Source organism: Lissotriton vulgaris, chromosome 5, assembly GCF_964263255.1.
Source record: "Lissotriton vulgaris chromosome 5, aLisVul1.2, whole genome shotgun sequence".
NCBI classification, from domain to species: Eukaryota; Metazoa; Chordata; class Amphibia; order Caudata; family Salamandridae; genus Lissotriton; species Lissotriton vulgaris.
In genome coordinates, this window is record NC_141693.1 from 1,863,125,278 (window position 1) to 1,863,413,635 (window position 288,358).

The 288,358-nt window shown below is 46.6% G+C and overlaps 2 protein-coding genes across 2 annotated transcripts; both read left to right on the forward strand.

Annotated features, from left to right (window-relative positions):
* Positions 1 to 2,243: 2,243 nt before the first annotated feature.
* Positions 2,244 to 133,950, forward strand: LOC147717544 (melanoregulin-like). Its single transcript, XM_086924350.1, has 5 exons — positions 2,244 to 2,500; positions 34,783 to 34,942; positions 60,490 to 60,580; positions 128,258 to 128,421; positions 133,327 to 133,950. Exons 1-5 carry the CDS (start codon positions 2,430 to 2,432, stop codon positions 133,543 to 133,545), a joined length of 705 nt encoding a protein of 234 aa, XP_086780476.1. The 5' UTR covers positions 2,244 to 2,429; the 3' UTR covers positions 133,546 to 133,950.
* A 107,056-nt stretch (positions 133,951 to 241,006) lies between these two features.
* On the forward strand, positions 241,007 to 246,916 carry LOC147717545 (telethonin-like). The gene is made up of 2 exons (XM_086924351.1): positions 241,007 to 241,338; positions 245,113 to 246,916. Exons 1-2 carry the CDS (start codon positions 241,190 to 241,192, stop codon positions 245,525 to 245,527), a joined length of 564 nt encoding a protein of 187 aa, XP_086780477.1. The 5' UTR covers positions 241,007 to 241,189; the 3' UTR covers positions 245,528 to 246,916.
* The last annotated feature ends 41,442 nt before the right edge of the window (positions 246,917 to 288,358 follow it).

Genomic DNA, 288,358 nt, shown 5'->3' on the forward strand with positions numbered 1-288,358 from the left:
ATGGTTTCACTAACTCACTTGAGCGCTAGGCACTTTATAAGGGGTGAAGAGTATCTGTTCCCCTCAGGCAGCCTCACCATACCTAGGGATATGGTGAGGAGAGACTTGCTTTGCAGGGGAAGGCCTGGATTGGCCTCGTTCACCTACTGAGGCGGCCTGAGAAGGAACTGAAAGCCAGGTCTTGGGTACTTGCCAGTCTTGTACACCAGGCTGGTCTAGGCTAAGGCTTTTTCCCATTCCCAGGGGAATGCCAACTGTCTCTGTCTTTCAAGGAGCTCTTGTGCAGGCCAGATGGCGGTGTGGCACCACCATCTCAGCCCTTGTTCTGCTGCTTGGAACATTAGTGGGCATTTTTAAGGGCTCACATGCCCACAACGTGTTGCTGTGGAAGACTCTACATCCGTAGACCAATGGGCTGGCCTCGTGTTGTGTGTGTATTTGTTTCCCTTTTTGCTGTTTTGGAGGAGCAGTGGCAGATGTTGCGTTAGAGCTAAGAAGGCCCCCCATACAGGGCTCTTGACAACGCAGCAGTGATGAGCTGGACAAGATTGGCGTTGTCTGTAACAAAATTAACAAGCATTGGCATAGCCAATAGGTCTCGCCTTTGGGACATTATACGTGTTTAGTTAACCAGCACAATATCCTTGGTGTAACAACATCAAGTGTTGCATGGCTAAACACTCATAAGGTCCCAAAGGCGAGACCTATTGGCTATGCCAATGCTTGTTGCAATTGCGACTGCTTGTTTCCTTTCAAGCGCCAGGATACCTGCCAGGTGACAACCGCGCTCTACAAATGTTTTAAATAATAAATAATAACTGTGCCTGTAGTTTCTGCTCTTGCACACCTCCCCGTATCACCATCGTGTTTCTTGGGGCATGTTTTCATGTGTATGACGGTGCAGCAGTGGCCGCCATTGCCTGCACCTTGGGGTTCCTAGAAACCAGACTGGCCTCGCTCCAGAGGCGGCCATCACGCGGGGAGGATTATATTTGGCTCCTGCCGGCGGGGGAGTCACATCTGATCCTTACTGAGGCCCTTCGGGGGCTCCGATATCAATCGCAGCTCGTCTCTATGCCTCTTTGATAAATCCACCCAGCAAGAGGGGCGGGGGTGGGGGCTGCATCCAAGAAACTTGCAAAACATGTGACCCCTCCTCCCCCCAACCCCTTTCCTTAACACTTTAAGAACGTTAAACATTCGGGCAGAATTCGAGGGCCAAGTGGGGCCCATCCTAGGACATTGAGGGAGTCTCAAATACCGCTTCGGTGACTGATAACACGTTGGTAACCTCTGTGTCAACTGATAGCTCTGTCGGGTGTGAGGGTGCACTGCTTTATCTAAAGCCTGGACCCTGGGGAGCCCTGTTAGCACGAGTACACGTCGAGCGCAGGTTATTGGGCATCGGCAGTACTTGTATCTAATCTATAACGCGCCATGAAGAGGTACCGCTGGGCGCTAGCAATGCATGAATAAGATTTATATAAGGCTAACTCAGCCTTAATACAAGGGCATGCTGTAAAAAGCCATAAATAACTTACAGACAACTATTAGCAGCTTAAATATCATATGGCGAGGCAGGAGATCTAAAGAGAATTTCCCTCGAAGGTAGAAAACAGTTATTTTCCAAGTAGGGGTAAGGGCCGCCGATAGCTTTAACTTTTTTGTTCAAAAAGTTTCAGTACTAGGTAATCTGTCGGTGTGCTGGTCTGTAGATAAATCATGTTAAATGCTAACACCAATGTCCCAATGGACTTTAAATGACTTGTGTGGTTATCTGACACCTGAGGAATGGCCTCCCTAAATTCAGAGATTTCTTGACTTCCCAATTGGAGTAGTCTGCAGATGCATTAAGGGATTTCTCCCACACCAGAGGTGAGCTCGACTCATCAGTAGTTGAAGCTCCTGAGACTCCTGTATACGGGCTGGGACAGAGTCAGTCACATGTCCGACTCCAGTGCCACGTGTGACTGACTGCTCCCCAGCCCCCACATCCTTTCTGTGTCTCCGGCATGTTTTATCTCCGAAGTGCCAGGGGGCCCGTTGGTACTCTCACACCCTGCGAAGGAGTCAGCTGAAAGATGAAAGTTTCAGACGAAGACCAGATGCTTGCATCTCTTTTCATCCCCTCTTCATTAGGCTGTGTGGGCCACTGGACGCCTCCCACCCAGCCCCGCCTCTCGAGCTCCCTTTAAGTACTGAAGCTGACAAAAAGTTGCAATCTTCACATGACCGATTCTGGCATTTCTGACCCCAGATTGTTGAAGACACTGAGTGGCGTGCTCCGTTCCGCCTAGGATGCCGGCCCGGCTCCAGCTCTGCTCGCTGAGAGGGCCCCCTTCCCACCGAGAGCTAACCCAATCCTACTGACACCCTTTTCGGTAGCGGCGGCCTCGATTCCTGGGACACCTTTGATCGGTGCAGACACCATGGAGGTCTGGAATCTGTGCTGCTGCTGCTGCCGCCAGGAGGAGGAGCCGGAGAAGAGCCCTCTCATCAGGTAAAGGAATCCAGGTGCAGTGGCTACTGCCTGAGGGATAGCGCTGCTGTCCGAGATCTGCGCACACCAGGGAACAGCACTGCTGTTTGAGATCGGCGCACCTTGAGAGATAGTGCTGCTGTCTGAGATCTGCACAGCCTGAGGGATAGCGCTGCTGTCTGACATCTGTGCACCCTGGTAGATAGCACTGCTGCTGGAGATCTGCACAGCATGAGGGATAGCGCTGCTGTCTCAGATCTGTGCACTCTGGTGGATAGCACTGCTGTTTGATATCTGCACAGCCTGAGGGATAGCACTCATGTTTGTGATCTGCGCACCCTGAGGGATAGCGCTGCTGTCTGACATCTGTGCACCCTGAGAGATAGCGCTGCTGTCTGACATCTGTACACAGTAGGGGATAGTACTTCTGTGAGATTTGTGCAAAAAGAGGGATGGTACTGCTGTCTGAGATTTGCACAACCTGAGGGATAGCCCTGCTCTCTGATAGGTGGGTGAGCCAACACATTAACAGGGAGAGCTGAGCCTGGGGTGTGGCTGATCTCCAAGAGCCGTGGACCAGCCGAGCCCTGACAATATTTGGTAAGTCATGCAGCAAGCATCAGGTGAAAATATGATGAAGCGGCTTCAACATTTTAAAAAGTGTATTCTTTAAATACGCAGATGTGTTTCAGTACTTCAGATTATATAACTGCATTGAGAAGTATGCATTAAATGGGATAGTTTTCAAACAGTAACTTAAAAGCATTACTGGCCCCCGCCCCCCTTTCTGACAATGTCATTAGTGAACTAATGTGGAAAGTTAGCTGTCATGTGTACCATATATGTGTGGTGTAGATATTTATTCCAGACAGAGGTTCGCCCCAGTCTGTTAACAAACAAGAGGTTTGTGTATTGTGCACACCCGGAACGCACATATTTGAAAGTTCTCTCAAATATGATAATGACAAAAAAGAACTCGATGAAATATATTGTGGAGTGGTGTGGCTCACTGGTTAGAGGCGGCAGACCTGTAAACAGAGCGGCAGACCTGTAAGCAGAGAACGGCCTGGGACCAGGGTTCATTCCCGACGCGGCAGGGTCGTGGGTCAGCGGTCAGCTGACTCGATAATTCTCACCTCGGTGCCTACTCTAACCAGGGAACACACTCGGCAATGAGCTTGCCTCATCTCTACAACGGCCCCCCACAGACACTGGGGATGCCTGGTTTCACCCTGGAGATACCCAGTAGGGAGCATCTCACAGGGAAAACCAGGACGGGTTCCCCAGCGGTCTGCAGCGCCAGGGCACTCGGTTAGAGTAACAGTGCGCTTTACAAGAATCCCACATTTACATTTGCCTAGGATCACACAATTTCGTCACACGGGATAGCTGATATTTCTTATTTTACTCTATATATTGAATACATATGTGTACTGTATTTACCTTGATATTTGGTCTAAATGTATTTTGTTGTGGGACAAACAGAAAGGCCCAAAGCATCAAAAAGCTCTAAAGAACTCTAATTAAAGAAATAAGGTTTGACATGATGAAAAAGGTCCACATTTCATTAATTATGAAATAACAGTAATAATTTATGTGAAAAAGGGTACATTTTCTTGAGTTTCTTCATAGAGGACAACACTGCTGTCTGAGCTCAGTGCACCCTGGGTGATAGTGCTGCTGGCAGAGATCTGTGCATCCTGAGAGATAGCACTGCTGTCTAAGATCTGCGCAACCCTAGGGCACTGCTGTTTGCGATCTGCACAGGCAGAGGGGCCGTGCAGCTGTATGAGATATTTGCAACCGGAGGGATAGTGCTGCTGTCTGAAATCTGTGCACCTTGAGGGATAGCACTGCCCTTTGGGAATAGTGCTGCTGCCTGAGACCTGTGTTGCATGTGGGATTGCTATGTTCACTTATCAATCAATCAGTACTTGTTAAGCGCACTAATTACCCTGAGGGTCTTCCAGGCGCTGTGTGAGCTGGAGCTACTCAAACAGCCAGGCCTTAAGTCCATTCCTGAAATCGGTGAGGGAGGTAGAGGTTCGGAGGTGGAAGGGGAGGTCGTTCCAGGCTTCGGCTTTAAGGTGGGAGAAGGAGCATCTTCCGGGTTCGGATACGGTGGATGCGGGGGATGGTGGCCAGGGAGGCAGACCACAGGTGTCTAGTGGGCTGGTGGAAGGTCAGGTGGTTGTTCAGGTATTCTGGTCCCATGTTGTAGAGGGCTTAGTAGGCGTGTGGGAGCAGCTTCAAGTGTCATCTCTACTTGATGGGGAGCCAGGGCAGGCTACGGAGGTGGGGGGTGATGTGGGATCCTCTGGGTAGGTCCAGGATGATTCTTGTTGCTGCGTTCTGGATTGTTTGGAGTCGCCTAAGGAGGATGGTGGTGGTTCCGGTGGGGAGGGCATTCCCGTAGTCAAGTTGACTGGTGATGAGGGTTCGAGTGACGGTTCTTTTGGTGTCAGTTGGGATCCTTCTGAATACTTTACGGAGCATTCTGTGGGTGTTGAAGCAGGTGGAGGCAACCGAGTTGACTTGTCGTCTGATGGAGAGCTCGCTATTGAGGTTGATTTTGAGGTTACAGGCATGGGTGGTCGGTGCTGGTCTGAGGGCGGAGGGCCACCAGGAGTCGTCCCATGGAGAGGGGGGTCTTCCTAAGAGGAGAACTTTGATTTTATCAATGTTGGGTTTGAGGCAGTTGGCTGTCATCCAGCCGGCGACATTCGTCATGGCGTTCTGGAAGTTCGGTTGAGGGGTGTCTTTGTCTTTGGTGAAGGAGAGTATGAGCTGGGTGTCATTGGTGTAGGAGATGATGTTGAGACTGTGGCTGCGAGTGATGGATACCAGTGGAGTCACGTAGACGTTGAACAGTGTGACTCTGAGTGAGGAGCCCTGGGGTACGCCGCAGATGATGCTCTTGGGTTCCGAGGTGTACAGTGGGAGACGGATTCTTTGAGTGCGTTCAGTGAGAAAAGAGGATAGCAGCTTGAGGGGGTTGTCGTGGATGCCGATGTGGCAAAGGCTTTGGATTCAGAGGGGGTGGGAGACTTAGATGTGTGTGGCTTGACAGATAGCAGTAGTTGGTGAGTTCTGTGTAGTGTGAGGAACAGTGCTGCTGTTTGAGATCTCAGTAACTTGAGAGAAGGAACTGCTGTCTAATATATGTGTGGCTCAATGGTTAGAGCGGCAGACCTTGATGCAGAGTGCTGGCCAGGGACCAGGGTTCGATTCCCGCCTCGGCGGGATCGGTCTTAAATTCCTCTGACCGGATATTCTCGCCTCAGTGCCGAATCTAAGCATGGGCCCCACGCTGCAACTCTGGGCAATAGCTTGCTTAGTCTCCACAACGGCCCCCGATACACAAGGGATGCCTGGTTTCACCATGGGATGCCCAGGAGTGGACACCTCACAAGGAAAAGCCAGGAGTGGTTTCCTTGTGGTAGGAGTACAAGCGCCGGGATGCTTACGGACTACTGTTCGCGCTATACAAATACAACACATTTACATTTACATTTACATATGCACAACGTGAGGCATAGTCCTACTAAGATCCTCGTAATCTGAAGTCTGAGAGCTGTACACTTTGTGGGATAGCTCTGCTGTAGCAGTTCTTTGTGCTTTGAGGGACAGCCCTTCTAAGATTTGCACAGCATGAGGCATGGCATTGCTATGTGAGATTTGTGCAGTCTGCAAGATATGAAGTGAAATGAAAGGCATTTGTAAAGCGCATGCCTACGCCATAGAGTGTCCCGGCGCTGTAATGTAAGGTTGCCATATTGAATGGCGCCGATAGTCCTAACGAGCTTTAGTTTTTCCTTGAAGACAGCTCAGAAATGGAATGAAGTTCCAGGGAGAGATCGCTCCAGGCCACTAAGCCAAGGTAAGAGAAGGAGCTGCATCCGGTTCTAGCCCGGCGTATTTTGGGAATTCTGACTATATGGTCGTGAGAAGATCATAAATTCCTGAAAGGGGCATCAGCACGAATCCTCCTCCTCAGGTACACTGCCCCTTTCCATGAAGGGCTTTATGAGTCAGGACCAGTGTCTTAAGTAGAACCCTCTTATCAATGGGGAGCCAGTGGAGGGCTCTCAAATGCGGGGTCATGTGGGTTCTAGGAGCAAGGTTGGGCCGCCCCATTCTGCACCACTTGGATTCTATAAAGGAGATATTGCTGTTTACGACCTGCGCACCCTGAGGGATAGCGCTGGTGTATAGAATTTGTATCATCTGTGGGATAGCCCTGCTGTTCATGACCTGAGCACCTAGAGGGATAGATCTGGTGTATAGAATGTGGGTAATATGCAGGATAGCCCGACCTGTGAACCCTGAGGGATAGCTTTGGTGTATAGAATCTGTGTAATTTGCAGGATAGCCCTGCGCACCCTGAGGGATAGCTTTGGTGTGTAGAATCTGTATAGTTTGCGGGATAGCCCTGCTGCTCGCGAACTGCTCACCCAGAGGGATAGCTCTGGTGTATAGAGTCTGTGTAAAATGCGGAATAGCCCTGATGCTTATGACCTGTGCACACCGAGGGATAGCTCTGGTGTATAGAATCTGTGTAATTTGCGGGATAGCCCTGCTGCTGACGACCTGCGCACCCTGAGGGATAGCTCTGGTGTATAGAATCTGTGTAATCTGCAGGTTAGCCATACTGCGTACGGCCTGCGCACCCTGAGGGATAGCTCGGGTGTATAGAATCTGAGTCATCTGCAGGATAGCCCTGCTGCTTACGACCTGCTCACCTGAGGGATAGCTCTGGTGTATAGAATCAATGTAATCTGCAGGACAGCCTTGCTACTTACGACCTGCGCACCCTGAGGGATAGCTCTGGTGTATAGAATCTGGGTAAAATGCGGAATAGCCCTGCTGCTTATGACCTGTGCACACCGAGGGATAGCTCTGGTGTATATAATCTGTGTAATTTGCGGGATAGCCCTGCTGCTGACGACCTGCGCACCCTGAGGGATAGCTCTGGTGTATATAATTTGTGTAAAATGCGGAATAGCCCTGCTGCTTATGACCTGTGCACACCGAGGGATAGCTCTGGTGTATAGAATCTGTGTAATTTGCGGGATAGCCCTGCTGCTGACGACCTGCGCACCCTGAGGGATAGCTCTGGTGTATATAATTTGTGTAATCTGCAGGTTAGCCCTGCTGCTGACGACCTGCGCACCCTGAGGGATAGCTCTGGTGTATATAATTTGTGTAATCTGCAGGTTAGCCCTGCTGCTGACGATCTGCGCACCCTGAGGGATAGCTCTGGTGTATAGAATCTGTGTAATTTGCGGGATAGCTCTGCTGCTGACGACCTGCGCACCCTGAGGGATAGCTCTGGTGTATATAATTTGTGTAAAATGCGGAATAGCCCTGCTGCTTATGACCTGTGCACACCGAGGGATAGCTCTGGTGTATAGAATCTGTGTAATTTGCGGGATAGCCCCACTGCTTACGACCTGCGCACCCGAGGGATAGCTCTGGTGTATAGAATCTGTGTAATCTGCAGGTTAGCCCCACTGCTTACGACCTGCGCACCCGAGGGATAGCTCTGGTGTATAGAATCTGTGTAATCTGCAGGTTAGCCATACTGCGTACGACCTGCGCACCCTGAGGGATAGCTCTGGTGTATAGAATCTGGGTAATTTGCGGGATAGCCCCACTGCTTACGACCTGCGCACCCGAGGGATAGCTCTGGTGTATGGAATCTGGGTAATTTGCGGGATAGCCCCACTGCTTACGACCTGCGCACCCGAGGGATAGCTCTGGTGTATAGAATCTGGGTAATTTGCGGGATAGCCCCACTGCTTACGACCTGCGCACCCGAGGGATAGCTCTGGTGTATAGAATCTGGGTAATTTGCGGGATAGCCCCACTGCTTACGACCTGCGTCCCCTTAGGGATAGCTCTGGTGTATAGAATCTATGTAATCTGCAGGACAGCCCCGCTGCTGACGACCTGCGCATCCTGAGGGATAGCTCTGGTGTATAGAATCTGTGTAATCTGCAGGTTAGCCATACTGCGTACGGCCTGCGCACCCTGAGGGATAGCTCTGGTGTATATAATTTGTGTAAAATGCGGAATAGCCCTGCTGCTTATGACCTGTGCACACCGAGGGATAGCTCTGGTGTATAGAATCTGTGTAATTTGCGGGATAGCCCTGCTGCTGACGACCTGCGCACCCTGAGGGATAGCTCTGGTGTATATAATTTGTGTAATCTGCAGGTTAGCCCTGCTGCTGACGACCTGCGCACCCTGAGGGATAGCTCTGGTGTATATAATTTGTGTAATCTGCAGGTTAGCCCTGCTGCTGACGATCTGCGCACCCTGAGGGATAGCTCTGGTGTATAGAATCTGTGTAATTTGCGGGATAGCCCTGCTGCTGACGACCTGCGCACCCTGAGGGATAGCTCTGGTGTATATAATTTGTGTAAAATGCGGAATAGCCCTGCTGCTTATGACCTGTGCACACCGAGGGATAGCTCTGGTGTATAGAATCTGTGTAATTTGCGGGATAGCCCCACTGCGTACGACCTGCGCACCCTGAGGGATAGCTCTGGTGTATAGAATCTGGGTAATTTGCGGGATAGCCCCACTGCTTACGACCTGCGCACCCGAGGGATAGCTCTGGTGTATAGAATCTGTGTAATCTGCAGGTTAGCCCCACTGCTTACGACCTGCGCACCCGAGGGATAGCTCTGGTGTATAGAATCTGTGTAATCTGCAGGTTAGCCATACTGCGTACGACCTGCGCACCCTGAGGGATAGCTCTGGTGTATAGAATCTGGGTAATTTGCGGGATAGCCCCACTGCTTACGACCTGCGCACCCGAGGGATAGCTCTGGTGTATGGAATCTGGGTAATTTGCGGGATAGCCCCACTGCTTACGACCTGCGCACCCGAGGGATAGCTCTGGTGTATAGAATCTGGGTAATTTGCGGGATAGCCCCACTGCTTACGACCTGCGCACCCGAGGGATAGCTCTGGTGTATAGAATCTGGGTAATTTGCGGGATAGCCCCACTGCTTACGACCTGCGTCCCCTTAGGGATAGCTCTGGTGTATAGAATCTATGTAATCTGCAGGACAGCCCCGCTGCTGACGACCTGCGCATCCTGAGGGATAGCTCTGGTGTATAGAATCTGTGTAATCTGCAGGTTAGCCATACTGCGTACGGCCTGCGCACCCTGAGGGATAGCTCTGGTGTATGGAATCTGGGTAATTTGCGGGATAGCCCCACTGCTTACGACCTGCGCACCCGAGGGATAGCTCTGGTGTATAGAATCTGGGTAATTTGCGGGATAGCCCCACTGCTTACGACCTGCGTCCCCTTAGGGATAGCTCTGGTGTATAGAATCTATGTAATCTGCAGGACAGCCCCGCTGCTGACGACCTGCGCATCCTGAGGGATAGCTCTGGTGTATAGAATCTGTGTAATCTGCAGGTTAGCCCCACTGCTTACGACCTGCGCACCCGAGGGATAGCTCTGGTGTATAGAATCTGTGTAATCTGCAGGTTAGCCATACTGCGTACGGCCTGCGCACCCTGAGGGATAGCTCTGGTGTATGGAATCTGGGTAATTTGCGGGATAGCCCCACTGCTTACGACCTGCGCACCCGAGGGATAGCTCTGGTGTATAGAATCTGGGTAATTTGCGGGATAGCCCTGCTGCTCACGACCTGCGCACCCCGAGCGATAGCTCTGGTGTATAGAATCTGGGTAATTTGCGGGATAGCCCCACTGCTTACGACCTGCGCACCCGAGGGATAGCTCTGGTGTATAGAATCTGGGTAATTTGCGGGATAGCCCCACTGCTTACGACCTGCGTCCCCTTAGGGATAGCTCTGGTGTATAGAATCTATGTAATCTGCAGGACAGCCCCGCTGCTGACGACCTGCGCATCCTGAGGGATAGCTCTGGTGTATAGAATCTGTGTAATCTGCAGGTTAGCCATACTGCGTACGGCCTGCGCACCCTGAGGGATAGCTCTGGTGTATGGAATCTGGGTAATTTGCGGGATAGCCCCACTGTTTACGACCTGCGCACCCGAGGGATAGCTCTGGTGTATAGAATCTGGGTAATTTGCGGGATAGCCCCACTGCTTACGACCTGCGTCCCCTTAGGGATAGCTCTGGTGTATAGAATCTATGTAATCTGCAGGACAGCCCCGCTGCTGACGACCTGCGCATCCTGAGGGATAGCTCTGGTGTATAGAATCTGTGTAATCTGCAGGTTAGCCCCACTGCTTACGACCTGCGCACCCGAGGGATAGCTCTGGTGTATAGAATCTGTGTAATCTGCAGGTTAGCCATACTGCGTACGGCCTGCGCACCCTGAGGGATAGCTCTGGTGTATGGAATCTGGGTAATTTGCGGGATAGCCCCACTGCTTACGACCTGCGCACCCGAGGGATAGCTCTGGTGTATAGAATCTGGGTAATTTGCGGGATAGCCCTGCTGCTCACGACCTGCGCACCCTGAGCGATAGCTCTGGTGTATAGAATCTGGGTAATTTGCGGGATAGCCCCACTGCTTACGACCTGCGCACCCGAGGGATAGCTCTGGTGTATAGAATCTGGGTAATTTGCGGGATAGCCCCACTGCTTACGACCTGCGCCCCCTTAGGGATAGCTCTGGTGTATAGAATCTATATAATCTGCAGGACAGCCCCGCTGCTGACGACCTGCGCACCCTGAGGGATAGCTCTGGTGTATAGAATCTATGTAATCTGCAGGACAGCCCCGCTGCTGACGACCTGCGCATCCTCAGGGATAGCTCTGGTGTATAGAATCAATGTAATCTGCAGGACAGCCCCGCTGCTGACGATCTTCAAACCTTTCGAGGCATGTAATAATACAGGCACAAAGGGGCTTATTTACAAGCCTCTTGCGCCACTTTTGGGTCATTTTTAAGATGGAAAAAGTGACGTACGGGTGGCGCAAGGGGTCTGTAAATAAGCCCCTAAGTACCTCTAGGGTATGGAGCTCTCCTGCGTTACCCCAGGCAGAGTGGCGTGGGCCCGGCCGGTGCGTGTCCCAGCAGGTCCGAACAAGAGCCATTATAGCCCGTAATCCCAGCAGCTCGCAGCTGTCTCAATCCGCGTGCACAGAAGGAAAAGCGGGCTCAATGCTTCTAGCCGGCATGGTGCCTCTGGACCCCAGGGAAAAATACAAACTGTGGCTGAAAAATCATGTTACCTTTCTGATTTAACTTGTATGTACCCCCGCGCGTTGCACTCTAATGAGAAGAAGTACATTTTGGGAAATTACCAACTGATAAGATTATAAATGAGCTGTAAAAGGGGCACCAGTCAGGACAACTGAGGCCAGGCAGGCCCTGCATACATTCCACACAATCATAGAATGCCTGGCAAACATGACAACAAAACTCAGAGCGTGGCCTGAGACAGGCTTAGGCAGCCTGGCAAACATGACAACAAAACTCAGAGCGTGGCCTGAGACAGGCTTAGGCAGAACTCACATAACTTAAATAAATAATTAATACATAAGAGTAAGCAATTAACATAGATAGATAAATAAAAGAACCACAACTTTTGGGAATATTATTTGCTGATGGAATATTTATATACTTTGGGGAACATGTGAAAAGTCGCCATTTAGCGTTGTCCGTGTGCTTTGCACAGAAGGGACATCTGGAGAACACGACAACAAAAATCCTGGGGCATATTACCTAGCAATAGCGATAATTATCGCTATGCATGGTTAGCGGCTAAAATTATATCGCCGTGCTCCGACTATTTTTATAGCTGAGATACCTTGATATTATCAAGGTTTATCTCAAAAGCGGTAAAAATCCTGCAAAATGCATGAATATCGCTGAAAAATCAGCGATATTCATGCATTATCGTGACAATGCTCTTAGCCATGTTATCCACCTTCCATTGGATAACATGGCTAAGAACTGCTCTGGCCAAGTGTTAACTTTTGGAGATATTCGCGCTTAGCTCAAATATTTTCAAAAGTAAGGCTTTGTTGATAATTGGAGATAGCGATATTAGAGACTGTTTCCAGTCGCTAACATCTTGGCACGCCCACTTTGCATGTCATTAGCGATAAATATCGCTGACATGCAAAGTGGGCCCCAAGATGATCGCTATCGTCTACTAGCTGTCGCTAACTGGTGTTAGCCACAGCTAGGTAATAGGGCGATAAAATTATTGCCGCCTTAGCGGGAAAAAGTCCCGCTAAGGCGGCGATAATGGCCCTTGGTAATATGCTCCCTTATCTTTTGTAACATCATTCTCTGCATTCCCAAAAAGTTCCCAACTTTCTGCAGTGAGTGTGTACGATTGTGGGTTAGTGCAGGATTCTAACTTCCTGCTGAGAGTGGCACAGGAGGAGAAACAATCTGGCCTCAACATTCAGCACAGAAGACGCAGACTGTAATCATCGATTCACCATTAGATTGTATTGTGTTATCTTGGGAAAATCCCTTTAAGCCTGTGCCTATGTTGCCTTATCTGCTAAGGCTGTCATCTTGTCTAAAAGCAGACTGGTTTGCAGCGTGCACGACACACACGGTATTCATTTTCATTCTGCAGCTTCCATGGAGTCTGCAAGTTGCCTCATTCCAAATGTGAGTTCATGCACTCTGTCTTTATATCCTCTGCAGTTGAACCTACAATGAGGCAACTTCAAAACATCTGAGCTTCAAACTCTTCATGACTACAAGATTTCTTTGCAGTGAAAGCAGAACCAGTGCCATGAACAAGTTCTGCACCTTTGATATAGCAAAGAGATCAGTTGACTGTTCTTTTAGGTCGTAGGTCTTTTAGCCCCCACCACCACCCTCCGCGCCTGGACTCCGATCAGCACCGAAGACACCGTCCGCATGATGAACTCCATCCACTCCGGATCTCCAACCGACCCCTGCCCTCACCTCGTCTTCAACAAGGCCGACGCTGTCATCGCACCCCACCTGCGGGACATCATCAACACCTCCTTCGACACCGCCACCTTCCCGGAGAGCTGGAAGCACGCCGAACTCAGCGCCCTACTCAAGAAACCTACAGCGGACCCCACCGAACTCAAGAATTACCGCCCCATCTCGCTCCTCCCGTTTCCAGCCAAAGTCATCGAGAAGTCCGTCAACAAACAGCTGGCCGCCTTCCTCGAGACGAATGGATCCCTCGACCCCTCACAGTCTGGCTTCCGAGCCAACCACAGCACCGAGACCGCCCTCATCGCTGCCACCGATGACATCCGAGCCCTGATGGACAACGGCGAAACAGCGGCCCTCATCCTCCTAGACCTCTCCGCGGCATTCGACACTGTCTGCCACCGCACCCTAGTGCAGCGCCTCAGCAACGTCGGAATCCAGGAGAAGGCACTGGAATGGATCATCTCCTTCCTCGACGGAAGAACACAGAGAGTCCGTCTACCACCGTACAAGTCAGAGGCCACCGAAGTCATCTGTGGCGTCCCTCAAGGATCCTCGCTGAGCCCCACCCTCTTCAACGTCTACATGAGCCCCCTCGCGGCCATCGCACGCCAACACAACCTCAACATCATCTCCTACGCTGACGACACCCAGCTGATTCTCTCCCTCACCAACGACCCCGCCACCGCCAGAGCCAACCTTCACGAAGGGATGAAAGACGTAGCCGAGTGGATGACAACCAGCCGCCTGAAACTGAACTCAGACAAGACGGAAGTCCTCATCCTGGGCTCCTCGCCCTCCGCCTGGGACGACTCCTGGTGGCCCCCCGCCCTGGGCACCACACCCAAACCGACAGACCACGCACGCAACCTGGGCTTCATCCTGGACTCCTCCCTCTCCATGACCAGACAAGTCAACGCCGTCTCCGCGTCCTGCTTTAACATCCTGCGCATGCTACGGAAGATCTTCCGGTGGATCCCCACTGAGACCAGGAAGACGGTCACCCAGGCCCTCGTCACCAGCCGACTGGACTACGGCAACGCCCTCTACGCCGGAACCACCGCCAAGCTCCAGAAGAGACTCCAGCGGATCCAGAACGCCTCAGCCAGACTCATCCTCGACATCCCCCGACGCAGCCACATCTCCGGACATCTAAGAGACCTGCACTGGCTCCCCGTCAACAAGAGAATCACCTTCTGTCTCCTCACCCACGCACACAAAGCACAAAGCCCTACACGACCAAGGCCCGAGCTACCTCAACAACCGCCTCAACTTCTACGCTCCCAAACGCCACCTCCGATCGACCAACCACGCCCTCGCCGCCGTCCCCCGCATCCGAAGAGCGACAACAGGAGGAAGGTCCTTCTCCTACCTGGCCGCCAAGACCTGGAACTCCCTCCCGTCCGACCTGCGCCTGACCCAAGACCACCTCTCCTTCAGGAAGAAGCTCAAGACCTGGCTGTTCGAGCAGTAGCAGCAACCCCCCCCCCCCCCCCAAGCGCCTTGAGACCCTCCGGGTAAGTAGCGCGCTCTATAAATGTCTTTGATTGATTGATTGATTTGCGGACAGACCTCTTGTGGACCCTTTCAACAACTTACAGTGGGTTCCGAGCCAGCCATTTGCTTACACTTCATTGACTTTTCTGACACTCAAATTTGCTTGCTTCTTATTCAATGGTTTGCCTTCTCCTCTTGTGTTTGTCCCCCCCCCCCCCCCCCCCACCCCCGGTGGGAGCATATCTTCTTTACCAGCCTTTTGACTGGACGATTGCCTCTCTTCACTGCTCGCATTCAGGGAGGTACATGTACATCTTTCTTTCTCTTTCAGCACCATGTGTTTTCTTGCTCTCTCCCTCGTGAGCAATTTCTCTCTCAATTCTCCGGGCCCAATTCACAGAACTAATTTAAGACAAAATCCTAAACTTACTACTTTTGGTATTCACAGAAGTTAGGATTTTGTCTTAAGACAGACGTAAGACAGACTTAAGTTAGGATTCTGTCTTAAGTCTGTCTTAAGACAAAATCCTAACTTCTGTGAATACCAAAAGTAGTACATTTAGGATTTTGTCTTAAGTTAGTTCTGTGAATCAGCCCCTCAGTCTCCGCATATGCACTCCATGTTCCTCCCTTTTCCCAACAACTCTAGTTCGTCCATTGCCTCCCTCAGCCCAAATGGGCAGAACGCATTACATTTAGCTGATGCTCCAAAGCACCAGCAAAAAGCATTGGCAAAGCCAACAGATTGGAACAGCGAGACCTATTGCCTTTGCTTGTTAACAATATCCCGCTCTTTACAGCACCTTAACTCAGAACAGTTCTCATAGTTTTAGGATACCAAGCAGTGTCATCTTCATCGAGAAGTATCTTCTCTATGCTACCAGACCCCAGCAACGTCGGCTTCTTCAACTTACATTCAGAAGGTTTAAAGTGGGGGTCATTCCTTTGCTTATCCCTAAAGAAGGGATTTTTTTGTCTATCAGCTTACACAAGATGGAAGACGAACTGAGGGGCATATTTACAAGATAATGACGCAGAGCGGCGCTGCATGCCATCTTGCTGTGCCGATATGTGTCTTTAGGAAAGTGCAGGGATGCATCATATTTAGAGCAATACGACGCAGCCCTGTGCTTTCCTCTGCTCTGGCGCGCAATAGGCTGCCTGGCTCTAACACAGACACCCTTGCAGCATGGAGCACGGGTGCCTGCAATGGCACCACGCATGCCTTTACCATACCATAACATGTGCATTTGTAAAGCCCACGTTCACCAGTAGGTATCTTGCCGCTGAATAACAGATGTTCATTGTTAACCAACTCAATGGTACTCATTTTATCGACCTCAGATGGATGAAAGACTGAGTGGACGGTGGACCCACCGGGATTTGAACCTGTAACTATGAGGTCGAACATAGGCCCCTGCAGTGGACGCATTAGTCCACTGAGCCACCAGACCCGGCCACATGGTGATTACATCACGGGTACCATTACCAAGCGTTACCTTTACCACGCATGATGTTACAAAGATTATTCCTTTACCACGCATGCTGTTACAACAAATTACATTGTAGGCATGTATGGTAAGGGCATATGAGTGGTATAGGTGGTGTTGGCATATGCGTGGTAACTGCTGCGTTGTAAAAAGGTCAGTGCACCTTCCCCCAATGTACAATTAACCCTATCTTTTCCTGTGCTTTCTTTTTTTCTGGAATAGAAAAATAACATGTTACCACATAAGAATGAGGGTATTCAAACCAGTAATTGAAATGGTAATTTATTTCTTACAAAAATCTCACTAAAACAAAGACATGTGGCGTCAACTTACACCCATAATCATACGTTCCACGTCCTCCATAATGAAATATGCTAAGCTCTTATGTGGCATCTAAAGGCTTGGTACAAACCCCCAGTCCTAAAAAGAAAACCTGGCACAAGCTCTGAGCCCTAAAACCGGGCCTTAGCGCCACCCACCCTGGCCCCCAGTCCTGAAAAGAAAACAGCCCTGAGCCCTAAAATAGCCTCTGGCACTACCCCTCCTGGCCCGCAGTCTTAAACAACAATCCCAGCACTGAGCCCTAAAACCTCCTCTGGTGCACTCCCCTACCACCCTGTCCTAAAATAAACCCAACCCCAGCCCTGAAGCCTAAAGCCGAACACACCACTGCACCAGCCCTGAAACCCCCCCTGATACATGCCCTCTTGTGTAATCCCCCTTACCTATGAGGGGACAATGCCATACCAATAAAGGGGTTCATCCGAGCACTCCTGTAGTAATTAAGAAAAACAGTCCGCCAGTCTGAACGCCGAGATTCTTACGGATGAGTCGTGTGATTTGAAGAACACGCACACGTGTTATAACTAAGAGAACGATTTGAGCGGTGACAGGCACGGCGAGATTTGTGAATGTTCAGATTTTGCGACGCCTGATTACAAGATGATGAGATGATACACTCGTACCGTTTTATTTTGATTTGAGGAGACCGAAGGAAATACAAATACCTAATAACATCTCTAATAAAGACTTTAGGAACGGATGAGATTGCCCTGAAGAAGTCTTAAGTCATTGTACTGACGAGACGAAACACGTGTTGGCTGCACTTTGGACATTGAAAAGAATTATGAAGAATATTAAACTTGGATATTACCAGTAGGAATACCACGACTGGAGGGCTGTTTTTCTTAATTACTACAGGAGTGCTCGGATGAACCCCTTTATTGTTATGTTTAAACTACCTCGGGTGGTTTAATAACTGGAGTCGTGGTAACCGCCCCGTTCCCTCCTTGAGTACCACATCTTGATTTGTGCATCGTACTCACCTGAACTTGCTGTGCGCTCCTTCTTAACTGTTACCTTTTTGTGTATGACAATGCCATACCAGTTCCAGTTGATCAATGCACAGGTTTTTTTTTTAAAGCTCAAGCAGACGATCCCTTCGCCGATCTTCCGAGGTAAAGATGCTGACTAGCTGCACCCGCCATTACAACACGGCTGTTACCTCGCATATGCCCTTACCACCTATACCACACATATGCCCTTACCATACATGCCTTTACAACATAATTTGTTGTAAAGGCATGCGTGGGAAAGTCATAATGGTTGTAACTTCATGCGTGGTAAAATGATGTGCGGTAACGGTACCTGTGTTGTAACGACCAAGCGGTAGATGCTATGAAAGGTAACAGCCGCGTTGTAATGGCTGTTTCCCACCTGCATTGCAGGGATGATTGCTTTTGTGTAGGAAGGGACACTTTCCTGCCTAAAAAAAACAATTCACGGCCTTTTCCTCATGCAGCACACATAGAAAGAGGAAAAAGCTAGGAGAAATAAGGGTATTTCTCCTCGTTGCACCACTTTTCCGCCATCCCTTGGGAGTAGTTAGAATCTGATGCATTCCCAGGTTAAAAAACCTAGTAAATCTGGGAATACATCAGAATCCATGCTTGTTGGGTGCGTGTAATGCGTGGAAGGGTGCCATATTTACAAACCCTTGAAAAGCCACGCAGGGTGGCTTTGTGTGGACTTGTAAATATGGCTCCACATTGTGCACCACTGGAGCATCAAAAACATTGACGCCCCGTTGGTGCAACGGGCTTGTAAATGTGCTCCTGAGTTTCAGGAACTGTTGAAAATCTGGCTATTTGTCTGAATTATGCTCATTGTTGGGAGACCCATTTAGGTAGCCGCGTGCTTGATATGTGCCCAGAATAAAATAGATTAATGCATTCTCTGCGCTTTAGGGGCCAGGTCCTACTAACTTCCCCACTAGTACTTTCCAAGTATTGAACCCTGATCAGTGCAAATCCTGGTTGATAAAATGTAAGATTTCCATCAACAATTTAAGTTGGAAAAAGCAGGTGCCTGATGCCTTTGCTACTTGGACGTCGAGAGGTAAGTCCTTGTTGATGTAGACCCCCAGGTTTTTTCCACCTTGGATTAGAGGAGGGCCCAATTACCTGTGGCCAAGAGGACATGAGCCATTTTTCGAGATTATTTCATCCAATGAATAACTATACTTTTAGAGGGTTTTATTTCAAGAGTGAAGTAGCCATTCTTCACAATCAAAGTGTGTTTTTTTTAGGAGAAAATGCTTCTCAGGTAAGGATCAGCACTTTCCCCTTGTAACATGACAACAGACAGAGCGGAAGCATTGCTGCCTAAGCTCTGTGTCAATATTTCCACCTGTAAGATCTGTGTACCCTGAGGGACACCACCAATGTCCAAACCTGCAGTACAAGACCACAGGATCAGTGTGATCTGAGAATACCTCTGCTGCCTGATCAACAAATTCCGAGCTAGAGCTCAGTTCTTCTGTATGAATGAGTGAGATCTGTGAAACCTGAGGGCAGCCCTACTTTCTAAAGCCTCCTCCTGAGACATGTCCGCAAGCCAAAGGAAAACACTGCGGCTGAGCGAGAGCTGTCCTAGGCACCTGAGCCCGAAGGATCTTTATCACCTGAGATGTAATTCTGCTATTTGCACATGGAACACCTGAGTACCTGGATGGATAGTCCTGCTGCCTCAGATGTTGATCTGTTCACCCTGATAGGTAGTTCTGCTGCTTCCGACACTGGTCTATGGCTAGAGGAATCGCTGGGCTGACTCATGATTGGGCTTTGTTATGCCTTATCTCATGGCGGGTGGGCCATTCAATTATTACTGGGCAACAACCACTCTGGGTGATGTCATTAACCACTGTTTCCTAGTACCTAAAATAGTTTTGCACTCCAATTGCACAACGGATTTATATTTAGAACATTCTTTCTTACAAAACTATTTTTTGGGTTTGCGTAATCCTTCCAATCAAATTACATTAATTCCAAAGGTTTGCTATGTCATCTTTTTCACGGATCTGTTGTAGGGGTTGGAGAAGTATGTAGAGTGGGCCAAAGGTGTAGAACTTTTAAAGGGTAATGGGAAAAATACTTTTGGGTTCCCTTGGAAGAGAGGCTTTGCAGATCCTCAGACGATTCAAGGATCTGGGCAATCTGATCAACTGACAACAACAAAACCTTTTCTGCGATGAGGATATCTGTGAGAACATCTAAGGAGGCTTGCTGGTCTTAGCTGCAGTGACTTCTTTGTCTTGTTTTGACATCAGAGTGTAGCTGCCACGCAAACCTTGGAGCGTTTGGTGCTTCTGATTGCTTGCCCCCTGGGGACAGTGGCCAACAGACTCCAGCGCAAAGAGGATTTGTTTACCCAAAAGGCAGGCCCTCTTGACAAGGGAGGAGAGCCTCAACTGTGGGACCTGGTGAGGAGATGGAGCTCATTCAAGCTGAAAGAACGCCCCTGTGTTCCATCAACGCCATACATTCCAAAATGGCGGAGAAGACAGCGAGCAAAGAGAGGGCAGTGTGGTCCACAGAGGATAAAAAGGAGAGATTGGCTAACTGGGTGACACGATTTGGAAAGGAGCAGCCTTCACTGTCAAAGAAGTTGCAAGCTTTGAAGAAGCAGTGCAAGAGCAGAGGATTTTATTTCCAGTTGAAAGATTTTAAATTCAGTGTAATCAAGGGAGTCACACTAGTAGAGACAAAATTCAAGTGTGTTGGCAAATTCTAGAAGGAGTTACGACTCCAGGTGCTAGAAGTCCCCATGCAGATCCTATCTGAGGGCCTAAAGAGGAACCATTCACAGTGCTAGCGAGCTTCTCAATGTAGAGGTGGAAAAGATGTGGTCATCCATGAAAGGTGACCACAGATTGATTCAGAAAGCTTGGAGAAATAATACCGACGGAGGATGGAATTTGTTGATTACAACAGCAGATGTCGAGCTGTGTGACAGAATATTGTGTGCGAAGATTAAAAAAGGCAAGATGATGCTTGTCCAGATAGGCTCCTATTCTTCCTGATCTCAACCTGAAGACGTTGTCCCATAAGAGAGCCCTCCCGGAGGAGGAGAGTGTTTCAGTGCCAGTGGGCGAAGTGGCATCCTTTGGATATCCAGTGCAGCTGAGACTGGATTTTTCAGGGGAGGAAGAAATATTTGTTTCAGCCAGGTAGGCACAGCAAAGGGCTTGCAAATAACTTAGCAACAGATTAAACTGGGTGATGGCGCTATAGTAAGATTTCATAAATGTTGGGGTTGCTGTCTGTGGGTTGGGGATCTGGTTGGAGATCTGGGAACTCTTCCCAAGTAGGGGAAACAGTAGGTTGTTAGTTTCTTTGATGAATAGTCCTGGGCTTCCATTGGCCTACTCTATCCCCTTCCCCTTGACACCTACTTAGACAGAAAGAGTTTACTCTTTCTTTTTGCCTAGGCATTACTTAACTTTTATTACACACAATTGATGGCTATATATGGTGGCGTCTTTGGGGAGTCACTGGGCACTCTATATGTGGTTAGTGTTTATTTATGTGCTCCACTTACACTTAAATAACAGAACATGCACTTACAAAGAAATGACGGTATCCATATTGATTTTATTCCCAATATGTCATCTTTATTTATTTACAAAGTTTTATATAGAGCTAGCTTGACCCGTGGGTATAAGAGCGCTTTACATACACACAGGAGAGAAAAAGAATTGCACTACGTAGTAGGACCTAAGGAAGAAAAAAGACGTAAGTAAAACATAATAATTAGGCAAACCGTGAAGGGGAGGGAGAAAAACACATTCAAGTAACCACCTATCCTTCATGGTCAAGTGAGAGAGGAGTCAGCTAGGATATAGAAGTCTAGGTTAGTTGATGTTGGTAGTTAAGGTATTTGTTGAGGAGATGGAGTTTCAGTTCCTTTTGAAGCAGGAGAAGGAGGGGTTGCATCTGAGGTCTCTAGGGAGTACGTTCCAAATCCTGGGTACATTACCAGAAAAGGATTGGCACTGAGTAGTTTTCCTTTTCAAATTCGGAGGGATGAGAAGGAGTGAGTTGGAGCATCTCAGAGTTCTGGATTTTCCTGCTTTTACCAGTTTGCTGTTTAGGTAGTTGGGGGAAGGTGAGTGAAGGGTTTTGTGTGTGATGCAGGCAAGTCATCTTTAACTCATCACATAATGTGTGACACCATTGGAAGTGCATTTGGTTGGCAAGTTAGGCTTTTTTGATGGAGTGCCAATTTCATGAAGAGGCCCTTTTGGTTTTATTGTATACCTACAACTACACTGTGATTCCGAGGGAAAAAAATACATTGTGTGGCCAAAATGCAAATTATGCAAAACTATCTCTGACATGTTGTTTTTGTCTATTTGAGCCAGAAACAAAATGTGTGGTGAAATATGAAGCTTTTGTTAATTGTGTGGCAAAATACGTGCAAATATGGTGCATCCATGATTATGTGGTAAATGCTGCAGTCACAGAACCCCCAAAAACGAATCTTCTCACCATTGCCCATTGTTTTGTCGTCAGTTTATTCAATTTTGAACTTCTAGCTAATTGCTCAATTTTATCAGATTTTAATTTGTATTTGTTAACTTTAGTTCGAGTTCAATCGCTGTATCTTTAGCAATACAGTTGCATGTCCATGAGAATGTAAAGAAAATCCTCTGGTGTCAAATTAACGTTAACCCATCTTTTTCTGATTAATTTTCCTTCTCTGTTGAGTATTCCAACTATTTTAGATTTTTACAAGTTTGTCAATCTTAAAAATAGTCTTCTTTGGTAACTAGTTACTGATATTTGTGTGAACTCACTTGAACAGCTTTTTTGCTTTTTTGACACACAGTTAAATGAGTCTCACCGATTGCTTAAAAGGAGGTCGTCGGCTAGTGATGTCTCCATAGGTGAAATGGCATTTAGCTCAATCTGGTGAATTTAGGAAACTGTATGCATTGAAAGCTTTGTTTTAAAAAATCTATATATTTATTGAGTTTTTAAATATAAACATAAGCATCAAACACCATTACACGTGCGACTGCAACTGCTCTGCCGGACAATTCAACCATAATTAACCAGTCAGCAGCGGCTCCTCCTTTAAGGGTATAGAGCGTCGCCCCACTGCCGAGAGCCAGCAGATGCAAACATGACAAATAAAATGATAAAGAAACAATTTTATTATCATTTTTATTTTTCATCATTGAGTGGGGGCGGGCCCTCCTGATGACAGCAGCAAGCATTGAGGAGCAGTGGTGGGCACTGCAAGTGCGCATGTGGATTTGGCTGGCTGTCTTAAGACGTTCAAACCGACATACGCACTTAGATTTCTCCAACTCAAGCTGTGTTGTACAGCCGGGTGGAGAACAGCAGGCAGAGGCCCCAGTCCCTGTGGGAGTGCAAAACCAGACAGCTAAGACCAATCCCGGCACTTCTCTCATGCTGGGTAATAGTTTATCAGAATTAGAGCAGCGTGCACTGGCAGCAGAGGAGCATATGAGCACTTAAGCGGCAGGTAAATTAACTTTTTTTAGGTTTCGACCTTGGCGGGGGCACTGCGAAGCAGTGCCCCTCCCAGTCGAAAGCTATTGTTTACTATATGGGGGACTTGAATCCGCCCCTTCTTCCATTGGCTAGCTCCATAAATGGAGGCTAGCCATTGGAAGACATTGGCTGTCAATCATTCTTTCCCCTCGGAACGCGAATCGGGGGCGTTTCCGTGACTTTTTTTAAGTCACGCCCTCTCCTCTTCCCATTGGCTGGAATTTTACCTTCCAGCCAATGGGAAGGGGAGAGCACGCAAACACGCCCCCGAATCGCGAAACGACCTGTTGCTGTTCCAGTCCCGCTCCCCCCCTCCCTCCGCCCGCAGCTCTCCTTAGTCCCGCTCCCCCCCCCTCCCTCCGCAGCTCTCCTTAATTTCGCTCCCCCCCTGCCCGCAGCTCGCCTTAGTCCCGTTCCCCCCCACCCCCCGCCCGCAGCTCTCCTTAGTCCCGCTCCCCCCCTCCCTCCGCCCGCAGCTCTCCGGTAGTCTGCTCTTGCAGGTCCAGAGTTTGGTGAGGAAGGCGGGCACATTGCTGGAATACCCGTCCATCGCCAGGGATCCGGGGGGCTCCTGCATCGTCCTGTCCCGCGGGTCACACTATCTCCATGCCTGTCAAAGTCCCAGCCCGAGTGCGGTAGGTCTATGCGCGCGCGAGAGACAGCAGCCAAGGAGGGTGGGCGAGAGCGGGAAAACCATTGAGGTATCCAGGTCACACTGGCAGCGGCAGCCACCGATTCACCGGAGAGCCCGCTGCTCTCGCTCTTAAAAACTCAGCATAAACGGCGAGCATCATCCCCTGCAGAGAACAATGCACAGAATGGAAGTGCACGGCCGCCTGCCTGACAAAGCTTTGAATAAACATGCAGCGTCATGCAAAGAGAACGTGCTCATGCGAGGACGACGGACAGCGAGGCTCCTTTGGGGCTGCCCCACGACTCGAAGAGGGGGGAGGTCACAAGCAGCGACAGACCGGTGTACAATATAGTTTAACCTCCTGCTTAGATCTAGCCAAGCATCCCAGTGCCGAGAAGCGTGCTCTAGAATACAGAGTGAGGGCAGGCTCTACCTACTCCTGCACATCCACCTCTACTCATTCAAACCGGGCGGGGGATAGGAGAAAACATCAGTCGTCTTATGCTTTTAGCCTGGGGTTCATTAAAGGGGGTCAAATTCAGCTCACCGCGCACGCGCTCCTATACGGACCACGCTGGTAACTGCACCAGCATATTCCTCCGATGTCAATTACTAACCAACATCTTTGCAGAACTTCAATTCCCGGCGGCCGTTGCAGGCGGGGTGGGCAGTGGGCACTTATTCACTAGTTTCTCAACTCCAGCACTACCAGCGGTGCACACGTCTCACTCAGCATGAATGTTACTGCAGCCATGTCAAGTAAGTGGTCTCGGTGAGAGTGCGTGTGTGCAGGTGTATATGTATTGTTAGTCAAAATATTCTTCGGTCCGGCAAAAAAAGGTATTGGCATGTATACACTTCTGAAAAGAACAAGCATTTGCGATGTATTCGATCTCGCATTTGTTAAAGTTAGAGCTATTGGCGTTGTAACTGACAATCTTTTTTTTTTTTTTACTTATTTGTTTTGCTTGCAGTGGAGTGATCATGTAGAAAATGTGCACGCTATACCAAATTATAGTGAGAAAAAAAAACCCGCACAAGCTTCACGAAAAAGTGTCAATAACAAAGGATTTAATTTCCACTATGTATTTCTCCGTTGGGAAATGTAACAAGGGATTGATGAGGTATACAATTGGTACACACTAGGTTATGGCTGTGCTGATGTAGGGCATTATGCAGAGTCCCCCAAATGTGAAGGGTAAGCTTTTAATTTGCTAAGCCATCTTGCTTCTTAACTCGCTGAGCCACCTTGCAGTTTAACTCGCTGTCTGGGCTGCAATTGTTCTCTGATTATGGCAGAAACATTTCAATAGGTCTTACCAGTTTGCTGTTTAGGTAGTTGGGGGAAGGTGAGTGAAGGGTTTTGTGTGTGATGCAGGCAAGTCATCTTTAACTCATCACATAATGTGTGACACCATTGGAAGTGCATTTGGTTGGCAAGTTAGGCTTTTTTGATGGAGTGCCAATTTCATGAAGAGGCCCTTTTGGTTTTATTGTATACCTACAACTACACTGTGATTCCGAGGGAAAAAATACATTGTGTGGCCAAAATGCAAATTATGCAAAACTATCTCTGACATGTTGTTTTTGTCTATTTGAGCCAGAAACAAAATGTGTGGTGAAATATGAAGCTTTTGTTAATTGTGTGGCAAAATACGTGCAAATATGGTGCATCCATGATTATGTGGTAAATGCTGCAGTCACAGAACCCCCAAAAACGAATCTTCTCACCATTGCCCATTGTTTTGTCGTCAGTTTATTCAATTTTGAACTTCTAGCTAATTGCTCAATTTTATCAGATTTTAATTTGTATTTGTTAACTTTAGTTCGAGTTCAATCGCTGTATCTTTAGCAATACAGTTGCATGTCCATGAGAATGTAAAGAAAATCCTCTGGTGTCAAATTAACGTTAACCCATCTTTTTCTGATTAATTTTCCTTCTCTGTTGAGTATTCCAACTATCTCGCATTTGTTAAAGTTAGAGCTATTGGCGTTGTAACTGACAATCTTTTTTTTTTTTTTACTTATTTGTTTTGCTTGCAGTGGAGTGATCATGTAGAAAATGTGCACGCTATACCAAATTATAGTGAGAAAAAAAAACCCGCACAAGCTTCACGAAAAAGTGTCAATAACAAAGGATTTAATTTCCACTATGTATTTCTCCGTTGGGAAATGTAACAAGGGATTGATGAGGTATACAATTGGTACACACTAGGTTATGGCTGTGCTGATGTAGGGCATTATGCAGAGTCCCCCAAATGTGAAGGGTAAGCTTTTAATTTGCTAAGCCATCTTGCTTCTTAACTCGCTGAGCCACCTTGCAGTTTAACTCGCTGTCTGGGCTGCAATTGTTCTCTGATTATGGCAGAAACATTTCAATAGGTCTTAAACATTTGGAAAAAGATTCAGCCAAGGCACAAAGATTTTCAGAGCCAGCAAAATAATATGTGCCACACCTGTGCTTCCTTTCTGCTAATAAAAATACGCTTTCCTATTTTTTAGGTTTCGACCTTGGCGGGGGCACTGCGAAGCAGTGCCCCTCCCAGTCGAAAGCTATTGTTTACTATATGGGGGACTTGAATCCGCCCCTTCTTCCATTGGCTAGCTCCATAAATGGAGGCTAGCCATTGGAAGACATTGGCTGTCAATCATTCTTTCCCCTCGGAACGCGAATCGGGGGCGTTTCCGTGACTTTTTTTAAGTCACGCCCTCTCCTCTTCCCATTGGCTGGAATTTTACCTTCCAGTCAATGGGAAGGGGAGAGCACGCAAACACGCCCCCGAATCGCGAAACGACCTGTTGCTGTTCCAGTCCCGCTCCCCCCCTCCCTCCGCCCTCAGCTCTCCTTAGTCCCGCTCCCCCCCTCCCTCCGCAGCTCTCCTTAGTTTCGCTCCCCCCCCGCCCGCAGCTCTCCTTAGTCCCGTTCCCCCCCTCCCTCCGCCCGCAGCTCTCCTTAGTCCCGCTCCCCCTCCCTCCGCAGCTCTCCGGTAGTCTGCTCTTGCTTTCCTAGTTAAGTTATGTTCTGTTGCTGTATTTTTAACGCGTGAACCGTTCCCCGGGAGTCCTTAAAGTTGAATGCTGATGAACCTCGGATCCCCAACACCTCCACCTGTGACTGGCTACAGGCTCCCTTCGGGCTCCGGAGTATCCCGCCCACTTGTAAAGGACTGATCCAAGTCAAAAGGTAGGTGGGGGAGTCTGTGTTACGTCACCGCGATATTATCTGTTGTTTAAACTTTTGCTTGGGGAGGGGAGGCGGTTCCATTGTGGTGTACAGCTCGTTGTTTATGTTCAATTTTTTAGAGGGAGAAGCCGAGGAGTAAAGCATGAGATTGTATAATGAGGATAGCAGTTCCCTCCCCGCTTGGGTCCTCCATTGTCCTGGGACATAGATTCCTGGCATTCCATCCGGGCTGCGGAGAGACGCACCAAGACCGGAAGTGAAGGGCTCCTTGTGACAGCACTCCCTTTCCTTCTGTTTATTGTGGCGTTGCTGGGCCTGGAGCTTTGAGAGCTGTCCCCCATCCCCTCTGTCCGTCCCTGTGCACGGCCCGGGTGCGCGTCCACGCTGTAGCACCCGAGGTCGCCCCCTCCTTTTCCATACAGATGTCAGCCAGCCGTTAACCCTCTCTCTTCCCTGAACAAACTGGCCTATTATGCCCCTACCTCCCCAAAACACCGCCCACTCCATGTGCACTGCGCCCCATCGTGCGCTCTACACACCACACCCCTCTTCACTCCCTGCGCAGCACAACTCTCACATAGTCACAGCTGCACAATGAGTGGACTCTCCCTTGGCACCCCACCCTGCCCCCTGACCCAGGCGTCTGTTTTCCATACACACTCCACCCACTCTTCCGCTGCACACTGTGTGTGCTCCTTTTACAGTGCTCCACCTCAGTCTTCACACACTGTACACTCTACGTAGCCTTTTAAAATGTTACTCATACGTTTTTCAACAGGCTGCTCCCCAACATTTCCTCGCTCCCTCCCTGCATACCATTACCTACTCTTCCCTCTGCATAATCAATCCATATTTTCTCGTAATCCACACCCGTGACCCGGCTGTTTCTTTTCTTGGTACACTGCTTCCAACTATCTCCCTGTCCCAGACCTTCTCACCCCTTTACACATAGCTGCGCAGTGCTCTTGCCTTGCCCCCTATCTGTGCCACTGCCAGCCCCTTCCTAAGCCCTAATGTGCAAATTTCGCCCAGTCATTTCCTTCACACTGCCTGTTCCTATGCCCCTTAGTTTGCCCATTCCCGCCCCCCCTTCCGCTGTCCGTGTGCCTGTGCTTAATGCTTGTTATTCATGCATTTATTGTGTATTTCACGCAGCGCTGTGCTATTGTGTATGCACTATTGAACTATAAAAGTTGTGCAACTTTTATTGGGTATTTAAACACACAAGGTGCTTCCCAGTGGGTGAGAATGGAGTAACAGAACTTCTCAAGTAGGGAGCAACGTTCACATACGTTACCGCTGCAACTGGTAGTCAGCCAACTGAGCTATCCGACTCCCAATGGACCCATGACGTGCCTTGTGCTCCCTCCCAGACCACAGAGGAGCTGAACACTTTTCTGCCTCCTCGCTGGATCTTGCTCTGGCGCGATGCACGTAGCGCTCACTGCAGGCGCTGAACCCCCGGAGCTATCTCGCGAGGACTGGTGCCGCGGGTGCCAGGGTCTGCATGGAACTGTGCGGCAGGGAGTCCATCGCCGGGCAGCTGGCACACCCCAGTTTCCAGAAGGGTGTGGAAATTGGAGTGGGAAGAATGCGCAAATGCGCCTGGAAGGTGGTTCAGTTAGCTCTATGCGCTATGCAGAAATGAACTCCCAGTAAAGATTATCGTATGCAGATTTTGCCAACAAAAAACTCTAAATGTGCCGCGTGCACAGACAATTGTGTCCATTTTGCAAGCCCAGGTGTCCGATTGTAGAACACGGGGTCCACTTCGGAGGTTACTTCGGGGTCCTGTTCCATATTCATCATCTGGAATAGTGTGTCCAGTGTGTTAAGGTGTGCCTGACTGGGCGCAAGAGCAGATGGGCACATGTGGGGTAATATATGTGGGTACATGTTGGGCTGTTTGTTTACTTGTGTGGGGGGAGGGGTCTGAATTATTGCCACCAGTCTAGAAGGCCTCCTGGTGAGCGCGCCTTCCGGATTACGAGGCAACATATCAAATATGAGAAGAAGTTCATTTTTCCACATCTGGAGAGAACACATGAGGATTGTGTCCAGTTCCAGAGGCCTCAGCTGGACCATTAGATCTGCTCTGCAGGGCACATCTGAACACATCTGGAGTTTGGTGTCACTTGTAGAGGTACCTTCGGGGTGTGTTGTACAGTTGAAGTATTGTGTCCAGTTCTGGAGGCCTGTTCTGGGGCGGTGTGTCCATGCCTTCCCGGCCACACCCTAGAAATTGTGTCCAGTTCTGCTGGCCTCTTCTGGGGCAGTGTATACAATTCTACGTGTCTTGTCTTACGAATTGTGTTCACTTCTGGAGGCGGTAGCTTGAGTAGTGTTTCCAGTTCTGGCGGCCAAATCTAAGTCTTGTGTCCAGTTCTGGGGGCCTCTTACGTACTGTGTTCAGTTCTGTAGGTCTCTCACATATTGTGCCAGTTCTGTGAGCCACATCTTACGTATTATGTCCAGTTCTGGAGGCCAGATCCTGGGTATTGTGTCCAGTTCTTGAGGCCTCTTGCATATTTTGTCCAGTTTTGCAAGGCATATCTTACCTATTGTGTGCAGTTCGTGAGGACTCTTGTGGAGAATCGTACCCAGTTCTGCAGGCCCTGTGTCCAGCTCTGGAGGCCAGATCTTAGGTATTGTATCCAGTTCTGGAGTTCACTTCTTAGTATTGTGTCCAGTTCTGGAGGCCTCCTACATATTCTGTCCAGTTCTTGAGGCCTCTTGTGGAGAATCTTACCCAGTTCTGTAGGCCCTAACTCCATAAAGTATAACCTTATGATGCTCTACTGAGAGACGCTGATGAGGTGTGGGAGCAGCAGCGCCCTAGCGTATGGGTCTATGGAGTATAACCTTATGATGCTCTACTGAGAGACGCTGATGAGGTGCGGGAGCAGCAGCACCCTAGTGTATGGCTATATGTAGTATGCCCTTATGATGCTCTCGCAGCGTGATGCTTATAAAACGGCTTTGGGGTGCTGGGATCTATTTTAGCCAAAGCCTTTGAGGACAAGTGGGACAGCAGCACCAGAGATGCTTATGATACATGTTTGGGGTGTTGGAAGTTAGTTTACCAGGGCCTTTGATAGCAAGTAGAACACCAGAGCCCTAGCTTATCGACCTCTGAAGCATAGCTCTGTGATGCTGTATTGAGAGATTCATCAGGTAACAAGTTTAGGAGGGGCTCCGGAGGGGAGGAGTGCGGGTGTCTAAACGCTGCCATGTGGACTCTCGCCGTTTGCTGTGCGAGGCTCCTGCTGCTCCAGACCACCACCGCCTCCGCAGTCCAGGAGGCCTCGTCTAACATGGAAGTCTGCCTTTCCCCCTCCCCACCTCCCCACTGCTCTCGGTGCACACAGCTCCGTCAATGCACCTCAGCCCTGACCAGTGCTCACCACCCCACCGGATTTATGCATCCTGTTGTATCTCATCCTGCACCCCACACTTTTCTTGCACAGGCAGCGAAATGAAATGCAATAGGTCTCACATTTGCGAGAGATTAAGCTAATGGTAATGTAATTGACAATGGCATTTATTTATCTGTTTTCAAAACCAACACATAAATACACATTTTGTCATTTACAATGCCAATAGCTCAAACTTTTCCAAAGGCGAAACCATTGCATTGTAAATGCTTGTTTTCTTATTGTCACCCACGCTGCCCCACCACTTTTTGCTGACTGCAGCTGCCACTGTAATTAACCACAATAATTATTAGGTGTCAACACTAAATATCAACCCATTGCAGCAGGCCCGCGTATCAGGGCCCTTTCTTTGTACATTCAGGGTGGTCTATTGTTGGGTGGGTTAATGATTCTGGTGACACTTTCCGTCCAGGCTGCTGGATCTCCAGTGACCTTATTGTCTCTACAGGCCAGCTTCATGTTCTATTCAACCACAAGGGCCCAGTCCAATAAATCTTTTTTCTTGGCCGTCATCTCTGGGCCTGGGAGGCTACCCAGTGCATGACAAGCCTGTGCCTTGCCTGTACTGTGCCCGAAGCCATCATTGAGTATACATTTTAAGTTAATTCTGTGGTGGCATTATGCCATGGAGGCACATTTTTATAGACCTTTCCAGTTCCAATCCATGTACAGGAATTGTACCACCTCCCCCCAAAAACTCACAAACTGCGGGCAGGCCAATGTCATTTGTAAACAAGCATTGGCAATACCAATAGGTCTGGCATTAAAGGAACGTTGTATGGTACTGTGAAGAATTACAAGTAAATTGCATGGGAATAGATATGTATTTGTGTTAGTGCAAAGAACTATAGAATGATATTGCTGTAGGTTTCAAAGATCAGGAGGCAGTTGCACTGTCAAGCCAGACCTAAATAATCCATGTAAGTTAATGACTGTCCTCCTGCCATCTATGCTGCTGCCAGAGAAAACAACATACATTATCTAGCAGTACCATATTGTGTGTGTGCCCCTGAAAGTTCTAGATTAAATTAACAAAATGATCATAGCTGCATGGATGTCAAGCACAACCAAAATATGTACTCCTGGCTCCCAACATGTGTGCGAAGCCAAAGCCCTTCTCTAGTGATGTTCACTTAATTGTTTGGAGACAGCTGCGCTTTTAAGCTAGTCCATAAAAAGCATCAGTGGGCTGCCCGCATCTGCCACATGCAGGAGGTCTTGCAGGGTAAATCCGTTGCAGCTTACTCGATGTCAAGATACCTTCTAGTTAGAAAGTAAAGTTGTATCAGCTTAAAATCTTAGGTGCTGCCTGCTTAACGTCTTCACATGCTTCCTTCCAGTTATTCCGAGCAATCTGTGTTCCAGCTGTTTCTAGCCCTGTGTGTCCTACCTCCTTTATCTGCCCCTATGGCTGTCTGTAAATGAGATATTTGATATTTATTGTGTTTGTTACGTGCTCTGTTGCCCCAAGCAGCATCCTGGCATTGCGGAAATAGAGTTCTTCTAATATTTAGAGTGAGATGCATGAAAAGAGGGTCTGACTAACAATCTTGCTGGGAGAAGAGCCAGGTCTTGAGTTGCTTGCGGAATCGGGATTGGTTCCCTTTCCTCCTAATGGAGAGGTGAAGCTGCCTCCATTCCGAGGGGGCTGAGCGAGTGTAGGGGTGGTGGCGGTGCACGCCCACCAACAGTGATTTCTCCCAACTAAGACACCACGTGTTGTCACTGCGTCGCTGCATAATGTAGGAACAGGTCCTGGAGTCCAAGCCCACCCTCCTGCCGCGTGGGACCTTCAGGGTATCCAGTTTTACCCGGCTTCGCTTCCGAGTCCACACTAAGTGAGTTACACGCTTTATGGCCAGTTGGTTTGGAATTGCTTCACTGCACCTGTTGAAATGATTCCTTATTAGAATCCTTAAAGTTAACATGTTGCTAAATCTTCGGTGTGTAGGACTCCTTCTGTGCCTTTGAACTGTAGATCCATCACGAGGATAATACACACAAGCCTGACAAAATACCTCATCTTGAGCAGCAGTATGCTTGCAGTCTTGGGGACAGGGCCGGACTGGCGACCGGGCGTTTTGGCATGCTGCCGAGCCGGGGGCTGATTCCGTTGATGGGTACCTGCGTGTGCTGAACGAAGTCGTTTAGCTTTGCTTATTTCGAAGCACATGCAGGTCTCCATCTTCGAAATTAGCCCCCACCGCAGTGACATCAGCCCCTAGCTCGGCAGCATGCAAAGCGCCCGGTAGCCAGTCTGGCCCTGCTTGGGGACCCTAACCACAGCTGTGCTCTCCCAAAGCATCTCAGTTCTGAGATGCAACATCCATGCTAACCTTGCGTTGAAGGTTCCACAAAGCCCTGCCAATGCACGTCAATTCTGCATTATGGCACCAATAACTGTTGCATCACAGAAACCATGGATGTACAGCTCAGACACTAGATCTGGCTCCTGGTCGCAGTATCATTTCCAGGGCTAGGGGGCACCATTACATTATCTTAGACCAGACAGAGGTGTAATAATACAGACTTACCGCATTATTTCTTTCCTGTATCCAACCGACTCATTTGAATTTGCAGTAACGTTTCCAAATGGTTATGACCGCGTTATTACGGCTGTTTTTCTTTAAAAAGAGTTCTTATTCTTGGGAATATGTAGCCACATTCATAATATGGGCCTGGACTGCACTGAACAGATAGGGCTGCAGTTAAACATAGGCGCTTTGCCTGTATTATTGAGGCCCTTCGTATGCATACGAGTCCATTATTAGGCATATTTGGCGATAAGGTGCATGTGAAACTACGTTGAGCATGTAGAGCACCAGCTACATGATAGTTGTGCCTAACCAAATGATTTCTGTGTCTGGGTATATGAAAGTTACACCTGGGTGCTTGATTCTGTGCCTTGGTGTCTGGGGATGTTCCTATGTATCTGAGATTTTCTTTGACCTTTGAACTTATGCTTGGGCATTGGAGTCTATACATCAGTGTTTGAGGTTATGCCTAAGCTTTTGAAGTTATACCAGGGAATTTGAGGCAATACTAAAGAATGTAACTGTTGTGTTAGGCTTCTGAGTCTGTTGTTGGGCATTCCCAGCAATGCCAGGGCATTTGAGGGTGTTCCTAGGTGTTTGAGGCTGTGTTCCTCAAATGTTGCACAACATAATCTGAGCTTGGTCTTTTGTTGCTGTTTTGGGGCATTAAGGTGTCCATGTGGGCTTATCACGTCTATACTTATGAATGTGATGGTTCCATGCTAATGTCTCTGGCATATCATGGAAGCAGTTTTGTTAAAATATGATTCGTAAATATAACTCCCTTCGCATTAGTATCCTTTTTGTTATTCTGTTAATCTAACATGTATTTGAAGGTTCATCTTCATTTGTGCCACTTCTTGTGATGCCAGCAGGGTCAAAAGACACTAGATGCTTTCACAGAATGTGATGCCAGCAGGGACACCAGTCTTATGATATTGCTGTCTTTGTTTTAGAATAGGAGGTTTTCAATGGCGCAAGAGCCATATTTTATACATTCCTGGTTGGATGTTATTGAACACCAGATTCTTAAAACATGCGTAGCTACCCCCTGAAGGCCTGGTGAATAGGATTTCAATTCTTTACTTCACCGGGAGCCAGTGAAGAGCCCTAAGGCCATGACTGTATGATATTGCTCCTTGAAGTTGAGCCTTGTCCTGGGACGTCTCTTGCCTCCGGCTCTGCTACTGGGGTAGTTTGACACATACCATGGTGCAGTAATGCATAGAAGATAGAATCAAATGGATTACCCAAATGGATCACTGGAAGGACCATTCTGGTGCTGCCAAATGCCAGGGTTTCCAACCACCAAGGCTGCTTGCTCTTGACGCCACATCATTCGTCTTTCTTGCACCACACTACAGTTCCTGTCTCTTAATATTACTCGTGCAGGTTCTCTTTTATCACTGCTTTCTCACTTTGTCACTGTTTTCCTATCTTTCTCTTACTCCTGCCTTCCCAGCTGCTCGTTCTCTCTCTCTTGCTCGAAGTCAAAGTCTGATGATGAAAAAAAATGGCGTTTTCTAAAAATGAGCGCTGGTGCCCATCACCTACAGTCTCCAGCACAACTTATGCACTGGTTGTTTGCAACCCAATAGAAAAGCCCTTAAGTTGTACCATGTAATTTGGTAGCTATCTCTGCTGTCTTCTTCATGTAAGATCTGTGTTACCTGAATGAAAAGTTCTGCTGCCTCAGAACCATGACCTGTGCATCCTGGTAGCTGTGCTTTCAGAATCATGATCCGTCTAACCTGAGGTGTTCTTTTCTGTCCCTTACAGTGAGACTCTGCTGTACTTTGACCGGGAGATGAAGCGGAAGCGAGCAGAGGAGGCAAACCTATGGAACGAGCCCCATGACCCCTCACACACAGAGCGGGACGATGACCGGGAGCTGTACAATCTGCTACACCGAAGGGCTAAGACGCGTCGGGGCTCTGAGGTGAGAGTCACTCACGGGTATAGAGAGTGCCCTGCGGGTATTGCGAACAGCAGGACTAAGAGTAAAGGTCAGTTTTATCAATGCACAGGGTGAACCTCGGAGCCCACGGCCATGCTCACTGGCTAGTGAGTTGAGCCCAGCCAATGGGCACCTGAAAGGACTGTTGGCACTGAAGATTGCAGCTGGGCACCTTCTTTTGATCCCTGCTTCTAAAGTCTCTTTCAACCATTGACTTTGGCTGCCTCTGCATGGTTCTTCAAAGACGGGTCCAACCACGCGTAGAGTCAAAGAAGGAAACATCCCAGTTGTTTAATCTCCAGTAGCTAACTGTAGTAACAAGGTCAGCAGCCAGGATGTAGTTTCAGGTAGATTTATTAAGACCAGTTATATGTAGATAAGTAGAGATACTGCCCCACCAGGAGCAGTCTGCCTGCTGCTCAGCCCAGACTCCAACTGACACACTCAAGCATCCAGGCACCCAAACATTCCATTCAAGACTCTAACACCAACATTCCATGCATCACATTCACACTGGCTGAGCAGCTAAGGAGTTAGTAATCAGATACATACAACACAGGTTACTAAATGCCTTCTTTTCTTCTACAAAACAAACATAGCAACTGCCAAGAAGAGGAAGGTTCAAACAAGGGGAACCACAAGTAATAGAAAATGGAAAAGTAGAGAAAATGCGAGAAGAAAGTGAACCCAAAGCTTGAAAGGATAATAGCAAGAAACCAAAGAAAATCAGGCATGAGAACAGAAGAAAATACAACAGAGGTATGCAAGAGAAAGCAAAAGAGAAAATGAAAGTAAATTGAGAGAAAATATACAAGAGATGCACAATAAGTACATTCCATAAAAATAAACAATGTAGAGGAGATGCATAGACAAATATACATGATATATATCACCCACCCATCATCCTCCAATAATTTTTCAAGAAAACATTAGAAGTGGGTGACGCACACCCGAACTGACTTTCCCGAACATACAGGTGAATAAATGGAACAGGTTAAGGGGAAAGTCAGTTCGGGTGTCCATCGTGCTATGCACACGTGGGTTTGTATCCCACCCTCGTCGCCAAAAATCTGTAGTAACGAGGTCCGCAGCCAGGATGAAGTTTCAGGTAGATTTATTGAGACCAGTTACATGTAGATAAGTAGCAGAGATACAGCCCCACCCGGAGTAGTCTGCCTGCTGCTCAGTCCATACTCCGACTGACACACTCAAGCATCCAGGCACCCAAACATTCCATTCTAGACCATCACATCTACATTCCATGCATCACATTCACACTGGCTGAGCAGCTAAGAAATAAGTAACCAGATACATACAACAAAGGTCACTACATACCTTCCCTTCTTCTACAAAACAAAAATAGCAACCACCAAGAAGAGGAAGGTTCAAACAACGGGAACAACAAGAAATAGAAAATGGAAAAGTAGAGAAAAAGCGAGAAGAAAGAGAACACAAAGCTTGAAAGGATAATAGCAAAGAAACCAAAGAAAATCAGGCATGAGAACAGAAGAAAATACAACAGAGGTATGCAAGAGAAAGTACAAGAGAAAATGAAAGTAAATTGAGAGAAAATATACAAGAAATGCACAATAAGTACACGCCATAAAAAGAAACAATGTAGAGGAGATGCATAGACAAATATACATAATATATATATATATCACCCACCCATCATCCCCCAATAATTTTTAAAGAAAACATTAGAAATGAGTGACGCACACTCGTACTGACTTTCCCCAACATACAGGTGAATAAATGGACCAGGTTAAGGGGAAAGTCAGTTCAGTGTCCATCGTGCTATGCACGCGTGGATTCGTATCCCATCCTCGTCGCCAAAAATCTGTAGTAACGAGGTCCACAGCCAGGATGGAGTTTCAGGTAGATTCATTGAGACCAGTTACATTGTAGATAAGTAGTAGACATACAGCCCCTCCAGGAGCAGTCTGCCTGCTGCTCAGCCCATACTCCAAACGACACACTCAAGCATCCAGGCCCCCAAATATTCCATTCAAGATTCTCACACCAACATTCCATGCATCACATTCACATTGGCTGAGCAGCTAGGGTGTACAACCATATACATACAACACAGGTTACTACACTAACCCGTAATAATAAATAATCTGAACATTCGACTGCCCCCAGGATTCTTCACACAGTCCACAAGAAGAGTACTGTGTTGACTCTCTTACCTTGGAAGCAGTTAAACTGATTTATGGTCCTGGGCTGGGGTGAGTGACAGCCAGGACTGGCTCTTTACCTCTTGACCCCCTGAGCTGCACAGCCCTGTGTTTCTATTGTCAGCCCTCTCAGTTGCGCTCTTTGTGTAACCCCCACCTCTTGCTAGGATCAAAATGGTCACGTTGGATTGTATGGAATATTGAGACACAGTGAGTCAATGCCAGTATTGGCCAGTTGTTTAAAGGGGCCATGCAGTGAATGATGCCACCTGATGTCCCCAAACCCAGGCAGACATAAGCAAACAAAGCAAAATTCTGGAATGGCTGTTGTTGGTGATTTTTAGAGATGCAGGACTTTGCCAAGAAGTACCTTCACACTCAATTAGTTAGAGTCCTTTATTCAACCACCTCCAGCCAGTGCTGTACACGCCTTATCGGTCCAACTCTCGTCCAACGGTCCACCTGAAAATCCTTGGAACACAGAATTCTACTTGATGACAAAATACAGTTAAATAAATAGTAGACTACAGGTTATAACAGACTGGTAAAAAGAACTGTCTTTTTTTCTACACAGGGAGGCCCTTTTAATAGCAATATGAATTTGGGGGAGCAAAAGCCCCGTTTCATCTCAATTAAGCCCTTTCAGCTAAAGTTCTAGATTGCAGTCGTTTGTAGAAAGAATAACTGAACTGCACCATGACATAGAGTCATCTAGTAAGGGTTTCCCTACACATTCAAAGATGCTCAGATGTCCAGTCTCATCAGTATTTTTGAGGCTGGATTCACCACGTGAACCCTTGCGACAAGCTACAAACATAGATACACAGGGAGCAATGGGCCAGCACACGACCATCTCAGGTTTTGTATGTGGAAGTGACATTGCAAAGCCACAAAGTGGATCATTGGGAAAGCTATAATGAAAGTTGTACTGTTGTGGTATGCAGAGGTCTATTGGCTGCTCTTTGCCACTTCCTACCCCTTTCCCAGCAAGCCCTCAGCAGTCACTCACTCAGTAGAAGCAGTACCCCAGAATGAATGGTTATTGAATGGCTTGGGCAGATGACGCACTTCTCATGCTTTGGGGCTTCTATGGATGTATGAAACTATTCACACATTTTGCAAAGAGCCCACTTTGTCGCCCGCGCTTTGACACTGAAAGTTTCCAATGGTACTTGAGACACAGCAATTCAATTTCTTATACTTTGCCTTTTAGTGTTTCACCTTCACAAATCCTTCCATTTTTCACAACACAAGCTTAGGTAGAGGGAAAAAACGGTTATACATCAGGCCCCAAAATTCATATTTGCAATTTTTTAAGGAAACAGTCTCAAGATGTACTTATATGCTTATTTTCCCGAAAGATATTGTGGGAATCCTACCTCTTAGTTTACAGCCCCTAGAAGAAATTGCACCTTCGGCAGAACATATGATGTTACAACGCATACATTTACAATACATGCCTTTACAACACAGTTTTTACATTGCAACATCCTTTACAAAGCATTCTTTTACATCGCATGCCATCTACATCGCATTTTCAGAAACTACCTTTACAACACATTCCATTACATTCCTCATTATACCTTTACAATGCATACAATTACAATGCATACCATTACATTGCATTTAAGGTAAGTGTTGGATAGTATAGAGGTAATAATTACTATTCTAACTCCAGTGAGTGCAACGGTAGGGTAAGAGTTGGATAGTGTAGGGGTAAAAATTACTATTCTAACTCCAGTGAGTACTACAGTAGGGTAACTATTAGATAGTGTAAGTGCACTATGCGTTGTAATGGTATGCATTGTAATGGCTTGCGATGTAATGCCTGAGTTGTAGTGACATGCAATGTAATGCCTGCGTTGTAGTGACATGCAATGTAATGGCTGTGTTGTAATGACATGCGATGTAAAGGATGTTGCGATGTAATGACTGCTATGTAAAGGTGGTGCGATGTAATGACTGCATTGTAAAGGTTGTTTCCCCCTTCATCACAATGATACACCGATTGCAAAGTAAGTGCAGAAATAGATTACAAAACAAAGGAAATATATTTAACATAAGTAAAAGAGTAAAATGAGGGATTTAGCCAGTCCCACCCTCGTCCCCGAGAAGCATGTCTGATGGAAGCATCAACCAACCCCATGGACCCTTCCCATGGCGGGGTCTAATCCAAGAGAACTGAACTGTAATACAATATAAGGAAGGGAAGAAAAGCCGAAGAGAAGGTGAAATGGTAGAAAGGAGAATGGAACAGCATCTTATAAATAAATCCATTTCTGGATCAGGGCCTTAACCAGGGGTAGATTGTCAGGGATACGTTTTCAGGGCCACCACCGTATAGTCTCCTCCCTTCTGTGCCAACGAGATTTGTTTATCTGTAAGGTTAAACACAGTAAACAATGACGTAGTGTTGATTAAACGCCAAGGCACATAGCCAGAACAAAGGTTTTCTAACGTCCAGCTTAATAGCATTATAGAACGTAATTGAGACTGGCCATGTTGTAGCATTAGCAAGTCCTGTTCCATTATGTCTATCGCAGATGATAGAATGCTGTCCAAAGAATATATTCTGGACGACAGAGTTGTTAACCCATTGTCAACTACAGACAGTGATTTCTCTAAATGAATACGATCAATTTCTCGTATTCTTTCAGCTGTTTCCATTTCCGTGACTTTCCAAGCTTCATTGTAAGCAGCGTATATACAGGCGAATATGAAACGTTTATGACGTGGATTACGAGGTCCAAGTAAGAATTCTCGTAAATCAACGCCATCTTTAAGCAAAGATGAGTGTTGTTTTATGTCTGGAAGTGTGGATCTCTGTAGCCACTCAAGGCATAGTTTTCCTACACTATAAGTTGTTATTATCCCTGGATGTTGTCTTTGGATATATCTTGGATCTGGCCGAGTTACTGTGAACCCTTGTGTCTTGTTCAGGAATCCATCTTGACAGTTATTCGTGTCTGTGGGCCAGATTAACCATTTTTTCCATTCAGGATTTATTCTGTTCTGTTGTAAAATATAATTTACATCTACCTCCTTAATTGAAGTAAAATCACTATCAGGTGTGGGTTTAGGTATGGACGGTTTGTTTAAATCTTTTATCTTAGCAATGCCAAGACAAGATGTCTGTTGAACAGTGTCATTTGAAACCATCATTTGTTCTGGGATGATGCAAGCTCTGAACAATGCTTCTAGACCTTATACTTGCCAGTCTTTTGTGCCCCAAACAGTTTTTGTCTCAATGTTGTCTTTCCAAAAGTCAAAGCCTAGGGAGGACAATTGACCATAAAAGGCAGCAGAATAAATTTGTTTAGTATTTGTCCACATACTTTTCATGCCTGTCTTATTCACATTTTTATAGTAAAAACTGTCTGGGTTTGTAACATTAAAACCTGTGAAAGATGGAAATTTTCCAAGAAACATTCTCGAACTACCTTTTGGAGGTGTTGGACAATGTTCCTATTGATTATAAGTGAAAACATTTCTAGGGTTGGCAGATTTATGCAAGTAATGATGGCCAAAATGATTAAAAATACATTTCTTCATTATTTGATGAACATTCTAAGTATACATGTTTTGTAAATTTTGCTGACATTTGTCTGCCATCATGTTATTAACAGTCTCAAAGTCCCAATCATCAGAAAATGTGCTTGGTGAGACAAATCACTCAAGGAAACCTTAAATTGATAAGGAATCTTTAGCAGCTCAACAGGGCCATAAATGTTATAATCAGTTGTATCCCATGCTATTCCACCGGTACACAGACAAAATATCGATTTTTAAATATCGATATACAAAAATATCGAAGTTTAAATATCGATGGGACAAAATATCGAAGGTAAGTAATATCGACAGTCTTAATATCGATATTGGTATGATATCAGTAATATCGAAGTTGTAAATATCGATGTCAATAATATCAAAATTAATAACTTTGATGTTACTAATATCAATTTTTAAATAAATTTAGTGTATATTATATTGTATTTATTATGTTTTATTATTTATTTTTAATGTAATTTAATTAAATATTGTCTTTTACTACTGTAGCGGGTTGTGGGTTTATAGGGGAATAGGGTGGGAAGTAATTTAATTATGTTAAATTAATTATTAATTAGTAGGAATTATTAATTAATTAATTGAGAAATAATTTTTAATTATTTTTAATTAATTGATTAATTGATAAATATGTTCTGTAGCGGGTTATGGGTTTATAGGGGAATAGGGTGGGAAGTAATTTAATAATAATTAATTAATTGATATATGTTTATACATATTTTAATTAATAATTAATTGGTAATTAAATAATATTAATTAATTTTGGGTAAATGAGTATTTTTAGGGTTCAGGGTCAGTTTTCAGTTTTTGGGTAAAGGGGTATTTTTAGGGTTCTGGGTCAGTTTTCAGTTTTTGGGTAAAGGGGTATTTTTAGGGTTCAGGGTCAGTTTTCAGTTCATGGGTAAAGGGGTATTTTTAGGGTTCAGGGTCAGTTTTCAGTTTTTGGGTAAAGGGGTATTTTTAGGGTTCAGGGTCAGTTTTCAGTTTTTGGGTAAAGGGGTATTTTTAGGGTTCTGGGTCAGTTTTCAGTTTTTGGGTAAAGGAGTATTTTTAGGGTTCTGGGTCAGTTTTCAGTTCATGGGTAAAGGGGTATTTTTAGGGTTCAGGGTCAGTTTTCAGTTTTTGGGTAAAGGGGTATTTTTAGGGTTTAGGGTCAGTTTTCAGTTTTTGGGTAAAGGGGTATTTTTAGGGTTCAGGGTCAGTTTTCAGTTTTTGGGTAAAGGGGCATTTTTAGGGATAAGGGTCAGTTTTCAGTTTTTGGGTAAAGGGGTATTTTTAGGTTTCTGGGTCAGTTTTGGGTTTTTGGGGTACAGGGATATTTTTAGGGTTCAGGGTCAGTTTTGGGTTTTTGGGGTACAGGCGTACAGGGTAAAAAAAAAAATATTACATTAAATCAAATTAATTACATGAAAAAAATAAAATTACTTTAAATTATTAAGTGTTTTATTTATTTTAAATGTATATGTATTAGTTTTAATTTTGTTTTAATATTTTTATTTAATAGTTGTAAAATTATATGTATTTTAAAATTATTTTTACATTATTATTAATACATTTAAAAAAACAATATTTTTGATTCCGATATTTTTGTACTACGATATTATTTTTTCGATATTTTTGTACTTATCTTAATGAAGATAGGATTCCGATATTTTTGCTGTCGATATTTTTGCTCCGATATTTTTGCATTTCGATATTCTGTCTGTCGATATTATGTCAGACATTCATTCCACCAGGTAGTGGAACCGCTGTGATGTTCACTGATGACAGGTCTCGTTGTTCACGATGAGATGATTTGTGTGGCTTCAGGAGGCAAGTTGATGTTCTTACTTGCTGTGTCTATTTTAATGTGCTTTCCATCTATCAGCTTTCCCAAACTTAACACGAGAATGAGCTATAAGAGGAGATAAAGTACACCTAACACAATACAAAGTTCAACCCAAGGTGAAACCTGATATGTATTTGTAAGCTCTTGACCAAGTTCCTGTTGGTATTGCATCTGGATTTGTTGAAATCGCTGGAGTTGCTTGTTCCCTTGACATGTTTGTATAGTCAGATGCTACATCATTGTAGACTGGAGTTTATTGACAAACTGTTATTTGGGTTTCAAGAGGCACAAGTTCCATGGCTTTTCTTTTCTCACTGCAGGTTTATCAAAGATGATAAGTCTTTCAGTTTGAACCTCTTGGATAGTAGCAAGATTTGGTTGTCTGCTACATTTTGGGAGTCCACTGGGCCTACTACTTACTATAGGCCACATGGTGTGGTTTTACCAGGTCAATTGACACAGACCGGTTCTCCTTTTTTCCAGCAAGGGGCGGCAGTAGTACTGTTCATGATCCGTGGATTGCTTGTACAGGTACTGGTTTACTGTAAGAAGGCCCAAATTCCTTCTTGTCCGCTATTTTCTCCCTGACCAGATCCCCAATCTTTGGAATCCAGACAAGTCTTGCTGGGACAGGTGGTTTTTCTTCAGTGTTCGTTGGCTTTTCGCTGGTATTGCTTAGACTTCTTCTTAATTCATTTAAGTCCTGTAAAACAGCCAAACGATCTCTGATATCAAAGGGTTTTTGTTCCACCACTGAAGTGTGACGATTGAGGTCTTCAACCAACATTCTAGTACCTAAAAGGATTTATTATGGAGTGATTCCACCCAGAGAATTTCTTGGCAGGTTATTAAGACTACGTAGGACATTTATTAGATGTTTGACCCACTATTCACCGAACCTAATACCCTAGCTGTTATAGATTGCTTTATGTCACGGTTTTTTCTCTCCACAACCGAATTTCCCTCAGGATGGAATGGACTCGAAAATCGCAATGCAATGTCCAAGCTGGCTATGGCCTCCTTGTAAGCCCTAGAGCTAAACGCAGGACCCTGGTCAGAATGTAGCGTGACGATTGCATATGTGACGATAAAGACTTGCAAATCTTTTATAACAGAACGGGCATCAGCTGAGCGCTGAGGCCACATCCAAATGAATCTCAAGCATGAATCCACTGCGACCATGATATATTTATAGTTGCCATCCCTTTGTAAGTGACCACAGTGGTCCAGGTAAACACACGCTAGTGGTTTATCTGAAATCAGAAGGGGCGTCTGCGCCAGGCGTTTTACTGTTGAAACTTTCATTTTCTGGCAGATTTCACATTCCAAAACATAGTTTCTGGTTTGTTTCCTCATGCGTGGCCACCAGTATCGCTGTTTTAATAACGAAACTGTGGCGAAAACACATGCATGTGCAGAGGCCAGCCCTTCATGTGCCGCTAAGATTAGTCCTAACCTGTGTTCCATGTTTGGTATTTCTCTATCCCCCACTCCAGGGATTCGAGCAAAAGGAACATTATTCGCACCAGTTATATATGAGTACTTGAGTGGAAAGCCCATCGGTAATGTTTTACCACTGTTTTTTATTGAAGCAGAGACTGCTTGCATTATTTCGCTGTCTATTTTCGTTTTTGAACGAGTAATTGCAGATATGGAAGCCATTTGCACAGCTGCCTCTGCTGCTTCATCAGCCAATTAATTCCCTTCAACGTGAACGCCATCACGCTGATGACTCAGTTTGTGGATCATGTGAGTCTTTTGTAGTTCCTTCTGCAAAAGAACTACTTGTTCCCAAAGCATTTTATGCTTAATTGTGCTACCTTTTGCGTCTTTAAAACCATTTTTTACCCAGTTCTGCAGATATTCATTGTAAGACTGGACGCAGTAATACAAATCGCACACTATGAGTGTGGGAAATTTGCGATCAGTATTTTCCAGCGCCATCTTGAATGCTTGGAGTTGAGCTCCCTGAGCTGTACAGTCTCCTAGTGACTGAGTTTTTGTTACCATAGGTCTAAATCTACCATCGTGCCAGCGACCTTTAACAATCACTCACGCAGCACTGTAAGCTTGTTTACCCCCATTTGCGGGCTGTGCTGATCCGTCTGTATATATTATACAGGCGTAATGTTCTAGAGGTAAAATTTCAGTAGGCAGAGGACATTCTTGTTCGTATTGGAGAAATTCTTGTGTCTTCAAATAAGGATCAAAAACGTATTCAATGTCTGTTGCAGCAAGAGAATTAACCCATTGTATCCATCTTGGATGTAGAGCTTTTGCATTTGGAATGCTTGCCTTCGTAACTGCCTCTAAGGCAGGTACAGGTGTAACGACTTTAATGCGTTTACCTTGTGCGAGGGCTCTCTCCTTTGCTACAGCAGTCTGAACCGCTGTCAGAATTCTTTCTGTTGAAGTGAATTTCATTTCAGCTTGTGTGTACAAGTGTGATTTGTATGCTATTGGTACCTTTTCACCTTCATTAAAGGTCAGGTATGTGAATCCGTATCTCCCTGGGATGATCCGGATAACAAGGTTTTGTACATTGTCGCGTGTTTGTAAGTGTGTTGTTGCCAACATGTCTGTTTGTACTGAACCCAAAATTTCTGTGTGTTTTTGAGTTCAATTAGTTGGTTTGAAATCAGGTTTGATTAGTTCGTAGAGAGGTTTAACCCTTTCTGCGTAATTCAGAATGTAAGTTCTTCCGAAGTTTAGGAATCCTAGAATTGAATGTAAGTTTTTCAGCGTTTTTGGAGTTTGGAGCAGCGCACATTTTTCTAAAAAGTTTGCTGCCAGGCTTTTGCCTTCACTCGAAAGTTTGTATCCCAAGAATAGGACGTTGAAGTTGGCAATTCTTGAGTTTTTAAAGTTGAATTTATACCCTTCTGAGGCGACACCAAGTATTATGGTGTTCACCCTGTTCAAGTGCCTGTACAAATCATCATCTGTAAGGTAGATGTTATCGACAATGGATAATGCCTCATCATCATACGTTTGTAGTAACTCTGTTACTCTGGCTGAAAATAATCCAGGGCTGTTCTTGAATCCCTGGGGGAGACGACAGAAGTTTTGTTGTGTCGCCATTATTGAGAAAGCGGTCAAGTACCTGCTTTCTGGTGCAATGTTTTGAAAGAAGAAACCGTTTGAAATATCTAAAGTAGTTTTATATTTCTTCCAAACTATATTATTCATCAGTGCTGCACTGTGTGAATTTTGTACTGCAAAAGTTTTGCAACAAGAGTTTAAATGTCTGTAATCCAAAACTAGACAATATGTTTCGTCTGGTTTGGAGACAGGAAACAAAGGATTGTTCATTGACGAGGTGCATGTTTCAATCACTCCTTGGTATTCAAGTTGATCTAAGATCTCCCTGACTTGTTTTTTAGCTTCCTGCTTTACTGGATACTGCCTCTAAGCAGTAGGTTGATTTTTTAACTGTATTTTATGGTGAGATGAATCCTCATCCCATCCCACGTGATTTTTAAATAATGCTGGAGCCTGGGCCACAGCCCATTTTCTGGCATAGGTGTATTTTTTATGACTAGGAATATGATTAGAGAAGGCTGGCATAATGATCTATTCGCCATGTGGGCACTCCCTGGCAAATTCAGGTGGCCAGTCTTTTTCAGCTAGAAGGATGTCAGAACCTTTAGATATTTTTTCCCAAAAGAGTGCTTTTATCTTCCAGTATTCGGAGTGTTACTTCATTTAACTTATGGGGTACACTGACCCTCGTGTCTGCTGTTTCAACATGAATGCATTCATTCAGATCCACTGTCTTCAGATGATCTTTCAGGATCCTGCGAGCTATGGTGACCTCTGCTGCACTGTCCAGCATTGTCTGGGCCCACTGCCAGCTCTTGAGTTGTGTCCGGAGGATCCTCGGCATGTCTGATTTTAATACTTGCTACCTTCTTTTTGGAAAATTGAGTTTTCTTATTTTTTGGATTGTGTTGGTCGTCTTTGGACTTAATGCTTTCTTCTTTTTGTTCTGATCGTCCTCTTCTTTTGGATTTCTGTGAGGAAGTCTGAAAGGTACGAGAGGATTGTGCATCATATCTTGATATCTATCAGGTTTTCTTAAATTATCCCTATTTCTAAGGTTATTTCTCTTTTCAGAGTGCTCCTTTTGAGGGGATCTACCTCTGGATTGATAGCGCTTCTCTTTAGGAAGTGACTGTCTACTATTTTCCTATTTCTTTTTAGGAGTAGTTTTTGATAAAAACTTTTTCAGGATTTTCTGTTAGTTCAGGTTTTACAGGATTCCCTCCCAAACTATCTCTTTCTAGTTCTTCATAGGATTTTTCAATAATTCTGGCAAGTTCATACGGTTGCGCAGTAATATCAAGTTCTTTTAATTTTTGGCGGATTGCCACTGATGCTGCTTCACATTTAATGTTAGCTAATAGGATAGCTTAAACCTGTTTGAAATATTTCAGTAATTTCATGACTAGATTCAAGGCCGGTTCTGGACCGTATTCATTTTGAATCTGTCTCAGAACGTCTGGTACTACCGCCATAGACGTGACACCATGTGTTTTTGTGTAGATTGAAGCAAAGACTGTACCCCAAGTGTCACAGTCCTCTATGTGTGGTGCAATCCCCATTGGTAAACAGATTGTTAGAATCCTGTGTTTCTCATGAGATGTACTATCAGGAAATACTGCCTCTATTTGAGTAGTTTTCTGGGCTAACAAGAATGGAATTTGTTCCCTTTTTGTCAGCAACTTACCGATTACTGACTGTATAGTCTGTGGTGTGATTTTGTTTGTGTTCCCCTGATGAGGGGTGTGCTGTGGAATTCTTATAGCAGGTTGGACAGTTAAAGTCTGCATGACATATTGTACCAATTTTCTATGTCTTTTAATAAATTGTTTTAACTGAGCTAACAATTCTACATCTGACATTCTTTCAATGTTAGGATGTGGTGTATAGCTGGCTAGTACTGGCCATGTAGCTCCTAGTCTACCTAGTGGAACGAGCCTGGTAATGTGATTTTGATGTTGTGGGGCGCCTTTAAACCAGAGCTGATGCTCTTGGTAAGTTAGTGGAATTTCAACTTCCTTGAAAGGAACATATTCCGCTGGATGTTCCTCCATTTTGTAGAAGTGGAACACATGTGTTGTTGGATTTGCCTGTGGAAAGACAATCCATGAATGGAATACCTCTGTCAGCCGATATTCATGTGCCTCTATAACAAATATAACCGTACCACCTCTCAGTGATAGACCATTTTCTATAAGCTTTATAGCTATGGCTTTTCTCACGTTTTCCGGGATGATTATAGCATCCGGGTCATTTTCATTAAACCCTGTGGTGTCTAAACCTGGTTGATGAGTTCCAGATCCACCGGTTTCGGTGTTGTCGTTATTCAACATTGTTTAATGAAAGTTTGCAGAGCAAGTTTTAAGGAAACAAAGATAAGGTGCACAATATTTTGGAACACTGTATCCTTCAACGTTGAACAAAACCAAAAATCTAATACATAGGATTTTTCGTCCTACTCAGTTTATGGTATATATTTTATCCTTTAACCCACTCCAGACGTCTATTGGAGTTTTTACGGAATGAAGGGGTCTCTGTGAAAAGCACAACTGAGTTACTCTAGTATCTAGTGTTAAATTAGTGCCTTACCAAACGTTGGGTGCCATGTAGTGTAGTTCCTATATTCCCAATAGGCTCTTCGCATTGGAATAGTATATCTTATAGATGAGACGTAGGACTGAAGTCGACTAGGTCTCTATCGAATATACTAGACTTAATTGCGTGTGCCAGCTAGCTCAGAGGTCACTAGAAATGTTCTCGAATTCACAAGAAGGGATTAGTCTCTGACAACCGCATAAACATGACAACATTGTTTCCCTAAAATAAAACTGATCTTCAGAGTCATGGAAACATTAGATAGATATTTCACTCAGTCAATCGTGCATGCTTCGTTTCACTAGAGGTGCAGAGAAAGTAGAAAGACGGGGCGTTTTCAATAAATGGATTTATTGAACAGTATTCTTTCTCAAGCATAAGAAATTAACTGCTACAATAGTAAAACTGTTTGTAAAATATAATGCGTACAGTATAAATAGTAGAATAAAATAATACTGTAAGACCATTGTATGGTTCCTAAACCATATATAAATACATACATAAAGAACAAAGGCTAAAAGTACTCAACTGGTGCTTCTAAAATACGCCTACCCCGGTGTACCTAACATAAGCTTAGTACGAGGGAAGAAGTAAGTGAGGTGTAGCATAAAGGTAGTATTCTTTTTGCCAAGAATCTGTTCAAGATTTCTCTACGGGTCTAATCAGCTCCTAACCTTAGTTTAGAAAGGAGAAGTTCGGTCTCGGGACTCGATTTCCCAACAACCCGCAAGGGCAGCTTGGAAAGACTGGAGCTGGATTTCTCGGCAGGAGAAAAGACAGCGTCTCTCTCAGTGCGTCTGCTGGAGGGTCGGCTTCCTTAGGCACTTGCTGTAGCAGGGCACGTCGGGCAAGTAGATAGTCAAACTGCTCCAAACCACTGTGTGTTTGCTTGGGCGAGTGTGGGCATATGTATACCTTGAAGGTGCCGACTTTGACGTACAGTTGGACATAATAACGTCATCAAATAGTCTCAGTTCTTTGAAAACTCCATGAGTTATTGGACATATCAATATTCAAGCAAGGGTCCCCGGCTGCTGAGACTGAGTTTTCCAAGAAATCGTTGTGGATTTTCGGAAATAGTGGAAGTAGCCCTGCTGTATTTGGACTGCATGAGGTATGCCTAAATATGGTTATGATTTGTATGCCTATATAAGGATATGGTGATTTATACTGATATAAGGGCATGAATCAGGAAACTTACAATAGGGTCCTAAAATGATAAATAACAGAAGGAACCAGTGCTGTTTCATTTACAGTTTCCAAGGTCCGAACAGCAGTTTCACTTTCAGTTTCCTGGTATGACAGCTGCGGGGGTGCTTACAAGGGGGTTCAAGACTTCAACCACACAGTATCTTTTCCAAGTCCTCCAATACTGTACACGCACAACTGCTTTTGTACATATGCCCCTTAGTAACTTAATGCCTTGTCATAGTAGAGGGGCAGCGGACTGCACGTCGAAAACTCCCTTTTACCCACTGCTGCTTTGGGTGATGAGGAAACTAAGTCGTGAAAAACACCAATGCCTTTTAAACCGGGAGACTCCTGCTCATGCCTCTAAATGCTGGCAGTCTTACAAGTGCCCAGGGAGATGCAGGAGTAGGGACGGTGGCCTGAAGAGGTGAAAGGTGAGCTACACTTGTTATGAAGCGCTCCTTTCAGCAGACACGGTGGCTAGGGCACTAATTGTGCAGACTTTGGTCACTGCTTGAGGATTTAGAACTGCCCCGTTCCATCATCCCTTTGTGGCAATAGTGAGCAACACGGAGCTGCCACTGCTAAACTGTGTATGGAACTATCACTAGTGAGTGTGGTGAAAAGCTTGCACTATCACTAGGGAGTGTAGTGAAAAGCTTGCACTTGGGGGCCTTATGAGAGCTGTCACTGGTGAGAGTGTTATAAATTGGCATTGGCTGGCACTGTGGAAAGCTAGTAATGTTTGGCAGTGTGAAAGGGTCACATTAATGGACAATGTGATAAACTGGCTCTACAGGCTAGTAGTGCGAGGAGTTGTCACCGGCATTGATCTGATGGCACATCCAAATGTCACTCATATTAATAAAAGAGCTGTCAATGTCGGGCATTAATACTCCCTGGTGATTGCGGGCAGTGAGTGTGATAAAGCACTGATGAGGAGGGTGGGAAGTGTGTATGTGCCTGCAGTGTGTGTCAGGCGCAGGCAGACAAACTGAGAAGCCGGCACTTCTGGCAAGTGTTAGAAGGCAATCGTGTCGGGAAAGCAAAAGCACGACAACGAATGCTTCTTCGCAAGATGGCGTCGAACTGTCCACAGTCCGTACGGACCTGCGCATGCTGTCTGCTATGGAGAAAGGGCAAGAGCATCCATATTTGTCTATGCAGACGCGTGCACGAATGCCCTCGCAGAATCAATTACAAAAGGTACTCACAATAGCTAAAGCAGCGCATGCGCTGCTTTAGCCAGGCGAGACCTAAAAACTGGCACTATCGTGAGATTTTAAAGTACGCAATATATTGTGGTATTTTTATTAAGTGTTAGTATCATTCTACCATTGTAAGTAATTGTGACAATCATACAAAATGATGCCTTTTAATCACAGTGAGCCAGGAACATTGGGAATGTTGCAGGAAATGTGTGTTAAATTGTGCTTTGAAAGCACTTTGGCCAGTAAAATTATTTATGAAAACTGGTCAAAACATATATACAGTTGCACATGGGCCTGCATGTTCTCCCTCTGGAAACCTTTGGGAAATGTGTAGCAAATCCTGCATTGCTAGGCATATGCTGCAGAGAACAATTATAATAATTGAATGAGCATAAAAAGCTGTTCAAAACACATTGGAACACTAGTATGAGTACCCAGATAAAGTGTAAACAAAGATCAAAGACAGTGCCAGTCAGCACTGCACCGACTATACCAGGCTCCCGCAGGAGACACCCAGGCACAGATTTAACACATTTTGAAGCAGACCAATTCAGCAGCAGCTTGCTGCACTTAGGCAAATGGAGAGAGCAAGAATGCGCTATATCTTTTAAGATATGGTGTATTCCTACTCTCTCCTTGCTCTGGCATATTTGTGGCTGCCTAGCGCCAACGCAGGCATCCTTGCCCCATGGTGTAAGGGTGCCTGTGTTGTAGGAAGAATTGGTTTTGTGCAGGGAGGTGTCCAGTCCTGAGAGGCACTTTTTGCATTGCTGCAGAACGCTTCACATGTAGAAAGAGGAAGTAACAAGGAGAAATAAAGATATTTCTCCTCATTACACCTCCCCTGGAAAAGCGTACTATTTTGACGCATTCACAGGTGTACCAATAAAGTGGGTGCGTGGGAACAGTCACGCTCCACCCATGGAAAGCCTTCCCAGGGTAGAGTAACACAAGACAGCGACTTGTGCTGTCTCCTTGTGTTACTCCAGATGTGCTACTCATGGCAGCCTTACGTAGGTTGGTAAATCTGACTTGAGGATTGCATTGCCCCTGCAACACTATGCATGACTCAAGGACAACGCAATCCACTGATAAATCTGTGCCGGCAAGTGCTTAATTTGAGCCGGTGGTTGCTGGTGGGGGCTTACCGGCACTCATTTTTCAGGACGAGCTCTTATTTTTCCTCATTAGATAGTGACCGAGAGCATCAGAGGAAAAACACACAAACGGGAAAGAAAGAGAAATGCGGAAAACCCGTCAGAAAGGGAGAATACAGGGACCAGCAAAAGTGAAATAAAGGAGCAGGGAGTGTCGAGAAGTGGATTAAAGAGGCCTCCGGGATTCATTACTAACAGCCTTCATAGTTGGCCATCTCAGATATAATAGCACTGGCCGCAGCTTCTGAGCAAAGGTTTAGGCACCAGCACTCCTTATTTTACAAATTAAGCACTGGATCTACATGTAGTAGTCAGCAGGACAGACAGTCAATTTAAGTAATGGATTGTTGGAGGAGTATGGGCACAGGTCGGGGAGTGAGCTTGGTGATAGGTTCGCTTCCTCTAGCCAAAGAGGTAAAAAATAGCCAGGCAGCTTCTCAGCCACCATTCCTGGTCCTTGGACCTGGCACTTAATTTGTGCAGGTGCTCGGCACTGTGCCCTCATTGTAGGGGACCTGGGTTTATTTTTCCTCATCAGACTTTGACCCAAACCAATAGAGGAAAAGGCAGAAAAGGGTGAAATTAAGAGGAAGAGAATGATAGGGATATAGTGGCAAAGGAGAAACGCAGGGGAAACAAAATCTGTGCCAGTAAGAAAGAGTCAGGAAGGGAAAGCATGAGGTGGAATCAAAACTAAGCACTTTGTTACTCAGCAGTGCTGTGGCGGGCTTTTAAAAAACACTTTGGCCCCTGCACTTATTTTTTTCCATGTTAAGCGTCGCTGCGACCCTCAAACCACTCACAGTGAAAGTCATCGATACATTGTGGGTTAGGACCCTCACTCTGTAGTGTTGTCTTTCTCTATCCTGCTTCCAAAATGACTGGGCAGGTAGCAGAGATCGCAACTTAAATGACGATGAGGGCTCATCCTGCAAGGAAAGAATCACCCCTCTTTTGCTCTTCCTAGCCTCATTGAAAACTTCCTTTTCTGCACTGCAGCAGGAAGCGGGCAGCCTTCTCCCAGTGCTGGAAACCAAAAAGGTGCATTGTTGGGATTCACATTGGCTGAGGCAGGGTTCTTTGTGGAAGCTGTGTGTGAAAGTTGGAGGCTGCCCAGTAGAAGTATTCCCCCCTTAAACATCTGTGTCATTGTCCCAGTGTCCTCCTCCAGTGTCAGTGCCCCCCATGTTAGTGTTACTGTCCCAGTGTCAGTGTCTCACGGTACCTGTGCCAGTGGCAGCGATGGACCTAGCAACGTCGGTGCTGGTATTCCAGGGTCTATGTATCCACAGCAGTGCTCTTGTGTCAGTGTCCCTGTTTCAGCATCTCTGGTAGTGTTTCCCTTCTGGTACTCCTTTGCTAGTATAGGGCCCAAGTATCTGTGTACCCCAGGCAGTGTTCCTACTCCCAGTGAAGCAGTGCCATCTCCTCCTTGTTTGTGCCATGATCTTGTGTCGCTGCCTAGTGTCTCTATCCATGTAATGTAGCATCCCTGAGTCAGTGCCCCAATTCTGGTATCCTTGTGTCAGTGTCTCACCATTAGTGTATGTGATATTTGTCAGTGTTCCAAGGTCACTGTGCCCATGCCAGTGTTAGTGAACATGCCACTGTTAGTGAACATGCCAGTGTTAGTGAATATGCCAGTGTTAGTGAATATGCATCAGTGTCCCTCTTTGTTTGCCTCTGTCAGTTTTCAAGTCTCAATGTCAATGTCCCTGTTTTCCAGTCTAGCCGTGGTTCAGTGTCACCGTCCCAGTATCAATGTCCCCAGGTAAATTCTTTTTTGTCATTTTCTATGTGCCAATGTCTTCATCCCAATGTCTATTGCCCGTGCAGGTTTCAGTGTCTGTGTGTGCTCAGACAGTGTCACTGTGGCAGTATTGAGGTGCCCTGGGTCCTTGTCAGTGTTCCACTGGCAGTAACCGTGATTGTGGCTCCTTGTGTCAATAGCCTAGTATAAGTGACCCATGTCAGTAACCATAGCTCAGTCCCTCAGTGTTGTGCCCCCCTCAGTCATTGCCCTTGTGTTAGTGTATGTGTGTTGTGTTATTGTCCAGATGTTGTGTCCAAGCCTCAGTATCTTGGTGTTAGTATCCTGGCGCCCCGTGTCAGTGCTCATGCCACTGTCCCAGCATCAGTGTTTGTGCCCGGTGTCAGTGGCCTCAAGTCACTATCCCAATGTCGGCGTTGGTGCTCCTTCGTCGGTGTGCCAGTGTGTGCCTCTGTGGCGGTGCCCAAGTCGCAGAGCCCTTATGTTGGCGTTGCTGGTGCTGTGGATAAGGGCCCTCTTGTCAGAATGGATGTACCTGTGCTAGTGTACTAGTGCTAATGTTGTTTGTGACTCATGTCGATGTTCCAGTGTCACTATCCCCATGTCAATGATAGTGCCCCTGTGCCAGTATACTACAATCCCTGTGTGAGTGGCAGTCTCCCTGTTTCCGTGTCTCCATGTTAGTGTCCTTGTGTCACCATCATCCTGTTACTATCCACATGAGTACACTAGTGTTGTGTTGCCCCGTGCTTATTCGAGTGATGTTGTCCTATGTTGTGTCGCTCTCCTAGTATTATGTCCTATTGCATCTAGCTTGGTGTCAGTATCCTCGTATCCTACCATCCACGTGCCAGTGTCTTAATGAACCGGCCCAGTGCTAGTGTCCCAGTGTTTGTGCCCTGTCAGTGTTCTAGTATCACTAATCCCATGTCAGAATTGATGGTTCTGCCTCATGGGCCCCTACCCCAGTGTCCTAGTGTCAATGTTGATTTAGCCGTGTCCACATCCTTTCCATTTGCCAGTGCCCGTATCCATTTCCAAGTGCTAGTGTGAGCCTCCTTATGTATGTATGTAATGTATGTGGTTTTGTAAAGCGCACTGCTGCCCTGAGGTGTCGTGGCGCTGTAGACCACTGGGGAACCCGTCCTGGCTATCCCTGTGAGATGGTAACTACTGGGTATCTCCAAGGTGAAACCAGGCATCCCCAGCGAATGTGGGGGGCAGTTGTAGAGATGAGGCAAGCTAATGCCCAGAGTTGCCGAGTGTGATCCCTGGTTAGAGTAGGCACCGAGGCGAGAATTATCGAGTCCGCTGACCCTGGTCCACGACCCTGCCGCGTCGGGAATTGACCCCTGGTCCCGGGCTGTTCTCTGCTTCCGGGTCTGCCGCCTCTAACCAGTGAGCCACACCACTCCAACTTATGACATTGTACGCGCCTTAGAGTCTGATGGAGTTGTGTACTTGAAGCCCACTTCAAAGCACTAAGGGGATAGAAGAGTCCTGAGAGCTGAGGGTAAAGCTGGACTAGGGATCTGGTGATCTAAACGGTGGCCATGGGATGATGGGAAGTGTTTTAGGAAGGATAACTTTAAAAAACAAAATAAGAGCTTTTGTCACAGAGAGAGACCCACTTTAAAATGGGGATGATAAGTAAAGCATGCAATGCATGACAGTATCTCAAGCAGCATTATAATAGGAGGTCTAACGACCCCCCACATCACGCATAGTTTTGTTGATGACCACTCGGGAGAAGTTTCATTGATCATTTGTAAATTAAAGAAACAGTTTGAAGCTTGTTTCAGACTGCAGTGCAAGAGTGAGAAATTGGGTTGTTGGTTGAAGGGGGGGGGGGGCCCTGTTCAAGCAACAGCAACAATCCCTTTCAGGATGAACTACAGTCACTAAATTAAACCTGTGCATAGCCCTCTGGTAGTTTGGCACAAAAGCAGTCAGTCTGAATTTAGAGGCAATGTGTACCGTATTTGTGTAGCACACAAACAGTAATAAAGTGAAAACACAACACAAGAAAAATCCCACACTAGTTTAGAAAAATAGAGTACATTTTAATTATTTAACACCAAAATGACAAAAATCCAATCAGTAAAACTGGAGTTATGAATTTTTAAACTTTAAGGAAAAATTCACACCTAAAACATCAAAGCACCAACCGCAAACATCCAGTCGTGCGAGTCCGGGTCAATATAAAAAATGATGGTCTACCATAATGGAGCACGAGTCGAATACAAAAAGTGGATTGGGCCCGGTCGGCCTTTACATTCGGACTTATAAAAAATTTCAGGGAAAAGTACCCTGAGAAGGTGTATTCAGCGGGGCAAGGCTGCAGGCAGTGTCCGAGGAGGAGGCATCGTCCTCGGAGAGGCACTGGAAGAAGTCATGGTGAAGATTTCTTCGTTCAGACTTGGGGCGTGCTTTTCCATATCTTTTCTGGCTCCAGGCTCAATAGGGACAGCGTTGTGATCTTCTGTGCGGCACCAATCACAATGCCAGATGAAGTGCTGACTCACTCTTTCCTTTGCACCTTTTTGAGAACCAATACAGCATACAGATAGTTTGGAACCAAGGATGGCATCAATATTTATTATGTCTCATGATACCTTGATGGCGGTATACAACGTTTACCACGCATTTTTTACCACGCACTACACTTACAACGCAGGCATTACCACACATACCATTACAACGCATTGCGCTGGGGGGCGCTCTAGGATAGGGAATAAGTTTAATTTTATATCCAACACCTTCCCTAGTTTCCACGGGGACTGGAGTTGGAATATAAAATTATACTTACCACTATCCAGCACCTCAAAGCGCTATGCGTTGTAACGGTATGTGTTGTAAATACCGCGTTGTAATGGTATGCGTGGTAATAGTATGCGTGGTAACGTCATACATCCCTTGATGGCACATTCTGAGGACTTTCCATTTTGTAATGACGGTTATACAAGACAGTTCTTTTGCAAAGGATTACAACAAAATATTGACCATGTTAAAGAGATTTTTTCTGCTATCGTGCCCTGAAGCAGTCCATTTGTACATGGACAAAACGTGTTGGCTGGTTTCTTTGCTTACACATATGAAGTAAAAGAAAAGCACTGCAGTCCTTCCTGGTGCAGCAAAGCAGTCTGGTGGAGTACACAGCAGGTCAGAGCAGCAGGAGCCCTCTGGATGTATGTCGTTACTACGCATGCCTTTACCACGCAGGTTTTACAACGCAAGTCGTTACAACGACTTGCGTTGGGGGGCGCTGGATAGTGAATAGTTTAATTTACTATTCCAATTCCAGACCCCGTGGATAGTAGGGAAGGTTTTGGATAGTAAATTAAACTATTCCCTATCCTACAGCGCCCCCCAGCGCAAGTCGTTGTAACGACTTGCTTTGTAAAAGTTGCGTGGTAAAAGTTGCGTTATAAACGCTGTTCCCCGTCCTCTGAGAGTCCTTCCTGAGGTCCAGAAATTGAAAGGCATAGTGGGCCTGAGGGTCCTACTTTGATATCTGTTGGCTTCATTCAAGTAGGGGATGTTTCTAAAGAAATCCCTTTGAAGTGCTTGAAGTTTCCTGCTTCCACTGACGTGGCTCCAAGCTGACTGAATGAAAAATGCAGCCCTTTGATTGAAGGCAATGCACAGCCTATTCAGTTGCAAGTGGGGCAGTACCCAACTCCGCACCTCGCCAAACCTTCCAGTTGATGGCCCATCGAGGCATACCTAATCCTTCTATAATGTGGCTGTCTGGGAGGAATAAACAAAGTGTAACTGTCGACTAAAAACAGTCATGTGATCCAGGAGCACGCTTTAGACACCAAATAGGGCAAAAAATGGCAACTTTCTAAAATTGGCATTTTCAAAATTGTAACTTAAAATCTGACTTTACTATTAAAGAGGATTTTTAATTACAATTTCTCAGACACTAAGAATGAAATGTTTACCTGTTCTCAATCAAAAGTTAGCACTTATTAAATGTAATATGGCCACCCAATGTTATCCTATTGGAGTGGTAGGCCTCACATTAGTGAAAAAAACGAATGTAGGTGTTTATAACCCCCAGGACATTTAAAACTTAAAAGTACATGTCCAACCTTTTAATTATAATGCATACTGCCCTGTGGGCTACTTAAGACCTAGCTTAGGGGTGACTTATATGTGTTAAAAGGGGAGTTTAAGGATTGGCAAGGGTATTATATGGCCAAGTTGACTGGCATTTTAAAACTGCATTCAACTGCAGGACATGTTTTAAGGTGCTACTTAGATCGGTGGAACAATAAGTGCGGCAGGCCCACTAGTAGCATTTAATTTATAGGTCCTGGGATTTTTGGTATACCGCTCTACAAGTGACTTCTAAGTAAATTAAATATGCTAACCACGTTTAAGCCAATTTTACCATGTTTACAGGAGAAAGCACATGCAATTTAGCACTGTTAACACTGGAAAAGTGCACAGAGTACTATGGCCAACAAAAACGAATTCAGCAAAAATCGGGGGGGGGGGGGTGAAGGCAAAAAGTTTGGGGGTGACCCCGCAGCGAGGGCCAAGTCCAATACTGGGTTTTTAATTTTAGCTTGAAAGCAGAAAAGTATGAGAAACATGAGCAAAGTTTTTGCTTTGAGAGGAAACTGTTGACCTGCCAGCCTTGGCTACTGCCAGTTTCCTTTGGGGGTGGGGAGCAATCATTATCATGGCGGTGCCCTTCCAGCAGCTCTCTTCCCCTGCCTGTGGCTGTAGCAACTGCTGTAGCAACTATCTTTCCAGTGCGTCACAAAGACTTAGCACCTGGGGGCATTCATCGTTTCCCGCCAAAATACCAGAGTTCGGAAAACGTGCCTCAGTTCACATATGATGACAGGCACGGAGTTGGGATTAGATTGACGCCTATTATTTTGTTCCAAGTCACAGTATATATATGGAATAGGCTGGGATTAATTTGAGGATTTGGGGAGGTAATAAACTGTGTGTGAAGCTACACAGAGAGTCAGCTGCAGATTCCGATGTTTGGGTGCAGGAGGTGAAAGAACATGTCGAAGACTAATACAATGGTGCAGGGACTTAGCTTTCAATTCAATTCAATTCACTTTATTCGGAAGGTTTTGCATCCATAAAAGTAACATGCAAATCACAATTGACATTTCATTCAGTTTAAAAACACGATTTAGATATTATGAAAAAGTAAAAATTACAGATAGCATCAAGTTATAATAAAGTAAAGTGCTGTGCACCTTCGCAGTATGTCAGGTGAGCCTGCAGGATCGACATGTTTCGTTTTCAAGTTAATTGAGTGCCAAAATATGCATAATTCAACACAATTTATCAAATTAATAAGGTGCTACGTGCCCTAACTGCATGGTTTAAAAATGAACCAGCGTGTAGGCATGTTTCATAGTCAGACAGAAGGATGACACGTGAAAATATAGCTCGACACTGCCTAATGTCACTAGATTTCCTTTAAAAAAACGGGATTAGGAATAACCTTGTATAAAATTCATAAAATTTACAGGACAGTAAGAAATGTATCATAGTTTGACCTGACTTGTTGTCACACAGACAGGGGATAGTGGGAAGGTTTGGTTGATACCCAAGTGGGAAACACAGTAGATATTTAGCGGTGTCAGCACAGAACCTAAATAACAAGGGGGCAGGTTTACAAGCCCCGTACGCCCCTTTTGCGCCGCCGTGCATCACTTCTGTGAGGCAGCGGCGGCGTAAAACCAGCGCCATGCTGCAGGGTATTTACAACGTGAGACATCTAGGGAGATGGGTCACGTTATAAAGCCCTACGCCACATGAAACATATGTCAGGTTTCGTGTAGTGCAGGGTGAGCGTTCGGGCGCAGGAACGCCTCGCAAAAGTGCCTGTGTGAAATCTACAAGATTTCACTGAGTCACTTTTCCGACCCTGCTGCGTGAAAACCTTGCGCCTGCTAGAAGCAGGCGTAAGGCTTGACGCACCATGTTGGACATAGGCAGGGTTGGAACAGTGCTGGTGTTGCGTCGCGCCCGCAATGCAACCCCAGCACTGCACCAACCTTATGCCGGCAGATGCAACACGCATTTGTTTATCCTTGCACCCTGATGCGCCTCATTGCAAATGCAGTGCATCTGTGGTGGCGCACGGGTAAACTTGCGTCATGCATCTTTCCTGGCGCATCCCCGCTAATTTGCTGGGATGCGCCAGGAAACGTAAATCTGCCCCAAGGAGTGCACCCATCTCCCAGAGGGCTGCTCTAGGTAAACAGGAGGTGACGTTGAGGCACACAAGGACAAGTAGGCAGTAATCAATGGTTTCCCTTCCGTGTGTTTGAGGTGATTTTCCTGCGCTAATTCATAAAAGACTGTGGCTACTTCCTATTTATTAACAGTAGGACATAAATCTTTCTCTGTCAAGCCTTCTGCAAACCTATTTCTCCCAATTCCGATTTACTGTATGCCAACCAAGGAATTAGGAGGCCGTTATCACAGGAGAGACAGTCATCTATTGTATCTCTTGTGAGTACTGCCTTCTCGTTAGTCCATATAGATATCCAAAATAGCAGAGGCCTCATTCTAATAAAATCATAGATGTACAAGTTTAGTGATTGTGGCAGATAATATTGGGGGAGGAAATTGGTACTTCGAGGAATCGCCTACATTTTGTATGGTTTCACAATTCGCAGCCATTCAAATTTCAGAACCGTAAGTGGTAATGGGAGCGCATTGGGATTTGTAGATTTGCATAGTAGCTTTCAGTTGCCCCCCACCACGAGGTTGGAGGATTTCGCTTTCCTTAGTGCAACAGGTGCAGTGGCACCGGGCTTTGGGTATATCTAGCCTTCATTACTTAGCAGGGGCAGCTGGTTCTATTATCTTACTTGCATTAGAGCCAATGGCGCCCTTACTAGGTGGCTGCGGTAAAGAGAGTCAGGAAGGTCTCGGGCCCGCTGATACAAAGAGTCCATCACTGAAAGCCCACCTGTGGGTGTCTCTTCTTTCTTCCTTCAGGGCTACCGCAGGCTCAGCTTTGACATCGGAGCACTGAGGCAGGTGCGCAAGGACATGAAGGACCGCTGGCGAATTATCCTGGATAACCTAGGTGAGACAGGGGCTGGAGTCTGAAGAGGGAGGGATCATCCTACGAGTGGGTGAGGAAGCCTGGCTCAGGTGGACAGCCATACTGGATAAACATTTGCTTAAAAAGTGGCAATGCTTGTTCCTGCGCAGTGAAAAGCCCTTTGCAAAGGTTGACTGGTCATCTTTCTGTTGTTTATTGCTGTATTTTGCTCTTAAACTGGTAATAACGAGGCAAAATCTTCGCCCAGGTAGTGTTACAAGTGTAAATTTGCAATGCAATAGGTCTCGCATTAGGAAAGTGTGAGCTATTGGTATTGTAAATGACAATTTTTTTAAATATGTGTTGGCTTTGAAAATATATAAATTAATAGCATTGTTATTCACAAATCCAATAGCTTACACTTTCCTAATGCGAGTTCTATTGGCTATGGCAATGCTTGTTGGTAGCAAGCAAGGACTGGGCTATTGTGGTTGGGTTGAGTTATGTGGTGGTGTATTAGAGTGATGTGGTGGTGTATTAGAGTGATGTGGTGGTGTCCCTGAGTGATGTGGCGGTGTCCCCGAGTGATGTGTTGGTGTCCCCGAGTGATGTGGTGGTGTCCCTGAGTGATGTGGTGGTGTCCCTGAGTGATGATGTGGTACCCCTGAGTGATATGGCGGTGTCCCTGAGTGATGTGGTGGTGTTCCTGAGTGATGTGTTGGTGTCCCTGAGTGATGTGGTGGTGTTCCTGAGTGATGTGGTGGTGTCCCTGAGTGATGTGGTGGTGTCCCTGAGTGATGCAGTGGTGCCCCTGAGTGATGTGGTGGTGTTCCTGAGTGGTGTGGAGGTGTTCCAGATTGATGTGGTGGTGTCCATAGTGATGTGGTGGTGTCCCGGAGTGATGTGGTGGTGCCCCTGAGTGGTGCCCCTGAGTGATGTGGTGGTGTCCCTGAGTGATGTGGTGGTGTTCCTGAGTGATGTGGTGTGTGAGGGTGAGGGTGTGTGGAGGTGTGAGGGGGTGAGGGTGAGTAAGGGTCAGAGGGTTGTGAGGGTGAGGGGTGTGAGGGTGTGAGGTTGTGAGGGTGAGTGCCGGTGTGTGAGGGTGGAAGGGTGAGTGAGGGGGTGCGAGAGTAAGGAGATGTGAGGGTGAGGGTGACGGGGGTGAGGGTGATGGGGGTGAGGGTGTGTGAGGGTGTGTGAGGGTGAGGGGGTGTGAGGGTGAGGAGGTGTGAGTGAGGGTGAGTGAGGGTGGGTGAGGGTGAGTGACGGTGAGTGAGGGTGGGTGAGGGTGTGAGGGTAAGTGAGGGTGCGCTCGGCCTAATGGATGAGAGGGGGGCTTATGGATAGCGGAAAGGTTACTTATTTCAGAAGAGTGAAACAAGGCCATAGTTCCTGTTGGTGTGATGGGCTGATGAAGGAAACAAGTGAATCTTGTGGGGTTTTCCAGTGAAGAGAGGGCACAGGTTGATAAAAAAACAGAAGTTGTCCTCATGGTGTCAAATTAATCTTGTGGTCTTCTCTGCACCTCAGCACCAGCAGCAAGACCACACATTACTCTGTTACCACTGCTGAAAGCACCTTGTCTCTTATCAAGCTGAAGGCTTCGACCTAATGGACAGTGAATGGGGTGCAGAAGGTTAAAAACAAGAGTTTGTCCTGTTGGTGTCAAGGGCACATGCAAGAAACAAGTCAACCTTGTGGGCTTCTCTGCACCAAGTCCACATCTGACTTCATTCTTCTGCAGAAAGTGAAGAACCGGGTTTCTAAACCCAGCGGCGCCAGGGACACGCCCAAAGTCTTCGGATTCCCCTGTCTTGGTATACAGAGACACGGAATACTTCTGGGTGGCGTCAGAGACCAGTTTATTAGCTGCAGCTAGTAACAGTAATCTCAGCAATACAACACGGTGTACAACTCAAGAAACTGTTCAATTTTTGTAAGGCAAGACATCCCATTTTATCCCAAAATTCACAATACGAGTACACACCCATTGCGAAAAATTCTAACCAATAAGGTACATTCTCAAACAAAGTATCACATGGCAAAAACTCTCAGTTTACATCGCCCCAACCCACAAGTTAATTATTAGGAATGTCCCAAATCCAATCTTCACAAGCTGGACAAACCCATAATTGAAAGCACAATGCATGTAATGAAAGAGCATAGGAAAGGAAACAATGACAGATAACGAGCAAGATAAAGCATGTGTAAGGAACCTAAAAGTTAACGATATCCTGAACCTTGGTTCGCAATCTCAGACAACAATCACCCAAGGAAATTAGCTTAGTGAGGTCAGTTTCTGATGGAGGGGTCAGTTTCTTACAATGCACCTTAAAGTCAAGAAAAGTCCTAGTTAATAAGTGTATGAACAGCGAAGCTCATGCAACTTCGTTCGTTCGGTTACCTCCACGGGCCCACGGGCCTACGTGATGGCAACACAAAATGGAGTCACAAACAAAATGGAACCCATGTTCGAAAACGAAGTCTCTGAATACGTAATGAACTCGCTAGTTAACGTGACGAATTCACTCCATATTAGCCGCACTCACTAAATACGGTTCGACATCACCAAAATCGTGACGGACCCATGACCTCACGAGACCAGACAGGATTTCACAGAACCTCAGACCCTCCTTTTGCCATTACGTAGGCAATAACCCAAACTCACGTTAATCTGAATCTAGGTCTATATCAATATTCATCAGATCTTCAAGATGTTGCTGGAGCATTATCCTACTATTCTCTACTTCTCTCGAGACAGGTCTCTGTTATGTTATGTTATGTTAATTTCGATTTATATAGCGCCAAATCACCGACAGGTCTCTTAGCGCTTGCTTTGGGAACCCGTCCTGGCTTTCCCTGCGAGATAACCCCTACTGGGCATCCCCAAGGTGAAGACCAGGCATCCCATCGCGGTAGGGCCGTAGTGGAGATTAAGCTAGCGATTGCCCAGAGTTGCAGAGTGTGAACCCATGATTCGAGTAGGCACCGAGGCGAGAATTATCGAGTCTGTGGACATTTTGAGCTCAAGGCCCTACCGCGTCGGGAATTGAACCCTGGTCCCGGGTCTGATCTCTGCATCAGGGTCTGCCTCCTCTAACCAGTGAGCCACACTTCTCCACGCACAAGATAGCACAAAGACTACAAACGGCGGGAGAACACTGGATGCAAAGACAACAAGAGAAGAGAATAGCTAAAACCATACCAAAGAATATCAGAATCTTCCATCCCCATCTGGACAGTAGTCCCCAAAACCATCCCGTCAATGACCAGTCTCCTTCGTCCACATGAATAGACTCGGAAACCTTATGTAGTCTAGAAATGGCCTGGTATACCGTAGGGGCATTGTCTGGTATGAAAACACAGCAACTAGATTGGATCAATTTACATACCCCTTCTCTATCTGCAAGTATAATGTCTAAAACCATACGGTTTTGTAACGTCATAAGACAATCCGCTTGAAGCTCAGCGGTGACATTACTAAGGGCACCTGCAGTCTCATTGATAGTGGCCTCAACCACTCTCGTAAGGTGTCGTATATTCCTGCTATTGGCCATAGGACCCCAAAACGGTAGGAAACCCTTGAAAAAGTCTCCTACTTCCTGTGCTGCGGTATCTTCCTGATCAAAGACACCTCTACCATATCTTGTCCTATGATAGTCTGGAGTAGCAGTATACGTAGGGGGAAGCAAAAATGCCACATAACAAGTTCCCGAAAAATCAGGTGGCAACCATGTGTAGGCTCTGTCAAGACAAACAAAATACGTGCCTTTAGCTGGCACGAACGGAGAAAAAGTCTGGGATGAATAAACATAGGTGTGAGCACACACAGTCTTACCTAACTGAGCTCTCGGATTTCGACCACTACCTTGCAAACAAAAGTGGCCTCGATGTAGTACAATCCAAATCGGGGGAGACTTTTTTCGCCTCTCCTTCTGTCAGACTAGTACTATACCCAGTCATGTTCCAACCAACGTAAGCCTGCACCTCATCCTTAGGGATAGCATTATATGCATCAATATCTCGGATCATACCTACTATTCCCTTTATCAAGGCACTATTTCTCGGATTGTCTTTCATGGAACGTAAAGGATATACCTCATTCGCATAGATAAACATAGTCTGAAAAGCCCATACAGACCCATTGAAAGAAAAAGGCAAAACCAAATAAGGCATACCTCTATCTGTCGTATGAGGCATAAGACCACAAACCCAGCAATTAGTGGTATTCACTACCAACTGATGCTGATGCAACAGCTGTATAAAAGAATTGTTAACAAATTCTGATCTCCTTTTCTTTTCATGTTCAGGCAACGTGCAAAATTGGTGCGAAGAAACAGTAGAAAAAGAAAGCATAAGTTGGGACGTAGGTGCAGAATTCAGTGGAGTAGCATGAATAATCCAACCCACAAAGGCAAATGTGATACTTAAAAACATAAAAGAACACAATATTATAAAACATTTGGTACGCATCAATGTACATAATCTCATCTTAAAATTCACTTTATCAACAACTCTCTCAGTTACAAAAAACTCCATCCTCTAACCGCGCTGTTCGCGGCAGTTGTTTCTTTTCGCTCAAGTGTGCGTCTGTAAGTCCTGGGAACGCCCTAGAACAAACTAGAACCGCTGACCTTGCGTCCACACGGCTCACAACCTTAAGTCTTTATACCGCGACCCTACAGCTGAGCTCGGATGGTAGCTCAAAAAGAAAAATAGAACAAAAAAGTTTCTTGTCTGAAAGACTATAGTTCCCAAAAACACTTAACTTTATTTGTCCATGTTAGATCTCAGATTGTAGCGCTCTTTACCAGACACCGTCTGATCCTTAAAAAAGCCACTCTGGTTGGGTAGTGTCAAGCTTCAGTTGAGGAGGCACAGCTTCTTGTAGAACTTCGTCATCTGCACGTTCCGACTGAGTCCATGTCAAACATGCATCACCAAAAGGCACAAAATTAGAGACCCTTTCGGTTTCTGAATCTGCAACTCCTTCCCTCACCCACTGATCATATGGTAAAGGCAAAGGAATCCTCTTGCAATGGGTGGCATGTACCCAGTTTTTTTTGCTAAATACTTTAACGGCAGTCCTTGTCGCAAGTAGAATCTGGAATGGTCCTACCCATCTCGGTTCCAGATTCTTTGTCCTCTGGAAATTCCTCACTAACGTCCAGTCTCCAGGTTGTATTGAATGTCCTGGATCCACAGAAGCTGAAGGTAAGGTATCGTTCACATGTTGGTGAAGAATACGCAATTTAGCAGTCAAGTAATGTAAGTAATCAACCAACATAGGATACTCGATGTCACTGTACTCATTCGGCCTCGGCACACCCCAAACGTTTGCCGGGCGACCAAAAACAATCTCATACGGACTAAGTCCCACACGAGAATGAGCTGTCGTCCTTGTTGACAAAAGTGCCAACGGCAAAGCATCAGGCCATGTAAGACCAGTGCTCGCTTGTATCTTGGCCAATTTAAGCTTAAGTGTGCCATTGTAGCATTCGACCAAACCAGCTGACTGGGGGTGATTCGCAGCATGAAATTTCTGTTTGATTCCCAAACCCGCACACACTTTCTTCATAACCTGGCCCACAAATTCACTTCCGTTATCACTCCATACCATTCTCGGCAAACCAAATCTGGGGAAATATTCCCTTAGCAAAACCTTGGCTGTAGATATAGCAGTATTATCCTTTAGGGGGTAGGCCTCTACCCATCGGGAAAAGGCACAAACAACCACAAGGACATACTTTAGGTTGTTGCATCTCTCCATGTGAATAAAATCCAACTGCAACACCTCAAATGGATACGTTGGAGGAGCAAAATGACCAGCTGGAGTTGGGGTTCCCTTGCCAGGATTATGCATCAAACAAATCATACAGTTTTTAACCAAATTCTCTGCACACTTTGGAATTCCAGCATTCTGCCATACCGGAGCCAACAACTTACATATCCCTTTCGAACTAATGTGAGCCAATCCATGAGCCATTGTCACCACTGGGAGCACATACGCATCAGGCAACATTCATCGCTGATGCTCCGAAAATTCAACCCAATAGCCAGTCGAATCCAACATTCCCGTAGTCTCTCTCCACACATTCAATTCTTTCTCAGTAGCTTCTGCCTGAATCGATTTCACACTTTCTATCGTGTCTTCACACATTCCTCCTGCCATAACCCATCTAGCAGGGCCTGCAACATACATTCGACTTGTCACATCTTTCGTCGTTTCTCTCGCTACTTCATCCGCAAAACGCATTACCACGAACCACATCATCCGTAACCTTCCTATGTGCACTGCATTTCACAATCGCAACTTGTGTCGGCAAAGTAAGTGACTCAAGAAGTTCATTCACCAATTGTCCATGTTGAATTTTCGTACCATGAGAGGTAATAAAACGTCTTTCCTTCCACAAACGTCCGAAGCTATGGGCAACACCAAATGCATACTGGCTATCAGTATACACATTCACTCTCTTTCCTTTCGACAATACACACGCTCTCGTCAGTGCAATCAATTCTGCTGCTTGAGCTGAATTCTGTGCAATACGTGCAGTTTCAACAATCGTGTGCAAAGTTGTAACCGCATACGCTACAGTTGTATCGCCATTCGGAAGCTTAAAGCATGAACCATCCACCCATAGGGTAAATTTAAATTTAAATTTCGCGGTACTTATATAGCGCACGGCTACCCCTGACGGGGTGTCCCGGCGCTTTTGCATTGGGAACCCGTCCTGGCCTTTCCCTGTGAGATAGCCCCTACAGGGCATCCCCAAGGTGAAAGCCAGGCATCCCGCCGCGGGGGGCCATTGTGGAGATTAAGCAAGCTAATGCCCAGAGTTGCAGAGTGAGAACCCATGACTAGAGCAGGCACCGAAGCGAGAATTATCGAGTCCGTGGACGTTTTGAGCTCAAGACCCTGCCGCGACGGGAATTGAACCCTGGTCCCGGGTCTGACCTCAGCTTCTGGGTCTGCCTGCTCTACACCGTGAGCCACACTTCTCCATCTGGTTTCTCAAGAGGAGTATCTTTCAAATCAATTCTACCCTTCATTTCCTCCTCTGTCCGAAGAAAACAATCATGCTGTTCCTGAGCATCTGTCTCTACAGAAATCAGCAACAATGTAGCTGGATTCAACGTGTTGCACCGCTTAATGTGCACATGACTAGCCAAAAGCGTCAACTCATAACCTGACAAACGTGCACTAGTAAGGTGCTGAGTCCTAGTTTTATGCAGTAAGGTATCCACTGCATGTGGGACCATCACAATCAACGTATTATCCAATACCAAGCCAGTAGACTGTCAGATAGAAACAGCCGCTGCCGTTGTAGCCCTCAAACAACTCAGCAACGCTCTAGCTACCGGATCTAAAGTAGACGAGAAATACGCACATGGGCGCTGCTTGTCCCCGAATTGTTGTGTTAATACTGACAACACACAACCCTCTCTCTCGTGTACGTATAGTGTGAAAGGCCTACTGTAATCGGGAGTACCCAACACCGGAGCAGAACACAATGCATCACGCAACTCAGAAAAACTCTTCTGACATTCGTCAGACCAAGGGATAGGATTCGGTGTATCCTTAAGGGTAAGTGCCAACAAAGTTTTCGCCAATAGGGAGAAATTCGGAATCCACTGCCTACAATACGAGGTGATACCCAAAAACGCACGCACCTCTCTTTGTGTGGATGGCACAGTCATCTGAGTAATCGCTTGAATACGCGCTGGGGTCAATCGTCTTCACTCCTTCGACAAGAGATGACCTAAGTAGGTCACTTCTTGGCGGCAATACTGTAACTTCGAAGGTGACACTTTATGGTGAAGGTCAGACAAATGTTGCAACAAAGAAAGCGTAGCTGCTTTACAAATCTCTTCATCATCAGCAGCGACCAACAAATCATCCACGTACTAGATAAGAGTCGCACCAGAAGGAAAGACAAAAGCATCAAGCTGAGTTTTCAAAGCCTGACTATAGATGGAGGGACTCTCACAATAACCTTGAGGAGCGCGCTTAAACCGAAAGCTTCGACCTCCTAAAGAGAAGCCAAAAATATCTTACTTTCTTCAGCAATCGGAATACTAAAGAAAGCATTCTTCAGATCAATAACAGAAAACCAAGCAGCCGAAGCAGGGATCATAGTCAATAAGGCAGTAATGTCCGGAACAACAGGAAACTGTGGCACGACAATTTTATTGACCTCTCGAAGGTCAATCACAAACCGATACACAGGTGGCTGAGAAGAGTCAGTACGCTTGAGGACAGGCAAAACAGGACTGTTACACACATTACCTCTTGTTTCTTCAATCACATCTTTCTCAACCAAATCATAGATAATCGCCAAAAGAGCTCTCTCACCATCACTAGAAATCTTATATTGGGGAATGCGAGGTAGCTTAGCATTCGACTTGAGAGTAACAACATAGGGTGGAATCTGCAAAAGGCCAACATCATTCGGACCTGTAGCCCACAAAGTATCAGGAAGCAAACGCAATTCCAGTGGAAGCCGATCTTTAGACAAATACATCGGAGAGATCACTCTCTTACCCAACGTAAGATGTACTCCTGAAGGAGAACAATGTAATGTCGCAGACAACCTTTTCAACAAATCCAAAACCAACAGATTCTCACCACAACCTGTCGTTAGAATAAGGGGTGCTTCCAATTCACAAGACCAATAGAAAGAGACAAAGGACTAGAAACCGGATTACGAACTGGGCCGCCAGAAAATCCTACAGAGACATTCGTCAAGCCAGACAATGGTGTGCAAGGGAGTTTAGAGTGCATAATAGAACTCTTAGCCGCACCAGTATCCAAAAGAAAAGGTTCTGACACACCTGATGTAATTACTTCAACATAAGGTCCACTCTGGTCTACTGGAACTGACTCTACTCCCTCTCTTTGTCCATGGCTGTCCTAGCTATCATTAAAGCCAGTGCTCTCACCTTCAACATAATAGTCTTCCGTGTAGTACTGAGCAGACTGCACAGACGGAACGTTCTGCTGATCAAAATAATTCATAGAATTCTGAGGAGGAAAGGAACGCTCGTTCTGAGAAAACGTACCACGTCCTCTACCCCTAGACGCTTGCTTAGGACCAAGCGGAAGTCGTGCAGGAAAAGACTCAGGCTTCTGCAACAACCTCTGAAACTGTGGGGGCTGCTGAAACTGGGAAGATTGCTGACGCTGATTCGAGCGAGGCGGCTACGCCTGCTGTAAAAGAACCTTTGTCTTTAATTCTTTAGTCTTCTTTTCTGCTTTATCCTTCTCTTCTTTATCCCTATTCTCGTAATACTGCGCAGTAGCCAATATCTGGGCTGAAGAAGAAATGGCCCATGAACTCTCAGAGTCCTTCAACTTATTACAAAGTTCGGGAAGCAAATTAAAAACAAACTTTTCTACAAACAACCGTTGACCACCTTCTGTACTCATGTCCTGACCACAGTGATCAATAAATGTTTCTTCAAACCTAGTGAAGAAATCAGACACACTTTCATCTTTCTTCTGTTTGCATGCTGCTAACTTGTCCTAATTCACTCGCATAGGAGGCATCAAAGTTTTCATTAAATTAATAATCCTACCAGGTAATTCTGCAACTAAAGGCTCAGGTTTGGCACCTCCTACCTGTCGACCATCTGCAGCAGCAATGTGAACCCATGTATCTCCTAACTCTTGTGCATGATTCTCATGACGGATCTTCGCCCACAAAGGTTGAGGAACTACATTACCCAACAACATATCTATGTCAGCTAGATTCATAACACACGCATCAACTGTTTGGGACAACTCCTTGTAGTAACCAGCAGGATTCTTACGGGGGTCAGGCAAGGTCTGCTTAAGAGCCAAGACCTCAGCTCTCTTCCAAGGAACATGTACCCATACACGCTGAAAGTGCGCCGGAACAGCTGGGGGATTATTATTCACACCAGCAGCTACCGCTTCACGCCATACTGGGGGAACTTCTCTCATAGGATACTGCTTCACTTTCCTCCTTACAGAAGGATCAGGTTCAAACAACGACTGAGAAGGAAGTTTACACCTAAACGCAAGAAGCGTCTCTACCGCTTCCTCAACATCGGGACCCACTATCGTCCCTTTAGGAAATTCAGACTGAACATCAAGCACCTCCTGCGGGATCAGACCCAACTCATTATTTTCCCATTCTTCACGAAGGAAAGTACACATCACATCAAACACATACCTTTGCTTAGGCGGATCCCACTGCAAGAAAACATCCATAACCGCTTGTAAATCATACCTAGAAGCATTCGAAACCCATCTACGAGCCAAGAGATCCAACACTGCCCGCTCTTCGGGACCAGGAAGCTGACTACGACTCTGCTTACGTTCCGAAACCGGGGTCATATTCAGGGACCCAAAGAATGGAGACAAAAGACTAACAACAGTCTCAGACATCCGTTTCCGAGCAGAAGGAGAAGAAGTTGACATAAGAACAGGAGACAAAGTGTTTTGAGGAGACATAGGGTCAGTAAAAAAGGAGTCAGAGGCACAGGAGAAGAAGGCAAAGGAGTTTGAGGCAAGACTGGTAGCAAAGCTGGCGGCCCTAGAGAAGGCTGCGCCAATGGAGAAAGAACCAACTGTGGAGTAGCAGCTGGCGGCTGAACAACACCAGGGGGTTGAACAACTAGGGGTTGCTGAGGTGCTGTAGCACTCTGCACATAAGGGGATGGTAATCTCAACAAATGTGACATCAAAGGATCTTTTTCAGGGTCATTTGTCGCATTCGAAAGAAGAGGTGGCAAAGCCGGATAACATTTGTCAATGGCCATGCAATGCTGTCTATCTGACACCTCAATCGCACGATCTTCTTCATCTTCTTTAAACTGCCTAGCAGCTTGCATAATCGATATATTCTTCTCTTTCCTATCTTTCTTCGCTTGCTTAATTTCTCGCTGTTTGGTTTCCTTACACCAGAGGCGGAAAGAGTCAAACATCGCCGGCCCGGCTTTCTTCCTAAATAGCGCAACTTCTAGGTTATCTAAAACCTCTGATTCGGAACTACCATGTTGGGGCCATCGTAGGACACCATCTTTCCTAGTATAGCGGATTCATATTTCATTATACGTAATTGGACCCCCGCCATGCTTTGCATAGAGCTCATAAGTTGGAGTTCCAATCAGAGGTATCGGACACGAATCCTCCCATCAGGAATCCCTTCTACAACTACAACAAAACCATTTCCTAAATTTGCTAAGATCAGGCATCTTATAGCTCACTAATCTAGCTTCAAACTTCAAGAGGTTATCAACACGATATACTCGCAAATATACGAGCCCCTCGGCTTTGGTTGTTGCAACGACCAAATCAAAGTAAGCCAAGAAACCAAACAAAGTCGTGGGAGCGACCCACTAGTATTTAACCAAAATGTCTGTCACGCCACCAGAAGACCGTCTATTGTCTCGCCTTACAAATCTTCACAAACGGGTCCAAGACAGGGCGATAGTCAGGGCAGCAGTCCTTCGTAGCCGTCGGAAAGGGTAAGACTCGCAGTAAAGACCTTCGGTCCACAGTCGACATGCAGGGGTCGATGAAGTGGGGGCCTTCCTCCAGAATTTCCTCGCGAAGCTCCTCACGATCTTCGGGCTTGGACCGGTACCGCTGAAGTCACCCCACGTTGGGCGCCAGTTGAAGAACCGGGTTTCTAAACCCAGCGGCGCCAGGGACAGCTAACATCTGCTCCGGGATACCAAAAGTAAGAATACTGTAATTCACAACTATTTTGTGCTATTGAGCTATCAGCAGTTTCAACTATAGCCCGTGTGTGAGAAGTTGGCCCGATATGCAGCGTTCGCTATTCTAGCGACCACTATGTATCGTTCCAACGACCCTTATGGTGATTGGTTGTAAGTCAACCTTAGACCAGCTATCCTAGTAGCGTGGATACGAGCAGTCTTCGGGCTAAACTCTAGAGGGCGTGTTAAGCCAGCTGTAATACCATCACATACCCCTTGAACACCAAGTGAAAGGACACCACACAAGTGTTATGAAAATAAACAGTATATTTATTAGAATCACAACAGCCCTGTACTCTTTATGAGGACAGGGTACTAAGCACAGAACCAAAGCTCTTAGAAAATACTTCAAGTGCACAATTTAAACAAGTGCCCGAGGGCACGGAAAGTTTAGTGGTCTCGGGCGGACCTGATAAGGCAAATCGGAAGCGAGGGACTCGGGACCCTAGAGTAAGGAGGCTATGCAGGCACCGAAATGCCGAAGTTACCTAGCCACGAGGGCTGCAGCTGCACAAGTCTTACAGGCGTCGGGGGTCTTCGCTGACGAGCCAGGAGCCGGAAGAAAGGGAGTTGCTGGCCGGCGACCAGTGATGAATAGTTCGTAGAGATCCAAGCCTGGATCAGTGATCGTTGATACCTGAAAGCAGAGGGGACCAAGTTCGTACTACTAGCCAGTAGTCAGAGGGTACCAGGAAGGCACCGGATGGCCGTCACCTCGACTAGGTGAGTGGGCGACGCTAGGCTCTGCAGTCTCACGGACCAGGAGGCGTTGTCGGCGACCAGGATGGAGGTGCGAGCTGTCCCACGAAGGTTGATGCTGTCGGCGTCGCTGGGCCCAGGATTGGGGCAACAAGCCTTGGCAGATCTCAGGGCCACGTGGTGGCCTAAGATGGCGTCTTGAGTGGACCAGGAGGGTCCGGGGTGCTCCTCTCGAAAAAGGGAGCAAGGGCCGATCTGGAGCAACCAGACCAGCAGCATTGGTTGTCGGATGTCGTCAAAGAAGGGCACAAGCCAGCGGCTAGTGACCAGACAACGTGCTGAGCAGCGAGAAGAAGGGCCCCACGCAGATCGTGGAGATGCTGGGAGACTGCACTTCGGTGCTGGAGCTACTCAGGGTCGGGGCTTCTCGGACCCCAGAGCACTCACCAGAGAATTGCTTCGATGGTCGTGCTGGTTAAGAAAGCGTGCAGGTTTTGATGATGGCCGGTCCCTCGTCGAGCTGGGCCGTCGGATCCTTGAGGAAGGACTTGCAGCAAACCGCAGAGTTCTTAGATGGTGCCTGCGGATGCAGGGTGACTACTCCTTAGCCACAAGGGAGAAATCTTGAGAAGAGTCTCGAAGTCCTTTCGTAGAAAGTATTCTTGATTCAAAGATGATCTGATTTGGAAGGGTCCCCGCTCCGGCCTTTATCCTAAAGAAAGGGGCGGGTACATGACTAGGTCCTGCCCTAAGGGTGGGACCAGGAAGGGGGGTAGTTACACCCCTCTCCCCCTGCTGGACTTTCCCCAGGTCAGGGGCTGCGCGCCCCTGGAACTGGTTCTGGCCGGCAGATGCGTAGTGAGCACCGGGGTGCCACTCCGCAGTCACCTTCTCGCAAAGCCCTACCTACCCAGATTACACAAACCCTGTCTGGGACGGTGCGAACACCGCCCTTGACAGGAAACCCTTTGTCCAAGCTCTCCTCGCTGGAAGGACTCCCAGCAGCAGGAGGTCAGACTCGTGTCTGTGGTGGCAGCGTCCATTTTGTGGAGCTGAGGCTTCAGTTAACTTTAACCGGGGTTCACATTTACGTACATGTCGTGTCCCTCTAGAAGGGCGGAATGCTAACCTCGTCGCCAGAATTGGTGAGGGGGCAGCATCCCGATTCGTATGACACCTTACTCGACATGTCTTGATAACGCGATACCGAAGTTACCGATATGATACACGTTATCATGGAACAGCCATTGGGTCTTGGTTCCGCAAGCTGCAACCGGGCTCGGCTCGTGCCAGAGCCCAATTCACACGGTTCCATGCACTCTGCCTTCAGGATTGTCAAGGCCTGCCATAGGAGTGACTGAGAGGAACTCGGGTGTCCATTTTAAGGTTAGGTATAGGGATACTACACCTACAGCAACGGGCGAGTACGCCACGTGGCCCCAGCTGTCGTGCAGCCAGTTGTGTCAGATTTAGATGGCCATCCAGGGGTGGCATAATACATGCTTCAGCCCCTGGTAGGCCCTGGGTACACCGATGCCCTGAGTTACAGGGTCTGACAGGGTGGCCCAGTTCCAATTGGGTAATGCACCTAAGGTACACATCAATTTAGCGAGAGAACAGCTAGGCTGTGGGTCTGATTGGCAGGCCCACAGCCCGAGAAAGTCGTAAACCAGTGAAACAAAAGCAAAAAGTCCGGGTGATCATAGGATTGCAGACCCTACTCTCCTACATGACCCCCCCCCCAAACGTTGGGACAATAAGCTAACCTTGACCAGGTGAGTCTTCTTGTTCTAAGTGGAAATACCTGGAGAGCCCATCTGCATTGCCATGATCAGTGCCAGGTCTATGCTCCACTGTGAAGTCCATCCCCTGTAGGGAAATGGACCACCTAAGCAGTTTGGGGTTTTCACCCTTCATCTGATTTAGCCATAGGAGGGGCTTATGGTCGGTCTGAATCTTGAAATGAGTGCCAAACAAGTATGGCCTCAGTTTCTTCAGGGCCCACACCACAGCGAAGGCCTCCCTCTCTATAGCTGACCAATTTTTCTCTCTGGGGGTCAGCCGCCTGCTTATAAAAGCAATGGGCTGGTCATTACCATAAAAATTCAGTTGAGATAGAACAGCTCCCACACCCAACTCAGAAGCATCTGTTTGGACAATGAATGGTTTGGAGTAGTCTGGACTCTTGAGGATAGGTGCCGTGCACATGGCGTGTTTTAGGTCATCGAATGCTTTTTGACAGCTCGCTGTCCACTGAACCTTTTTTGGCATTTTCTTACTCGTCAGTTCATTGAGCGGAGTCACAATCGATCCGTAATTTCTGACGAACTTCCGGTAGTAACCAGTCAGGCCCAAGAAAGCTCGAACCTGAGTCTGGGTGGATGGAGGAGCCCAGTCCCTGATTGACTGTATCTTGCTCTCCAGTGGTTGAACTTGGCCTCCACCGACAAGGTGGCCCAAGTATACAACCTGTGTCTGCCCTATCTGGCACTTGGTAGCCTTGATAGTGAGACCTGCTGCTTGCAGAGCCTCTAACACTTTCCGCAGGTGGACCAGGTGATCCTCCCAGGTGGAGCTAAAGACAGCAATATCGTCAAGATACGCCGCACAGAAGTCATCCAGCCCGGTGAGAACGTGATTCACCAACCGTTGGAAGGTGGCAGGTGCATTTTTCAAACCAAAGGGCATCACCACGAACTGATAATGCCCACCAGGGGTAGAAAATGCGGTCTTAGGCTTGGCGTCCTCAGCTAACCTGATTTGCCAATACCCAGCTGTTAGGTCAAACGTACTTAAGTAGTTGGCCGAAGCCAATCTATCGATAAGCTCGTCTGCCCTTGGTATTGGGTGGGCGTCAGTCTTAGTGACTGCATTGAGACCCCTGTAGTCTACGCAGAACCTCATCTCTTTCTTACCGCCCGGGGTGTGAGGTTTCGGCACTAGAACTACGGGACTAGCCCAAGGGCTATCCGAGGGTTCAATGATTCCCAGTTCCAACATTTTCTGCACTTCACTCTTGATGCAGTCTCTAACGTGATCAGGCTGCCGGTAGATTTTACTCTTGACGGGCAAGCTGTCACCAGTGTCAACCTCAAGGGTACACCAATTGGTCTGACTGGGTGTTAGAGAGAACATATGTCGGAAGGATTGAAGAACCTGTTTACAATCCTCCTGTTGATGTTCGGAGAGGCTGCCGCAAAAGACAACACCATCTACCGACCCATCGTCAGGATTCTGAGTGAGCAGGTCGGAGAGAGGGTCACTCTCCTCCTCCTGTCCCTCATCTATGGCCATGAGCAAACTCATGTCCTTCCTGTCGACATATGCCTTGAGCCTGTTGACATGGAGCACCCTGTGGGGGCTCCGGGGAGTTCCCAGGTCTACCAGGTAGGTGACCTCTCCCTTTTTCTCCAGGATGGTGTAGGGCCCGGACCACTTGTCCTTGAGTGCTGCTGGGGCCACTGGCTCCAACACCCACACCTTCTGTCCGGGCTGGTAAACAGTCAAGACAGCCTTTTGGTCATGCCAAGCATTTTTGGAGTTCTTGGCTGGCCTTAAGGTTTTCGGATGCCTTCTCCATGTATTCAGCCATCCGCGAGCAGAGACCAAGCACATAGTCCACTATGTTGGTTGCAGGCTTTTTGAGAGGTCTCTCCCATCCTTCCTTCACCAAACACAGGGGTCCTCTTACAGGATGCCCGTACAAAAGTTCAAAAGGGCTGTAGCCAACCCCCTTCTGTGGGACTTCTCTGTAAGCGAATAAAAGGCAGGGGATCAGGACGTCCCATCTACGCCGAAGCTTTTCAGGTAGTCCATGAATCATCCCTTTCAGGGTCCTGTTGAATCTCTCAACAAGCCCATTGCATTGTGGATGATAGGGTGTAGTGAACTTGTAGTTGACACCACATTCCTTCCACATAGCAGTTAAGTAGCTCGACATAAAGTTTGCACCTCTGTCGGAGACGACCTCCTTAGGGAAGCCCACTCTGGAGAATACTCCAACTAGGGCTCTTGCCACAACAGGCGCTGTAGTGGTCCTAAGGGGAATAGCTTCAGGATACCTGGTGGCATGATCCACTACCACCAGTATAAACTTGTGCCCTGATGCTGTTGGTGGTTCCATGGGACCGACGATGTCAATCCCCACCCGTTCAAAGGGCACCCCCACCACAGGCATTGGTATAAGGGGGGCCTTTGTCGTGCCACCTGACTTACCACTGGCTTGGCAAGTGACACAGGAGCGGCAAAACTCCTTGGTATCTTCGTTCATGTGAGGCCAGTGAAAGTGTGAGACAAGCCTGTCCCACGTCTTCGTCTGGCCTAAGTGTCCTGCTAAGGGAATCTCGTGGGCCAAGGTAAGGAGGAAACCACGCTGAGACAAGGGAACGACCAGCCTCCTGGTCATGCCATGCTTGGGGTCTCTTGCCTCAGTGTACAGGAGTCCATCTTCCCAGTATACCTTGTGGGTACCTGTGGCGTTCCCAGCAGCCTCGGGCAGTCTAACTGGTCCTTCCCCAGGTCCTCTCGTGTGGGTCCCCCTGAGCCCAGAAACTCAACTTGATCAAGTTCGAGTTCTTTAGGTTCAGTTTCCCGCAATTCCTGGAGGTCAGCCTCCTCTGAGACCTGATCCTCGACCTGGGGCAAGGGGGAAGGCGAAGCCTTAACCCGTCTGCTCTTCTTCTTGGGTGGTGTCTGGTCCGTTGTTCCAGGATCCAGCACCTGTTCAGTGGGGCATCGTCTGACCTGTGACCTGGTCACAGCAAACACGTGTGCTGGCAAGCCTAACATCTCCATGTGAGTCCGTTGCTCCACTTCTGACCATTGTGATGACTCCAAATCATTGCCCAACAAACAATCCACTGGGAGGTCTGAACTAACAACAACCTTTTTCTGGCCATTTACCCCTCCCCAGGAGAAAGCAACAATCGCCATACTATGACTGGTAGTGACGTTGCTGGCATTGGTCACCAGGAAATCTGTACCTGGCATGATCTGTCCAGGGTCCACAAAGTTAGGCGTCACCATGGTGACGCTGGCACAAGTGTCCCTATAGGCCTGAGCCATTCTGCCATTTATTAAAGGTGTCTGTCGGTATTTGCCCAAAGTATTGGGACTGACATCAGGGGATATATCCACATCCCCTGTACAGACAAGGACAGCCTGAGTGAGCGTACCAGCTAAGCTGTCACACCCCTCAGAACCCAAGGTTAACCCAACTAGTCCCTTGGGTGGCGCACTACTACTGCTGGCTGTACTAGGGGGCACAGGTGCCTTAGGGGCTGCAGTAGCAGGAGTCTGCCCTCCTTTCTTGGTGCACTCACTAAACCAGTGAGTTTTACTTTTACGGTATTGGCACCACCTTTTCGATTGGCCTTCTTGATTCTTCTTTTTCTGGGAAGCCTGACCCCCCCCCCCCTCTTTGGGTTGTTGGGGACCTGTCGAAGACTTCTGGTCAGTTTGTTCCCCTTTCGAATCTTTACCCTTCTGGTCTGCTTTCTTCTGACCACCCTGGTTCTGGCCCTGGCTTTGCTTAACCCTTGTTCTGACCCATCTGTCTGCCTTCTTTCCCAATTCTTGGGGAGAGGTCAGATCCGAGTCGACAAGGTGCTGATGCAACAACTGGTTCTGACAATTGTTTAAAATCTGTTCTCGCATGATCAAATTATACAATCCTGTGTAGTCAGTAACCTTAGTGCCCAGCAACCAGCCCTCCAAAGCCTTAGTGGCACAATCAACGAAATCAGACCAGTCCTGAGACTGAGTTTTCTGGGTATCCCTGAACAGCAACCTGTACTGCTCAGTGGTTAGGCCGAACCCATCAATCAGTGTGTTCTTCAGGATCTGGTAATTGTTAGCGTCCTCGACTCTAGTAGTGAGGAGCTTATCTCTACCTTTACCGTCAAAGGAGAGCCACAAGATAGCTGCCCACTGACTCTGGGGGATGCACTGTACAGTGCAGGCCCGCTCCAAAGCAGTAATCCATTTGTGGATGTCGTCCCCTTGCTTAAAGGGGGGCACTATCTTATTCAGGTGCTTAGTGTCTAAACTCCTGGGTTCCCATGGGGGAATGCTGCCACCAGTGGGAATTGTCCCACTCAACTCTTGCTCTCGAGCAAAGGCGAGTCTTTCTTTGGCTAGGGCAAGTTCTTCCCTCGCGATCCGCAGATTGACTTCCCTCTCCTTTGCATCGTACATTCTCCTCTGAGGTGATGTCATCCCTCTTCGAGCAGAACCTCGAGAGCCATTGGTTCGAGCGGATCTGTTAGAGCCTCTCGACAGAGACCTAACTCGTCCGTTCCCAATGTTAAGCTGGCCCGAGAGAGGGCCCAGGGGTCCCCTAGTACCAATCTCGTGCCGGCTTAAGTTGTCCTGAGTTAGCTGACTAACTATGACTGGACCTTCGTCTGCCTCGTCCCCAGATGTCTATGGTTCCTCGTCCTCCTCTTCGCCCTCGGCGGAGAGATGGATAAGGTCAGGGTCACCTCGGGTTCCCTCGAGGGGAGGCATCTCCATTCCCGGATGAGAAGGGTCGGTGTTACCCGCCCTCCTGGCATCATAAGTCTCCAAGAGACCAATCAGAAACGGAATGGTAGGGTTTGCACCCTGTTTTAACTTCCGAGATGTACAGATCTGTCGCATCTCGTGGAAGCTAAGTGCAGCATATCTGGAGGTGACCTGTGGAGGGTCGACTGACACAAGGGGAGACTCAGAGTTTCCTCCTTTGTCCGACATGCTGCTTCTAGTGTGGTGTAAGTGATGCACCTACCTACACTATGGGTTTACCTACTGATCCCTTGCTAAGAGTTGTAGCCAAGGTGTGCTAAGCCTTGAGGAGCTACAACAGCTGGTTCAGTAGAACTCAGAGTATTCTAAGCTAAGTTATATGTACCTGGAGTACTTATGTGATCTTTCACAAGATATTCTTAGGATACGCGTGGTAAAACAACAGCAAGCTCAAATCCCAAACCGCTGCTCACCAATGTGAGAAGTTGGCCCGATATGCAGCGTTCGCTATTCTAGCGACCACTATGTATCGTTCCAACGACCCTTATGGTGATTGGTTGTAAGTCAACCATAGACCAGCTATCCTAGTAGCGTGGATACGAGCAGTCTTCGGGCTAAACTCTAGAGGGCGTGTTAAGCCAGCTGTAATACCATCACATACCCCTTGAACACCAAGTGAAAGGACACCACACAAGTGTTATGAAAATAAACAGTATATTTATTAGAATCACAACAGCCCTGTACTCTTTATGAGGACAGGGTACTAAGCACAGAACCAAAGCTCTTAGAAAATACTTCAAGTGCACAATTTAAACAAGTGCCCGAGGGCACGGAAAGTTTAGTGGTCTCGGGCGGACCCGATAAGGCAAGTCGGAAGCGAGGGACTCGGGACCCTAGAGTAAGGAGGCTATGCAGGCACCGAAATGCCGAAGTTACCTAGCCACGAGGGCTGCGGCTGCACAAGTCTTACAGGCGTCGGGGGTCTTCGCTGACGAGCCAGGAGCCGGAAGAAAGGGAGTTGCTGGCCGGCGACCAGTGATGAATAGTTCGTAGAGATCCAAGCCTGGATCAGTGATCGTTGATACCTGAAAGCAGAGGGGACCAAGTTCGTACTACTAGCCAGTAGTCAGAGGGTACCAGGAAGGCACCGGATGGCCGTCACCTCGACTAGGTGAGTGGGCGACGCTAGGCTCTGCAGTCTCACGGACCAGGAGGCGTTGTCGGCGACCAGGATGGAGGTGCGAGCTGTCCCACGAAGGTTGATGCTGTCGGCGTCGCTGGGCCCAGGATTGGGGCAACAAGCCTTGGCAGATCTCAGGGCCACGTGGTGGCCTAAGATGGCGTCTTGAGTGGACCAGGAGGGTCCGGGGTGCTCCTCTCGAAAAAGGGAGCAAGGGCCGATCTGGAGCAACCAGACCAGCAGCGTTGGTTGTCGGATGTCATCAAAGAAGGGCACAAGCCAGCGGCTAGTGACCAGACAACGTGCTGAGCAGCGAGCAGAAGGGCCCCACGCAGATCGTGGAGATGCTGGGAGACTGCACTTCGGTGCTGGAGCTACTCAGGGTCGGGGCTTCTCGGACCCCAGAGCACTCACCAGAGAATTGCTTCGATGGTCGTGCTGGTTAAGAAAGCGTGCAGGTTTTGATGATGGCCGGTCCCTCGTCGAGCTGGGCCGTCGGATCCTTGAGGAAGGACTTGCAGCAAACCGCAGAGTTCTTAGATGGTGCCTGCGAATGCATGGTGACTACTCCTTAGCCACAAGGGAGAAATCTTGAGAAGAGTCTCGAAGTCCTTTCGTAGAAAGTATTCTTGATTCAAAGATGATCTGATTTGGAAGGGTCCCCGCTCCGGCCTTTATCCTAAAGAAAGGGGCGGGTACATGACTAGGTCCTGCCCTAAGGGTGGGACCAGGAAGGGGGGTAGTTACACCCCTCTCCCCCTGCTGGACTTTCCCCAGGTCAGGGGCTGCGCGCCCCTGGAACTGGTTCTGGCCGGCAGATGCGTAGTGAGCACCGGGGTGCCACTCCGCAGTCACCTTCTCGCAAAGCCCTACCTACCCAGAATACACAAACCCTGTCTGGGACGGTGCGAACACCGCCCTTGACAGGAAACCCTTTGTCCAAGCTCTCCTCGCTGGAAGGACTCCCAGCAGCAGGAGGTCAGACTCGTGTCTGTGGTGGCAGCGTCCATTTTGTGGAGCTGAGGCTTCAGTTAACTTTAACCGGGGTTCACAGTTACGTACATGTTGTGTCCCTCTAGAAGGGCGGAATGCTAACCTCGTCGCCAGAATTGGTGAGCGGGCAGCATCCCGATTCGTATGACACCTTACACGACATGTCTTGATAACGCGATACCGAAGTTACCGATATGATACGCGTTATCATGGAACAGCCATTGGGTCTTGGTTCCGCAAGCTGCAACCGGGCTCGGCTCGTGCCAGAGCCCAATTCACACGGTTCCATGCACTCTGCCTTCAGGATTGTCAAGGCCTGCCATAGGAGTGACTGAGAGGAACTCGGGTGTCCATTTTAAGGTTAGGTATAGGGATACTACACCTACAGCAACGGGCGAGTACGCCACGTGGCCCCAGCTGTCGTGCAGCCAGTTGTGTCAGATTTAGATGGCCATCCAGGGGTGGCATAATACATTCTTCAGCCCCTGGTAGGCCCTGGGTACACCGATGCCCTGAGTTACAGGGTCTGACAGGGTGGCCCAGTTCCAATTGGGTAATGCACCTAAGGTACACATCAATTTAGCGAGAGAACAGCTAGGCTGTGGGTCTGATTGGCAGGCCCACAGTCCGAGAAAGTCGTAAACCAGTGAAACAAAAGCAAAAAGTCCGGGTGATCATAGGATTGCAGACCCTACTCTCCTACACCGTGGACATAGCGTAATTATCATTAGCATCAAACTGCGACGTCCATCTAAGTACTCTCATTCCCCTGTTGCATTTGTCGTTTTTGATTTTTGTTTTATCATTTGAAGTTATTAAAGGGAGCATGAGTTTACGTACCAGTATAGGAAGGTCATCTTTGGTGGGTGGCCCTGTCAGGGGGACCTTAGACAGTTTTATTAGCAGGGCGGCTTCTGTATTAGAAAAGGAAATAGCCATGACGGAAAAACGCCTCTCCCTGGAACTTATGCAGAAAAAGCGTTCTTCCCTGGGCACTATGAAATTAGAAGTCACTCCCCCAAGGCATAGAACAGAAAATTACTGATTTCAAGGAATTGGGGTTCCCCCGCAGTCACAACAAATCCAAATACTTTCATCTGAGTCAAATAGAAATAACTCATCACTAGAAACATCACTAGATATTTCTTATGAGGCAGAACCACCTGCAACGTCTGATAGGTCCTCTTTGAAAGACAAAATGTGTATTAAAAATAGAGACCCAGGCTCTACCACAAAAAAAGAAAGCGTGGGAGGGATAGTAAGGGTGATAGAAGTGCTAAAACATCAAAAACATCTAAAAGCACTGTAGGGAATGCACGATCAATTGCAAGTAAGACTGTGCCACACCAATATCTCTCACCTTCCCCTCCACCGAAGATTTAATGGCGAATATGGAGCAATTGTTTAAATCATTAATATTGCCATTGATAGAGTCAAAAGAATGGGTGATTTACTGGGGTCCATAGAAAAGGAAATGGTAAAGCATACAGATTTGCTCAGTGATATAGCTCCATCTAGACAAACAGAATCTAGCAACAATATTCCATCAGGGCACACACTGGCTCCCAAATTACATTACAGGGACCCATTGCCTGCACAAGATCAGAATATCTTGGCTCCACATCGTACGGATGAATGTCCCAGTACTATCAGGGGGAAAAGAACGGAAGGGCAGGTTAATAAACAGGGACTACCCCAAACAATCACTACTGGGTGCCCTCCCCCTATTAATCATCAAAGAAAAAATCTGGAAATAATAGACTTGCCACCTGAGGCTGTACCTTACGTTGTGGTTTTGACTGGGGTCCCGGAATTAGCGGAGGAAACATCAGAGGACCATCAACAGCTAAAAAACAAAGTGGTACATTGGCTGCGCAAAAATAGGCCATTACCTTCAAACATAAATGGAGAAATCCTCAACGTAAGGAGACTGGGTTGGGTGGGGAATCGACCTAAGGACATAAGGGGGGATGTGATTATCATCAATTTTAGGGACCGAAGAGTAGTAAGACATATTGGTGACTGGTGTGCTGTGGGAGGTAGGGAAGAAATCTCTACACATGATTTAAGTTATTTTTACCCACAAACACTGTTGTCACACTCTCTAAGATCATGTGCCCCATATGGGCCTAGCACAGAACGCCTTGGTTTTAGCGTCCCCACCTTTAATCACTTTTCCACGCTTTCTGGGTTGGAAGGAGTTGATTGACTCCTTAATCAGGCCATTGGGGATAACCTTAATCCTAACCAGCCCCCATTTCCAGAACGTCCAATGGTTGGCACGATAGGTAATCATTCATACCTAACGCCGGTTGACACTTCGTCACTGGAATCTAATCGCATAGAAACTGTGATAGATAGTGTTGCAACCGGCGGTAAAGACATTACGTCTTTGGGTGCCGTTCCATCCACTATTTCCCTAGAAAAGACGGTGGAACCTGGTATGACTAAGGATCAACAGATGGTTCGGTCTACCACATCATCGGACAATATTATAGCTACTGAACGTCCCTTGATAAAGTTTCTTTCTTGGAATATAGCCGGCCTTCGCCCTAAGGTAGAAGATGGCACAGGGTTGAATGTTTTAGAGAATCAAAACATAATTTGTCTTCAGGAGACTTGGTCCACCACCGAAATTTATTTGGTTGGCTATAAAACCTACTTTTCTCCTGCACTACCTGCAGCATCTGGCAGGGCCAAAGGTGGTTTAAGTATATTTATAGCAAACACACTAGGGGGGGTGAAAATAGCACCAGTAGAACTGGAAGTATACCACCAGTTACTCAGTCTTTGCTTTAATAACAAGGATACTGTTCTCCTGCTAAATTTTTACAATAACCTATCAGAAGGAGAACTGCTGAAGGTTCTGCGCAGATTGCGTCATAAACTATCTTCCTTGATGAGGAGCTATGGGGGTAAGGAAGGGCAACCATTATCTGGGGGGGGGATTTTAACCAACACCCATGTCAACATAGCAACAGTAACCTATGCGGGATAGTGGATGAAAATGAAGAACCTATAGTCCACTTCCTCCATTCGAGTATTGGAAATTATTTAAATGAAAGTCTTTCTGATTTGGATCTCGTAGTTGCTAATAAAAAGAATGTTACTGGCCAGCTGCTGGACCCAACATTCCTTGGGAGGGGGAGTCAAACTACGATAGACTTTATCTTGATATCAAATACTTTGGCCAACCGTGCTATTCGTTTTGCTGTACTGATTAATACATTAAGTGATCACTGTGCCCTTAGCTTAGAATTTCGTTCATTCTACCAGCACACCATGCAAACTATAGTTAGTGTATTAAGAAAAAACACTGCATTTGCACAGAATAAATGGGTTTTCAATAAAATGGAAGAAAGTTGACCCCTTAGACATAACAAGAAAAGTCATAAAAACAGCTTACCCCTCAATTGTCAAATGTTTAGACATGCTTGCATCAAACGAGGAAGTTTTAAGCAATTTCGGGGTGGTTTTAAAAACAATAAATGATTTACTTCTGTTAAAGCCAAAAAACAATGCTGACTAGGGTACTTAAGGCAGCAACGGAGGTGGGTTTACTGGACTCTTGGACAAAATCAATTATGGTCCCTATCTTCAAGAAAGGAGACCGCCAGGAGGTATCCTGCTATCGTCCGATCTCATTGCTGGATTCCTTGGGCAAAGTGGCTGGAAGAGTTGTCCTTGTGCGTCTCCAGCAGTGGGCGGACGATGGCGGGGTCCTCTCGGACCTCCAATTTGGGTTTCGTGAGGGACTCAGAACAGTTGAACAGGCCCTAAATTTGACCATGCTATTGGGTAAATATGTATGTGCAAAGTCAGGCAGACTGTACATGGTATATGTCGATCTGTCTGCAGCTTTCGACTGCATTTCCCATGCTAAACTCTGGTCCATACTAATAGCAATAGGGGTTGATGTCTTGCAAGAATTATACTCCAATGCCTCTGCTAGGGTGAGATTCGGAGTAAAGGGTGAGCTGTCAGCGCCGTTTAGGGTAGAGCGAGGAGTTCGTCAAGGCTGTGTCCAGGCCCCCTTTCTTTTTACACTATACACCAATGGCTTGGAGATGGCAATGTTGAAGGGGGCCCAGGACCTTCCACAAATAAAAAACCGCCCGATACCCGCTCCGCTCTACGCGGATGACGCTGTGATACTGGCCCGCACCCCTCGTGAACTCCAGAAGGCGTTGGATAGATATTGCGAATTCATGGGAAAGCTGGATTTACACATAAATATTAAAAAAACCTTTGTAATGATAGCAGGACCAGGGAAAAAAGTGGTAAAAGATATCTATCTTAACAAGGAAAAACTCGCAACCACAGATCAATACCCATATTTGGGAATTATTATTGATCAAAAATTAAACTGGAAACCTGCAATTTAGGCCAGAAAACTCCATCTCATGAGAGCCATTGCGGCCCTCATGCATTTTTCACAAAAACTGGTGGAATTGTTAAAGATCTATAGAGCCAAATGCCAGTCAATAGCCCTATACGGGGCCGGAGTAGGGGGCTACGCAAATACCAGTGCCTTACAAGTGGCTGAGAATGCTTTTCTAAGATTTCTCTTAGCGGTACCAAGGAGTGTGTCTACTTTTTCATGTCACACGGAATTGGGGATTCCTCATTTGTCAGATCTAGCCAAATTTCAACCACTTCTTCTCTGGCATCGAATTTGGTCATCAGAAAAAAATGTGTTCACGCAGCAAATAATCATAGACAGTATGTCTTTGGATTATTCACACAAAATTGGATGGCTGTCCTACATAAAGAATTTTCTTTACGATTTAGGACTAGGAAAAAACTATTAAGTCCCATGTTCGATTCGGGAAATACCGAGGAAGACACTAAAAGCGATGTCCCTTATACACTTAGAGGAATTACGATTCACGAAAGAAGCTATTAAAACTTCTGTCCAACACTCTATTGCCGTTCAAATTAAATTTTCAATTCAGCCATATCTGACCAACGATTTTACCATTTTTGAGAGATTTCTCCTTACTAGGTTCAGGCTAAAACTCCTACACCGTTTGGTTGCCTTCCCAACGAGAAATAATTGGGATCCAGTACTACCACCTTGTCCGTGTGATGAGATGTCTACTCCGGCAACCATTCATACTTTCTTTTTCTGTAAATATTATAACGGCCATACAAAGATCTGGTTGACCCCCCTACTAAAACATATGGGCATTAGAAGATGCCGCCCAGCTTTGTTAGTTCTGCAGTTTTTAGAGGAGGAATGGACATCGAAGTATATAGTTAAATTCTTGAAATGTATTTTTAGACATCGATTTAACCTGTTAAAATTAGTTTTATAATTAGTTGCTCTGGCAAAAACTGAATCCTTATGTAAATGTGAAATAGTGAGGAGTCTCCTATGTTGTATTTTTGATAATGATAATGTATTGAATTGTAATCCTTTTTAAACATTAATTATGAAATGATTTTTATCTGTGAAATTGCTTTTATGGTTTTTATACATGACAAAAACCGAATAAAGAATTATTTAAGGTCAGCTGTCTGACATACTCCTAACCTCAGTCTTCCAACTTCTCAGCAGTAGAAGCCCTCCAGCTTAGCAGTGCTGTGTCTGTGGTGGGATCATGGCGTTCTTCCGGCGGGATGACGCTCTTCCGGCGGTATGCTTTGATGTGCATTGTGTTGGGGTCTGGCATTCGCCCCAGTGCGGTCTGTTAACGCCTAGGACACAGCACAGCCAGTCGCATGATGGAAGAACTGGAAATGAATGCAGGCAGTGGTGTCTGCTGAAGCCGGACATGGCTGCCTCTGCCCCCAAACAGTCTGGGGGTTCTGCCGCAGTGCTCCGGATCCCAGACTCGAGTGGCTCTGAGTCAATGCCAGACACCCGTAGCATTTGTTTGGAGACGTATTAAATACATTCTTTTATACCTTTTTGTGGCCACGGGCTCGTAGTCTGATTTTCTGATGGAGACACCACCCAGTGCAGTGGCTGGGCCTTGGGGGCCTTAATGTCATTAATAAAGATATTTTCACAGTCGGACGCCCAGGTTAAGCCTCAACTGGTCCAAAATCAACTCGAAGGAGGGTGGGAGCACACTGCCTCACACCCTAGCTCTCAATTTGCCCCAGTGCATCATGGCAAATGCAGTGCATGATAACACTTCCTTCAGTAGTAGGCTATAATTTCTTGCCCTTGTTGGTGCAGCCAGTGCTGTGTGATTCTAGACATGTGTTTCTGGACTCATTCCTTCATCAGTAGAGAGCAACAAGTCATTTTGGGGCTGTTGCCTTGCTGGCAGCCACAGCATCAAGTCTGAGCTAGATCAATGGCTCTCATCTGTTCTCATATTACGAGACCTCTGCCTCTCATTCTACCCTATTGCACAGTCTCTTCAGAATCTGTATCTACCACGGTGCTTTGAAATGGTGTGGCTCATTTCTCTCTTCGTGATCTCAAAGGGAGTACATCTCTACACTATTGTCCAACTCTACCACAATCATCTGTGGGATTCCTCAAGATTCGTCCATCAGTCCAATCTCATTTGAGCATTTTCTCCTTCCGTTGGATCCACTGGTTCAATCTTTTGGATTTGAGATTATATTTTAGGCTACCAGTTTTCCGTTTAAAGGGATTTTTGCAAATAAATGCAGATGGAAAAATATTTTTCCTTTGTCTGTGTTTATAAATAGAAACGGAAAAATGCCAGTACCTATGTTAACTGAGAGATTTTTTTATAGCTACAATAACGTCACATGCTTGCCTTTGTGGATTGGCCAACCAGGTTTCAGCTGCTTCGGACACTAACCTTTGTTAGGGTACCCCCGTGAAATGGATCCAAAAAAAAAAGAAACACTTTTGCTGGAAATGTTGTCACACTCTGACATTTTTCTCTTCCTAAGTCCAGCCTCAGGATGGAGAAAAAAAAGAAGTTAAAATAACTTTAAAAACATGTAAAAATAAATAAATAAAGCAAGACACAATAGTCGCAAAGTGGCCTTATTGGTTTTATTCACACTCAAACACATTAGCACCACTTTACAGAGTTTGCCAGCGAAGCGATACTTTTGTTTTCTCGTCTTTGAACAGCATTGTTTTCGCAAGTGGGGGAGTTTCACCATTCCTGGAGGTATTTAAAATGATCATGGGTCCACAGACTGAAGGTAAAGTTGAAATATCTTTATTATATACACACAAAGAAAAGTACGTCTGATTCATAAGCGTGGGTCTTAACTGTACCTTGTGGAATCCAGAACAACACAGTGTTCTCATTTCCACAAGTGACATCAAAACACCACACATCTCCCTTTGTAAAACACAATTTGAAAAAAAATAAAATACAATAAAATGCTAACAACACCGTCTAGAGTATGATTACAAAATTAAGCATTAGAAATAACTTCTTATTATAACTGATATGATAAAATGAATTGTATAAGGAGAATAAATAAAAACTATCATAACAGAAAGAAAAATATTGCACCTAATACATAAACATTTTACTTGTCAAATGTATAATCTTCATACCAATCTTTATACCACACAGGATTTTGACGCATTCTGTGAGAACATCGGTTATGTGAAACAACACCTGACGAATCCGTGAATTTCCTCCAATATTTTGCATTATTTGCAGATTTGGAACTTGAAGAAGTAGAAGAATTGTTGACCCTACCATTAGGCCACAACCAACAAGGAATTCTAACTATCTTAGATAGACTCCACACATTGCCTTCAGATAACTCCTGTCTACCAACACGTAAAACCTTTAATGGGCCAGAATAACGTGACTCTCCTGATCTGACCAATCTGCTCTTTTAACTCAAACCCAGTCACCTACTCCAACTTGAGAAGAAAAAATTTTTGAAAAGTTTTTGGTATAACCGTTATTACTAATCAAATTCCTCATCCAAGAGGAGGAGCTACGACGGCGAACAAGATGGCTGCTTAGGCTCCCGGCTCCACCGACCTCCGTATCCCGCCGCAAGATCCTGCACAATATCCTGATTCTACGCCCAGCCCCTGCGTACATGAACAGTTCCTCACTCCGAGGGTGACATCCGGGAATTTTTATCGGCCGGTTTCACGGAGTTACACCGAGTTGAAGATTGTGGCCTACTCCAGCGGTGAAGCCGGGGCCTTGAGTATCTGCATGGCCAGGAGGTAGTGCAACAACAACGGCTGAGAGACCCAGGCAGGGTCCGGTCGATCGTAGTGGAGGCTTCTTTTGCGCCCGGAATTGGCAGTGATTGTTCTCTTTGCTCAGCACTGATGGAGAGGTGACCTTGCTTGCTACTGACGGCAGGTGGGGGTTCCCGTCCCGTGGACCTGGTGCCGGCTCCCTCCGGGCTCGGCGGATCGGGGCCCCGGCCTGCTTCGTTAAGCCGGGTGATCGCGGCTGTGGAGAATGACGGGTCACCGTCCACGCTTGCCCTCTCGTGATCCCTGTCTGTCCCCCCGGAGAGACCGATTCACTCGGGAGGTGATTGTGATCGGTCTCGGGCGTGAGACCACCACCGAAATGTGTCCGAGCCATCGCTGAGGTCATTGCTGGCACAACTCTGGGCGCTTCAATTACAAATGACTGTCTCCATGAATAAAATGGATGCAAGCCTATCTGGGATGCTGCTTATTGTACCGGACCCTGCCCCACTATTGGAACTACCATCTGTAGCCATTCAAGCAGCGGCCATTTTGACTCACTGCGAGGAACCCATGGGGATGCGAGTATTGGAATCATCGGATGAAGCCCTGGAAGATGGTGTCCTAGAGGTCGTGAGAGTGCCACTGCACCTTCCACCGTTATTGACTCTTGAGGTATTGACTGGCTTCCTACCCCCGGAGACTTGTGTTGTAGACTCTTTTTCATCTAGTGATCGTCTCCCCTCCTTTTTGGAAACGTTGCGACCCCGGGGCAAGAAACATCAAGACTGTCTTGTTGGGAGAGGGAGGCTTCCTGCATCTGAAGCTCCCGTGGACTTACTTGCTGCAAGTGGTAACGGATTGACTCTCGATGACTTCCCTCTCCTCTATGACTTGCTTGTATGCCCTTGGGTCTCGTTGGGGAGGGCTTGTGTGCTGGTCCGGAAGGGTCAGGGGTGAGATTACTCAACTCGGGCGGTTTGAAATGGTATTATGACTGTTCGATTTGTGATGATTTGATTTAAGAGGCTGGGCGGGGCGTCACGGTGCCCCCTAATTTCTCTCATAAGGCTCGCTCCACATCCGTCTCTTGCGATTGGGGGTGCCTGTTTCTGGTGGGGGGATTAAGGGGCTGGGGGGCATGTACTACTAGGCCCTCCTCCGCTTTTCCTCTTTCTTTCCCTTCTTTTAGGGGTTTTAGTTTTTTAGGGCGACAGGCACGCTGCTAGTGGGGTTAGGCTATAGCCATCGGCAGGGGTGCAGGGTGGGGGGTTGGACGGGTTATTTTTTTATTTTGCCTTTCTTATTTTCTATGGCCTTTTTCTCCCTTCCCTTTCTTTTCTTTCGGGTCAGTATCGTCTGTGTTCTGTTCTGACTACACTGTGTTCTGGAATTTTGTGCTCACGCTTCCTAGGTTAATCGAAAGTCTGGGTGGGCAGGATCTGGGAACCGGCGCTTACGAAACTGTATCCGGTATCATTGTTCACTTCGATTTATAAGCATTGGCGCCAGGGTTCCTCATATTGTTGTTTCTGACGTGTATCCTCTTTCTTGGCCTGTCCCCCGTCTCCTTTAGCTTGATTGTATGGCACCTGATCCGTCTATTTCTATAATATAAAATGAAACCTTTATTATATCCTGTACCCTATTCATGCGTTCCACGACAAACTTCATCCTGAATCGCTGCCGGACCTCAGGGCTGTCGGCTGATGAGCTGTGTTAAACCGTGCTATGATTCGTTACATTTATGACTAGCGGCCGGCCCCTGCGGTTGTAGGCCCATACTTGTAGTTTCATAGTGTTGCAATAAAGGTTTTCAAAAAAAAAATCCCCCATGTTCCTAGGTGTGTTTCTATAACACCACAAAATTTCACTTAAAGCCTGTTTACAATCCCTTCCATTTTGTAAGGCTAATTGTAGCCCTTCTTTAAAAACTTTTATCCACCTTTCTACAATTCCATTACTTTGTGGATAATAGACAGAAACTCTTTTATGAACAATACCATGACTTTTCATAAATTCTTTCATTTCAATAGAGACGAATTGCACACCATTATCAGTTGTAATGGAAATAGGAATACTTTCTCTTTCAAATATTTCATTTAAAAATCTTATCACCACACTTGAGGTTATACTAGACACAATTTTTACCTCAGGCCATTGTGACAGTTGATCAACTAAAATAATGGCGTACACAACACCTTTGTTGTAAGTCATAGGTCCAGCAATGTCTAATGAAACACTCTCCCAAACATGAGTAGGTCTAGATATAGGTAAATGCTCATACGAAATATGTTTCTGAGACTTGTCACTCAGACAGCATTCCATGCAGTCTCTAACTTTTTGTTCAATGGCTTTATCCATAGCTGGCCACCAAAACTTACTCCTAATTCTGTTTTTCATGCAAGTCATGCCTGGATGACCTTCATGAGCCATGTCTAAAACTTTTTGTTGCAATTCACCAGGCACAACAAATTGTAAACCTCTAAATAACACATCATCATTTAGAGACAATTCATGTTCAATCAGAAAGTAAGGAACCAAATTTTCCGATAAACTAACTTTTCGTGGCCATGATGAGTTTACATATGCTATAACATCTCTCAAAGTAGCATCCTTTTCACACGCTACTCTCCATTCATTCTCTTGAATACACCCTTTCGACACTTCACAAATGGAAATAACATTCTCCAAATCAATATCTTCTCCAACCACATTGTCATCAGGAGCAGGTAATCTCGACAGGCAATCAGCTAGTATATTCCTTACTCCTGGAACATACTCCACTTTAAAATGAAAATCCTGCAACTTGTATTGCCATCTCGCAATTCTTGAAGTGGCTTTGCCGCAACCTTTAGTGGTGAACAGATCAACTAGAGGTCTATGATCCGTTCTGACCTTGAAAGTAGTTCCATAAACATACTTGCGAAAATACTCAATACCCCACCAACAGGCAAGAGTTTCCTTTTCCAAAGTAGAATACTTACATTCAGCACCCCTTAATGGTCTAGACGCAAATCCAATAGTCACCAAATGACCATTTTGATTTTGCATTAAGACTGCTCCAATGCCAGCATTACTTGCATCAGTAATGATGATTGAATTAGACATTGTATCAAAAGTTGCCAAAGCAGGAGCAGATGCAATACATTTCTTTAACTTCATAAATTCCTTCTTGCAATGTTCATCCCACAAAAATGATACATTTTTTTTCATTAAGCATCTCATGTTCAGTGTTTTATCAGCAAACAATGGAACAAACTTCGCATAATATTCGGCAAGCCCCAAGAAAGATCTGAGTTGGTCTTTATTTTCCGGATCAGGAGCTAATTCAATGGCCCTGATTAAATTTTGTTTCGGAGAAATGCCATATGCACTAATTGAATGACCTAAATAACCTGCAGATGACACACCAAATTTACATTTATCCTTAGTGAGAGTGAGCCCATTATCTTGCAAAATGCACAAAACTTTGTGTAAAATCTCTGTATGTTCTGAAGGATTTAACGCAAAAATCAAAATATCGTCCTGAAAATATAGAACATTGTCAAGACTTTTAAATAAGTTGTGCATAACTCTTTGAAAAACAGAGGAAGCTGATATCAGCCCAAACGGCATTCTCTTATATCTGAAGGCACCTTCTGATGTGATGAAGGAAGTGAGATGTTTACTATTTTCGTGCAATGCTATCTGGTGGTACGCGTTAGACAAATCAAGAGTAGAAAATATGGATGCCCCTTTCAATTTTGTGAACATTTCATTTATATTTGGCAAGGGATGTCTGTCAACCCATACGTTATCGTTGAGATCTCTTAAGTCAACACATAGCCTCACCTTACCATTAGGTTTATGTGCAACAACCACCGGAGACAACCACTCAGAAGATTCTATCTCCTCAATGACATCTAACTTGCACAATCTTTCTAACTCACTCTTAACAGCTTGTCTTAAATGCAACGGGACATTCCTAACTTTGTGAACCTTTGGTATAGCATTTTTTTTTAGAATGATTTTATGTACAAATTTCTTCAAAAGGCCTAATTTCGAAACAGAAAAAACACTGGGAAATCTTTTTTCCCACTCAGAACCTGGGGCAGATTAAACATTTAAAATTAAATCCGAATACCCAAGTACTTGCTCCGGGGGATTGGGATTTAAAGTTATCAATAAATCTCTTTGTTGAGGCCAACCCAAGAGACAGGATCCATCTTTAGCTACATATACCTTTGTTGAAATAGTTTTTCCTTTAAAACTAATAGTGGTTGCGAAAAATACTAGCACTTCTATCGGCTTTCTACCATACCCAACTAACCTTATGTCAGGTGGAGATAAACACAAATTTGGAAATTCTTTTATCCATTCCTCACCAATAAGAGTGTGTCTTGCACCAGAATCAGCCATAACATGTATATCTTTACCACCAATGACAACTGTACAATAAGGAGCATCTTTTGTAGACGTGTTGATTTCATACACCGCCAAAAGAAACTCATCATCATCAATGTCACTCATAATTTCCTTTACATTTTCCTCAGTTTGACCTTTGCGATCAAAACTTTTACCTTTGAATTTATTTTTATTACGGCACATTTTCGTAAAGTGACCTTTTAGTTTACAGTATCTGCACACCTGGCCCACGGCAGAACATTTCCTGTCATTCGCCAAATGACCAGAAATACCACATTTGAAACATACATATTCTTTTTTTATCTTGATATTGCTGGCTCCTATTCTTCACTTTGCTGTCTTCATAACTGGTCTTTTTAATGAGATTCCCTTCAGAAATTTTTTGTTCAGAAAGTTGTTTTAAACCAATTTTCATATCCTCAAAGCGATGAGCTATATCAATAGCTTTGTTCAATGTCAAATCTTCTGTATCCAGAAGTTTCCCTTGAAGTTTCACATCTGCAACTTTATGCACCATTTGATCACGCAACATTTGATCCTGAAATGTTGAATAGTTGCATTTGGACACTAAAATTCTCAAATCATTCATAAATGAGTCAATAGACTCATTAGGTAATTGCCCCCTACTTAGAAACTTGTGACGAGAGACCACCTCATTAACTTTCTTGATATATTGTTTATCCAATTGACAGATGGCTTTCTCATAGACATCTACCTCTCCTTCCGTTGACGATACAGTATTGCCACTTGGAGGTAAATGACTTAAAACATGTCTTCCTTCTGCACCCAAACAATGTTTCAAAATTGCCAGTTTGCGTTTTTCAGTATAATCATCACCCCCTATCGCTTCAATATAAGCTTGAAAACCTTCTTTCCATCTTTTCCACTCTAATAAGGGTTCTCCAGGTGAAGCCAAGAAAGGTGCAGGAATAGAAAAACTCTCCATTGTACAGAAAACGAAATTATTGAGTAATATGCCAATAAAACGATGTATCTACTATATTGTCTCTTTGTTCGTTATTATTTATATATAATTTTTTTTTTTTTAAATGATCCAAAATATAAAAATAACAATGTTTTTTTTTAATCGAGACAATCTTTACTTAAAATTGCCACAATAAAGTCTTGAATGACAAAAACTGTGTTTATTGTCACAATAGATGTCTTATATGACAAACACAGTATTTATCGGCAATGTCAGCAGATCGAGTGTAAAATGTACGCTTTTACACTGTATTTGTCCCAAAATATGGCCGCCATGCGTGTGGACGCATGCGTGTGCGTGCTGACGTCACACGCGATCCAAATTCAAGTTTCTCTTTCCCAAAGTATGGCCGCTTCACGTTGTGACGTTCATACGTCACGCACTGATTCAATACGCTCGCGCTGATAACTGACATACGCGTCTGATTTTCGGAAATCTCTGTAAATTGCAGAAAACACTCACCGATTGTCATAGAAGGATGCGCCTTTCACGAAAATGCTTCTCAAAAGATTGCTAGTCACTTCTCGAAGGATCGCTAATCACGTACAAGTGACTTCACTGGACAGCTATCTGGTCTGCCGTAAACAGGACTCCAGGCTTCTTTATTGTTCTCCGATCGTCACCAATACTGAAGTTAAAGTTGAAATATCTTTATTATTTGCACACGAAGAAAAGTATGTCTGCTTCATAAGCCTGGGTCTTAACTGTACCTTGTGGAATCCAGAACAACACAGTGTTCTCAGTTCCACAAGTGACATCAAAACACCACAGTATTGCAGTACGGTGTTGCCATAACAAAGGCAGATGGTAAGGGGCCATCAGGCCTCCTTTTATTGTAGAATCCTGGATGGGAGCTATTGGGTTGGGGGCCCGAGACGCACACTAAAAGCAATGGAAGGAAAACTAATGCACACAGCTTATCACTTCTCAGGTACGTAAGAGAGGCATGCTTTTGGGACTTTCTCCACTCCCTGTATATAAGAAATAGGCAAGCACTGTAGGAATGTTACATGTGTTGGTTGGTCCCAGTATTTACACAAATAGCAACTCAAATACCTCTATTTTTTTTAAATTATTTTATAGTGCTATATCGCTACTCATCCCAATGCAGGGTGTCAAAGCGCTTTATATCACACATTGACAATAAATCATATATGTGCACATCAATGTGTAGGATGTGTTACATGAGACCGTGAGGATTACAAGGTGTAGGAACCACATACCCTTCATAGCTCACTGGGCTATACTAGAAGGACTACATTTATGAACTGCATGTAACAAAAGGATCTCGTAGTTAAAAGCAGTAACCCATTTACCAATCTACATAAATCTATCTAAACATATAACAACCAAGTGCGCATTGCCTATTTAAATAAATGTGAAAAAATACTAGCTTCTGCAGGTTTTTTTTCTTGCGATAAAAAGAAATGTAAATAAATAAAGATTAAATGACACAAAAATAAAAATGGAAAAATACAGACAGCAACATTAAAAAAATAAATACCCGAAAACCGGGAACACTAATTATATTGTGCTCAGACGATGCGCAAATCATTGTGCCCTTTTCTGAAGGTCAAGCTTAGAGGAATTCCATCTTTAGTGCCGGCGTGAGTGCAGGTGTCACATAGATGCAGTCTACCTGTATAAAGGTAAACAGTGATAACAAGCATTTGCAATGCAATAGGTCTCGCATTAGGAAAGTGTGAGCTATTGGTATTGTAAATAACAATTTGTTTTAATATGTGTTGGCTTTGAAACTATATAAATTAATAGCATTATTATTCACAAATCAAATAGCTTACACTTTCCTAATGCGAGTCATATTGTCTATGGCAATGCTTGTTGGTAGCAAGCAAGGACAGTGCTGTTGTGGTGCTGAGTGATGATGTTGTTGGGCTGAGTGTTGTGGTGGGGTATTAGAGTGATGTGGTGGTGTGCCAGAGTGATGTGGTGGTGTGCCAAAGTGATGTGGTGATGTCCCAGAGTGATGTGGTGGTGTCCCAGAGTGATGTGGTGGTGTCCCTGAGTGATGTGGTGTTGTCCCTGAGTGATGTGGTGGTGTCTGTGAGTGATGTGGTGGTGTCTGTGAGTGACGTGGTGGTGTCCCTGAGTGATGAGGTGGGGCCCCCGGGTGATGTGGTGGTGTCCCTGAGTGATGTGGTGGTGTCTGTGAGTGATGAGGTGGTGTCTGTGAGTGATGTGGTGGTGTCCCTGAGTGATGAGGTGGTGCCCCTGAGTGCTTCCCCCGAGTGATGTGGTGGTGTCCTGAGTGATGTGGTGGTGTCTGTGAGTGATGTGGTGGTGTCTGTGAGTGATGTGGTGGTGTCCCTGAGTGATGAGGTGGTGCCCCTGAGTGATGCCCCGAGTGATGTGGTGGTGCCCCTGAGTGATGTGGTGGTGTCCCTGACTGATGTGGTGGTGTCCCAGAGTGATGTGGTGTTGTCCTGTGCTGGTGTCCTAGAGTGATGTGGTGGTGTCCTGGAGTGATATGATGGTGTCTCTGAGTGATGTGGTGGTGTTGTGAGGCGTGCAGCAGTGTGAGGCATGCAGCAGTGTGTGGCGTGCAGCAGTGTGTGGCGTGCAGCAGTGTGCAGCATGCAGCAGTGTGAGCAATGCAGCAGTGTGCAGCAGTGTGAGGCGGGCAGCAGTGTGAGGCGTGCGGCAGTGTGAAGATTGCAGCAGTATGAGTAATGCAACATTGTGCAGCATGAGAATAAGTGTTAATGGAGAGTGAGGGGCAGAGGTATTGGCATGGAGAGTATGGCGGAAGAGAAGGTAAAGCGTGCGCATATGTGTAAGTGGCAGGAGAGAGTACGTGGCAGAGTAAAAGGCAGAGCAGGGAATAACAATAGGATAGATGGCAGGATAGAGTACAGGGTATAGGAAGAGGCAGGGGAAGGCTAAAATATAAGGAAAGGTGGCAGAATAGAGTGCATGACAAAGGGAACAAAATACTGACTGTTGTGTGTTATGGCAAGAAAAGTGAAAACAAAACGACGCCACTGGAAGCGTATAGCATTGCAAATGCTTGTTACATGAGGGGGTGTTGCAGTGCATTAGCCAGCTCGATGGCATTGCCTCCATAAAAATGTATGGAAAGCTCAACCATATGCAAACAAAAGTGAGCCGATGGAGAGATAAACGTGTGCATGCAGTGCATATACACCCCCAAAAAAATTACTGGCAATAAGCACTGGTAAACAGACAGAACAAGCATTGGAAATTCAATAGGTCTTGCATTAGGAAAGTTTGAGCTATTTGTCTTGTAAATGACAATTTCTTTTATTTGTGTTGGTTTTGAAAATAGCTAAATTAATAGCTTAGTCATTTACAATGCCAATAGTTATAACTTTCGCAAATGTGACACCGATAGCATTTGTAATGCAATGTGTTGTATTTACGTGACTTACATGTATTGATATTACAAATAAGAATGTCTTTTAATGTTTTTAATTAATTAATACTTAAATAAAAGTTATTGTAATTTCTAATGGCAATAGCTTAAACTTTTGTAAATAACTTTTGTTAAGATTATGTTCACTGTATTTTATTGTGACGAAAATCCAAGAACAGAAGTGAAATATTAACATCTTTTTGTTACATTTGTAATAAAGCTTGAAACATTGAGAGAACATATTTGAACCAGTTGTTGTTGAATGGTTGCACAGATTGATGCTGTGGTGGCGCTGAGTAATGTTGTGATGGCGAACGAGTGATGCAGTGGCGTTCAGTGATGCTTTGGTAGCGCATAGTGACGTTGTGGTGCCCCTGAGTGATGCTGTGGTGGTGCTGAGTGATGCTGTATGCTATGCTATGTTTTGTTTTGCTATCCTATTCTTTGATTTGTTATGATATGCAATGCTGTGTTTTGTTATGCTATGCTATGTTTTGTTATGATATGCCATGTTTTGTTGTGTTTTATTATGCTATGCTATGCTTTGTTTTGAATTGCTATTTTTTATGCTATGCTATGCTTTTTTGTGTTTGGTATGCTATGCTATGTTTTGCTATGCTATTATATGTTTTGTTAAGCTATGTTATGTTTTGTTATGCTATGTGTTGTTGTGTTTTGCTATGCTATGTTTTTCTATTGTTGCTTTGTTTTGTTATGCTATGCTATGTTTTGCTATCCTATGCTTTTTTGTTATGCTATGCTAGTCTGTGTTTTGTTATGCTATGCTATGTTTTGTTATGCGGGTGAGTGAGGGTGAGGGTGAGATGGTTGTGAGGTTGAGGGTGTGTGAGGGTGAGGGTGTGTGAGGGAGGGTGAGGGGGTGTGAGGGTGAGAGGGTTGTGAGGGTGAGTAAGGGTGAGTGAGGGAGGGTGAGGGTGTGTGAGGGTGAGAGGGTTGTGAGGCTGTGTGAGGGTGAGTGAGGGAGGGTGAGGGTGGGTGAGAGGCTGTGTATGGGTGAGGGGGTGTGAGGGTGAGAGGGTTGTGAGGGTGAGAGGGTTGTGAGGGTGAGAGGGTTGTGAGGGTGTGTGAGGGGGTGTGAGGGTGAGCGTGGGTGAGCGTGAGAGGGTTGTGAGGGTGAGGGGGTGTGAAGGTGAGTGAGGGTGTGTGAGGGTGAGGGGGTGTGTTGGTGAGGGGGGGTGATGGTGAGGGGGTGTGAGGGTGAGGGGGTGTGAGGGTGAGGGGGTGTGAGGGTGAGTGAGGGTGTGTGAGGGTGAGAGGGTTGTGAGGGTGAGGGTGGGTGAGGGTTGTGAGGGTGAGGGTGTGTGAGGGTGAGAGGGTTGTGAGGGTGTGTGAGGGTGAGTGAGGGAGGGTGAGGGGGTGAGGGTGGGTGAGAGGCTGTGTAAGGGTGAGGGGGTGTGAGGGTGAGAGGGTTGTGAGGGTGAGGGTTGTGAGGGTGAGAGGGTTGTGAGGGTGAGAGGGTTGTGAGGGTTGTGAGGGTGAGAGGGTTGTGAGGGTGAGAGGGTTGTGAGGGTGAGAGGGTTGTGAGGGTGAGAGGGTTGTGAGGGGGTGTGAGGGGGTGTGAGGGTGAGCGTGGGTGAGGGTGGGTGAGGGTGAGAGGGTGAGGGGGTGTGAGGGTGAGTGAGGGTGAGTGAGGGTGTGTGAGGGTGAGAGGGTTGTGAGGGTGAGGGTGTGTGAGGGTTGTGAGGGTGAGGGCGGGTGAGGGTGGGTGAGGGTGTGTGAGGGTGAGTGAGGGAGGGTGCAAGTGTTGCGAGGGTGTGTGAGGGTGAGTGAGGGTGTGAAGGAGGGTTAGGGGGTGTGAGGGGGTGGGGGTGTGAGGGTGGGTGAGGGTTTGGGGGTGTGAGGGTGAGGGTGAGGGGGTGTGAAGGTGAGGGGGTGTGAGGGTGAGGGTGTTGCATGGGTGAGGGTGTGTAAGGGTGTGAGGGTGGGTGAGAGGTTGGGTGAGGGACAGGCATTGGACATTGAGGGACACAAGCACAGAGCATTGAGAGGAGCAGGCACGGGGCAGTGAAGGACACTGGTTTTGGGCAGTGTGGGTAAAACATGAAAACAGGTCGAGACCTAAAAAACTGAAGACCCAACTTCTACTAATGGCACCAGCAATACTGATGTGATAAAAAAGAGCTGTGGGTGAAGCACACTACGATAAATAACGCAGCGGTCTTTTGAAATGAATGGCCACATGACATTCAGGATAATAAAAAGGGCTATTGATACACAAATGGCATCGCCTCCCACTTCCTTGGACGCAACTCCGAGTTGCAAGCTCAAATAGTAACGTTTGCAATTGACAAATATAAGTTCTCATAAGTGGTGACGAAATGCTCCTGCACTCACATTTTACTTCTTAGAAACGTGTGTAAACATAAGATCGTTTTTTTATATTAATTTATTAAAACTACACGTCGATGGAGTCAATTAACGCATTTCCCTATAGTGTTCCATCTTTCTTCAGCAGCCTTAAACCCATTGTAATTCACAGGTTATTTTCCGTTCCTCTCTTCCCCTGAGAATAGTATATGTGAAGACACGTACTCTTTCCTGCCAAATGTCATAACTGACAGGGGACAGCCTCCACCGCTTTGCCAGTGCTGCTCGTTTTGTGCCAGCTGGTGGGCCGTTCTTCTTCTCTTCACAGTAATAAACTTGTCACGCCGTTGTTAATGTTCAACAGCCAGCGTTTGGCACAATTATCCGGCACACACCTAGCCCACAGGGCGGCCTGCAGCGCCTTCTGAGTCTTCTAAGTGTAATGAGCCCCCCAGTTCCACCTGATGACGCCTTGCGCCGCCTAACGGCGTGGCTCGAAGGTACACATACAAGGGACAGTGACCTGCCCGCTTGAGGCCAATCCAGTATAGCGTTTACATAAGTGAATATCTTAATCACAAAGTGCCCCCTAACCTGCCCCTCTGCCCAATCCTGGTGTGCACCTGGACAATTCTTTACACTTGGCAGGCAACTTAGTCCCATCATGCACATCAGTTTAAAGCGATTTTCTTTCAAAATTCTACGCACATTGTAGCTGAATCAGGGTATTCTGCAACGCATGGTAATAAGGCGTGCCCTTGTGCACAGCAAGGCCCATTAGCTAATTAATTTGAAATAAGAAAACATCATTGTTAGGTTCAAATGACCGTTTATTTCATAAATGAAGTGCCAATGTAAATGGTACTCTGCAGAGCTGTAACGTGAGGAGTTTTTAATCCTGCTCCCTGTTTCCCGATGTACATTTCAACAGGAACGTCTACGCAAGAAAAGGAAGAAGCAAGAGGATCAATGATTGCAATGTGCATGCTTTAAAATCCTTACTCTGAACGCCGATTGATAGCCGGGGACCCGCTCCGTGCGTTTGGTAATTACACCAATACTTCCTCCACGCTTGCTTAAGCTTGTCCACCACTTACAGAGTACTACCCTGCCTCTCCACCTTTACGTTCTCTTTTCGATGCATCCTGAGTTACCAAGTATCGTGCCCTTTGGTCGCTAAATTGGTTTGTTTAGGAAAATTAATCTTCTGGTCATTCATGACACTTCCACACGCGTTGTCCCACCTCTCTTCCCCCGCGGTCCGGCCTCGCACTCACTCACCCTTGCCTCCGCCGAGTCCCAGGTGCGCAGCCAGCGGTCTCCGGTGAAGCTCTGGGTGTTTGTGGCGCTCCTCACACCGCAGCTCCCAGCCCACAGGCGTGCCTCCTGAAATCCCCCGCACACCTCCCAGCTCCAGCGATGAGACACACTCGCTTAACAGGGGTCCAGCGAGCGCTAACGAAACTGAAACTTCTGGTGCATGGCAGTCAGAAACGAGCAAGGCATGCCGGGAATGACGTAGGCAACAAACCCAGAGTGACAATTGGGTGAGAGCCTAATACGTCAGACCGACGCTCTGCTTTGAGACGTGCCCCCCGCCATCCACCCGCAGCTATGCACAGCCCCCGCCATCTTTAACAATGATGGAAGCCCTGCGTGTGCCCTGGTGAGTGGGGTTGGGAGGGTGTGTGTGTGTGTGTGTGTGCGCGTTTGTGTGTGTAAGTAAGCCCTGCGTGTGTGGGGAGGGGAGGAAGGGGATGCGTGTGTGCGCGTGGGAATGTGTGTGCGCATGCGTCAGTGTGGCTGTGTTTGCGCATGGGAATGAGGCACGAGAGGGGCACAGCGTCGTGCTCGCCCACGAGGTGAAATCTGCGCTGGTGCACCTCTCGTGTCCACATTCCCAAATACAGGTAACAATAGTTGTCTTGCTGACAGCAATCAATGCTTTCGCATTGAATGCAGGTCAGCTCGACCTAAAAAGTATTAAAAAATAAAAATGAACTTACCGTGCCGTCGAGTCCCACATCTCTGCTCTTGCTCTACTTGTGGAACTCGAAGAACAGGAAGCAGGCCCCACTGACCAATCACAACGCTGCAATGCAGCGTTGTGATTGTTCAGCACCCAGGCTCCCCTGACCAATCACAATGCTGTAGTGCAGCATTGTGATTGGTTTTGAGCTTCCTAGTTCGACGCTGAACTAGGGAATGGGGGCCTGGGCATGTTATCCACACAGTCTGTAATGCAGCCTGCATGGAGAACGGGGAAAGTGTGCATGACTGGCGTGGGCGACCAGAGAGGGCCAACTATGTAGTCATTGTGCATTTATGAGTAGGGCAAACCACTCCTCCCCTGCTACTAGAGCAGAACAGCCCCACCCACCCACCCCACAAAGCAGGACAAAGAAAAAAAATGAATATAACTCTGTTGTTATCATTTTATGTTTCTTCTTCGCAAAGCAGTGGGGCGACGCTTCTCCACCATAGCAGAGGAGCCCCCCCTGCAAGAGAGCAGCTTAGAGGTGCTCCCACTTACCAATTATTTTTTATTTTACTGAGTTTTATATAGCATGAACTTGACACGAAGTATAGGTTATCAGAGCGCTTTACATAGCACCAGTTGTGTTACATGAGGACACATTAATTTTTGTTAGACGCGAGGAGATTAAGTGATTTGCCATCACAGGATGTTCAGTGTCATTGCCGAGGCTCAAACCTGGTTCCCCAGATTCGAGGTCGACCGCCCTAGCCGTTAGGCCAATTCCTCTCCCCAAGGAGCACTAGATCTGGGAAGTGGTGGTACTGCCAAGTACATGTATAACAGTGTTTTAAGTAAGAAGTGCTGGTGCTGCGCATTGCAAGTGTGGCAGATTTGCTGAGACGTACTGGTACTGTCCTTTGCAAGTATAACAGAGCTGCTAAGAAGTGCAGGTACTGCTCAGACCAAGTATAGCTGCGCTGCTGAGAAGTGCACCTCTTTCCATGTACTGCTTAGAACAAGCAGAGCAACTGAGAAGCAAAGACACTGCCCAATAGATGTATAGGAGACCTGCTGAGAAATGCAGGTGCTGCCCCATACAAGTATAACATAGCTGCTGAGAAACACATCTACTGCCTATTAGAAGCATAGGATAGCTGCTGAGAAATGCTGGTGCTGCCCAGTCCAAGTATAGCATAGCTGCTGAGAAGCACATCTACTGCCTAATAGAAGCATTGGATAGCTGCTGAGAAGTGCTGGTGCTGCCCAGTACAAGTATAACATAGTGCTGAGAAGCACAGCGACTGCTCAATAGAAGTATAGGAGAGCTGCTGAGAAGTGCAGCTGGGCCCTGTGCAAGTATAACATAGCTGCTGAGAAACACATCTACTGCCTAGAAGCATAGGATAGCTGCTGAGAAATGCTGGTGCTGCCCAGTCCAAGTATAGCATAGCTGCTAAGAAGCACATCTACTGCTTAATAGAAGCATAGGATAGCTACTGAGAAGTGCTGGTGCTGCCCAGTACAAGTATGACATAGCTGCTGAGAAGCACAGCGACTGCCCAATAGGAGTATAGGTGAGCTGCTGAGAAGTGCAGGCGCTGCCCTGTACAAATATAAAATAGCTGCCGAGAAGCACAGCTACTGCTCAATAGAAGTATAGGAGAGCTGCTGAGAAGTGCAGCTGGGACCAGTGCAAGTATAGCATAGCTGCTGAGAAGTGCAGCTGCCCAATGGAAGTACTGGAGAGCTGCTGAGAAGAGCTGGTACTGCCCAACAGAAGAAAAGGACAGCTGCAGCTGCTGAGAAGTCCTGGTATTGCCCAACAGAAGACAAGGACAGCTGCAGCTGCTGAGAAGTCCTGGTACTGTCCAGTACAAGTATGACAGCTCTGCTGAGAACCGCTAATAACAGTGTCACTCACATAACGCCGTCAACAGACGGCGGGAATGGTGCGGAGAGGTTGTTTACGAGGTAACCTCTTCCTCCAGTGAACTTTAGGCGCTGGGCGGCTGGGCACGCGGCGAGCAGGGGTTAGAGGCCGAGCCGCGCCTCTGCGGATCCCGCTGCCGTTATCACAATCCCGGGCCTTGTTGTGTAAACAGCCCTGGTCGCCAGCGGCTCTTGGCAGCGGGCCGGCCGCGGGTAAGGCGAGTCGGCGGCTACGGTTGCATCTGGCCCCTGTTCAGGGCTCGGTTAAGGGTCCGTCACGGTCCGGGGGCGGTGGGACAGGTGGACGGTGACATAACGAGTTGGATTTAGGATCCCCGGGGACACGCTGACAGCTGGGGCAGATGCCGGGGCACAGTAGCGGGGCGAGGCCGACGGGAGGCCCTTGACGCCTACTCAAGGAGAAACTCTTTTTAATACTCGTAAATTGGCGGGAGAGACACCTATTGTCGCCTATTGCCTGCCAACTCCGTGGCAAGAGGCCTGACTAGCGGCCCGGTGCATTCTGGGACTTAATGGGCTACTGTTTTGTTAACACGTAAGAGTAAAAGAGGTGAGCGAGCCAACAGACTAACATGGAGAGCCGAGCCAAGCGTCTCCTGGGCTCTAAGAGCCCGTGCGACCCCCCCCCTGAAAATAGTTGCCATCTCACTCATGCAACAAAAATCATGTGAAAATATGAAGAATCTTTGAAATAATTTTTATTTTACTTCTTTAACATGCAGATGCGTTTTACCTTAACATCGGGTTATTTTTTTACAGCGCAAACCCCGCACTCACTTATTGGAAGGTGCGTGTGAAGAAGGGATAATTGTTGAAAAGGAACAATCTCAGGCGTGGGTTGTAATCCAAGTATGAAGTTTATTCACACATTTCCAGCATCACACGGGAGTGCCACTGGCCAGTAGCAAGTACAACATTCAACTGACCAGTAGACATACCGTTTACGTGAAACAGTAGAATAACAGACATTGCATCCTCGAGAGATGCACACCTCAAACATAAACATGTTTGAAAGAACACTCGCTCTCGAGGATGCATATCACGGAAAACAGGATGAGGGTGTTACATAGCTCGTGAGTTACCACGAGCGGTGACAATGGTAGAAAGAGAGAATGTCAATACCTTACAACATCTCCCTTTTTATAAAGGAGAACAAAATAAAAGAACAAAATGAACTAAAACATATAAAAATCCTTGAACCTAGAAGGAAAAGAACAATTGCGATTTGATCTTACTGATTCATACCTTTCACTTAACATAGAAGATGTTTGTGAGGGAATTGGTGAAGTGAGAACGTGATGAAAGAAGAAACAGAAGAGATGAAAGAAGTAACAGAAAACAGACTATACCTTACATCATCTCCCTTCCTATAATAACAAAATTGAAATGAGTGAGGTTAGCCTATCTCAAAACCTTAAGGAAACAATGCAAGGAAAATACAAAACGAGAATGTCTTCACAAAAACCCTTTGACACCACCACCCCTTCTTCTCAATAAAAGGTAAGTAAAGAAATGAAATCTGCGCTGCAGATAAGGAGTGAGGATATGACAGACATGGAACTGAAACAACAAAAACCATTAGGCCATGCAAGGGAAAAGGTAGATTGGATATGGAAAAAGAGTAACAACATCAAAATATTAATTAATAAAAGTTCTTGTCAAACCTTTGTATAAATTTTGTGGAAACCCAATAAGACAAAGTGTGCGCTCCAACCAAAACCTCAGGTTTCTCAAACACCCCCAAAGGAGCTAAAGTTTCTATAGTTGAACAATATCTCCCTGTATAGACTCATTTGAAACTGAAGGTAAATCTAAGGTGTGAATATCAACATGTTGCATATCAGATTCTAAGGAAACGACATCAAACCCTGAAAGAATATCATGTTGATCATGTTGATCAAAATTCTCAAGTGTTGACACAGATCTAACATGTACGGTAGGCCTGGCCCTGCACACATTATCAAAATGACCAAACTTCTGACAGTTCGTACACTTCTTCCCTAGAGCATTACACATGGGACTGTTACTGAGATGTGTTCTTGATCCACACCTGAAACAAAATGTATTATTACCTCTCTGCTGAGGTTTACTAAAACTATTCTTGAATGACACTGCATTAACAGAAACATCATTCTGTACAAAGTTAACAGGAGAAACATTTTCAACCATAATACTTTTTGATGAAACAATGCTCCTTTCGATACTTTTGGCCATATCAACCACTTCAGCCAATGTTGGATCTCTGCAACTTAAAATCCTTTCTTGAATTTTTTTATGGCAACAACCATAAACAAATTGATCCCTGATGTAAATGTCTAAATCAGCTCCAAAGTTGCAATCAGCAGACATGTTCCTCAAAATTGAAATGAAATCTTCTACGCTTTCCTCCAGGTTTTGCTTTCTTTTTCTAAAATTATATCGCTCCAGAATGACATTCGGAAGTTCCAAAAATTTCCTATTAAGTCTTAGAATTGCATCTCTGTAAACATTCCAGCCTTCGCCTCTTCCTGAAGGTGGAATTGAAAGGGGTAAGTTATCGAAAACTTCTCTACCAGCTCTCCCCAAGTGACTATAAAGAATAGCAAGTTTCCTTTTTGGAGCATATTCCTCTGCATCAATTGCCACTAAATAATTCTCGAAGCTTCTAAACCAAGTTTTCCATGGTTCCACAGGTTTTCCATTAACGGGCAAGAATTTGTTCAGAATAATTACCTGTTGGTTATTAGCCATTTCTCTTTTTTAAAATAAATAACTTGTACTGTAAATAATATAATATGTAAATATGCAACTCTTGTACTCTTCCTTTCTTATAGCTTTAAACTAAGCTTTGTAAACTTTAAATCAAATGTAAAATGTCTTTAAAAATGCTGAAGATGTAGTCTTTAAAATGTTAAATGTCTTTAAACTGCTGAATGTCTTTAAAATGCTGAGTCTTTAAAATGTTAAACCTTTTTTTTTTAAAGTGCTACCTTTAAAATGCCCCAGAAGACATTTTTGACAAACGTCTTTAAATTGCTGTTTCTTAAATTTCAGTAAAACCAGTCTTCTTAAACTCCAAAGTCTTTAAAATGTTAAATGTTTTAAAATAGAAAAATGTAGGAGATGTGAATGTTCAAATATTCACCAAATGTGTAAAAAGTACTTGAACTCTTGAAGATTTAAAAATATAAAATGTCAGTTTAAAAAGGATAGTGAAATGCCCAATGAGCCACTGAATTATAGTTATTCTGTTAAAGTTAAAGTTACCTTGAGAAGTGAAAACAGAATGCACATACCATTTTCTTCGAGTTTCCCTTTAAAAGATCGGCAGTTGCACGAACAGAAAGGAAACCAAAGCGGTGTTTGCTTCTAAAACGGGCTCAGAAATGAAACGCTTACGTTGAAACTGACATTCACTTCCTGACAGGCAATCCTTCCGTTGCGAGATGTGCGCGATGAGCTCACGTTGGGAGAAGAAACTGACATTCACTTCCTCAAATGAAATGCTTCCGTTGCGCGATGAGTTCACTGAAGGCAACTCTCGCGATAACTGAACTCGAAGGGTTCATGAAAGGCAATGATTCCTCGAAAAATCCACAAAACGCCGAAGATAGCTCATTAAGAAAAAATTTCAACACGAGGTGAGAAACGCTTGTTTCTTTGAAATTTGACACAGTGAAACACAAAAATATTCTCGGAATTATCGTTAGACGGACCGAGAAAATAGTGATAAATGCCGAAAATGCAGAAAAATCCCAAATCCTTGTCGCCAAATGTGAAGAAGGGATAATTGTTGAAAAGGAACAATCTCAGGCGTGGGTTGTAATCCAAGTATGAAGTTTATTCACACATTTCCAGCATCACACGGGAGTGCCACTGGCCAGTAGCAAGTACAACATTCAACTGACCAGTAGACATACCGTTTACGTGAAACAGTAGAATAACAGACATTGCATCCTCGAGAGATGCACACCTCAAACATAAACATGTTTGAAAGAACACTCGCTCTCGAGGATGCATATCACGGAAAACAGGATGAGGGTGTTACATAGCTCGTGAGTTACCACGAGCGGTGACAATGGTAGAAAGAGAGAATGTCAATACCTTACAGTGCGGTCATACATGATAAGAAAGAAAAAGGAAACCTATTTGCCTAGGATCACAAAAGGTGTCAAGCAGAGAAGCCAGGGCTGGTCTTTGCATGTCTGCTTTCGAAATGATACAATAAAAAAATAGATTATATTTAGTTTTTAATTCCTGCCTCATTAAGGTAGCGCTTGGGTGGCAGACAGAAGCCTCAATAAACCTGTGCTCGTTTGGGCTCAAGGGTCCAAAGGGAAGGGACCTCGAGCTGAGCCAGGCCTCTGGCTCGAGCCTTATGTGGCTCACCCACCCCTGAAAGAGTAACAAACACTTAGGTGGTGGGCATGGGCGCTGTTTTAATTGAGGGTGTGGCTGGTCAGGATTTGCAAAAACAACAGTTGATGGACAGAATGCAAAACAATGTCATACATTCACCCCAGTACAGAGATCTGGGCCTAAATCCATAGTTGTTTGCTCACCACACTAACCCAGTTCAAACCAGTCCTAGGATCCATCGTTTTTTTTGCACGCAGGGTGAACAGCAAAACACACAAGATGATGGACTGTTCCTAAGAGGCACAGGGTCAAGGCTGATTTGCATATGGCCATGTCTGAACCGGGTTGGTGTGGTGAGCAAAAACGATGGATTTAGGCCCAGATCTCTGTACTGGGGTGAATGACTGTATGACATTGTTCTGCATTCTGTCCATCAACTGTTGTTTTTGCATTTATCACCCCAAGTGGGACGGGTATGCTCAGACGTGAGTCCCGTGCTCTCCAAACTACTGGAGTCAAGTTATCCTGGCTGATGATGGCTGATAGCCAGAAACCGGTCCTAGGATGCTTGATTCCGGTCCAGGGAAGACATGGCTTAGCAGTTCGGGCTGGACTGTTCCCATGAGGCACAGGGTTAAGACTGATTTGCATATGGCCATGTCTGAACTGGGGAGGCTTGGTGAGCAAAATAACGATGGATTAAACCCAGATCTGTGACTGGGGGTGAATGTTTTGCCATTGTGCAACATTCCGTCCATCATCTTGTGTGTTTTGTTGTTCACTCTATGTGGGAAGGGTATGCCCAGACGTGGGTCCTGTGCTAACTACGCCACTGGAGTCAAGCTATCCTGGCTGAAGACGGCTGATAGCCAGAAACCAGTCCTAGGATGCTTGATTCCGGTCCAGGGAAGACATGGCTTAGCAGTTCGGGCTGGACTGTTCCCATGAGGCACAGGGTTAAGACTGATTTGCATATGGCCATGTCTGAACTGGGGAGGCTTGGTGAGCAAAATAACGATGGATTAAACCCAGATCTGTGACTGGGGGTGAATGTTTTGCAATTGTGCAACATTCCGTCCATCATCTTGTGTGATTTGCTGTTCACCCTATGTGGGAAGGGTATGCCCAGACGTGGGTCCCGTGCTCACTACGCCACTGGAGTCAAGCTATCCTGGCTGAAGACGGCTGATAGCCAGAAACCGGTCCTAGGATGCTTGATTCCGGTCCAGGGAAGACATGGCTTAGCAGTTCGGGCTGGACTGTTCCCATGAGGCACAGGGTCAAGACTGATTTGCATATGGCCATGTCTGAACTGGGGTGGCCTGGTGAGCAAAATAACAATGGATTAAACCCAGATCTGTGACTGGGGGTGAATGTTTTGCCATTTTGCAACATTCCGTCCATCATCATGTTTTGCTGGTCAGGATTTGCAGCAGCACGGTGCATCCTTCTTGCTTTGCCTGCAAGTGAGCAGATTTTTCTCCCTAGTCTCTTCCCACCTGCCCGTTTCCTATTTTGTTTGTCTCACTGTGCCTTGCCTTTGAAACACATTTATTCTCTCTCACACTGTCTTTCCTCTCTACTACTTCTTTCATTTATTTTCTCTCCCTCAATAGTTCTTACATTTGCCTACTTCTGTTTTGTCTCTCATTCTCTTTTTCTCTGCTTAGTTTATTTTTTCTATTTCTCAAGGTATCTTATTTTTGACCCTTTATCTTCCCTCTTTCACTGCCTCTCTTTTGTGCCTCTCCATCATTGTTTGTCTTCTTTCTATTGTGCCTCAAAGTCTCTCTCCTGTTTTTATCCCCTCCACCCTAAATGTTTTTCTTTATCAGTCTCTTTGCTCTTGAAGTTAAACGCTGTGACTTTTAAACTCCCTGCTTGTTTCAGTTTACTCTTTTCTCGCGTTCTCATTACCCCTCTCGTCATCTTCTCTCTCCCCTGCACTTTTCATAGCCCCCTCTCTGATCAATTTGTTCTCTCTTGTTTTTCTGTCTTCTCTCATTTTATTTAATCATTTGGCCACCTCGCACTTTGTGTCTCTCTTCTCTCACTGTCTCTTTTCAGAGCTCCTGCAATTTCATTTTCAGAGCTCCCACAATCGAATTCTATTCTTTTTATCCATTTATCATTTTCCTCTTTAACGCTTTCCTCTATCTCATACATCCCTTCTCTAGCTCTTTCTGTGTCTCTCTCTATCTCTCTCTCTCTCTCCCTCTATTTCACTACCTTAGCTAGTCCCTCTATTTCTGGCACAACAACAGAAAGCTGACCTTCTGGTGTTCTCCATCTTGTGTGTAATGGTCGCTAGTCTAATTGATTGTCAAGAATATATGTCTGGCAACAGGCACCTGAAATCCTGTCTGTCTGGTAAGCCATGTGTTGGATGAATGATTAAAGAGAGACTTTTTAGCCGTCCACCTTTTTTCAGCAGAGGGCTAGGACAGTGGTGTGCTCAACCTTTTGACTTCTGTGGACCCCCACTGAATTACTACGGTAAGCCAGGGACCCCTTTTACTTTTAATAGGAGGGTTGGAGCTCTTTCAAATTTGGTTTTATTTCTAAAAGGCGAAGTGGTATGCTAGACTCTAGCAAATCACTTTGTCTTTTTCGCTCCTAATAAATGCTCTCTATATATCTATGCATTTCAGTGCTTCAATTGAGACAACCAATCATTTATTTAGGAGAGATTTGTAGAGCGCATGGCTGCCCGGGAGCGTCCCAGCGCTGACAGAATCCACTAAGTTCTCAAAAAGGATGGGCCGGGGGGTGGCATGGATCAGGGGAACAGCCATGTCTTCAGGGATTTACGGAATGTTAAAAGATTAGGTTGGGCCCGGAGGGCTGGTGGAAGAGTGTTCCACATCTTGGATGCCAAGTAGGAGAATTGTCGATCTCCGAAACGTGATTTTTTGGTTTTGGGTATTTTAGTCAGGTGGGCATTGGTAGAGCGTAAGGTTCTGGTTGTTGTGTGGGGAGTTACGAGGTTTTTCAGAACCGGGGGACCATTTCCGTGCAGGATTTTGTGGGTTAAGCACATGGCCTTGAAGTGCACTCTTTGTTCCACCGGGAGCCAATGAAGTTCTTTGAGTGCGGGTTTGGCAGAGCAGCGCTTTTTGGTGCCAGTAAGAATTCGTGCCGCCGCATTTTGCACCACCTGGAGCTTAGAGATGACTTTTTTTGGTGATCCAAGGTATAGGGCATTTCCGTAGTCCAATCTGGACAATATGAGGCCTTGGATGATCAGTTTTCTGGACTGGAAAGGAAGGATAGGGAGGATTTTGCGGATGGACCGGAGCAGGCCAAAGCAAGTTCCTGCAGTTTTCTTAGCCTGGGTGCTGAGAGTGAGTTTATTATCCAGCCAGATCCCTAAGCTTTTGATATCGGTTTTGGGGGTTGGAGGTGGGCCCATACTGGGTGGCCATAAAGACTCCGGGCGAAAAAGGGACTGGTTGCCTAAAACCATAAGCTCCGTTTTTTCCCCATTGAGCTTTAAATGGGAGTTGCTCATCCACCTGACGATGTCCTCCAGGCAGGAGTACAGATCTAAGGAGGGGAGGTCTGACTGGCTTAGGGAAACGACCAACTGTGTGTCGTCCGCGTAGGTCAGAAGTTTGATGCCATAGGGGACGACAATTTGTTCCAGAGGTGCCATGTATACGTTGAAGAGTGTCGGGCTCAAAGAAGAGCCCTGAGGCACTCCGCAACGTATAGGGGTTTCCTTAGAGATGCAGTCTCCGTCTGCTACCTGAAAGGAACGATTGTGGAGGAAGGATTTTAACCATTCAAGGGCAGTCCCTTTGATGGCCAGATTTGCTAGGCGTTGCGCAAGAATGCTGTGGTTGACGGTGTCGAAAGCTGCGCTGAGGTCCAGGAGGATCACTGCCACTGATCCTCCTGCATCGATGATCTTCCTGGCTTCTTCGACCACCGCAACCATAGCAGTTTCTGTCCCTTGGCCCGGGCGGAAGCCCGTTTGCGAGGTTTTTAGCAGTTCATTGGACTCCAGATAGAAAGAGAGCTGGGAGTTTATGTATTTTTCCGCGAGTTTACTGATGCCCGGGAGGAGAGATATGGGTCGGTAGTTGACAAGGTTGTCCGGGTCAAGGTTAGGTTTTTTTATGAGTGCTTTCACTACCGCTTTTTTCCAGTTAGTGGGCACTATTCCGGACTCAAAAGAGGTGTTTAAGAGGTTGGTTATGAGAGGCAGAATGCTCGGGGCTACAAGTTTAAGATGTCTCATCGGGGCAGGGTCGTGGGGTGATCCGCTTTTGAGGGCTTGTAGTATAGAGCCCAGAATTTCCGCGTTGATGGGTTGGAATTTACTAAGTTCCACGCCATTTCTTTGCTGATGGGAGGAGGGGAGGGGGAGTGGGTCTGAAGGGGGAGGCGGCGGAAGTTGTTTAAGTATGTTTTGAATTTTAGAGTCGAAGAAGTTTGCTAACTCATTGCAGTGTTCTATAGTAGGGTCTCGCGCATCTGGGGGGGTGGGGGGTTTGAGAAGCTTTTCAAAGTGAGGAACGTCTCCCTTGATGCGTTTGCCGCCTGGCTGATTTTCTCGCTGTAGAAAGAGGTTTGTGCGTTTTTCAAGGCTTTTTTATAATTCAGAATCATCAGTCTGTATTCGTTTTTGTCGGTGGGGTTGAAGCCTTTTCTCCAGACTCTTTCTGCTCTTTTGCAGGCCTTTTTCAGGAGGCGGAGTTCCTGGGTAAACCATGGGGAGGTTGCATTTTTCCTTAGTTTACGGTGGGATTTTTTTGGGAGGGCCAGGTCTAAGGAGTTGGTGATCCAGGAAGAGAATTCCCTATCTGCGAGTTCAATGTTTGAGCTAAGGTTGGGGACTGACTTCTCGAGGAGTTGTGTCCATTTGGCAACGTCTAGTTTTGCCCAGGGTCTAGATGGTCTGCCGGGGGCTTGGATTTGCGGTGATTTGGAGTAAATGTGCCAGCTGAAAGAGGTGAGAAGGTGGTCGGTCCATGGCACGGGAATGGGGGGCCTGGTCTCAAGGTTCTGGAGGTTGCAGAATATAGGGTCAAGCAGGTGACCTCTGTTGTGAGTGGGAAGGGAGTTCTGAAGATGTAGTTGGTGGGTAGCCAGATCGAGGATCAGTTCTGCGGCTACATTATCTTTGCTATCTTCCAGATGGATATTGAAATCCCCTAGAATAAGGAAGTTGGGCTGAGCGCTGGATCTGGCTAAGGAGCATTCTAAAATGGAGTCAATGAATTTTCCCATAGCGCCAGGGGGGCGGTAGATGAGGAGTCCAGAGAGCGACGTGCAAGGGGAGATCTGCAAGGTGAATTGGACGTTTTCACAGTCTGCCAGGGGACTGTCAAGAAAGCGGCAAGGTATGGAGTCCTTAGAGATGATAGCAATTCCACCCCCTCTACCTTTGGGCCGGTCAAGATGTTGAATGCTAAATCCTAGGGGTAGTGCTAGGACTATGTCAGCGTCAGAGTGAGGTGCCAGCCAAGTTTCTGTAAGAAACAATATGTCGAGATTGAGGTCTTCAATAAGCAAATTTATTTCCAGGGCGTGTTTAGGTAGAGATCTGCAATTGATCATTGCCATATTTATGGTCATCTGGGTGGGGGCGTTGGAGGTGGGGGGAGTGAATTTGAAAGGGCAGTGAAGACAGTGATTGAGACGGGAGTCACCCATTAGAGTATGTGAGCATTCAGATGGTACGGGCCTGTTGAGGTTGCGAAGGGCATTACCTGAATAGGTCGTCCTTCCTTCTGGCCTCTTTCCTGGCTCCTGGCGTGTACTGGCGCGGACGGGCGCAGACGGGCTTGCCTTAGGCGCTCCCGCTGCGCTCGTCCGCTGCGCTTCCTGGCCAGGCACATAATTTGTGACTGAGTGGGAGGGCGTCAAGGGGGCGTGGCCAGCGGAGGTGGGCGTGTCCGATGACGCGCTCGCCCTCGGAGGTGGCGGAGACAGGGGTTCGTTGCAGCGTGACAGCACGCTGTTCAAGGCAAGTACATAAAGTTTTAAAAGTTCAAGTTATACACAGAGTTACAACAAGTTAAAATACAGCACACTCCCGGCTTCCGCCTCAGGAGACTCTTAGGGATTTGTATCATCCAATCCTTGATTCAGTTTTCTGTACATGCTCTGCTCCCACAAATCTAGCTAAAGGCACAAAGTTACATTTTAGTTTCCAGTTTTACATTTCTTCACATTTACTGAGTTTTTGAATTTTCAGTTCTGCCTTTTTACATATATACATATTTTCATAATCTAATATTCAATTTGGTGACCTCCTCAGTGGACCTTGTGGGCCTGCATGGGGTCCTTGGACCACAGCTAACAAACGCTGGTCTTAAGCTTTGCACAGGAGCATTGGAGTTGGTGCCTGGGTGGTCCCTTAGTTTCAGGACCACCTGGCCATGCCACAAAAATTGTAGGTCAACCGTCAACAGAAAATAAATGGCAGGATGGGACAGTTAGTTCAAACAGCTGTTGACTCACATTCGCTTAACTTGTTTCGCTTCTACCTCCTTTACTTCATGTCTTTTTTACCAACTCTGTTTCAGACGTTTCTGTGTCTTACTAACACTGAATTACCTGAAGATGCCTCATATGTTGACTATATAAGCACCCTTCTGCATCACTGAGGCATTACTGGCCTCTGGAGGGCTCATGGATTCACTGTAAAGGAGCCGGTCCTTCCAGAACACTTTTAAAACTCTATGGCTTCACCACTCTCTTCACTAAGGCCTATTTTCTCAAGCCACACAGAGTGTTGTACACAGTTCAAGATGTAATTCAACAATTCAGAAGAGAACTAAAGACCTGGATGTTTGAATGATCAAACCTCCACGGAGCAGCAAACAGCTTCAGCGCCTCGAGACCCTGGATATTTGCCACTCTCTATAAATGTTTAATTGATTGATTGATGTACAGATCTCTAGCTGCTAACATCGCTAGTCTATGAGATCCAACACTGATCCTCCTCACCCAATATAGGTTCTTCCCTCTCAAAGTCAGGCAACTTCATGGATGCTCTGAACGGTCGGTCTGCGGCAGGGTTTCCATGCATTTAGAAATTCTGTTCTAGAAGGACCACCCACAAGACTCTCTTGTGTTGTGGTTTGAGTGTCGATAGCTGTTCTTCCTTGTATGGCCAGTTCGTTCCCTAGCAGACATCCAACATTTAATTCAGGGTATACCAACACTCTTACAGGCACATACATCAAAGGATTTCGCGATCGCAAACGGTGCAAATCGCAAAAATCGGCCGTTTGCGATCGCAATATCTGCTTTTGGAATGCATGAAGGGTGAAGTCCCTCGCAATTTGAGAATTCGCAAATATTTGCGAATTCTCAAATTGCGACTGCATTTAAGGAATCTCATTTTGCGATTCTTTAAATGCAATGCATGAAACTTAAAAAAATTGCGATTTCGCAATTAGGGGGAGCACATTACCATGAGGTTGAACCTCATGGTAATTTGCGAAAATTTTGAAAAATGCACTTTTGTGCATTTTTCAAAGTTTCATGTTGTGAACACACATGCCCTTAGGGCATGTGTGTGCACAACATATGTGCACAGATTGATTTCAGGGGTGCAACAGGGTGTCCTTTGGACACCCTGCACCCTTGAAATCACATTCACAATTTGCGATTCGCTAATTGCTAATCGCAAATTGAGAATGTCTTCCCATTCATTCTTATGGGCCTCTAGGCCCATAGGAATGAATGGGGAGGTATTCCTTAATTGCGACTCGCAATTAGCGAGTCGCAATTAAGGAATATTAAGAAATCGCAATTTATTTAGCGATTTCTTGATGCATTGCATTTTGCAATTCCTTCATTGCGATTCCCTATTTTTTGCAATTAAGGAATCTCAAAAAGCAATATTGATGCATGTGCCTGTAACTGTGCTAACATTTTAATCAGTGTATAGTGTTATTGAAGCTATAGTTCATATCCCGCCCTTCCCTTAAGTCTATCTGATTCGATTGAATTATATTTAGAGCTGTTTCTTGGTATACACAGATCTGGCAACCATCAGTCACTCTGTACCTTCAGAGGACCACTTTCAATCTATCCGCTAGAGCCTGTAGTAGGAATCGGTGTGTGTTTGTAGGCGCCTTTGATAGCATTTTAGCGTCTCCCGAGTGAAGCGTTTAATTTTATGATCCCTGTTCTAAATAATGGTACTGGGGAGTTTTCCTTCCTCTTTACTTAATGGCTTAAGAAGTAGCTTTGACAAAATTCCCAATGTCTGACTGCCTACACCCAGTCCATTCTGTAGGTCGCATTTGTGGATTCTGCTGCCAGATTTAGGCCTTATATGTTTATATATATTAGGGTATTTGTTTTCTTTTAGGCTGAGTTCCCCGTCCTTTTCGGTTAGCTCCGTTAGTTGTCAGCCTTTCACCAGGAAAGCCATTCTGTTTAAGTTCAATGAACCCTAAATTGCCTGAATACTGTCACAAGGATATATTTAGTAGATTTCAGTCTTGTTCTCTCTAATCCACCCATACACATTTTTCTAATTTGTATTCTCCCGTCTAACTTCATAAAATAGATGTTGCTTTTTAGTGAAATGAAATGAAATGAAATGAAAAATTCCACTTATATAGCGCTTAACTACCCGGAGGCCTCGCAGCGCTTTAATCCCTTGCATGCGTCGGACGGCCCCCGGCCGTCCGACGATGTGGTGGGCGTGTGTGTCGGACGGCTGGTGGCCGTCGATCTGCGCACGCATGTAATTTTACCACTCTGCTGCAAAATTCCGGCCGCGCCCAAGGTGTTAAAGCTTGCAAGATATTGCGCAGATGTCCACTCAACATTCATAATTATGGACCTTGATTCTCTATAATCCCTGTGCGCAGTCACACCTAATTTCGCCTATATGTGTTCGTTAGCAGAATCAGTGTCACCTTTTGGTGTACACTGAGGGCCAGATGTAGGTCGGTCGGTAACGGCCGAAAATCGGTATTTTCGGCCGTTACCGACCGGTATACATGATTTGACATGTAGGTGCTCAATTTTACAGAATCGGTAACTTTACCGATTCGGTAAAGTTACCGATTCTGTAAAATACCGAATCGGTAACTTTACCGATTCGGAGCCACCCATATGTAGGTGGGACTCTTCAGAGTCCCAGGAGCCTTAACGAATCGGTATTTTACCATCAAATCCAATTTGATGGTAAAATACCGATTTCAGGTGTGCATGCACATATGTGCATGCACACCTAGCCATGTGACAGGCAGGTCTGCCCTTCGGGCATGTATGCCTGCCACATGGCACCCAAGCCTGTTTTGGGGGTGCCAGGGGGTGTCAAAGTGACACCCCCTGTACCCTTGTGAATTCGGTATTTACCGATTCGGTAAATACCAAATCGGTAATGCCCATTCATTCCTATGGGCTTCAAAGCCCATAGGAATGAATGGGCATTACCGATTCGGTATTTACCGAATCGGTAAATACCGAATTCATCCGATTCGGTATTCCAGCACATCTGGAATACCTACATGTCGGACCCATAGATTTACCGAATTTAAATTACCGAATCGGTAAAATTCGGTAATTTAAATTCGGTAAATCTTTTCTACCTACATCTAGCCCATAGTGACTTATGCTGACAACACACAACTGGTGATGGGGCTAAATAGAGACAACAACTCCTTATCCAACCTTCGTTCCTGTCTGGAGGAAACGTCCAAATGGATGAACGACTCCTTTCTGAAATTAAATAGGGAAAAAAGCGAGTTGATGATTTTAGGTAATCAATCTCCTCTCGATCTCAACCTAATGTGGACGATCTCCCTGGGTCCAGTCCCCTCTCCCAAGACTCAGCTAAAAAGCCTGGGTATTTGGCTGGACCATGACTTCACCTTCAGGACACAGACACGCAGCTTAGCAGCTGCGTGCTATGGCATCCTGAAATTGCTTCGAAATATTCTTCCCCACCTCCCATTTCAAGCAAAAGAAAAACATGGTCCAGGCATTGATTTTATCTCGTCTGGACTATTGGAATGCCCTTTACTTGGGTGCTCCCACCTCGATCCTATCCAAACTTCAGACTATCTAAAACTGGGCCGCCAGAATGTTCCTGGGTATCACTAAATTCCAGTCAGCAAAATCTGCATTGAACTCTCCTCATTGGCTTCCAGTTAGGGAGAGAGTCAAATTCAAAGCGATGAGTATTATCCACAAGTCCTTAGCAGGAAAGTGTCCCGCTGTCAATGATTCCAACATTCAGACCAATCGGGCTAAAAGATGCCTCCGTTCAGATGACTTGAATCTTGTCACTGTACCCAAGATCAGGAAAGCCTGAAGTGTCCACCGCCTGCGGCTTCACTGCAACTCGCCACACCCTGCGCGGTATCAGCTCTGTCCACACAACCGTACACCCTGACCAGGTCCTCTGCAGCTCCGCCAAATCCTTACCCATCGCTGGCATCAACACCAAACCTGTCTCCTGCACCATATCATTCTCCCCTAGGTGGAGAACCAAAACGTCCGGACACCGCCCCCCCGGCACCATACCATTCAAGGCAGGGATCAACTCTTTCCATCTCATACCCCCCTCCCTGACCAAACAACCTAAAACATTGCAGGATTGAAACCCAAGTTATCTCCAAAACAGCTATCCTGCGCTTGCAACTTGGCCCTCTTCACAAAGGAATGGGCCACAATCCAAATCAACATGTCCCGGACCTTGGGACCCGCCACCGAACCTGAAACGAGAAACAAATGCCAGTAATCATGTCCCCCCAACATCCCATCGCGCGTTCACAACAACTCCTCACTGCGCACATACCGCCGATAACAATTTGAGGACCACCTCCCCAGGCGCATAATGTCCCCCTGCCCGCACCCCCGTCTATGTGCTTCCAACGCCGCCCCAATCCGAAACGAGTGCATGCCATACCGTCTGCCATCAACCCCCACCGTAGCCAAAGCCTTCCGCAACACCGCCAACAACTGTGACCCCTTCGCCCCTCTCCCATTCGCGTGTTGCAACATCCAACCATCCTCCAGCCTTTCCCCCTCCCATTTCCAACCCCATCCCACTGGGCACGCAGCGCCCACCTCCGCCTTCCGCAGGACCACCCACGCCCGACGCACCGCTGATCGGTCTTAGACTTACGTAACGAGAGGCGCACCTCCCACCGCCCCAACTGCACATCCGACCACCCCAACCCCGGACCTGATTTCGAACCCAACATCTCAGACACTCGAAACGCCCCCACAAACATCCACACCATCAACGTGGCAAACAGGCAAGCTTCCCGGCCATCCTGGCAAACCCCGGGCAGAACACCCACAACTCTCCCCAGCAACTCCTCCAACAGGGGCCGCCGAACCGCCCCCACCCGCCCACATTCTCGGGCCCAACCCTCCAACATCTGAGACCTGAGCTCCCCCGCGGATGGGGCGTATCCCCAGAACAGCTTCCCCATGAAAGCGATCCCCGCCAGCTTGCCTGCGATCGTAACCCTCAATAAACCTTTGCCAATCATGGACAGCATAAACTGCACCACATCCTCTGGTCTCTCCATCCCCGGCCGCCTCCACCGCGCCCCGGACGCCTCAAACTCCCCCCATGCAGCCACATACGTAGTCCTGGTCGACTCCGCCAAGGATCCTAGAACCAGTTGCAACATCCGGTGTTGCCTATGTGCCACATCCGGTGCGGCATAGGCGTCGGGTCCCGCTCCGTGTCCTCTGCTAACCCACGGAATCTCCTCCACTGCGAACGAGACAAGGCATCCGCAGTGTCATTTCCTGGGACATACACCGCACGAAAAGCAATGTCATGGCGCAAGCAGCCCAACACAAACACTCGCAACAGCTTTAACACCTGCTCATCCCTGGCGGACCGGCGATTCACCATCTGAACCACCGACATGTTGTTCACGTTGAAAGTCACCCGAGGGTGGGCCAGCCTCACACCCCACAGCCATATCGCCATCACCAATGGGAAAAGTTCCAGGAAGGCAATGCCCCTCCCCCCTGCCATTCCGGGGGCCAACGTTCCGCACACCACTGCCGAGAAAATATGCACGTCCCACACCATGTCCTCATCCCTCCGCATGGGCACCCCATGGAACCGTGTCAGGAAAAACCGCCACATCCGCAAATCCTCACGAACGCCCGCCGACAAACGCACGTGGTGATGCGGAGGCCTCTGCCCAGCCAAGGCCCAGCCCAGCCTCCTACATAACATCCGCCCCACACGCACCACTCTGCAAGCGAAGGTAAGGTGTCCCAACAGCACCTGAATCTTCAACACTGTCACCTTGTGCTTTGCCACCATCACCTCGAGCAGCCCCAACATCTGCTGCTGTTTGTCCACCGGCAACCACGCCTCCATCGACACCGAGTCCAGCTCAATACCCAAAAATGACAGCGCCGTGCCTGGCCCACTGTCTTTTCCGGCACCAATGGCACCCCAAGGTCCTCCATGATCTCCTGAAACCTGTCCAGCGCCACCTGGCAGTCCGTGGAGTCTGGTGCCCCGACCAAGAAAAAGTCATCCAGGTAGTGCGTAACTCCTTGGTGACCCGTTCGTTCCGTAAAAAAACATTTAAGGAACGTACTAAAACATTCAAAAAGCGCGCAGAACATTAAGAAGCCTTGTCCACATACCAGCGGCCGTTAAACTGAATCCCCAGTAGGCCCCACTCGTCTGGGTGAATCGGCAGCAACCGGAAAGCCGACTTGATGTCACACTTAGCCATCTGCGCGCCAGGTCACGCCGCCACCACTAAGGCCATGGCCGCCTCCACTAAGGCCATGGCCGCCTCCACCGAGGAATACGACACCGCGGTCTCATTCTCATCAATATAGTCGTTAACCGATCCGCCCTTCGGCCATTAAAAATGTTGGATAAGGCGGAACTGCCCTGCCTCCTTCTTGGGCACCACCCCAATGGGGGACACCATCAATTCCTCCAACGGCCAATCCACAAAAGGCCCCGCCATGCGGCCCTCATTGACCTCCTTGTCCAGCTTGCTTTGTACCACCTCCGGGTGTTCCCGAGCCAACCGCAAATTGTCCGCCCAATGCCGCCGGCGGGGCCCCACGTAGCCCAAGCAAAACCCCTCCTGAAACCCGGCTGCAACCAATCAGCGGCCCCTTCATCCGGGTAATTACGAAGGGCCGCTGGCAAAAGTTCCAAACTAACCGGAGTACGAGCCCTTTGGCAGAGACCCCTTACCACCTCGGACGCTGCCCGACGGCTGCGCGGTGCCGGCGCGTGCACTCCAGGCCGAAGCCTGCGAACCACCGTGCTGCTGCCCGGGGGGGGCCCAACAACGGACCACTGGGTGTCCATACTTGCCGCAACCGGAGCACTCATGCTTAAAACGGCAATGCTCCCGTGCACAGGCCCCTTTATTGAAGTCCCAGCAGCTGCCTACTGCCCCGGATTGGCTCTTAAAATAGGCCACAACCCCTCCTTGGGTAGGGCGGCCTTGAAAGGGCTGATATATAATCGGGAGGCCACTTGCAGTAAAAATGGTCTTGCCTGACCCCGCCAGCCCCATCGTATGCTGCCAGAGGTCGCAATCCAACTCGCCCCACTTTGCCTCCGGATCCCAAGCCATCCGCGCCCGGACACTCCTCGTTGCACTGCGCCCACGCATAACCACCCCCGTGATCTGCGCCTTCCGAATTACATTCATGTATTTAAAAAAGGACACCGATCAGTCCGGGAACTTTTCTCAATAAACACTTGCGAATATCAAAAACGCTGCCGTCCAATTTTCGATCGTCAAAGGCACCCTCGGCCTCTTCTGCAGCTCATAATCCTCCTCCTTTGAACCCTCCTTCGACCGGACCTCGCGGTGCAACAACTTTAACAACTCCACATACTCCCCTTTTCTCTTTAGTTGACGCCATTAAATGCGCCCCGAGCGGCTTCTTGACCCCATATAAGGGAGCCGCTTAATCTTCAGCTCCTTGCTCTCTGGTTTTGCCGTGCCGCCCGCCGCCTCCAGAAAAACCCCACCGGCCGCACCACCCGACCCGTCCTTGCCCTCGGGCTTTGCCCCGGCGCCCGCCGCCGAACCTCCTTCAAAGCCGCGCCGCCAGCGCCCTGTTTCCCCGGGACCACCAGTCCTTCTCCCCCTCCTTTGTGATCCCCCTCCAACCCCTCCGCTCTGGTCGCCAGTGCGGCCTCCTCCGGCCCTACGCCCCGATCCACTACGTACCTTCCTTTGCACAGCTGATCACCCCCCACCATTCCCTCCCCCCCCACTCCCACCGACACCATGTGCACCGTGGCCTTGCATTTACCTGGGACCAACGCATTCCTTCGCTGCTCTTCACCTTTCCGATCCATCGCCGACCTGTCCCCCGACTGTGTCCGGGCCCTTGCAGCACCCAGGCCCCGTGACACCTGCAAAAAATTACTGACAACATTACTGAATCCCCCAGCCGCCCTCGCCATTCCTCACTTCCCCTTCCTCCAAACTGTCCTCATCCTCAAACAATTCCACTCCACCCCACACATAACTCCGGCGAGCCAGCGGCGGCGCCGACTGCACCCTGCCGGAGGGCCACACCCCTTCACTCCTCCCGCTCAAAACATAACTGTCCTCCGTGCCGGTGCTCCATGTCCGCCGGCGATCCCCAAGCCGACCTGCACGCTCCACCTCTCCTCCCTGCCCCGACAGGCCCGCCTCCTCCTCCCCACCCCCCACTCTACCTCTTGCATTCCACGCCTCCCGCACCCTCTCCTCCCAAGACTCGAACACATTCAACCCCTCCTACTCCCTCTCACTCTCCCAGGAGTCAAACAATAGTGGGGACACCCCTCCCACCTGCCCCAGCTCCCTGCCCCCTCCAACATGCTCTCCTGAGGCCCGCTTCCCCTCTTCCCCCCCAGCCACCCTGCTCCGCTCCCCCTTCCCAGGCCTCCTGCCCCTCCCAACCTCAACCTCAGCCCCCTGTCTGGCAGGTGAGGGGCTCTCCAGCCTCCCTCCGAGCTTCGGGCCACCTCCCCTTTTCGTATATGCCTGGCTCCCTCGCCCCCTCCCTCCTTTCCCACCGAACTCCCCCAAAGTCTCTCCGCGGACCCCTCCCGCCCCCGATCCCGAAGCCTTCTCCCCCATCCCTCCCCTCCCCTTCCCTCCCATCCCTTTCCCTCCCGTCCCCTTTCCTGACTGAGACAAATCCCCTGCGGAGGCCCTGCTCACTGGTCGGGCCTCCCCGACCTCTGCAGACGCGCTGAGGCGGCCTCGCACCTCCCTGCACGGCCGTGGCGCTCCCTCCGGAGCACTCTCAGACCGCGGGCCCCTCCCGCCTACCCGCAGATGCCATATCCAGGCGCGGCGAGGCGCCACCGGCAGTGCGCCTCGGCCGCGCCGCCAGCTCTGCCTCCCCCGCACCACCTGCCACAACCAGGGCCGCGCTCCTGGCATTGGCGCGGCCCTGAAGACCAACCTGCATTTTGGGCTGCCTTTGGGCTATCCCCAGGCAGCCCAACGTGGCAAAATGGCCGCTCACTTACTCTCCCCCCTCCCAAATCTGCCTGGGGGCAGAACTCGCGGCTCGGCTGCCCCCAAACCCCCCTTTGCACAGTCCAGCAGTTCAATAAATATGCTGTATGTTCATAGCCTGGCAGAGCTGAACCGTCCTCTAAACATTGGCAAAGAGGCCTCTGGGGGCGGGTATCAATTTATTCAGTGTGAGTCTTGCAATTCTCAACTTGGAATGAAGGACAAAAACAATAACACGTGATCTTAGTGACGTTGATACAAGATGGAGGACAATGTAAACACAACTCGAGTTACCATAGGCCCAAATTGCAATGCATTCGTGGTGAAAGGCGATCAGCTCCCAGAACATCCTGTGTATCCTCACATGTTGGCAATATATCTTGTTGCTATATACAGCACTCTGCTGTGCTGTGTTTATGGCTAGGCATGCACTCAATAAATCACACCATTGAAAAAAATCCATAAAATAAATTATAGTAGCTGAGCTTGCCACATGATAGGCTTTCTTGTGTCATGCCAGGGCAAGCAGTTTATGAACGGCGTATTCCACCGAGCCAGACTCATTAGTAAACAAGCACTGACCAAGCCAATACATCTGGCCTTTGTGAGCTGGTGCAATGTTAATTTTTTCGTTTTTTTTTATTGTAAGCACATGTACCCAAAAAGTTTTTTAAAAAATGAAACAAAAAAATGAAAGCAAACACCTAAACGTGGCCGCTATATGCTTGCAATTAAAGTTAACAGATTAAAAAATGTTTACTCTCTTGGCTGTTTCACAACTGCTAGTTATTAAATTACAAGGATTACTAGATTTTTTTCAAGGTAATAAGAATACATTACCTAGCTAAGCACTCAAACTGCAGGCAGATGCAATGTTACAGTGCCACTTAAACATTTTATAACATCAACTTTATTACGGAAATGTAAAATCAGACTCTGACTGGACAGCTGATACAGGAGACAAGTAAATAGCCAGTATTTAAAGGTAATATAAAAAGTAAATACATAAAACACCCTTGGAACTATTTTTAGGGGGATATGAACATGTTTTCTGCAGTCACTCAAAGTGAATGTTGCAAGTTGGTAAAGCGAGTTGACCCATTGTCCCATGCATTATTCTTTGGTGGGTGGGTACAAAACATGAATGACATTTTAACAGACCAATCGATGAAGCCCATTGGCCAAAAGACTCTCTATGTGTATTAGGTATGGTTTGTATTTTAATCCTAGTCTGATATGACAGCTACAATTGTTTCAAAAGCCAGACCTAAAAAGCACGGCACAGTGGAAATGTAGCTTTAACTGTAGTGTAACACTGGATTTGAATCTACATAGGGCCACATGGAACTACTGTACGCAGAGCTATCCCAAAATGATGCATAATAACCAGAGACAACCATGAAAGTTCAGAGTGTTCAAACATGGAATATTGCTTTCCAGGGAGCAAGGATGAAGTCATCATATAATACACTTTCTCAGGCCCGATATTCTCAGATAAATAGGTATAAGATATAGACTTCTGAGCGTGTGTTTACCTTTTTTTTAAGTTCAAGTTTATTGTAACCAAAACATAGAATAAATACTCTTAGTCAATAAAAGGCATATGAAAAAGACAAAAGTATGATTTGAGAAGATACAATACAACGGAATCAATAAACACCTATATCTAAATTATGAAAAGGAGAAACAATGGGGGGAGAAAAATGGCGGGGAAAGTAAGCTAAGTATGGCACATTTGTAGAGAGAAGCATTATATGCAAACAGTAAAATGAAAAAAACAGTATAAAATAAACAGCGAATATCAAATAATTATAAAACGAAATAAACTGAAGCAAAAATAAATGAGAGAAAGCTTGGAGAGGTAAGTAGTAAGAGGAATCCATAATAAATCCCTTTTTACAGCTAAGGAAACAGGGGTAACATAATTGGTATCAAGTCTATGATGGAAGCAAATAGCATTCCACCAAGCTGAATAACTGATTTTTGTGGAATCTTTCCAATTGAAGGTAATCAGGTGAAAGGCTATATCCAAAAATAAATCCAACAACTTAAAGTGAGAAAGGGAATGAGACAAATCAGGCGATAGGGAACCCAAAAGGACATTGGAAAGGGAGAAGGGAAGTGTGAAGCCAAATATATTGTGCATGCGGGACCACACTAATTGCCAAAAGGAAGCGATATAGGGACAATGAAACAACATATGGAGTAAATCTGCAATCTGGCAAGGACAGGACCAACACTTAGGTAAAAGGTCATGGGAAAATGATGCCAGTTTTTGCGGGGTTAATAATAAACGCTGATAAACGAAGTGAAGAGTTTGGGTAGTGTTAGCAGCTCTAGACGTTTTATGTATTTTTAACCACAGTTTATCCCATAAAGAGACAGGCCAAGATATTGACAAATCCTGTTCCCAGGCCTATTCAGTCTTCGTCTTGAGTCGTTCAGAAGGAGTTATAAGACATTTGTATATACGAGAAGCGGAAGGAGAGGCTGTCAAAAGCGGAACAATAGTAGAGGAAGAGGGGGGCAACTCAGAGGAAAAAGGAAGAGATTGAAGATATTGGTGAAGAGCAGGTATTAAAAGGTCATATTTTTTTGTAAAGGAAGTGGGAAGAGAAAATTGAGTTTGAAGATCATCAAAAAGTAGAGGAACATTATGAAGCAGGAGTTGGGAAATCCAAGATAAACCCCTGGATTTCCAGGATTTCCAGTAAAAAGAACGATTTTTAATGCAAAGTAATTTATTATGCCAAATGGGCTGGTGTGACAAAGAAGCAAGAGAGGGATAAGAAGAGAGTAAAAGGGGGAGTAAGAGATGGCGGGTATAAGCAATGACAGGAGACTTCAAGAAGGAAGCATTAGCAGAAAAGGCAAGAATCTCCGAAAAATCAAACGGTGAAATAAGAGATTTCTCCATAGATAACCAGACAGGAGGATAAGTGGGAAGTTCTGTGGAAAGCCATCGAGAGGCTTGCTTAACCTCATGTGCGCTAGCGTTATTCCGCTCGCACGCTGAGATTTGCGAAAACGCACTTTATGTGACGAGCTGGGCTCGTCATCAGCGTGCGAGGAGGCTACGCCATGACGAGCCCAGCTCGTCATTAGCCTGGAAGGGGTTAGGGATAAAAAAATAATGGTAAGATTTAAAGTGCGGAAATTTAAGACCTCGAAACATTTAATCTTTTTTAAGAGAAGACAAGGCGATCCACGGAGGCTTATTTTTCCAGAGAAATTTCATTAAGAGTGAATCTAATCGTTTAAAATAATAACAAGGTATTTGGACAAGAATCATGGAAAGTGAGTAAAGGACAATAGGAGCTAACATCATTTTGATGGAGTCAAAATGGCCCCACCAAGAAAGAAAGAGTGGATGCCATCTGGTGATAGAATCAGTCAATTTCTTTGTAATATATTCAAAATTCGCTTTCAAGGTGTCTGAGATAGAAGGTGAAAACCATAATCCTAAATATTTTACCTTAGTCGACTGCCAGGAGAAGCCAGTGTGATCGAAGTAATGACGCTGACATAAGAGTGTGTTTAGCTTTTAACCAACCATCAGAAGCATTTCTGGGTCACCACAGCTCTGCAGGTTTGTTGACACTGAGACTGTCATCACTTCCTTTTAGGATTCAGTAACGAGGCAGATGCCCTGTTGACGGTGACCTCCAACACCCCCTACAAGAGCCTGAAGAACCCCTCCGAGGCCCTGCGCCTCCTGACCGCCCTCTCCCACGAGAGCAGGATCTTCGAGCAGCACACCAGCCCCCCCGAGAGATACATCTTCGTGCTGGTGAGTCACCCCCAAGGCTCCCCTCCCTGCAAAACATGTCTCTCTTACTGCGGCTGTCTCTGTGGCTGGCTGTCTCACCCACATGACTTACTCACCATGGATGAGTCTCTCTCTTCGTCCCCATATATCCATCTCTTAATACAGGTCTCTCACACCTCTCTGTCACTGCCAAGCTCTGTCGTTTCCCCGATCATGTGCCCTCTCTTAATGTGGGTCTCGCTCTTTCTTCCTCTTTCTCTCCCCCCCTCTTTCTCTCTCAATTTGGGTCTCACCCTCTTCCTCCCCCTCTATCTCTTTCTCACTATACCTCTCTCTCTTTATTCCCATCTCTCTCTCTCTCGCTATGAGTCACTCCCTCCCTCTCAACCTCTCTCTGAATGGGGGCCTCTCTCTCTTGCCAACTCTTTCTCTCAATGTGCCTCCCCTCTTTCTCTGGTCTCTAATGTCTAACCAGGATGCTCCTCTTCTCTGTGACCTTCGAGGCCCTCTCTACCTGTGGGAGTCTCTTTCTGAGTGTGCGGTCTTTCCCTGACTTAGAATCACGACCTGCTAAAGATAAACAAGCATTTACGATTACAAAAGTTAGAGCTATTGGCATTGTAAATGACAACAGTCTTATTTATGTGTTGGTTTTGAAAACAGATAAATCAATGGCATTCTCATTTACAATGCCAATAGCTTAATCTCTTGCAAATGCGAGACCTAATGCATTTGCACCCACACACACACACACAGAGCCACACACACACACACAGAGCCACACACACACACACACAGAGCCACACACACACACAGAGCCACACATATGATGTAGTAAATTCACCCATGCTGTAATTCTATCCAGCCATAGGATCTTGGGAGTTAAGACCACTTGCTCCGGGGGAAGAGGTAATTCATGACAGAAGATTCCTGGGCCACCTCATGTTTGCCCGGCTAAATCAACTCGAATTGGTGCTTGGGACGCCGTGCAGGGGAGATGGCACACTGTTCTAACTTGGGACCCTTCTCGTCCTGGTCCCCTTTCAGTCGTCGCACAGGGAAGGTCAAACCTGGCGGGCGGTCTCACCTGCTGCTAAAGGTGTCCGGGTTGCCCCTGTAATCACCGGAAATTTCACTTCTGGCCCCAAGTACGGCAGGTGCCCTTGTGCTTAATGAGCGTGGCCTGCCCCCTTCAGCCCTGCTGCCCCAGCCCAACACACGCCTGCGCTGGTACGTATTCCTTGGCAGGATCCGAATGCCATTATTAATGATCGTGCCAAAAGCAATGCTATATACCACCAACACCAGACTTAAATACGGTTCATAAATACATATTTTGAGCAACCCTGAAAACAGCCTTCGTCTCTACAGAAAACGATTTCATGAGGCAGCTCTACACCCTCTCAGCAGACTGCATGCTACCGATCTTCAGCATGCAGCCAGGGGAGATAGAGTGAAGCATGACTCCGGGGGCACCCTCAAGCTGTCCAGCTCTACTCCCGCGAGAACCCATGGATAGTTAGCCGCCCCCACATCTGTAATGCTCTGGCGCAAGCAGTGGGCGGAGCCTGCATTCACCTGGGGCAGACACCAAGGACCAGCCAAGTAGGTCAAGGGGCTGGAGCGCATCTCGCGATGTCCCCCCCTCCCCTCAGCATCCGCGGTCTGCACGGGGCGGAACCGTGAGGTTGGCCCCACTGAGGGTTACAGCAACAAGGTAGGAGCACTTAGAAAAGTACAGAGCTGGTCTTTCAGTCGTGCACATCCACTCACACCCTTTGCCTTTGCCTCCCCCTGCGAGAGAAAGGCTAATCTAAGCGTGGCGTTGGGGTCCGAGTCAGAAAGTGGCCAACTGGTGATTGCCGCATCCCGCCGACATGGATCCGGAGGTAGCCACTGTCCATCGATTCATGGGGGGGAGGAGGGAGGCGCCAAGAGACTCGTGATTAACTCCCGCCCCCACCATCAGCCCCCTCGCCAGCAACAGCGGCGACCCTGGGGTCCGAGTCAGGTCGGTCCTACAACTATTTATGGGCCTTAAAAAAGAAAACCTCACTCCCTGATCACCCTTAAGGCAAAAGCCCTCGCGAACATCTGACGTGGCGACCCACGTCCCCCGTTCGGCGCTTACAACTAGTTAAGGGCCTGCCTACAATGTAAACCCCCACTCCACGGACACCACGCGGGTGAAGCTCCCGCGGCCCAGGTAACCCAGGGTCCCGGGGCGGGTACCGCCGTCGACTACAAATTGCTCTGTGCCATAATTAATTAAAACCCCACACCCCGGTCACCACGCGATCAGCAATGGAGGCGGCCCGCTGCTCTCCCGCTCGAGAAGAAGCACCATAGGGGGAGCACGGGACTGCGCTTCAGAGCCTGGGCGGCATGCAGGCGGCTCGGGCTGGGCTGGCGGCGGCTGGGCTGGTGCTGCTGGTCCTCATGCTGCTGCTGCTGCCGGCGGCGGGGCGGGCTGCGCACCTCCCCTTGCCACATTTCGCGAGGCAGCGGGGGAAGCCTTCTCTCTCTCGGCCGTGGAAGGGGGAGGAGGATCCAGCGGAAGGCGGGCACACACAGAGCCCAACAGCAGCGGCAGCCAGGGAGCGCACCGGCCAGGACGGGATGGGGAGAGCCCAGGAGAAAGGAGAGGAGAGAGGTGAGAAGAGGGGTGGGGGAGAGGAGGCGACGAGGATGAGGTAAACACGAAGGAACTAAGCCCCGTCCTTTTCAGACTGGGGGGCGTGTTTTTCTTTCTCCCCTCTTCTCCATTGGCTGGAATGTAAACAACAGGCGTGTTTTTGACTTGTTGTTTACCATTCCAGCCAATGGAGAAGAGGGTAGAACAAACCTAAAGAACACGTCCACCAATCTGAAAAAGACAGGGCTTAGAGCGAGAGAATGACGTAACTGAGACCTCTTCTCCAATGGCTGGCCGCCGTTTAGGAGGCCAGCCAATGCAGAAGAGGGGCGGGGTTTAACCTCGCTACTCAGAGTCATTAAATCTCGCCAGCGAGACTGCGCATATGCGCAGCCTACGCTAGCCGAGACCTAAAAAGAGCTAAATTTCAGGTAAATGCTGAGAATGTTACTGAGCCACAGTCCAGTGGCACATATACACATGACAATAACAATATATAACATAAAACCAAAACAAATAAATATTGCAAAAGGCAAGTACTAGCATCGGAGCTGTATTTTTTGCCTCCTGGGGCAGAGGGAGCCCAGCACAGACTGAGGAAGCCCATCACAGACTGAAGGAGCCCATTTCAGAACTATCACAGGCTGAGGGAGCCCAGTATATACTGAGGAAACCTATCACAGACTAAGGGAGCCCAGCACAGACTGAGGAAACCTATCACAGACTGAAGGAGCTCAGCAGATGATAAGGGTGCCTATCACAAGGGGAGAGCACCCAACTCAGAATGAGGAAGCACATCAAAAACAGGGGAGGCCACCACTGAATGAGCAAGCTTATCACATACTCCAGAAGTCAATCAGACACTAAATGTAGCCCATCTCAGAATGACGGAGCCCATGATAGTGTGAAGAGGTCGTCACAGACTCAAATACCCCCTCCTAGACCAAGGGATCCAACCACAGACAGAAAGCACCTATCACAGACTGAGGGAGCACATCAGATACTGAGGTAAACAGTCACAGACCGAGGAACATAGCACATCATAGAAGGAGAGATCCCATCACCAACTGAATGAGCTCAGCATATACTGTGGGAGCCCACTACTGACTCAGCAATGTTAATACAAAGTGTGGAAGCCCTTCACAGACTAAATGTAGCCCACCTCCGACTTAGGGAGCCCGTAAAAGTGTGAAGAGGTTCATCACAGTCTCAAAGAGCCGCTCATAGACCAAGGGAGCTGACCACAAACAGACGGAGCCCATCACAGACTGAGGTAGCACATCACATACTAAGGTAACAGGTCACAGACAGAGTAGTCCAGAACATATTGAGAGAGCCCATCGCAGACTGAAGGATCCCATCGCAAACTGAAGTAGACCATTTCAGACTTGGATAGCCCACCACAATCGAGAGAGCCTATCACAGACTTAACAAACACAGCACATACTAAAGTGAAGAGCTTCATCTTAGAATGAGGAAGCCCATCATAGAGTGAGGGAGCCCATCACAAACTGAAGGAGGCCAGCATATACTGTGGGAGTCTACCACTGACCGAGGAAGCCCATCACATACTGAGTGAGACAATCTCAGACTGAATGTAGCCCATCACACACTGAGCAAGACCATCACACACTGAGCAAGACCATAACACACTTCAGGAGTCCATCACACACTGCGGGAGCCCATCACACACTTCAGGAGTCCATCACACACTGCAGAAGCCCATCACACACTCCAGGAGACTATCACATACTGAGAGAGCAGATCACACACTTCAGGAGCCCATCACACACTGTGGGAGCTCATCACACAGTGCAGATCATCACACACACACTGCGGGAGCTCATCACACACTGCGTGAGCCCATCAAACACTTCAGGACAGTCACACTCTGCGGGAGCCCATCACACATGGAGGGAGCCCATCACACAGTTAGGGAGACCATCACACACTGCAGGATAACATCACACACTGAGTGAGCCCATCTCAGATTGAGGAAGCCCCTCATAGAAAAGGAGAAGGAAGCAGAGGCCAACAAAGCCCAGATCCCAGCATGGACTGAAGGAGCTGAGAGCTTGGCACAGACTGAGGCAGACTGTTTCCTTGGTACAAGCTGAGGAAGCCCTGAACCACAGTATTGACTGAGGGAGCTCTCACCCGATCCCAGAATGAGTGAGCTCTGACCCTGGCACATACTGAGAGAGCCCTGACACAGACATAGTGGCCCCTGACCCAAGCACCCACCGAGGCTTGTATGTTAATACCCTCTCTTTGCACTCTTTTTTCCCCAGGATCGCCTGATACTTTTGGATGTGGGGGAGCAGTTTGTGTCGATGGCGAAGCAGTACTATCCTCTGAGCAGCGAGGAGCCCAACGAGAGGGAACTGGATACAGATCTCATTGCTGTCCTGGTGTCCACAGGCCTGGAGGGGACCGAGCCCAAAGAGACAGATGAGGAAGAGGCCCAGGAGATGGACGAGGAGAGCTTCATGGTCAACCTGATGGAATGAAGGACCAAGACCCGGCTCTTGGACGGGACAGGGTTGTGTGTCAATGTGGCAATGGACCACCCTATTCTCGAGCCCACCAAGAAGTGGATGGCACAATCACACAACCTCATCCAAGAGCCCACAGAGGACTAGATGGGGGGGCAATTGCAGTGTCAGACCCCATTCGGAGCCACAGAGCAGACAGGGGTTACTAGTCTCATCTGGGGTAATTGAGTCAGTCTGCCACTGATACCCCTGGGTTTATCCTGCTATAGCTCTGCAAACTGGGCCAAATGCAACCCTTTCCATGCCTGGGTAGCCAGCGTCAGCAGCCACAAACTTCTCAGGGGGAGGGAGTGCGGTGCTCAGAACGAAACATCCAGGCCAATGCCTCTCTTTCTGTAAAAGCAAGTCGTTTAATTACAACACAGAACTAAATACTAGATTAGCGAATAGAGGGATTTGCCTTCATGGCTTACCGCTGCCTTGTAGATAAGGCCCCCTTTCAAGCTATGCTTAGCGTGAAACGGGTGGGCAGTGGGGGTTGCAGTGGGCATTCCAACGCAACACCCATTGATTTTGACGCTGCCCCATATTTACAAGGGTGGCGTAAATATGGGCAGCGCCAAAATTAGGACCAGGGAAAACCTGGTCTTACCCTGGTAAAACAAGGAGAAATGTTGAATTTCTCCTCGTTTTTGCAGTTTCCATGTGTGCTGCGTTGTGCAGCACACATGGAAACAGCAAAACACCAATGATTGCTTATGTGCAAAAAGGTTTCCCTTCCTGCACATAAACAGTAATTTTTTTTTTAGTGTTTTGCAATTTTTGTTTTCTGCATTGAGTAGCACACATAGAAGTTACAAAACGCCATTTAAAGATTGTTTATGTGCAGGAAGGTTTCCCTTCCTGCCCATAAACAATCTTTCCCTGCAACGCAGACACCCTTGGTCTATAGTGCAAAGGTGCCTGTGTTGGCTCTAGGCAGCTAGGGGCAAACACAGCGCTGCATCATATTCCTTTAAATATGGTGCAGCCCTGCGTTTCTAAAGTGACGGAGCATGTCGTTAGCCTTCTTGGTTTAATACCATGCTTCGCTCCTTAACTTATAAATATGCCCCTCAGTTTCCCAAAGCATGTCTATATTGCATGTAACACCTCGTAGTACCAGCCCAATATTGCTACAGATTGGGTGATGCATTGGGTGCGGCCGTCCGCATTGCAGTCTCTTCTTGGCACCAGTATTAATGGATGATTACAGCACATCAAATGTCACGGCACAGCTTTTCTGCATTTGTGGCCTCCAAGGCTGACCACGCTCCACTCAACAGTGGTGTGTAGTTGCAGGCTCCCGGGACAACCAGGCACCACTTAGCCGCCATGTGCCTTCTTTCCTGGGCATTGGCAGCATCAATTCTTAGCCCACAGTGGCTGGCAGTAGACATGGCTACTGTTGTTTTGGTGGAGTTTTTCAGGAAGATTTCAGTCAGAACTGCACAGAGAGAGACTAGGAGACTCACTCATTATACAGGTCACTCCTGGCTCCGGTTTCTAATGCTGTTCACGTTCTTTTGGAATTTCTCACAGTGGGAATATGCTGGGCTTCTCCTCCTGTACAGTCTGTCCTCTTGCAGGGCCAGACACACTCCTTCTCTCTCTCACCATGGAGACTGATTCTAGGCACTGGACAGACCCTGAGTTCCTCCACAAGAAAATGCAGTCTTCAGCTGATGCCCTCTTCCCTCTGGCAGAGCAGTCACCAGTACTGGTTACAAGCAGCGCTTTGCCTACTTGGTCGATCACTCCCTTCCTTGGTCAAGAAGCACTTGGGACTGACATACAGTGGGGTGGTTCGGATCCCACGTACGTAAACATTTTCCAGACATCAGATGTGGACCTACCAACTTAAACTTTAGAATACATTTGAGGTTGTTGTCTTTCGAGTGTCCTTCTCAGTCTCCTCTCTGGAAACAGCCTTCATGTAAGGTGATGCATCTCACAGCAAGTAGCTTTAGGGATGCCTCCAGGCACAAGTGCCCTAAACATGAGTACAATGAAATCTGAAATATGTGCATTGTGCTGTCATCAGCCTTCCCGAAGTAGGTATCAGGGGACAGAGAAATGTGCAGGCTTAGCCTAAAAATGCCCTCACTTTCAACACCAGAAACTGCTGTCCCATGCATCAACCCTACCATCTACCAAATTATGGTGCTCAGGAAAACTTAATCAGTAGCTCCTAGCTACCAAATCCTTCATGGACTGTCTAAAGCTAGCCATGTCACCATGATCCTCAGATTAGTATTTTTGTTTCCACCATCTGACTCTATGAGTGCAGGCAGTCCACTCCCATTATTTGGTGAAGCTCTCCTTACCCTCCATGTTGTGCCATTCTGAACCAGAGATCTGCCACATGGGATCTACTGCCTTCAGTATACAAACTCACATGCTGAAGTGTGCACGCTAACAGTCCTGATACCATACAAGTATCACATGCTCAATTCAGGTATCACATGCTCACTGTACACACGTAGATTCCCTTGACAGGCATACAGGATATAAGTGCAAAGTTCTGGCTCTTCAGATAACAGTGGAACTGTACATGATAGATGTTAGAAGACCACACTCTCACTGACACAAAGAAACAAAGGTCTGGTCACGATATCATCAAAACACGTTATGCTGCCACCACCACTTTACGCAATGCACCAAGGACATTAGTTTGCTGTCTTCTCTGTGGGTAAAGTGGATGCACTCTTCCAGGCCACAAGACAGCGCCTAGACCTTATGATGGCTGACACAGGCCCAGGTGTCTGAACCCATGCCAAGTAAGTTGTACACTAGGGCCATTGGAAAAGTCAAAATACCAAATTCATGTGCCGTCAGACACTCGGGGTAGGGGTACATGCCTGTTCAATATGCATAGTACATTCTCATCCTAACAGCAGACTCATCCCTGACCTCACCAAGAACCTGGGGGGCATTCTCTCCCTAAGCCCACCAATACCTGGGGAAGACAACGATAAATCCCTCCTTCAATGCCTACCATTGATAAGGGGTATAGTACCTGGGGGCGGTCCCTCAATAACGCTTTTTTCATTAAACACATTTGGGTGTGGTGGGGGCTGGAAATGATATAACCTCATCTCTGGGTCAACTATAAACTGCAGGGAGGGGGTGGCCATGTAAGAACTTAAAACTAGATTTATAAAGCTTTTTTTGCATTCACCAAATTTCCGATTAGCAAAATTGGGCCATTTGCGACCACAAAAACGCTTTATGCCATGTGTAAAAGCAAATAGTGCTTCAGTAACATGCAATTATGTCGCAAAACACTAAGGGCCATATGTATCAACACATTTCCCCATAGACACAGAATGGGCAAAACCCTTTGATACATCTGGCCCTAATAGTTTACTTGCTACAAACATGAAGTGACAACCCTTACGCTAAAAGGGAAAGGGGCCCCAAAGGGGATCCTTTCCCCTTTGTGAACGTTGACAAAAACATTTTTTAAGAGCAGGCAGGGGAGTCTCAGGGACCCAGCCCTTAAAAAAATTACTTTTTTTTAAAGTAGCAAATGTGCAACACATTGTCAAGCAACATGGCAGTAACAATTCTCCTAGGGCCCAAAATATTCTTGCAATGCCTAAAGGGTGAGCTCACAGAGAGGCAGGGGTCCTAAAAAGATGTACTCATATTCCTGAATCGACCTATGCCTGGGATCTGGGGGAAGGGATAGGATTCCCCAGGGAGCTCCCGGAATAATGATACTTCCTCATTGTGCTCTCTCAGCTTGCTAATGCCTGGAGTTTGCAGCTGATGAGTGTCGAATAGGAGGTCTGGCATTGGGCCAGCACTTCCCCTGAGCACTAAATGGCCTGGGGGTCCTTGCCACGTGGGAAGAAAGGCTCTTTCAACTCCCCATCAAAAGCACAAAGCATGTGCCCCAGGGATCTCTGGCTCTCAGTAAACAAATTCTTCTTACTGCTGCTTCTCGCCTCCTCCTTCTGTATTGTGACCTCATGATGGACTGCATTGATTTTTTTACCCGGCCCAGTTGCACCATTTCTACCAGCTTTGGACATCGTTGCGTCTACTATTGAGACAGTTTTGATTGATTTCAGTTGCACCTTGGAACTGCTCATTCATGTCTAACATTGTCTATTGTTTCAGTTGTCGTTTTTCTATAGTACCGTATTTAGTGTCATAAAGCTAGAGACTATATTGTCTAAGTATTCCAAGTAATGATAACAAAAGGAGCCACACTAGTGGATCTCTCAGCCTAGGGCCGTCTCAACTGACACTCCAGGAATGTGTTCTATCTCTCTCACAATCTCTCTCTCTTCCTCTGGTTCTCTCTCTTCCCCCACACCCCAGCACTCCCCCATTCCATGGCAGCAACAACTGGTGTACTGCTTGCTTAGATCATTTCTGCAGTATTCTGCCCATCCCATCTTAATTTCACACTTCAGAAGAGTACTCTCCGCTCTTTGGTTAAATGGTTAGCACACTCTGCTAGTCCATTATTATGAGGATCATACATCCTTGTACACTGGTAATCAGTTACATTCTCTACGTGACAATCTTGCAGCGTGCGCTGTACATTGCTATACCAGGTGTTAAACTGTCTCCTGAAGGTATGTGGGAGAGAGGCTTCAATGACCAGTATATCCCAAGACAGAAAGGCCATAAATCTATTAGAAAATATTAGAAAATACCACACACTGAGGTTAGAATGTTCTACATTAAACATGGAGAAACATCAAACATGGAGAAAGAGAAATGCAAATATTATATTAAAAGCCTAAGCCTATACCAACCATGACTGGCACCATCAATGAGCTCCCATTAGTCCAATATCCTAAACCTTCTACAATGTATTTTGGCGGAACTTTACTTCAACCTACAATGGCTAAAAATAAAACAACTACTGGGCTGGTGACCCTCAACAAACTAGACCGTAGTCCACAATGAACTATAGCCTGCACAAATATGGCATCGTGACTCCTCCTCCTAAAACTGCCAAAGGACCAATGACGCCTCAGGCCAACTTTTCTGATTCAGACGTCAGAATCTCCACCAGCGGCTGATGAGTCAACCTTGCCTTTTCTGCCTTAGTGCCCATACCTCATTTCACTGGCTCCTCACGAAAAAACACATCCTGTACTACCCTCGGACTTATCCACTGTCGTCAAATTTCTTTGGTTACCCTATTTAATAAGATAAATGTATATCTTTTCATTTTTTCTAACTTTTCAGTTATAAAGAAAGTGTGGATCACTCTTAGAGCATTACCTGGTTGAGGTTTAAAATCAACATTTCAATTTTTTAACCAACAATAACCATGCTCAAATGAATAACCCAATTCTCTTTTTTACTTTATGAAAAATATGTTTACTCTCAATGTTGGGAGTAAACTATTACTACTTCTGCCCAGTTACTCACCGTTAATAACCATTACTCCGAGTCCTGGTCTCCCCGTCCCATTCCTGATGAAGTGAGCAGCTAGTCTGCTCTACAGAACCCCTACCTAGCTGAGCTGTTGGCACGTCCCCCTAGGATGACGTCACCATCACGTGACTACAAAGGGGGAAGTGCCGGAAGAATCATCCTGAAAATACCAAAGACAACAGAACGAAACACATACAATCACCCACAGACACCCCAAACCAGGGAGGGAGGGAAGGGCTCAGGAATGGGACGGGCAGACCAGGACTCGGAGTAATGGTTATTACCGGTGAGTAACAGGGCATTACCTCCTCGTCCTGTCTCCCCGTCCCATTCCTGATGAAGTGAGCCCATACCCAAGCACACAGTGATTGTGAGAAAAAAACAGACCAGAATAATGCAGAAAACAGGTCCATTTTAATCCACAAAAAGTAAGTAGAAATCACAAATCATGTACAGCAGACAGAACAGAAGCCCCAAAGGCAGCAGAGGCCGCCATCCCCAACTCCAGACGATAATGGGCAACAAAAGTGTGGGGAGAAGCCCACGTGGCAGCATTGCAAATGTCCCTCAACGAGGCCCCTTTGAACATGGCCCAGGAGGAAGAAACACTCCGAGTCGACCGACCTTGAACAGAAGTAGGCAGGGGACAGTGGGCAGAATCGTAAGCAGAAACCACAGCGCCCCTGACCCAACGAGACAAGGTGGACAGAGAAGGGGGAAGCCCCAGACCCGACAGGCCATAGGTGACGAACAGGGAATCCACTTTACGAAAACCAGCCGTACGCTCCATGTAGATGCTGAGAGCCCTCAGCACATCCAACGAATGGAAGAGCACCTCCTCAGGAGAAGAAGGAACCAGAAAAAACACCGGTAGAACAATATCCTCCTGACAGTGAAAGGAAGAAACCACCTTAGGAAGAAAGAACCGACTCGGACGGAGAATGACCTTGTCAGCGCAGAAGCGCAAGAAGGGGGGAGAAGCCATCAGCACACCAATCTCACCAACCCTCCGCCCAGAAGTAATGGCCACCAGGAAAATAACCTCCGCAGAAAGGAACTTCAGGGCCACGGAGTCCAACGGCTTGAAAGGAGGACCCGTCAAAGCCCGCAGAACCAAGGGAAGATCCCAAGGAGGCACAGGCGAACGGGAAACAGGACGCTGAAGCAAGAAACTCCGCAGAAGGCGAGCCACCAACGGGGAGACAGAGGAAACAGAGGAACCCCGAAAGGCAAGAATGGCAGCCCACTGCGCCCGCAGGGAAGAAACCGCAAGCCCCAGGACGAAACCATCCCGTAAGAAGTCCAGCACCTTCACGGCCACACAGGAGGCAGAAGAGAGACTCTTCCCCAGACACCAAGTGGAAAAACTCTTCCAGTGGCGGGCATAAGATTTGAAGGTGGAAGGACGCCTGGAAAGCTGAAGACATTGGGCAACCTCCATCAAGCAACCCAAATCCAGCAAACTCAACCTCTCAAGGGCCAAATCCCCAGCCGGAGGCGTCGCAGGGAGGCAAGACTGAGAAGAGGAGCCCGCAGGGGGGAGGGAGACGGGAAACCTCCAATGAGGGCAAACAGAAAAGGCCAGGAGAAGGGGTACCAAGACTGCCGGGACCACTCCGGAACCACCAGGAGAACCTTCGCCCGATCCCAATGAATTTTCCTGTGGGCCCTCAGGATCAAGGCAAACGGAGGGAAGGCAAACAGCAGACCCCTCGACCAAAGAATCGAGAAAGCATCTGAGGCCCACGCCATCGGAGAGGGAATGATGCTGCAAAACCGGGGAAGAAGGGCGGACTCCTCTGAGGCGAAGAGATCCAGCCAAGGAAGGCGGAATCTGAGGACAATCAGATCGAACAGAACCGGGTACAGACAGAGGGACACTGAGGAGGGGAACACCCTGCTCAAAGAATCTGCAGGCCCATTCTCCTTCCCCGGAAGATAGACCGCCGTCAGAGACAACAGAGTCGATTCGGCCCAAAGGCCGATCTCCCGGGACAGGAGAAACTAAGCACGACACATGCACCCCTGGTGATTCACATAGGAACGAACCACTTGATTATCGGTCTGAACAGAAACCGCCCGACCCCGAAGAGAGGAGCCAACCAAAGAAGAGCCAACCAAACCACCCTCAATTCCTTCCAGTTCGAGGACTGGAGGGACTCGAAACTGGACCACTGACCCTGAGCCTTGGATGCACCGAGAACAGCACCCCACCCCAAAGCACTCGCATCCGTGGACAACACGACCACAGACTGAGGGGGAAGGAGATCGAAACCCCCGGAAAGGGAGAGAGGGGACAACCACCACTGGAGATCCGCCCGAATCCCCAGAGTGACAGGGATCAGAGTCTCGTAGTCCAAGGAGGCGGGATCCCAGTGCGACAGGACATGATGCAACAGGGGGTACAGATGTAGCCTGGCCCAAGGAAGGAGATGCAGAGTGGACGCCATCGCCCCCTGACTCCGCAACCAGAGACGGTCAGACACCTGCGACTGGGAAAGAAGCCAAGAAAGGTGACGAAATAAAGTCAACTGGCGCTCCTGGGAGAGGAACCCCATGCCCAGGTCCATCCGGAAGAGAGCCCCCAGGAACTACAGGGACTGAGAGGGCACCAGGGAAGACTTCTGGTGGTTGCTAAGGAACCCAAAGGAACCCAGCAGAAGACACACCTGTTCCACATCCGACAGAGCCTGTGAAAAAGAGGGAGAGACAATCAACCAGTCGTCCAAATATGGAAAAACTAGCAGCCCCCTGGAATGAAGAATACCCACCAGAGGGGCCAGGAGCTTGGTGAACACCCTGGGCGCCGACGACAGGCCGAAAGGCAGCACACAGAACTGATAGTGAAGGGTCCCCACAGCAAATCGCAGAAAACGCTGGTTGCCCGGATGGACAGGAACGTGCAGATATGCATCCATCAAATCCAGGGACGCCAGGAAGCCACCCGGAAGGACCAGAGGCAGGATGGACTGGAGGGTCACCATCTTGAACGGACGATGGATGGCGAAGTGATTGACCCGCTTCAGGTCCAGAACAGGACGAAGATCCGAAGTGTCCTTCTTGGAAACCAGAAAAAGGATCGAGTAGCACCCCAAGCCTCTTTCCAGGGGAGGAACCTCCACAATAGCTCTCGTCTCCAACAGGAGTCGTACACCCGCCAACAAAGCATCTCTTCGTCGAGGAAGACGGGGCAGAGGAGTCTGAACAAAACCCGGAGGAGGAGGAGAGGAAAACTCTATCCGGCAACCCTCCGAAACAGTCTGAACCGCCCAGGCATCCGGGACCAACAACCACTGGGCGCGGAAGTACTGGAGGCGACCACCAACGGGCAAAGGCAGACAGTCATTGAGAAGAGGAGGAAGCGGTGGCAGCAACACCGGCAGCGGCCCGGGGCTTGGCACTTCCAGGGGCCCCCCGGCCACGACCTCTGCCTCGAAAGGGCTGAGAAGCGCCACGAGCAGGCGGCCCAAAAGCGCGACGATAACCAAATCCACGCCCCCGAGAAGGAGGACGGACCGGGGCCACCAGCCTGCGGTTCTCCACCGACTGCTTGACCATGCCCTCCAGCTGAGGACCAAACACCTTTGAACCCCTCAAAAGGCAACTTAAGGAGAACCGACTTCTGGGAAGAGTCCGCCTTCCAGGAACGCATCCAAATATGACGACGGGCAGCAATGGACGCACCAGAAGCAGCGGCGGCCGCCCCCAAATTGTCGAAGGAAAGTCCGACAGGTAACGCACATGCAACTCCATCAAAGACAGAAGAGGTGTGGCATCCTCGCCGTCATTCAGCAGAACAGACAGAGACTGGAAGTCCTTAAAGAGCGACTGAACCATATAGTTGGAATACGCAGTCGCCCGGACAGAGAAATTAGAAGCAGCATAGGAACGCTTCACCGCCCCTTCAACACGCTTATCCACAGCGTCCGCAGGAAGGGCGTCCTCAGAAACAACCAAACCCTGAGAGGAAAGGCCAGCCATTAAATTGTCCACTTTCACAGCCTGAGGGAACTCATCAGCAAAACCCTCAAGAGGGTAACATCTGGACAGGAAACGAGGAAAAGAAGACTTGTCCACCTCCTTCCATTCGTGAGACAGCACATTGCGCACTGCACCATGCAAAGGCAAAGAATCCGGAGCAGGCTGGACATACTGCGTAAAAAAGTTATCCTCAACAACAGCATCCGCAGGAGGAGAAAAACCCAAGTTGGACCTCACATGGGCAAACAGTTCAGTGAGCTCAGCACCCTGAACAAAACGACCACGGACACCCTCATCCTCATCAGGACCAAAGTCTGCCACAGGATCAGCCTGCGCATCCAAAGAAACACGAGGCACCTTGGGAGGAGGCCCAGCCGCGTCCCTAGCCAGGAAAGCAGCAGCCACAGCCTCATTAATAATGAGGCGCAGGGCATCCAGAGGGGCCGCAGGAGAAGAAGCAACCAAATCCATTGCGGAGGCAAAAAGTCCAAACAACACTCCCAACAGGCATAAACAAGGACAAAAAACATCCCAACAAGGACCCCATATATAGCCGAGGACCCGAACACCTGTGGGAGGAGAAAAAAACTGGGCCAGTATAAGAAGCCCAGCCAGCCGCCAAAATCGCCCCCTTAAAGGATGCAGGACACCAAACTCCTTAGAAAAGCCCCTGCCCGCTAGAGCAGGGCAAAAAACGGACCGGCAAATGCCCAGGAACGGCCGCTGGAGCAGGCCAACCCAAGCCAGGTGAGCACCAGCAAGCACAATCAACAGAAATGGCCGCTAACGCGAGCCGCGTGTAAAATAGTGCCCCCAAAACAGAGTCTGCTGCTAACGCGAGCCGCGTGAAACAAAGAAGCCCCAAAACGGAGCCAGCGCGGGGGAAACGGCAGCGCATAAAGCACAGGCGGCCGCTAGAGCAGGCCGCCGCAAATACAAAATAAAACATCATGGAGACTCACCAGAACACAGGAAAACTCCAAACAGCACAGCCAGGAACGTGGTCGTAGACTGCAGAATGAAAAAAAACAGGAGGATTCTTCCGGCACTTCCCCCTTTGTAGTCACGTGATGGTGACGTCATCCAATGGGGAAGTGCCAACAGCTCAGCTAGGTAGGGGTTCTGTAGAGCAGACTAGCTGCTCACTTCATCAGGAATGGGACGGGGAGACAGGACGAGGAGGTAATGAACCGCATCTGGAGATCTAACTATTAAATGGTTATATATACATGTCTAATTGTGGCGGGTGTCAAATGTGGAATAGGTCATGGCATGTTTATATGACCTCAATTTTCGTTACTAAATCAATCTGAAACTGGCCAAAGAAGGTAAAACAGGCACGTAGTAATAACAACAAACTGCAAAACGTATTAAGTTGGTGACTGTGGCAAGGGGTACAAAAATAATAAAATATTACGAGAGAAAATATCACTGCAGAGATTTAAGCACAAAATGAAATTAGATAGTGTATCAAATGCAGGGCAACTAGAATTTTGTAGCAGGGGAGGACAAAATTTTCCGGCAGAGGAGGACCAAATTGCATGGCAAGATAAGGCAATTTATGTGGCATAATGCAACACATTTTGAAGCAGTATTTCTTTGTGCTTTTGTCACTTATATATGTGTTAGCACTGTATGAGTAAAGTTTTCACCCACTAATATCAGTTTAGCAACTAAATACAGCAATCGGCAACTGAAAGGTGAAGATAACCTGCCTCTGTACGACAAAAGGCCTGCCATCAGGCCAACACACGTGTAGGCGGTTTTAGCATCTTTTGATCCATTTAAATTAGAATTTTTTTTAGTTAGATTGCAAATTATACATAAATTGATGGATTATGTGGCAAGTGAATTAATCAATAATTATATGGAAAATTCCACAGCCACAGAATGGCATTTCCAGTGGCCCTGATTATATGTGAAATTGTTTATATGAGGTGAGAGACCCCATCTTTTTGTCTCCTGGCTGATCATGCCTCCCCCTCTTATGCCAATGCCACCCATGTCTCCCAGCTAGACTCGGACCCTTTCTGTCCTTTTGTTCGACAGCCCCCCACGTTGCCTTTTGTCTCCTTCTTTTGGGCCTCCTTTTCTGCCCTTCTCTTTCAAAAGACCCAGCCCCCTCGACTTCTCTTGGTCTCTCAAAAGGCTCGGTTCCCTCCCCTTCAACAAGTTTCTCAGAAGCATGGGTGCGCTATCAATGGTGCAGCAGGTGCAGTGGCGCTGTACCCAGAGGCCTGAGGGGCCCTCTGAACCCTGATTATTATGATACTCTACAACCCAACCAAAAGTGAGGGGACAGGTTCCTTTCTTGCACCTGACTGGCTGAGGCCCAGCCCCCTCACCTCCCCCCAGTCTTCAGATTTGTTTCCTAAACCATCCACCTATTTTCTACTGAAAGGCCTTGAGCCCTCACCCTTTCCCCTCCCTCAGTCTCCAGGTTCTGCCTTTATCTTCTTGCTACTCACAGTGTCCTTCCTCTACGCCTGTCAGTACTTTAATGGACAGATAATGTCAGGTACTGAGTACCTGCACTTCTCTGATTTGAAAGTGAGAGTACCAGCACTTCTCAGGAGCGAGCAGGTACTCTGGAACCATGAGTGCCAGCACTTCTATATTTCAATTTCAATTTCTGACTTTTGTCATTCCTGGATGGAAAACGTTCTGCCTGGACGGAAACCATTTTATTTTCGAGTCTCACAGGTTGACTGAGAGTTCCTTCCCATGTCTCCAACCAGGGCATAGACTCCCAGTCCTAGTTTCCTGGCTGGTCGCTGTCACTCTCAGGGCTTGGCTTCCGCATTTCCTCTGTGGGCTGCTGTCAGAGAGGGTGGGCTGGCATGACTGAACAATGCACTGAGGCCCATTCTAGTCATGGCCTCTTGCAGGGTGGGGCTAGTTTGAACATTTCTGCCAGGAATGGATTTGAATCCCAGTCTGGTCCTACTCGTCTCCCTACTACCCGCAATCCACTACTCCTCCAACAGCTGGTCCTTTACCATCCTTTCTCTTAGGATAGCGGCTGACCCGACGTCCAGTCTCCCTCCGGGGATACAGAATCTTCTTCCACTAGTTGTCTGACCAGGGTCTCACCCCACGCTCCAAGTCTCACAGCTGATTCAGGGCCATATCTAGGTAAACGCTATTTACCGATTTTTAAATACTGAATTTTACCGATTCGGTAATTGAAAATCGGTAAATAGTATGTAGGTAAATATTCAGTAAATTTTACTGAATCGGTAATATTCGGTATTAGCGATTCGGTATTTGCCGTTTTGGTAATTCCCATTCATTCCTGTGGGCCTAGAGGCCCATAGGAATGAATGGGATGCCATCCACTATTACCGATTCGGTAAATATCGAATCTGTAATAGGGGGAACATATTCAAGGGTGGCAGGGTGTCACATTGACACTTATAGTTGGTGATAAATAACGAATCCTGAATGCTAAAATGCACTCACTTCAGTGCCTTCTACATAGGAATTAAGGATTCAGTAATTTACCGAATCAGTATTTTAAGAATTCAGCAATTTACAGATTCCTTAAATTACCGATTCGGTAAATTACTGATTCGGTAAATTACCGAATCCTTGAAACCTGCCTCCTACATCCCTAATCCCTAAATACCAGTCGGTAACGGTGAAATTTACCGAATTTCACCGTTACCGACCGGTATTGCCTCACATACATATGGCCCTCAGTGCCTAATTTGTGTAGGTGGTTTCCGGTGCTCAGTCCCGGCACTTAATTGTTAACACCGGCAGTTATGACAGTCTGCCACATTGAAGAACTGAAATCTCTTCATTCTCATGGGTCTTACTAATATCAATAAAGAACTTGGCACAGAAGCTGAAATATGAAAAGACATCTTTATTAAACTTTCAATAAGTGAGGCTACGTCACCCAGCTGCCTTAGCAACTGAATGAGGCAGTCTGAGGAATACAGAGAACAGTGGCCTTTTATATGTTTTAGGGTTACAAAACTCAGCACAAAAGTAAGGGGCAGTCCTAGCTTTTGCAAGCATGCAAAAAACGCAACATTCCTTCTTACACAAGCTGGAAAAACCCATAATAAAAGACCACAACCCATATCGTAAACAGGTCATAAAAAGAAGGAACAGAAACAGATGAGAGGTAGAATAAGGGGTGTGTATGTGCATACCAAACTTTACAATCTCCTGTGCTCTGATCCTTAATCTTGATCAGCTACTGTGCAAGGAACTGGTCTAACAAGGTCAGCTTCAGGCAACAGGGTCAGTTCACTCAGGTCATCCAGAAGTCAGCTAAAGTCACCGGCCTATGTGAGGGCAACCACAAGATGGCTGCCATGCACAAAATGGAACCCAAGGGTTCAGAACGAAATCTTCAAATACACAGTGAATCCATCGGTGTAACATGATGAAAACACTCATACTTGCTGAGCTCACTGTTTACGGTTCGCTGTTACCAAAATCGTAACAGAACCATGACCTTTATGACCCAGGTTCAGAATTCACGGAACCTCAACATGATGATGCTGTATGAGTAATTTAGAGATGAGCAGAGGAACAGTTGTTCATTAGTAAAAAATGTGCTAAAAAAACTACTAATACCTGCCACCCAAGCCATTCTTGTAGCTGTGGGGGCCTGGAATAGTCTAAATAATCACACTTGTAGGGGTGTGATGGGTAGTAGCTGTCTACCAACTGTAAATGGCAGTGCTGGCAGGGACAATGGGTGCAGCAATCTGCAGAGGCCTCTGGACGAGGGCCTTGGCACTTATTTTCTTACAAATTAGGCACTTAGCTAACTGACCAGTCGGACACTGCCTGTCCCTTCCTAGTGCTGGGTTTGAGCCTATAGTCTTCCATGTGGTCTTGGCCTCCGTCCCCATGTCTCTTCACTGCCCTGGTTCTGCCTCCCCAGGGTTTCCAAGTGGAATAAATACCAACATTCGCGATTTGGCTGGAACGCTCCAGATTTTTAAAGCTACTAATGATATAATGTTCGCTTTAAACTTTCTTCATTCCAATTTAAATGATTGTGAAAGCAGAATTCCAGTGATTTTGCCCAAATATTGTCAATAAACATAATCGACCCCGCTCCCTCGTAAACTAATTATTTATGTATGTCTGTAAGGGAATGCATGCAGAATGTTGATGCAGCTGCAACGCAAGGCATTGCCATAGAGGAGGAGTGTCTTCAGGAGAGAACTGGGGGGCGGGGCCGGGGTTGGAGGGGCGGAGGGGGAGAAGGGGACACGTAGCTCCGGCGTTCGCCGCCTGCCTCCCTTTCCCTCTCTGTTGTCTCTCTGTATCCCTGCTGCGCCTGTCTCTTCGTCTCCCTGTGGTGCCTGCCTGTCTGTTTGTCTCCCTGCTGTCCCTGTCTTTTTATCTCACTGCTATCCACGTCTCTGTATGTCTCTGATGTTCCTGTCGCTAAATTTCTCTGCTGTCCCTTCATCTGTCCGCTGTGCCTTCACCTCTCTGCTGTCCCTGCACCTTCATCTCTCTACTGTTCCTGTCCCTTTACCCCCCTGCTGTCCCTTTATCTCTCTTCTGTCCCTTTGCCGTTCTGCTGCTGTCCCTGTCTCTATCTCTCTCCTGTTCCTGTCTCTTATCACTGTGCTGTCCCTGTCCCTTCATCTTTCCGCTGTCCCTTCACCTCTCTGTTGTCCCTGCCCCTTTATCTCTCCATTGTCCCTGTCCCTATCTCTCTGCTGTTCCTGTCTCTTATCAATCTGCTGTCCATTCACTTCTCTGCTGTCCCTGTGCCTTTATCTCTCTACTGTCCCTGTCAATTTACCGCTCTGCGGCTGTCCCTGTCCCTATCGCTCTGCTGTTCCTGTCTCTTATCACTGTGCTGTCCCTGTCCCTTAATATGTCCGCTATCCCTTCACCTCTCTGCTGTCCCTGTCCCTTTATCTGTCCGCTGTCCCTTCAGCTCTGCTTTCCCTGTCCCTTTATCTCCCTACTGTCCCTTTACCGCCCTGCTGTCCCCATCTCTCTGCTGTTCAGGTCTCTTATCACTGTACTGTCCCTGTCCCTTCATCTCTCCTCTGTCCCTTCGCCTCTCTGTTGTCCCTGCCCCTTTATCTCTCCATTGTCCCTGTCCCTATCTCCTTGCTGTTCCTGCCTCTTATCACTCTGCTGTCCCTCAGTCTCTGCGCTATCCCTTCACTTCTCTGCTGTCCCTGTCCCTTCATCTCTCCGATGTCTCTTCACTTCGCTGCCATCCCTGTCTCTTTATCTCTCTACTGTCCATGTCCCTTCAACTCTCTGATGTCCCTGACCCTTTATCTCTCTACTGTTCCTGTCCCTTTACCGCTACCCAGTCCCTGTCTCCCTGCTGCTCCTGTCTCTTATCACTCTGCTGTCCCCGTCCCTTCATCTCTCCACTGTCCCTTCACCTCTCTGCCGTCCCTGTCCCTTTATCTCTCTACTGTCTCTTTACGCCCTGCTGTCCCTGTCCCTATCTCTCTGCTGTTCCTGTCTCTAATCACTCTGCTGTCCCACATCTCTCCACTGCCCCTTCACCTATCTGCCGTCCCTGTCCCTTTATCTCTCTACTGTCTCTTTACCGCCCTGCTGTCCCTGTCCCTATCTCCTTGCTGTTCCTGCCTCTTATCACTCTGCTGTCTCTTCGTCCCTCCGCTGTCCCTTCACTTCTCTGCTGTCCCTGTCCCTTTATCTCCCTACTGTCCCTGTCCCTTTAACGCTCTGCTGCTGTCTCTGTCCTTATCTCTCTGCTGTTCCTGTCTCTTATCACTGTGCTGTCCCTGTCCCTTCATCTGTCTGCTGTCCTTTAATCTCTCTGCTGTCCCTGTCTCTCTGCTGTTCCTGGCTCTTATCTCTGTCCCTTTATCTGTTCACTGCCCCTTCACTTCTCTGCTGTCCCTGTCCCTTCATCTGTCCGCTGTCCCTTTACCTCTTTGCTCTCCCTGTCCCTTTATCTCCCTACTGTCCCTGTCCCTTTACCGCTCTGCTGCTGTCCCTGTCTCTATCTCTCTGCTGTTCCTGTCTCTTATCACTGTGCTGTCCCTGTCCCTTCATCTGTCTGCTGTCCCCTCGCCTCTTTGTTGTCCCTGCATTTCTCCATTGCCCTTGTTGTGAGAAGTTGGCCTGATATATGATGTTTCCAATTCTGGAACCACCTTGTTTCAGTCCAAACAACCCTTATGGTGTCTGGTTGTAAGTCAACCTTATTAGACAAGCTATCTTAATGGTAGCATAGACTAAGCAGCCTTAAAGGCTAAACTCAAGAGGTTGTGTTAAGCGAGCTGTTTTACCAATCACAGGCATACTATATCTAAGCAAGGAGTGATTACGCCACCTTGCCCCAGCTGAGTGATCAGCCAGTTGTGTCAATTTTAGATAGCCAGCCAGGGGTGGCAAAAGATATGCTGCAGCCCCTGGTAGGCCTTGGATGCACCTATGCCCTGGGCACCTATAGTGCTCTGTACATGGGCTGATAAGGTGACCCAAGCCAATCTAGTTATGCACCTAGGGTACATGGAATCCATTTTACAGAGAGAGCAGATAGCCTGGGGCCCTGATTAGCAGGGAACCAGGCCAACTAAGTCGAAAACCAGCTAAACACAAGGCAAAAAATCTGGGGTAACCATAGTCAGGTAGCCACCTTCCTACACCTGTTCCTTCACCTCTCTGCTGTCCCTGCCCCTTTCTCTCTCTACTGTTCATTTCCCTTTACCGCCCTGCTGTCCCTGTCCCTATCGCTCTCCTGTTCCTGTCTCTTATCTCTCTGCTGTCCCTGTCCCTTCATCCCTCCACTGTTCTTTCACCTCTCTGCCGTCCCTCTCCCTTTATCTCTCTTCAGTCCCTTTACCGCCTGACTGTCCCTGTCCCTATCTCTCTCCTTTTCCTGTCTCTTATCACTCTGCTGTCCCTGTCCCTTCATCTCTCCGCTGTCCCTTCACCTCTCTGCTGTCCCTGTCCCTTTACCGCCCTGCTGTCCCTGTCCCTATCTCTCTGCTGTTCCTGTCTCTTATCACTCTGCTGCCCCTGTCCCTTCATCTCTCTACTGTGCCTCCGCCTCTCTGTTGTCCCTGCCCCTTTACCTCTCCATTGTCCCTGTCCCTATCTCCTTGCTGTTCCTGCCTCTTATCACTCTGCTGTCCCTTAGTCTCTCCGCTGTCCCTTCACTTCGCTGCTGTCCCTGTCTCTTTATCTCCCTACTGACCCTGTCCCTTCAACTCTCTGCTGTCCCTTTATTAGGTCTCGGCCTGCGTAGGCTGCGCTTGCGCAGTCTCGCTGGGCGAGAAATGATGTCTTAGAGTAGGGAGGTAAACGAGCCAGCTCTTCTCCATTGGCTAGCTTCCTAAACGGCAGCCAGCCATTGGAGAAGAGCTCTGCATGTCACTCTAATCCCCGTCCGTTTCGGATTGAGGGGCGTGTTTTTTGCTGTCCTTTCTATCCGTGATGTCATCCGTCACTCAACAAAAAACGCGCCCCCCAATCGGAAACAGAAGTGCCTTAGAGACAAAAGGCTGTCTCTTTTAGCCATACTTGTGATTTGTATGTTATTGCAATGATAATTGAGTAAAACGTCTTGGATACTTAGTCATAGCTATCTGAACTTCATAATTGCTTTCTGTTAACTATTCTTGTTATACAGCGCTTCCTGTCAGTGTTGATGCTTCGTGGAGCTTTAAATAGTATCTGTTTCCATTAATCATTGTAGTGGCCCTCATTTCATCATCTCTGGAACAACAAAAGGCAGACTTAAGAAGAAAGGGCTCTGTGTGGCTTTGGTGCGTTCCTACAACCTGCTCTGCCCGCCCAGAAGTGGCCCGGGGTAAAGTTCAAAGCTGCCAGGGCCAGAATAGCTCAGTGTTTGAGCGACACCCTTCTGCCTGGAGCAGTATAGAGGCCCATCTGAATATAGCCGCTTCCATCCTTCATTAGTGCCGCCTTAACCACAACAAAGGGCTGCGCAGGCCTCAGCTGTTCTGGTACAGGGTGCCCCTCCCTCGCAGGGAGTGACTGCCCCCACCCCCAAGGAGGGAGTGACTGCCCTCCTCCCTCAGGATGGAGTGACTACCCCCTCCCCTAGGAGGGAGTGGCTGTCTGTCTCCCCATCCCTCCACCCATCTCTGCTTCTAATGACACCTGTACGCCTGACGGCAGACTCAGGACTATCTGTGCAGACAACGGGGTGCTGTTGAAAGGAGTGGCCACGTCTTTCATCTCTGCTTCACTGTGCAGTCCGTCGTCTAAGAGAGCAGCTTCTGGGGAATAACGTCAGGAGGCAAGAAAGTGCTGGGACTGGCGGTGAACTAAACCGACGAACACTCACAAATAAACCTTCATGTAACTTCCGTACGTTGAAGCGTTGACACTTTTATTTCTCGGTAAAAATCGTGTTGTTAGCCTGTGTACGTGTCACTTGCGTTTCCCACATTGTCCACGTTACAAACTGCCCTCCTTCCTATTAATGCAACCTGCATAGCAGCTTGCTACTTACTCGTCCATCAAAAGCGCCTCGCCCCTCGTCAGGGCGCTATATAATCACCCTTACGGTTCTCATGCCAAGGAAGGCGTCTCGCTTTGCACTTCACATCTCTTACTTCATCTTTCATCCCAAAAATGAAATGTATGGGAGAGAGGGGCTATGGAGAGACCAGGGGCATTGTTGGAGGGTGGTAGTGAGGGAATCCCTGGAAAAGTCAGTGGCATAACAATAAACCCCGTAGTGCGAAGGAGGGGCTTCCGGGTCCCCTCCAGCACTGTGTACGGGCAGTGAGAGCTCTTGACTGTGTCTGGGCCCCTCTCAAGTTTTGTTACGCCACTGGAAGCTGCTTCCCCACCCCCCACCCCCAACAAGCCACCCTCACCATCAATCAGAGACCTTGCTCTCCTCCAGGGACCCCCTTAAGGAGTCAGTGTGATACGTCAGGAGAAGGCCACGCGCCTCTCAACACAAGGGGCTTGTCTCAAAGATATTTCACCTATGCATTGGAAGAGGGCCGGCCCTCCAGAGTGACGCACCCGCTCCTTAGGGACTGGTTGCACGGAACGGACCGGACCGTTCTGCACACGTGTTTGCTCGGATGCTGATCAGACTGAGGGGCAGATTTACAAGGACTGGTGCATCTCTGCATAAAAGCAGGGATGCGCCAGTAAAGGTTCGACACGTAAAACTACCTATGCCCCACCACAGATGCGTCGCATTTACAATGCAGCGCACCGTGGCACAAGGATAGTCAGATGCGTGTTGCATCTTTTGTTGTAAGGACAGCGCATTGCTGGAGTTGTGTCACAAGTGTTACGTAACTCCAGCAATGCTCAAGGGCAGCCTATACCTAACATGCTGCGTTACCCCTTACGCCTGCTACAAGCAGGTTTTGACGCAGCAGGGACGTAAAAGTGACTCGGAGAAATCTTGTAGATTTCACTGCCTCACTTTTATGGGGCTTCCTTGTGATGGAACGCCCACCCTGCATACATTATACCTGATGCAGGTATAATGTAGCCCAGGGCTTTACAACGTGACGCATCTCACTAGATGCGTCACATTGTAAATCTATTGCATAGTGGCGCATTGTTTATGATGCCGCTGCGTCACAGAAGTGACACAACGGTGTCGTGAAGATGTCGCAAGGGACTTGTAAATCTGCCCCAAAATGTTTTAAATGCACAAATATTTGAAAACTTCACTAGTGCAATTGCACAACATATGTGGGCCTAGTGTCATGCATGTATGTCTGAGACAGTTTAGACCGACCCTCTGACACAGGTAGCTTTCACTCAAGAACAGTAGCGGCTCCAAGCTAAGGCGGAGGAGCATCGCCCCAGATGTTGTGCTTCTGTTTTTTTATGCAACATATATGGGTATAGCGCATACTGTGAGCTGACTGGTTTCAAGGAGTCTGACGGACTTTTTATTGTGAGTGGGTGTTGGTGACCGCCACGCATGAGAGCTCTGGCGTTGAAGCTCAAATAAATGTGAGTTCACTCACTGTCTGTCAATGTGCTGGCTACTTGCACATCCAATCCTTGGCCTCTCTGCAGGACGCAGAGCGATGGTCACCGATGTACCAGTTGTAATTGTGCTTGTATGAAAAACTGCGTGAAGGTGGTATCCAGTTGTAGAACCACTGACAGCGCCAAAAGAGAAGAAAGCGCTGAGTTTACATGCGAGTGTGTGGGTTACATATGTGTGTGGGGGGGTGGGGTTAAGAGAAAGAAACTGTGAATTCAAGCTCTCTGGGTTTAAGAAAGCAGACATTTCCAATCCCTGTGGAACATGAGCCCATAATTCTATCGATGCCCAGGCCGCTGGCGCAAACCGCCTCTTATTTCCCATGTTGAATAGTTACCAAATAAAGAGACGGGCGCTGGAAGCAGGAATCAAGAACATAGTTTAATTCTCATGAGGAGAGCCAGTCATTTCGGACACGAAACACAGTGTCTTTCGGGAGGTGCTCTAACAAGTGAGCTGAGACTCTTTCTTTTATACCTTACAAAACACTTGGCATTACAGTCACAGCATTGTGAAACAAAGAAAAGACAACCCCATAATCCTCGTGTCAATCCTACCCCACATGTGTTCACAATAGGGACCCTTGACCTGCTGATAAGAGAGGGGGCAATGACGCAGCTGAATGTTCCGCTGATTATTAGGATGTGTGCGCCTGATCGTAGCCCAGGGGGTGGGGAGGCCAGGATCAATAGTGGGTCCTTCAAAGAGGAGTGACTCCATACAATAAGGGGCAGTAAACAGTGTCTCCCGGCTTAGGCGATGGCCTCGGACATGTGTGGACAGTCCATCGCGGAGGGAGGGTTTGCTAACAGAGGGGTTATTCATGAAAGGAAAGGAGGTGTTGGTCAGGCGCGGCCGTGACTCCCAAGGACAGGGTCTTGCAGAGGAGGAAGGTTTATGACTTGTCCATGTGAGGGAGAAGGAGGGGGTCAGGGTGCGCGCAGGGTCAGAGTCGCACAGAGAGAGAGAGGTCTTATGACCCGTACATGAGAGAACAGGGGCAGTCAGATACAGCTGGGGGGGCTATGTCAGCTGAGGCGAAGGATGCTTCTTCAAGAGGGAAATGGGGGGGGGGGGTGCCTGGGTCAAGCAGGAGGGTTGCCTTTCATAGCAGGGTCGCGCAGAGTGCTGGGTTTCATGGTCTATGCATGTGAGAGTGGGAGGGGGGTGCTCAAATGCGCGCAGGAGGGAAGCCAGTGATTCTAATGAGTGGGCAAGAGGCCAAGGTGCCTAAAATGGCTGTCATGTACATATGGGCACAGGCTTTTACTGGTGGAGTGATACGGTCAATATTTCAGGGTATACGTGGTGCCTACAGGGAGGGGGACGGGAGAGGGCAAATGAACGCTGCTTATGTACATCAATTTTTCTATTTTCCACAGTCGCCCCTTTTTACATAACAGGGTTCATTTTTCTAATTGATGGGGGTATATATAAACAACAAAGTTCATTTTCCTATCCCTCCTAGTTAAGGGGCGTACATATAAACATGTGGTTGATGAAATAGCATTTGTCAATACTAACATATTGCACAAAAATCATGAACAGTTGATGTGATGGGCAGAATGCAGCACATAGGAAATTGCATTTGTCGAGTTCCTATCATTTCAAAAGCACTACATAGCATAAATGTTTCTGACTTAAAAAAATGTTTTGACCAATGAACAGTTTTGACCAGGTAGTTGAGAGCGGAATTCAGTTCAATACACAAGATTTCTTCGTCACAGTGTCTTTTTATCAGTGAGCCATCATTGGTAGGCTCTAGTCCATGCACTTTCGTTGGCGCTGTTGAGCACCGGCGGTGGAGCTATAGGTCCAGCTCGGTTCTATCCTTACGCGTTGCAGGGTGCGGTCAGTCCTCTGCTGTTAGACCACAGTCCTGTTCCCTAAACAATCCGTTTGGTGGTGCCTTATGCTCGGCACCTACTTTTTCCGTGGCAACACCCTATTCCCATATGAATGCAGTTCTTCCTTTTGGCAAAAAGTCACGTGGAAAAGAGGGTGAGTGTGGTTCAAATAGTCGATAGGAGAGAGCGCGGAGTTGGGTCAGAGTTCCTGGGACACACAAAAGGGACCAAGGGAGCAAAGGATAACAAGCAGGCAGGCCCATCAATCGGGCCCAAAGAAGGGGGACGGAGACTCCAGGCACACGTGGGTTAGCAGACGGAGGGCTTCAAGGCGGCCCGTCATTTTTCATTTTCCACGTTGAAATTGCGGTCTCGTCCCGTATCCTGTTGCTCTGCAGCTCCACCTTTGGTCGAGGTCACACGTGTCCCAAGATCTGCAGTCAGGCTGTACGTCACGTCTGACCCATCTCCTTCGGTGATCGTGAATCTTTGAATAGGTACAAGACAAGGTTTTAGAGAAATGGCAAAAGAAGATATCTACGCATGTGAATTCCTCCCTCAATTCTACGCATTTGGGAGATACGCTCACTGGTCACAGTCAGAGGTCCATTACCAAGCAGTGCATGTGTCAGTATTCCTACTGAGTTCATGGCAGGTCTATTCATCGTCCTATTTATAACTCAAGTGAGGATAAATGAGATTCCCATCAACTGTGCATTACATCATATTCAACATTTAGGGAGCATTTCCCTTCAGGACTGGCTAACCTTTTCAAACAGGGCGGGGGTGCCATTATCGAGAGTCAGGCAAAACAAGGTTTTCTCGAGGGTCAACAGTTACTCATGGTCATCATGTTTATATCCGGGACAGTAACTGGGGTCTATCAAAATGGGGCGGGGATGCTTCGGGCGCTCGCGCTTGGGTGCAAAAGGGGGTGGGGCAATCTGGGCATTGGGGGTCAATCTAGACGTTGGTGTTCGCCTCTGAAGAACAGACATAAGGTGCCATGGACATACAGTTCCCCTATAAATGGCCAGATTTGGGGGACTTTAGTCGTCTTACCTGTCCTTTCCTTCTCAGCCAATTCAAGTTCATTCATTTTGCAGAAAGGAGAGGCAGTAATATGGCGAGATACAATCATTTTAGTTTCGGTCAATTTCGCTGAACACCTTCGCGTTCAATATGTATCAAATCAGACTGGTGCCGGTGGGGGCACAATTTTACCAAAAGGGGGAGAGAGTATAGGGAGACTCTCATAGAGAGTGAGAGTCGTCCGCAATCTAAACGAGCCATTCGGTACACGTATGACATGTAGAGAGAGAGAGAGAGAGAGAGAGAGAGAGAGAGAGATAAGGGGGTGGTGAGAGAGAGAGAGAGAGAGAGAGAGAGAGAGAGAGAGAGAGAGAGAGAGACGTGTACGAAAATAGGTCATTTAGTGCGCTCACAACACAGGACAGCAAAGGTCGGGTAACACGCAAATACAGACAGAGGGAAGACATAAATCCATACATTACACACACACAAACTCAGACAAGGAAGACAGCACATGCATTACACATATATAAGGCATTCACGACAAGACAGGAAACAACAGGTGGCCAACAAAACTCATATTATATCCTACGTATCCTTACTATCCTATTTATCTACGTGCTTAGCTCTTTTTTTTTTACCCTTCCCTCCTTTTCTTTCTCGCCCGTTATCTCTGTGAGTGTTCTCAATTGCCAATACTTACACCTTGGTTGGTCGGTCAGAAATTAACCTGGTCGCGCTATTTACCCATGGTTGGATCTTAAACCATTTTTCAGTTCCCTCCTTTGGTGGGAAGTTCTCCAGGCTGAGGCAACGGCAAGTATTGATCGGGAGAACAGTCGAACAGCTTGGCTATATCTATAAGAGTGTGAGAAAGGGGGCAGTGCATTTTGAACATCAGCAACATTTCTAACTTCCTAGACGGGTGGTGCCGTGGCAACCCTTACCCGTATATTTTTCTTTGTCCTTTCCCTACCTAGTCAAACGTCCAGTTACATTATTTAACGCGTCATTTCTAGTCAATTTTTCGTCATTCAGTACCTGTCCAGTTTCTATGTCAGTCCATCCTCCCAGTTGCTATGTTTTAAGGAGGAACAGTCATGTTTAAGTCTACGTCTTTCAAAAACTTATCGTTATGAGGACTATGCACATATTCCCTCCTTCCCTTTTCGTCGGTGGTTCGACCATCGTTCTCCCATATTTCAGCCGACGTTCCGACGTGACCTGCAGAAGGGAGGAGAAAGAAGGGGTGGGGGGGGGCAGCATTCAAAGTACATCAGCATGCAGTAGTCCGAAAATGTTTTTACCTACCACATACTCGACCTATCTCCACGTACTGCATTTCTTTACCATCTCGGCGTTTTTAAGCCCAGAGGGACCAGTAATGTCAGATAGATAATCATTGATGATCTGCGTATCTACATGAGTTACTTGGTCGTAACCCTCTTTCTGTTGGTGCAAGGGTGGCGATCAGGTGGCATTTCTGTGGTGTTGTTTTAAGGGCGTCTAAAACACTTATCCGGCTGCCTGTGACACATAATGTAGCTGCTAAATATCTGATCCTTTTTAACCTTCATCTTTCATCATACTTATTCCTTGCTCATCGTAGTAAAAACATCCAAAACTCATTAATGCAACTGCGACAACCATGCTTTCTTTTTCAAAATACTTTTAATAAAAAGTGTTGAGGCACAAATACAGGCATACAACTCAGTGGGCCGGCTATGAAGTAGATTGAAACTGTACATGAGAAGAACGAAGTTGGTGGCAGTTCATTGCATAAAGTGCAGCAGTGCAATAAAATCGTATTAAACTTCCCTACAAAGCAAGCATGATGCATGTCAGTAATTCATTTTTAATAAATTCATAAATTCATTATCCAAGGTCCATTCATTACCTAAATTACACCAATTCATTTTCCATATCATAATCAGTACCCACCCTAAGTCAGTTCATTGTCCAAGCACATACTCAATATCTTTCATATCTACTTTCATTATCCAAGAAAACTACATACATATCTCGAGGCAAAAAGCTGCGTGGTCAAGGTGCAACAAAGTTTTATTCAAAAAGTCTCATTTTATGTCGGCGCCATTTTGGGTGGGGTCAGGCGAGTTCCAGCACAGTCAGAATATCTCCAATGACTTGTGGTTGGACTAGAACCTTCCGTTGGCAGTTCAAAAAGTTTTGTGCTATGTGGTTAACAGTCTAACAAATATGGACCATTAGTCAAAGAGTGGGGAGGGCGGCAACAATTTTTCCTACCGGGTCCTTCTGGTGTTCCTCCGGAACTGAACAAGTCTGTGCCGTGGCTGCATTTTAGCCATTTCCAATCCGAGGCTGGCGCCGGCAGGAGCTGCACCGACGTCGTGGTTCCCAGTGAAGGGGGCGGGGGCGCCCATGCGGAGGGATCGGGGTGCCCCCGGCTCTTATAGAATCTTCAAGGTTGAGGAGAGAAGGCATGGGGTGCGTGCCCGTCCTGGGCAAAAGACCGCTTTTTGATGTTGACCCTCTTTAAGTAAGAGCATTGGGGTGTCGCTGGAAGCCTCCACCTGGAGGGAGGTGGGGGAGGCTCGTTCGCGTCACCTCCCCCCTCCAGCGACCCCGCGCCGTTCTCCGGCTCCAGCGCTTCGGTATGGGCCGTGCCGGCCATTGAAGATGGGGGGGGGGGTCGGTGGCTGAGGCAAGACATCCCCCCCTTGACATGTGGCGGGACTACCTGCAACTATCCAGGCGTTGGCATGTGGCGGGACTACCTGCAACTGTCAGGCGTTGGGTGTAGTTGCGGCCATTATAGCACAAAGAAATGCCGCCATCCTCGCTTTGGCTTCGGCCTTCGACGAAAGCCGGATCAGGTGAGAGAGAGGGGTGGTCGGTGGCCGAGGCAAGACAGCCCCCTCTCTCCCCGTGGCCTGCAGGGCGGCAGAAGAGGGAAAGGTGGAGAGGTCCTTATTATTCTTTGGGCCGCCTGCCCAACAGCATCTCCTACTGACCGCGGCCAGGCGAGCCCCGCATGCCTCGAGGCCTCGCCCTCCGGATGGGCGTAACCGCGGACCCGCTGCACTTCGGGAGCTTCCGGAATGGGGGTAGGTACCTATTGAATTGTTTCTATTTCATGTGACCGTTATTTGGGCGTGGCGGGCAATGAGGCAGACATGTTTGGAGCAGGAGTAGGCAGCGTAACCTAGCTACCGCGTGGCTGTCTTGCTGTCAAATCTTCGCCATTTTTATGTTTCTTATTGCGGGTTATTTCTAACGTTTCTTATTTTATTTTTAGCGAAGTTGATAACTCATCAGTGGCCTACTGATTTCGCTCAACTCTTTTTCTTGTATTTTTATGCCATAACCTATTATAAGCTATAGCGACTAGTCCACACTTAATGAACATGTCCTTATTAGGTGTACCCTCCAGTGGAGCTGGATGGTTCATCTCTAATAAGCGGTCCGGGCTAAACAGGCTACCAACCAGTGGGGAGAAGATAGGCATGACGGATTACAACGGGGACAAAGGTCTGCATTACCTATCTTATCACAGCGGGCAAAGACTAGGCAGAATATTTCTATTCTCCGTTGTTTGGCGGCGGTGAATACCTCAAAAGAACCAATATCGAACAATCAATGTTCGGTCAATCAAACAATCAGTGGGGAGAATAAGTGGGCACGAAAAGTTATCGTTACCTACTCTTTCTCTACCTGCAAAGAGAGACCTTGTTCTTCCCTGTTTGCAGACAAAGAATCTCCAGACAATAATCCACGAACGACAGTTCGGGAAACAGTGGGGGAGAAAGATAGGCACGACGGATTACAACGGGGACAAAAGTCTGCGTTACCTATCCTTCACTGCTTGCAAAGGGAGAGCCTGTTGTTTTCTCCGTTTGCAGACGGTGAATCTCCAGAGGTTTCAACAAAGCGTAATACTAGTATTATCCAAAACAATCATTTCACAATTTGTCGCATTTACGCGACCTTACCCGGACTGGACCGTGTGGGCAGTTCTTCGCCTTCCTCCTTCCAGCGCCCGATCGTTCTCTTACTCCATGATTTTACCGCAGCAGTCCTGTGGGATTCCAGTCAGGACAGTAGGTCACTCGAGAGAGGTCCGTTCAGAATCGGTGAAGTTCATTTAATCGGCAGCCGGACGAGGGCCCTCTCAAGGCAGGTATACTCCGATCATTTAGATGTTCACCTCATCGTCTGGATCTCTCTTACTGGACCTTATGTCACTGATGGACCCCGCGTTGGGACGCCAATTGTGGAACATGAGCCCATAATTCTATCGATGCCCAGGCCGCTGGCGCAAACCGCCTCTTATTTCCCATGTTGAATAGTTACCAAATAAAGAGACGGGCGCTGGAAGCAGGAATCAAGAACATAGTTTAATTCTCATGAGGAGAGCCAGTCATTTCGGACACGAAACACAGTGTCTTTCGGGAGGTGCTCTAACAAGTGAGCTGAGACTCTTTCTTTTATACCTTACAAAACACTTGGCATTACAGTCACAGCATTGTGAAACAAAGAAAAGACAACCCCATAATCCTCGTGTCAATCCTACCCCACATGTGTTCACAATAGGGACCCTTGACCTGCTGATAAGAGAGGGGGCAATGACGCAGCTGAATGTTCCGCTGATTATTAGGATGTGTGCGCCTGATCGTAGCCCAGGGGGTGGGGAGGCCAGGATCAATAGTGGGTCCTTTGAAGAGGAGTGACTCCATACAATAAGGGGCAGTAAACAGTGTCTCCCGGCTTAGGCGATGGCCTCGGACATGTGTGGACAGTCCATCGCGGAGGGAGGGTTTGCTAACAGAGGGGTTATTCATGAAAGGAAAGGAGGTGTTGGTCAGGCGCGGCCGTGACTCCCAAGGACAGGGTCTTGCAGAGGAGGAAGGTTTATGACTTGTCCATGTGAGGGAGAAGGAGGGGGTCAGGGTGCGCGCAGGGTCAGAGTCGCACAGAGAGAGAGAGGTCTTATGACCCGTACATGAGAGAACAGGGGCAGTCAGATACAGCTGGGGGGGCTATGTCAGCTGAGGCGAAGGATGCTTCTTCAAGAGGGAAATGGGGGGGGGTGCCTGGGTCAAGCAGGAGGGTTGCCTTTCATAGCAGGGTCGCGCAGAGTGCTGGGTTTCATGGTCTATGCATGTGAGAGTGGGAGGGGGGTGCTCAAATGCGCGCAGGAGGGAAGCCAGTGATTCTAATGAGTGGGCAAGAGGCCAAGGTGCCTAAAATGGCTGTCATGTACATATGGGCACGGGCTTTTACTGGTGGAGTGATACGGTCAATATTTCAGGGTATACGTGGTGCCTACAGGGAGGGGGACGGGAGAGGGCAAATGAACGCTGCTTATGTACATCAATTTTTCTATTTTCCACATCCCAATATTTAAAAACAATCAATCTTGTTTCTAACTTATCAATTTCCGCTGACAGGCGTGTTGGTGTGTTGTATGTCTGGATACAATGACACAGAGGCACGCGAACACTGGTCATGTGACATGTTGCGTGAAGCACATGGTGAACTCAACATGCTTTAAACCGCACCTTTAATTACACAGGCAAAGCCTCTTGTAGCATCTGGCGTGCTTCAGTGAGCTTGAAAGACAGAGTCGCAGTTGAGTGAACACTGGCCATTTCCTGTCTGTCTTGAGTATCTTTTTTAAGGAAGTTTTTATGGGCAAATTGTGTAATGGTCAGAACATGTCCAACGTGATGTTCTCATGAAAGGTTATCACTGGGTTCTTCTAACCATTGTCCACTCAGGGCAAAGCTGTCACCAAGAGCAGGTGGGACCATGACAGTGCTTCGGCCTCGAGTGGGGCAGGGTTTGGTACTTTTGCCGAGAGTTGTGTCCCCACATTCTATTCCATTAATCCTTCTCTCATCCAGCCCTTGATATCTTGAAGCAAATGGCTGAGAATTGCGAATTGTAGCCCTATATATTTATTAACAATTACTTAGTAGAGTTGTGTCCTGCGTGTAAGAATTCAATTGTGGTTCGTGTTTGTGTATGCTGATTAGTAGAATGAGGGTCTTTAGGTTGCACCTAACGAAGAGAAAGACGCAATAGGAACAGACTGTCCGAATATCTACACTCTGGTAGATATTGTTTTACGAACAATGTTGTGATGAAAAATCGTGCTGTGTTTCAGGGCCACTCAAGGGATTCATTCAATTGGTGGATACAAAGCGTCAATGCACATGTGAAGAACATGACGTCATCAGTATTCAAGGCGGTATGAATTGTATCACTGATGTAACTGGGAAGACCCAAGGATCTGGGAAATAACAGGATTGATGGTATGGTGTGACTTCTGGTAAAGTTATCTGCACCCATATTGTCTCACCACAAGCAAGAAACCGAGAGGATGGTAGACATTCTCCAAAAGTCAGACATCTGGTTGTACCATAGAACCCAAGCAGTTCTTTGGTTTTGATGCCCCTGTTCCCTCGTTGTGCTTGCTTTTCTGCCCCCTGTTCCCTCATTGTGCTTGCTTTTCTGCCCCCTGTTCCCTCATTGTGCTTACTTTTCTGCCCCCTGTTCCTTCGTTGTGCTTGCTTTTCTACCCCCTGTTCCCTCGTTGTGCTTGCTTTTCTGCCCCCCGTTCCCTCGTTGTGCTTGCTTTTCTGGGCTCTGTTCCCTCGTTGTGAGTGTTTTTTCTGGCCTCTGTTCCCTCGTTGTGAGTGGTTTTTCTGGCCTCTTTTCCCTCGTTCTGAGAGTTTTTTCTGGCCTCTGTTCCCTGTGTGTGTGTGTGTGTGGCTCTCTGTGTGTGTGTGGGGCTGTGTGTGTGTGTGGGGCTGTGTGTGTGTGTGTGGCGCTGTGTGTGTGGGGGGGGGCTCTGTGTGTGTTGAGCTCTGTCTGTGTGTGTGGCTCTGTCTGTCTGTCTGTGTGGCTCTGTCTGTCTGTGTGGCTCTGTCTGTGTGTGCGTGGCTCTGTCTGTGTGTGGCTCTGTGTGGGTAGCTTTTTTTGTAGGTGGCTCTGTCTGTGTGAGGGTGGCTCTGTCTGTGTGTAGGTGGCTCTGTGTGGGTGGCTCTGTGTCTGTGTGTAGGTGGCTCTGTGTGGGTGGCTCTGTGTGTGTGTTGTGGCTCTATGTGAATGACTGTGGGTGGCTCTGTGTGGGTGGCTCTGTGTCTGTGTGTAGGTGGCTCTGTGTGGGTGGCTCTGTGTCTGTGTGTAGGTGGCTCTGTGTGGGTGGCTCTGTGTGTGTGGGGGTGGCTCTATGTGAATGACTCTATGTGGGTAGCTCTGTGTGGGTAGCTCTGTATGTGTGTGTGGGTGGCTTTGTGTGTGTGGCTCTGTGTGGGTGCAAATGCAAGAGGTCTGGCATTTGCGAGCGATTAAGCTATTGGCATTGTAAATGACAATGCCATTTTTTTATGTTTTAAAAACCAAAACATGAATAAAAATAATGTCATGAGCAATGCCAATAGCTCTAACTTTAATAATGCCGAGACCATTGCATTGTAAATGCTTGTCTTCCTACTGCCCATGTCCCTTTACCGCTCTGCTGCTGTCCCTGTCCCTATTTCTCTGCTGTTCCTGTCGGCTATCGCTGTGCTGTCCCTTTCCCTGTCCCTGCCCCTGTCAGCTCCATCCCTGTCATCTCCCTGCTGGCCCGGCTCCCCTTGGGCTCAGCTCTATCGCCCTCCCCGGGCCCCGAGCTCCGCTCTGCCCGCCCCGCAGTGGAATGAATATCCCCCGGGTGGGGCCCTAGGGTTGTTTACTCGGAGCAGGAGCAGAGCTCCGGGAAGGTCACCCTGCGGTGGCAGGTGCCCAGCGCGGCGGCGGGGTCATCTTCGGGTCGGTGTATTTTAGGGGTCGGTATTAATAAATAGGCAACTGCTGCAGACCAGGGGTCCGGAACAATGTGGAGAAGCTGACAATTAATTACGGGAGGGGGCACGTGTAAGCCGCGGGCTTTAGTGCTTTTATGTGGGTGCCAGGGCGCAGGGCTGCCAGCCCTCAGTCTGCCCGGGAAGCCGTGCCTTGGGCTCTGCCGATAACCTCGTAATCGGAGCATTCCTTCCGAGGGTGGGAGGCTGCGGGAGGCTGGTGGGGAGAGAGGCTTCTGGCTGTGGTCAGTAGCAAAGGAAGCTGGCAGTGACGTACCAGTAGCCCCTCCCCCCTGGTGTCTGGGGGCCCGAGCTCCAGGGGGCTCCTCCATCGCTGTGGACAGGCGGAGGACCCCTGCCCTGAGAGCCGCTTCTCAGCCAGATTCTCTTTTATGGCAAGTACCCTGTCACTCGGCTCAGAAGCATCCTTCTACATTTCCCTTAAATCGTATTTCTGATCCGTCTTAACTAAAATGATCTCTTATTTGAGCTCTTTGAAGACTTGCATCATGGGGGTTAATGTGCCTGCTGCAAAGAGGGTGAATCATGCAGATCACAGAACTGACTTTGAGTGAACTAGGAGTTGTGTAATAAAAAATGAAATGTATGGGAGAGAGGGGCTATGGAGAGACCAGGGGCATTGTTGGAGGGTGGTAGTGAGGGAATTCCTGGAAAAGTCAGTGGCATAACAATAATCCCCGCAGTGTGAGGGAGGGGCTTCGGGGTCCCCTCCAGCACTGTGCACGGGCAGCGAGAGCTCTTGACTGTGTCTGGGCCCCCCTCAAGTTTTGTTACGCCACTGGAAGCTGCTCCCCCCCCGCACCCCCCCCCAACAAGCCACCCTCACCATCAGACCCTGCTCTCCTCCAGGGACCCCCTTAAGCAGTCAGTGTGATACGTCAGGAGAAAACCACGCGCATCAACACAAGGGGCTTGTCTCAAAGATATTTCACCTATGCCTTGGAATTGGGCCGGCCCTCCAGAGTGACGCACCCGCTCCTTAGGGACTTATTGCACGGAACGGACCATTCTGCACACGTGTTTGCTCGATGCTGATCAGACTGAGGGGCAGATTTACAAGGACTGGTGCATCTCTGCATATTAGCCGGGATGCGCCAGTAAAGGTGCGACACGTAAAACTACCCATTTACAATGCAGCTCACCGTGGCACAAGGATAGTCAGATGCGTGTCGCATCTTTTGTTGTAAGGACAGCGCATTGCTGGAGTTGTGTCAGAAGTGTTACGTAACTCCAGCAATGCTCATGGGCAGCCTATACCTAACATGCTGCGTTACCCCTTATGCCTGCTACAAGCAGGTTTTGACGCAGCAGGGACGTAAAAGTGACTCGGAGAAATCTTGTAGATTTCACTGCCTCACTTTTATGGGGCTTCCTTGTGATGGAACGCCCACCCTGCATACATTATACCTGATGCAGGTATAATGTAGCCCAGGGCTTTACAACGTGACGCATCTCACTAGATGCGTCACATTGTAAATCTATTGCATAGTGGCGCATTGTTTATGATGCCGCTGCGTCACAGAAGTGACACAACGGTGTCGTGAAGATGTCGCAAGGAACTTGTAAATCTGCCCCAAAATGTTTTTAATGCACAAATATTTGAAAACTTCACTAGTGCAATTGGCCAACATATGTGGGCCTGGTGTCATGCATGTATGTCTGAGACAGTTTAGACCCACCCTCTGACACAGGAAGCTTTCACTCAAGAACAGTAGCGGCTCCCCGCTAAGGCAGAGGGGCATCGCCCCAATGCTCACAGAGCAGTGTAAATGACGAAATAAAATGATAATAACTGAAGTTATTATCATTGTATTTTTGTATGGTCAGGCTAGGGCAGGGTGGGCCTTGGCTACCCTGACATCGGGGAGGAGGATTGTTTGTTTACTCTGTAAAGTGTCCATGAATGTTTGACCGGCACTCTCGTGCCAGTCAGACATTCATGCACACTTTGCATGTTCTCTATGCAAGCTGCATTACAACATGCATGGAGAATATGCCCCTACCCCCATTCCCCGGCTAAGAATTGAACCACGGCGCCCAGACCAATATCAACTAAAAAGCACTGCAGTGTTGTGATTGGCTCAGGGGAGCATGCTTGCTTACCAAAAACAACGCTGCAGTGCGGCATTGTGATTGGCTGTGGGGAGCCTGGGTGCTTCCCGTTCCCTGGAAGAGACTCACTCGATCCAGGAGAGATACAGCAAAGGAGAGATGCAGCGAGATCAGGTAAGTGATTTTTAAATTTTTTATTCAAAACCCCCTGCCTCCCCCCACCTCACCATCCTCGTACCTTCATGGCCGCCACTGCTCGAGAAATGAATGCTTCAATTACGAGGTTATGGACACAGCCAATATGACGGCACAGAGAGGATGTCAAGGACAGATTCTCTGATACAAGTGCATTTAGGTTGCTAAATTGAAAGGCAAGGTAGGTGACATGGTCCAGTCTGTCTAATCTGGAAATGTCAGTGAAAAACTGCACCAGCACTGCTACAATCTATGAGGTCATGAAATGAAGCTACCCACCATGTCCTGGATTAATGACAGCAGAAGAATGCAGCCTCGCAAGTTGAATAGATTGGCAGAATTCCAGACAGGCTAAGCCATCTGCAAGACCCAATGTGCTGAGGCAGAGTCAGGCGCTTGGGGGATGTTAATTCTGACGTCAGAGTTGTGGACAACAGTGGATTAACATATAAATGCAAAGTATACTCTTGCAATGCACGGGCCAATGCTTAATTTGTAAAAAAATATTTCCCGGTGCAATCGTCAGGAGGCCACTGCAGTTTACACCAGACATTGCCCCTTACAATGCTGACCAATGACAGTAACAACACAACACTAACCCTCACACTCCTACACGTGTGACAATTCGGACTATTTCAGCTCCCCAATGCCATAAGAGCAGCTTGCGCGACACGTAAGTTATTTTTAGGTCTCGCCTATTCCATCCCATAGGGATGATAGGCGAGATTATAGTAAGCGGTCCGAAAAGCCTACCTAGCTGAGGATCGCGTACAGTTCATGTGAGCCAGGCGCGTGCACATCGCACATCGCACACCCACACCATTGCCAGCCACATCCCACACCATTTGTCTGAGCCTCTGCATCAGACTTCAAAGGAAGCCGCTCCCCCACCCCCACCCCCCATCAGACTTAAAAGGATGCCGCTCCCCGCCACGCAATGCTGAGAGCTTAACGGAACTTCAAACTTTCTGGTGCAAAACATTGTAAACTTCACATAAATATCTCCCACACTTTTGTTCAAAACCAATAAAATTGTTTAAAAAAAAAATCTCACACGCATGGAGGTACACGAAACGAGACAAACAACACACTGCTGATGCATGCTCTGTTCTCAAAGGTGCAGCGGTTACTCCACGCCTGCAGCCCCCGACCTGAATTCTCCATATTCCAACATGGTGTGAAATTGAGCACATACGTTTCAACTTGCTTACCGTTCTCGTTTTTTGTTTCCGGCAGCCTCTCTCGTTTGATCGGAGAACCTCTTTCGCTTCCGGGGCCAGATATTCCTCACGGGTCCAATCAGAGTTGACGTTTTGGTCTGGTGAAAGGTGTAAGGTTGCGTTTCTGCTCGCCATTTTCTTTCGCAGCACTCCAGCGGTGGCGCGTGATTTCTACGGCCCGAGGAGGAATTTTTTTGTGTTTTCCAGGTGAGGGAAAATTATGGTGCATGGTGAGTCGACCCGTGCATTCCCAAGGGGTTGTTTTCTGTGCTTAAGGACATGGGGTATGTGCCACCGCTGTATTCGTATTTATTGTCTGCATGCTACCTTCGCGACATTGTCAGCTCATTTTTCACCTGATTTTTAACAAGAATCGTACGGTTGAGTGTACGGAATCTATTCAGTCTGCTTCACCACGGCTTTGTTCTATAACCTCTATGCATACTTTTGTAACCCTGTACACCAAACGTGGCCTGCAGCCGATATTTCGTATTGTAAAACTGTCTGCACATTGATAAGGGGTGGTGCAAATTACGGCCTATGCTCGGTTGATTTGGACCACAGGGCCTGAAATGCTAGGAAAAGCCAATATTGTTGAAGATGGCTTCAAGTCCATCGGAATACCACCAGTGAATTGTATTTGTGCGAGGATCCCCATATTCTTTCTTGCATGGGGGCATGTAGTAACTGTAAGGATATATATTATGGCAGCATTATATTTGCCAGTTGACCACTTTTTAGCTTACATTCCCCCACATACACATACCCCCACACACACAACCCCCACACAACCCCACACACACACAATCTCCCACACACAGCCCCCCACACCCCTCCCCCACACACACATCCCACACACAAAACCCCCCACACACCCAACCCCACACACACACAACCCCCGCCACACACAACCCCCCCCACACACAACCCCCCACACACACAGCCCCACACACACACAACCCCACACACACACAACCCCCCACACAACGCCCCCACACACAACCCCCCACACACAACCCCCCACACAAACACAACCCCCCCCACACACACAACCCCCCACACACAACCCCCCACCCCCCACACACAACCCCCCACCCCCCACACATAACCCCCCTCCCCCCTCACACACCCAACCCCACACACACACAACCCCACACACACACAACCCCCACACACAACTCCCACACACAACCCCCACACACAACCACCACACACAACCCCACAACCACACACACAACACACACATACCCAAACACAACACACACAAGCCCCACACACACAACCCCCCACACACACAACCACACACACACAACCACACACACAACTCCACACATACACAACTCCACACACACACAACCCCCCACACCCACCCACACCCCCCACACACACCCCCACACACACACCCACAACTCCACACACACAACCCCTCCCACACACACACATACAACCCCACACACACACACAACTCCACACACACAACCCCCCGCACACACTCACACACAGACACACCCCAAACCCCCAGCACACACACACACCCCACACGCCCACACACAACCCCACCCCCACACACAACCCCACAACCCCTCTATCTATCAATCGCCCTCTCTCTGTCTATCGCCCTCCCTCTATCTGTCTATCTATCGCACTCACTATCTATCGCCATCACTCTATCTATCTCTATCTATCTATCGATCGCCCTCACTCTATCTATTGCCCTCACTCTATCTATCTATCGCTGTCCCTCTATCTATCTATCGCCCTCCCTCTAGCTATCACACTCACTCTATCTATCTATCGCATCACCACAGCATCACTCAGCACCACCACAGCATCACACCGGGGCACCACAACATCACTATGCGCTACCACAGCATCACTGAATGCCACAGCATCACTCGCCACCACCACAACATCACTCAGATCCACCACAGCATCAATCTGTGCAACCATTTAACAACAACTGGTTCAAATATGTTCTCTCTATGTTTCAAGCTTTATTACAAATGTCACAAAAAGATGTTAATATTTCACTTCTGTTCTTGGATTTTCGTCACAATAAAATACACTGAGCATAATCTTCACAAAAGTTATTTACAAAAGTTTAAGCTATTGCCATTATAAATTACAATAACTTTTATTTAAGTATTAATTATAAAAAAATTAAAAGCCATTGTTATGTGTAATAGCAATACATCTAAGTCACGTACATACAACAAATATTGCATTACAAATGCTATTGGTCTCACATTTGCGAAAGTTATAACTATTTGCATTGTAAAGGACAAAGCTATTAATTTTGCTATTTTCAAAACAAACACATAAGTAAAAAAATTGTCATTTACAATACCAATATCTCAAACGTTCCTAATGCGAGACCTATTGTATTTCAAATGCTTGTTAATTTATATGAACTTACTAATTACCTGTTGTGGTCATCTCTAAATTATCAAGATAGCGCCACCTTGTGGCAGACGGTCACAAGCAACGGTGTTGACAATTAAGTGCCTGGTGCATAGCACCGGAAACCACCGGCTCAAATTAAGCACTGCTATAGATCTGACAGAGGGATAGTCACACCAAGCAAATTGCATACAGAAGACTTGGCTATACGTGGAGCATTCTTGGAATAGGGGCTAGGCTGGTTAATTGGTTTGGAAGAAGCTTAGTGATGTGTGAAAAGAGTGACAGTGAATGGAATTCTTTTTGGGGAAACAGGAGTGACACGTGAGGTGGCACTGGAACCACGTATACAAGGATCCTGCAATTAATATGCACTGGCAACCCCTGGGTCCTGGGCAGCCATTGTGATGATACAACACACTTCCTTGAGTTGATCAATTATATAATATGATGTGAACCCAAGGTGAGCGAGGAATGCTGGAGAAGTGCCAGATCTGGAAATGCCTGCTTGGCTCCAAGTGCAAATTCATGCATCCAGAGCACGAACATCTGTGAAGTTTCAAAGGTCACTCAAGAAAGAGATCCTCAAATCTCTTCACCAAGTCTGCAATAAGCCTTTCCCCCCTTGATAATCAGAAGAGTTGAGAATGGCCAACCGTAACTGTAAAGCCCTTGAAGCTGTCTAACGATCGTTGTACACCGCAGAGTCCCAAACCACTGACAGGACAGCCATCGAAACATACCAATGCTAAATTCGTATCGTTTGTGCAAAATATTTTTTCTTGTGTGTAGAAAATCTGACAATCCTGTTAGAGAACTTTTCTCTCTTTTTAATACCGCCTTTAACCTTGTTGTTTGTACATGACACGATTATCTCCTGTAAGTCCTCAACAATCTCTCGCTCTTTTTTGATAACTTTCCAAAATCCATGCTGGATTTGTAGCTCAACCTGTTATAGAATCTCTTGATAGTTGGGATCTTCTTTGTATCTGACAGGCTGATTCCACATTGCCTTATTTCTTGCTGTTGTACTTAGACCACCAAAATCTTCCTTTTGCTACTAAATCAGATTAACCACTCAATCATGGACCTCATCACATTCTGGCGGCTGTTCCCATCTTGACCTCGCCAGACATTGTGGAACTCTGCAAACTTTCCCTTACTTATTGTGTTGTTCCCCTCGTCTGGAACTATATCATGGTAATCCCTCTATTAAAGAAGCCTACGACGGTGTAAGGAATCTTCTTTTAGTGCATCACACCCTATATTTTTCACTTTTTTCTGGACCCTATATTTTTGTTGTGCAATTTACTCTTCCTAACCAGAAAGTAAAGTGCCTTCTTTCACCTTTTAAACATGGTTGAATTGGAATATTCCTAATTGGCATATTTAATTCACCTGTAAATCCCTAGTGTATGGTACAAAGTGAACAGGCCTGTAAGTTAAACGTCACTATTAGATTGCAGCACTTATTGTGCCATCCTCTAAAGTGTAGCCTTTCTGTAGCAGTGTAAAAACTGCAATATGACCTGTCAAAATAAGCTCTTTTGGCAGGTCAAAACCTCTATGTTAAATATTAATGTAAGCCCCATGTAAGCCTTGTAACCCAGAAAGCAAGGTGCAGGGTATTTGAAAGTAGGACATATGGAAGTATAATTTTAACATGTGACTAACTCCTCAAGACTTTTTTTTTCACTGTGGTAAGCCTACCTGTCCTATGTAGAAAACCAGAATGCAGATTAAAAATCCTAATTCTGTATCTCAGGAATGGGACTAATTTGAAAAATAAATAAACAACTATTTTTTAATAGTTATTAAAATCTACTTCAATAGTGAAGTCAGAATTTTATGAAATATTGAGAACAGTAACTTTTAGAAAGTTACATTTTCCCTGCCGATGTTCCTGAAGGCTGAGGGCCCTTTTTAGCATTAATCACACAACGCAGCAAGATACCTTGCTGCGCTGCATGAAAGAGAGAGGGCACAAATGTGCCATGTCTGTCAAGAGATGATGCATTCCTGGGATCTGCCGGCGCTAATGCACAAACTAATGTATAGCATTAATGGAGGCAGCCTTGTACCATGGTGAAAGAGGGCCTGCCTTGTGTACAGGATTGTTTTTGTCCACAAAGGTGTCATCTTCCTGCACAAAAACAATCCTCTTAGGCATTTTTCTCTTTCGAATGTGCTGCTGAATGTAGCACACGGAGATAGAGGAAAAAAAAAAGAGAATTAAAGATATTTCCCCTCCTTACGCCTACAATGGGAGGGCTCAGCATTCTGGCGCATTCCTGGTCTACCAGTATTGGTAAATCCGGGAATGCTTCGGAATCCATGGTCCATGAGTGGGAATAGCCATGCTGCACCTATGAAACGCCTCCCTGAGGCAGAGTAATGCGAGGTAGCGACTTGCACTGCTTTGATTTACTCCAGAATTATCAAGCCCTGCAGGGCCACACAAGTTGGCCTTTTGTGACTTGGTAAATCTCATCATAGATTTTGCATCACTCGCGCCTCCTTGTATGGTGCAAGGGTGACACAAAACCTTTGATAAATATGCCCCTAAATGTGCATTTGTTCTCTCACTTCTGCTAGCCAATAATTAGCATTTGAAGAGATATGAAAACTGCTCCCCGAACAGAGAACAAAGACAGGCGTCTGATAGAACAAAGCAGACAGTTCATACATTAAAAAAAAATTGCCATCCTGTTTCCCCTCCATTAAAGAGTACTTCCAGTGTTTATATGTAAAACATGTGCCACTGGAACCGAGCTGTACCTGATTGATGGGCCCCAATCAAAGCAAAACCGGCCTTGGGTTGCTTCTGTTCCAATTCGGGCAGGACCTCATCTGGCAGTTTGGGCTGGACTGTTCTTATTGGAGTCGGGTCAAGAGTGATTTACAAATGGCCGGGTCCAAACTGAGGTGTCATGCTATTCAAAATAACAATGGACTGGGACATGGCCCCCGAGTAAATACTAGAGGCGGAGATTAATTCAAGCATTCCATCAATCCTTTTTGTATACTTTATATATATAAATCCAGCAGACCTGTCAAGCAAGATTTGACACGCCTGCAGGATTTGACACTGTAATGTTAAAAAGAGGCCCGTTGTGATTGGATACTGCCTGGTTGGGGGATAACAGACACGCCCTGTCCAGATGTCAGCTAACATTTACCTGTGACAGGGGAGGCTTCTTTAAAGTTTATCCAATTTCTGGGCCCAAACCCACTTGTCACCCAATCAAGAGAACAACAACACCCACCCACACCCAGGCCTTTGTTCTCTGTTCAGGGAGCAGTTTTCATGTGTGTACAGTGACTGTTCCAAACTCAATTTTAGCATTCGATGTGGGAGAACACTAGGATTACCATAGTACACTAACCACAGACACCCCACCAGTCGTAATAGTCCAGGTTTTTATTTTAACTTTATTTTTTAGAGTTTTATATAGTGCTAACTAGACCCAAAGATATCGGGTATCAGAGTGCTTTACATAGCACCAGTTTCGTTACACAAGGACACATTTGTTTTTGTTAGGCACAGGGAGATTAAGTGATTTGCCCAGAATCACAGAGTGTTTAGCATTGCTGCAGAGACTTGAAACCGGTACCCCAGCTTCCACGTCGACCGCTCTAGCCCTGAGGCCAAAGACTTTGCCCATTTTGGAAATGCCCGAACTGAGTAGGGTTGGCCCCAGGAACTTTACCCCATTTGGCTAGGTTTCCACCCAGGAGTCATTCTTGCCCCTTAACTTGTGCTGGGCATAAATGTGGCATCTCCAGACACGAACTTCAGAACCCTCCAAGATGTGAGGAAGATCAGAATAGGACTGAACCTGCCGGGAGCAGCCTGAGAAGAGCAATGAAAGGACTTGAGGTGCTCTCTCTTCTACCTAGGACAAAGAAGTGGACTCCAAGGGTCATAAGGCTGACCTCCTATTATAGCTATATCAAAGCAACAAGCTGCAAGAAGCCTTTTCATGCAACTGCCCAGCTGACCAGTTGCAACTAGACTTGGACTGGACCCTACTGTCGGCCTCTGCCTGACATCCAGTGAGACTCTAAGAGCCTCTCCTGAGGTTCAGGGGAGAACTAAAGACAGAAAGTAAAATCTTTGACCAGGATAAACCTGGTTGGTTTATCCAAATTCAAGCCACACTCCATCACGGTCATGTGTCAAATTGCACATTGGTACCGGTCTACCATGATAATTAACTATTGTTGCTACTTTATTCTTCTTTGTACTATTTCTACTTAAAAACGTAATATCGCCCTATTGGATTTTTGTCATTTTGGGGTTGTTTTGGTTATGAACATTTTCTCTATTTCTCTAATTCAGTTTGGGATTTTTATTGTTTTGCATTTCGATTTTACCACTGTATTGGTACTACATAAATACTTACTTAATACCTTTAGTTAAGCCTGTCTGCTCTGTATCATTGCTACCAGGTGGTTGAGCTCAGGTTAATTTAGTGACTTTAAGAGTTCACTGTGTCCAGGGTTGTGTTTTTTCCTTGAGTTGGGTTGTCACCTGTTCAAGTTCAAGTTCGGGCATTTGTATAGCGCACTACTCACCCAGTGGGTCTCAAGGCGCTTGGGAAGGGGTTCATTATTTGTCGAATAGCCAGGTTTTAAGTACTTTTCTGAAGGAGATGTGGTTTTGAGTAAGGCGGAGGTGAGTGGGGAGTGAGTTCCAGGTCCTGGCAGCCAGGAAGGAGAAGGATCTGCCACCCATGGTGGATTTTCGGATGCGCGGGACTGCGGCGAGGGCTTGATTGAACGATCTAAGTTGGTGGGAGGGTGTGTAGAAGGATAGTCGAGTGCTGAGGCATTCGGGTCCTAATTTGTAGAGGGCCTTGTGTGCGTGGGTGAGAGGACGGAATGTAATTCTCTTGTTGACGGGAAGCCAGTGGAGGTCTTTTAGGTGTCCGGTGATGTGATCTTGGTGAGGGATGTCTAAAATGAGTCTCGCTGATGCGTTTTGGATGCGTTGGAGTTTTTTCTGTAATTTTGCTGTGATTCCGGCGTAAAGTGTGTTGCCATAATCCAGTCGACTCGTGACCAGTGCGTGAGTGACAGTCTTTCTTGTCTCGAGGGGGATCCAGCGGAAGATCTTTTTGAGAGTGCGAAGTACGTTGAAGCAGGAGGATGAGACTGCGTTGACTTGTCTGGATATCGAGAGAGAGGAGTCTAGGATGAAGCCAAGGTTACGTGCATGGTCTGTGGGTGTGGGTGCTGTGCCCAGAGCGGAAGGCCACCAAGAGTCGTCCCAGGCAGAGGGGGAAGATCCTAGGATGAGCACTTCCGTTTTGTCTGAGTTGAGTTTTAGGCGGCTATGTTTCATCCATTCGGCTACTTCTTTCATGCCTTCGTGGAGATTGGTTTTGGCGGTGTCGGGGTCTTTGGTGAGGGAAAGGATTAATTGGGTGTCGTCGGCGTAAGAGATGATGTTGAGGTTGTGTTGGCGCGCGATGGATGCGAGTGGGCTCATGTAAACGTTGAAGAGGGTGGGACTGAGTGATGATCCTTGTGGTACTCCACAGATGACTTCAGTGGCCTCTGAGTTGAATGGGGGAAGTCGGACTCTCTGAGTTCTCCCAGCTAGGAACGAGGTGATCCAGTCCAAGGCTTTTCCTTGTATGCCGATGTTGCTGAGGCGTTGTATGAGGGTGCTGTGGCAGACTGTGTCGAAAGCGGCGGAGAGGTCGAGTAGAATGAGGGCCGCTGTTTCTCCGTTGTCCAGTAGTGTTCGGATGTCGTCTGTTGCTGCAATGAGGGCGGTTTCGGTGCTGTGTTTGGTGCGAAATCCGGATTGAGAGGGATCGAGGGAGTTGTTGGATTCAAGGAAGGCGGCAAGCTGGCTGTTGACGGCTTTCTCAATGACTTTGGCCGGGAATGGGAGGAGGGATATGGGTCGGTAGTTTTTAAGTTCAGAGGGGTCTGCTGTGGGTTTCTTCAAAAGGGCGCTGAGTTCGGCGTGTTTCCAGCTTTCTGGGAAGGTGGCAGAGTTGAATGAGCAGTTGATGACATCACAGAGATCGGGTGCGATGATGGAGTCAGCTTCGTTGAAGATGTGGTGGGGGCAGGGGTCGGTTGGCGAGCCAGAGTGGATTGAGTTCATTAGGCGGATGGTGTCTTCAGTGGTGATTGGGTTCCAGGCGCTAAGGATGTTAGTTGGCGAAGTAGGATCTGAGGGGGGTGGGGAGTGTTGATCGCTGGGAGTATTCTCGAAGCTGTTGTGGATGTCGGCAATTTTGTTGTGGAAGAAGGAGGATAACACATCGCAGAGGTCTTGGGAGGGAGTGATGTCGTTGGATGCTGCGGTGGGGTTGGTGATTTCTTTGACGATGTTGAAAAGTTCCTTGCTGTTGTGAGTGTTGTTGTCGAGACGCTTCTTGAATGCTGATTTCTTGGTGGAACGGATCAGTTGGTGGTGTTTGCGGGTGGCTGCCTTAAGGGTGGCCATGTTGTCGGTGGTTGGGTTTTTTCTCCATGTTTTCTCCAGGGTGCGGCATAGCTTCTTGGAATTTTTAAGGTCATCATTGAACCAAGGAGCCTTTTTGCTGGCTGATTTGATCTGGTGCTTTTTCAGGGGTGCTAATTCGTCAGCACTGTGGGTGATCCATTGCTTGAGATTGATGGCCGCTTGGTTTGGGTCCAGTGAGAGAGTTTTTCAACAATTAGTTTTCCAGTTTGATTTCACTCCTCCCCTTTCATCTAAAATCTTGGAGAAAGAAGTCAATGAGCAGCTCTTTTCTTATATCGAAACCAACCTCCTACTGGATGGTACACAACCATCAATCTGGGTCCGGCCCCCATTTCACCATGGAAACCACCTTTATTGCCGTCGCCGATGACATGACAATACAGACTTCTACTTGCTCTATACCCTCACTCGTTGGCACACAAATTGTAGTAACGCAGTAGACCATTTCCCATAGCGTAATATCAGCTATCACAGGACAAACACACGTCTAAAGTATTGTGTCCCATTCTGGAGCCTTCATCATAGAGTACAGTGTTCTGTCTGGATGCCTCATCTGGTACACCTGCCCAGTTCTGAAGGTCATGACTCAAGAAGAATAAAGAAATAGAGGAGATTGTCCTGCTAGAGATGACCAACAGGGCTCATGGTTGGTGGTTCATGTCCTGTAAGAAGTGATTCAAGCATGAATGTATTAATGTTTGTATATGTGTACATTTTTAAAGGGCACACCTTGCCTCAAAGCAAGGGAGTGTTTCAAGAATCCGAGCATGTTCACACTGGAGGGATCAATGGCTCATCTTCATTCTCATTTGAGTGTTGAGCTGAAGCAAAACTGTGCAAAATTCTGGCAAAATGCGATCATGTTTACATAATTTCACACTTCTAAACAAGACAAACCTCTCACATTTCAAAATTCCAAGACCAAAAAAATCAAGTAAAAATGTTTACATTTACATTAAAGACTTTACAATGAGATAAACTGGACTATAAGTACTCTAATGCAAAGAAATACAACTGGTCTGGATGAGCTACTCATGCAAGGTATCAGAAGTCGTGAAATAACAGCCCCACATATGATTGTTGAGATATATTATCAGCATTTATTTAGTGCATTCACTCAGCCCATTTGTATTACCTTGTTGCACTCTACTCAGTTAGTTGCAAAGGCACCTGTCTGCATGGGTTTGGGTATTCATTCTGATTGAGACACCAAGGCGAGATACCATAGTGTCTGGTGTGTGTAATCAGGACCTGTTTGGTGACAACACTCATTGTTTGAATACGACAACTTGGCTGCATGGCAGGCAGTGAGACTGACACACTTGTTTCTGAGGCATGACCTTTCTGCAGTGGTTCTAGCGTAGGTGTGATCCACAATCCTCAACAGTTCTCAACGCAATTGATTAGAAAACTGCTTTCTTATGGTGGCCAATGCTAGATGACATCCATTTCGTTATGGAGAAGGGCCATTTGCATACATAGGATCATTCCTGCCATGCTTATGCCCAGTGATTGCTTCTCAGCTTACATGCAGCAAATTAAGCTCTCCTCTGGCAAAGCAAGAGTGTCTGGGGCCTCATTTATGAGAAATGACGCATCGCGGCTTGAAAGCAGCGATGCGTCACTTCTCAGTGCGCACTCCTTGCGACATTCCTGATGCGTCATATTTAATGTATGACGCATCATGTCGCAGGAGTTACAGATACGTCAGTATTTCTGACACATCTGTAAGCGCAAAAGTGATGCATTGCTGGAGTGTGTCACAAAAGTGACGCAACTCCAGCAATGCGTCCTTTCACATGGGACAAGCCCCATGTGAAAGTGCCTGCGTCAGTCTTACGCCTGCTGTGAGGCAGGCGCAGGATTTTGACGCAACGGTGTCCTAAAAGTGACGCAGTGAAATCTCATAGATTTCACTGCGTCACTTCTACGACCCTTCCTTGCGTCAATACGCCCCCCTTGCATACATTATACCTGGCGCAGGTATAATGTGGCGCAGGGGTTTACAAAGTGACGCATCTACCTAGATGCGTCACTTTGTAAATATGATGCAACAAGGCGCATTTTTTACGCCACTGGTGCGTCACAATAAGTGACGCACCGGCGGCGTAAAAGTGACGCAAGGGCTCATAAATGAGGCACCTGGAGTTTACATAAATGTCTTGCCCTACAGCCTCATTTTTCAAACACTGCGTCAATAGTTTTCCAATATAGATCGCCACTGTGCCAACATTTTCAGAAACTGTTCCCAATCCAAAATTGCGGTCTTGTGAATCTGATTCTTGCCCCTACTGTCTTTGTCTGCAAATAAAGGGCAAACAGGTGGTGAGGTCGGGTGATGTCTACTATACCCAGCTGCAGTGAAATGAAAGCACTCTTTTGAAGGAAGGCAGGAAGTGTTGGGGGAAAGATGCTATTCACAGGGTTATTACTTCCTGGGCTAACTTCATGAAACATCAACTACTATAACCCTTGGCACACTCAATTGGTACCGAACATCTCTACTTATAATTTATGAGTACTGAGAAAAACATTTTTATCAGAAACGTTGCATTTAGTTGATCAAAAGTGTTGCACAGGACAACGATAACCGTAAATAGGTAGTGAGTGTTAGGTTATTTACAGTGAGGTCATGATGAATTGTGCCACTGGCTGAGTCTAATTGGTAAAGACATACACAGTTATCCTATCAATAGCTAACAGTATATAAAAGGCACATACATATTGTGTAAGTCTTTATAAAATCATTTATTACTACGCAACCTGAACCGATGCCTAATTTCATTACTACCAATACTAATGCGCTACTATGCCAAAACAAAACAACTTTGAAATCAATACCACCCTATCCTGAGTGGGGTGAGAACAGCATTTCTATTTCCGCTTCTGTAGGGATGCTGTGGCTGCCTCGACACAGTATCAATTTTTATGAGACTGATGGCTTGGCTTGTCATTGCCGGGGTCTGGCTGCAGGTTTTTATTGAGGGAGGCATAGTGCAGCTCATATTCCTAATCCCTGCATGTGGAGGGCAGGTGTGGGAGAGGAGTGGTGCACTGGCCAGAGCGGCAGCCTCCGGAGTGCGGGGCTCACGGTTCGGTAGCAGGTGGCAGTTCAGCCTCATGTGACTCTGGGCAAGAGGTCACTTAATCTCCCAACGGCCCCCTGTGCCTTGATACCCTTAGGGGTGACAAGTCTTTGGAATGTGGAATTATTACTAATATTATTGCATATGGAGGGCATGTGGAGGGCAGGGGTGCATTATTTTCCCCCTCATGCATCTAAACGTGGTCTTTTTCGGCATGCATGTGTCTTTTATCACTTTCTAAGATGCTCACATGTGTAGCACTGTTGGTAGCTGGGCAGAGAGTGGGCGCTGCCCTTATGTACTTCTTGCATCCATCTCAAATAGGTAAATCGGTGAAGGCCCCTCACATAGTTGTCCTGTGTTAAGCAAGTGAGTCATTCCACCCAGGGCCGGACTGGGAACGCAAACAAGCCCTGGCAATTAAGTCGGACCGGCCGGGGGACTGCTGGCGGTAAACACTGCTGCTGTGCTTTTATTACAGATTAAGCTGTACTGGCCCCCACCAGTCCAAAACCGGCCCCGACCCTTCTGATCCACCGGGAAAACGGCCAGCGCCCGCTTTGGCCAGTCCGGGCCTGATTCCGCCCACTCATTCCCTCTAAGGGACCAGACGGCCTGGGGTAAGGTAATCCTTTACAGAGAATCCATATCCACTAGGTACTTTTACTCCAAACACTTAAATCAATTAGCATACTATGTATCAGTAATTAAAAATAGGAAAACAGTGAACACGATCCAGTACAATAATATAAATAAATATAAATTTGCAATTTCAGCATTTAGCTGGGAGTAAATAAGGAGAAATTACTTCAAAAAGTGGAAGTGTTTAACTTTACTATGTTAAAGAATATCAGTGTATTTAGTCACATTTTTTTTGCAGTTCATTAAAAGTGATAGTTGCAAAGATTAAATGAGAATCATTCATGGACCCCCTTCCCTCCTTAAACTACTGAATTGAATTCCTTCCAGGGTGCTCTGAAGCTGACTATCAAGAATGACACAATGAAATAAAGTCATTGAATAGAATCACACAAGGAGGCGTGGCCGAGTGCTTCCAAGATGGCCGCGTTCTTCTGAGGTCCGCCACCAACCATCTCCTGCTGATTACGGGCTTGATCCGTGCCTGTATGGCACCCACGTGGCTTTCCGATTGCAGCCGGGCACGATGGAGCTGGCCGAGGCACCCGATGCCGAAGTTGGCAAGTGTGGCGGCCAGGCGCGCAATACCCATTGGGCTCACGGGGCTTCAGCCCCCCCTGTCGTGTGTGTCAGCCCGGGCTGACACAGCTTTGCGGGCTGGCGACCATCTAATTGCAGCCGCACCCGAGTACTTAACAGGTCTTTAAAAGACCATTTACATGTAAATTAGGCTTATGTTATGTTTTCACCCCTTCTTACAGGCACTCTGTCCATGGTTGTTAGAATTAGCCCCCCTGAAATATTTTTCAGCCCCCCCTCCCCCCCCGAAATTTGGCTCTAGTTGCCCGCCTGGTGGCGGCCCATCCGAGTGGCCTCGGGCCCAGGATGGCGGTGCGGCCTGAGAGCAACATCTGGGCGTCGGATAGCGACAACGAATAGAAGAGCACAGACGATTGCCACATGAGCTGTGAGCTCCGTGTGCACTGTGAGCTTCTTCCCTCTAGTGCTAGTGCCTTGATTCGATTTTAAACCTGCCCTTCGCTGTTTGTTTTATTGTTTTGTGCTTGAGGGAATTTGGGGGGGAGCGATTGAAATGGAATTTGGGGGGTGTGCCTGAATTTTGTTCTTATTTTCCTTTGCGGCTTTGTGAGGGCTATTATTGTATAGACTGTACTGCATTTATCTTTCTCTGCTTGATTCTGCTCGGGGCTCGTCTCCCTTTTGCCTCGCACCACTCCGGACACCAATTCTGGCCGGGTAGCGGCCATCTTGGACCTGACTCGCGCTTTCCGCGGTCAGCGGTCCAGTTGTTGTTCGATTCTCCCGGCACTGGCCACTCCCTATTTTAATGTGCCTTGGCACCCTCAACTCCATCCAAGATTGGATGACATCTCATCATCTAATTATGAATCCCTCTAAAACTGAATTCCTTCTTCTCTCAACCTCAAACCTCAAACTCTCCACCTCCTGTTCAATCATGGAATGATAATATGAACATTCTTAACAAGAAAACCTACCATTGTTGACCGTGCCAAATGACTAGGTGTCCTCTTGGACAAAAAACTCAACGGACATTCCCAAATCAACACCATGACCACGAACATATATTACCAACTGCGCCTTCTCTGGGTGATTCGGCATTTAATTCCTTAGTAATACCGTAAAACTCTGGTCCAATCTTTGGTACTTTGGCCTCCCCAAAACCCACCTATCTCCTCTAAAATCCATCGTCCATTCTGCTGCACGTTCCGTCTATGGTTTCCAAAGGAATGACCATATTACACCCACACTGATTTCTCTACGTTGGCTTCCCACTGAATCTAGGTCAATTTACAGGACTGCCTGCATCACCTATAAACCCATGCACGTTTTCACCCCTCGCTACCAGGCCACCAGACTTAAAATATCAGGCAGCCCCAGACCTTCACACAATGCTGAAAATGTACTTCTCAAACCTCCAACTTTCAAAAGGGAAAGATTTATGGTGCTATCCTTCTGAGGTAATGCAACGAGAATTATGAACTCCCTACCTCCAATCCTTTGGACCACCGCATCTTTCACGATTTTCCAAACAGATCTTAAAAATCTTCTCTTCCAAAGACACTTCTATGAATAATTCACTTCATCCCAGGAACATGCTCTTGTTCCCTGCCCACTTTAAGGTTATGCTAGATGGCAAAACACTGTTCTTTAATGACCCGCCAATGGCAAGGGACTGGCTAGAGTCCTACAAAGCTGGACTGGATGGACAGCAGGGCAAGGTATCACAATGGTTGAGGCACTGCCACTGCAGATCCCGGGTGTGGGAAAGTAGGATCTGCAGTGGCATAGAGCCCCCCACTTTCTGCCTGGTGTCAGTGTGTTTTGACTGTAGTTCACTGGGATCCTGCTAACCAGGACTCCAGTGACAGTGCTCTCTCCACTAAATTCTATGGTAAGTACCTTGCACACCACAGTTGTCATATTGAGGTACCATTGCAAGTCCCTAGTATATGGTACTGAGGTATTCAGGGCATTTGAACACCAGAGGTCTCCCATGGGCTGCAGCATGTGTTAAGCTAAACATGGACGCCCATGCAAACTGTGTCTGCTGAGCTGCTGTTGCAGTCTGAGAGAAAAGGTGTTTAACTACCTGAATATTTCCAGTAGAATTCTAAAAGTCATACAAACGCCCTTCATTGAAGAAAACAAACTCGGACCCGTTGCCCTGACAACTACAGACCCATTACTAATGGATCTTTCCTGGGCAAACGGATAGAAAGAGCAGTGCTCGCCCAGATGCCACAATTCATTGAAGACAATGCCATACTTTCAGACTTCCAAACAGGATTCTATCCGGGAAGAGGCACAGAATCTGCCCTCCTTGCCATCTGGGATGACCTGAAGAACACAATTGACCGCAACTGGATTGCTGCACTACTGCTCTCTGCTGCCTTTGACACGGTTTACCATGACACTCTGAGACAAAGACTCTACAAAGCCGCATACAGGGTACTGCTCCAGACTGGATGGCGTCCTACCTTCGAAACAGAACTAATGTCATCTATAACCCACCTTTCTCGTCCAAACCATATTCTACAACAGCAGGGGTCCCTCAAGGCTCTATCATCTCGCCTATGCTCTTCAACATCTACATGAAGTTATAACTGGTACTGATCAATCAATTTTACCTCACATGCTATAACTATGCAGATGACACACAAATGCTCCTTAAACTGGAATGCCCCAAAGACATTAGAAACTCGCCAGTTTTCAGGTGTCTCAGATCCGTGGATCAATGGATGACTTGGAGCCATCTCAAATTGAATGCTTCCAAAACGGAAATACTCACATGTGGCGATTGGAAACATTATGATCCGCTTGCCGCCTGGCCTGCTGAACTGGGATCACCGCCTAAAGTATCGAAGGAAGTAAGAAACCTCAGAATGACCATGGACTCCAAGCTATCGATGAATGCCCAAGTGGACGAACTAGCCAAGATCAAGCTTTGTTACTATAAAAACTCTGCTACGAATCCTCCCCTATTTGGGATTTCCACACAAGGTCCAAGCTACCATCTGCCTTGTTCTGTTCAAACTCGATTATTCCAATAGCCTCTACCACGGATCACCTTTAACGACAGTGAAAAAAGTACAACAGATTCAGAACTCAGCTGCCAGGCTAATCTTTCATATCAAATCACGAAACAACACCTTCGTCCCTTGAAAGCCCTGCATTGGTTACCGGTTGCCAGAAGCTCCACATTCAAGCTGCTTTGTATCACCCGGAAAGTGTTACATGGAATGGAACCTCGGCTCTAGAGTGGAACCTCGCCTCAAAATCCCAAGATACAAGAAAAAAAACATGGGTGGCACATCCTTCTCTGTTCAAGCAGCCAAACTATGGAAATCTTTACCCCCCAACATAAGATCCACCGTCAACCACATTATCTTCAGAAAACTACTCAGGAATTGGCTCTTCCCCACATAAGCACCATACGCAAACAGAAATATACAGCATATCCCTCTGAATATAAGCATTTATATGTACTATAGATATGTACATATATATGTGTATTGATTTGTATGAGCATGTAGAATAATTATGTTTAAAAAAACTTGAAAACCAGAGTTTATCTAATGTATATTTACTCTACATATACTTACTTCCTTTATACATCTATATACCTTTCATGTACTTGGATCAATATATTTATTACTTTTCTCCCAAAAAAGCATATCCAATGCACTACCCTATTCCTTACCCAAATCAAATCATCAAATCAAAAATAGCTTTATTCGAATTCATGAATAAAATCCATAAAAGCACAAATACATATTTCGACAGATGAATACGGTCATTAGGAGGTAAAAAGGAGCTAGAATCAATTCATTGATGCTCGATATCTTAACATATTTTTTAAAAACGACGATGTTGCAAACATAGTAAAATCATCTTCCAGCATTTGCATTCTTAATAAGGCTGGGCTGCATTGTCTAACTCCCCACCTTTTGAGTATTGGAACTAAATATTTCTTCCTAATCAATGAAAAATATTTGCTGAACAAAATACAGTGGATAAGAGACTGCTGCGAAGTTCCATCACATGGGCACAGAATTAATGATCTAGACCACGTGTTTGCGACGGGGAATGTTACTAATCTGAATAGACTTCCCCCTCTGAAGCGCGTCAGAATCATCCGTGTGTAGCTATTTTCTATACACGTTAAGTAAAGCTGCAATCCTTGATTTTGTAACATTAATTGATTTTGTATCACAGAAGTTTTCTTGCCCTCTATTTCCCACCTCTTATTTTCCAGATGAATAAGACAAATTTCCTTTAACCTTTTTCTGCCAATTTCTATCATTCTTTCTGTTTTCTCAAAAAATTCAGGGTGACCTAAGTCCTTTAAGAAGTTTTTTACATACTTAACCATTCGATTTCTTGGCTTCCCTGGGATTTCAGGCAATCTTGGATAATATCCCTATTTAAAGTTGTCTCCTGGGATACCCATATTTTGTGGCATAATAATATTGGGCTCACTTTGATTATATCGGTTACATATGTTAAGCCCAACTCTTGGTGACAAACGTAGGTAGAGGTAGACTTGGGTGAGGCAAGCAAATATCGTGCAAAAGAATTTTCGCACAACTGTATTTCGCTAGTATCCGCAATCCCCCATAACCCTGCGCCATAGGTAACGGTGGACACGCACTTAGCTCTATAGATATCTAGTAAGATTTTAACAGGCCGTCCACTAAGCTTAACAGCAAAATTTCTCAGTGCGCCGATTGCGCGTGAGAAAGCAAGTCTCCTTGTGCTAGCAGCCGCTACCCATGCTCCGTTTCTATAAAACCCTTTTAAACTAGGACACTTGGATAGTTAACACCCATAGAAGCACTGGAGTACTTGAGTTACCTCACCCAGGGAAGCCGGGTGCATAGGTGTTCTTTCGTGTCGGGTTTCGTCGCTGATTCCTATGGAGAGCTGCAAGAAAGTGCTGCAGGCAACCAGAAGAAAAGTGTCCGGGTGGATCCAAGGGTGGATCGGAGTAGTGAATAACCTGAAAGCAGAGGGGACAGAGTCTGGGTCACTAGCCAGTGACCAGGAAGGAACCATGAAGGAACGATGTCGAGATGCAATCAGGTGAAGTGGTGAAGCTTGTATCTGCAGCCAAGAGGACCAGGAGGCGTCGACGATGACCAGGAGCTGGATTCGAGCTGTCCCATGAAGGATCTAGTTGACTGCGGTGTCAGTATCCGGATTGAACTCAACTGCCTTGGCAAACGCAAACCACCCAGGATGGGAAGATTGGCTTCAGTTCAGACCAGCAAGGTCTGGGGAGCTTCTCCTTCGCAGGGAAGCTGGAGCAAGCTCGGAGCAACCAGGCAAGCAGTGTAGTTTCACAAAGAAGTCTTTGAAGGGCTAACTAGCCAACGGGCTAGCAACCAGGAAGACGCGTCAAGATGAAATGCAGGCGTAGGCCCCACGCGGCACTCTTGGAGTGTGGAGGACTGAGCTTCAGTGCAAATGCTGCTCGGGTCTGGTGCTTCTCAAACCCTAATGCACAACTTCGAGGGTACCTCAGAAGCTGCACGGTTAGCAAAGAGCAGGTAGTCCAGGATGTCCGGTCCCACGTCCCTCGTGTCCGCCACGGGTCTCAGCTTTGCTGTGGATGTGGATCGGAGTCAGAGAAGTCTGAAAGTCCAGTTTCTGAGTCACTGAGTCTTCGGGTTTTGGCGGGAACGTTGACAAAGCAAACCGGCAAGTTACTGGTGGTGCCTGTTTGCACAGGGTGGTCACTCCTTGACCACAAGGGAGATGTCTTCAGTCTTCCAGTCGATATGGAACGTCGAAGGTCCAAGAGTTTCATTTCAGAGTTTCTTTCCAGGATAATCTAATGTCTCTAGACACAGCTCCTATCTTTATCCTAAACTAATGGGCTGGATTACCTGCTAGGTCCCTCCTATGGGTGGAACCTGGGAAGGGGGTGGTTACACCCCTTTCCCTTTGTCCAGTTTCGCGCCAGAGCTGGGGCTAGAGTGCCCCAGCAACTGGTTTGAACCACGCTATGCATGGAGAACCTTGTGTGCCCCAGGCAGTGTCTGGAAAAGCATCTTTCCATTGAACCCACCCTGCTCCAATACACTACAGGCTGTCTGGGGAGGTGCCAGCACCTCCCTCGACAGGAAACCTATTGTCCAGGCCTCCCTTGCCGGAGTTTCGTCCAGCTGCAGGAGGTCAGACTCGTGTCTGTGGCAGCAGCATCCATTTTGTGATGCTGAGGCTCTGTTTAACTTTAACTGGGTAAAGCAGTAACTACATGTCTTCTCCCTCTAGAAGGGTGGAATACCACCCCCGCCGCCAGGACTGGCGGGGGGGGGGGGGTAGTATTCCAAAGTGTTTGACACCTTACACAACATGTTTTGTTAAAGCCAAACCAAAGTTAGCATTAACCACAAGGATTGTAATGCACTTAAGAGTATATGGTATGGCTATATCATAGAACAGCTATAAGGACATGGTTCCGAAAAATGCAGACGGGCTCAGCTCATGCTAGAGCACCATCCCACATAAAACCAAGCACTCTGCTTTCAGGATTGTCAAGTTTTGCCATAGGAGTGACATATAGGTATATATGTGTCTATAAATAAGGGTAGATATAGGAATACTATTCTAAGCAAGGGGTGATTACACCACCTTGCCCAAGCTGAGTGATCAGCCTGTGGTTTCAGTTTGGATGGCCAGCCAGGGGTGGCATAATCATGCTGCATCCCCTGGTAGGCCTTGGATGGACCTATGCCCTGGGTACCTATGGTACACTATACAGGGGCTCACAAAGGTGACCCAATTCCCAATTAGGTATGTACCTAAAGTACATGGAGTGCATTTTACAGAGAGAGCAGATAGCCTGGGGTCCTGGATAGCAGGATCCCAGGCCAACTAAGTAAAAAAACAGTTAAACACTAGGCAAAAAGTTGGGGTAACCATATAGTGAGATATCCACCTTCCTACACTAGAGTGTCAGCATGTTAGAGTGGGCATATTAGCAAGAACCTCGTTAAAATTATAGCCATTTTAGCGGCAGGAAATATGCGTTATGGAATTCCAATAGAAGCCCAGGTGAGATGTGCAGGACATCTAACCTGGGCTTCTATTGGAATTCTACAAAGCATATTAGCAAGCCCATTATCACAGTTTTAGAGGCAGTTTCCTGCCGCTAAAACGGCGATCATTTTAACAAGGTTCTTGCTAAAATGCCACAGAGTCTTTAGAAGAAGAGCTCTTTTTGTGTTGTTAAAGATATATTTGGCTGACTTTTCTCTTTTGCCACAACCAAACCCCAATAATTGCCCTAATTGGCCATAAACCAAGCTCTTACGCATCCCTGATCTGGAATCTGCACATATACATAGTTAGACTTCATTACAAGACCGGAGGCGACATTATGCATACAACTTTTAATGCAGAACCAAGCAGCCGCCTACATCATAAAGTAAACTTCCAAAATAGAACGTTATAAACCATACAAAGGACAAGATCACTAGGCAATCCTCCTCTTTTAAATGCGGCTCCAAGCAGATAAGTTTATTCTTTGCTCTCTCTCCAGTTTCTTTTGTTAACCTTTATAGATGTTTTTTCTTAATTGTATTTATATCTCCTAAATGTTTATGTACATTTCTATCTGTGTCATCAACATTGATAATGATAATACTCATTTCAGTTTTCAGTTTTTAACGTCTTTATTTCGAATATTCTTCATAAAAGACAAAATATTTACAAACATATAAATAATAACAGTATTACATAATCAATGACATTATATGAAAATTAAACGCAAATTTCTTTTAAGAATTGATTAAAAACCTCGATTAAATATATGCATAAAGACGACAAAAGAAGATTATTATTGAACAAATGAATATAAAAAAAGACACAACATCAATACTGGTCGGAGTTACAATCTAGTAAACGAACATACTATATGGGTATTTCATGACGGGATGTTACAAACTATCTTAGACCTTAATAACCAAGCCCATCCAAGGAATTTGGCCAATCCAATGGAAAGCCATTCAGAGGTGTTAGTTCTTAGAATGAGCAAGGCTTCACTACTCGACCGGGTCTTTAATCTATAGCATATAGGCTTTAGCCACTTGCGGCGTGGTTCACGGTAAGCATTACAAACAAACAAGAAATGACCTATTGTTTCTTTATGGTCCGTACAACATGGACAAAGTGAAGTCGCCGACTTCTGCCAACCACTGGTGAAGGCCCGTAATGGCAATGTACCTAGACGGAACTGAAAGGAAAGTTTCCTATCTAAGGTTTTGAGAATTACATCCCAAAAGCACTCGGTATGAGGGACTATTTTATGTAGCAGAAACAGACCGGTCAGGTTCGGTTTCTCTGAAAGAGCAACGTGTTCATCTTTAACCATAGACCAGAAGAGAGATTTAAAATCTTTCTTAGAGGGAAAGATATGAGAGCCCGGCTCAAACCACAACTGGGGGAGGCCCATTCCGATGAGAGTATTTCTAATTAACTTGAACCATGGAATATACTCATTTTATTGTCGTTTCTTTTTTCAAACCATATCGCTCTCTTGCTGGATGATTGACTGCATTTTACACTGTTTAGCGATGTTAGCTGATTGTTATTATTTCTCCAGCTGTTTTTAGTTACCTATCTCTCCTTATTTTGACATTTTTAAGATGTTTGACCAATCTTGAGTGCCCTCTTTGGTGGTTGTGTCCCCCCCCACCCTCTCCCGCCCCTCTTGTGTTCGCTCTTCCGACCTCCAATCTATGGAGGCCGGCGCCCTCCCTAACCCTCCCTTTGCCCCTGGCGCCTTGTTTGTTTTTGATTTCGTGTCGCGCTGGGCTCTGTCTCCCAGCGCTCAGTGCTCGCTCACCTCACTCGCGCTTGGAGCCTTCCCCTCTCCCGAGGCTTCCTCGCTCCCCGCTTGTGTGGGTCTGCGGCGGCTCCTCTTGCCTCGGCCTTCTTCAAGCTGGAGGACCGGCCCTTAGCAACACACGCGCAACGTCGTGTGGTTGCCAGGGACTTTTCCTCTCTCTACCGGCTTTTCTCTACGACAGCTGATCACGCTCGTGAAATCGAGCACTTTGTAGCGCGATCGGCTGTTTCCCATTGCGTGGCAGTTGCTCTTCTCTCCAGCTGCTTCTCGCCTGCCCTTATTTAGCGTTTTTTGGCCCTTTTCAGCACACTTTATTCTCTCCTTTGGTCCTGTTCGTTTTTTCCAATATAAAAAAAGGGGGTTTAGAGTTAGAGTTTATTTTACCTTTATTATCAGCTATATAAGATATTTGGGATTAAAAAAAAATTTACAAAAAGGAAGTGAGAAGAGGAGCTTTTAGAAATATTTTATAAAATATTGTTAATGTTATGTTATGTTAGATTGGAATTTGTAGTGCGCACAACTACTCTTGAGTATCCTGGCGCGGTGCGGTAGTAAACAGATGGCAAGAGAAAATGAATTAGTAGGCCTGCTTAAAAAGAAGAGTTTTGAGGAGCTTTTTGAAGCATCTTAAGTCCTGAATGTGGCGCAGCGCTATAGGGAGGGCATTCCAGAGAAAGAAACTGGCCACCCATCCTGGCTCGACGAAAATGAGGGATTACCATCAGTCGCTGGGCCGCCGACCTTAGTGATCGTCAAGGAATGTAGAAGGCCACTCTCTTCCTGATATAGGAGGGACCAGAGTCGTGCAAGGCTCTGTGTGCTAAGACAAGAGCCTTAAACTGTACCCTCTGGATCACCGGCAGCCAGTGTAGAGTGCACAATTGTGATCTTATGCTGGTTCTTTTAGAGATGCCAAGAAGGAGTCTCGCCGCAGCATTCTGAATAAGTTGAAGTTTATTGACCAGGTATGCCGGGATGCCAAGAAAGAGCGCATTGGCATAGTCCAGGCGGGATAAGATAAGTGCCCGAGCGACCATCTCCTTGGCCGGCTGAGGGAGCAAGGGAAAGAATCTGCCTAAGGACTTGAGAGTCCCGAAGCAGACGCCCATGAGTCTTTTAATGTGCTCTGTGAACCTAAGGTCTGCTCCAAATCAAATGCCTAGATTCTTGGCTGGGCCACCCTCGGATAGAGGACGGGGAAAATCAGGGGGCCACAAAGCTTCTGTAAAATGAGAGGGAAATTGCCCATATAATATGATTTCTGATTTCCCCTCATTGCATTTTAGTTTAGCCTGAGCAAGCCATGTGAACACGGCGGCTAGGCATCTTTGCGCCACCTCTGTACAGACATCCGAGTCGTCCCAGGTAAACAAAAGCTGGGTGTCGTCGATCTGAATTGTCGTCGATCTGAATTGTTTTGGACTGGTTAGCCATTTATCAATACCCTATGATATATCGGTCCCTTCTATGCATGTACAGTTCACCTATTTCTCTCTCTTCTTTTCTCTAAAATACACTGTCTTTGTGATATACACACTCTGAGATCTTGTGGACTCGGTTTTGACAGTACAGCTCTAGTATTAAGCTGGTAGACCCCCTGTGTTTCTTGTGTTATACACTGTCATCGGCGTAGGCCATAATCTTGGCGCCCAATTCTTCGGCCAGGAAGATCAGTGGGGTCATTTAGATGTTAAAAAGTAACAGGCTCAAAGTCGACACCCGTCTGAACCTCTCTGGTTGAAGATGAATAAGGGGGCATCCAGACTTGCTGGGAACGGGAATTCAGAAAAGATTCCAGCCACGAATACACAGAACCGGAGAGGCCGATGGATGATAGGCGTGCCAGGAGAAGCTGGTGAGGTACAGTGTCGAAGGCGGCAGAGAGGTCCAATAAAGTCAGAGCCGTTCTGCCGCCCTTATCCAGACATTCCCTAATAGCCTCCGTCACCTCTACCAGAGCAGTCTCCATACTGTAAGATGATCTGAAGCCTGACTGAGCTGGGTGGAGAGCCCCCGAGGCTTCTACAAATGCATTCAGTTGACGAAAAGCCACCTTTTCACAGACTTTGGCCAATGCTGGTAGCAAGGAAATAGGCCGTAGTTTGCAGTTATAAGAGGATCTGCCGATGGTTTCTTTAACAATGGAAGGAGCTTGGCCTGTTTCCATCGTCTCGGCATCGTTGCTGACTGCAGCGACCTGTTAACAATGTCCGTGACTTCCATGCCTACAATATCTGCCACTCCGGCCAGAATTCTGGCTGGTGTAGTTTCGTGGTTTGAGGGTTTATGGTTCGGTGTTCCGAACCCATTCAATAAAGGTTACTGTATCATGATGATTTTGGTATCAGCGAACCGCAAATGACGAGTGCGGTATGCATGAGTGTTTTCATCATGTTACACGGATGGATTCACTATGCATTTGACAATTTCGTCCTGAACCCTTGGGTTCCATTTTGAGTACGGCGGCCATTTTGTGGGTTGCCCTCACATTAGACTGATGACTGCAGGATGACTGTGGCCGTGCAAGTCCTTGGGACACGTACACCTTTGCTGACTCCTCTGTGACCTGGGCAAGCTGACTCCACTGCCTGAAGCCAAACCTGTTTGGCCAGTTTAAGCATGGGCGAATTTTGCCAATTCGCGATCCACGAATTTGCGGATTTGCAAATTCGCGATCCGCAAAATTCGCGAATTTGTGCGAATTTGCGGATTTTTGTTTTTTTGCGTGTTCGCGGGGTTTTTTGCGTGTTCGCGGGGATTTTTGCGTCTTCGCGAGCCGCTTGCATGGCGAAGTTACCCATGCAGTCGTTTATGGGAGAGGGAGAGATAGATAGATAGATAGATAGATAGATAGATAGATAGATAGATAGATAGATAGATAGATAGATAGAAAGGCAGAGAAAGAGAGGGAAAGAGAGAGGGAGAGAGAGAACGAGAGAAAGAAAGAGAGGCCGGATCTCTGAAGGGCCAGATTCCTGAGTTGTCCCTACAGAACATACAGCTTTTTATTTTTAGCAAAATGCATATGAAAATTGTGCTGTAAAGGTCTCTTTTAGTTTAACCCCTCCTGACAACTCAAAATGGGTGTATTTGCCATCCTCTCCCTTCTTCCTGTTTTTTATATCTGTAAGTGCTTCCTGATGAGGTTTAATTCCTTGGACAGGTGCCTCGTTGCCTACTTGTAACTATTCTCTGACCCTGCTTCAAGGGTCAGAGCAGGGTCAGAGAATAGTTGCAAGTAGGCAACGAGGCGCCAGGAAGCAATTAGCAGCAGGTGTCCAAGTTGAAGTTAATTTGTTTGTAACCCTTTTGTAAAAGGTTACAAAGAAATTAGGTTCAACTTTTGCACCTGCTGCTGTAACCCTTGCTTGGCTGAAAAGTCGTCCCCGCTGATTCGCGGATTTTACCGCGATTTTGCGAGATTCGCGTATCGCGAAATCACGGAAAATCCGCAAATTCGCCCGCGAAACGGATTTTACGCCCACCCTTAGGCCAGTTCCTCTCCCAGTGGCCGAATGAGATTAGTATCAAGGCACCACATATCATAAACCTTTCATCGCACACAAACCATGCCTAATCTTACACACACCTGTCCCTGTTTCTTTCTTTATGACTTGCTTTACGAGGAGGAGGTGCCCGTTTTTATTGGGGGTCCGTCGATATCTGATGAAAATACTGGACCTTGCCGGGTAATTGATTGTGGGCTGGACAAACTAAAATATGGGCTTGTCATCATGACTCTGCTTTTTCTTTGTAGTGAAAATATGTGAATGGTCAACTGTAAAATAAGGAATGTTTGCCTAAAGCATAACATTTTGTATAAAAAGAGAAGGCTGGCTTTGTAAGGTTGAGCAGTCTCCTGAGAACATACATCGTGTTGTACTTCTAGGATACCTGTTACTGGCTGCAGCCAATAAATTTGATCTTTGACGTCATCAAGAAGTATCCCGTATCTCTGTACTCTAAGACAGGTGAATCCGGAGACTTCGGGCCTTGTTCCCCGGCGCCGCTGGGTTTAAATACCCAGTTCTTCAGTTGGCGCCCAACTCGGGGCCGACTTCAGCGGTACCGGTCCAAGCCTGATGATCGTGAGGAGCTTCGTGTGAAAATTCTGGAGGAAGGCCAGCCACTTCATCGACCCCTGTATGTCGTCGTGGTCCGAAAATCTTTGCTGCGAAGTTCCCCGCTTTCCGACGGCTACGAAGGACTGCTGCCCTGACTGTCGCCCTGTCTTGGAGCCTTTTGATGATTTGTAAAGCGAGACGATAGACGGGTCTTCTGGCGACGTCATCGATACCTCAGTTTAGTATGAGTGGAGCGTCTCCCAGTCCTTAGTTTGTTTTGGTATCCTTCGGGATCGCTTTGATTTGGTACCTGCAGGCCCCAAAGCCGAGGGACTCGTGTTTTCACGAGGCTATCGTATTCGATAATCCTTTGAAGTTTGAAGCTAGACTAGTGAGCGAAGATGCCTGGTCTTAGCAGACTTGGAAAGATATTTTGTTGTGGTTGTACTAGGGATTCCCGATTGGAGGTTTCGTGTCCGGTTCCTCCGATTGGAACTCCGACCTATGAATTGTATGTGAAGCATGGAGTGGGCCCCATTGGTTATAATGACATCTGGGTAAAATATACCAGGAAAGACAGTGTCCTACAGTGGCCCCGTTATGGTAGTTTTGAAACAGAGATTTTAGATAATCTCGAAGTTAAATTGTGGGTCCGAGTGATGTTGGAAGAGCAGTTGCGACTTTATTGTCATTTCGTAGTGACACTCCTTCTGAGCGACTGTTTGAGCCTGATTTGTCAGTTAGGAGAAAAGCGCGTCAATATCCGATGCGTGAGGTTCCTCCAGTTTGGAGACCTGCTGACGCAAATGTTGTCCCACCTGTTGTTGCACACTTTCAGCGTGTTTGGGTACATGTTCCTTGGAAGCGTGTTGAAGTTTTAGCTATTAAACAGTCTTTGCCTGATCCACGCAAAAATCCGACAGGGTATTATAAAGAATTGACTCAGACTGTGAGTTTGTGTATCATGAATCTGGCAGACATAGATATGTTGTTTGGGAACGTTGTTCCACAGCCTATTTGGAGTAAGATTCATCATGCGGACCATGCGCAAGAATTAGGTGAGACATTGGTTAATCTTCATGCTGCGAATGATAGACAAGTAGGAGGTGCTAAGCCTGAAGATATTATTACTGAACTCCCTGGTAGAATTATTACATATATGAAGACTTTGATGCCTGAAGTGCGTGTCAATTGGGACAAGTTGTCTGCGTGTAAGCAGAAGAAAGATGAAACGGTGTCTGACTTTTTCACGCGGTTTGAAGAGACCTTTGTAGATCATAGTGGTCAGGACATGGCTACTGAGGGTGGCCAGAGATTGTTCGTCGACAAATTCGTACATAATTTGCTTCCTGAGTTGTGTAATAAGTTGAAAGATTCTGAGAGTGCTTGGGCTGTTTCCACATCAGTGCAGATCTTAGCTACTGCCCAGTACTATGAAAATAGATATAAGGATGACATAGAGAAAGCGGACAAAAAGACTAAAGAATTGAAAACTAGGGTTCTTTTACAGCAAGCTTATCCGCCTCGTAATAATCAGCACGATTATCAGCAACCTCAGCAATATCAGAGAAACTCGCAAAGGTTCGAGCCTTCTCAACAGCGTTTTCTCGTAGGCCCTAATCAGTGTGCGTATTGTAAAGAAGAGGGTCATTTCAAGAGTAGTTGTCCGGTTTTGTTACAGCGCACGAATGGTGTTTCTGGTGCGAGAGGTCGGGGTGTTCAACAAGCTCCTAGAGGTAGAGGACGTGGTGTATTTCCTCAGAATGCGCGTTCTTTGCCTCCACAGAATTCTATGAACAGCTTTGATCAACAGAATGGTGCGTCTGGTAGGACGCCACAGTACTACGCGGACGATTATTACGTCGAAGGTGAGACTATGGATGGTAATGATTGCTAGAACAGCCATAGACAAAGAGAGCGAGTTGTTTCAGTTTCAGTAGATCAGATTGGACCTTATGTTGAAGTGATTGCATAGGTGTGTCAGAGCCTTTTCTGTTGGATACTGGTGCTGCGAAGAGTTCTATCATGCACTCTAAACTCCCTGGCACACCTTTGTCTGGCTTAAAGAATGTTTCAGTAGGTTTTTCTGGCGCCCCGGTTACGAATCCGATTTCTAGTCCGTTGTCTATTTCTGTTGGACCTTGTGAATTCGAAGCACCCCTCATTCTGACGACAGGTTGTGGTGAGAACTTGTTGGGATTGGATTTATTGAAAAGATTGTATGCGACGCTATATTGTTCTCCTTCAGGAGTACAGCTTACATTAGGTAAGAGAGTGATCTCTCCGATGTACTTGTCTAAAGATCGACTTCCACCTGAATTGTCTTCTCTCCCTCATTCTCTTTGGGTTACGGGTCCTAACGATGTGGGTCTTTTAGAGATTCCGCCATATGTTGTGACATTGAAAGCAAATGCTAGGTTGCCACGCATTCCACAGTATCGAATCTCTAGCAATGGTGAAAGAGCACTTTTGGCGATCATCTATGATCTGATTGAGAAAGGTGTGATTGAGGAAACGAGAGGTAACGTGTGCAATAGTCCAGTTTTGCCTGTTCTGAAGAGGACTGATTCTTCACAGCCTCCTGTATATAGGTTTGTGATTGATCTTCGCGAAGTGAATAAGATCGTTGTTCGGCAATTTCCTGTTGTACCAGATATCACTGCTTTACTGACTTTGATCGCAGCTTCTGCTACTTGGTTTTCGGTGATTGACTTGAAGAATGCTTTCTTCAGCATCCCGATTGCCGTGGAGAGTAGAGATATCTTTGGCTTCTCTTTAGGAGGCCGAAGTTTCCAGTTTAAGCGCGCTCCTCAAGGCTATTGTGAGAGTCCATCGATCTATAGTCAAGCTTTGAAAACACAACTTGATTTGTTTGTTTTACCTGATGGTGCTGCTCTTATACAGTATGTTGACGATTTGTTAGTTGCTGCTGACAATAAAGAGATTTGTAGAGAGGCTACTTTGGCGTTGTTGCATCACTTGTCTGATTTCCATCATAAGGTTTCTCTTTCGAAGTTGCAATATTGTCGACAAGAAGTAACCTACTTAGGTCACCTCTTATCGACGGAGGGAAGGAAACTGACCCCAGAAAGAATTCAAGCTATTGCAAAAATGAGTGTGCCTACAACACAGAGAGAAGTACGTGCTTTCTTAGGTACTACATCGTATTGCAGACAGTGGATTCCTAACTTCTCACTGCTTGCGAAGCCTTTGATAGCTCTTACTGTTAAGGATACTCCAAATCCTATTCCTTGGACTGATGAATGTCAGAAGAATTTTTCAGAATTGCGCGATGCGTTGTGTTCGGCTCCTGTGTTGGGTACTCCCGATTACAGTAAGCCTTTCACATTGTATGTCCACAAGAGAGAGGGATGTGCATTGTCAGTTTTGACTCAACAATTTGGCGATAAGCAGCGTCCATGTGCTTATTTTTCGTCGACTTTGGATCCGGTAGCTAGAGCGTTGCCGAGTTGTTTGAGAGCTACAGCGGCAGCAGCTGTTTCAATTCGACAGTCTGCTGGTTTGGTGATGGACAATACCCTAATTGTAATGGTTCCACATGCAGTGGATACCTTGTTGAATCGTACCAAGACACAGCACTTAACTTGTGCTCGGTTGTCGGGTTACGAATTGACCTTGTTAGTGAGTCATGTGCATATTAAGAGATGCAACACGTTGAATCCAGCCACGTTGTTGCCGATTTCAGCTGAGACAGATAATGTTGATGAACAACATGACTGTTTCCTTAGAACTGAGGAAGAAACGAAAGGGAAGATAGACCTGAAAGATACTCCTCTTTCAGAGTGTGATGGTACTTTGTGCGTTGATGGTTCGTGCTTCAAGTTGCCGAATGGTGATACGACTGCGGCATATGCTGTTACGACTTTGCAGATGATTGTTGAAGCATTGACGAGAGCGTGTGTGTTGGCGAAAGGAAAATGAGTGACTGTGTATACTGACAGCCAGTATGCATTTGGTGTGGCTCATAGTTTTGGACGTTTGTGGCGTGAACGTGGGTTCCTGACTTCGCATGGAACAAAGATCCAGCATGGTCAGCTGGTGAATGAACTTCTTGAATCACTTACTTTGCCGTTGCAAGTCGCGATCGTGAAATGCAGTGCGCATAAGAAAGTTACTGATGATGTTGCTCGTGGAAACGCGTTTGCAGATGAAGTCGCGAAAGAAACTGCGAGAGATGTGATGAGTCGGATGTATGTTGTGGGTCCGTCGAGATGGGTTCCAGATAGAAGTATGTGTGAGGATACGGTTGAAAGTGTGAAATCCATCCAAGCTGAAGCTACAGAGAAAAAGTTGAACGAATGGAGAGAAAGTAAGGGTAAATTGGACTCGAATGGTTGTTGGATTGAGTTGTCAGAACATCAGCGATGGTTGTTGCCTGATGCGTATGTGCTTCCAGTAGTTACAATGGCTCATGGAATGTCACATATCAGCGTGAAAGGGATTTGCAAGTTGTTGGCTCCGGTTTGGCAGAATGCAGGAATTCCCAAATGTGCAGAGAATTTGGTTAAGAATTGTATGGTGTGTTTGATGTACAATCCTGGTAAGGGAACTCCATCCCCAGCTGGTTATTTTGCTCCTCTAACGTATCCGTTCGAGGCTTTGCAGCTAGATTTCATCCACATGGAGAGATGCAACAACCTAAAGTATGTGTTAGTGGTTGTTTGCTCTTTTTCTAGATGGGTAGAAGCCTACCCTTTGAAGGACAATATTGCCAAGTCCACAGCGAAAGCCCTCATCAAAGATCTTTTCCCTAGGTTTGGTTTGCCGAGAATTATCTGGAGTGACAATGGAAGTGAATTTGTGGCTCAAGTGATGAAGAGAGTGTGTGAGGGACTAGGAATTCGGCAAAAATTTCATGCTGCAAATCACCCCCAATCAGCTGGTTTAGTAGAATGCTATAACGGCACCCTTAAATTAAAGTTGGCCAAAATTCAAGCGATCTCTGGTTTACAATGGCCAGACGCTTTGCCCCTAGCCCTTCTGTCCACAAGAATGACTGTGCATGCGCGAATGGGTTTGAGTCCGTATGAGGTTGTGTTTGGCCGCCCGGCCAATATTTGTGGCGTGCCAAGACCAACAAAGTTTAGTGAGCTCGAACACCCTGTGTTGCTCGATTACCTTTACGAACTGACGGCTAAACTGCGTGTCTTACACCAACAGGTTCACAAGAGTTTGCCACAGGCTTCTGAAGATCCAGGACACGCCATTGAACCTGGATCCTGGGTGCTGGTGAAGAACTTTCAGCGAACAAAAAAAGAACAGTCTCGTTGGGTCGGCCCCTACCAAGTCTTGTTGGCGACCCGTTCTGCAGTGCGAGTTCACGGCAAGAAAAACTGGATCCACGGCGTACACACCAAACGGGCTCCGTTGCCCTTACCGTACGACCGGTGGGTCCAGGAAGGACTTCCAGACTCTGAAACAAAAACTGTGCCGCGATTTGTACCATTCAGAGATGCCCGTTTAGTTGGAACAAACACTGAGCAAGAAAGTGACGATCTCCTTCAAGAAGCTGTGCCTCCGTTGAGTCGATTGAACACTATTGAGCCTGACCTCTTGTTTAAAGATCAAGAATTGCCTGGAAGAAGCCGCTATAATTTGCGACCGAGAGTCATGGACAAATAAAGCATAAATGACGTTTTTATGATTTTTCTGTTTGCAGGTTCACTCTCCACCAAGGATCTACTCATTTTTGTTTTTCGAACCGCCATCCGGGTTCAGCTGTAGGGTCGCGGTTGCCGAAAGTCTTTGGAGTGCAAGCCTGAGACACTAGGTCGAGGGTTCTGGTTGGCCTAAGGGAGTTGCCCTGGGTTGACAGAAGCATTCCTTAGCATAGAAAACCCTACCATCGCGAGCAGCATAATTAGTTTAGGATGGATTTCTTTGAGTTGGAGAGACCTGCACGGAAAATGATTTTTAGGAGTTATGCAAATTGATCACAACGAAACGTTTTATAATACCGTGTTTGTTTTTGTTATTGAGTTTAATGGTATTCATAATTGGATATGTGACATTCTCTTTTCAAGTAACGTTCATACCCACTATGCAACCTATGCCTCCTCCTACTGTTTCTTCGCATTCTTTTCACCCTCTGCCTGAACATGAGTCCATTAGGACAATGGAATTCGCTAATAATGCCTTTGTTCAGCTTCTGCACCAACACCAGCTAGTAGTGAACACGACAAATTGTTGGGTGTGTGGTCTTATGCCCCATACTACTGATAGAGGCATTGCTTACCTGGTCCTGCCATTCAGCTACAATGGTTCGGTATGGGCATACAGAACGATGTTCATCTATGCTCGTGAAGTCTACCCCCTATGTTCTGTGAAGGACAATCCAAACAATAGTGCTCTAGTTAAGGGATTAGTAGACATGATTAGAGGAATAGATTCCTATGAGACTATCCCGAGAAATGAGACACTAGCGTATATTGGATGGAACGTTACTGGATATGGAGTTAGTCTGAGTGGGAACCAGCGAGCAAAAAGATCCTCTCCGATTTGGATTGTACCCCATCAGGGTCATTACTGTCTGCAAGGTAATGGCAAGAATCCGAGAGCTCAGTTAGGCAACAGTGTTTGCACTGAGACGTATGTTTTTGCGTCCCAGACTTCCCCATCGTTTCTAGCAGCTAAGGGTACCTATTTTATTTGTCATGACAGAGCATATACATGGTTTCCCCCTGATTTCTCGGGCACATGTTTTGTCTCGTTCCTGTTGCCTCCTACGTATACAGCTGCGGCAGATTACCACAAGATGAGAGTTGCTAGAGGTGTCTTCAGTAAGGAAGATACCGCAGGGCAAGAATTGGGAGATTCCTTGAAGGGTTTTCTACCGTTTTGGGGACCTATGGTTAACAGCAGGAACATTCGACAATTGACGAGAGTGGTTGAGTCCACCATGGTCGAAACTGCTGGTGCCCTTAGTATCTTGACTGCTGAGCTCCAGTCGGACCGCCTTATGACTCTTCAGAACAAAGTTGCGTTAGATGTCATACTTGCAGATAGAGGAGGGGTTTGTAAATTGATCCAATCGAGCTGCTGCGTTTTCATTCCAGACAACGCTCCGACAGTTTTCCAAGCCATTTCCAAGCTACATAAGATCTCCGAGTCTGTACATATGGCTGAAGGAGATTGGTCGTTGCTGGGATGGTTTTGGGAATTGTTATCCACGTGGGGATGGAAGATTCTGATGGTCATTGGGATGGTATTAGCTATCCTTTTCTTGTTCTGTCTTTGTGTACAGTGTGCTCCTGCTATCTGTGGCCTTTGTGCTACTTCGTGTTCGAGGAGACCTGTCCAGAGAGAGTCACTAAGTACTAGGATGATGCTACAGCAACATCTTGATGATCTGATGAATATAGACCTGGATTCAGATTGAAGTGAGTTTAGGTTAATTGCCTAATGTAAGGGCAAAAGGAGGGTCTGTAGTTCCGTGGTTTGAGGGTTTATGGTTCGGTGTTCCGAACCCGTTCAATAAAGGTTACCGTATCATGACGATTTTGGTATCAGCGAACCGCAAATGACGAGTGCGGTATGCATGAGTGTTTTCGTCATGTTACACGGATGGATTCACTATGCATTTGACGATTTCGTCCTGAACCCTTGGGTTCCATTTCGTGTACGGCGGCCATTTTGTGGGTTGCCCTCACATTATACTGATGACTGCAGGATGACTGTGGCCGTGCAAGTCCTTGGGACACGTACACCTTTGCTGACTCCTCTGTGACCTGGGCAAGCTGACTCCACTGCCTGAAGCCAAACCTGTTCGGCCAGTTCCTCTCCCAGTGGCCGAATGAGATTAGTATCAAGGCACCACATATCATAAACCTTTCATCACACACAAACCATGCCTAATCTTACACACACCTGTCCCTGTTTCTTTCTTTATGACTTGCTTTACGAGGAGGAGGTGCCCGTTTTTATTGGGGGTCCGTCGATATCTGATGAAAATACTGGACCTTGCCGGGTAATTGATTGTGGGCTGGACAAACTAAAATATGGGCTTGTCATCATGACGACTCTGCTTTTTCTTTGTAGTGAAAATATGTGAATGGTCAACTGTAAAATAAGGAATGTTTGCCTAAAGCATAAAATTTTGTATAAAAAGAGAAGGCTGGCTTTGTAAGGTTGAGCAGTCTCCTGAGAACATACACCGTGTTGTACTTCTAGGATACCTGTTACTGGCTGCAGCCAATAAATTTGATCTTTGACGTCTTCAAGAAGTATCCCGTGTCTCTGTACTCTAAGACAGGTGAATCCGGAGACTTCGGGCGTTGTTCCCTGGCGCCGCTGGGTTTAAATACCCTGTTCTTCACTGGGCAGGGATCGGAGGGAGATCCTGATTTTAGTGATTTGAGGATCGTAAGAATATCTGGCAGCTCTACCAGGTCAAACTGAGAAAAACACCTACTGGGTGGGGAGCAGATCGCAGGATCTGGGAAGGGGTATGAGGGGGTGCAGACAAGGCTAAGCCTTCTTCAATAAGTTTGATCTTGTTAATGAAGAAAGCCGAAAGCTCCTCACACCATCCTACGGGGATGGCTGACTTGAGCTCTGCTCGAGGTGACATAAAACTTTGTACAATGGAAAAGATCTCTTTGCTGTTGTTATCAGCCTTCAGGATTCTAGACGCATAGTACTCGCTTTTAGCATTCCTCACCACAGTGTAATATATTCTCTGAGATGAGCGTAGTTTAGATTTGGCTAAAGGGCAGTAATCCACCCTCCAGAGCCATTCCAACTTCTTACAATTCAGCTTCAGATCTTTTAGCATAGGCGAGTACCAAGGTTGAGAGGGCGACTCGCGCTGGTGTGCTCTAGACAGGGGTTTGCAAGTGGATTCGACCCCTTGGCTGACCCAGGCTTTAAATTGGTCAACTTGCCCTTCCAGATCAGCAGCAGGCGCTACCTGCGAATGAGACAGGGCCTCCACCAGCCCTGGAATATTGATCTTGCGTGCTAGAGGCCCTGAGGGAAGAGGTGGGTGACGAGACGGCTTGCCCATAGCCCATGAAAAGATGATCAAGGCATGGTCGGACCAAGTCACCGGCAGTGGATCTTTAACATCTAGTACAAAGTTGGAGCACACCAGATCTAACAGGTGACCCTGAGAATGAGTGGGTTTGGAGACCCACTGGGTCAGCTGAGTTAAACACAAGAGGTCCAGAAGGGCAGATGTTTCTGGGGCCTCCGGGGAGTCTAAATGAATATTGAAGTCTCTCCTAGGAGAAGAAATTTGGGAAAGTGAAGAGCCAGGGACTCACCTAAGGACTTTAGAAATGACCCCATCTGCCCGGGGGGGGGGTGTGTGGGGGGGCGGTACATCAAAGTGCCCCCTAGCGTAAAATGGGGCGTTACGATGAAGGAGAAATCAAAAGCTTCCCCCTCCAACACGTTCGTGGATTTTTCACATACAAATGCCCAAGATTCCTTAAGCACCACAGCAGTACCTCCCCCTCTCCCCGCACTGCGGTCGGCCCGAGCTAGGCGATATCCTCTAGGGACAGCTAGCTCAACAACCTCTGCGCAGGATTCCCTGAGCCACGTTCTATGATAAACAGAATTTCCAAATTGTTGTTGATTATAAGCTTGTAGATGTTTGCTGCATGTTTCACCACAGAACGTGCGTTAATCAGGGCTGCCAGCACGGTCGGCACTTGCTGATCCATCAAGTGTGTTCTAGGCTGGAGAGAGGAGAAATGAAAGCTGCAGTCAGGACACACCTAATCACTATCAGTTGCCAATTCGCAACGTTTTTGACCTGCATGAGTGCCAGGGTTCCAAGAAAGTAGAGCAGCCCGACTGTAAGGGCGCCGGCTGGCATCACCTTGCTCGAAACCGACAGCATGACAGGCCCTAGGCCCGATCCCGGCGCGGACGGGCTTGCCTTAGGCGCACCTTAGGCACACCTGCGCCGTGCCCGCTGCGCGCGTCCGCTGCACGTCCGGGCCAGCGTGGCTCTAAATATTCACACCTGGCGACTAGAACGCTGACCTCGCCGGAAGAAGGCGCCCGGAAGTGAGGCGAACTGAGGTCTTCCCTCCGCAACAATTGGCAAAGCCGTGGCGGACCGGGGAAGCATCAGACAAAGTAAATGTGCCAAACACTAATGCAACAATTAATTAAAATAGATTCCCTCCTGTTTAAAAACCCAAATCGTTTTTAAAACCCCTCCGAGCAGCAAATGAGCATTGTGCAAAATAGCAAAGGCAAATTCGTATTAAAATTGTTTAGAATCAACTGTCGGCAGAATTCAGTTTACTCGCCAGCAGTGTAGAACCGCAGAGCGCCCAGCCCAGCACGCCTCTAAATAGTCACGTCTGGCCACTGGAACGCTGACCTCGCCGGAAGAAGGCGCCCGGAAGTGAGGCGAACTGAGGTCTTCCCTCTGCAACAATCGGCAAAGCCGTGGCGGACCGGGGAAGCCTCAGACACAGTATGTGCCAAACACTAATGCAACAATTAATTAAAATAGATTCCCTCCTGTTTAAAAACCCAAATCGTTTTTAAAACCCCTCCGAGCAGCAAATGAACATTGTGCAAAATAGCAAAGGCAAATTCGTATTAAAATTGTTTAAAATCAACTGTAGGCAGAATTCAGTTTACTCGCCAGCAGTGTAGAATATACTATAATATTTATTTGCCTTCTCACATTTAAAAAATAAAAATAAAATGTCTGATATATATGATTCATAGGGAAATGAGATCATACATGTTTTCAACACTTTCTAGGGTTATGGCGTCAAAGAGGCCTCCTCCCTCCGGGGAGGATAACGCCGCATTAATTGAAGATAACCCTATTAACGATGACGAAGTGATTGAAATAAGGGGTAAAAAATCTAGAAAAATAAATAATATTGATTATACCCCGAGGAGCACTACAACAGGTCATAGTACCTCAAGCTTGGTGGGAGAGCCTCACTCCTCAGATGCTTCGGGTGTCCTTAGCGGCACAACATTTAAAGGTGTCCCTCGCGGCACAAGGTTTAAAGGTGTCCCTCGCGGCACAAATTATCCAAGTGCTCAAGATAACGATCTCGAATTCTTTCATGATGATTTTGATCATGATGACAATAATTCTTAATTCCCTGATGAGTATATCCTCGACCTGGACGAAGACAACCAAGAATTTGACTCACAACTATTTGATGATAATGCTCCTTCCTCTTCCAGAGATAATATTTTAGATCCTCTAGGTGAAGAAATGTTTTCCCCTCTTAACATTAGACATCCTCGCAGCTCAGAATGGGTCCCTCAGGATCATGTTAGTAAATTTATTATGAAGTGGCTTAGAAACTCTCTAGAAAGAGACACCTGAAACCTCCTAAGAGCCGAATGCTCGAGACCATCAGTTGAAGGCAAGGTATGCAATACCCCGAACCTGGACCCCGAACTTATTAAATACCTTTTTAAACTCGGAAGAGATCCCAGGAAAGGGATGAAGAGGTCCCTTAAAATTTGTCAGGACCGCCTCCTTGATGTCTTGGGGCCCCTGGCCAAGATCATTGATGCTGCAGAGGATAGCTATATTACTGGTTCTCCGCTTGACACCGATACTATCCGTGGCTGGAGCCAAAGAGCTTTGGTTTTATTGGGCAATGCTAATGCTGGGCTCAACTCAGAGAGAAGAAGAGTTGTGATTTCTAAAATTAGCCCTAAATTGAGTGATCTGGCAGATAAAGAACCCTCCCTCAATCCAAAAGGATTACTTGTTGGTGAAGATCTGATTAAAACATTGGGTAAATACGTTTCAACTTTCACCGCTCTAGATAAAGCCCACCAAAACATGAAACGTGTTTTAAATTCCAACAACCTTTTTGGCAGGGCCGGAAGAAGGGGCCAATCTTCCGGCCACTTTAATCGCAGGCCCTACCCCAGATCCAGAGGCTTCGGTGGAAGAGGCTTCCAACCCTCCAATCAAGCTCAATTCTTCCCTTCAAGAGGAAGAGGTTTCCGGTCCAGAGGCTTCAGAGCAAGAGGAGCCACTAATGACACCAACCCTCAGAGTGAGTACTACAATTCCTTATTCTGTTCCCCTTTCTTCCCCAAAAGTGGGAGGCAGGTTGAGGTTTTTTGCCCAAAATTGGAAACTTATTACTCAAGATCCTTGGGTTCTGAATACCGTAAATGGGTTTACCATAGACTTTACACAGACTCCTGTACAAACTTCACTTCCCAGAGAAATTCCTCTTACCTTGGCTCAAGAGCAAATAATAGAGGAGGAGATTTCCTCTATGCTTCTGAAAGGTGCAATCTTAGAAGTCCCTATGCATTTTCTGAGGTTTATAAGTACACTCTTCCTTGTGGAGAAAAAGAACAAGGGTTGGAGACCTGTTATAAATTTGAGAGAACTCAACAAATACCTTGTCTACAGACACTTCAAGATGGAAGGCATCCATATTCTCAAGGATTTGTTACTAGAAGGAGATTGGCTGGTCAAGTTAGACCTAAAGGACGCTTACTTTACCATTCCTATGGCCAAGGAACATCAACCCTGCCTACAATTCATTTGGAAGAACCGGCTGTTCCAATTCCAAGCTCTTCCTTTCGGTCTATCATCAGCCCCTTGGTGTTTCACCAAGATAATGAGGTCAATTGTTTCGTCCCTAAGAGATAAGGGTATTTGCATGATTATTTACTTAGATGACATCCTTATCATGTCTCAAGATTATTCACAGGTTCTTCAAGATCTCAATACTGCGGTAGACCTTTTAGAGAATCTAGGTTTTATCGTAAACAAGGAAAAGTCAATACTTTCTCCTTCAAAGTCCATGGAGTTTCTGGGCTTCACGATAGACACCTCCAATTGCCATCTTCTTCTTCCACCGAAGAAGATTTCCAAAATCAAGAAGGAGATAAAGCATGTTCTCAAGGGAACTAGCCAGACTCCTCGGTCTCCTTTCCTCTTCTATCCAAGCCATCTTTCCGGGCCCACTGAATTATCGTGCCCTTCAAAGAATAAAAGCAAACTCCTTGAGATCAGGACTGTGGTACGGAGACCGCATCTCCCTCAACCAGGAGGCCATAGTGGAACTGAATTGGTGGTTAGAGAACCTGGATGCTTGGAATGGCAGAGCAATATTTGGTTCTGCACTGGACTTTGTCCTGGAGTCCGATGCGAGTCTTCATGGCTGGGGTGCCTGTCTCCTAGATCAGAGCACTGAAGGAGTTTGGTCTCAGGAAGAGTCTTTACATCACATAAATTTCCTGGAACTCACTGCAGGTCTTTACGCGTTGATGAGTTTCAAACACTCCCTTCAGGGCAGATCCGTTATTCTAAAAATGGACATTATGTCTGCAGTAGCTTATATAAACCGTCTAGGAGGTACCAAATCTGTGGACCTCTCAAATCTGGCCAGAAAACTCTGGATGTTCTGCCTCGAACACAAGATATCTCTGAGGGCGGAATATCTTCCTGGGAAATCCAACCTTTGTACGGATTGGAACTCAAGATTCCTCTTGGATCACTCCAACTGGAAGCTCAACACCTCTGTGTTCAGTTCCCTCAACAAATGTTGGGGTCCCTTCGAAGTAGATTTGTTCGCGAGCAGATTAACTTTTCAGCTGAGGGATTATTACAGCTGGATGCCCGATCCGGGTGCTCTAGCAGTGAATGCATTTCTCCAGTCTTGGGAAGGGATCAATTCATATGCCTTTCCCCCCTTCACCATGATTCAGAGAGTTCTTCAGAAAGTGAGGCACCAACGCGCCTCAATTGTCCTGATTATTCCCTTTTGGCCATCCCAAGCGTGGTTCCCTACTGCTCTAGAACTGACCTACGATCTTCCCCTACTAATCCTCTCCCTGATAGATCTTCTTACAGACGTAGACGGTCACATTCACCCTCTTGTTCAAACAGGGAATTTGAACCTTCTTGCCTGGAGAGTGTCAGGAGATCCAACAATCTCGCAGGACTTTCGTCTACAGCTTCATCTCTCCTTGGAGAATCATGGGCCCCCGGTACACACTACCGATACAACAACATTTGGAAAACTTGGTTACATTGGTGCTTGGAAAGGGACCTGGATCCCGTTGAAGCATCTGTTGTTAGCATAATCAATTTTCTTGGTGAACAATTTGATAGAGGTCTGAGTTACAGATCTGCTATCTCTGCTGGTCATTCCTTAATCAACTGTAAGACGGTAGGTAAAAATGTTATTATTTGTAGGATACTCAAAAGTATTAGACTTAGAAGACCTCCTAGACCTAGATATCAATCTCTTTGGGATGTGAAATTAATTCTTGATCTTTTCTGTAGTTGGCCAGACAATACTCTTTTGAGCAGGAAGTTCCTTTCTATCAAGCTAGCTACTCTTCTTTGCTTAATTTCTTGTCGTAGGGTCTCTGATGTTAAGGCTTTAGATATTTCATATAGATCTTATGATATTTTTGGTGTTGAATTTGAACTGCATAGAAGAACCAAGACTATGTCTGATTCTATTTTTTATCCACGCTTTGATACTTGCATTAAACTTTGTGTTGTTAACTGTATGAAAGAATACGATTTGAGAATGAGCTCTCTCCATCCTTCTGGTGTAAGTCAATTACTTATTTCCTTTGTTAAACCTCACAAAGGTGTTTCTTCTGTCTCTATTGCAAGATGGGTTAAGTCTGTCATGGAACTTTCAGGTATTGATCTGAGTATCTTCCAACCACACTCTATCAGAGGCGCGATGGCCAGTAAGTCTTTCTGGTCAGGTGGTAAGTTGGATGATATCCTCAAGGCTGCTGATTGGTCTAACTCCAGGACTTTTGCTCATCATTATTATAAACCTGTTTCTCAAATGTCTGATGTTGTTTTACATGGCTACCAACATGCATAATGTAGCCTCCGGTCTTGTAATGAAATTGCGATTCTCCTATTAACATGACTAGAGAATCTGGATTTCATTAAAGACACAGAGGCTATCATTATCCCCCCACCCTTTCCCTGGGTGGTTGATTTTTCTACTGTTACTATTTTTTATCCTTCAATTTGTATATCTGATTCTGAATGTTTAAACTTCGCTTTAAACTTGTTTATTATTTCTTTCAGGTATGCTATTTTATTTTTTTATTAATAAATTATTAACTCCTCTTTTCCTTTTCAGATAAGCTTTCATGACTTTGTGGTCTTGTTTCTGGACGTTCTGTTCATCTTTCTTCCCCCCCTCAAGTTTAAAGCCTTGTTTGAAGCCATGGATCCTTTCCTTGGAGTTTATTGGACATTTCCTTACCTTACTTCTCACCACATTTCAAAGAGGAGGATTGCCTAGTGATCTTGTCCTTTGTATGGTTTATATCGTTCTATTTTGGAAGTTTACTTTATGATGTAGGCGGCTGCTTGGTTCTGCATTAAAAGTTGTATGCATAATGATAGCCTCCGTGTCTTTATTTAAATCCAGATTCTCTAGTCATGTTAATAGGAGAATCGCAATTATCCCCTCCCTAAACCATGCGCGTCAAAGTATGTGTTCATAGTTTATAGCATTTAACATATGTTTCAGATTAGTGCACCCTGCAGAATATGTACTTACTCCTTATATTTCACTCGGTATGTTGCAATGCCTTATAGCAGGCTTGTTCATGCCCACTGTTGTAACATACTGTGCCAGCTGTTGTAACTCACTGTGCTAATAGGATGTAACATGTGTTATATTTTTCCGAACAATGTTCTCTGCAGGATCTGTATTTGCTCCTGGTATTTCATTAGGTATGAGTTACCGCTCTTTTGTTCCTGTATAGTTTTCAGTCTATCAACTAATCCTGCGCATAAGATCTGTTCGTTGTCCCTACGTACCTTCCCTTGCATTATTTTACGTCACTGTTTTCTTCAGTTTCATTTGTAAAACCCAATAAAATCCTATTAAAATCAACAGTAGGGTCTTGGGGGGTGCTGCAGCCCCCCATAAATCCTTGCTGGAGTTCAGATGGAAAATTAACATTCAATAGGCTTGCATTCAAGTTCAATGTTTCTCGTGTCAGGTAACTATGTTAGAACAAAAGAGTGCTAATTATTTTTAAAACAAGAACTGTGTTTGCCATTCTGTTCTCTTACTGCATGTTTCAAATATTTTGTCATTTCACTGGTGACACTCTTGCTTGGGTACAGTTGAAGGAAGAATGCCACAGCGTTCCAGAGGCTTTCTGACACATTCATAAATAAAGCTGTGGCTGCTTAAAGATGTAAAGTACAAATATGCCAATGTATCAGCTGCACAGGAAGAACTATCAAGGTACTTAAGTCAAGTGATGTGGATGGCTAATACCCCACTCTAAAAAGTGTTCCTGTACCACTGGCTTTGAAGCAACAGGGGGTGCTACCAAAAAAGCAAAGCGCTGCACGGTGATCTTCAGGCATCCCACTGCTAAGATCCGCATCCCATAACAAGATAACCACACGTCGCGTTTCATCAAACGACATGGAAACACTTCTTACATTGAATAAAAAAAAAAACAACAACAAAAAGCACACTTCCAACCACACACCCTACATGGTGAAGCATGCTTCTTGTGTAGGCAGAGCAGGCTTTAGGGCAATGCAGCTGCACCTGGCACTGACTTTGGCATGGGGCGCTTGATTTAAAAATAACATATGGATTTAAAAGCAAATGAACTTCCTTGTGTGTCCAGCAGATTTCAGGCAGCAATAAAAATGTCAAGATAACTCAGGTGATTAATGTTCCTACTGGTGAGAGATCCTTATTTTGCCTAGTGGCAGTTTTGACTCATCATAAAGTAGGACAGGGGGTTAATGTGCCTGCTGCAAAGAATATGTGAAGAGGAGAGGGGCGAGGATGTAGCCTTACGGTTAGATCGGTCGACGTTGAAGCTAGGGAATCGGGTTTGAGTCTTGGCAACAACGCTCAACATCCTGTGATTCTGGGCAAATCACTTATTCTCCCCGTGCCTAACAAAAATGAATGTGTTCTCATGTAATGAAACTGGTGCTATGTAAAGCGCTCTGATACCCGATATCTTCGGGTCTAGTTCGCGCTATATATATAAAAAAAAACTAAAATGTGTACTATGCAGACACAGTACTGAGTTAACTATGAGTACACCTATAAAAAATGAAATGTATGTCATAGGCTATAGAGAGATGAGGGGCATTATTGGAGAGTGGTATTGGGGAATCTGTGGAGGAGGTCATGCGTGTGCCTAAAAAGACACCCACCCTGACACAACCACCTCAAAGCTGGTCCTGCGTGTAGGCAAGCGCTTCGGGGCCCCCAAAGAGGGGTAGTAAGCGCTGTATAAATTTTAAAGTACACTATGGTTCCATTTCACAGCATTTCAACCTCTTATAGAAATACAGTTTCCGATGTCACACAATCCATAGACTCAAAAACAATGTCACCTTTGTTCGCACTTTGGTGCATGTTACCCCAAAAACTTCAAGCTGCCTAGGGTCATTCTATTTCCTAGGAATAAAGCTCCAGGTAAACATGGATTAACAGCAGGCACAATGCCTTCAACCACATGAATCAGGACAGACCCGAAATACCAGGTCTACCTTACCACCAAGCCAAGGATGAGGTAGCAAGAAGACTCCCCTTCATTAACCTCTCAGGCTCAAAGAGGTATGACAAGGCCTCGCTTGAAAAGAGTGCATGTCTAAGGAGTGAGGTACGAAGAAACCTCACATGGTATATCTGCAGGTTTTAGGAATGGGGTACAGACACTTCACTTTCAGTGATGTATATAGGGCTTCCGAATGAGGTAGAGTGATGCTTTACTTCGATTGCAAAAACAACAGTTGATAGACAGAATGCAGAACAATGCCATACATTCCCCCCCGTACAGAGATCTGGGCATAAATCCATCGTTTTTTGCTCACCATGCCATTCCAGTTTGGACATAGCCATATGCAAATCAGTCTTGACCCTGTGCCCCATGGGAACAGTCCAGCCCGAACTGCCAAGCCAGGTCCTCCCTGGACTGGAAACAAGCATCATAGGAAGCGGTTTCGGGCTTTCAGCCCTCATCAGCCAGGATATCTTGATTCCAGTGGCATGGAGAGCACGGGACTCACGTCTGAGCATACCCGTCCCACTCGGGGTGACTAATGCAAAAACAACAGTTGATGGACAGAATGCAGAACAATGTCATACATTCACCCCAGTACAGAGATCTGGGCCTAAATCCATCATTTTTTTGCTCACCATGCCATTCCAGTTTGAACCCAGCCATATGCAAATCAGTCTTGACCATGGGAGCCGTCCATCGCGAACTGCCAAGCCAGGTCCTCCCTGGACTGGAAACAAGCATCCTAGGACCAGTACCAACTAAATGAGGTATGAACAAGCCACTCAGGTGAATCCACCTGAACTATTCATTGAAGTACATGATATCAGTGTTTCACTGCACAAATTAATGACCAGGGAATTACCATGAAAAATTTGCATTTCTCTTAGCGGTGTTCAGTTAGAATAACTGGTTATGTCAAAAAATGCATAAAATAAACATCTTATATCTTAGACAATGTTGGGTGACTCCACCTTTCATAAACTCAGAAGTAAAAGAGATGAAAGTATTTTCAGCTCTGAGTGAAAGAGATTAATAACCATGTCACACAGGGTTAAGTAAAAGATGAGGGTCATTTGAGCCCTACAGTGATGGTGACACAGTGAATAAGCATTTTATCTGTGTAGTAAAATATTTTTTAACAGGTCAAGCAGTAATTTGTGTCACACCATTATTCAAGATTATGCAAAGTATAAAACATATAGTACGTTTTTGTCTAAATCAGACCAGGAGTTAACAAACCTTGTAACATGTATTGTTCATATTCACAGTATGGATTTGGTTTGTTTTCATTTTAATAGCAGTTCTATTCATTCAACCCTGTCTGCGTTAACCTTGTCGTCGCTCTTGAAGTGCATTTTTCCAAAGTGCGCCTCACAGGAGGAGAATCACAGTTTGTAAAGAATGTGGGATATATAGTGTAGAAATGAAGAAATCTAAAAGTGAGGTGAATAGAGTTTATTCTGACTAAGATACAACGTATGATAATGTATTCAATCTGCCTCGCAGAGCATCTGACAGGATGTTCTGCCAACATTCTCAATGCGTTTCAATTGGAATGTTCCAAAGGTAGCCGAAGGAGAGGGGGAGGGGAAAAAGAGGACATGGGAAGTGTGGAAAATAAATACAAACTTAGTGAACATTATCTGCGCCATCTTGCCCCTTTCCAAGCCCATTCGTGCGCGTAAGCGGCAGCCATTTTGAGCACCATGGCCTCCCTGCCCCTCGCTGATAGCCAGCGCGTCTCTCTCTCTCTCTTAACCTCGCAAGCATTCCCCCGCACGCTGACAACCCCCGCTCTCTCATGCCCTGGGTCATAAACCCCTCTTCAGCGCAGCTTCACCACGGAACCCCATCCTGTTCCCAGCGCAACACCTCCCCTCATTCCTTTCATGGCCTCAGATCCTTTTGATGCAAACCCCCTTTTTCTGTGTCCCCGTTTGTCTTCCTTGTTCCCAGGCCGCCACCTGGCCCTGCGGATACTGTTTATTACCCCGTACAGTAGGAAGCTTCCCCTCCCCATCGAAAGACCCTCGAGCCGATCAAAGCCCCCACCCCATGAGATCCGATCAACCCCATGCATTCCGTGAATCGGCGGAATGCCCTGCTGTGCGACAACCATCACCTGTTGTTACCGGGGTGGGGAATCCAACTGTAAATGTATGTGGGAACGGGCCTAAAGGGGAGATTCCGAGGATGTTCTTTCAACTAGTAACGTATTGCGAGAATGTGTTATGTGCAATAAAGGTCATAAACCCTAGTATAAGAGGCCAGGCCTCAGAGATGTGGTTAGAGCACCTCGTGACGATACTTGCTGTCTGAATTGATGTGTTCTCCTCCGGAGAGAATAAAATCCTCGTTTCCTGCCTTCCAGTCTCCAGCGCCTGCTTCTTCATTTTGATTAACCTTGGTGGGTCATAGAGGCGATACCGCCGGGCAACAAAAAGGGTCTTTGGTTACTGGTTGTCTTTGGAACCCTATTCTTACAATTGGCGTCCCAAGCGTGGGGCCCATCAGCGACTCGTGGATCCAGTGGGAGAGGTCCTGACGACAGAGTGAACGACTGCAACGATCGGAAGGTACCCTGTCCGATAGACCCTCGTCTGACAGCCGATCATCCGAACTTCACTGGTTCCGAACAGACCTCTCCCGAGTGATCTGCGGTCCTGACTGGGAACCATCAGGAGTGCCACGAGAAGTACGAAGAGAAGAGGACGATCGGGCGCTGGATTCGGAAGACAAGAAACTGTCCATGCGGTCCGGGTAAGGTCGTGTAAACACGACGATTTGCGAAAGTGATAGATAATTGAAAGTGATTGATAATTGTTGAGAAAATACTAGTATTACTTTTTGTTAATTTATTGGAGATTCACTGTCTACAAACGGAGAAACAACAGGCTCTCCCTTTATAAACAGCGAAGGATAGGTACGCACCCGTCGGACCTATCTTTCTCCCCCGCTGAACAATTGCCCCTTCCCCCCATTGATTAACTGTTATAGATTGTTTTCTGGAGATTCTCTGTCTGCAAACAGGGAAAGAATAGGTCCCCTCTTTGCAGACAGTGAAAGGGTAGGTGACGCGAACCTTTGCGAGCCTACTTGTTCTTCCCATTGACCATATTGATTTTTTATTTTTGACCTAACATTGATTGCTCAAGATTGGTTCATGAGGTATTCACTACGTGCAAACAACGTAGAATAGAAATATTCTGTCTAGTCTTTGCGCGCAGTGATAAGATAGGTAGTGCTGACTATTATCCCATTGCGATCCGTCATGCCTGTCTTCTCCCCACTGGTTAGTAGCCTGTTTTACCCGGACCGCTTATTAGAGATGAACCATCCGGCTCCGCTGGAAGGCACCCCTAATAAGGACATGTTCATGAAGCATGGATTAATCGCTATAGCCTATAGTGAGCTATGGCATAAATATACGAAAAAGGATCGAGAAAGTCAGTGGCCACTGAGAGGATCCTTTGATCTTGACAAAATAGAAACGGTAGAAATAGCCCTTCGTAGGAATGAAACAACACCTATTATGCTCGATAGTCTCGGCATGTGGCGCAAAGAAGCCACACGACGAAGGGAAGGCGACGAATTTAGAAAAGATGAAGGGACACGACGGACAACCCTCCGAACGTCTAGTAGGCAAAGGGAAGGGCCAGCGATGGCACAGTCCCGAGGAGTAGACATGAAAAGAGAACGGTGTAAAGGGGTGTGCCGACAAGTCAACCCCGGAACACAACGACCCGAAGGTAATCCCCCGGCACCATGCACAGGACGAACAGATGTAAAACAAAATCAATGTGCTTTCTGTAAATGTCTTGGACACTGGAAAGCCCAATGCCCGACTCTGCAGAGCATAGGTAAGAACGGAGGGTCGACAGAAAGAACAGGCCGACATAAAGGGAAAAGGCACGAGATAAAAACCAATCAGACTAGTGCAGACAAGACAGACAGAACCACCCCGTTTGATTATGCTCGATGGCACAGATTTCGTCAGACCAATTTTAACGACATGTTAGAGTTCTGGGACTGATTGCTCTCTGTTGCTCCCCCACTCTGAAAACCAAACACAACTGCAGGCCAGTGTGAACAACCCCCCGTTAGAGAAAAGACTCAAGGAAGCCAAGCGTCTATTATATAACTTAGGATTTAATTACGGTAAAGAAAACACACAACCAACAGTAAATAGAATAACTAGTAGAACTCTCTCTAAAACAAAACTTTACTAATAGGAAAAATACAGAACATATTATGCTCACTCCGGAAGTCCTCGAAATGTAACAGTTCGATGGTCCCGCCCATCCGAAACACATAGCACGTGTGGGGCGGGGCCTGCCAGCAACCATGGGCCAAAAAGAGATCGCTGGCGAGAAGGTACTGGAGACTCCACAAAGCAGGCAATGAAATGGTCTTTCCATACTGCCCTTCCAGGGATGGCGTCCCCCGGGCCGCGAGTAGGGAGGGGGCGGCTGCAAATGACCCCCTCCCTCGTATCTCCTGGTCCGGCCATCACGAATTCCTCCATCGAACGGATGCAGGGTGGGCAGGGAGGGAGAGGCGACGCGGACGAGCCTCTCCCACCTCCACAGGTAGGAGGCTTCCCTGCCCTGGCCCGGCGCCGAAGTCCTCCAGCCGGGCGACGGCCATATACCTACGCTGCACAGGACATATCATACCCGCCTGGTATATTTTCGCAGCACAAGACATACAACGCCCGACTGGTATATTTGCGGAGCACCGGATGTACAGTGGTCCCCCAAGAGTCGGAATCAGGGGCGTAGGGTGGTCATCATGTGCGCCCCTGATTCAAAGGGACGGCGAAGGATGCGCCGGGAGAGGGAGGCGGCACAGACAAGCCTCCCTCACCTCCCCAGATGAAGGCTCCACTGCTGCACCCTGGCGCCCCGAACCAAAAGGTCCTGCTCCAGCAGCATGATGCTCTGTCCTTCGCCATCACAGGAAGTTTCTTCCACTCCTGATGGATACGACAAAGGGTGGCTGCCGCAGGATCTTGAAATGGCGTCTGGGCCCTCGAAAGGCGGGTCTAGGCCGCTGGAGAAACTTTGTCCAAAATTACAACTCGGGCGCTTGCCCACCTGGGCGCAAGCCCCCACCATCGACACACATCCCCTCGACTTTGAAGATTCTACCAAAGTCCCAAGAGCCCTCAGGCCCTTCAGGCTCCCGGTGAGGAACAGCTGCATTGATCTCAACTGAAATAACCACGGCACAGCAACAAGATGGCGGTGCTCTCGTGTCTGCATCAGCTTCCGTCTGAACCACCCAGGAACATTATGGGCTAACGAACTCGAACAAGTTCCGGCCGAACATCAACACGACCCGGTAAGAAAGACTCTACCCCCTCCCTCTCTTGATTGACGGTCCACACCACCAGCCCCTCTGTTAGCACAGTTTTCTTTTGAACTGCCGAAAGGAACTCTGGTCCAACCGCCAATCGTCGGGGACATTTTTCCTCTGATGCTACTTCCGGACTAAACCGGCCTCGCTCAAAATGGCGCCGGTATCAATGGAAACTAACGGCTGCCTCGTGGTGTTCCTTAGCTAATGAAACTTGATGTACTAAGATATATATACGAACCGTTGTGCACTCGATGAGAAAGGGAGGAGGGTTCACTTGGGGAACATTTGAGAAGGGTTCCGTAAAAATGTTGATTTCAATGAACGATTTATTTTTGATATTTAGTGTAACTGGTACATAACGTCGCTTATGATGCACACCCACGGTTTACATCTAGGAAATGTGATTCTGATGAGCTTGACTGTGTTTCCATTTATGAACTGAAATGCCCCTGATTCCCTCGTCACGCAATGAAATGTTTTTAGTTACTTGCAAATAATTAATTAGGCCTTTTTAACATGTTCTTGTGCCACAAAATAACCCCCTACCGCATGTGCTTCCATCGTCGACATGTCCGGCCAAAATATGATTGCACTCTTCACATTTTACGTACTGAATACTTATGCAAATAAAGGTCTTCAAAACTATGAATAGGCATCACATACTTTTGTAAATGTGGGAATCAGTGGGAGGGTTTTTCTGTGCGCAACCGTTCTGCTCTTTTTTTAAGGTTATCTGAGAAATGGTTGTTCGACCCTGGATCGATGATCGAATCAAAGGTATGATACGTTGCCTCCAAAATATGCGACTAAGCTCAGGAACTAATGTATGAAGAAGGACCTCGACTTCTGAGAATGGGTAAAGTAAAGCGGTGTGATTGATAAAATGCTATAAAGTTATGATGGTTGAAGGTACTCAGGCACAGGGTTGAACGAAGAACTGATATGCCTTAGAACATCACAGCTTTAGGGAATGATTTAAGGACCCCGATGGCCGGATACATCTACAAAACCGGGCACCTCACGCTAGGCACCTCTGATCTTTTTAGCGTTTCCCTACACACGATCCTTAATGCCATCCTCGAACCTCCCCATGAACCACCTATCACGTTGCCCGCCCCCTTAAACTTCAGAGACCAAGACCCTAAGGATTATATCCCGCAGAGATAAGTACGAGTATGCGGTAAGTAAAGGACTTTCGTGCCCTTACATTTGATGTGTTCGAATGTTGTTCCCCATCTCCACCTTTCCCCCCCCCCTTTTTTTTTCCCTCTGCAGGTTACATTAGAATCCCGATTAGAGTATCGTAAGGGATCTGGAACCACGTCACGCCCGATGCATGAAAACGGACTAGCGCTGCAAAACGGCACAACAAGGACGCTCTACCCAATGCACGACCTTTTTGTACCTGATCTAATGCTCTTCTGTCCCAAAACTGCATGCTTCCTACATCCTAACACAGACCCGAAACGTCTAAACGTTAGGTAACGCACTGAATAGCCCAAACAATACACGGTCATTCTCCATGTCACACGTGTACTGTTTGGCCTATTGTCTGTCTCTCTCTCTCTCTCTCTCTTACTCTCTCTCTCTCTCTCTCTCTCTCTCTCTCGCTCACTCTTCCACCCCTCCACACTTTCCCTTTTCCTAACGACTAGCACCTAATTGGCGAACCTGGTGCACCTCCTGATTGGCCCCAAATACCACAAGTATTTGCACAAATTTGTCCTAAATAAAATTGTATCGGTACCACGTTACTACCTCTCCTTTTCTACTAAAATATGGATGAAATTTAAATTGACCGAAAGGAAAGGGACAGGTAAGACGACTAAGGTTCCCTAAATTTGACCCACTCCCAGGGAACCATTTGTCAGTGGCTTCTATGGTAAAATATGTCTGTGGTAATGCGACCATCCCCATTCCAAATTGTCCTCATACCCCAAGCAGTAAGAAATGATCGAGACACCCCCGTCTTCCCACAATGCCCCAGTTTGGTATCAGTTACCCTGTACAAGAATCTGAAAAAGCGCCCCTTGCTCCAATTGGCTGCGTTCCTAATTGTTTTCCATAGGATTGCACCCACCCCAAAGATAAGTTTAATAATTATTGCAAGCCCCCCCCCCCCAAGTTTTTCGTAGTAACCAGGTTGCGAGAATTTATATAGAAAGTTAGAAAGATGTGTGCAAAGTTAAAATTAGATCGAAAACCGAAAGAACTAGTTGCAGTAAACCTTATTGAAAATAGGATGTTTAGCTAAAAGATTTTTTACGCATTTGATGTAATGAAGAGTTGTTTAGCCTATGTTCCTCCCTCAGAAGGATGCCTATCAGACTATGGTGAATAGCACGTTGCACTTTTTCGTAAAATACAAGGCCCTGAAGACCAGCCTAGCCTTGCAAGACTCGTACTAGGGAAATGGGTCTCTGCCAGAAGAACTGACATCTACTATAATAGACGTATGCAATGAATGAGTACCCGACCTCGTACCTATTACAAATGAACGTAATAATCATCAAAGCGCCAAAGAATTAGCCAACGAAAGGAGGTTGTAAGGAATCCGGCAAACCCATCATCAATTGTTTATACGTTAGCCGCAAAAATCTCAAATGTAGCGAGTGCTTACCCCAGTTGCTTGGTGTTGGGAGAGAAATAGATTTATGTAATTACCTTCTTCTGCAAAATCTCTAAAGACTGTCTTCTCAACACTCATTTAAGGGTATCACTGTCGGAGGAGAAAGAGACCGGATGTGGGAGCACGCGGCCTGACTGCGGATTGTGGAACATCAGCGACGGAGGCCGAGGCGAGACCACAGCAGTAAGGAGTCGCAGGACGGGGCACTGTTTCAAACAAAGCTAAGGAAAGGGCTGACCTGAAGCCCCTGCTCTATGATCAACGTGTGCCAAAAAGTCCCCGCTCTCTGAACATGGTTACGGACCCGCCTGTCGCAAACCCTCCGTCCCCCTGATCTGCTCCCGACTTGGCCTTGCTCCATCCCCTCCTCCTCCGACCTACCATAAGGACTGTTCACACCCGCACCTTTCCACCCGAACTCCCAAGTTCCTCCAAATCCTACTGAGCTACCCAGAGAAGAGTACTCCCTGCGTCAGAAGGGAGGGAGCTCCGACTAAGTAGACCACGAACTATGTTAAATCCCAGAACGGTGACCTAGAACTCCACCAAGGGTCGCCCCCGAAGAAAAGATAAACAAAGTCTGTGGTTCTGCCCGCTACCAAGCACCTCGAAGATGATGGAAGCAACAGGAAATGCCCACCACAGACTCGAGAAACGAACAGATCTCACAATTCTGGAACAATTGCATTTTCCATTGCAAATCTATGCTCTGCATTACGGAAGAAGATGCACCTGCTCCAAAACCGTAACGCATTTCTCCTACGAGGTCTGACGAAAACCAAACAAAATGCACCCCTACCCGCAGACCCCCAACGACTCAATCCACATGAACATTTCTGTTGATAGGTAATCCAGGTGCTCAACAGTGCCGACAGAAGACGACAAAAGACAACGAGAACTCTGATATTTTTACTGTATCTCCTTTCTCTCCCAATCACCATTGGACTAACTATGTTCCCGCCGAATACAAAAAGGACTTACTTATATGATAACTTACCAGCTCCTATTCCAAATGACTATAAGTATCTATGATCTGTACCCAACACCCTCGCTACGTACTTCTAGTCTGATATTGCATTACGATGACTTTTTCTGCAACCAACTTAACGATGAACCCGCCTACTAGATGATGAGATTTTTTTAATATGATGTTTATAATGTGATGTTTATGTACAGTTCTTTTGCCTAAGTCCCCTCTCCCTTACTTATGATCGCTGCATATAGGTGTAGATAGGAAATAGGCCAGCAAGATGTCTTGGAAATGTTAAAGGGAGGACTGTGGAAAATAAATACAAACTTAGTGAACATTATCGGCGCCATCTTGCCCCTTTCCAAGCCCATTCGTGCGCGTAAGCGGCAGCCATTTTGAGCACCATGGCCTCCCTGCCCCTCGCTGATAGCCAGCGCGTCTCTCTCTCTCTCTTAACCTCGCAAGCATTCCCCCGCACGCTGACAACCCCCGCTCTCTCATGCCCTGGGTCATAAACCCCTCTTCAGCGCAGCTTCACCACGGAACCCCATCCTGTTCCCAGCGCAACACCTCCCCTCATTCCTTTCATGGCCTCAGATCCTTTTGATGCAAACCCCCTTTTTCTGTGTCCCCGTTTGTCTTCCTTGTTCCCAGGCCGCCACCTGGCCCTGCGGATACTGTTTATTACCCCGTACAGTAGGAAGCTTCCCCTCCCCATCGAAAGACCCTCGAGCCGATCAAAGCCCCCACCCCATGAGATCCGATCAACCCCATGCATTCCGTGAATCGGCGGAATGCCCTGCTGTGCGACAACCATCACCTGTTGTGACCGGGGTGGGGAATCCAACTGTAAATGTATGTGGGAACGGGCCTAAAGGGGAGATTCCGAGGATGTTCTTTCAACTATTAACGTATTGCGAGAATGTGTTATGTGCAATAAAGGTCATAAACCCTAGTATAAGAGGCCAGGCCTCAGAGATGTGGTTAGAGCACCTCGTGACGATACTTGCTGTCTGAATTGATGTGTTCTCCTCCGGAGAGAATAAAATCCTCGTTTCCTGCCTTCCAGTCTCCAGCGCCTGCTTCTTCATTTTGATTAACCTTGGTGGGTCATAGAGGCGATACCGCCGGGCAACAAAAAGGGTCTTTGGTTACTGGTTGTCTTTGGAACCCTATTCTTACAGAAGGAGAGGGGTTACAAAACATGAAGACATATTCTCAAGGATGTATTGTCAATTTGCCAGCACTTTATCACAGCCAAAGTCACAGTAAAAGTATAGCCCCATTCACAAGCTGGTGCTAACAGCCCATATCACCAGTTTACCTGCGATAGCAGCCACAAAAAACATCCCCACAGATGACCCCGGCCACTATCGCTAATGAGATACAGAGTAAGCATTTCCGTGCAAAAAGCCGCGACAACACCACTCCACAACATTCTCAACGACCAACCATATCGGCAATGAAAACTCAAAACAGGCGATAAGGTGCGTTAGCAGTAGGAAATTAACACCTGCTCTGACCATGGTGTAAAGTCCAATGACAGCCTGCACCAGAAAAGGGAGCCCAGGCCAGAGCCACACCTGAAGGGCAACAGATGCCATGGAGCCACTGACCATGCAGCTGGGAGCCCCAACAGGGCCACAACACCCACTGCCACCACCCCAGGACCTCCCTGCTCCCTGCTGGCACCGGTGTGTCTCCAACCACGTGCCAGTATGCACTACAGTTCACCAGGTCCCTCATCTGAAACAGAGTCCAGATACATGAATGGCAGAGTACATACAATTGCACATGCCATAATCGCCTGTCCGCCACTGCGCACCCAGGCAGCTGCACCCCAGCCCCTCCCCTGCGCACCCAGGCCTTACCGCTCACCTTCCGCCACCGGTGTGTCTCCAAGAGGGCCCACCACATGCTCGTGCAAGCCCCAAGCGTGGGGCCCGCGAACATGGCACCCTCCACATCATGCAGCCCAGAAGGGCCACCAGGTCTCACAATTGATTCTGGGTCTTGATTTCGCTATGGCAGAGGACATATCAGTGCACACGGCATCATCGCAGGTATCACACGCACTCAGTCCTTGAGGTGCCACTAACTCTGTGACCCGCGAGGCAACGCCATGTGGCGGCAGGCCCGCACTGCCCGCTGGCTCAGGCCTACACTGCGGTCAAGCAGGGCTCACAACAATAACCACCAGTCCGGGCCGCCAGGACTGGGCATCATCGCAGGCTGCACAACCGCTTAGCACTTTAGGTGCCCCTACCTCAGTGCACCGAAAGTCACCGTCTTGTGGCGGTGTGCCTTTGCCAACTGCAGTGTATCTGGTGCCACCAAGTCTGTGCCCCGCAAGTCATGGACCCTCTATGATTGAGTATTGTGGTGCTGTCGCCATCATGTCACCTCTGGCCTTAGGGAATGTTAAGTCGCAGGGCCCTAGGCCCTCATGCATTAATGATAACCACACAGATACACCCAGGGAGACAGTGGAAATGGTTTCGAGCGCATGCGCCAGGCACTTTTTATTGGCAGTGTCACATGTGCTGTGACGCATGTGCTAGATGGGTGTAGTGTGGGTGTAAACCAGCCGTGAGGGAGTGGCTGTGGCATGCTGACAACTAGACCTGTGATCAGCAGATCTCTACAGGGTAGACCTGGGACATGTAGCGTTGTTGTCCCCCCCCTGTGAGTGTAAGCGGAGTGGGCTGGCCTGGCCTGGCGTATGCCAGTCTAGCATAAAGGTTTGAACAATGACCCCGGTGCTCTGGATGTGGTTTTGTACTGGGCTGGACAAGGAAGTAACTAATTCCTATGTTCCTGTTGTTGTGTCAGTGCCACCTGGATCTCAATCAGCAATGTGTCACCCTGTGACCCAAGTCCAACGACATGAACATGACGTAAGGGGGAATCAATGACCCTACATTTCATAGACATGACACATCTGTGTGATTATGAATGTTTAATGCACATTCAGTGGAGTGTTGCAGCTGGAGCAGTACAGGGCCATGCTAACCCCACTTTACAATGTTGGCCCATGGAGGGCCAGCCAGAGTCCTTCAGGGAAGGACAAGGCCAAAGATGAGGAAGAGTTCAGTCCGCAGTCTAATTGGCGATCAAACAGAATATGGCAGTCCATTGCGAGTTCCAAGGTGAATGTCACAGAGTGTATCGGGGGACAGTGGAAGGTGATGATGTAGAGGGCAGAACCGGCTATAAGTCGGAGATGAATGCTACTGCGTCCTTCTTACCACAAAGGCAGTTTCATCCACATCTTCGTCCTCTGCTGTTTCATGTGCCTCATGTGTGGGTGGTGGTTCATGTGCCTCTTGTGTGGGTGGTGTCTCCAGCACGGTGTGGCAGTGACACATCAGTGGCCGGAGGTGGAATGTCTGCCACACTGTGTGGCAATCACATTTCAGGGGGCGGAGAGGTGGATGGAGTGGTAGCAGCAGCATGCATCAGCGCCAGACCTTGTGGCAGCAATTCCATGAGGGTGGTCCTGAGGTCATTGAGGAACCCAACTACCTCTCGCTGGTGTGCAGCCGTGGCAGCTGCTCTTTCCACCTGCGTCCGCTCCATGGTCTCCATTAACCTCCGCATGTGTCCCAACTCCTGTGTGATATCGCTAGAGCCACTCTGACTAGACAGTTTGTAGTAACCACAGAGGCAGTGGTTAATGAATAAAAGATCTTTATTCACATAAGTACAGCTTCATCAGTGTACAGCAACCTCCAGCTTCATCAACTGACCATTCTTTCAGAATCTCCCAGTGATGTCATACTATGGCATCACTGGGTTCTACAATGGAAGTATGAAATCTCCACATATCTCCCCCCTTACAATGAATTGCAATGAAACATAAAGATTAATACATATTAAACATCAAAAACAAGAAATGAAAATACCCAATAACAATAACATACAACTCAATAAGAATTATTTTTTCCATTTACATTTGCAACAATTGTTCAATAGAATTAGGAGCATCGACTTTGCATACATTTCCTATACTCCACATTTTTCCATCATCCAGGGTAACTACTGAGTTCAACACTTTTATTACTCTGTGAGGTCTGGAAAATTTGCTCTCACCTTTTCTCACAAATCCCATATTCTTTGTAACCACCCAATCATCAATAATGATTTTCACATCTTTCACCCCTTTCCGTCTGTCATAGTCATGTTTGTTCCTTTCTTGAGACTTTCTAACTCTTTCAGCCATTAATTCTCGATCCACCCAGACCTGATCTTTCTTTTGTAACCACACAGGAGATTCTTTGGTTGCTGGTTCTCTTCCCTTTAAAGCCACAAAAGGTTATATACCTGTAATAGAATGAGGAGTCACCCTGTGAGCCCAGATCATCTTGTCTAGTTCCTCTCTCCACTTTAAACCATTGCTCAAAGACAATTGAATATTGTCCACGATGATGCGATTAACTCGCTCAACTAATCCATTCGCTTATGGTCTGAACAATGCCAATCTTTCATGCTTTATACCCAATCCTGTAAGAAACCTTGCCATGTCATACTATGGCATCACTGGGTTCTACAATGGAAGTATGAAATCTCCACATAGTTGTTCTAATCTCTGAGTCAGGGCTCTAGCGATGTCAGCCATGGTCCGTTGGAGAGCATGGAATGGACTGTTGGTGTTCGTTAGGGACTGTGAGTGGTCCCTGATGTGACTTAGACACCCACGTATGGCATCTAGTTTGGCTGCCATTCGGTCGAACCCCACCTGCACCTGTTCAGCCAGATTCTCCTGGCACCCCAACAAACGGCGTTGGAAGGCCATGTGTTCTTCGTGGGGGTCCTGGGAGGGAGCCGTGGTGGGGGTGCTGCCTTCTGCGTGATCTGTGCAGGGAGTGGGGTCTCCTTGTAGAAACGGGCTGCCCTGCTCCTGGAGCTGGGGTGCGGAGGTTCTCCACAAGCTGTTGGAGGGTGTTGGAGTCAAAGGTGTGGTATTCGTCATCAGAGAAGAGAGATTCGCGCTGCTCTTCAGAAGGTGTTGGATTTCCCTCTGCAATGTGGAAGGGAGATGCAGTTTAACATTGTGTTCACATATATGTGGTCGCTTTGTACATGTTTTCATGCAGTCTGCATGACTGTGTGCATTGTGGCTGTTTGGAAGGAGCTGCATATTTGATGCGGACAGTGCACATTTCGACAACATCACAGATGTGTGTTAGTACTTGTACATTATCAACTCACATTTCCCTGCAAGGCCAAATGTGATTGGCCAGTTTCTACACACCTGCGGCACCAGTTGTGTCCTGTGTTCTGTTGTGGATGAGTTGCGATTTGTACCACGTCATTGTCAATGTTGATGTGCTCTGCATGTTATGCGTGTGTGCTGTATTTTGAGTGAGACGCCCCTGTAGCTCTGATTTTGCGGCCCCTTCTCCCTTACATGGGATGTGACTTTGACTTCTGTGCTTATACGGTCCTGAGATGTTGCATACTTGGGTACAATGGTCTCTTGGTGGGAGTTGGGGGTGTGGGGCATGGTTTGTCTGCAGATATGCTCTACTTCATTGTGCATGTGTGCCATTGTGCCCATCTTCCCCCGTCCACCCAGTTTCTGGTCATTACTCACCCTGGTGCTGTTGTGTCCGGTCATGTTGAGCAGTGTCCGGTCCCCCAACTCCTACCACTGTCTCCCCACTGATGACTGTGGACACCATTTCCTCCATATCATCCATCTCCTCCTGTGGTGCAGGACTCCCACCTCCAGTCTGCATGATATGATATGATATGATATGATGCAGATTTATAAAGCGCATGGTTACCTGGGGGCGTCCCAACGCTGTTGAGCCAAGATTACTAAGGACAAACGCTGAGTTAGGGACCCTGGGGAAAAAGGAAGGTCTTAAGGAGTTTCCGAAACCGCAAATGGCTCGGTTCAGCTCGAATCTTCAGCGGTAAAGAATTCCACAGAGTCGCTGCGTTGACGGGAAATCGACGACCTCCTGTGCGCGCCCTCTTCACTCTGTGGATTATGGCCAGACACTTGTGGTCAGAGCGAAGGGGCCTGTTGGCTTTGTAAGGGGACACTAGGTTGCATTGCTGATTTCCGCTTGTTGACGAGTTTCTGCTTGGTTTTGCGCTTGACCTCATATCAGCGCCACTTGACCTCTTGCATTGTCCTCTACAACACTCCTACTGCATTCACCTTGTTAATTTTTTGTTGCCAATGACACAGTGGAGGTGACAAACAGTTGTTGATGGTGTTCTATCACCTCCGTTATCAGGATCCTGTTTTCCTGCGGACTGAAATGCTTCTTCCTACTCTTCTCCTTGCCTTTCCCTGACCCAGAGGTCCCAGGCTGGTCCTCCGGGGGGCTTGTGGGGTTCTGGTTGTCCTCTGTACTTGCTCCAGCAACTTCCATTGTGCATCGCGTTTGTTTGTATGTTTTTTTTCTACTTTTATAATGATTTTTCCGCCTGACGTGTGTGAATTGCAGCCCTGTCGCTGGATTTCGCTGCTTTTTTTATCGCAATTGGCCTCATCACAACTTTTTTGCATTCGTGTTTCGCATTTTTGCGGCATCGTGTTGACTTTATCGCAGTCATTTGACACATTATCGTGGGCCTATCACATGCTACGATCGTGTTGTGAATACAAAGTTAACACAGCCTTATTTTCCCGCGTAGACTGCAATGTGAAGAGTTGTGTTAAGCTAATTTTGCGGTTATTATCACTCGTTCTTGAGAATATCCCCCATGCTGTTTAATGCAGTATCGAATTTATCCAAAAGCAGACATTTCCCCTGCGGAGTGACGAGAATTTTTCTACTGAATGAAACAAATACTTCTGATTTCACCCCTACTATAGTTACAGACCACCTGTCCCAGTGCAGGATTAAACTGAGACTGAATAACACTACAATGTAGCTGTAGGATTCCCAGCGTCCTTTAAAATAATCAATCACTACATTCAGACACCCGTTCACCCACTCCTCCCCGCCGCAGCCTTAGGTCAGTGACCAAGCTTTAAACTTTTTTTTCTGTGCCTCTTAAGCTGGATCCTGGTGGTTCATCAGTAGTTCTACAACTACAGATTTCAGCTCTCACCTCAGTGACACAGTGATAAAAGATTGTGGTTCTTCGAGTGTGGAATTCAGGAGCCTAGTCACAGAGGGAGCCCTCCTAGCATAAACAAACAACCATTGGCAAAACCAGTAGGTCACACCTAACATCATACCTACAACAAGTCAGGACTATTGGCTTTGTCAATGGTTGTTAGTTGCATGAGATAAATAAGCAGCAACTATGGGTTGTATATAATATTGAAAAAGCTTCCACTTAAAGCCCTGGTGACAGCAGGACAATGTTGCTGCTCCTGAGTTTCAAAAGGAGAAGGGGAATCCAGAGAGAAAATGACTCTCTTTAAAGGATTTCCCTACACCTACAACACTCACCTTGCATGACGTCATGGTGTTACTTCTCTACTAAAGAGAAGTGAGCAGTGTTTGCACACACACATCCGTGTGCCTGCTGTCACTGCAGTCCGGTGAAAAACGGACCGACTGTGCAAGGGCACAAAACAGATCCTGATAGAGACCCATCATTAAATACTTTTATTTGATTTCATTAAAAAATCCTAAAAGGGTGGGGAACCACCAGTCATGAAATGTACATTTTGGAGTAAAAACAGGTGAGTATAAAACATACAGACAATACCATAAGTGAGTTTCTGGACGAAGTGTACTGGAACTTATTATGTTAGTAAATGGTTTCCTTTTTTTTCTAGTTCATTTGCTGCAGTTTTGAGGAATTTTATGGCTCTACAGGACAGTTGGATTGATAGTCCTCCGAGGCGTTGGATGACGGCTACTCTACATGACCTTATTTGTTCCTTCCTAAAGGCTTGCCAAGCGTGATACAGACCCGTTTCGAGGCCTCCTTTAAAAAACTGCTGGTGCTAAGCACCGATGAGACCCGGCTCACTTTTGATAAGCGTGGCTCAAATCCACTGGAGTGACTTACAGCACTCACCTATAATTACCTTATAAGAAGTCAGCCGGACAGTGGAGAAGTATAACAAAAGTCTTTATTAGGCCAAACAACACTCATATGAGAGGGCCCTGTCCGACCTCACTCCTAAGAGTGCGAACGAGAGGACTGACTCTCTGCATCACAGCAATACATTATAATGCAATACAGTGAATAGGGTACGCCCCTTGTGGAAAACTACTGAGCCACAGACCAGTGAACAATGCTCTCGTTCAGCAGGCATCTGCACCTGCGAGGGATACATTATTATCTCTGCTCAAGGCCATGGAGTTAGGCTTCGACGCCTCAGAGCATGAGAACATTGCAGATAGCGGAACTGGTAACTTTCGGCCACAGTAAGCCGAGAAACGAAACTGCTGTCTTAGTATATTTCTGTATTCCTGCGGGAGGGGCATGAGTGAGCAGAACCCGCAGGCACAGAGAGTTACACAAAATGGTGGCACACAGGCTAAGCTAAGAAACTAATATGGTCACGCATACATTTGAATATAAGCAATAAGTAAAAAGATGAATTCAGCATAAGTGCGTTTACGTAAATGCATTAGTTAGTCATATGATGCTAACTCACACGTCATCATAGGGTAATTAGAGCATCGAAAAGTGAATTCTATCAGACCCTCCTTTTAGCATCATTGGCTAACTATAGCCTCATTTATTTGCAAAAGGTAGTGCCGACATCCATTCTAGGGGCAGGACTTTACTACTTCAGTCTAAAACATCTTCTGCAATAAACATTAACCAACTTGCATCAGCAGGAATTTCAGTAATCATAGAAGTCGTATATTGACCTGGCAACTTCTTTTTCGGACGAATATTTGCAGCACACATTGAACAACATGGAGGAAGGCAATATATGCAAAGGCAACATGACAGAATTACACTCACCACTCCAACCAATCCCATCAGTATTTTCCAGCCCCAGGAAGAAAAGGCACCCCAGAGCCACCCTTGGAGAGACCATGTTCCATTATCTTGGTGTAGTTCAGTCGCTAATCTATGCAATTTTTGTACTGCCAAGTTAACAGTCGGGGCGGAGTCAGGGATATACACACAGCAAGATGTCCCGATGACGCGACAGGCCCCGCCCCTATCAGCTAGTATGACATCAAGGACCATCCTATTCTGGATCGTAAATAATCTCATAGCCTGAACCTCAACAGAGATGTTAGTCGTAATGTCAGCCTCAACCAGAACCACCTTTTCCATTACTCTAGAGAGTCGTCTAATAGCTCTACTGTTGAATATAGGACCCCAGAAAGGAAGCAGACCCTTAGAAAAATCAGTCCACTGCTGATACGAGGTATCTGTCTGATCAACGTCCTCTACCTGAAGGTCCCTCCTTTTACGCTGCCCCTGCGGCTGCTCTGGAGTATTGGGGAATCGTCGATGAGTTCTGTGGTAATCAGAGGGAGCCACATACACGGGGGGGATCAGATAAGCCAGGTAGCACACCCCACCCCAACCCTCGGGCAACCATAAGTACCCATTTTCACCGCAAACAAAATAGACACTGGGTGGGGCAATCAAGGAAGGGCTAACGGGCAGGCGTATTGAGGCAGTCACATTACAAGAGCTATTTCCAACCTTGATGGGACCCCTTCCCTCTATACAGAAAAATGGAGGAGGACCTACCACAGCCAGGGGTATCAAACTTTTGGAGCTGTCGTTACTCCTAGGGGGATGCCTATAAGACAAAGTGGCGTTCAATTTCATGAAACTATCCCTTAGTCGATCAGTATCATTAGGTGTCAAGAAGCGACCCAACTTTTTCTCACATGTCTGTATAAAAGTCTGGTCAAAACGTCCGTCAGTGTACATTCGTCCAAGAGAAGCTGAAGGCAAGGGCCGCACTCGCATTGTCATTGTCCACCCCCTATTCTGTAGGAGTGGAGTCAAGGAATCTGGCTGCTGGAAATATTTAACAAGACCTATAAGAGTATACCACCCCACACAGCTATTCACTGGCGTTAAAGGGAGAGCGAGGAATCTATCTTTTTTATAGGCGGCAGAAGGCAAAAGCCCACATACCCAGCAATCTGTCATGTTGGTAGTGGCATGTGCGTGATGCAGAGTTTTAATAAAAACATTATCCCTATAATTCTTACGTATCATCCTCTCACCATATTCAACAGTGAGCATTTTATGTTCTGGAACAGCAGTAGGTGTGGGTGCAAATGCATGAACGGGATAATGTTTATCTACGAAAAACAATATTCCAAGAGTCACCAGAAAGGCAATTAAAACAATTATTATTACTACAATCTTTCCCTTTCGGGGAAGGGCCAACCAGGGGGAATCGGGCTCACGTCTAGGGGGAGCTGCAAAAGGCTGTTCCTCATCAGGAATTGGCCGCCCAAAGGGATACATTTTTAATAATCGTTCAAAATATCAAAAATCAAAAGGAAAAAATAAAAATCACACTGTTACTAAGAAAAATAGTCCCAGACAATCCTCCACCGGCCAGAGGGGTTCTTCAACCCTTAAAAGGGATCTTCTCCCTGTGTCCTTCAAAGCCTCACAGGCAGGCTTTTACCGTCCATACCTACTCCCACGTTGTTGGTCAAAACCTTTGAAACAAGGGAAGCACTTTATTTGGGCCCCGCACCACTCTATAGTCTCAAAGAACACAATCTTCGGCTAAACACCAGGGCTCTTACAAGTCCATCCCTTACCACTAAATCTTCTTTTTCAGAATGTCCACTAAGCCCTTCTTCCAGTATTTAGTCCATCACATTCCAGCACTACACTTATTTCTTTCGGGGCCTCAAATTGTAGCGAGTGCTCCCTGGCACTTCGGGGTCGGAGAACAAAGCAGGTGTCTCCGTGGCAGATGCTGAACTTTCCGGTATCTCTTTGCTAGCAACAAAGGGAGTTGTCGAGCTCACAGAATTTTCAATGCCGCTTCGCTCTTCTCCAATCAGTGAAGCATCCGAGAAAGGAACATACCTCGGAATATTTTCAAACTCCTGGTCAGCGATGCCATCTTGAACCCATCGATCATAGGGCAACGGGAGCGGGACCCTCTTTACATGAGAGGCATGGGTCCACGCCTTTCTGCCTTCAACCCGCAGTGCTGTGCGCGTGGTGAGGAGCACCTGACGAGGCTCTGACCATCTCGGTTCCAAACAGGACTTCCGCTGGTATCGTCGCACCACGACCCAATCCCCTGGGTGGATGGTGTGTCCAGGCCCCTCCGGCAACGGCTTCAGAGTGTCTGCTACCTGCTGATGAATAGAACGAAGATCTTTAGTCAAAGCATACAGATAGTCTGTCAACAGAGGATAAGGAACTTCGGAAAAACATTTTGGTCGGGGCACTCCCCAGATATTGGCCGGGCGGCCAAATACCACCTCGTGCGGGGAGACGCCCATTTTTGCATTTACAGTGACTCTTGTGGATAGCAAGGCTAAGGGAAGTGCGTCTGGCCAACGGAGACCTGTGCTCTCGCATATTTTGGCCATTTTTAACTTGAGCGTCCCGTTAAAGCGTTCCACTAGTCCTGCTGCCTGAGGATGCAAGGCCGAGTGGAACTTCTGGGTGATGTGTAAACCTTTGCATATATTTTTCACTAATTCAGCATTAAAGGACGTGCCATTATCACTCCAGATCACCCTAGGTAATCCAAAACGGGAGAAATACTCCTTTATCAACATTTTAGCAGTAGACATAGCCGTACAGTCCTTCGTTGGGAACGCCTCCACCCACCTACTAAAGGCGCATACGACTACAAGGACGTACTTCAAGTTGTTGACTCTTTCCATTTCTATGTAATCCATCTGGATCACCTCAAAAGGGAAGGAGGGGGGTGCAAAATTTCCAGTTGGGACAGGGGTACCCTTTCCAGGATTGTGTCTCAAACACACCATACATTGACGAACCAAATTGGTGGCCATCTTAGAGATATTTTTATTGCTCCACACCGGGTCTAATAGTTTACAGATACCTTTCGCACTCACATGGGCAGGTCCGTGTGCCATCGTCACTACTGGAAGGACATACGCATTCGGTAACATCCATCTTCTCTTGTCTGTTACATCTGTCCAACATTCATCCGCATCCAGTCGTCCCTGCCCATCCTTCCATGCTCTCAATTCCTCATCCGTCACCTTACTTTGTATGTTCTTGACACTCTGTACCGTGTCTGCGAACATATGAATATCTGGGACCCATCGTGCTGGCCCTGCCACAAACATTCGTGGTAATTTTTCTCTAGCAGTCTCTTTTGCTGTCTCGTCGGCAAAAGCATTGCCTCGCCCGACATCGTCCACTATTGTCTTGTGTGCGCTACATTTTATCACAGCCAATCGTTTGGGTAATGTCAATGCCGTTAACAGTCGTAATATCAGTGGACCATGTTGGATGCGCTGTCCATGGGAGGTCAAGAATCCCCGTTCTGCCCAAAGTCGCCCATAATTATGAACCACGCCAAAGGCGTATTGGCTATCGGTGTAGATGTTCACATCCAACCCCTGACTCAACTCACATGCTCTCAGTAAAGCGATAATCTCAGCAGCCTGAGCAGAATTGTAAGGTATTCTAGAAGTCTCTACCACCGTCTGTAATGTCGTTATTGCATATGCTGCTGTCGATGTCCCGTCTGGTAATTTAAAACAGGATCCATCAACATACAGCTCCCCGTCTGGTTCTTCCATGGGCCTGTCTGTCAGATCCACCCTCCCCTTTGTCTCCTCCTCAGTCCTATACAAACAGTCATGTATGTCGTCATCATTTGTGTCAGTATCTGTGGGGATAGGTAACAGGGTGGCAGGGTTCAATGTGGCACACCTTTTAATTGTTACATGGGGTGCAAAAAGAGTCATCTCGTAACCCGTCAGACGAGCGCTTGTTAAATGCTGCGTCTGTGTCCTGTTTAGTAAGATATCCACAGCATGCGGTACCATTACTGTGAGATCTGTCCCCAGCACGAGCCCTGCCGATTGTCTTATAGAGACCGCAGCAGCCGCTGTGGCTCTCAGACAACTCGGCAGCGCTCTTGCCACATTATCGAGCATTGCAGAGAAATACGCACACGGTCTCTGCTTTCCCCCAAAACACTGAGTTAGGACAGACAACGCGCAACCTTCCGCCTCGTGCACGTAAAGGACAAAAGGCTTCTGGTAATCAGGTGTTCCAAGAACTGGCGCAGAACACAGAGATTCTTTTAGTAACTCAAACGCTTCTTGACATGCGGGGGTCCAGGGTAGGGGTTCGCGCACTTCTTTGGTAGTCAGATACAATAGGGGTTTTGTTAGTAATGCATAGTTAGGTATCCACTGACGACAATACGATGTTATGCCTAGGAACGCGCGCACCTCTCGCTGCGTGTTAGGTACTTGCATGTTAGTGATCGCTTTTATGCGCTCCGGCGTCAATCTCCTCCCCGCTTTCGAAAGGAGGTGACCGAGGTAGGTGACCTCCGTTCGACAGTATTGAAATTTCGGAAGGGACACTTTATGCCCCCTTTTCGCCAAATGGTGTAACAATTTCACAGTAGCATCCCGACAACCCTGTTCGTCATCCGATGCTATTAGGATATCATCCACGTACTGCAACATTACGTTGCCAGGTGGAAGTTCCAAATCATCCAATTGTGCCTTCAGAGCCTGACTATATATGCTAGGACTCTCAGTGTACCCCTGAGGAATTCTCTTGAAGCGGAAACTTCGGCCAGCCAATGAGAATCCGAAGAGATACCTGCTATCTTCATGTACTGGAATACTGAAGAAAGCGTTTTTCAAATCAAGGACAGAGAAATATTTGGCCGAAGGTGGAATCATTGTTAATATCGTAGTGATGTCCGAGACCACCGGATACTGTGGCTCCACTACTCTATTCACCTGCCGCAAATCGATCACAAATCTATAGACATCAGGAGTATTATCAGTTGCATCAGGTGACCGTCTTTTAAGTACAGGCAAAATAGGACTGTTACATATATTCGAATCAGTCTCTTCTACAACTCCAGACTGTATCAATTCTTGAATTATCTGTAACAAGGCCTTCTCACCCTCTCTAGGTATTCTGTATTGTGGTATTCTGGGCAATTTGGCTCCCACCTTCACTCTGATTGACACCGGGGCAATGTCCATTCTTCCCACATCATTATCACTGACGGCCCACAAGCCGTCTGGTATGCCTCGAAACTCAGGTGGCAGCGGGTCGTCTTTTGAAAAACACTGTAGTGGGCGGGCAACATTGGGGCCTAGAGTAATGTACACGCCATCCGGGGAACAATAGATGGTAGCATGCAATCTCTTCAATAGGTCTAAACCCAACAAATTTTCACCACAATTTGATGTCAACAAAAACGGTGAATCAACAGTAAAAGGACCAATCGTTAACGTGAGAGGTTTAGAAATGGGGCTAATCACCGGAGTTCCTGCGAAACCCACGGATATGTTATTCTTGCCAGACAGAGCCGCCCCTGGGACCCGAGAACGAGCCACTGAACTTTTCATTGCACCCGTATCCACTAGAAATTTCTGCTGAGACCCTAGTAAGTCGGCTTCGACATAAGGCCCCCTCTGATCAACTTCCATAAGTACTGGTCCCACGCTCTGTCCTACGCTGTCCTAGTTGTAGGAAAACCCGGTCAAATCATCGACTGAGTAATCATCATTGTAATACTGGCCCCCGCTCTTCTGCGACTGTTGCCTATCTGTTCCGTTATCAAAGTAATTGCCTCCCGGCCTCCCGCCTCCTTCTGATCGCGCAACCTGTCTCCCAAAATCACCGCCACCTCTTCCTCGTCCGCGCCCCACACCAGCGCTTGCCTGCAGCAGCGGACAATCCCTCCACCAGTGCCCCTCCTGCTTGCACTTCGCGCACTGATTCGGTCCCAGCCTGTCCCTGCTCTCACCTCTTCCAAATCCACCTCCGCGGCTCAGCCCCGCACCCCTTCCTCTGCCTCTTGCCACCTGCTGCAACAAAACCCTCGTCTTCAAATCTTTAGCCTTCTTTTCCTGTTTGTCCTTATTTTCATTTTCCCTGTGCTCGTAATATTGCGCCATACTCAGTATACCCGAAGGAGAGGACGTTGTCCACGTGCTCTCCGATGCTTGCAGTCTGGCCGATATCTCAGGCAATAAGTTTGTGACAAACCTGTTGACGAAGAGCCGCAACCCTCCATCCTGTGACACATCCTGTCCACTAAAATCCATATATGTTTCCTCAAACCTCGTAAAGAAATCAGAGACCGCTTCATCCTTTTTCTGCTTGCAAGCCGTCAATTTGTCCCAATCTACCTTTTTCGGGGGGATGAGGGAATGCATATATTTTATAATACGCCCTGGCAAAGCCAATATCTCAGCCTTCGGCTTCTCCCCTGGCTTACGCTCCTTGTCCCAATCCTGCAACTCCTGCCATGTACCACCCAGTTCCTCCGTATGATCCGTACCTTTCACTTGTCGCCACACATCAACCGGGACCAAAAGTCCGAAAAACAATTCGACGTCAGCCAACGTCATCACAGTAGAAGACGCCGCTTCCGTAAGCTCTTTGTAATAGGCTGTCGGATTCTTTCTAGAATCCGGCAGTTGAGCCTTCAATGACAACACCTCACTTCTCTTCCATGGCGTATACACCCATTGCTCCTGAAAATGCGCATCAATTCTGTTCCTTGTAACAGCCTTCGTGACTGGATCTAACAACTCGGGGATCTCAGGATGAAAAATAGGGTGTACTTCTCGCATTGGGTGGAGACCTGGGAAATGGGGTGTACCTGCAGAGGGCAACTCATTCCTGTATTGCAAAAGTGCGCGCAAACTACTCATCACTTCCTTCACCCCTGTGTTCGTTCTGTACGCTCCAGCCTGTATATCCCGCAAAACTGCCGGAGCCACACCTCCATAGCCCTGCTCCCATAACGGTATCAATACACTAGCCATGTGCCACAAAGCGTGCTGCTGCATTAATGGCTCAAAATCTTTCATGGTGGACCAGATATCATCAAACGAATAAATATTATTCCTGGCCCATTGACATGCCTGGTTAGCCACCAAACTTTTTTCATCCAAACCAACAGTAGAACGCGTAAGCAGCTTCCGTACCTGTGAGAACAATCCGCTACCTGCGCCGCGACTCGGTGTTAGCATCTCCTGACTTGGGGTGGAGCTAGCTGAGACAGTAGGGAGTGCTAAAGAAAATGGCGAGGGGGCGGGTGAAGTGGGCTGAAGTAGAGAAACGAGGGGTGTCGAGGGCAGGGATTGTTGGGGGGCACTCGCTGAAGGACCTGGAATGGCGCTACTAGGGGCCGAAAGTGGCAATGAGGGGTACAATGGCTGCGGGGCATAAGGGGGAGGGGGTCGGGCATTCAAAATGTCCTCCATCTCATCTGGGTCGTCCTCTCTCACTACGTAACTTTTATTTTCTTTCAATCTACAAAGTCTATCAGCGCGCTCCATGCGTAATGCATTCTCATTCCCCACCTGTTCTCTCGCTTTCTGCGCCATAGTCTGGGTGGACTTTTTATACTCCTCTTTCTCCTCTCGCATCTTACGTTTCCTGACCTCTTTCTGCCATATTCGCAAAGAGTCAAACATACTCTGACGGCTACGCCTAGCAAACAGTTTATCTTGCAAATAATCCAATTTAGCTTCATCAAAAGAACCCGTCAGAGGCCATTGTAAATCCACATTATCACCAGTGTATCGATGCCACAAAGTGCCAAACATGATCGGGACCAGTCCATGTTTAACATACATATCAAAACTCGGTGTCCCTTCAGGGGGTGCGGGTTGGCTCTCGGCCAGTCTGGTATCTGAGGGTCGACAACAGCATCCAAAACATCGCAACTTGCTAAAACACGGCATCTTTGCTTTATCTCGAATCACAGTTCAAGTTCATTCACACATAAACATATAGACGAACCACGTACACATATACAATATCTCCAGAACACGTGTTACCAAATGGGACAAGGCCCGTCGACCAAGTCCTGGGGAACCTGGACTCTACCGCAGACCGAACAGTACACTAACTGTTCTGAGGAAGGGGAACGAATCCGCCACCCGTGCGGCACTGCGGATCACTGCGCACTTTACCGCGGGAAACCCGGATCACACCTCCACTGAATCACCACACTAGGAGTTCAGGGTAAGCGCACCAGAGTCTACCCACAATGAGCCACGCCTTCACCACAGTACCATCCGGTCGGATCACTACAAACAATTACCTCGAAATACGTCCCCAACCCCATCAAGTCTGTCAGAGCACCGACTCGTACTCTGAGTTCCCCGGAGCACACTAGCCCCAGGAGCACACCGGCTCCTCAAACCATCGGAGACACTCTAGTCTCCCGGAACACTCCTGTTCCTGCAGCAATCACAGGTGGACCACTCACCTTCCGTTGGCGGCACCGACCTCTACCGTTCTCCACCTCCGGCTGCCAGGACCAACACGGTCAGCTTCAAGTTCCGCCTTCTGGACCCCGGCGTAAGATCCGAACCGGGACCTCTCCCGATCAGCAGGGTGGGGCAGCGCTGCGAGAACCAAGCTCGGCATCAAATGGGATCCCGGGCCCACCGTGCCGACCAGCGGGTCCCCGGTCTTCTGCTACCCACTTACGGGTGAGAAAGATCCTTATCGCGGGGTCCCTATTCGGGCGCCATCTGATAAGCGTGGCTCAAATCCACTGGAGTGACTTACAGCACTCACCTATAATTACCTTATAAGAAGTCAGCCGGACAGTGGAGAAGTATAACAAAAGTCTTTATTAGGCCAAACAACACTCATATGAGAGGGCCCTGTCCGACCTCACTCCTAAGAGTGCGAACGAGAGGACTGACTCTCTGCATCACAGCAATACATTATAATGCAATACAGTGAATAGGGTACGCCCCTTGTGGAAAACTACTGAGCCACAGACCAGTGAACAATGCTCTCGTTCAGCAGGCATCTGCACCTGCGAGGGATACATTATTATCTCTGCTCAAGGCCATGGAGTTAGGCTTCGACGCCTCAGAGCATGAGAACATTGCAGATAGCGGAACTGGTAACTTTCGGCCACAGTAAGCCGAGAAACGAAACTGCTGTCTTAGTATATTTCTGTATTCCTGCGGGAGGGGCATGAGTGAGCAGAACCCGCAGGCACAGAGAGTTACACAAAATGGTGGCACACAGGCTAAGCTAAGAAACTAATATGGTCACGCATACATTTGAATATAAGCAATAAGTAAAAAGATGAATTCAGCATAAGTGCGTTTACGTAAATGCATTAGTTAGTCATATGATGCTAACTCACACGTCATCATAGGGTAATTAGAGCATCGAAAAGTGAATTCTATCACTTTAAGCCCTTCCAATGTGTATTTCACACTCGCAGCGCTATTAATTTTTTGTGAGCATGTGATTAGGGCAACAGAGAAGAGGGACAATCAAATGGCAACAAAGAGTGAAGGGGGAGCAAATGGCAACTGGACGTGGGCGAGGGGAGAATAGTACATAGTAGGGGAGAATAGTACAATAGTACAGTAGTACAGAATAGTACTACTGCTTGAACCTCCCACTTTCAAGAAGGAAAGATCGATGACCCAATCCTTTTCAGGCAGCGCAGTGAGAATCTGGAACTCCCTTCCGCCTCAGCTCCGGACCACTACCTCTTCCCAGGCCTTCAAAAATGACCTCAAAGTTCTCCTCCTTCAAAAACACTTCCAAATGTAATCCATGTTATCCATGTTATCCATGTATTATCTGAAGGAAACCCTTCCATTATAGAAAATCTACTAACTTGACTATGGAAGTGTCTTCCCAGTGTGTTCTTGTGGTTTTATAGTCTGCCATTTTTTGCAGTATTATCCTTCTACCTGTGTTTTGTACTCGTGCGTAACATGCACCCGTCACTTTCTCTTGTAACACACTGTTTTCCACCTCTTACATTTGGTTGTTTTCGATACCTGCACAAGTGCCACCAGTGCCTACATAACGTTTGTTCTTGTGCTTGAGTGTTCTCCATATATTGCAGTATTATACCTCTATGTTTACTTTGTACGCTTTTGTAACCGGCACACGTCACTTTTTCCTCCTGTAATGCACCGTTTGCTACCTCTTGTATTTTGTTGGCACACGATTGTCATTTTTGCTTCATTTAATGTAACGTTTGCTTTTGTATTTTGCTCACTTGTAATGTTCTCAGGTAAAGTCCGCGCTATATAAAAACGCATAAATAAATAACTAAATAAATAAATACATGGAGAGGAAAAAATGTTTTGCCCTGGGCGGAGAAGCAGAAGAGGGAGGCAGCTCGAAAACACCATTGGAGTGCTTTACCATAAAGAAAAGAAATTGTGCCCGAAAAATGAATACTCGTGGAAAAATAGAAGGAACCATGAACAGGCAATGCTCCACGGGGGGAGCAAACACACGATAGACGGGCAAAAACAAATAAAGTCAGTGACTAGAAGGAAGCAGATACGATTAACAAAACACAAAGCCAATGGAAAGCTATGCAGGGAATGCATTCCTTAGTGAGCTTTGGAATATGTCTTTACAAGCAGGCAGGTGTCCTGTCTGGTAGGGCATCGGCCTAAAAACTACCGTGGGGTCACTTACAAGGCTCTTCAGAAAACAGTTATCTTCTTGGCTAATCTTTCCCCACTGCTCCACACCCAAACACACACTGCTGTCTGTCAAACCAGCCGACATTCCCCGATGACATCACAGCTCTCTGCTGCTCTCATTGACTTTGGAATTCGCAATTTCGCAATTTCATACAGAAACCACACCATGCAAGACCGCAATACCGAAAAGGCATGCAAATCAATAATCCAGTCTGAAAACAATCTGAAAGTAAAGCAAACACACGCCAATGTACAGCTCCTTGGGGTTGCGGTGGGGGTGCCTCGCTTCCTAAAAGCCCTACAGGCTTTAGGAATGACATACGAGAACGTGCTTGCCCACTAAATGAGGTGAAAGGTCATTTTAATTAAGGCAGATAAGCTAAATTGACACCACTCTTCCAGTAACTCCACATGCCTGTGAAATGAGCTGCGATGACGCAGTGACCGGCGCACCCCCGCATCCAGCCGGAGCCGTCACTTGAGAGAAGAGAAGGGACGGTGTATTTGAGGGTGATTAGGGGGCGGTATTCACGTGAACTCAGAGGGCCCGCGGTGTGAATTATCTGCTGTCAGCACGGCTGGCAGTGCCCCCTCCGGGAGGAGGGATGGAATATTTGGGAACAGGGAGAGAGATGAGTGTGCGCTGCAGATATAGCTTCTTACAACACAGGGCATGAAAATAGCAGCAGGCGGAGGGGGTATAAATCGCGCGCTGCCAGGCGCAGGGCACAGAGCTTCAGAGAGACTGGCAGAGGAAGAGAAAGACAGCTAGGGCAGAGGAAGAGAGAGAGTCAAGGGCTGGTCATATCAAGCAAGGAGGGCTACCTGCAGCAGGCCGAACAACAAGCACAGGTGCGGACAGGCCCGGGCCAGGTACCAGGAGCAGACAGACGGACAGACAGACACACGCCGCAGAGATGTCGGGGCGCACTGTGGTACTCCGGAGTGGAGGGATGCTCACTGCAGCTGAGCTGAGCTGCCAGGTGCAGGAAGAGGACAAGGCCCGGAGGGAGAGCTACATGGCGGACTGGAGGGACCTCAGTCTGTCCAGCAGAGCTGAGAAGGGGTGAGTGAGTGAGGGTCTGGGAGTGGAAGGGGTAAGTGGGTGAGGGTATGGGGGATCGGAAGAGGTAGTGAAGGATGGTGGGGCATGGGAATGCCCTAGGCCTAGAGGGTGTTGCGTTAGTCTAATTTGCAGGCACGAGGAGTGAGGAAGGTAAGCGAGTGAGTGTGGAGCCAGGGGGAGTGAATGAGTGTGAGTGTGGCTGTAGGGGCGTTTAGGAGAAGTGATAAGGATATGGACAGTAGCAGATGTGCGAGTGAGTCGGTGGCTAAGTGGGGTGAGTGAGGGTGGATCCAGGGGATGGTAGAGGGAGTGATTGCAAATCTAAGGAGAGCTAGGCTTGAGTGTACACACACGGGCTGGGAAAGTGAAGGTGAGGGAGCATTGGCCTATGGCTTGATTAATTGAGGGTGAGTGAAAGTGGGTCTATAGAGTGCTTAAATGAGGGTGTGTGGGTGTTGCTCAGAGGAGGCTCTGTGCGCCCTACCTTCTTTCCTTGCCTAATTTCCGACCTTCTTCCCTTCCATTCATGCCCCTTTCATCGAACCTTCTTTCATTACTCCTCCCCTTTCATCCTCTTTCCATCTTTTCCCTCTTTCTTCTTGCCTTCCTCTTTGCTTTTTATACATTGCAGCCTCATCTGTCTATTATCCTCAGTCCCTTTCTAAAACTCTCCTCTTTTCGAATGCAGTCAGTTTGTGGTGTATGTGGAATACTGATATATGTGTTGCAATCTAGTGTATTTGTGCTGTAGGAAAAATAAACAAAATCAATGTATTCTTTCCCACTTCCATACATTTCCTGTTACTTCCATTTATACTTAATAAGTTGTTGAGTAGTGTGACCTACAAGAGGTGTATTGTTGTGGGCATGTAGGGACTCTGATGAAAATTACAGTTGACCAGGTAAATTGGTGCCTGTTGAAGCGGGTCAGGAGCACGGGGGGTTTGGGCATGGAATGAAAACTTATAAAGAAACTCCATTTGGTTCCAGCTGTATCCCGGAGCTTGCTCTTGGATTCTAATGGTGTCTGAAGGTTTCAGCGGTATGTTTTAACCAGAAGAACATTCCCTGTTCTTCTGTTGGAAACACAGATCTCAGTTTCCAAAAGTCATGTGCCTCAATCAGATCCAGTAAAAAAAATGCCAACTGGTTAATTGGAATTTCCAGGAGTCAATTTGTGAAATTTTGTCTTGAGTTGTTGCTGGGGGTTTTCCAAATCCTCCTACTTCCTACCCAGTTCTCTCGAAAGATTATCACGCTAGATGCGTATACTTGCATTATTATTTCCTTCCTTCTTTTCTCACATTATTCTTCCTTTACCCATGCTTTCTTCTTTAACTCTTTTATTTCTTCTTTCATTATGACACCCTTTCTTTCTTCCTTAACCTTCCCTTCCTGCTTTCTTTCCAACTTTCTTCCTTTTCCTCAATGCATCTCTTTCTTCTTCCTCGAATTCTAAGTCCTCAACTATTGTCCTACCGCCTCCTCACCCATATCCTCCATGAAGGGCTAGCAAAAGTATTATATATTTGCCCTCTTTGCATGCAAAATGGCAGTTGGGTTCTCTGGTATTAATGAAGGATGAGAGAGGAGGGGAGTGAAGTTAGAAAGGATGGACACAAACACACGAACAACAAAAAATACCCAATGGTCATAAAGTTCTAAGCAAGTTGGACATTTAAGTGAAAGTTGCATCATGAGCATTTTGTATACAACTAAGTTTTGAGTTGAGTTATAAGTAGGGCTCCCTGTTCTTTTTTTTTTAACATTTCCGTCTGTATTTATCCATATTTAATTTTTGGCCATTGTATCTGTATTTATCCATATTTTTTTGTGTTTTGCGTTTAACTGTAGTTGTAAAACTGTACATTGCCATATTTATTTAAATGATAGACGCAGACTCATACTTTGATGTCTGTCGTGTTTTAGCTATTTAAGTTGCCAAATATTACATAACAGTACATTCACTGGCAAATATTAGCATTATACCACAAATGTATGTTAACAAATGCAGTTATTGAAAGAAATTTCATCCTGTTTTTAATTTTCCATGCTGTCCATCTGCTCAGCTGTTGAACTAAATTCATGAAAGACAGCACGAAGAGTCACTGAAAAGAAGCACATTTTCTGTATTTATCAATTTTTTAAAAATAAATGCTGACAGAAAACACATTGTTTTCTGTCTGTATTTATCTGTAAATATCTGTAAAAACGGAAAATAGGGAGCCCTAGTTATAAGTAAGGAAAAGCTAAGCAAGTTTTCGATTTGCATACGTAATGCTCGTAAGATATTAGCAACATAGTTTGAGAGTAAGCACAAGAAAAAGGTCTGCAATCAGAAAAAAAGGCCAACAAACTACTCCAACAAAGATAGGGAGGTGAGGAGTAAGAACTCCACATTGAAACCGTGGAATAACAAAACTAGTTTTAATAAAGCCAATGTTTAACAATGCCTGCTATAGAAACTGTGCGTTGATGGCCAACGACCTGACATGTACAAATGGACCTTCAGAAATGATGAATGCCAACTTTCAGAAAGGCAACAGCAGCACCCATAAAGGTGACATCAGGGAAATAAAAGGTAAAATCTTCCACTTGAAAAAATTAGGGAAAGGAACTGAAGGACAACACAATTAACGCAGACAGTGAGACCAAAGGCAACAATAGCTTGCCAACTTCGCGAGGGTGAAGTTTTCAACTTTACCACAACTTTACCACTAGGATTTTGTCTCAGTTAAACTTAAGTTTGTCTTAAGTTTACTTAAGACCAAAACTTAAGTTTCACTGAGACAAAATCCTAACTTTAGAACTCCTAAATACCTTCTGTGAATACTGAAAGTCATAAAGTTAGGATTTTGCCTCAGATTACTTTTGTGAATCAGGCCAATGAATTCCACAGGGACAGGGCAATCATGCACGACAGACCGAACACATGAATGGAACAAGCGAAGGCAGTAGCGGGCAATTACAACTGCAAGAATAGGCCAACCCTGGACAATGACTCCCACAAAGACAGACTGCCAATGGGCAATGGCTCCTGTCCTGGACAGGGCAAACATTGACAAGAAAGGGTAATGATTTCCACAACGAAAGAGTGGTCATTGGCAATGAGGGCTAATAACTTGCACAAGGACAGCGTGTATATGAGCAACATGGGTCAAACACAGAAGCACAGAATGACCAAGGGCAGTGAGGGTCAGCAGCGTCTGCCGGGCGACCGTTAAAAATTGCTTTGCCATGGCCTGAGCAGCCATGGACAACTCCCACCAAGACAGGAACACCATGGACAAGTATGTACTCCAATTACCAGTAAGTTTGGCGGCTTTTGGGAAAGCCGTACTCCTCCTGGCTGACTGCAGATTGCTGTGACAATTTATTTTTATATTTTTTAGTTCCTGGAAGATCTGTGACACCAGTTAGGTTAAAATCAGATATTCTCTTCTGCTCTGAATGTTTTACTGGGAGATTTCTTCTAAATGTAGTCATTCATTCTTAAGTTTGTTCTATTGATTTTCACTGTATGGGTTTTGGTGCCCTTTAAATAAAAACATCAGCACAACATATCCTTATAATTTAGACTGCCTCTGGTTCTTAACTCAACTACTATTTGAGTGTTGCCATTGATGTCTCTTTATATGATATAGTGGAGGCTGCCAAAGCCTGGGATGAAATCTAATAAATAAGCATTGTTAATGAAAACAATTTGCCATCAAGATGATATATCAGTTGTTGATCAGGGACTCTGACACTTATGCTCCTTCACTCTCTCCACAGCTGTGCTATGAGAGAAGCCAATGATCGCCGAAGAGAGACCTACGCCAAGCAGCACGAGGTCCTTTTCATGGTTCAGAGGTCACCCTGGAATATCATGAAGCTTGGTCGTCTTGGGGAGACACAAAAAGAATATCATCTGCCCTACCAGCGGGCCCTGCCAGTGCCCATCTTCAAGCCTGTGGACCTGGGAGGCAAGACAGAACGAGTGCCCACACCACAGGAACTGCGCAGAATGATTGAGTTTGAAAGAGCCCTGAGCAATCCAGGCAATGGGCTGTGCAAAGACAAGAAGATGATTTCCGAAATCACCAAAGAACTGCCCCCGGTCATGCAGCCCACACGCATGGACTTTGGAAAGGTGCCACTGCCACGGTCCCTGTCCAGAACCTTGTCTCAGGAAGCCCAGCGGGGCTAAAGAATGCAGGAGGTCAATCCACTGTGCTTGTGTTGCAATGCTCTCTCTAGAAAATCAAGTGCCTTGAGGCAGTAGAGCTCTGTATGTGTTGTGTTAGGACAGGCAGCAATGCTTAGCATACCAAAAGCTATGAAGAGCAGAGCTGTGGTAACGCTGCCAAGTAGACAGGATGGTGACTTCCAGCACCAATCCCTCACACTCTGAGAAACTTTCTGATGCAGGATTGGCCATGGCAAGAACAAGCCTGGTACTCGTGCTACCCCCATTCTGCAGTGAGGACCTGTAAGATCCCAGCTGGAAAGGTCAGGGGGAAGCCATAAGAAAGTGCAGTGAAGGGAAAGTAGACTATGGTATAGAGAAGTGACAATCCCATGATAGAAGGAGGAACAAGGTCACCATTTACATTCAGGAAGCGTAGAGGTAATATTGACTCTTCCGTTGGGCCTTCTTCCCACATATCCAGCCCATTGTTGACGCCATTTTGTGTGGTTCTTTTTGGAACCTATTGAGTCACAAATATCTCAGTGCAGTGAGGCGTAAGATGAGAGCAGAGGCAATGGGATGTGGAAGGCAGGCACCAGAATTTCATCCAGAGTGTAGGAGGTTGACTGGAAACACATTAGAAGGCCTTCTTCCTTTGAGATGTTGGCATGGGAATACATGCAGGGTTACCTGTACCTGAGGGCAAAAGAACAACAGAGGAAGGTTATTGAGCTACACTACAGCATGGCCACATTTTTGGGAATGTCAGCTGCCTCTCAAAACCCAAAGAAACAATGTGCTTCCATTGCACCTTGGTGTTCTGCCTTACAACCCAAGGCCACCCCTACTTGATTTGCAGTAGCATGGCAAGAGGGATGCTTTAAGGAGTGCATGAACGGTAGGTGGGTGGGTAGTGTATAGATGCTAGTTCAGTCCAGTGTCATGAGTGAAAGAGCACTGGCATGAAGTGGAAAATGACTTGACAGACAAGGAAGGAGCAGAAAGGTAACAAAGGTTGGACCAATCTAGTGTTCTCAGAGGGGTATGGCAAGGTGGGGGGCTGTACTGGAGGTTACCTAATCCCACATTGATGTGTGCTAATCGAGAAAGCAGTGGACGCAGGGGCAATCCAGTGCTGTGTGAAGAGTGGTACTGGGGGAAGAGGGATAGTGGACCAGTCCATATGAGGAGAGCCCTGGGAGTTGTCTTTGAAAGGACTGCTGCGTGAGCATTTCATAGCATCCTTCCCTTATATTCACAGTTACCTCTGTTGTGATGTGTCATAACACGCATGCCATTGTAGTCAGTTTGACCATACATTTATCGCTTACAAAATAAAGTTATTTTTCTATCTGGTATAAAATGATGCCAGCTTTTATGGATCTGATAATAAAATGGTGTCAGTCACTCCTTGGTTTCTGGTTGTATATTATTCGTGTGTTATTTTTGTCTGATAATTTTAGTTGTTCTAAGGGCAGAGGGCGGGTTCTAAAATACCATGCACTTCAAACAGAAAGACCTTGGATTTAAGGTTAGAACACAACAAATACATCAACAAAGAAACAACATATAATGCATTCTTCGCTCTAAATTAGGGGTGTAGGCATTGCTAAAGCCACTGATTTCTCCCAGCTCTACCAGCAGAAGAGGACTGCAATGCCCCAGCTGGCTATAGATGCCAGCAGCACATAGGGGACTTCTCCATGGAACTCTCTCCTTCCCCAATTGATCAATGGTTGTATCGATGGGTGTTTGAGTAAATATGGAAGTTTTGTAACGCTGGCATAAACATCTATATATCAATGTTTGACATATTTCTAGAGAAGTAGTCTTCTGGACGGGCTAGCTAATGAAAAAGGTCACCAATTATTGGCGTGATATGCCAGGAACTCCGCGTACATGCCAGCTTTCCCAAGCACTCTCACCACATGCCAGATTTTACCATATACAACCAGCACTCTCGCCACATGCCAGATTTTACCATATACAACCAGCACTCTCACCACATGCCAGATTTTACCATATACAACCAGCACTCTCACCACATGCCAGATTTTACCATATACAACAGGCACTCTCACCACATGCCAGATTTTACCATATACGACAGGCACTCTCACCACATGCCAGATTTTACCATATACAACAGGCACTCTTACCACATGCCAGATTTGACCGTATATAACAGTTACTCTCACACCAAATGCCAGGTTCTATCCATATTTGCCAGGCACTCCCACAACATTTCATGCACTCCTTTTGTGAAAAGTTCCTGAATCCTTTTGCTTCACTGCTGACTATGCGTGATCCTAATGTTTTACCTATAGTGCTTGTGAATACAAGCCTTTTTAGGGGTAGGTTGTGAAGGCACAGCTGGCAAACAAACAGATTGCTAAGAATGTACATAAAGGGGGCTTTGGGTCTGCCCCTTTCAACCAATAGCTTCCTTCAGACATTAGCTAGAGGTTTTGTCAATCAGATTTCTGTTCATATCAGTAGAGTATTCATCTCTCACCTAAGGCTATTGGCTGTTTGGGTGTATCCTTCTGCCTCCACTCAAGTGTTTGCATTGAGCAGTATCAGGCACTACTGTTGAAGGTTGAGTGCCTTGGCGGACACACAAGTCAGGAGAACATTCCATTCCCGACATTATTTCCTTACCTGGGACCAGCCACATCTGGACAAAGGTGCAGGTTACCTGTACTATGTTTGCTCTTCTTAGCCCGCCCAACAGAAGAAGCTGCTGGGTCTATTTTCAGTCATAGACCAGGTGCATCTCCCACGTCAGAGCAATTAAGGAAACAGCCATCTTGGCTTAAAACAGGTGAATAATTAAGTTGTCAGTCAGGCACAGGAACTGGATTTGATCTGACTTGTATGTGATTAATTTCCAACATGATGCTGCTCAGCGAGAAGACCATGGATATAAATGAAAACCAGGTCATCAAAAAAGCCTTTTGTATACATCCCAGAACAGCAGATGGAAATGCAGCATGGATATCAGAGTCCCTTTACACAGCTCTCAACATCGAAGGCGACCAGCACATGCCCCTTGGTATGCTGGAGTGATATGTGCCACTGTGCTCTGCACCGCTCCTCTGGATAGTGTACCTCACAGGCATGCCCCATGCAGGGGCGGCTCTAGGCTCATGGCGGCCCTGGGCAGGGAGCGTAGGTAGGGGGCCCCGGAAGAGGGGGTCCTGGCGGGGCGGAGCGCAGAGGCCAGTGAAGAGGTGTGGGGCAGGGTGTTTGGAAGTGGAGCAGAGCCGGAGGCCGCCAAATCCCTGCCAGGGGCCGCCACGCAAATATGTATACATCCTCAGAGGATTATTATATTAAGGATATATATTGGCGTGGTGGCCACTGGGGTTTGGTGGCCCTGTGCAGGTGCACAGCTTGCACATGCCTAAGGCCGCCCCTGCCCCATGGCTTTCAAACAGGGCCAGCAAAAGCACTGGTGGCACCCAGTGCAACAATCACTTTTGGTGCCCCTACAATCCCCCATGACCTCCTCCTCGAATTCCCTCATTACCACCAGTCAAAAGTGCTCCTCATTTCTCCATAGACACTCTCTCACATACATTTCATTTGTTTTAAAGCACTGGCATAAACAGGCTTTACTAGTAAGAATATATATCTACCAAAACAAACCCTTTTTAGTAACATTAGGAATAGATAACGAAAGACTGGGGAAAAAAAGCATAATGTCCTAAAACTAATGAAAATAAAGGAATCAATTGTAAACTGTAGCTTGTCCTGTTCGGAGTCTTGGGGTTCTGAAGGCAGAAGAGGAGTCTGACAGCAGGTTTTTGATGACAGTTCGTAACAGTCACTGTTCTATTGGTCTGAGCGTATGCGTGTAAAGCAAATGACCAAGCTAAGTTTTGGCGCTTGGTTGCCAAGGGTAATGGTAATGGGATATGCGGTAGGGATTTATTACTTGACCCCAATACTTGGGTATCGCAATTCTCCCACTTGTACGCAGCTCCTAAATATGAGGCTATTTTGCGCAAGTGATGATTTAATTTTCAACCCAAGTGAGATACCTCTTTCCTTTAGCATGTCAGAAACCATGGAAGCAATAATTGCAATGAAACAAGGGAAGGCACCTGGGCCAGATAGGAACCATGGGGATTTATGGAAGCATGAGAAAGAGATATGGGCTCCGTAAATTAATCTCCTGTGCAAAGCCATTGCAATGGGTGCTCCAATCCCTGAAACATGGTGGGCGCAGAGATTGTAGCTATTTTTAAGAAGGTAGACCGTATGAACCCAGAGCACTATAGACCGATTAGTCTAATCGACGTCCTACAAAAGGTCTTTGCAAGACAAATTTTAAATAAACTGAGTTCATGGATTGCCGAAAATAGTATCTTAACCAAGTACCAGGCTGGTTTTAGGGAAAAAATTAGCACAATAGATCAAGTGTTTAGATTCCTTTGTATTAACTGGAAGTACATTAAAATAAGGAAGGTGCGTCTGTATATTGCATTTGTTGACCTCAGGGCAGCCTTTGACCTGGTCCCCAGAAACGCACTGTGGAAATCATTAAGGGACCAGGGTGTCCCGGGGGAAATTCTAGCACAGATCATTAGGCTGCATGAGGCTAACTTTGCTAGCGTCAGATCGGGCCCAAATTGGGAACTGACAGATCGTATATATATAAATAGGGGTGTAAGACAAGGGTGCGTGCTTGCCCCCACACTGTTCTCTTTGTATGTGAACGACATTCCAGACTCCCTCTTAGGCTGCAAACATGATTCTCCCAAGTTGGGGTGGGGGCTCATGTACCTGCACTCCTATTTACAGATGATACGATCTTAATATCACAGACACCCAAAGGCCTACAAAACCTACTTAATACTTTTAGAATTTACCGTGAAACCAAAGGACTAGAGATCAATTCATCCAAAACCAAATATATTGCAGTCAACCTGCACATAACTTTAAAAACAACTTTGACTGTTAACACAGAAAGAATAGAATATGTACACAATTTTAATTATCTAGGTATTACTCTAGATACTAAACTGGATTGGAAGCCCCAGCTGGACAAGAGTAAAACAATTCTTGTCCAGAATTTAGTTCCAATAGCGAGAAGACATGAGTAGTCAATCAAAAGCCGTCTCCCCAGTATTGAAGCTATATAAATATAAGGCGCAATCTGCTTCCCTATATGGGGCAGAACTATGGGGTTATGCAGTAAAACACACATTTATGGCACAAGAGAACATTTTCTTTAGGAAACTTTTGAGTATCCCAAGGCGTACACCTTTAGTTCCTCGTAATGGACGTACATATCCATCGTACTGATGACCACGCGGCTCTAAGACCATTATTGTATTGGGTCCGCTTGTGGTCAACAGACAAACTTGCTCATTTCAGAGAAGCCTTACAGGAAATTCTGAGAATAAAAAATAACACAAGGTTGGCTTGGCTGATCCATATCGAAGATTGGTTTACTAAAGTGAGGCTGGGACACTTTGGGAGGATCCACATTGCCTACTCCTGACCTGTAAAAAAGTGTTAAAATTAAGCTACTGGGCGTTTATTCAAAACTCTAAGTTAGACAACCCCAAATTAGGTACCTTATCTTTGAGGTATCTTTCAATGAAACCAACTAGTAAATTTGAGTCGTTTATGGACGAAATTACACCAGGTCTTGCCAAATCTCTATACTTAAAATTTCGCTATGGTATTTTACAAATTAAGGCTAATACTGTAAAATGGGTGTGCAAGACAGGAAAGGAAAATGATGGTAGTTGCAAACTTTGCAATATAGGTGCCAAAGAGAATGAAGGACACATACTATTTTTCTGCCTTGCTTACACCCATGCTAGGAGAAAATGGATCAAACCAATTTGCAGCCTTCTGGGTTTTAGACGCTGCAGTGAGGCGGAAAGAATATTGCAAACAGACACTACCCAAACTATTGTGTTTAGCATAAGCAAATACCTCTTTTGTGTAGATCTAATAAGGAGGATAAGGGGTTTTAAGTTTTAGCTACTTTTGTGATTAATCTTGGGCAAGGAGAACAATAATAACCCATAAAATGTATTGATTGGGATTCTGTATGTAATGCAGATAGTTTTTAATATATCTTAAGAAGGAAACAACGTCATATAAAAATTGAGTCTAAATGAACTATCAACAATGTAATTTCACAAAAAATGATATTCTTGATGAATGTTCTATGATTTCAAGATTCCATAATTGTATTTATTGTTTTAAATATTAGGAAAGACCTTTTACTGGGACTTCAATTAGTACTTTTTCTTATGATGTCGGATTTGATGTGTGAGGGATTGAAAAATGTGGTTTATGATCGTTTTATATTGTATGCAATCTTTTATGGTTTTTTATAATCGAAATACAGATTATTGATTGACACACTTGTAGAGTAGAACATTTGAGGAATGTGACATGTTTGGAGTAACTAGGATTTAGTAAGACTCTTGCTAGGAGTAAGACTTGGAAATGAATGTCAGGGGGGAAAGACATGTCTTGGGAGCAGACATACGTGTGGAAACTACACATGAAACAAAACACCAGTTGGGGAGAAATGCCTCCGGGGTGAGATGTATAATGAGGATCACCTGAGATACATTTTGGGGATTAATGGCTGTAAGTTATCAACTTTATCAGGTTGAATACCCAGAGGTGCGGCTTGATGGCAAAAAATGGCCATGGGGTGAGAAACGTTTTGCAAAATAACACTTGAAGGGGGACACACCCAAGGGGATAGAATTTGAATGACAGTAAAAACTTGTTGGGGTAGAATGCCAGAGAGTTAAGACAGTTATTGAAGAGAACACCTACAGGGTGAAAATGTGTTCTATCTGAGAGCTTTATCATATGATATGAGAGTATATCATATGCTCCCTTAATACGCCCTTAGTGCCGACAGAACTGATTACATATAGTGCACTTTTTCCTATGTTTCCTACCCAGTAGAAACCTGCAAAGGGAGTTCAGAAGAGAATGTGTGTGATGTAATACCAGCTACTCCTCAACACCCATTAAGGATTCAAGACCTTGAGATGGCATGAGAGGTGGTACTGGGAATACACTGGATTTTAGAGAAAAGATGGAAAATTGATGGTGGCCGACATCAGAAAGGACCACGCATTACCCTTGATGAAGACCAGCAGGCAGCACTGGTACAACTAGACCCGTATGGGGATTGGACATACAGTGGTGGCTGGTAACATTTGAAAGTGGTGGCCGTAAACTTTGTCGGAGTACACCGCGGCGAGTGAGTACAGCGAGCGAGGCCGAACATCTTAAGCTTCTCCCCTGAGAAAATTTTGAAAAAGAGTGAGTAAATGGTGCATTTTCAAGTAAATTTGAGAAGCAAGAAGCAATAGTGAAAGTGCAGTTATTACATTAATAAAGGGTTGTCATATTTCCCTCTGCCTTTCCACTAAGTCTGTAAAGAATTATCCCGGAGGTGAGTTTGAGTACTTCCCCTTTCTACTTTTATCAGTCTCCTATTACAAAGGCAGCGATTAAGATTTTAATAAATATTCAAACTTTCCATCCATAAACTCCCTCCTTTTCTTCCCTACGCTATATGCGTACATCCTCAGAAAGATGAATTCCTGTTAGTGCAACAGTCTACTGTCAAGCAAGCTTTCAAACCACAACCAATTTAAAGATATATGAAAGGTCTGGATCTAGGAAAACCAGAATACAGTTGTCAGGATACAGTTCACCACAGAGCAGGAAGCCCTGTGGAGCAAACGAGTGTGAGGTGTGTTTGAATAGCAAATTACTCCAACTTCCTGCCATGCTGTGTATAGATGTTTATATATATGTGCCTTTTGGAAATGTAGTGGACCACTGCGAAGGCCTAAGTTCCTGTAACGCTCATTATATCTGCACATGATTGGGAAATGTGCTTTGGCTCCGCTGGAGACCCAATAGTTTCTTTGTACTGAAACCTCCCCCAAAAATTTCTCTTTTACAATGAAGGAAAACATTATAATAAATGTGTGCCAAAGCAACAAACACCATCAAACCTGGCAAAGCTATAAAAATGCAGAGATTAAAGTGCGCTAGCGAACCTTATGCTCGCAAGCAGCGACCGTGAGCTATAGACACCATATGCACAGCATGTGAGGGTAGTGGAATGTGGTTCCTGAAAGAAAGGCCAAATACTCAGAGTTTTAATGTTACCCATCTTGCCTAGGACAGAGAGAAAGAAGAATGACGGAGACCAGGGAATAATCGCACTATCCTAAAGCAAAGTAACTTGTGGCATGCAACACTTTTCAGTTCTCTTAAAATGCCAGCTTGTATAACTTTACAATGCAAGTCCCCAGCACTCTGGTTTCTATTCTTACAGGTTTTCCCACTAGTACACACACTAGTACACACATATAACATTGGGTTTCCCTGAGTGTATTTACTTTTTAAATCAGAAAAATACTTTTGTGTTACTAACTCTCCTTGCTGTTGATCATCGCTGCTAGGCCATCTATGCGCAGCAACACTACTGAAAATTGAATTAAAAAAGAATGAGATTTCCATTTAAAAAAAACAAAGGTGCGGCTTTTTGGATCGCAAATGTGAATATTTTCAAATGTATGTTTGTGTGCAATATACAGGACTGCATACGGTGCTAGAATCTGGCGAGCATCTGAGTTAGAGTGTACCAACGTAATTTTTTTAACATAAAACAAAACATAGATATTAACAACAATAAGCATAAATATAGAAGACTAAAGAAATGTAACAAAACAAATTCATAATACAAGCAGTATCCCTACCTACGGACTAATTGGAAGAAATCTTGTGGCTCCAACTGTTTTTATTTATCTTGGCTCTACTTTATGTTTCTTGTCAAGCTGATTCAAGGTTGTAGAGCCTGCTTCAAATATTGTCTGTTATCAGCAGTCAAGATTTAACATCTTTCCTGTTAAGTTACACAGCTCAGCAGATTCCAATGGTTTCTAATTCTTAAAATGAGTATTTCTTAGCTTTGTTAATCTACGTTTAGCCTCGAATTTAGTACACACGCAGAGAACGGACCTGAACATATTCCAATCAATCCCCATGAAGCCCTGTACCCCATTTGCCTCCTAAGTACTGGACTGACAAAAGGAGATGTGTAGCGTAAAGGAAACTCAATCTCCTCATACCCTTACTCCACAATAACGTTTGCCTACACTTTCCTCAGATCATTGTTGTGACAAGAAAAGCCTGTAGTACTGTTGTAAGTAGATTAGGTAGGCAGCAAGACACGTCTTCCGGTTATTAAGATAGGTTTATTAAGTTAAGACAGCAGAGCAGTAAACCTCACAGCTGACCAGACCATCAACTGCAAAGGCTGGAATCTTCACATCACAGATAGAACACTCTTAGGTTAGAAGATAGAAACACTAAGAAAGGACTACAGACACCAAGTAGCCATATTGAAGAAAGTATGAATATACAACACATCTTCTCCCCTTACAGACAAGGCTGGAATCCACATCACAGATAGAACACTCTTAGGTTAGAAGATAGAAACACTAAGAAAGGACTACAGACACCAAGTAGCCATATTGAAGAAAGTATGAATATACAACACATCTTCTCCCCTTACAGACAAGGCTGGAATCCACATCACAGATAGAACACTCTTAGGTTAGAAGATAGAAACACTAAGAAAGGACTACAGACACCAAGTAGCCATATTGAAGAAAGCATGAATATACAACAAGTACACACACACTCACATCCAAATGCTGCATCTCATCAAACTGCTCTTTTCTGTGGACATACACAGCACGACCCTGGAACTGTGGCTATCCCTGCCGCGGGGTGGAAGTTAATTATGGAAAACAGCAGAGTAAAATGTAGCAGGCCGAGGTCTCCTTCCCTGATGGCCAGGCAATTAGACTAAGCATGAGCATCCTGCGTGGGTGAAGTATTTGAAGGGCTACATTGTGCGTGCGGGGGACTCTCAGAATCCACGTAGCACAGGGTCAAACGAGGCCAAATAAAATCTGATAAGGAAACAAATGAACAATGTTAATTCCCCTTAATCCTTGGTCTCCTTCACACTACACAGCGTCAGTAACTTACTTTTAGCTTCCACCTCGTGCTGTGTAAGATTTCTTCCCCAAATCTCAGCCAGCTGGTAACGATAGACGTTCTTTCTCCCTCGAGCCTGTGCTTCCTCCAAGGCTGCTGTGTGGTGATTGGTCCACGCTCACGCTGCTAGTCTCGGCCCAAGAGTCATGATGCCGCTGGACGGGATTTACCATCGGAGGTGAGGCGCTGCAGGAGAGCGCCCCAGCAGCGCCATTTTCTCCATGTAGGCAAAAGGGAGGGTGGGCGGTCCTGCTCACGGGCAGGGGGGAGCGGCTTACCCACTGTTGTGGGTACTGACTGTTTAGGCGGCTCCACGGCCGACCAAACAGTCAGGGCCCACAACAGTGGGCAAGCCACTCCCCCCTGCCCTCGAGCAGGACCGCCCACCCTCCCTCCCACAACCAGGAACTCCCACCGCCCTACCACAACCCGGAACGCCAAGCATTTCTGCTTTCTCGCAGCGCAAGAAGCAGAAACATAAAGCGGTTTCTGCTTCTTGCACTGCCAGAAAGCAGTGCGGCAACACCCAAACGCCCATATAGAGGAGCTGCCACTGTGGACATAGCTGATCACTTTATCCTTCTTTGAAGAGTAAAACACTGGACGAGAAGCAGGGTACAGTCTGGAGTTGGATAGTAGGATCCTTGTAAGAATAGGATCTACTGAGTCCAGTAGAAGGAATGCCTCAATGACGCTGTTCCAGAGGTGCATGACAATCACCGATTACACTGCAAGATATATAGGTATTTACACACCCAATAGAAAATGTAGTTTAACAGTAGGACATACAACTCCTCAGTACATGAATGACAGACACATTCACGCCTGCTTGTAAAATAAAGCTAAGAAGCAACTTAATATCAGGGAATATACAATCCATATTTGTTCGAGGATGAGGGACTTTGATTCAGTGCAGCAAACACTGAAACATACATATTGAGCGTAAAGGTAAATGATATATAATTTTCTTCACATAGCCATCTCTAGATAAGTACGAATGTCTGTCAAACATCAGGATTCAAAAGTCCTTTCTGACCATATTTTAACTATCAGTACTTGAGAGGTTGTTACAACTCATGAAGTTAGAGGCTTGGGTGGAGCTTACCGGCTCTCTACTCGTTCCAAGGCCTGACTACTGCAAGGTAGTTAGGACACTGGACAGCCTAAAAACGTCACTGGCACGCTACCAAGTAAACAAATCCAGGCTGCAGGGCCTTCAAATGGAAGCAACTGGACCATACCAAATCAGCATGAAAAACATTCTGGTAGCTCTTGGTGGAGAGATCTAATCCTATTTAAAGTGCTATGTGCCATCATGCAGAGAGAGGGCTGCAAAAGGATACACGCTTCTAGCCACAGGCCTTCATACATTCTTCTGGCCACACGCCTCTCTACATGCTTCCAGCCACAGGCCTGCATACACTCTTCCAGCTACATGCCTCCATACTTCCTTCCAGCCTCAGACCTCCGTACATGCTTCCAGACACAGACCTCCATATGTGCTTCCAGTCACAGACATCAGTATATGCTGCAAGTCACAGACCTTCAACATGATTTCAGCCACTGCCCTCCATTTAACCAATACTGCCTACCAATGTACATGAGACAGTCATTTACACTGAATTGCAAATAGTCTTCATCTGTTTCCACTGACGTTTATGTTGTGTCACTAGTTACCCAAAAGTGCCTGGATGAACACAGGAATGCTGTTCTAACAGGACCAAGCCACCTGCTCCAGCCTTAAAGGAGGGGCCTAAAAAAGAAAAGCATGTCTTAAGCCATAGAAGTCCCAGTGCCTTCCCTATGAGGGAGGAAACGAGGGCTCGAATCGAGGGTGGACACCGTCTACCCACTATTTTCAGAAGTTAGACGTTGTCTACCCTGTCGCAAAGCTGGTCACTTTCAGTGGAGTGCCACGTTCCTTTCCTATGTCTCTCGAAATTCACAGAAACATGCTGAACTTGTTCCAGTGTCATTTTCAGATACCTGGACAGTTCCATCAGCGCCTGCACGATGTCTGCTTTTGTTCTGAGCCAGCGGGGAAGGGGGCTTATCAGATTCCAGCTTCTCCCATGCCAAACCTGGAGAAAAGGTGCCATTAAGTATATTTTTGTTGCAGTATCCTATCTGGGAGCTGTAGGGAGCCTCACACCTAGATGCAATGGAGGGGAATCAAAGGCTCACATCTTATCACCTCAAAAGTACTTAAACCCTTCGATGCTGGTGACAAAGCCAGCTCGTCATGGGCGTTACCTGCGCTGCGCGTATGACGAGCTGGCTTTGTCACGTAAGGCTCGATTTTGACATTTCAGCGCACAGCGGGAAAACCCGCTAGCGCGCATGCGGTTAAGAGAGAAATGCTTTTGACTTTGTTCAGTCCATGTATATGAGATATGCCTACACCCTAAGAATTTCAGATGTGTTAGACGCCTCAGTATTTACACAAATAATTTTAATACCACTATTTTGTTTTATTTCTTTTATAGCGCTTTAGCACTACTCATCCCAATGCAGGGTGTCAGAGCGCTCCACATCACACGTACAGATTATGCATTGACAATAAATCCTTTGTGTGTACATCAATATAAAGGATGTGTTACATAAGACAGTGAGGGTTACAAGGTGCAGGCGCCACATTTATTTATTTTATTTTATTTTATGTGCTTGTATAGCGCCTGAATAGACCCCCGAAGGGGTATCTCCGCGCTTTTGCTAGCTGAAGGAAAAATAAAATATACCAGGTCTTTCCAGAAGTAACCAAGGCAGAGGGGAGATTAACCACTGGTAAAAAGGTAGGTCTTAAGAGTTTTATGAAATACTAGATGGTTTGTAATACATTTTAATGTAGGGGAAGTGAATTCCAGAGAGCGGGCCCAGTGTGTGCCAGAGCACGCCCTCCCTGACGGGACCTTTTTATTTTAGGGACCTGTAGTAGATGGAGATTACTGGACCGTAGAGAGCGGGCTGGGACATAGGGTTGAAAGGCATTTGTAAGATATTTGGGGCCCTTACCTATCAGGCATTTATGGATGGTGCACAGAATTTTAAACTTAGAGCGTTGCCGCACTGGCAACCAGTGGAGTTCCGCCAGTAAGGGTCGGGAGGGGGTCCTAGATGGAGCATTAAGGACTAACCTCGCCGCTGTATTTTGGACTACTTGCAGTTTGTTCATTTGGCCTTCATTGGTTGACAAAAGAAGGCCATTGCAGTAGTCCAATCTACTGATCACTAGTGCCTGGACTAGTGTCTTCCTGTGATTGTCGGGTAGATAGGGGAACACTCTTTTTAGCAGACCAATAGCCCTGAAACATGTGCCGGCGACTTGGTTGACGTGATGTTTAAATGTCAGCGCTTGGTCGAATAATACTCCCAAGTTTTTCACAGTCTGCTTTGGAATGGGAACTGGACCCAGTTCTACAGGCCACCATTCACCAGACCACTGTGTCACCGCCTCTTCAAACAGTAGGACCTCTGTTTTTCCCACATTGCATTGTAGCCAGTTCTCTGCCATCCATCTTGAGACTACCCTCATGCCTTCTGCAAAAGATTTTTGCAGATCCGGTGTGAAGGTTTTAAAAGGGAACAGAAGTTGGGTGTCATCGGCGTAGGACACAGGGGTAAACCCATAGGACCTCACTAAGTCGGCTAGGGGGGCCACATACACATTAAATAATGTGGGGCTTAGGCATGAGCCCTGTGGCACCCCCCTGGTGAGCTCCCTGGAGATGGATTTATGGGAGCCCAGCCTGACCACATGTCTTTGATAGTTCACTGTGGTATAGTAGAAGGATTACAATGTATGAACTGCAAGTAACAAAATGATCTCTGTCTTAAAAGCAGTAACCCACTTACCCATTTACATAAAATAAAAATCTGTCATCTTGGTGTTACATAATGTTCTTTGCTAGAGACAGATGGACCCTTTCTGCTACTTTGATTCAAAACTAGGACTAGGCAAAACATAGACATCTCCAGCAAATACATTATACTCCAGAGTTATCTTACCATTATTATTATTCCCTGAGATTTAGATGAGCACAAAGATCTCTGCAGCAGGTGCCTTATCCCCATAAAATATGATAAAATACTGACATTGCCACCAATTAAGCAGAACAGATTTACTGCTATGTTTCTCCTTGCTGCCAATTTCTTTGTGACAAGGTTTAAAAAAAATAAATGTATAAACTGAGGCCCAGATTTTGCGTTGAGGTTGCTTCATTATTTAGCTCAATGCAACATCTAATTTGTTAAATATTGTAATGCGCTCAAATATACTCACGACAGACCTGATAAACCTGCTGTGAGTGCTTAAGATCTGATGTCACTTTTTGTGAGATCATGGGTTGCAATGCCACTTCTTGTGATGTCACGTGCCATGATGTCATTTCCTGTGAAGTCACTTCCTGTGATGTCACACACGGTGATGTTACACCAATTTCGCCTAACTTGGTGAGTATCCCCACTTCCTTTTTTTTTAGGAATTGAGCCCTGTGAGGAAACGAGCTGTAGAGAGTCATATGAGCTGGCGACCCCCAAACACAACAAACAGTAACACATGAAGGCCAGAGTCCTGCTGTGTGCGGTCGAATCATTCTGTCAGTCCAGCACCACAACCACCCGATAATCACCTCCATTACCACTATCCAGTACAACTACCTGAGGATTTATTACCACAAAGGATCACTGGCCCAACCTAATCTCTCTCCATGCCCACCACTAACCTTATATGATAGCAGCCACTAAGCCCCCTACGTGCATGGCGCTCCGAAACGGATGGAAGGCGGCAGCCATGACTACGCAAATAAACCCCAGCAGGCACAGGAAGCAGGCCGCCTGCCCCTCGCGCGGGGCTCGCAAAGCCCCCTCCTCAAACACGAACATGCACCTGGCATGTTGTAGCAGTAAACAGGATTCCTCTCAGGAGACAACCGCTAATTGGCCTAAAACATCTGCTCTAACGCGGTCCAGGCGCGCCTTGGGGCCTATTAGGGCCGAATAACTCTCAGATTAGCCGGCCCATCAATCCACGTCACTGGTAAAGGGGCTCTCCATCTGACAGGCAGCAAAGTGCGCACAGTGACAGGCACACTTGGCTGTGAAAATCCATGAGCCTCGAAGGTCATAGAGCTGTGACATGTCCTGTCCCTGGAAGGGCGGTCATAAAGGTGGACATTCCCTCCTAGAGGAAAGTCATAGAGCTGTGACGTCCTGTCCCTTGAATGGCGGTCTTGAAGCGGCCTCGACATTCCCTTCCAGAGGAGGGTCATAGAGCTGTGACATGTCCTGTCCCTAGAAGGGCGGTCATAAAGGTGGACATTCCCTCCTAGAGGAAAGTCATAGAGCTGTGACGTCCTGTCCCTTGAAGGGCGGTCTTGAAGCGGCCTCGACATTCCCTTCCAGAGGAGGGTCATAGAGCTGGGACATGCCCTGCCCCTAATAAAAGAGTAAAGATGAGACATTTTCTGACCCTTTTCTGACCCTGTTCAGAAAAGGAGCTGGAGTGAAGGTGAAGGAGCACGAGCAGCGCCATTCCCTACCCCAGAAAGGGCATTTCGCTGTGTCAGTCCTTGGCCAAAAGATGACAGAGCTCAGTGTCGCAGCGCATAATGGAGGGCCCCCCTGCATAACGTGAAGAGGGGCTCCTTCGTCTCCCATATCTGACAGATATTCATTGGTCTTGTGCTAAATGGGGAGATGGGGCCTCCATGCAGAGATTGCTTTTGGGGGTGCGACTGGTGCAGCCACACCGGACACTGACTTCAGAGGGGGGTGCGCTAGGATTAGCAATAACTTTCTGATTTAAAAGCACCTGCTGCTGAGTTCTTTGTACATCTAGCTTTCAGGCAGCAATAAAAATGTCAAGATGCCTCTTGTGATTGATGTTCCTGCTAGACCCTGCGACACAGTAGGGACCTCCTTACCTTTAGGAAAGCATTCAAAACTATTCTTTTTTCACAGGCTTACTGTAAATAGTGATTTGTGTCTTTTATGTACTGTTATGTTTGATTCTCCCCAGCGCCAAGAAGCCTCCGGGCGTATGTGCGCTTAACAAATAATAAATAACATAACATAACATAACAAAGAGAGATGGGAGTTTTATCTAATGCCAGTTTTGACTCCCCATAAAGTAGCACAGAAGGTTCATATGCCTGCTGCAAATAGCAGATCTGTATTTTATGTGGATAGCTGAGTGGATTAGTAAAGCCAGCCTTAACTGTCTCTTTAAAACACATGAAATGTATGTAACAGAGGAGCTATGGAGAGATGAGGGGCACTGTGCTGGATGATAGTGAGGGAATCCGAGGAGGAGGTCATGCTGTTTATAGATTTTCGCACCAGGCGTAAAATGGGCTAAAGCCAACCCTGCCCCCATGAAGGGTTGAGGCCCCCTTGAAAGGTTAGTGGACCCCCTGCACTGCAGGGCCCGCAGGGGCCTGCGTTACGCCCCTGACAGAGCTGTGATATTTCCTACTCCTGGACAGTCATAGAGATGTAATATCTCCTGTCCCTGGAAGGTCCTAGACCAGCGCCTCTCCAAAGAACTCAGGGGCTTATTCATGAGCCCTTGCGCCACTTTTACGCTGCCAGTGCGTCACTTTTTGTGACGCACCAGCAGTGTGAAAAATGCGCCTTGTTGCACCATATTTACAAAGTGACGCATCTAGGTAGCTGAGTCACTTTGTAAACCCCTGCGCCACATTATACCTGCGCCAGGTATAATGTATGCGGGGGGGGCGTACCGGCGCAAGAAAGGGTCGTAGAAGTGACGCAGTGAAATCTATAAGATTTCACTGCGCCTCATGGCAGGTGTAAGACTGAGGTAAACACATTTCACATGGGACTTGTCCATGTGTAATGACCCATTGCTGGAGTTGTGTCACTTTTGTGACACACTCCAGCAATGCGTCATTTTTGTGCCTACAGATACGTCAGAAATACTGACGTATCTGTCCTTCCTTGTGACATGATGCATCATATTGTAAATATTACGCTTCATAGTCACAGAGGGGCTCCATTCCATGACCTTGGAGTGTACAGGGCTCATGGAGCGAAACAATCTCATACCCATGGAGAGGGAAGGAGCGAAGCCGTTCTATGCCCATGAACTGTAAAGGAGCGGTGTCATCTCATACCCATGGAGGACGATGCAGCGAAGCCATTCCATGCCCATGGACAGTAAAGAGTGGTGTCATCTCATACCCATGGAGAGTGATTGAGAGAAGCCATTCCATGCCCATGGAGAGTAAAGGAGCAGTACCATCTCATACCCATGGGGAATGAAGGAGCAAAGTCATTCTGTGCCTATGGGCAGTAAAGGAGTGGTGCCATCTCAGACCCATGGAGAGTGATGGAGCGAAGTCATTCTATGCCCATGGGCAGTAAAGGCGCCGTGCCATCTCATACCCATGGAGAGTGAAGGATCTAAGCCCTTACATGCCCATTGACATTAAAGGAATCATAGAGCATCAACATTCCATTTTAATGGAACGTGAATGAGGAACGCATTCCTGGCTCCTTTACCTCCAATTCCTTTTCATGGTGGCACCCCTGCCCCTACGGAGACAATTCAAGGTCTTTTGTGGTACACCATTGTCTATTGTTCCCATTGTTGCCTATAAATTGCACTCTCCCACATTTTTAATAAACTTTTAAATAAAGTTTTCTGCATTTGAATACAAGTACAACTCTTTACCTGTGTCTTACATCATACTTGATCCTCCAATTAGCAGATGATCTTAACATAAGCTAACCTTTGTACGTCTGGCAATATATTTTGGAAATGTCCTCATTACTGACAGTAGATAATCTCTTATATTCTGTAGCTCTAATTCGTCGCACCAACTGTATATCGTTTCTTCCGCCTTAGTGCAGTAGTGCATCCCTCTTATCCGCTCACGATGTGGTGTGGCCATGTTGCAGATCCAGAAAACGTGCAATGTCTCTTTTGGCAACTAGTCAACCCTTTCACTTCAATGAGAATATGAGAACCATGGAGCCCTCTCAGCGCCCTTTAAAGCTAGGGTCTTGCTTTGGGTCAAGAGGTATTTGTTGTCTTACGTTTTCCATGATTGTTGTAGGTTCTGTGAAATATTTGACTTGTATAAGGCAGAGACATAAGGAAATCACTAGACAGAGTGAGGCCATTTTTAAAATGTTCTGGTTCTGCAGGTGGTTGGGAATATCAATGACCAATGATCACTATACCTTGGAAAAGACATTTTTCTTGCAGAGAAAACAACAGACTGAACTGAATGGGCAGAGATGACCCCTATGAAACTGACAATATGCAGGCTGGGGATGTGAGCATGCTTTTGACATCACAGTGTAAGATCTTGCTTGAACGTGAAATCCTGCTTGACAGGCTACTGAAGGTTTAGAATAACGATTGGGGCACAGTTCAAAGAGGACTCCACTGTCATGCAAACTTTAGCTGACACCTTGGCAGGCCCTCCGTTTGTCCCTCCAGCCAGGCAGGCTCTAACCACAGTGGTACTTATTTGACATTACAGTCTCAAATCCTGCTAGAGTGTCAAATCCTTCTTGACGAGTCTTCCAGGGTTTTTACACTTGAGGCACATTGCAAAGGGTAATAGCAGGGTGCCAAAACAATTCTTCTGTATTCATTTTCTGGTTGCTGGAAAGCACTACTTTGTTCTACCAAACATCTGTCAATGGTTTTATTGGGAGATCAGTGACTGCTTCAAACTGGAATGTGGGAGGACACTAGGATTACCATTGTATACTTCCCACACACACACAGGCATCTGAGCCAAAGCGTATTGTGATCCAAAACATTTTCCATCTTTAAAATGCTCCAAGTGGGTAGGGGTGGGCCCGGGAACCTTTACCCCATTTGTTAGGGCGGGCCAGGAGTCATACCACCCTACTAGCTTGTGCCAGGCATAAACGTGTCACCTCCAGCCACCCACTTCAGAAAAAACACCTGGAACCAAGGAGGATCAGCAGGGGGCTAAACCTGCTGTCTGCAACCTGATAAAGGGACTTGCTCTCTCTTGTACCTAAGGCAAAAATGTGGACTCCCGGGATCGCAAGGATGACCTCCCATTAAAGGCACCAGGACACAACAGGCTCCAAGAGGCTGTTTCCTGCACTTGCTGAGCTGATTAGTAGCAACTGGACCTGCGCTAGACACTGTAATTTGGCCTCTGCCTGACACCCTGTGAGCCTCTTCCTGCATCCCCATAGTTCCTGTGGGCTTTAGAAGGGTACTCCTGTGGTGGATTGGAACTTAAAGAACAAAAGTCAGAAGGTAAAATCTTTGACCAGGATGACACTTGGTGGTGTATGTGACCCTCACTCCAGTCTACTATGACCATTGACTATCATTGGCACTTTGTGCTTCTTGGCTCTAATCGTATATAAAACTTGAAAAAGTGAAATCAAAAATCCTTTTTCCAATGTGACATCAAAATCAACTTTTTAGTTTTAAATTGACTTCTGAAACACAGATTTCTGGGGGTACTGCTCCCAAATGGAAAGTGCAGAGGCCCAGATGGAGAGTGAGAGATGGGAGATGAACGCCATTCACAGTGGGAGGACCAGTTGGCCAGAGGTTACCTAATCTGAGAGAAGAGCACCCATAGTCGGACCCTGGTGAGTCCACTTCTGACCAGGAGGTGCTGCCAGCACTGTCACATAGACAGATGACAGATGAAAAGAGACCTGCGCCAGGCAAACCCCCACATGACACAGACAGAGTGTATTACTCTTGAGGCGGCTGAGGTTGCTCCTGAAAGTCCTGGAGTGCCAGGCACGTGTTCAGTCTCGGGGTACAGACCCTGATCTGAAAGGCAAATCTCAGAATACCGCTCTTGAGGTGGCAAAAGTAATAGTGGAAGGAGGATATCTGTCACCTGAGAGTGTTTCCCCCTACTTTGAGAAACCTAAGATGCCAGCGAGACCTCTGAAGCAAGGGGAGGACTCCTTACCAGTCCCAAGGTGGGAAGTAAGTGTCTAAGTGCCTCTATGTCCCAGACTGGCAGTACTGGGCACCAGGTGTTTTCCCAGGAGGCTGACAGGGTGGGCTGATTTTGCTACTGGGTGTCAGCCTTACAGGCCACCGCTCACTTTAAACTGGCCTGCTATTTAGCCTTCCAGGAGGTATATGGCATCGGAGCACTGCCGTCTGGCTGCAGGGCAGTCACTGCACCGTCCGAGTCAGAATTAACTATGCACCATTGTCTGTCTTCTTTCCCATATCAGTAGTCAGGAAAATAAGAGTGTGACAACTGCACTCTGTGGCACTCACTGGTCACAGACAGCATAGAATGGACGCTCTTGTGTGGAGAAGTGTGGCTCACTGGTTAGAGTGGAGAAGTGTGGCTCACTGGTTAGAGCAGGCAAACCCTGAAGCAGAGGTCAGACCGAGACCAGGGTTCGATTCCCGACGCGGCAGGGAGTTGAGCTCAAATGTCCACGGACTCGATAATTCACGCTTCGGTGCCTGACCTAATCATGGGTTCAGACTCTGCAACTCTGGGCATTAAGCTTGCTTAATCTCCACAACGGCCCCCGCGGCGGGATGCCTGGCTTTCACCTTGGGGATGCCCTGTAGGGGCTATCTCACAGGGAAAAACCAGGACGGGTTCCCAAGGCAAGCGCGGAGATACCCCTTGGGGGGTCGATTCTGGCGCTATAAAAGAAATACAATAACAATAACATGCCAACAAGCATTGCAATGCAATGGGTCTTGAATGTGTCAGTGTTAGAGCTATTTGTGTTGTGAATGATAGTGTCTTTTATCAGTGTGTTTTGGTTTGGAGTGTAGTGGATGTATGAATAGGCTCCAGTACTGCAGAGTGGACTTAGAATGAGAACTTATCACTGGGACCAGAGTAGCAGCAGCTGCACAGTCTAGAGAACTTAGAATGTGGAATTACTTAGGAGACTAGAGAAGCAAGTAACAGCACTGTGTAGAGGACTTAAAATGAGAAATTTACACGACCAGAGAAGCAGCTAGCAACACTGCCTGGAGAACTAAAAATGAGGAATTACCAGTGTGACCAGAGACACAGCTGCAACACTGCCTAGAGGATTTAGAATGGGGGAGTTACTGATGGGACCAGAGAAGCACTTGGCAGCACTGTCTAGAGGAATAAGAATGAGGAAGTACCAATGGTACCAGAGAAGCAGCTAGCAGCACTGCCTAGAGGACTGAGAATGAGGAATTACCACTGGGAACAGAGACACAGCTGCAGAACTGCCTAGAGGACTTAAAATGTGGAATTACTGATGGGACCAGAGTAGTGGCTAGCAGCACTGTCTACACGACTTAAAATGAGGAATTACCACAGTGACCAGAGACACAGCTGCAGCATTGCCTAGGAGATTTAGAATGAGGAATTACCGACATGACCAAAATAGCAGCTAGTGGCACTTTCTAGAGGAATTAGAATGAGGAATTACTGACGGGACCAGAGAAGCAGCTAGCAGCACTGCCTTGAGAACTAAGAAATGAGAAATTACCACTGGGACTGGAGAAGCAGCTGTAGCACTGTCTAGAGGACTTAGAATGAGGAATTACCACTGGGACCAGAGAAGCAGCTACGAATGAGGAATTACCATTGGGATCAGAGAAGCAGTTAGCAGCACTGGCAACAGGACGAAGAATGAGGAATTACCACTGGGAACAGAAATGCAGCTGCAGCACTATGTAGAGGACTGCGAATGAGGAATTATCACTGGGACCAGAGAACCAGCAGCAGCACTGTTTAGAGGACTAAGAATGAGGAGTTACCACTGGGACCATAAAAGCAGCTGGCAGCAGTGGCTAGAGGACTAGGAATGAAGAATTACCATCGGGAACAGAGACATAGCTGCAGCACTGCCTAGAGGACTAAGGATGGGGAATTACCACTGGGAACAGAGACACAGTTGCAGCACAGTCAAGAGGACTAAGAATGAGGAATTACTGGCAGGACCAAAGAAGCAGCTGCTGCACTGTGTAGAGGACTTAGAGTGGGGAATTTCTGATGAGACCAGAGAAGCAGCTAGCAGCACTGTCTAGAGGACTTAGCACGAGGAATTGCCACTGGGAACAGAGACACAGCTGCAGCACTGCCTAGAGGACTTAGAATGAAGAATTACGGATGGGACCAGAGTAGCCGCTAGCAACACTGCCTAGAGGACTTAGAATGAGGAATTGGCGACGGGACCAGAGAAGCAGCTAGCAGCGCTACCTAGAGGTCTAAGAATGAGGAATTACCACTAGGACCAGAGAGAAGCAGCTGAAGCACTGGCTAGAGGACTAAGAAGGAGGAATTACCACTGGGGACAGAGATGCAGCTGCAGCACTGAATAGAGGACTTAGAATGAGGAATTGGCGATGGGACCAGAGAAGCAGCTAGCAGCACTACCTAGAGGTCTAAGAATGAGGAATTATCACTAGGACCAGAGAGAAGCAGCTGCAGCACTGGCTAGAGGACTAAGAAGGAGGAATTACCACTGGGAACATAAAGATAACTGCAGCACTGCATAGAGGACTAAGAATGAGGAACTACCATTGGTAACATAGACGCAACTGCAGCACTGCATAGAGGACTAAGGATGAGAAATGACCAGTGGGACCAGAGAAGCACTTGGCAGCATTATCTAAAGCACTACAAATGAGGAATTACCATTTGGACCAGAGAAGCAGCTAGAAGCACTGGCTAGAGGACTTAGAACGAGGAATTACCACTGAAAATAGAAATGCAGCTGCAGCACTGCCTAGAGGACTAAGAAAGGGGAATTACCATGCGGAACAGAGATACAGCTGCCACATTTGTGACCAGATAAAGAACAAGATTTATAGCCCTGTTTTCAGAAGTGGAGCAATGGAGCTCCAAGCGAGTGAAACACAATTAATGCTAAAAACTAAGATTTGTGTGAAAGGGAGCCAGCGAGTAAAGTCACATTTCTAACATTCTCACTTTGTGACTGCTCAACTCGATCTGCAGTGACCCAGATTCTGTTGATCATAAGTAAAAGCTAAAGTGTGAAGGGGAGGACACACAGAGAAACAGTGGATGGGAGGGAAAAGCAGTAACACTGGTCAGCTGTTCGCGTTTTCAATATTTCCAGAACACGAGGCATGCAATTAGAATTTTTTTTGTGCGAAATTAACTGAAGTGGACAGAAGTGAAATGAGCCCTATAACAGGCTCAGTTGCTAAGGGAGGGAATAACAGACCAAAAGGAGGGACAAATGGGCACAATTTACCATTCAAAGTAAGGAATTTAGAAAGGCACCTGGACAAACAATTACAAGCGATATACCGGCTTGAAGCCCATGTATTGAATGTGCTATGTCTCGCAGTGTGTGCACGCTGCTAGACCCGACCTAAAAATGAGTCACTGAGAGTAGTTGATCTGGTGGCAGCAAATTGAGACAGGAGGAAATTTACCTTTGGAACATGAATAACAAGCCGGGCCACCCAGCGGCAGTGTACATCCATGAGTGGTGGCCTGCTCTCAAAATGTCCTTTTAAACTGCCTTCTTGTCATTTGCAGGTCAGTTTTGGTTTATCCGACTCTACTCTTATCAGTTCCATCTGAACGACATAAGGTTGCAATGTGCTGCAGTTCTGACAAGTATCACGCATCGTGTGTGACACTAACACATTTCAGTGCGGTGCTCCACATCACCGCACTGAAATGTATTGTCACGCATTTAGGCATAGCCCCACAGCTGTCACTCAAGCCGTTAGCGCTGCCTAAAACTATTGAAAAGGAGTGGCAGCTGGCAGCGCGCACTGCTCTCATTATATCATGCTTAGGGCTCGCTCGCGGCTGGCTGAATTATTAGTGGCTGAAAGTGAAACATTTACTTGTGTGCATTGAGGACGGGGGGTCATGCTCTGCTGATTGAGAGTTAACTTGAAGGAGGGGGCTGGACTACTTTGCGTCTAAACGTCATGGCGCAGCAGCGCTGTCTGTGGGCACCGTCGGCCGCCGCGTGGCTCAGCTTCTCAGTCAGAAAGCTGCAGTAAATATTTGAGCCTCAGCCGCGCCGCCCGCGGTGATATAAAATTGCAAAGAGAGCCATACAGGAGTGACCATTGCAGCAGCTGCAGCAGTGATCAGGACTGTCACTGGAGGACCTGAATGGCCTGGCTCGGAGGACTGACGGCAATTGCATGGTGGCTCGAGGCCTGTTGCCTGAGCCTACCGCGCAGAGCAGAGTCGCTGCAAGAATTACTGTCAGAGAAGTACGTGAGAAAGTGGTGAAATGCAGCTAAAACACGGTATGTGTGATTGAACAATTCCTTCAGGCAGCGCGCGATCAGCAGCTGCCTGCAGTCAGTGGCTCAGAAGATCGGTAGTATCCTGGCGTGGCTGCATGATCTAATGTCGATCTAAATATTATAATTTTACTCTGCTCCGTCACATGTGCATTCATACCGGCCCAGCTGGATTCTCCCCTGAAGACTTTCCCTAATTACTAGCTTTCATTCCCATGCCTCTGAGCTGAGCTGACCTGTACCTTCTGACCCATCCCCGCGATCCCCTCCAGTTTTGCTCCGTAGGCATAGAGCCGATCACGCTGCACTATAGTCCAGGGGCTGCCTCTCACAGGCCTCTCACAGTCACAGGCCTAGAACAGAAGGAATCTCTCAGCCGGCCCCTCCGCCTCACGCTCAAAAATATAATAATCTGAGAAACAGACTCGGGGTGCAGTCTGAGGGTGAGACGTCTTCCATGGGCGGCGTGCCCACTGGTGCCTGCACATCGCTACCTGTCATCCAGCTACTTCCCCTTCACCCTGACTGACTCCCACAGAGCTGCGAAGGAATTTTGTTTAATGCATGCAGCCTGCTTTCCGAAAAAATCAACATTCTGTCTGTGGTCTGGTAACTCTGGATCTTTCAGTCAGAAGCTGGGAATGAGCTCAGTGCTAGAGCAATTTCCACCGGCTAGGAGGAGAGAAAACTCACTGCCAACTGTCTCTTTAAATGTACAGCACAAAGCAAACATATAAAGGATTACTTGTTGCACTTGAACCATTTCTGCTCACCACTCCCTGGCAACCTCAATGCTCAATGATCATTTACTTTAGGATGCACAGCGGAACCTGTAGAGCCCATAAAGACAGGGTCCCTTCAGCAAAGATGGAACACTTTTTGTATGACCCACATTTGGGGGTCCACACACCAGTGCTTAATTTGTGCCGGTGCTTGCCGGTGCCTAGCACCGGCACTTAATTATCAGGGCCGGGGCTTTACGCATTTAGTGCACGTCAGTAATTGATGTATAATTAGTGGCACAGCACAGAGTGTGTGCTGCAGTGCTGCTCGTCTGTAAGAAGTGCTGCTGCTGTGTTATGTACTGGTTGTGTTGTTGATGAAAGACTGGTGATTTTGAAGAACTGTTCTTCAAGAGTTAACTTCTTTCAATCAGGCACTGGTGGCCCAGCGGCCGCGGATCAGTGGGCGGAACACTGAGTTAGACAGGGCGCGGGCGCCTGGTCTTCTGCGGGGGTTGGGCCGGTGGGGCTGTGCGCGGCAGCAGGCGTAGATTTTTCCAGATGGCATACAATGCGCGTGCATTCGCTGCTTTTGGCACGCCCCAGCATACCCGCAGGGTGGCATCTCACCAGCGGGTATCGTGGTTCAACGGCCGCCGCTCAAAAGTAGACAGTAGCAAGACCGGATGACTTTGGCAGCGTTGCAGTGGCCTTGGAGACTAGAGCTAAGCACCAGGTGAGAGTGGCAGGGCCTGGCATGCCTAATCATTTCTTGAGTTAACAAATAAAGCTTTGCAGCAGCACCAGGTGAGGCAGGGCCTGCGCCGCGGCCTAACCCGTTAATGTCAAGCTGTGCGGCAGCCTATTAATGGTCATCTCGCCACCGCCCCCCCCCCCCCCTTCTCCGTGCATCAGGGTTGTCCCACCGTCCCACCTCCACAGTCCCGCTCATTAACTACTTACTGCTCCGGGTGACGGTCCCATAGTCCAAAAGACTGTTTTGCGGGTAGTGTGGGGCACGCCTGTGTAAGCCAAGAGAGTAGTATTGTGATTCACGAAGAATGAATGAATCTCAAATATCTCCGACTATTTGATTATAATTTGATACGACTCATTAGTGAATATATGTTTTATATTGAAGTCTTATGATGATGGCAAGGCCGGGTTGGGGATATATGTTTTATGTTGATGATCACTGATGTCTAATGATAATGTTGCGCGGGCTACCTGGATTCAGTTTTACTTTTGGTTCAACAAATCTGCGGGGGTGGGGCTGTGGGAGGCAAGCAGTGTGCGCAATTTTTTTCCCATTGTCATGCGCGCGAATTCACCACTACCCGAGTCAGAGTGGTCTTTCACGTTTTCAGGGGTAAATGGACGGAGTAGCCGTGCACGGGCCATTAGTTGGAAGAGTTGCCTAATTATTATAATGAATGAATCGCCTGCTCCAAGTGGCCTGTCCTGTTCGCTGTCTTACAGTGAGCTAGGATATTGTTATGCGCTCCTGCTGTGATGGCTAATCTCGCTGATTCTTGGAGTAATGAGACCCGTGTTTGAAGTGTCTCCTGCACTTTGGCTTTCCCTAGGGCAAGAGTTTCTGGTCTATATTTTGAAGTCGTTAATACATTATGTTTGCCAGAATGTTAGGTTGTTGACTTAATACACCCATTACATACAGCTGTAGATAAGTGGAAATATTTTTTTAATAGTCCGTGTAGGTGAGCTTTTTCAACACCTAAGCTAAAAACCTGTGCTTCCCTGGTATTTTGATTCTTCTGTCCTTGCATCCAGATATATGATACAACAATTAATATTAAACCTACAACAAGCCAGGCCTATTGGCTTCGTTAATGATTTGTTAGTTGCAAAAGATAAATAAGCAACAACCATGGCTTTGTTGCATAGAACATTGAAAATGCTTCCGTTATGTAATGAGGAGACTGCGAAAGTACTATAGCGAGACTTTGAAATTACATCAAAGGCAGTGAAGGGTGGGACCGCTGCAGAGTTAAGATTTAATTTTTCACCCTGAGAGTGAGGGAAACAATGGCGAGCCTGATAGAGAACTGTCTCAGCACCTGCTATTTAGAACACCCGGTGCTGAGCAGCGGCGGGACCCGCCTCACTTAAAGCCCTGGTGCTTGGATAACACAAGCATCCAAGTGCTCAGTTTAGAGAGAGTTAATGTTAGAAAGTGGGACCCCTGCAAACTCCTCTGCTTTGCCCCTGAGAAGCGTCACTGGTGTTCATCTTAACAGCAGAAACCCCTCCTTTGGTCCCTCAGAACCTTCACTGGTGACCCCCCTGAATGGCAGAATCCCCTCCTTTGGTTCTTAAGAGTATTCACTGGTACCCCCTGAACAACAGAAGCCCATGAACCAACGAACGTTCAGCAGCGTCGGTTGGGTTCACTAAAAAGAGTCTAATAGAATAGTGAAAGTTAGTTAGTCTAAGTGAAGTCAGCCAGCACCAGCAGCAAGCACAAACGGGCGCCAGGCCGGACGACTTTGTTGTGGTGCGACATGCATTGGCGATTTGTTGGAGTTGAGGAGTAGCCCGGCCCGGCGTAGCCGCTACCAGCAGTGAGTATTACATACTACAGTACTCACTGAATCTGATTCTGGGCAGTGAGTGCCGCGAGTAACAGCTCCAGCCACAAGGAGGCAGGGCCTGGCAGCAGGCCCAAGGTACAGTAAAAACAACAGATGTTACTGTTGCACAATTCTATCATAGTCGTTTAACAAAAAATGTAAGGAAAAGTTGTCAGCACCAAGGAGTTTAGAAATTATACACTCCACGGTCACACCAATGTTTTTTGCCAATATGCACATTGTGCAGCAAGGCATGCAATATTAATACCCTAAAAGGACATAAAACTGGTAACTAGTTTGGTAACGTGGTAAATGGATACCTTACCATTTTCATTAAGGCTCAAGCCCCCACCTCCAGATATTTGTTTTTTTACATGTTTTAATAATTATTTTAACTTAACTTAATTTTAATTATTTAAAGGTGGGTCTCTTTGGAAATCACCCAGTGGCACAATCTGGGAAGTTGTAGGCATAGTGAGGCAGGAAACGGGATGTGAGATATTACTGACACGTCTCATGTCAGGAAGGTGGGGAAATGGCTGAGCCTTCTGGTGACCATGCTTTCATGAAAGAAGATTACAGTGACTGTGACCAGGACATGGACCAGCGGCTGCCAATCCAAAGTAATGAAGGAGGAGGGAGAAGGATAGAGGTTGCAGATTTTCCAATTAATTTGGCTGAGAATCCATGCAGCTCTATCCAAACAGATCGATAGTTTAACCCCTAACTTACCGTACTGTTATCAGAAGGCGTAGGCTATTATATCTGACTTTTAGCAGTGCGAGATGAGGATGTGGGTGTAATCAATAAAGTGGGTGGAGCCAGTGGAGGAAGTGGGTGGAGTCTGGAGAAAGTAGGTGTGGCCTCGACAAACATTTGAGCACCTGGACTTCATATTTTACAAATTAAGCACTGCCACACACTACTTATCGGAAGGTGCAGGGTGCTCGTCCAGCTTCCAGGCAACAGTACAGCTATTCACAGCAGAGCAGCACATTCGTTTTCCATCCCATAACCGAGATCGTATCTATAAATTAACCAAACAGGCCAGCGCACCTTTGGCTATATTTACTTTCTGCAATAGCCATGTCAAATGCCTCACATTTGCTTTTCCACTTCCATTTCAGATTTTTGCCCATCTCTCTCGCTCCTCCAATATCACCTATACCCTTTCTTTTTCTATCTCTTTCCCTCTACCAACTCTCTCCTCCTTTTATCTACCTCCTCCCCCTCTCCCTACTCCCATTGTCTCCCTCCTTCCCTCTCTTCTACCGCCTCTTATTTTCTTCTTTCTTTTCATCCCTCTCACTCCACCTTTTACAAAGGTATACATGTGTAGTCTGCAGTTAATGTAATGCTAAACGAATGAGAATAGCTAATGGGCAACTGGCTGACGGCCGTGGTTAGAGCTGTGACCAGGTGTGTGTTTCTGTCTTCTCCTTTACGTTTGCGGTTTATTTCTCAAAACCGCCGGAGGTAATTTAAAGCAGGTTTCTGACAATATTAAGGTGTCGGCTATGTTGTATTGGAGATTATTGCGCAAACCTCAGCCCGTGACTGGACAATGCAAAATGGTGCTCGTCAGCCTGTCTGCACGTGAATCAGCTGAGAGTGTGGCACCTATCCAGCTGAGATGCCTCTGTGTGTAACTTGTTCATGTTGAGGCCTCACACATCCTTCCTGTTGGGCCAGGTCCCACGTCGACAGAGAACATTTCTGGTGCTTTGCAGGAGTTTTAAGATGTTCCTGGAGTTTTTTTTTGCTCAAATGGGTGTAATTTCTGATATTTATATGTGTCCCTCATCTTCATTGCTTGATTTCGCTCGTGAAAAAGTGTCACTCATAATCATTGAAATGTCACTCATAATTACACTGAAAATATTAAAATGTCACACATAGGAATTTGAAACCTTGGCAGCTATGGTGCTGCCAGTTTGTCCCAAGAAACAGGAAGCTCGTAATCTGATTTCTCCTTCCATAAATGATATGCTTTCACCATCGCTGACACTGCACTCCTGGCCTGTTAGACCCGACACCTTGCCGGGAAAGCTTGCACGAGGGAGCACACTGTGCTGAATGACAAAGCTATGCTTCTGACGTATGTTCATCCTGAGCTCTCGATTGGCAGCACTGTCCTGCTTTACTGGTACAGAGTGTACTTCCGTATGCACTGGCGGCACAGAAACCACGTGTTGGCTCCCGCCAAGACGAGGCCTGGCAGCTGTGAGTTTGCATATGTGGCAAGCTTTCGAATGCCCCACTTTTGGAGTCAGTGATGTAACGAAACTTGAGGCGCCCTGCTGCAAAGAGCATGGAGGTGACCTCACGCTCCGGACCCAGTCAGGCGCTCTCCGGCCAGGGGCCGGTATCCCGTGCACCTGCTGCGGAGGCCCCGGGAGCACAGGGCCCCCGCACCGCAGGGGCAGCAGGTGCTATTGTTACACCACTGTTTGCAATGCCTTGGCCATTCGGTGTGCCCCCTTCTGAATGTTAGACTGCTTGCATGGCCTGGTATTCGACTGCAATCTGCCTTGGGCATAGAACATGGCCACCACCCCACAGGGACGCCTCCCCATTACCTGCTTTTAAGGTTTCTTGCCTGTTGCTACATGCTGTACCCTGTAGCATTGTTCGCTATATAATTAAGGAAAATGCCACTTTGCAGGTGGAATACGGGCGATTATAGAGTTGATTCAGCTTACTTATGATTTTAACGTCAAGTTTTAGGAAGCTATTGCCTCTCAATATTTAATATCTGGAAAAATTGAATTGCCCTACTGCAAAAATAATATAGTGTAATTATTCATCAGTTACTTTACTGTGAACATTTGGCATCATGGCTTGGTCATAAGTCACATTAAATAACAAAAGTACCGTCTGATAGAAATATTGTGATCTAAATATTATTTACTAAAATATTGTACAACTGAGTGTAGATGTTCTTTTCTTAACTCCAATGGGGCAACAATTACATTATAATAACAGTATGGACGTCAGAAGATATCTTGCTTATGATAGCCTAAGACCCTAAACTCTCTGTTTCTCCGAATTCATGTGGTTGCGACTGCTCATCTCTGGCCTACAAACCCACAGAAAGCAAATTCAAAGACTCCCATCCTGAAAAGTGTCTGAGCTACATGACCTAATCTGTAAGGGAAGATGTGGGAGTTTCATTGGGCCAAATCAATGTTTGATTATTAATTCACTAAAATACTTCTTGGCACTGCTGCTGCTGGGAGAAGCAGGGAGCGTGAGTAAAAAGGGACAAAATGACCATATCTTTGTAAAGTGTGTGCCTCATAAGGCATATGTTGTGGTCTCCGTAAAAATGCGTGGAGGTATGACTTGGGTTCCTAGTGCACTCTAAGGTCCTAATTTACAATTCTTTAAAAGCTACTTCATGTGAATATGTAATGAAAATGTGTTTTAAAATGCACTTTTTTTTCATTTTTCCCCTCAATTTTCTTGGAGGCGAACTCCACCCTTGCTGTAGTCAGGCTCGTTCCCTGGCTAGCCATCGTGTGCGTACTGGTCTGTCTTGTTTTTTGTGCTCTCTATTTTCTGGTTTGTCTTTTTTGTGTGGTCCACAAAAGTGTGTGTTGGCATGACTGGGTATCCTTGTGGACTGTAAGGTCAACATTTACTATGCTTAAAAAAATGAATACATTTGAACATAGAATGAAAAGTGTGTTGTAAAATGCACCATTTTTGCAATTTCTTTCAAACTTTTCTCTGAAGGAGAACCAAGGTTCTCAAACTTCCCTTGCAGTGGTCAGGCTTGCTCGCTGCGCTTGGTTTGCAAGGTATAGAAACTGGTCACTCTTATTTATTTGTGTTTTCTATTCTCTAGTGTGTCTTTCTTTGTTTTCTCTGTAAGAATGTCTGTGGGCATGACTGAGTACCCTGATGCACTGTAAGGTAATCCTTTACTATGCTTTAACAGTTTATACATTTGAACATATCCTGAAAAATATGTTCCACTTTCGCCATTTTTCCCCAAATTTTCTTGGGATTCACCAAACCCTCTCAGGCTCTCTCGCTGCACTCCCTCACTATGCACTGTATGAGGGCTGGTCTAATAAAATTTGACAGGGCTGGTTTAAGTTCCCAGTCCAGCCCTGGTGCCTCCGCTGAGGCCAGTGTAGAAGTGTACCCCTCTGGTGGGTTGGGACTTAAAGGACTAATTCAGAAGGTAACATCGTTTACCTGGATGAATCTGGTTAGTGTATCTGACCGGCGCTCCATCACAATCTGGGGAGTTCTACAAGCCTGCTTTGACACTGACTTATAGGAAGACGCTGACCGACTGCTCGAGAGAGGCACTGGAAGTGCCATTGCAAGAGGACGATGCTGCCTACAAGATGGGTGAATGTAAAGAAACGGAGGCAGGACAAACTGATGTGGCGAACTGTGATACGAAGGAGGACATGCATTGCTCAGTCATAGTGAAAGGCCTGGAAGTCACAAGTACTGCTCAGTCAGAGTGAAAGGCCCGTAGTCACTAGTATCCCTGCAGCATGTACTGAAGCCAACGCACCTGTGACTGTGAGGTATGTGAAATACAACTGTGTGATGTTTTCACAACCTTATACAGCTTGGCCATGTTTACATATACCACATATGGACAGTGCTTTATTTGTAACAAGAATAAATGGGGCCCAAACCTTTTGCTGAGAAGTCCACGGCTGGAGCTATTGACCACTGGCATGCCAGGTACCAAGTCTGCGTTGTCCTGATTCCACCTCCTGCCTTTTTAATCCACCAAAAGGCACTCCTTCCCCCTTTATCTCACTTTTGCAGGTCGGCCTGATTCCAGGACTCTGAATCTGGGAGAGCGAAAAAAAAAATGGATGGGCCATGAAGAAGCATGGGTAGTGGGCAAAATGCAAACTCTTCTTACTTTTCCTACTGGCTGGTCATGTTTTCTCTTCCCTGAGCAGCCCACAATCTCCCCATTCTCTGCCCTAGCCCTGTTTGTGCTCTCTTAGTGTCACGCTGTGGCACCCAATGTGTCAAGCCAGGAGTGAATATTTAGTCATGACGGCTGTTCATGGGTGAACTGGGAACGCAAACAGCCCCTGGCAATTGAGTCGGATCGGCCGCGTTGGGGAGTGCTGGTGGGAAATACTGCAGCTGCTTTTGGTACAAGGAGCTAATATTGCAGCACTGCTGTAAAGCCAGCCCCTTGTACTAAAACCAGCCCCCAACAGTCCAATACCAGCCCCCACCCTACTAACCCACCAGGAAAATTCCCAGTGCCTGCTACGGCCAGTTCGGCCCTGCCGCTGTTCCGCAGTCTGTTCAGAAAAGTGCCTGTTGTGAAATCAAATCGGCAAAGTAGTGAATGAATGAATTAGCTGATAGTGGTCTCAGAAGGATTTGCCGATAGTTTTATATTTTTTGCCATTAGTTGGTACAATTTGTTTTTCTGAAAGACTCATTTAGTGCAACCTCTTTTTACCTTTCCTGCTAGCCGTGCAGAGCCTTCCCATTCTGGACCCACCATAAATTCAGAGATGGTGCGTCCAGAATGCAAGTTTCTCCAAAAACCAGGAAGCTTGATGGTGATGTAGTTCATCTTATCTATGATTCAGAAAAGGGGGTGGTGATGAACAGAGTGTCTGAATTAAGCAGACCACTCTTACCCAGTCCAAAGATCAGGGCTTGATCCATCACCGTTATTTAGCTCACTGCACCACCCCAGCTCAGAACCTGGCTATATGCAAATCAGTCTGTCCCTGGCCCAGTGCATCATGGGAACAGGGCAGACTAAACTACCAAGCCAATTCTTCACCAGAAAGGAGACAAGCTTCCGGGGACCGGTTTCTGGCATTTCAGCCGTCGTCGGCCCGGCTTGCTTGAATCCTGATGGTGCAGTGAGCAAGGGACTCATGTCTGAGTATACCCTGCCACACCTATAGTGGCCAAAAACGATTCAGAAAAAGGGGTGGTTCATCTTATCTACAGCGCCAATAAATTACTCATTCTGTTCCTCATGCTTTTAATCAGAATCTAACAAATTCCTATTGAGTCCCACTTCTACATAAAAAAAAATTCTCAGGAAAACAACCCAGAAGAGTAGAAGGTCACAAAACACTCGCAGTTTACCACCTACTTCAGTTAGGTGGTAAACCACTTCCAAACGGGAAGGGGCCCCAGGGGACCCCTTACCCTTTGTGAATAGGTGCAATCATATTTTTAAGGGACCACTGCCCGCCCTTAAAAAATGAAACTGAAAAGTTTCATTTGTATTTTTTAAATGCATCCCGTTTTGCTTTAAGGAAAACGGGCTGCATTTAAAAACAAATAAGCATTGGCACAGCCAATAGGTCTCGCCTTTGGGACTTTATAAGTGTTTAGCCATGCAGCACATTATCCTGGGTGCTGTGTCGCCAGGGATTGAAGAGCTATACAATTACTACATACTGGGCCAGGGTATATGCTGTGAGAAGTCGGTCCAGAAGCTATAAAATAACAATACAAGACAGCTCATTACAAAACCAACCAAATGGCGGTAAAATGCTCTGATGGCAGATCGTGGAATGACGGATGATCAACCAGTATGCCAGCCACCAGAGTGTGAACCTCTGTAATCCAGCCATGTGCAGATTGGCGAATCCAATAGGAATGGGCAATATACAGCCAGACATAGTATATACTGTGATGGCTTAACATTAAGCAACAGAGGGTCAGCCGTAGTATGTGTGAGGATTAAACTCCAGTTTGACTGGGGTAGCTCATAAGAATGGACATAATAGGGTCTGGGGATTTCGTATCAGATGGGTATTCTCGACCTATCGACTGCGGAGGTATTTTAACATGCCATTCTACACTGGAATTTCGACTGAATAAGGATATTTAGATATTGTACATGGAGTGTCTCTTGGTGACTGAAATTAGGACAGTGATAATTATTAAATAAGCCCTGATGTTCTGTTTAACTAAACCAGTAAACAGACGAAACACATGTTGGCATGAAGCTGTTGTTGACCAAGAATATGTACAGATGAACTGTTCAAGGAATAAGAGAGTTTATGTCTAAATAAAAGACATTGGGCATTGAATATGATAATATAGTTGTGATTTAATTGTAGAGTGCTTGGAGCCTATCTGGAATCATATGGTCAATCTTAGTACTTATTCTTAGGAATTCACCCATGTCCTAAGAGGCACCATTGATAGGCATGGGCATGGTACAGCTAGTCAATTCATATTCCCTGGTAGTTCAGCCATGGAGCCGCAAGGAGGCAGTCATTATGTGTTCATAATAAAAAAGTCCTATGTGTGGCAGGGACAATCCCATAGTGCTACCATCCCGGCAGCAGCATAGGCTTAGCCATTATGCAACTATACACAGTAAACTGCCTAAGTGTCCAAAGAGCAGCAGGTGGGAATGGACCATGACATATACATTTAGTCATCCTGTATGGTGTATTTAAACAGTTGATCAGTCTGACAAGTCGTGGCTGACAGATTTTTTATTTATTAATTTAGTTTCTATATAACATAAATTGCATTTTTTTAATGTACTTTTAATGATTCACTTTACAAGATCATAGCACGATAGTAATACAATTCTAATTTAAGATTTTTTCAACTATTACATACAAAGGCACAGCAAACCTAGAACTTCTGCTTTGCCAATGCTTTTATGTAATGTTTCACAGGTTAAACAAGGAGGGCCCGATTCACAGAGTGAACTTAAGACTCAATCCTAAACTTACTACTATTTTGGTATTCACAGAATGAACTTACTACTTTTAGTATTCACAGAAGTTAGGATTTTGTCTTAAGTCTGTCTTTAAGACAAACTTAAGACAGACTTAAGACAGACTTAAGTTAGGATTTTGTCTTAAGTCTGTCTTAAGTTTGTCTTAAGTTTGTCTTAAGTCTGTCTTAAGTCTGTCTTAAATTCGTCTTAAGACAAACTTAAGACAAAATCCTAACTTATGTGAATGCCAAAAGTAGTAAATTCATTCTGTGAATGCCAAAATATTAGTAAGTCTAGGATTGAGTCTTAAGTTCATTCTGTGAATCGGGCCCGGAGAGCCGGTGAATGTGATATAATGCGTAAGTAAGATGTTTGCTACTAGAGATGTTGTGCCATATCCTAGCAAATGAATGATCGATGCACTCCCAGTGATATCTGGTGCTTGTATAATCCAATTTCACTGCCACGTACCGGGCACTTTCAGCCTCTGCTGTACAAAGGGCAGTTAGGACCAGTGGGACGCTCAATACCGCAGTGGCGCACAGAGTGAATGCCTCTGTGAAAGACATTTGCTGCTCATGGGTGACACACTTTTAGTGACTTTAAATGAAAAGGTCACTAGACACCATAGGTATACTCACTGGGGACACTGCAAGTTGTCCGCTTCAGGCCAGCTTGATTATCGTTTCTTGCATGCAGCCATCACCACTCCACCTGAAAGCAAAGTACTGCCATACAAGGCCCTTTGCAGAAATCGCAATCAAAATCACCACAAATCTCAATCACGTGACCACTTGTGGACCGCACAGGAAGTTCGCCTGCTGCCCTCATGTGTCATTCATGGGTGGTGGGTTTGAACAAAACAGAATAAAACAAATTGACTGCTCTGCAAAAGCAGGAAGTGTAATTTTATTGCACCTTGTGACTTGTTTGTGATACTTCAGGCAATAGGAAAAAACATAAAGTTATAAACTTTATTGCTGTGGTTACTTAAAAATATGCCAGCCTTATGGTGAGGCGAAGTCACAGCACTCTTTTGTCTGCACGAGGATAAATTGCTGACAATGTTCCTCATAACAAGAATCATTTTCTTTACCCATGTCATGCTGATGTACCATGATGTGACTCGTGCTCATACAGCTCTGTGCTCGAAGTCCTTTCAAAAACAAGATGAAATAAAAATCCCATTCACTATTCGAATACAGGGCCGAAATATGTTTTTTCAGAATACTCAGCAACAAGGACTAAACGAAACTTATAGCCACATGTCTATATAAACAAACTAGCAAACACACACAAAGTCAATAGAAGAAATAAGGTAACCCATCTCTGATCACTGGGCCATAATGAAGAGTCAGGCCTTCTCTGTGTACATGTGCTGTGACTGACCGGGTCAGTGGATTACTATGCGGACATTGCCACTGACTTTACAATTGGAATATAAATGCAGCATCGTAGCTCACCAGTCGCTTCTCGGAAAGGCACTGCTTCTGCAGCCTGATGGCCTCCAGCCTCCCCTCTTCCGACACAGCACAAAATGATGACCTACTGCTGCAGGCTTTGTACCGTGTAGATAAAAGTTAGGAGTGGGCCGCCATGCTGAAACATGAAGCGCAGCAGCCATGAAGCAGGCGCCGTACTAATAAAATAAAATGCGCGAGGCCTCCTGGTGTGGCCGCTATGGAAGCACATGGAAGCAGGCACTGTGCTCTTAAAAGAAAGGGGTGTAACATTTACAAGGAAAGAAATAAAACCTGGACCAATTGTATTAATTACTTTTTCAACCAAAAATAAAGTAGTTTCAAAAACACATGCTATAATGGTAACTATTGGAGGGATAATGTACTTGATCGATGCTCAGGGAGGAATAAACACTGAAAGAGGCATGACAAATGCATGCCATAAACACATTGGAACACGCTTCAACAGTGGCATCATTAGAGAAGGAGAAAGTGTTTGATACCTTTAGAAAGAACTACTTATACTGGGTGATGAAGTATATGAACTCTGGTGCCGTGATGAAGGGCTGGATAAGACTACTGAACACAGACTCGGCCACCAGGCTTAAGACTGACAGCATATAGAGGTACCAGGCAAGCCAGTCTGATGCCCTATATTGTTTGCTCGGGCATCAGATACATAAGATGAACACTAACATGATGCAGAAAACACAGGCGCTTAGTTCCTCTGCATGTTCTGGAACTGCCAACTCCTGAGACTATTCTACAGAACAGCGATAGACACAATCACAACACTAATAAATGAGGTTGTGAGTTGGAAACAAAAGGAGTGCTTACTAGGACTGAAGGCCAGTACAAGCAAATGTGCCGAGTGTAAATTTACAGACCTGCCTCTAACTACAGCGAAATGCAGCACTTCAATCACACAGAAGTCCCCAACAGTACCAGATAAGAAAGTATGGTAGGAGGAAATTTGGAAACAGAAGGCTTAATAGCACGGTAATCATTAACCCAGAAGGAGAGACAAGAAATATTAGGAATATGGAGTCTAATCTCGACGACACTACATAGACTTGCAGAATGTGGGCCACCCTAAATAATATAAACAAGCACGCCCGAAAAGCATTGGCCGCGCGGGCGCCGAAAGTGAAAGTTATCGTAATGCACTTAATTGCCCGTGATGGAGAAAAGATAGATGGCGGCTGCGCGCGTGCACACGCGTGTTAAAGCCACCTTGAGGCCAGCAAAAGCCTCTGGTAGCACTTTGAAATCCCCCTTACTAAAAGTCGCGCAAGCAGCGCATGCGCTGTTCTAGGCTCGACCTAAAAACTTCTTTATTGAAAAAAGCAGTTAAAGACACCAGCAGGCCACCATCCCTGTGAGTGCTATCAATTTCAAATGGGGTCGCAATTTGCGCTTCCTCATGAATATTGATGAGGCATGCAATTTGCGACCCCACTGGGAATCACAGTGTCTGAGACACTGTTGTACATTCAGTTTAGCAAGTCGCAAATTACGAATTTACAATGTACGACCATTAAAACTGAATGGTCGTACATCAGACCCAAAGTCTGATGAGGAAAATTAAGAGTGGATCCTATCTGCATACACCAGATCAAATTAAGCAAGTACCCTGGAAACGTTAAATCTTTCCATAGGTGCAAGTTCGGAGCTCGGTGCCAGTGGGGAGGTTGGGGGCGAGTATAGCTGGTGGAGGCTCCTGACACCTAGTTGCTGCTGCTGCGTTCCTGATAAGGCCTGTCTTTGGCTCATTTTCCACTGGAACATTCTTGTGCAATGTGCAGGGTGGGGTGAAATAAGAGAATACATTCCCCGTCTATGGGGCCCCAGCATGGAGAGAACTTTCAAGGAAAGGAATGGCGCTTGGCATGCTGGGAACTTTGGCGTGGGCACAAATGCTGTCTACAAGATGGGTGAATGTGAAGAAGCTGAGGCAGGACAAACTGAAGAGGCGTACTGTGATACGTAGGAGGACATGCATTGCTCAGTCATAGTGAAAGGCCTGGAAGTCACAAGTACTGCTCAGCATGTGCTGAAGCCAGCGCACCTGTGACTGGGAGGCATGTGGAATACAACTGTGTGATGTTTTCGTTCAAGACCTTATACAGCTTGGCAATGTTTACCTATACCACATATGGACAGTGCTTTATTTGTAACAAGTAGAAACAAAAGACAATATCCCAACAGGTATCAGTTCAAGACAGTTATGCACGTATGATAAAAGCATTACAGAAACAAGAAAAAAGGAGACTCAATTGTTTTTTCTTTAGGTTGTTATTCACCAAATATATCAAACAGAATTACATCAGAATATACAGTTGAAGCAGCACTGTATAGGAAGAATCATGTGACAAGCCGAGGGCACTTGGGGCTAGATGTAGGTAAAATAGATTTACCGATTTTTAATTACCGAATTTTACCGATTCGGTAATTAAAAATCGGTAAATCGAAGCTGTGGAAATGTAGGTATTCCAGATGTGCTGGAATACCGAATCGGAAGTATTCGGTATTTACCGATTCGGTAAATACCGAATCGGTAATGCCCATTCATTCCTATGGACTTTGAAGCCCATAGGAATGAATGGGCATTACCGATTCGGTATTTACCGTATCGGTAAATACCGATTTCCACAAGGGTGCAGGGGGTGTCACTTTGACACCCTCTGGCACCCCCAAAACAGGCTTGGGTGCCATGTGGCAGGCATACATGCCCTAAGGGCAGGTCTGCCTGTCACATGGCATAGGTGTGCATGCACACCGGAATCGGTATTTTACCATCAAATTGGATTTGATGGTAAAATACCGATTCTGTAAGGCCTCTGGGACTCAGAAGAGTCCCACCTACATCTGGGAGCCTCAGATTCGGTAAATTTACCGAATTTTTATTTTACCAATTCGGAAAAATTACCGAATCGGTAAAAAAATGCCCCCTACATACCTGTCACCCATTTACCGATCGGTAACGGCCAAAATCGGCCGTTACCGATCGGTAAATGGCCTGAAACGGCCACCTACATCTGGCCCTTGGTGCATAGCAATATATACAAGTGAATATTGGTGACGACGCAGGTGATCAAAGTGAACAGCGTGGACGGCGCAAGGTGAACAATAGTGTAAATAATGTACAGTGGTGACTCAAAGAATAGCAATTTACATCAATTGTATTCATTATTTTCCATTTTTTCGAGCCATTTGGAAGAAATACGCCTAAAATTGCGCTGTGGAGTCGACGGCGTTTCAATCCTCTTGACTTGGGATCGTCTTCAGGACAGGGTTGTCAAGTTTATGAAGTGTTGGATTTCCAATGAGAGGTGTCTCTCAGTGAAGGATTCGTGGCTAGTTAAACACTTCCAGTCATAGCTGCTCTATCGACGATGTCACAAGAGTAGCAGAGGTGCTTGTTTACATGTTAGTAACAGGGCGCGTGTGCACACATCCGTGCGTGAGCGCCCCTGAGATAGACAGCGCTCACCATCCCGACAGTTTAATGTCCCATCCGTTGGCGCGCTCCGGAGGGCGGGAGCGACTGCTGGGCTGGCATCAGAAGGAATCTGGTGGCCCGCTCCGGTCCTGGCAGTGCTGTGTACGCTCCCACTACTGCTCGGACTATATGTGAAGCTGGGCACGGATTGCGTAGAGTTACGTTTCCAAACTAAGGTGAGTGTTGCTGGCGCCTGTGGGGCATGTGAAACTGGATGAGGGCAATCTTTATGGCAGGTGGGCAAACAGGAGAAAATTCTGAGTCAGTCAGTGACACCATGCACTAAGTGGCAGCACCCGAGGGTGGTTAAGATGCGAAAGGCCAGATTGATTAAGGGTTGGTGCCAACGGTAAATCACTAAAGGAATACACTCTTGCGCGGGTATTTGCTTCCCAGTACAACAGAGATTTTTTGCTGGGAAAGGGCCCCTTTTTAGCGCAAATATTACTTTGCGCTGGTTTATACAACTTTGGAGCATATTACCAAGGGCCATTATCGCCGCTTTAGCGGGACTTTTTCCCGCTACAGCGGCGATAATTTGATCGCCCAATTACCAAGCTGTCGCTAACACCAGTTAGCGACAGCTAGTAGGAGATAGCGATCATCTTGGGGCCCGATTTGCGTGTCAGCGATAATTATCGCTAATGACATGCAAAGTGGGTGTGCCAAGATGTCAGCGACTGGAAACAGTCGCTAATATCGCTATCTCCTATTACCAACAATTGCTTGGTTTTGGAAATATTTGCGATAAGCACGAATATCTCCAAAAGCTAACGCCTGCCCTGCCCAGTTCTTAGCCATGTTATCCAATGAGAGGTGGATAACATGGCTAAGAGCATTGTCACGGTAATGCCTGAATATCGCTGTATTGACAGCGATATTCACGCATTTCGCCCGTTTTTTATCGCTTCTGAGATAAACCTTGATAATAGCAAGGTATCTCAGCAATAAAAACAGGTGAAGGGCGGCGATAGGAATATTCCTGCTAAGCCAACATAGCGATAATTATCGCTAGTTGTTGGTAATATGCTCCTTTGTATCTAGGGGCGTTTACTCAGCGGTATGTGGGCATTATATTGCAAGCACCCTCAGCTTTTGACTCAGAGTCCATTATGCTGAAGGAGGCAGACAAGGCTTTGTATCAAATATAGCTCCTCCTTCAAGCAGGAATTAACTTAGAGAAATGCTTTTATTTGACCAAACAATGCATGCATTGCACATGTGCAGCACTTTGCAGCACATATGTAATGGGTGGATTCTTTTAAATTGTATATAAGCAATGGACTTTGCCTTCCAGTGAAACACCTATAAACTTCACAAACACCTGTGTCCTATTTAAAAGCGTTGTACATGGAGCTAGACTGCCTGTTTGTGTGCCAGGGCGGGGGGTTAGACCAGCAGCAGGGCATTTTTTAAATGAATATAGTAATTTAAAGTACATATGGATCTGTGCTGATTTCTTCCCCTTGGGAAATGCGGTACAGAAACTTGGGATGCATTGTCCCAAAAGGTCACACTAATGCATTACTACATAGGGCTTCTCACGCTCAAAGCAGCATCACACTCACTAAGGGGAAGATTTACCGATTTTTTTTAATGAAAGGCAACGTGCCGAAAGCACAAGGAGCAAAGCAGAGAACAGAGCTATATCTTCTAAGATTGGCTACTGTCATCCCATGCGATTGTGTGTTAATAAGGGTACCTTGCACAAGACCAAGGCTAGCATTGTGGTGATGAGAAATATAACATTTCCAAGTACTGCACTGCAAATACAGACACACAACCAACCACCTGGATCATTTAAAAGGGCACCATACCATTATAACTTTTCAGCATGCTGCGGACTTCTGTACAGCAAAGCTTTAAGACATAGGCAAAGTCAATATCTCTGGCTAAGCACTTATAAGGTCCCAAAGACGAGACCTATTGGCTATGCCAATGCTTGTTACCTTTACTGCTAGCCGGTCGGCGCTTTTTTCACCGCGAGGCCGTGCAGAGCCTTGCCATTCTCACCCACCATAAATTCAGAAATGGTGCGTCCACAATCCAAGTTTCTCCAAAGACCAGGAAGCTTGATGGTGATGTAGTTCATCTTATCTACAGCGCCAATAAATTACTCATTCTGTTCCTCGTGCTTTTAATCTGAATCTAGCAAATTCCCATTGAGTCCCACAGATACATAAAAAATCTTTCTCAGAAAAACGACCCAGAAGAGTAGAAGGTCGCAAAACACTTGCAGTTTACAAACTACTTCAAGTAGGTGGTAAACTACTCACAAACGAGAAGGGGTGCCCAGGGGGCCCCTTACCCTTTGTCAGTAGGTGCAAAAATATTTTTTAAGGAACCACTGCTTGCCCTTAAAAAAACAAAACTGAAAAGTTTCATTTTTATTTTTTAAACGCATCCCATTTTGCTTTAAGAAAAACGGGCTGCATTAAAAAAAACTGCATTATTGAAACAGCAGTCACAGACATGGTGGTCTGCTGACACCAGCAGGCAACCATCCATGTGAGTGCTAGCTCTTCCAAATGTGGTTGCAAA

Bases quoted from the DNA above. Each gene is read 5' to 3' on its own strand.
- LOC147717545 (XM_086924351.1), top strand. From the start codon at position 241,190: ATGTCGGGGCGCACTGTGGTACTCCGGAGTGGAGGGATGCTCACTGCA. The intron at 241,339-245,112 runs GTGAGTGAGTGA...CTCTCTCCACAG, and splicing joins TCCAGCAGAGCTGAGAAGGG to CTGTGCTATGAGAGAAGCCA.
- LOC147717544 (XM_086924350.1), top strand. From the start codon at position 2,430: ATGGAGGTCTGGAATCTGTGCTGCTGCTGCTGCCGCCAGGAGGAGGAG. The intron at 2,501-34,782 runs GTAAAGGAATCC...TGTCCCTTACAG, and splicing joins GAGAAGAGCCCTCTCATCAG to TGAGACTCTGCTGTACTTTG. The intron at 60,581-128,257 runs GTGAGACAGGGG...ACTTCCTTTTAG, and splicing joins AATTATCCTGGATAACCTAG to GATTCAGTAACGAGGCAGAT.